The sequence below is a fragment of the Muscardinus avellanarius genome (genome assembly GCF_963383645.1).
Source record: "Muscardinus avellanarius genome assembly, chromosome: 10".
NCBI lineage: Eukaryota > Metazoa > Chordata > Mammalia > Rodentia > Gliridae > Muscardinus > Muscardinus avellanarius.
Genome location: NC_137796.1, coordinates 29,290,842 through 29,531,183, shown reverse-complemented (window position 1 = coordinate 29,531,183; position 240,342 = coordinate 29,290,842). Strand labels below are relative to the sequence as shown.

Sequence of the window (240,342 nt, the reverse complement as noted above, 5' to 3'; positions counted from 1 at the left end):
AGCCAAATAAGCCTTTTCTCCTTTAAGTTATTCTTGTCAGGTATTTGGTCACAGTGAAGAAGAAATCTAACATAACTTCCAGAAGTTCCAAATGACTCCGAATTTTTTTAAGTCACTGAAACTACCTTATAGCACTTGAGTATTCTTTGCGAAAATGTTTAACCTGAATCTTAGGACTATTGATTTGGATAAGGATAGATCTCACATAAGCCATTACCTATGAGAGAAAGCAGTTCTCCTATCCTCTTGCCTCCAGAGTTCCTGTATGTATTTTCCTTCTCTTTATGGCAATCTATTTATTAATTTGACTTTCCTATAATAGCACACATAGGCACATGGATGAGGGCAATACTTAAGCATGAATCTAGACCAAGAGGAAGAAGATACTTTCTTTCAATGTTCCAAAATGCAAGCCACTGATAAAAATTCCATTGATTTGTGCATTTCTAAGACAGTAAGTTATCTTTATACAAAAAGTCAGGGACCAAAAAAGGAAGCAACATTAGGTTTCTTAATTGTGGTATATTTAAATGACTTATTAGCTAGAGTTCAGCAAGCTGGCTATTAGAATCTCTGTAAAGTTTCCACAGACCAGTAAACAGAATAATAAAAATGAAAATAATACTCTAAATATAACAATGATTATGATAGATGCTTCATGGAAAAGTGATTTTCTCATGGTCTGTCACAATCAGGATTAGTTGGGGGTGGCATGTATGTATCTGATCAGGAAGGATCAAGACCCAGAAATTAGAGCAGATTTCTCAAGATGTGGCTTTCCCAAGGTACATAAAAATTATTTGGAGATATGGGTTTAAGTGCAGATTTCTAAGCCCTATCTCAGAGTGTTTGAATAACAATCTCTAAGGGTGGATCCACTTGCACTTTTAATAAACACTCTTGATGATTTTCATGAACATTAAAGTTTGAGAATGACTACAGGCAGTCCCACTGGTACTATGTAGAGTAGCAGGTTCACTTGATAGGCACGAAAGATAAACCTGAATATATAGATAGGCATGACATCAAGGGAGTCTGACAGTAACCAAGAGATTAATGTAGGTTATTAGAAGAGTGGGAAGAAAGTCACAAGATGTCAACAGGTGGAAATCCAAAGTTGGAGAGATGTGCTAGGAGTCAGGCATGAATGATAAGCAAAGTACCAAACAGGTAGGTGATGGACATCAGAAATGCAGTACCTTGTACTGAGGACGTAGTCACACAGACTTAGGTTTAAGGATTGGCCTCTCATTTCCATGAGACTGAGGAGATAATGATAAAAGTACAAGGGTCAGAGGTAGATACAGATAACTTAAACGAGGCTGATTACTGGAACTAGTTACAGGATTAGAGCCTACTCCCTAGAGCCAGGATAAGTTCAAAGAAGGACTAGCACACACAAAAAATGGATTTGATGTTCAGCCACCAGAAAATACTTGGATTTTTCTTGTTCATGATCTGGATTTGTTCAGCATCCTTGAAAAAGAGCTAGTGGCACTGCTGAAAGAATTTAAAAGGCCCTATCCAACTCAATTTCTTACCCACTATCTGAATTCTGATATAAGCTTCACAACTTATATCAGACTGTACTCACGATGGTGGTTTTTCTCAGTAGTTACAATGATAGCAGCTACGTGTAAAAGAAGCTGATTCCTAAATAGAGTAGCTTGGAGGAAGCAAGGGGCATCTAGAGTCTAGAGTTAGCAAATTGTCTTTGTTCCTAAAAAATTATAAATGTCACAGCTCAGTCACTCTAGAGTAAAAAACCCAGGTATTTTCTGTGTAATTCTACTTTCCTTTAAAATAGAAGATTACTTTTGCAGTTAAAGAAAAAGTTAAGAAGTTTATATGTATGCTTTAAGCATTTTATTTTCATCTAAAACATATAAATGTACATTCATGAACCAGTTTTTTGACATAGAGCCAAGGTGGTTATTATTATTTTTGTTAAAATTATAAAATTCTAACAAACTATACCTATAAAGTTGGGCATAGTGGCACATGCTTGTAATCCCCATGCTTGGGAGGCTAAGACAGGAGGATCATAGGCTCAAGAACAGCCTTAGCAAGTAATGAGACTCTCATCAACCTAGTAAGACCCTGTTTTCAAATAAAAAATAAAATAGGGCTGGGGTTGTAGTTTGGAGTTAGAATACCCCTTGATTCAACCCCCAGTGTCATTAAACAAACAAACAAATGATACCTTTAACATATATTCTAGGGTTTCTAAAAATCTTAATTTCTGCTTCACTATTAGATATGCCCATGAAGCATCATGCCACTTCCTAAGATCCAAGATTCCAAGATTATATCTAATTAGCACCAAGATCAATTATATTATTCATATTTTAGTGAGTTTCTGCTCAGTAATTTTTTCTCCCTTTGTCAGATATTATTGAGCATCAATGAATTTTATCCAGGGAATCCACAGTTCTGTGGTATCTATTCTAATAAATGACTCCTTTCTCTTAAAATAGACCCTCTTGGTAGTACATATTTATCAGAATATTCTTCATATTTTATAGCACATTCCAAAAAAGTGACAAACAAAAATTAGGATAGATTATACATAACTATTAAAGAAAGATATAGTTAAGCTTCAGTCCTGACATAAGAAAGTAATTTTCCAAACAAATGATAGGAGACTGAAGAGAACAGTGGGTTGGAATGAAGAAACAGGGCTTGTAGTCTTTGTTCAGACAGCTTTGGGAGATTTAACTTACTTTCCAAACATCAATTTTCTTAATCAGGGAGTCAGATTTTAGGCACCTTCTGTATTCTGCATTCATAATTTTAAATCTGAGTTGAGTGGATAGAGAACCTGGAGTTACAGTGGGTAGGAGCCCTTCCAGAGGGCAAAGTAAGAAAATGTTACAAATCTATTATTTGGTCCTTGAATCTGGGTACAACTGTTCTACTATCAAAATGGTTCCCTTTGTCCGGCTTGGTGGCTTGGGAGGCGGAAACAGGAGGATCATACAGGTTCAAAGCCAGCTGCACTGGCTTAAGAGACCCTGTTTCCACATAAAAAAGTATAAAATAGGTCTGGGAGTGTAGCCCCGAGGTAGAAGGGCTTCCAGGAACCCCAGTACCACCAAAAAAAAAAAGGTTCCCTTTCCTTTTTTTCCTCACATTGAATGAAGAATAAATCTTTCATACATCAGTGGCATTTGCTTTAGAAATACAACATCTTTGTAAACATAACAAACCAATATTATGAAAAGACTATGGCTTGACTTTGATTTTTTCAACTTGGAAATGACACCATTCCTAGAAATACTGGAAATTTTTTTTAACCCATCTTGAAAGTGTTTTTCCAGATTGCTTTTGTATCCCTTTTAGCACAGCAGGTAGATAATGGCTCATAATCACCACCCAATTGGAGAGTATTTCTTTGTGGGTGAGTGGGGAACATCCCAGGGACCTGGGAAAAGATAGCTAGGGAGTCACATAGGCTTAGGAGCAGAACAGCCAGTGGTCACTTACTAAGGGGGCAGATGGGCCCAAGCAGAGGTTTGCTTTTCCTGGTAGCCTCCACTAGATCTGTTCAGTCCTGTCTTGTGATTTTCTCTGGCATCGGCGTTAACAGTTCTTCCAGTTCTTTGTTCACTTTAAGTGTTCTTCATTCACTTTAAGTGATTACCAGTCACTCCCTGCCTCCTTGTTGAAAGGGTATCACCAAGGGAATGAAAACAACTTCTATAATGATCATATCAAATAATATATGAAAGATTGTTATAGTTTAAAGGTTACAAATTATATGTACCATGATGGTAGAGAACCACATATGTTGTCTTCACTTGTGTATTTCAGGCATCTAACACAATGTAGCATATGGTAAGCATGTAACAAATATTAAATAAACTCGGGTATTCAATACATGAAGATAATTATAGGAAAATATTCTTAGCACTATTTTCTTGCTGAAGAAATTCTATCTGGAGATAAAGCCAAATATACAAGTAGAAGAGTGGTGGGGAAGGCAAAAGAAAGAAAAAAATTATTGGTGTCTTTCCCTTCCTAGAACAGAGCAGAGGTGGTAGAATTAAAGAAAGGATGAACAAATTGACCAGTTCCTAAATCTGCCACCCTGCCCCATTTACCCCTACTTCTCAATCCCAATACAAATTTTTCCAATATTGCCTTTGGACAACAATCTCATTGATTTCAGAATCATCATTTATCTATTATTTCCAGTGTTTCTATTAAGATCTCTATATGTCCTCTCTGGTCATTAGAAATGGCGCTGTTTTTAATTTATACTGGCTATAACTAATTGAAGTCCTTTCCTCACCTTTTATATTCTCTAAGTCTACAGTGGCCAGGGGTAAAGTCAGTGGACTTCAGGGACAATTTGAGAGGAAAATCAGTGCAGCTCTTTTCTTTTTACTTCAAGCTCTAAATGATTCTAGCTAAAAGTCCTATGGGATAGGTGTCTGGTTGAAATGTGTCTCTCTGAATTCTCCTTTTTCCATTTTATAGATGTGTTCTATCACACATGTAGGAATTTCATCAAAATGTTTTTCTCTGCCAGAGAGGTCAGGGTTTTGTAGGCCTTTGGGGAATAGATAACATGCCTAAATGTCAGCATAACTGAAGGACCATGTTACCCCACAGGAACGCCATGTTCCTAGTATTTGGCAGACTTTGAGAACACCCCCAACCACATGTGCTTTTGAAGGATGCAGACAGGTCACAAAATTAAAATTAAGTCATTTTAGTCTGGCCAAATACTCTTTACCCACTTCTAAGTTTCAACAAATTGACAGCCTCCCTCTGCATCCCCCCCCAACTCCATCACACTTGTTACAGCCAATTGGTAACAGTTTTAACTGGACTCAGATAAAATTCACCTACTTATTGCTTTCATAAATACAACTTACAAGAACAAACAAGAACAGCTCTATCTTTAAAGAACAATGAAGTAATAAGACTTTGGACCTTGAAGCTTACAGAAGACTAATGAGATAATGTCTAAAATGTGTTTGAGTTGCATGTGTGAAGAGGCTCTATAGAGAAAGAAAATATGATAAATAATGCAAGAAAAACTTTGTGCCAGCAAATCTGTCTTTTGGAGGACATAATAAGTATTAAATAAGTACTTTACAAGTATGTATATGCTCATTTTCCCTGTCAACTTCAGCCTAAGTAGGTTGAAAAGTGGTTATTATTATCATTCCCTCCATAATAAATAAGAGTCTTAGTTTCTGATGAAAGATTTCCCAAGAAAATTCCAACACAAAATAATGTCTGTTAGAACAGTGATGCTTTAATGTTTTTATATTAATCCAAGCTTCCAACTTCAAGTGTAGCTCTTGGTCAATCTTATCATCAACGTGAAAGCATAAGCCCTAGCCTCCTCTGACTTCCCACTCTGTTCAAGCCAAATGCATCCCTGTGGCATTCCCTTGGCGAACATTTTGACAAAAATTGTAAAATACACCCTCTTAGAGGTTCCATCAAAGTACACTCAACAAATAATATTGTCAACAGTTACCAAGAACTTAATAGCTCAATTCAATTACCTATAAGTCTTAATCTGCTCTTTCATTTAAAAGTACACAAAACCCTTATTTCTTCCCATGGTATCTCTTAGCCCTAACAATTACAAATCAAAAAACGAACTTCCTTATGAACCCTACAAAATAACAAAAATGGAACACAAATTTCAGCAATAAATTTTCTGATTAAAAATGTTAAAAAACAATCCCCGTGCTTGGGAGGCAGAGGCAGGAGGATCACACAGGTTTGAAGCCAGCCTCAGCTACTTAGTGAGGCTCTCAGCAACTTAGTGAGACCCTGTTTCCAAATAAAATATAAAATAGGTCTGTGAGTATAGCCCGGAGGTAGAAAGCCTCTGGGTTCCACCCCCACACCACCAAAAAAAAAATGTTAAAACATAGTCCAAATGGAACCCAGGGGCATTCTACCTCTCCAGTCCTATATTTTATACTTTTTATTTTGAAACAGGGTCTCACTGAGTTGCAAAGGGCTTCACTAAATCTCTGAAGCTGTCTGCGAACCACAAACCTCCTGTCTCAGCCTCCCAAATGCTGGGATTGCAAGCATGCACCACCACACCAGCAGTCTATACCTTTTTTAATATATAAGGTCCTAACACATTTCCTAGAATAATAAAGCAACAAAAATTGTATTGGTAAAATCAAAGTCTCAAAAGTGGGAAGAGTTCTGATATACTGATTTAACCCTTGCTTATAAGCAGGTAAATTTACTTAACAAATATTAAAACTGATGACCTGTGGACAGTGGACTATCCTTGAGCTTTGGGGAACATACAAAGTGGTAAGACAAGTCTGTTACCTTTACAGGGATTACAGTCCAGAGAGACACATTTCCCAAAGCATATCAGTAATCACCTGAGGAAGAAGCCTGGCGTCGTGGGACACGTCTATAATCCCACTACTTAGGAAGATGAGACAGGAGGATCACAGGTTCTAGGACAGTCCTTTGCAATTTAGTGAGACTCTGTTTCAAAATAAAGAATAAAAAAAATAAATAAGGCTGGAGGTGTAGCTGAATGTCCCTGGGTTCAATCCCCGATACCACAAAAATGAATGAATGAATGAACAGGTGAATAAATTTAAAAATGAAGATTCCTAGCTATACCTCAGATTTACTAATTCAGAAATTCTAGGGATGAGACTCAGGAATTTGTTTTTAAAAAGCTTCTCAGGTAATCCTTATACATGCTTGAGAACCACTGTTTGAGGAGGTTTGAGAAATGTACACAAAACACGTTATAAAAATGTTGAATGGGAGGGGTATCTTTTAGGCACATTAAAAAAAGAAAAGAAAAAATGGTCAATGTACATGTATGAATGTATTGCTATGAATCTCAAGATTATGTACAATTACAATGCACCAATAAAAATTAATTAGCATTTTCTCTCACTAATGGGAAATATTTATCAGAAAAAAATAACACATTTTTTAGCCTAACGCAGATCAGATAGTCTTCTAAATTATATTCACCGCGAAGTTGGATTGCAAACTATCAATTTTATAATAGGAACAGGGCAGAAACGCAAATTCTACCATTCTCCCTCAAATGTCCAATTCACTTGACATTTAGTTTAGTTTTATTTAGCTCCTGGACAGCACATTTGAGCCTATTTTCTTCCCATAACAAGAGTGTTCATAAGGAATTATAATTTTTATATTTTTCCTTTGACAGAAATATTTAAAAAAACTAGTAAACACAAAAAAGTTGAATTCAGAAACATGTGAGATATGTGGACTTTGAGAAAGTTAAGCTCCTAGTAGAATTAGTTGACACACAGAAATTCTATATAAGATCAACATTTTGTATACAGAAAAATCACCTGGGGAAAGGCTATTAATACAAACTAATAAAGAAGAGTCTGACTTGTTAGAAGATGGAAAACAGAATTTTTAATGAGCATCTTTGCTGATTTTAACGCAAATGGTTTTGAAAAAAAAAATTCCAGGAGTTTCAAGATTTCAAGACTCCCAATCTCTTACCCAAACTCCCCTCTGGGTTTAAATTAACATATTAAACATAGAAGACTGTCAATACATGCATGTGCAATTAGAGTAATCACATAAAAGGGAACACATAGGGAAATTTTTCAGTTCACCTCATCAGAACCTACATTGGGTAAGTCAGAGCTGGGAAACCCAGTTTATATCATGAGTTCTTGTCATCCAAAACTGGGAACAACATATAATAAAAGAAAAGCAAGTTAATGTGGCTTTGTGCTCATTCCTTTTAGAGAGCTTATAAAACATACTTTCCTTTTTTTTTTTTTTTATACTGGGGTTGGAACCCAGGGCCATTCTACCTTTGAGCTACACCCCACAGCCTTATTTTTATTCTTTATTTTGAAACAGGATCTCACTAAGTTGCAGAGGACCTCACTAAGTAGCTGAGGCTGTCTGCGAATGGTGATCCTCTTGTCTCAGCCTCCTGAATACTGGAATTACAAGCATGTGCCACCATACCTGGTTTAAATTATATACTTTTAACAGTTAAAAATATGCCTGTTTATGTGTAGCAAGTATATGTGTAGAAGGTAGTTGATTGAGGATGGAGTGAGAGTTATTTCTAGCCAGCAGTAATAAACAGAGAAGTATCATTCTGAGCCGCATATAAAATAAAACCAAATGAAATCTGGGAGTTATGGTGCATGCCTGTAATCCTAGTACTTGGGAGGCTGAGATAGGAGAATCGCAGATTTGAAGCCAGCTTTAGCAACCTAGTGAGGCTCTCAGCAACTTAGTGAGACCCTGTTTTCAAATAAGCATAAAATTGGTCTAGGGGTATAGCTGAGAGGTAATAATGCCCTGGGTTCAATCCCTAGCACTACAAAACAACACTTGATCTTAGCCAAAAGGCTGAGAAGTGATAGCACCACAAAACAAAACAAAAACAAAAATGGACCCTGCCCTTGGTCTAAGGATCCCAGCTCCTGATGTTAAGATATAATTTCTTCATTCCCACAGGCACTAATTGTTAATTGTTAAACTAAACATGTGTGGTTGTATATAATTACTAATAATTCATTGAAAATTGATATTGTTATCCTCAGTTCCTTTGGGGAACCAGAATATGACTGGGTCCTAGGGTTATAAACTTTCTGAGTCTGGGAAGCATGCAGTATATACATATACAACAGGCTATTTTTTAATCCACAAATCTGTGAAAGGTAACACTGCTTATTACTTAATGACTTATTACTTAATGACTTAAAGACAAGTTATTTAAGCCTCTGAGCTGAGGCTCAGCTTCCTGGACTGTATGTAAAATGGTACCTAGGTAGATCTTGTTAAATTAAAACTCCTGAGACCAAAAAAATCTCTGAAATAAAAGGTTTTTTTGAGTCATTACAGATGCTAGCCAGGAAAAGAAATTACCACGTTCTAGGACAAGTTCCAGTAACTTTCAGCATCAGGGCTAGGTAGCAGTTGGAAAAGGTCAGCTAAACTTGAGAAAACATCTTTTTAATGAAAATATAGGGACAAGGGTGAGATAGGAGAAATACAGGTTGGAGGACAGCCTCAGCAACTTAGTGAGATCCTGTTTCAAGATAAAAAATAAAATAGGGCTGGAGGTGTAGTTCAGAGGTAGAATAATGTCCCTGGAATCAATCCCCAGTACAAAAACAAAACAAAACAAAACAGCACACATATAGGGAAGGAAGACATGTTACCAACATTGAACCTACATTAGCTATTGGTGAAAGGGGCAGGATTACTGGAAGCAGGGAAGGCTTTAGGGTAGGAGAACAATCTATAAGGCTAAGCAATAGATTGGTTGGGGCTGTAAGCAGGATGCAATGGCAATTAGGGAGTCATGACAGATTTGAGGTAAGGTTTTAACATTCAAGAACATAAAAATGGTCTAATCTTCCTTTTGGCCTGTAGCTTGCTGCTGAATGACCTTCCCACACCTCTCTCTCCTTCCATCCTCAGGCCCTTTGTAATTAAATGCAGGATATACCAGAATTTTTCCCTTATCAATCTGTACTCATGGGGTAGGCTCTTTCCACTCAGCCATGATGCTTCCCACACCACAGTGCCTAGTGCCTAACTGAGGTTTATGTGGGAGGATCACATGAGATAATTTTTGTAAAAGTGCTCTGTAAGCTGTAAAGCACTATCCAGATGAAGCGGATTATTATTAGTCTTTTATGAAACCCAGCCATCAAGATGCAAAGTGACCCAGAAAAAGAAAACACGGTAGGCAAACCTGAAATACATCTACAGCACCTAGATCATGACCCCCATGCACAATAGGTAGATGATTAATAAGGGCTGAGTAAAGAAAAACTCAAAACACAGGTTTGTGCCTCCACCATACTAGGTCTGATAACAAGAAGGAAGAAATATACCTAAGTAAAGAATAGTTTCATTTAATCATACATTCAGAATGCCTCCAACAGTCTGAGATCTTAAATTAAAAATTACTTGATATGCAAGAACACTAAAAGGTAGAATGTGGCCCACCATCTGCAAGGAAATGGTTATGTCCTTACGGCTTCAATCTTGCAAATGCAGCCTTGTAGAAACAGCAGAACTGGGTGAGGTTGCTGACATTTCCCCCTGCATCTGGTAGATGGTAGATCTGCATAATTGCCCTAGAAACCTCTAGAGGAAATAACAAATTTCTACAGTGTTGGGTACCTAAGTTCTCTGTTTTGGATCTGGAAAGCTGATTTTTAATGATATTCTGATTTTAAGCCAAAACAGATTCGTTCCCTAACCCCCTCCCCGCCCCAAAACACAACCAGGAAAGTAGAATGGGGATGGGGTAGAGGTGGGAAAGCAGTTATTTTTTCTATAAAACCGTTTTCTATAGAATCCCTTTGTCAGTTTCCTAGAATATGTAGAATATGATTCAAATTTAAATATTCCAACTATATGACATACAGCTTTTGACACAGACAGCTATTTGTAGAATGAGGCAAATCCATACTGGGAAATAACAAATTTAAAAAATTCAGGGGAGGGAAATGTTTTCTTCTGGGTGGGCCATAATTGCCTTCTTTTTTTCCCCATTGCAAATATATTTTTTATGCTGCAACATTTCCCAAACGGGAGTGTTTTTTTTTTCCTATTGTTGAAATGAAATAAACAAGTTTGCTTTCAGAGCCACAGAAATGCCCAACTGTTAGAAAAAAATGTTTTCCACTGGCCGCTTGCCTGTCTTATCCCCATGCAGCCTTGCCTGTTGGCCCCTTTTGCTAGCAGGGCCCCTGGGGCTGTCTGGTGGAATTCATTGTAAAACTATTTTGTGCGGCAAGAGCTAGTTTCTTCAAAATCTCAGAGACCACCCAGAACTTGCCCGATCTTTGGCAAAGCATACTGGTTTCCCCAGTATTTGATTAGCGGTACACTGAGTAAATGACCCGGGTTTCTGGGTTTTTATTTGAAAAGAGATGGGGTGGGGTAGATCTAAAGAGAGAAAGAAAACCTCTCCTCTCGACAAAAATCTATGCAGAATTTGTCTTACGTGTTTGTGTTTGGGAAAGCGCAGGGCGAGAGAATTCAGGGCGAAGACGACCTGAACCCAGCTAGACCGTCCAACAATTTGCGGACGCGGGTGACTGTGCAGAGGGCGCGGGGTCTGCGGACCCCGCGGGCCGCCCGGGCGGGCAGCTCCCGCGCCACTGGGGTGGTGGCGGGAACCGCGGACAGGGGAGGCCGGCGCGGCCGTGGCTTTGGTCTCCGCCCGCCGCGCTCCTCTCCTCACCGCCGCGTCTCTCACATACTAGGTGCTCAATAAATGCGGGCCCGGAGAGCAAAATCCCCGAATCAGCGCCGGCGCCCCAGAGGCGAACTCTGGGGTGCGCAGCTTTATTCCGACCCACGATCTCCTCGCGTCGGCTGAGGTAAACCGGCCTGCGCCGCTACGGCCTCAGCAGCTGGAGAGGGGACAAGATGCCGAGCGGGGCGCCGAGGGGCCGAGGCCGCGCGGGCGCGAGCTGGGGGCCCAGGAGACGGCGGCGGCCAGCCGTCCCCGCGCTCCCATTGACAAGAAGGCCGGCGCGGGCGGGGCGGGGCGGGGAGGCGCGCGCCCGACCCCAGGCCCCGCCCCCGCCAGGCGCGCTCGCGCCCGCCGCCGCCGAGGGCGCGGGGGAGTGCGGCGCGCGCGCGTGCGCGTCCTCGCCGGCTGACGCGGCCCCGGCGCGCGCCTCCCTCCCCCGCCCGCGCTGTCCCGGGGGGCGCGCGCGGCCCTGCTGACGTCAGCGGGCGGCTCGCGGAGCCCGTGCGCACTCTCGCGCCGCGCTCGCCCCCTCCCCCGCCCGGGCCCGGCGTGCGCGCGCGTCCGCTCGCTCGCTCTCCCTTCATTTTTTCCCCTCCCTCCCTGCCTCTCTCTCTCTCTCTCTCTCTCTCTCCCTCTCCCTCTCCCTCGGGCTCCCCGCTGGCCGCGGCTCCCTCGCGCTCTCCCTCTCCCTCCGGTAGGCTCCGCCGAGCGATGCGATCTCGGGGAGACAGCGACGCCGCCTCCCGCTAGAGACCTGCCCCCCGGCCCGGCCCCCTGCCCAGCCCTGCGCAGCGCGCGGGGGTCGGCGAAGGCGCCGCGGACGCACCGACGGCCGAGAACCGGCGATGCACATGCACTAGCAGCACCCCCTCACTCACTCCCTCCACACCCCGCGCCGCCGCCGCCGCCGCCTCCGCCTCCGCCGCCTCCGCCTCCGCCTCCGCCTCCTCCGGCAGCCGCGGCAGAAGGACCCACCCTGCCCCCCACCCCACCCTCCGCCGGCTCCGGCTGCGGATCCAGCCTCTTATTTTATTTATTTTGGGTTGTGCACAAGCCTCAGTGCCTGCAGCCCGCGCCTCCTCGGCCCGCGGGCGCCTCCTCCCTCGCCTCCGGAGCCCCAGACCCCAGCCACCCTCGCCTCGGCACCCCAGACCCGCGCCAGCCGCCGCGAGGCTCCGCTGCTGGGATCTTGTTAGCGGCTATCTTTTTGGGGGGTTCTGGTCTTTCGACATTTTTGTTCCCAGCCAAGGAGAGGATATCGTGATTTTACCCCCTCTGAGCCCAGGCTCTGCTCTCTGGGGGGGTGGGGGGCGCGCCGATCCGGGGAGCCGTGCCAGCCGAGTCGTGCGGGCTGTGGCAGGGAAGGGGCCACCATGGGATGTACTCTGAGCGCAGAAGAGAGAGCCGCCCTCGAGCGGAGCAAGGCGATTGAGAAAAACCTCAAAGAGGATGGCATCAGCGCCGCCAAAGACGTGAAATTACTCCTGCTGGGTAAGGACCGAGGCTGCCACCCATCCCCCGGCCCTGGCCACACGCACCCCTGCCACCAGCTCCCCCACCCCTCTTGCGCCCTGGGAGGCTAGGTCCCCGAGTTGGCACCACCGTGGCCCAGGATCTCCCACCCCCCTGCATGCCTTAACCCCCCCCCCCTCCAGATTCCCATAAGCTGAAACTCACCAGTTGTCCCCCCTGTCTGTGTCCCAACAGGGGCTGGAGAATCAGGAAAAAGCACCATTGTGAAGCAGATGAAGTAAGTCCCTGTGGCACTGGGATTTATACTTTTATTAATGATAATTTTAAAATCGTTTTTATTATCTTGCTCACTCCACATTGCTCTCCAGGCCTGGTTTTTAGATCGTGCACACACACACACACACACACACACACACACACACACACACCTGGTTTTGGCTCCCCTCCCCCACTCCTTACGTGGGTTCTGGGTCCTCTACCCCAACTCCCGGGGTGGGTGTTATTTGGGGGAGGAAAGGGGAGCGCCTGTAGTTGTATGAATGACAGTGTCCGCCATATTGATCAGAACATCACACTATTGGCATGATTATGATCGTTACTCTTGCTTGTGGAGTATTTCGTGTTTCCCTGCCTCCATTTCTGTCTCTTCCTCTCTCTCTCTCCTCTTCCCTCCCGCCCTTCCCTCGCAGATCCATAATCCCGCTTCCCCTACTCTTCTCCCTGGGCAGTGATTTTGAACTTGGCTAAAACATGATGGGGACCCAGCCCTAGACTGGGGTGGAGGATCAAGTGTTTGCTGTTCATGGTTTTGGTGCTGAATTGGAGACGATGGTTCCCCTCTCCACCCCCCACCCCAAAGGAGGGAGAGGGTTAGGGGAGGGGGCGTGTGCTAGAGAAAGGGTGGATTTCCAAGCGGATGTGACAGGCACAGCTGGATCCGAGGCAGAGGTGGAAGGGGGACTCTGTGAGGCCGAAAGCCCTGCCCCTAGCTGCCCCAGGTCCCTCTCCTCCCCCACTCTGGCAGCCTTTGCTTTGCTCTGTGGCCTTTATCAGTGTATTTATTTACACTTGTGCATAGGCCATGTTCCATGTAATCTACCCACAATGCGGATTTCAGGCCCCACTTGCCGCCGCCCCCTTCTGCCTTCGATATCAGTTTCCCCTCCTAATTAACTGGGGGTGGATTTGAGTGATGGTTGAAAATTAAAGCAAAATGGGATATTCCTTCCCCATCACACTTTCTCAATAAGGAGCCTCGCCCCTCCTTCCCACTCGCAGGCTCGCTTCTTGCCCCATCCACGCGGCAGTTCCTGGTGAGCCCACAGGCAGCTTTGCTTGGGGAGGGGTGGCCAGCAGGGAAGGGGTGCGAACCCTCTGGCCCTGCTGGCCCTGCTGCTTCTGTTGGTCTGTCAGTTCTGGACGGAGGAGTTCGTTAAGACCGTTTAGCGAGAATTCCACGTCGCTTTGCTGTGACACCTTCGTGCACACACAGCTCTTAATTAGAGGTTGCTGTGCAGTAAACAAAAATGATTATTTTTCAACTTGACAGAATAGCCGAAGTAATTGCATCCCACAGGAAAACAATGGAAAATAAAAACCCCTTTCTTGGGGAGGTGGGTGGGAGACGAAGCGTGCGTGTGGTTTCGGAACCGAGAAGCAAAAAATCTTGCATGTGTAACAGGCATGACAAGCGGGTTCCAGGCGGCGCCATGATGGTAGGGAGTAGCGACTCGGAGACAGTTTACCCCATCGGCTTGACATGTTCTTATTTTTGTTGGAGAGCTCCCTGAGGCCTTCTTTGCAGAGCCCCCCCCCCCCCCAGGCTCGCCGCACCCTTCTGAGCCTGGGTAATTTGGCCTGGGGCTTCTTCAGAGCTTGTGCAACCCAAATGGATGGAGAGGCGGGGCCTGGGGAATTGCTCTTTGCAACGAGGTGCATGTTGCATCTGCCTGGAGCCTTTGCAGGTCGGAAACGCAACCCGCACCACCCCTTTCTCCCTAAGGGAGGGGAGGACGGCCTTTCAAAACTTCAGAAGTCTGTAATCTGCAGTGGCAGGCTGGGGGCCGGGTAAAAGCCCCAGCTACCCCAGCCACCGAGCTGGGTGAGGTTTCAGGCGTTGTGAGTGGTGGACAGCGCCCAGCCGAGGCCGGAAAAGTCGATGGGGTTCTTTCTGCTCGGCGGTGCTCGGCTCCGCTCGGCGCGGCCTGGGCGCGGGGCTCGGAGGGACTCGGTAGTATTCGGAGTTGAGTCGGGGCCCATCGTACAGGTCCGAACCGCTTCGGAGGGGGCCGAAGGTATTCGGAAACCCTCGGCGCGGGGAGCGAGGGAAAAAAGAGGTGGGAAGGTCGAAGCAGAACGGCTATAGTCTGAAAATTAACTTCACATATGCCAAAGCAACTCATTACCTGCTTTTCCCGAACATGCCCCATAAATTAGGTTGATTTAATAAGAAGTTTAAAAATATATACCGAGTCCCCCAAAGGGTACCTTGCCTTTTTTTATTCAAAGAGAGCTGAGCTCTCTGAGGATATAGGTGTGCCACTTTAGAATGAAAACTCCTAATTATGTACCGGGGCAGGGAATTTAAAATGAAGGCTGTATATAGGCTTTTTTGAGAAAGTCCTATGTGTCTCTAATTTGGTTACAGTGAAGAGGAGAGAAAATGAGGTGTTTGATGTTTGAGATGATTAAATTAGAAATCAGGGCATTTCTCCCCCCCCCCCCAGGACACTTCCCCCTTTTCTCACCCCCACAGAACACCTTTGCGGAGAAAAAGAAATGTTAGACAAAACTGAGATATTGTAGTTAAAACTTTTTTTTTTAAAGCACATTACACCAACTCTCTTTAGGAAATAGGCTAGGTTTGCTCAAATGGTCAGTCTGAAAGGTGTGTGGCCCATGTAAATTTTGCCACAAGGGACCCTAGCATCCTAAAGCATTTATGAATGGCAGATTTTCTTCTGAACCCTTCAGCTTGGCTTGAAATAAATCAGATCAGGGCCTTGTGCCAAGCTGGATGCAGGACTTGTTTTATTAACCACAAAATGTGGGATTGGTGTCACTGTATCCTAGTGACAAATTCTTTTGAGTCCTCATTTGCAGAAATGGTTTTGGAGATCACCACTTGACTGAGAGTCATTTTGAGTCAGGAGGATTGTCTTTCTGGGTGGGGCCAGGTTGGAAATTAAAGGTGGCATTTTCAGAAAGCGCTTTCCTGTGGGATATGCTTGGTGACCAACCTATCAGGCCATATGTATAAGTTAATTAGGATGCAGTGTTATTTCACCTGGGCAGATGAAATGAAATGGTTAGAGAGTCCTCTGTGGGTGACGTCCTGTGAGAACCCAGTGATTTCCTAATGAGAACTGAGGTTTAGTATCATAGTCCATTGGGTTAGAGGAAAAATATTGATATTTAAAAGTACCTGGCCCCTATATTCTCATCCATTGTTATTGTATGCTGATTAGAAGGAATTGGCTTCCCAGTATGTCCATAGTAACTGAAGTTAAACCATAAAGGACTGGCTGGCAGATGCTGCATAGAACAAAGTGTCAATACTCTCATCAGCCTAGGAACATTGCAGAGAGATTGACCTTTGAAATTTTTCTGCTTGATACATGTCTTACCAGGAAACTTGCATCTGCTTAAGAGATACCACTGATGAGGTGGTCATTTTTAGAAGCCCGGTTCTCTATACTTTTTAAATTAAAAATTTATTGAACATAGCTTTCTGGAATTTTTCCCCCCTTTGTGTATGTGATTGTGAATCAGTGTTTTGGAGCTCTGTGTCAGACAGTCCAAAACATTTTAGTGCTAAGAAATAAACATTGATAATTGAGACAGCACAAATATAGTTTATACATACTGGCAGTAATCAGTGACTCCCCCCATAGCATTTTAAATAATTTTTGCTTGTGACAGGGGTTTGTGCCCTCACTAGTAATACAGCTTCATCATATTTTAATGACTGAGATGCTGAGTTACTCAGGTAAATGAAAATTTTTTTGAAGGAAGTGCCAATTTTATTGAAATTACAAATCCTTGCAAAGAAATCTCTTAAAGGATAATATTTTATGAAGGATAGAATCAATAGAGTATCACTCTAAGTGACTTTCCAGTTCTGAACAAATAGTGACAACTGTTTGGACCATAAACCTGATAAAAATGTCAAATGAACTGTGTAGTTGTTCTGGCCACCACAGTTGACCCTCACTTCGAGGTGCTGAGTTAGCTGGGATGCTGAGTTCAGGCTGTCTCTGGAGCATTGAACAGATTTTTTTTTTTATGAAGACAGGGAATTTGAAGTTGGCAGTGTGCTGCGTTCAAAGGCAGTGGTGTGCTAGCTGGTAGGCTTCACTTAAATGAACACAGCAAAATGGAGCACTTTAGATGCCCATCTATTTCCAATGTACCTGCCCAATGCTATTTTAAAACTTAGGATTTGCCAGGTGAGACTTCCTTGCTTATACAAACATCCTAGCCTTATAAGTGGGATATGATTACAAAGGTAGACCCCACCCTGTGAGAGAAAGCAGTTTCAAAAGGCCACCTGCTGCCAAAAAGCTGGTGGTTTTTACTCCCAGCTACCCTAACTTTGTAATTAAATGTCTTCTGTTTGGTTTGGGCTCAGGACAAGCCTGTATTCACTCAGCCCACCACTGTTCAGCACCTACTACACAGGAAGCATTAGTGGCGTAAATGGCAACTTGCAGCCATTACTCTGAAAGTGCAGCCATCTAAAAGGATGTTTCCCACACATGCCCCAAAGGGTCCCATGTTGAGGTAGCAACTCACTGGGAGCTCCTCTTCTGGATTTGTGGCCTTGTTATTTCTGCAGTCATCTTGTTGGCTACTTTGCCTCTCTCCCTTCCTTCTGCCTTCATGTTTATTTAAATGGATGCACCTTGCTCTTGAGAGACAGTGTGAGCATGAACAGAACATCAGATCAAGTAGCAGATGAGTTCTCCTTTGCTGATGGACGGTGCTCTCTCCCTCCTTACTGTTCACTGAGCTGTAAATACCAGCAGACCTTCCTGCCAGAAGAGTAGCAAACAGTCCACCTGATCTCCTCAGGAGTCAGCTGTGGAATTCTGGCACCTCAGTTGCCTATTGGATTCTGAAATGGAACTTGTCTGCTTGTGGATAGAGTTCTTTCCAATTAGATTAAATGGATGAAGTTGCATGCAGATTGACATGGCTGAATAGGATTCCCGAATTTCTCTTCTGTGTATGGAAACCTGGATAAGATTTACAATGCCTATCATTAGAGTCTTGTTTCTTTAGCACATGGAACTCCCCGATTATGCCTTTTAGGATGCCACATCTATTAAAAATAGGACAAGACCACTCATGTTTGTTATTTTTTATTGCCACTCCCAGTCTCTGTTAACACTGGAGATTTTATGTGAGTAGGATAAGGTCCTATTTTTCTGACCTATACTAAGCCCAGTTGGATACAGAGATTCAATGCCTTGTCTCCTAGGCACATTCATTCCCATTTCTAAGGAGGTCACACAGAACCTTATTACAAGAGCCCATCTTGGTCTAAAAGACAACCAACAAGCTGATAGAGAGGATGATTCCAGATGAAAGCTCTTTGGAAAGGGTTATCTCCAAAACTGACACTGAAAAACTTTAAATTGGGGGTAAAAAATGTATTTATATGCATGTATGCACATATTGTGTATATTTAAAAACAGCATGTGCTGTGAGAAGAGCATTTTACATCACATTTATTGATTGCATCATAAAAAGCTCAAAAATGCTCAAATCAACTCCATTCTAGGAATTTGTTCAAATTTGTATCCCAATCTTATTTTATTCTATCTCTCTCACTCATAAATAGTACTGGCAGGAAGGAAACTGTCCAACAAATCAGTGATTAGTGTGGGGTGGAGGAGGAAAGAGTGGTGGCTTGCTAACTGGTTCAGAGTCATAGGTAGCTTCTGGTTTAGAGAAGCAGTTTAGCATGATTCTCAAAAAATGAGAAGTGGTTCAATGATGGGTTCTGTGACCAGGCTGCCTGGCTTCAAATCTTGCCTCCTAATTAGAAGTGTGACCTTAGGCAATTTACTTAACTTTTGGTGTCTGTGAAGTAGGCTCGGTAGTAGAAATAACTAACCCAATAGGACTGTTTTGGCCTGGAATTAACATATGAAATGCGTTTATAACTGTGTCTAGAACATGGAACCTTTATACAGATGCTTACTTTAGTTTTATTCCTTCGATTGATTAGTGTGTGTTTGCTCCCATGTGGAGCTCTCTCATCAAGTATGTGGGACTCAGCTACCTTGGGAGCCAGAAGGGGGGGCACCATGGTTCATGCTCGTGGATTCTTTCTCTTGCTTGCTCTGCAGCACCAGTTACATAATGAACTGTTGTCATAACTGATGTGACATTTATGATGGTATAGCTACCTCAATCCAGGAGGCTGGGGTGATATTAAAAAGAGTAAGAAAGAGCACTGAACCAGGGGTCCAGATCAGCAACTCTGCCTCTGCCCATCTGAAGGTGCAGTTTTCTGAGAGAGTTGGACCAGGGGTACCCCAGGGGTACCCAAGTTCCTTTCCTGTTCTAAAATGTTTTGTGAAAGTGAGAATTGAGGCTCTAAATATAAAAGCTTCAATTATGGTTCCATCCTAAAGGGGTGTGGGGTACCCTTGAAAGTGTTTTTAAGACTCAGATAATTGCAGAATAGAAACCTTAACCACAAAGTTTTGTCAGCCAGGAAAGTCATAATTCTTAGGGGCATTTTGAGAAAACCAATTCTAACCAATGATTTTTTTAATGAAAATATGGTTTTCAAATGAAAGAAGAGGATCTGAAAGTGTCCTGTTAGTAAGAAACAGGATGTTACTGGGAGAAAAGAGACAGTGACATATATGATAGAGAAGTGGTTTTTCTGTGGTTTCTAGGATGCTCAGAAATGGGGATAGCCTGGTGTCTATCAGGGATGGCTGCACGAAAAGGAGCTTTCCTGGGTTCATTCAGGTGCCTACATTTCAGGGAACTGGGTGATTTGCAGACTAATAGAGAAGATTGAGAGGACTGTGCAGATCAGTTAGCCCCACTGTGCCTCAGCCCGTTCATCTCTTGAGTATGGGCTTTTGCCATAGCATTTCTTAATCCTCTCCTGCATTTCCAGTTCTAAGATACAGTAAATGCCAAGAGAAACCTAGAAGCCTTAGATGCAATGGGGAATAGTGGGAGTATTTACCACCCACAGCTTTTATCAGCTGAGCCGTCTTTAGTTCTAATTTTCTTTACAGAGAAGAGGGAAAACATTGTGCTTTTCATAGAACCAAAAAAATTAAAGTAAAATAAAATCCTACAAGGCTAATAGTCAATGCCCTGACTTTGTCCCTCCAGCTCCCTTGATCTGTCAACCACTTAAGAAGCAACTAGAATGGAATATAAGAATAAGAGTACATGGCCAAAGACTTACTCTGAATTCTCAGGTATGTCTTAGATAATAGATAGGTTTTTTTTGCAGAAAATGGTTACTTACAGGAAAAGCTTCCCCATGCTTTAAGTTTGGCCATAGATTGTCTGTTGCCTCACCAACACTAATACACCTTGTAATTTAATTAGATATTTTGTGTGTCTGTATCCCTTGATAGTCTGGGTGCTCCTCTACCAGGGCTCCATAAAGCAAGGATGGCGGCTTATTTTTGGACACCAGAGTATTCCCTAGCAACCATCTGGACAGCTTCTAAAGTCATTTTCCATTTCTTCCTCAGAAGTGTGGGCCATTCCTCCGAGGCCGGAATCGGAGCCTGCCGAGGGGCCAGTAGCCAGCATCAGAGCCTGCCGTGAGGCAAGGCTGGTGCTGGGGCCTCTGAGGCTGGGATCAGAGCCTGCCGAGGGGTTAGGCTGGTGCCGAGGCCAGCGAGGCCGGGATTGGAGCCTGCCATGAGGCAAGGCCGATGCTGGGGCCTCCGAGGCTGGGATTGGGGCCTGCCGAGGGGTTAGGCTGGTGCTGGGGCCAGCGAGGCCGGGATCTGAGCCTGCCGTGAGGCAAGGCCGGAGCTGGGGCCTCTGAGGCCTGGATCGGAGCCTGCTGAGGGGTTAGGCCAGTGCTGGGGCAAGCGGCCGAAATCGGAGCCTGCCATGAGGCAAGGCCGCTACTGAGGCCTCCAAGGCCGGGATCGGAGCCCGTCTTTAGGCCGGCGCTGGGGCCAGCGAGGCCGGGATCGGAGCCAGCTGAGGGGTTAGGCCGGTGTCGGGGCCAGCGAGACCAGAATTGAGGCCTCCCATGAGGCAAGGCCGCTGCTTTAGCCAGCGAAGTCTGGATCAGTTACCGGGTAGCCACTCCACTACTGGGGCCGTGAAGAGTGGGATCGGTACTTGCAACGCAGCATGCACAGAGAAATATTGCAGAAAATAAAAACCAGATGCTTCCTCTAATCAGCAATAACTAGGAGGAAAGGGGCAACAGGAAGAGGTTGAGCTATAGAAAGGGCCCTATAGTGAAGCAACTAAGGTGACCAATCAGAGGGTATGAAATAGGGAGGATGGAGCCTCTTTAAAATGCAGGAGGTACATAAACAAATGTATCAAAGTTAATCACCAAACAAGCATGGGATGGAGGGAGGGGGAGGGAATGGGATAGGGAGTGGATGAAGGCTAATTGGATGATGTGTGCTTGTATATCCTCTCAAGTCTTGTATTCCAATGTGATATATGATTACAATGCACCAATAAAAATACATTAAAATTAAAAAAAGAAAGAAGTGTGGGCCATTTTTATGTTGTAACACAGAGAAGCTGCCTCTGAAGTCTCTGGCTTTAGTGGAAGAAGATGGCTTAGAGAAGACTAGGGAAACTAGGAAATCAATCTATCTCTGTATCCAAATATGTTTATGAGTGCCTGCTTTGAGGGCTGTCTCCTAACAAGTGGTAGTTGGCCAGGTGGAAAACAGGAATGTCAGGCAGAGGATCAACATGTGCAAAGGCACTAAGAAACATCACCACAAAGAACACGCTGGGAATGTAAAATAATTTAGTTTGACTAGAGAAAAATATGTGAAGGAATGTTAAGAAAGGGGATGGAAGATGAGACAGAAACCAGCTCACAAAGGGCCTCGTTTATTATGCTAAGGTCTTTGGATTTTATTCCAAGGATAATGAGATGCCACCAGAGGGTTTTAAGGAAATGAGTGGCAGGATCAGTTTGCTCTTTAGAAAGATGAGCTAAGTAGACTGGAAGGAGTCAGGTCAGGAGGTCAGAGACTAGATGGAAAGTTACTTCTATGATCCAAGTGGAGAAAGATTAGGAACTAAAAGCAGTAGCAGCATAGGTAGGAAAAGGATACAGACTCGGGATATTTGGATAATGTAATAATTGAACTTATTTAATGATCAGTTCTCTATTTAGAGAGTATAGACAAGAATGAGTTTAGTATTCTGGGTTTGGGCCACTGGTGAGCTGGTTGTACCATTCCTTGAGGTGGAAAAATGCAGGAGGAAGAGGAAAGACTTGGAGAGAAATGTGATGACTTCATTAGTCATGATGATGATTCTTGTGGGCCCTCCAACTGTAGACCCTAGTAGGCAGTTGGCTATGTGGATTAGGAGACATGATTCACCAAAGAGGAGGGTCAGTTTGGAATTCTGTGGTGCTGTGGGCAGTGAGATCTATGGAAGTTAGTAATTTAATAGGCAGAATGAGAAGGGGAAATAAGGCAGGGAATTTATCCTCCACCACATAAACATACCAGCACCAAGAAATCAGAATAATTTAAGAGCCTGTGAAGGAAACTGAGAAGGAGTAATCTGAGATATGGGAAAGGAAACCAGGGCAGAACAGAATCAGGCACATCAAAGAAGGAGAGTATTTCAAGAAAGAGGTTAGTTGAGTCAGATATTGCAGTAGTCAGATGAAGACTGGAAGATTATCTCTTGGTTCTGGAAAATTGCTAGTGACCTTGGCAAAAGCAATTTCAGTGGAGTAGTAGGAGAAAAGCCAAATTACAGTGGGAATTAAGCAGTGTGTAGGATTGAGGAAGTTGATGGAAACCATGGAGGGAGACCCAACTACTCCCACGTCATCCTTGAAAAGAAACCTAAACAATAGAAGGAAGGGGTAAGAGGTAGAGAGTAAGAGAGGTATAGGGTCCAGGGAGAATTTTTTTTTTAATTCTCTTGTCTAACATGGAGGGACATGGATCCACTGAGAAGTAAAGAAAGGGCCCTGTTAGGAAAGTTGGAGGTACAGAAACCCTGAGAGCCTAAGGCAGCTTGACCTTGACATACATGTGTATCTCCCTCTCAGGGACAAATGGGCAGCAGTAAGGATGGGGAGTGTGTAGAGTCAGTCAGGGGCAGAAGAAGCTCCTGTCTTTCCAGTTTTCTCTGCAAAGTGAGAAGAATTAAAAAGCAGCTGTTTTCATTTACTGGCACACCAAAGACTGGTAACCTTTATTCTATTTAAACCACTTATATATTCCATTGTCCAATGTTTATCTAGCACCTGTTATGTGTTAGGCACTGTTCTAGATACTTAGAAATTCAGTGGGAACATGTCAGGTCCTGGGGGAATCAGGCGGTAGCCTCATAAACAGTTGGTCACCATAATTGCAGACTGTGAATTTTTCTTTTCTGGAGTCATACCTTTGAGGGTGGCCTTATGCTGATCACAGAGGGACCCAATTTCTGCTCTCAGAGAGTGGAATCCATTGGAGGAGACAAATTGTAGGTGAAGGGGGCAAGGAGACAATGACAGAATTCAATTTGAACAAAGGCTTGGGGTTAAGCTAGGAGGGAGCTACTTGGAGAAATAAGAGTTCAGTGGTTATTTTACTCGCTTAGGCTGTTCCAATGAGGCTGCCTGTCGCTGTTCCCTTTAGAATTGGGCACATGACTCAAACCTTATTTCAATGATTAGTCCAAGGTGAGCATGTGAATAAAACCAGTCTAATCATAGCCTTTTTCTGGAAATTTTTAGTCACTGTGAGATAGGAGCTCTTCATTTGGGGTTCAGTGAGGTCCTCACAGGGCTGGGATGATGAAAATCTGGAGTTTTCTGTGGCTATGTTTCTTATGTCCATCATACTCTGCAAGGGGGAGGTTTGCTTATCAAGGAAGACTGAAGCTTTGAGAGATTGGCGTTCAAGGGAAGATTAGGGAGAAGAGAAAGAGAATGCCAGAAAGACACTTAATTATATTATTGGAATCTCTGATGCTGATTCAGTGAACTTGATAGTAACATGAACCAATAAATCCCCTTTTATGCAAACTAGTTTGAGCTGAGATTCTTTCCCTTGTAACCAGAATCATCTTGATGAAAAGGGTAAGGCCTTCTAGGAAGCACAAATAGTATGAACTAAAGCACAAAAGCAGAACTCAAACATGCAGGGCCCTAATCAAGGAATAGTTTCCAGGTTCATGTGTCTGAAGAGTTGGAGTTTTAGGAAATAAGAGAAGAAATAATTGGAAAGAAAGTTTGCGGTTGCATTGTAGGGTTCCCTGATCATTTCACTAAAGGGTATATATTTTGGCCATAGTATGGAGCCAAGTCAGAGGAGCCTGATGAAAAATGAGTTGAGAGCAGAGATAGATTTGTTGTCTGAAGGAGGGAATCAGCAGAAAAGGCAATGAGGAGATGGATGGGCTGGGAGAGATTTTGGAGGCAGAATGGACGAACCTTGTATGTAGTTGAAAGCGGGGAGGAGTGGGTCAGAGATATTCTCCAAGTTTTGAACCTATGTGATGAAGTTCATCTAGGCCATTAAGTTTGGAAGCATAGCAGTAGGTGAGAGAGGGAGAGGGAGAAGAGGAAGGGAAGGAAGGGGGGAGAGGGGAGAGAAGAAGGGGAGAAGAGAAAGGAAAGGAAGGGAAGGGGAAGAAGAAGAGGGGGAGGGGAGGGAGAGGGGGAGGGGAGAAGAGGGGGGAAAGGAGGGAAAAGGTGAGGGGAGGGAAGAAAGGGGGAGGAGAGAGAAGGAGAGGGAGGGGAGGAGAGAGGGAGGAAGGGGAAGGGAAGGAGGGATGGCAAGTCACAACACAAGCATAAATTTCAGATCCTTACATAATAAGTTGTTGAAAATACTGGTTAGTTTGCTTGGGAGGTAGTTCTGGCTGTTAGTAGAAGAGATGGGAACTAGAAGAAATGGACTCAGCTGCCCTTGACAAGAGTGGGTATAATAGTCTCAGGGTGAGTATGCAAATGGCCAGGAGAAGGAGGGCCCATGCAAGGGAGCAGGGAACCTACCTCCAACAGACCTACAGGTAACTCTAGCTAGCTAAAGGCCGGGAAGTCTGAAGAGCAAGAGGAAGCCCCAGAGAGGGAATGCTCTTCAGGAAGTACTGAGTGAGGAGCAGGCTCCTGGTCCCTGGGGTTGCCAGGTTAGATAAGACCTGAGAGAAGATCATTGTGTAAGTGATTAATGCTACTGTTGGTCTTTGCAAGAGCTGTTTCAGTGGAGGTAGAGGGATAGAAGCCAGATTCAAGAAAATTTTGTATTAGAAAAGTCTAGACTAGGAGTCAAGAAACTTAAGTTCTCATCTGTTCCTGTGGTTGTGTATCTCTTGGCCCCAGGCAAGTTCCTTAAGTTCATTGAGACTTGGTATCCTTACCTATAAAATTCAGAAACTGGACTGAATGGTCTATAAGCTTCTTCTCTAGTCTTGTGGTCATAATTTAAATCCTGCTGTCCAGCAATACAGATGTTCTAGTGGCAGAGGAATTCCCTTCCTTTTGCCTTGGCCACCCCTAACTGACATAATAAATTATAGCAAAATTTAAGCTTTCAGAATTCTGGTACTAGTTGAGAAAGAAAACTGGGACTTGAGCTCAGGGAACCATGAACACCAGTGCATGTTGCCTCCAAGTGGACTCTGCTTAGGGTGCGGAGCCCCACAAGGTAGTAATGTGTCTCCTCATACTGTCAGGGTTACAAGAAGAATCATGAGCTGCTCTTTCACAGGTAGGAGTGCTGAAGAGGATTCCAGAGTAGGAGGACCAAACAACACCTGAGGTCCCCCCTCTCTGAATTCATATGGATGGGACAAGAAAGGCTTGTGAGCCCGGGCTGACTATGTGGAAGAGCTCCACCCAGAAGAGGAGAAGAGCTGGGGGCTCAAGCCTGAGGAAGTGGAGAAGCCCAAGAGCATCAGGGCAGGGGAGGCACCTGCACTACTTCCCCAGTCCTCTGCTGACAGGCTGGTAGAATAGCAGTGAGAATTTACTTCTGAATTCTAGCTATTCCTCTCCCCCACCATGTAATATATAAGGCTTTTTCTTCTTTGAATGCTTCCTTAGAATTTCAACCATATGGACCTCATTATTCTCTAACTTCTTTGGCACAAGTTTGTTCATTTTATGAATTCCAGTGGAAGACCAACCATGTTGGGCACTTTCTAGCCTTCTAGGAATAGAGCCATCAATAAGACAGACAAGATCCCTACTCTCAAGGACATTACCATTTTAGAGAAGGTAGATAGTCAATAAATAAGTGAATGCAAGGTCATTTCATAGAATAATAAGTGTTCTGAAAAGGGAAATTGGGGTTAAGTAATGGAGAGTGGTTGAGGGACAGAAGGGATGAGGATGCAGGTCAGCAGAGGCAGAAATGAACAAAAACAGCCAGTAAGGCTGTGCTGTAGGAAGGGGCAGGCCGCAGTGCCCTCTGGCACTGAAGACACAGGCCGACTAGCACACAGGGCCTAGTAGCCATTAAGGGTCATTCAGGTTTCATTCTGAATGCCACAGGGGTTGAAATACAATAACTTGAACTGACTTATGTATTAAAAAGCTCCCTCTTAAGCCGGGCGTGGTGGCGCACGCTTGTAATCCCCACGCTTGGGAGGCGGAGACAGGAGGATCGCGCAGGTTCGAAGCCAGCCGTGCTGGTGTAAGAGACCCTGTTTCAAAAATATAAAAATAGGTCTGGGAGTGTAGCCCGGAGGTAGAAGGGCTTCCAGGGACCCCAGTACCACAAAAAAAAAAAAAAAAAAAAAAAAAAGCTCCCTCTTCACTCAGGGTGAGGCAATCTATAGGGACAGAAATTACATCAGTGGTGTGGAGTAGAGGAGGAAGGGGTTGAATATAGAGGGGCACAGGAACTTCTATAGGAGATGGAAATAGTTTGTCTTAACTCTTGTTGTGGTTACACAACTGTGTGTGTTTATCCAACCTCATCAAACTATACCTAAAAAGGGTGAATTTTATTCTGAGTAAATTAAATTTTAATTAATCTGACATATGTGTTTTTTAAATCAAAAAAGAATTTCAGTAAGCCCTCCCATAATCCCTCTGTCTGCTGTGTGGAGGGTGGGTCAAAGGGAGCAAGCCTGGAGGCAGAGGACCCTGGCATAGTCCAGGCAGTACTTGCGCTCAGTGCAGTTCTGTGGTTTAGCCTGTATTACGTGCTGTTCTTGGGGGTTTTCTTGAATCCATTTATTGATGCGTGTTCCTAGTTTTCCTGTTTACATAGTTCTCCTTCACAACTGTTGGAAAGCTCAATGTGGATAGAAACCATCTGCTTCATTTGTGTGGGCCCATGGGGGAGCTTATTAAGCATTACTTTTCCTTATATTCCAGCAGTGACTCCAAAGTTCATTTTCTGCTTTGAGCCTTATGGCAGTCTTGTCTGGCAACACAGACACCACTGTGTCCCCATTTCGTAGATGAAGGAACAATATGAAAAGAAGTGAACTCAGCAGTATCAAAGAAGCATGGACTGTGGGCATCTTGGCTTTCCCTTTGCTGGCTATCAGTGTGATTTGGGGAATTTCTCTGAACGTTGGTTTCCTAATCCTTAAGAAGAGACCAAAAATTAACTCATTGCAGATACATTGTGAGGGTTAAATGAGGTAACACAGTTAAAAGTATTTAGGATATAGTTGAAATTCATTAAATGGTAGTTATTTGTATCTTTTGTTACGGTTAGAGAGAAAAATTATTTATTCAAGCCGGGCGTGGTGGCGCACGATTGTAATCTCAGCATTTGGGAGGCTGAGACAGGAGGATCACAGTTCATGGGCAGCCTCAGCTACTTAGTGAGGTCCTCTGCAACTTAGTGAGACCCGTTTCAAAATAAAGAATATAAATATAAGGCTGGAGGGTGTAGCTAGAAGGTAGAATGCCCCTGTTCCATCCCCAGTATTGTAATATACTTACATACATATATATATATATATATTTTTTTTTTTTATTCAGTGTGATGTGAGCAGTACACGGTACAGCTAGATCCATTTTTCTGATTCCAGATGTGCCTTTTCATTCACTATACCACATGGTTGTGCATTTTTACTTGTTATCAATTGACTACTCTGGTGCTAACTACTTTTTAGCAACTCAAGTGCTTAAATGCAATTATTGATTATGTAGTTACATATCAAGCACTCACCATGTGCTCAACATAGTGTAGATACAGGATATAATAGTGGGTCAAAAAGGCATCTTCTCTGGAGCAGTCCCTGAGCATTAAAGCAAGGTGAGGTGCGCCTGGCTCGATGTATATGTGGCCTGGAAGACTTCCTGGATGAGGTAACATTGAAACTGTCTTAAAAATGTGTGTGTGTGTGTGTGTGTGTGTGTGTGTGTGTGTGTGTAATGTATGAGCTATAAATATAAATTAGATATATAATTTTTTGTGATATGGGTTAAAGTACATGCAAAATGTGCATTAATCCTACATGTTTTACAAATGTTTAACAAAGCAAGCACTCAAGTAACTATCAATAGGTAAAAATTAGAACATTGCTAACACCCAGGAATATCTATGAACCTCCCTTCTTGACCACAACTCCTTTCTCACTCTCCATAGTTTTGATTTTCATGGTGTTTCTTAGCCTTTCTCTAGAGTTTACCACCTATGTATAAAACTTCTAATCATGCAGTCTAGTTGGTATTGATATAATTGGAATCATATGGTTAAATATTGTCTATCATTCCTTTAACATTGTATTTGTGGTATTTATCCAAGTTGTTGTATGTAGTTATATATAGTTTGTTTATTTTTATTGCTATACAATAATATCCTATGGTGTTCATTCTATGAGTACTTTCCATTTATGAAGCATTCACAAGTATTTGTGAATATTCATAAATATGCTATAATTAGTCACATCGTTGATATATAGTATTCGTTATTATATACCACAATTTATTTATCAGTTCAATTGTTGATGTGACTTTGAATCCTATTGAGTTTTGGCTAAATTTAGAAGGATGCTGCTGAGCCGGGCGTGTGGCGCACACTTGTAATACCCGCACTTGGGAGGCAGAGACAGGAGGATCGCGCAGGTTCAAAGCCAGCTGCGCTGGCTTAAGAGACCCTGTTTCCAAATAAAAATATAAAATAGGTCTGGGCATGTATCCCAGAGGAAGAAGGGTTTCCAGTACTACCAAAAAAAAAAAAAAAAAAAAAAAGGATGCTGCTATGACTACCCATGTGCATGCCTGTGTGTGTATGTGTTTGAGTATGTATACATGTGTGCACACATGTGTATTTGAACATATGCATTTGTGCAGGGTTCTCTTATGTGAAATTACTAGGAATCTTCAGCTGTATTAGATAATGCACAGTGTTTTCTAAAGTGACAAATCCCGTTTTATACTCTCGCCAGCAGAGAGAATTTCTATTTTCAAAATCCTGGCCAATATTTGCTACTGTCAGATTTTCTCCTTTTTTTTTTTTTTTTTTTTTTTTTTTGCAAGCTGATAGGTGGGTAGTAGTATCAAGATGCTTTTTCTTTACAGATTCTTTATTACCAAGGAGATTGAGCTTCTTTTCATATATTTATTGGGGAGTTGGATTTTCTCTTTTATAAAACACCTGTTCTTTTGCTGTTTTTAAAATAAGTTTATAATGTTCTCATTAATCTATAGATACGTGTTTTGAATATCTGTCCTCTTCTTTTTTATTAAAAATATTCCTGTTCTCTAGCTTGTTTTTTTTACTTTATTAATGGCATATTGAATAAATGTTCTTGGTATGTGTGTATGTATGTGTGTGGTGCTGCTATGAATACCCATATTCATTGAACCCAGGGGTGTTCTACCTCCAAGCTATACCCCCAGTAGTATTTTATTTCTTATTTGGAAACAGGGTCTCGCTAAGTTGCTGAGAGCCTCACAAAGTTGCTGAGGCTGGACTTGAATTTGTGATCCTTCTAGCTCATCCTCACAAGTACTAGGATTACAATCATGTACCACCATACCCTGCTTGTTCTTGTGTTTAATATAGTTGTGTTTTTCAATCATTCTCTTTTTGGTTAGTGTTTTTGTGTGCCCTCTTTAAAAAGATTTTCTTTATCTTGAGGTGGAAAAACTATTCTCTTTTACACTTTCTTTAAAAATAGAAAAAATTTTTTTTTTTTTTTTTTTTTTTTTTTTTTTGGTGGTACTGGGGTTCCTGGAAGCCCTTCTACGTCCAGGCTACACTCCCAGACCTATTTTATATTTTTTTATTTGGAAACAGGGTCTCTTAGGCTGGCTCCAAACCAGCACGATCCTCCTGTCTCCACCTCCCAAGCAAGGGGATTACAAGCATGCGCCACCACGCCCCGCTAAAAAAAGAAAACCTTTATAAGCTTAGCCAGGCAGGATGGCAAGGCTGAAAGAGGAGGATCACAGGTTTGAGCCCAGCATGCATTAATTTATCAAGACCTTGTTTAAAATTTTAAAAATTAACAAAAGGGCTATATGTGTAGCTTAGTGGTGAAAGCCACTGGATTCAATTCCCAATACCCAAAAAAGAAACCCAAAACTTTGAAGGTGTTTTATTTACCTATAATTGACTCTTGTAATGGTGTATGATAGAGGTCCAGTTTCATCTTCTCCCCTAATGGACTCATTTATTCCAGCACCATTTGTTGAAAAGGCCATTCTTCTCATTGTTGTTCTATGGGCCATCTGTGTCATAAGTTAAGTGTTTATATATGCAGAGACCTGTTTCTTGGCTCTTTCCTATTCCATTGGGCTCTTTATTTACTGCCACATTGATTAGTATAGCTTTGTAATATGTGTTTATATTTGATTTAACAAATTTCTTTTCTTTTCCTCTTCATGAGAACCTTGGCTGTTCTTAGTCTTTTGTGCTTGCATAAGAAATGTTAGAATCAGTTTTTGTCTCTCTCTTATACACACACACACACACACACACACACACACACACACACACACTCCTATACCACTATTGTGATTTTGATTATTTGAATATGTTCTGGTAGAACTGATATTCTTAAACGTGTGTGTGTGTGTGTGTGTGTGTGTGTGTGTGTGTGTGTGTGTGTTTCACTACAGATCAAAACCAAGGGCATTCTATCACTGAGCTACAACCCCAGCCCTTTTTACTTTTTATTTTTATACAGAGTCTCACTAAATTTCCCAGGCTGGCCTCAAACTTGAAATGCTCCTGTCTCAACCTTCTGAGTACCTGAATTACAGGCGTTCACCAGTGTGCCTGGCCACTACCTTAAATCTTTACACTTCTGATCCATTAGTATATTATATTTAACCATTATCAAAGTTATTATAATTTGCCTTAGGAAATATTTATAATTTTTCCTATAAATATCTTATGTACTCTTGTTAATTTATAGCTTGACACTTGGTGTTTGCCATGATCTTGAAATTGCTTCTCTTGTTAAGAGCAGTTGTAGGTTCATAGCTAAATTGAGAGGGAGGTACAAAGATTTCTCCTATGCCTCCTCCACCCACCCATGCACAGCCTCCCCCATTATAATCAACATCCTTTGCCAGAGTGCATTTGTTAAAACTGATATGGCATATCATAATCACCCAAAGTACACAGTTTACCTTAAGACTTCCTCTCGTTGTGGTAAATTTTATGGGTTTGGACCAATGTATAATGACATATTTCTATCATTAGAGTATCACATAGAGAATTTTCACTGTCCTAAAAATCCTCTGTGTCCCACTTATTCACCCACCCCAACCCCTGGTAATCACTAATCCTTTTACTATCTTCATCCCTTTGCCTTACTCAGAATACCATATAGTTATAATCATGCACTGTGTAGATTTTTCAGATTTTTGTTTGCTAGTAACAGGCATTTAAGATTTCTCAATGTCTTTTCATGGCTTAACAGCTCCTTTCTTTTTAGCAATGAATAATATTCCAATGTCTGGATATACCTTAGTCATTTGTTGTTGTTACTATTGTTTTTTAATCCAGTCACATACTTGTTTGAACATCTTGGTTGCTTCCAAGTTTTGGCAATTATGTTTACAGGAACAGTAAATATCTACATGCAAGTTCTGTTGTGGACATGCATTTTAAACTTATTTTGGTAAATACCAAGGAGCACAATTGCTGGATTGTATGGTAAGAGTGTGTTTAGTTACCTTCTTTGTTTTGTTTATTTTTTTTTGTGGTGGTACTGGGGTTCCTGGAAGCTCTTCTACCTCCAGGCCACACTCCCAGACCTATTTTTATATTTTTATTTAGAAACAGAGTCTCTTAAGCCAGCGAGGCTGGCTTCAAACCTGCAGGATCCTCCTGTCTCTGCCTCCCAAGTGCGGGGATTACCAGCGTGCGCCACCATGCCCGGCTTAGTTATTATTATTATTATTATTATTATTATTATTATTATTTGCAATACTAGGGATAGAACCCAGGGGCATTCTACCTACAAACTCCTCCCCCAGCCCTGTTTTTTATTCTTTATTTTGAAACAGGGTCTCACTGAGTTGCAGAGGGCCTCACTAAGTAGCTGTGGCTGTCTGCAAACCGTCATCCTCCTGTCTCAGCCTCCCAAATGCTGAGATTACAAGCATGTGCCACCATGCCCAATTGTGTTTAGTTTTCTAAGAAGCCACTGGCTGTACCATTTTACATTCATACTAGCAGTGAGTAAGGGTTTGTATTGCTCCATGTCCTCATCAACATTTGAGGTTGTCGGTGTTCTTGATTTTGGCCATTCAAATATGTGTGTAGTGGTAGTACATTAATTTGCATTTCCCTAATAACATATGATGTGGAACATCTTTTCATTTGCTTATTTCTCATCTCTGTATCTCCTTTGGTGAGGTAACTGTTATGGCCTCTGGCCCATTTTTTTTAATTAAGTTGCTTCTGTTCTTATTGTTGAGTTTTAAGAATCTGTATATTTTGGGCAACAGTTATTTATTAGATATGTCTTTTGTAAATATCTTCTCACCTGGCTTGTCTTCTCATTCTCTCAATAATTGCTTCTTTTTTAAAAAATTACATTTCTTGTTTGTTGCTGGTATATATATAAATAAAATTGATTTTTGCATATTGATCTTATATTCATCATTAACCATTCATCATTGATTTTTTAAAAATAAATCTTAGTATTTATTTTGTAGATCCTGAGGCCCAAAGATGGGAATGATCTACCTAGGTTCCCATGGCTAGCTAGTAGCAGTGCAATTTTTCCTTACTTCAAAAGAAGAATCTGCAAGAAGGGACAGGAAACTAGGTAGGGATGAGGAAGTAACATTCACTTAAGATGCCTTGTGTACTTCACTCTCACTGAGGCAGGCTCTTGATAAGCCCCATTTTTTAGACTAGAAAAGATTCAGAGAGGTTACCAAAAGCACTTGTTTAGTCTAGTCACACTGTGGCTCATCACTGAATGAACATTCCAGGGCTGGAGGAGTTCTGTTTGTTCTATCAGGTGTGCACCAGACTATACCTCTAGAACCCCCTGGGTCTTCTGCCCTCCATCATACTGTCTCCCAGGTCTCTAGCTCTATACAGATCTAGGGCCGTCTCTAATAAACTTGTACTTGCAGCTCCAGATTCATACAAGCCTGGTTACTGTCAGCTCGTGGGTTGAGGTCCTACCCAAAGTTCCTTACAACCCCCCTATAATGTTCCCTCCTGAAAAACCAAGGAAATTAGTTCACAACTTGCTGGGTTCTAGGAACCAAATTAGAAGTTGCCCTGGGTGTGCCTTTTCCATCCTGACTTGAAAATAGTGGTTGGGTTTTACAACACTGCTTTCTTACACAGTGGATTAGAGAGAACTTATTATTTCCACTCTCCCAAGCACCCTTTTCCCCCATCACACCGATGGTCAGAGCTGCCTGCACACAAGGAGGTTTGCTGCTGCTGGCTGTGCATAGGAATCTTGAGCCGCTCTGTTTGTGCACACAGCCCAGCAGTGTTCTATTCAGCGTGACAGCTTCCTACTCTGGAACACATGGCCCTTCACGGGGTGACAGTAAATTATGCAACTGCAGGGTTAAACAATGGGAAGTAATAGGGAAAAGGAAGGGACAAACTGGATGTCAGCTTGGATCTGACATGTGAGAATGCAAACCTAGGCTACTGGGCACTTGAAGGGAGGGAGATCTTTAACAACTGAGAACAGCCAGGAAGTCCTGTCTCAGTGGTACTTGTGAGAGTGGGTTTGTTTGACTGTTTAAAAAATGTAAATGTTCTTTTTAAACTCTATTTATCAATTCAGAGACAATTTTAGAAACCAGAAGGGACATTTACAAAAGAAAGTAGTCAGATGGTGTTACGAAAGCAATAGACTGCTTCATGCAATGGCAGAATTTAACCCCTGTCCTAATGTCCCCAACTCATGATTTATTATTATTATTTTGTGCTAAAAATTAGTGTCCCTATGGGGAATTGATGTGCAGACAATTTGCTCCCTACCCCCACCCCACATGGTCCTGGATGCAGTGCACTCTGCTTGGATATGCTTTGTGTAATTTTCCTGTCTCTTTACTTGCTGTCATCTGTCATGTCTTGCTGCTTTCAATGTTCCCACCTCAAGAATGATTCTTTTTCTACTCTGAAACTACAGTGGCCCAGTAAATGAAATGACCAGGTTTGTCATAATAGCAAGCAGGGCAGAAATAAATAGGATATAAGTGAGGACCCATGAAAGTAGAGTGTCTGTACAGTAGTGCTTGTCCTTCTTTGCCTATTGATGATGTAGGATTAAGTATGTAAAATTGAATTGGCACCTACGAGGTGGGATCCAAATGTGAGTGATAGTCACCAGGCTGCTGCTACTGTGCTCTCTGGCTACTCAGAGTTCTTCATCGTCTATCCTGACTTCTAGCAGGGTTTTGATTCACAGAAATTGCTGAACAAGTATCTTTCAGAGGAGAGTGATGTACTATCTTTGTTACAGAAGATGTTGGACTGGCTCTGGCAGCAAGGAGGCTGGTGTGAAGAATCTCTAGAGCTAAAGTATTCCATGAGCCCTTTCTGTAAAGTGACATGGGCACACACAGGATCAGGCTGCCTGACAGGCAGAGGCATCCTTGGAAACCCTGTCCAGGGTCGGCACCATGGCATCTAGTCACCTGCAGAAGAGCTCGAAGCCAGGCCAGGCCCAGGTGATACTCTTGGTGAGGACCCACACTACCAGTTCCTCAGGGAAGAGGGAATCTGAGTTTGGCTGTTTTCAGATGTTTGTAACCATTTGGCTAAAATGCCTTCTACCAACACTATTGTTCATTCATTTTTTTTTCAGTGTGAATACATATTGTACTCCTATTCTGTACCAACCAAACACTGTCTTAGTTGTTGGAACTGAGCAACACACAACATTTCTGCCCTTACAGAGTGGGCTTATACTTTAGTGGAAGGGAACAGGCAATAAGCAAACAAGTGAAATACATAGCATGTCAGTGGGTGATACATGCTATGGAGAAAAATGAAACAACATAGGGGTCTAGGAAGTGGGGAGGGAGATGTTACTGTTTTTTAAAACTGGTTAGGGAAGACCACATTGAGAAGATGAAATCGGAGTAAAAACTTGATGGAGGTGAGGGAGCCCTATGTGCACACGAAGGAAGAATATTCTAGGAAGCAGGCACAGAAACACCCAGGCTCCAGAGCCAGAGGTGTACTAGGTCTCTGTGACCAGCCACAGGCAGTTTGTGTGACTGAGACTGAATGGGAGGTCAGTGGTTATTTGGGATGTGGCCTCACCTAAAGGCAGAGATTGAAAATATCACAGACTGCCATGGACCTTTGTCTTGTGGACCTTCAACTGTATTATTCCCCAGCAAGGCCGACTACATGTGCGTGCATGTGTGCGTGTGTGTGTATGTCTGTTCCTTGACAATGGAAGAATACTAGAAGGGAAGGATCCCTTCCATGAATGGTGTGAGTGGATTGACTCCAGCATAACCTGGGCGGGGGGACTTTCTGGTTGATCTGTAAAAAACATGCCTGGAGTGTGCTGGGCTGCCTTGTCTTGCTGCTTTGTGAGTGACGGAGGCTCTCATCACTGGGGCTCCCCACTGGCCCTGGCTCTATTTCCTCATCTCCATCTCACCATGACCACTGAGACCTGGACAAGGACAAAGAGACTGGTCTCCATGACTTACTTATGGTGCTGCCCCAAGTGTGGCCTCTGCCTTGGACATGCTCAACAAGCAAGCTTATTAGCCAGATGCAGGTCCCAGGCATTCAGAGCCACAGGGCAGGTCTCACTAAGTATAACCTGAAAGCTCAATATTATACAAATGAACACGTATGTTAATATGCTTATTTTAATGTGTTTTAGAACAGAAGGTACCCAACACAACAAAACTGTGGCCTCACAGGAAATTGTTGCCTAGGATCCAGTTAAAGTAAGTAGGGTATATTTTAAAAGATAAAAATGATATTGGGGAAGTGCTAACCTTCAGCTTCCAATTGCATGGGAGTATTGATTTCAGCCAGGGGTTCCTATCCTTTTAGAGAAGAGAGAGTGTGTTGAAAGAAGTCCTTCTCTGCTATCTTGGAGACAGACACTGTCTCTCCAGGTCTGTGAGCCACCCCTGAATTTGCACTCCCTCTTTCCAATATTCACCTACTGGCTGTGTCTGTTCCATTGCCTGTGCTTGGCCTGGGCCCCCTGGTTGTCATCTCTAACTTGACTTTTCTCTGGATCTGGTGCATAAGAGTCTCTTCAGCTGTCTTCCAAAAATGTCATTTCTGTCGGGCATGGTTTTGCATATTTATAATCCCAGCATTCGGGACGCTGAGACTGGAGGATCGTGGTTCATGGGACAGCCTCAGCTACTACTTAGTGAGTTCCTCTGCAACTTAGTGAGACCCTGTTTCAAAATAAAGAATAAAAAATAGGGCAGGGGGTGTAGATCAGAGGTCGAATGCCCCTGGGTTCCATCCCCAGATCAAAAAAAAAAAAAAAAAATGCCATTTCTGTCCTCCACTGCCCTGCTCAGCCACACTAGATTTCCTGTCACCCTCTGCTTTGGGTCTGGAAGTCTCCATGGCTGTGAGGACATGCCATGGTCCAGTCTACCACACGGATCCTGAGCTGTCTCCCCCTCCCATAGGATGCCTTCTTCCTGGCATCTGTGCAGTCTGTCCTCCAAGTGCCAGCTCAAGTCTCATCTGCACTGTAAGGCATTCCTCTGGACAATAACCCACACTGCTATCTCCAGTATTTAAGTGATTTTTATATTTAATGTCTGTCTACACAATTTTATATCTAATGTCTAATCTTTACATACTGCCACAGTCCCATAAAGATGACCCCTTTGCCTATCCTGTTGCTCTGGGCTTTTTAACAGGTATATCTGCATGTGCTGTCACCAGGCAGAAGTGTCCTGCTCACTGTGAGCCTAGCAGGAGCTCTGTGCAGCAGCCGTTTGAAGAGAAGCAGTTTCAGCATAATGGCGAAGTGCCAGCTTTGGTGTCACCTCTGCTTGGTTTGAATCATGGCTATGCTACCTTCTAGTGTTGTGACCCTGGGCAACTAGATTTGAAGATGACATGAAACAGAGTAGAAAATATTTAGCCTAGTACTAGGAACACCAGTGTGTGGGAGGCTGAGACAGGAGGATCGCAGGTTTGAGGACAGCCTTGGCAACATAGCAAGACCCTTAGCAACCTAGTGTGACCCAGTTTCAAAACAAGAAATAAAAAGGTCTGGGGATGTAGCTCTGAGGTAGAACACACGTGGATTCAATCCTCACTAACACACACACACACACACACACACACACACACACACCACACACACACAAATAATTATAGTTGCTATTCACTAATTGGCAAAATTTGATATGTTTAGAATTTTTTTTTTCTCATCTAGGCTGTAAACCTCCTGTAGAGAGAATTCTCATTCACAGTGTTATCTACCCCTTAGCCAAATAGTTTCATGGCGCACAGTGAATATTCAGGGTGAATTTACATAATAAGTAGAGTTGTCTGTTTACATTGCTATGAGTTTTCTTATAAATTAGTTGTTAGGTGTAGACATTTTGAAAGCACATATTAAACTTTGGTTTACATACATGATATGTAGTATTTATGGTATACTAGTATGTTGTACTTGTAGTATCCACTGGGGTCGCTAGTGGATTAAAAACTATTGACTCCATCAGGCCATGGCCCTTTATTATTTACTATATGGGGGGAGAGGGAAGGGCTTACTCCCTCTCTTCATGTTGAGGACTCACTCCATTGCTGATGCCCTCTCTCCCTTCTCCACAGTCTAGACCCATATCTCTGTTCTTTTTCCCTGTAGATCTTGGAGTTTTGGGCTCCAAGGTGCTAGGGCCAGTTTTAATATTAGAGGGGTCTGTGGCAGAGCTACAGCTCTTAGCCTGCTCTTCAAATCCAAAAGAAATATCATCTTGAACTAGGGAGTAGTTATACAGGTTATGCATCTATAAAAACCCACTGAGCTGAACACTTAAGAGTTATATGTTTTACTATATGTAAACTCTAATCTTAGTTTTTTTTTAAAGATAGCAATAATGCTTTTTGTTCAACAAAGGTAAGCCTGGGAAATGAGCAATGCCCACTGAGTCTACCTGCCTGTGGAGAGTCCAGTTCTTCAGGGAGAAGGAAGGAATCCTCATGGGGGGAGGTGTTTGAGCTCTCAGGAGAAAGGCTGTGTCCCAGTCTGCCTAGTTTTTCCTCCCAACTTCTAGGCAGTGGTCATTAGTGAATTTTCTTCACATTTGTACCTGAGAGTAGAGACCTGGGAGAAAATGCCCCTTACTGCCTAGCACATGAGTTCATGGCCACAATCCATTCTTTAGCACAGACCCACACGACACTCTGAGACGCAGGAGTTCAAGGCCTGTCTCTGCTGCTTTGAGCACCTTGGAACTGCTAAAAATATCAAATGAGATGACAAGTGTGAAAGTCTTAAAGAGACATAAAATAAAAGCTGTCAACAGAGTGTACCTTCAAGCCCAGCTCAGTTCCACTGATAGATGAAAGCCCCAGGTTTGGAGGGGCAATAAAGCCTCGTGGTTCAGTTCTGAAGGAAGACTGTCGGGTTGATTGGCCCTAGCCCTTCCACCTAACTCTTTGACCTTGTCCAGCTGTTTTGCTTTCTAATCCTCTTGCTGCCTCAGTTTCCTCAGTTGTAAAATGAGAATAATAACAGCACTTACCCACAGGACTGTATTAAGAACGAGATGAGTTAATCTAGGTAAAGTACTTGGATCCGGGATCAGTTACACAGCTAAAATAATGCCATGGGCAAGGCTCTTTGTTAGGCCCGAGAGAGATTTCTTAGGCAGAAGAAAACAGACTAGGTTTCTCTCATTACAAAATAACTATCATGAGCTGACTCTATTTTCCACCACTTTGGGCTTGCGACTGATTATGTGCTACATTTGGTCAGCTGTTCCATGCTGAAATCTTTAATCTTTTGAGTTTACTTGGTAATTAAAAGGTCTTCTGTGTCATAGCCTTGCCTTCAGAGTTTTGCTGCAGCATCAGTTGTGAGCGCTCTGATTTACAATTCAGCACAAAAAGCGACAGACTGGGTATTCTCATTCAATTCAAGGTGATTGTTGCATAGTCATTTTTAACAGGAAACCAGTTTTAGATAGATGCTTGCAGGGAGGTGTGCACATTAAGTTCAGGATACTGGTTATACAGGTGGAGCCTCTGAATTTTGCTATTATGAGTCTTGATTCTAAGAAAATCACATAGAGCTGACATGGCTTTTATGTTAAGTGGGCAAGAGACCCTTGTCTTTCTTCATCTAGTTTTTTGAATAATCTGAAATCACTTCTATGGGACTTAGCATTTTAATCCAATTGTCTAAGTGTGTATTCTGATATTCTAGGAACTGCCAGAAATAATTATGAAGCTGTGCTTAGCACCAGGTGGGCCAGGAGCTTCTCTCAAATGTCCCTCTATACCCTTCCCCTATATTTTTTCCCTGCTTTTTGTTGGAGATTTAAAAATAATAGGTCTCATTGTACTGAATAGAGCTTTTTTGTGTATGTGGTCCTAGGGATGGAACTCAGGGATATTTCTCTGAGCCACCTCCCAGCCCTATTTTTTATTCTTTATTTTGAAACAGGGTCTCACTGAGTTGCAAAGGGCCTCACTAAGTAGCTGAGGCTGTCCGTGAACCACGGTTCTCCGGGTCTCAGCCTTCCAAATGCTGGGATTACAAGCATGCACCACCATGCCCAGCTTGAATGGAGCTTTTCTTTCCTAAGTTGGATGCCCATCTGGCTCACCTCTTCCTGAATGAATAAGTGATTTGAATCTGGGCCTCAGATGCCTTTCTTGGCAGGTAGGATGGACCATCACCTACTAGTCTTTGAGTGTTTGGAGGGTTGTGAATTACAAGGAAGAAGCAAGAGGTGAAGTGACAGTGTCAGTGGAGGACACAAGAGGTAAAGCATTAGTGTTCCACTGCAGTAGGCTTGGCAAGAGAGATTTTCAATGGATGATTATCCCATAAAATGAAAGACAATGAGACCTGGTGAACTCATCCTAGCCACACCATCTACCATGATACCTGGCTCCATAGGCTAATTCTTAGGAAGGGCATTTTCTCTGCTCCATGAAATCTCAACAGTGACTTGCTGCCTGGTTGCCTAGGACAGCCTCCAGGCCCCATGTGACCTGACCCCAACATCTCCAGCCTCTACCCCTGCTAGTTTCCTGGCCTCTTTCTGTGCTTGAGCTGCACTGATCTGACTTCAGTTTTTACAGCATACAGAGCATGCACTCATTTGTCTCCAGGTCTTTGTTTATAAATGTACCTTGTTCCTAGACCCCTTTTATCCCCACTTTGTGCCTGGCTAAGACCTACTCACTATCCAGGCCTCAGCATAGATGTTATGTCACAGAAGTCCTTAGGTTCAGAGACCCAAGGACTACTGGTATTCCATATGTACACTGAACAGTCCAGCCCTCACTTTGTACCACTTCTCCTATTATCTTTTCATTGTGAGCACGTGCCCACATATTTTTTTAAAATGTGAACAGTACTACATTGAGTGAATATGCTCAGTCATAGCTGTTCTTCTCTCTTCTCTTCCAGCCATAACTCTTTTAGAGAGAGGCCACTGCACCCCAGGGGACACATGGGGGCATGTGTGTCTGCTCAGTGACAAGGACTCAGTTGCTGATAAAGATGTTGGTGCACTCAGGGAGTGCACAGGTCTCCATTACCATGCCTTTCCTTTCCCATTGGGTCGTGGGTTGAAACCGCCACATTTGATTTAGGTCTGCTATTGTTATCCCTTCCTACTCCCTTGCCTTCCTGGAGCTCCAGAGACCTGGCAGTGAGTGCTCACTTAGCTCTCCCCTCCCTAGTAAGCCCCAGCTTACAGAGGAAAAGTGGTTGAAAAGTCTGCTGGGTCACCTTATTTGCTCCTCTATAGACTCTCCTTTTTTCTCCCTAACTCGCATATTAGGGAAAGCATCCGATTTCTTATTTTTTGTGACTGACTAATCTCACTTAGCATAATGTCCTCCAGTTCCATCCATTTCCCTGAAAATGATGTAATTGTGTTTTTCTTTATAGCTGAGTAAAATTCCATTGTGTACATATCCCACAATTTTGTAATCCATTCATCTGTTGATGGACATCTTGGCTGGTTCCATAGTTTGGCAATGGTGAATAGTGCAGCTATGAACATAGATACATATGCATTAGTTTGGTAGTTTGGTTTCCTTTCTTTTGGGTAGATATCCAGAAATGGTATCGCTGGATCAAATGGTAAGTTTGTTCCCATTCTTCTGAGGATCTTCCATACTGTTTTCCAGAGTGGTTGCACTAAATAAGGTGACCTAACTGAGGGGATGGGAGGGAGAAGAGGGAAATTCTCTAAAGCACATGATGTTCTTAAACAAACGTCAAAGTCATTCACGAAGCCAAGCATGGGAAGGAGGGATGGGGAGAGAATGGGGTAGGGATTGGGTAAGGGCTAATTGGGTGATGTGCACATGTATGTCTCCATCATCTTTTATCCTATTAAGATGTATGACTCTAATGAACCAATAAGAAATTTTTTTTAAAAGTAAGAGAGATTAGTTAGTCAACAAAAGTAAAAAAATCAGATGCTCTCTCTAATATGTGGAAGCTAGGGAGAAAAAGGGTCATAGGAGAAATTCTAGACAAAGAAGGAAAAACCATAGATGAGCAAATAAGACAACCTAATTGAGGGGGATGGGAGGGGGAGAGAGAAATCCCCTAATGTACCTGATGTACATTCACACACATATCAAAGTCAATCACTAAGCCAAACATGAGAAGGAGGGAGGGGGAGGGAATGGGGAGGGAATTGGGGAAGGGCTAAAGGAGTAATGTGTGCATGTGTGCCTCTACCATCTCCTACCCACCCCATTAAGATGTATGGCTATAATATACCAATAAAAAGTAAGAAAGGAAAAAAAAAGTCTGCTGGGCTTGGAAATCTGAAGTGCCCTATAGAATCTCTGCTGTTCTTGTGTTTTCTCACAGCAAAGGCTTCTTCAGGGCCCCTCTGTCTGTCAGATCATCATGAATGTAGGCCTTGCAGAAATCCAGGCTTCTTAGGTGCCTTTTTTTTTTTTTTTGGTATGTGATCTATCCTATCTTATGCTTATCCCCCAGAGATAGACACTAATACACAAAAAGGAAACCTAACTCTTCCTAGGTCACACATTAAGCCAGAGGTCAAGATGTGGACCATCTCCTGACTCTTGATGCAGGCCCTCATCCACTGGCACAGTCAGCTTTTTGTGTGGTTCCTTCATGACTCTGATCCTTCCCTCCTCTGCCATTCTCTGGAAGAATCCTAAAATTCCCACAGAGAAGCATCTGGAGGTATGTGTGTAAGCTCCTATCAGTGGAGTGTGATCGAGGTGCTCCGTTCAACTCCAAGGTCTGAGAATTTGAATACCTGGCACCAGAGAAAGGTCCAAATAAGCAGAGGAAATTTTTATAATATCAGCCTGAAGACCAAGAGGAAGTAGAGCGGCAGGTCTGGAAACCACGACAGCAAAGCCAGCAGATAGGGCCCGTCAATGACAAAGCTCCTCTATACCTTTTAGTTTTTAGGTTTCTCCACAGCTCCTTGGGTAGCCATGCAAAGCAGACATCTTTGTCCTCTTTTTTTAGGTTAAAGACACTTAGGGTGGAGGCAGACCTGGGACAAGGACCCAAGCCTCCTAAGTCCCATACTGGGTGTCTTCCAGAACAAAATGACTCTTATTCTTCCTTCTGCAAGAATTTACTGCCTCCTGGACTAGTTTAGGGTCTAAATCTGTGGTTCTTAGTTTCTTTTAGTCACAAACTCCTTTGAGAAACTGATGGTCTGAAGAAACTCTAGGAAAAATGCTCCTGCATTTTTTAATTTAAAAAAGCAAACATTTAGCTGAGCGTGGTGGCACATGCTTGTAATCCCAGCATTTGGGAGGCTGAGACTGGAGGATCACGGTTCGCGGACAGACTCAGCTATTTAGTGAGGCCCTCCGCAACTTAGTGAGACCTTGTTTCAAAATAAAGAATAAAAAATAGGGCAGGGGGTGTAACTCAGAGGTCAGATTCCCCTGGATTCCATCCCCAGACCTGAAAGAGAGAGAGAGAAAAAGAGAGAGAGAGAGAGAGAGAGAGAGAGAGCGAGAGAGCGCGAGAGAGCGCGAGCGCAAACATTTGCATATGGAGGCAGCTATGGTTTGAATGTTAATGTCCTCTCCAAAGTTCCTCTGAAGCCTAGTCCCTAATTCAACAGTGTTTAGAGGCAGAGCCTTTAGGAAGTGATTAGGACAGAAAGGTGGACCCTCAAAGATGGGATTAACACTTTAACAAAAGCCCTTGAGGGGACAACTTCAACCTTTTTGTGCCTTTTTCTTTCTACCTTTGCCATGTAAAGATGCATTAAGAGGAGACTGAACATTTGTGCCTTGATATTCCCAATATCCAGAACTCTTAAGAAAATAAATCTCTGTTCCTTATAAATTACCTATTTTGTTATAGCAACCCAATCAGTTCTGGGTTCACAGACTCCCAAAGGCAATCTGGGGACCCACCTTTCCAGCCTTAAGAGTTCATGGATTGTAGATTAGGGAACCCTGGACCAGATGATGTAGTCTTGATTGTAGCCTTGGTCTTAGAGCAGCTGTTAGTTCTCCAAAGGCAGGTGGTCACAGTGAACAGAAGATGAGAGTACAGGTATGGTTTTTGTGATCATTGTCATGATTGTTTCAGCAGTCAGCGTTATACATTTTCTGTGATCTCTGATCTTTCACACCAGGATGGGAAGGAAACTGAGCACAGAGAGGAGTGACCATCACCATGTTACTTGGAGAGATTGTGGTCATTGGACAAAGAGCCTCTACTTCTGAGGGGGGATGGCAAGAGGCCAGGAGGATGTTGGGAAAACTTAGGAAAGGAGCTGGGAGCCAAGCACAGAAGTTTTGCATGAGGATTTAACAGTGTTTGAGAGAGCTCAACTTGAGATGAACGGAAGGTTTAGAAAGCCTTTTTAAGGTCTTCCTAAGTGATGCTGACAGCTAAGAGTGGCATGCCCCTGAGAGTCTATGATTATCTCGCAGGAGAGATCTTTATAGGAGCCTTATTAAGAACAGGGTATGTCAGTGGGAGGGAGGGAAGGAGGGAGGGAGCTGCAGCATGCTCACAGCTCTGGAGGGCAAGTGAGGCAGCAGCCTCAATTTGCAAAGTGCTTTGCAGTCCTTTTTCATCATTTCTGCAATAGACCCATGAAGTTGGTAGAGAGACCCCTGCTACCCACAAACTGTAGAACACCAGGGCTATTACAGGAGGTGGTAGGCTGCCCATCTAAAAGTACCAAGCAAATGGATCCTGGATGGACTTGGAGTTTGCTCCTCTATAGCCAGGGTGGTATCATAATTAGATTAGCATGGCCACTGTCTCCCTAAACCCTGGGTCCCATCATCCCCTGGATTGGTACGTTCTTCCAAAAAGAGCATACAAGCCATACACACCTGTGAGATCATATCCCCTTCGTGTGTGCTCACAGGGATAGAAAATTCCATCAGCTCCACTGAAGGCTTGAGGCTTACCTCATAGCGTGAGCTTCCATCTTAGGTGTGTGCGAGTACGGGAATGCTGAAAATGGAGTGGGCCAAGGGAATACCAAGGACAGCATCCGATCTAGTCCCATCATTTGATGCAGCTTTGCTACCAGATTGTGAGGACTGGCGGTGAAATGAAGGTGGTAATGATAGCTAGCATGTTTTGAATGCTACTGTGCCAGGCATGGGAAGTTGGTATTATCTCACACTTTGTGTGAAATAAGCCCCACAGCATAGCTGAGAATCCATGTTATGCATAAAGGCCCTACATGGAGTAGGGCAGCATCTAGCTCCAGTATGTTCTGCATGTGTAGCTATTCATTTACTATGCAACTGTTCCAAGTTACCGTAGATTTCATAATTTAAAATGACACAAATGCATTTTCTTAAAATTCTTTTGGTCAGAAGTCTGGTAAAAGTCTCACTAGACTAAAATCAAGGTGTCAACAGGCTGTGTTCCTTTCTGGGGTTCCTACAGGAGAATTTGCTTCCTGCTGTTTTAAGATTGTTGGTAGAATCAAATTTCTTGCAGTTCTAGGACTCCTCCCTTCCTTCCTGGCTGTAAGCTGAGGGTTGTCCCCAGCTTCTAGAGGCACTGCCACATTCCTTGCCTAACCACCCCTTTCCTTCATCTCAAAGCCAGCAGTGACGGCAGAGTCCTTCTCGGTTGCAATTTTCTGATCCATCTCCTAGTCATGTTCTTCCCTCCCTCTCCTCCCTTCCTTCTTCCCCCTTCTTCTCTCTTCTCTCTTCTCTTCTTTCTTTTGCTCCCCCCTCATCTCCTTTCTTCGCTTTCCCCTCTCCTCTTCTCCCCTTCTCCCTCTTTCCCTCTCCCCCTTTTTCCTCTCCCCTCTCACTCCTCCCCTCCCCCCCCCACTCTCTGTCTCTCTCTCCTCTCTCTCTCTCAGGAAAGGTTCTCTACTTTTGAGGCTTCATGTGATGAAATTAGGCCTACCCAGGTAATCCAGGATACTCTCTGCATTTCATAACCTTAATGACATTAAAGTCCTTATGCCATGTAAGGTTCTAGGAACTAGGGTCCAGACATCTTTAAGACAGATATCATTCTGCTTATCACAGTGACCTAGAATTTTCTTGACTTCTTGGTTTTGCTAAAAGCAGGGAGAATGTGGTACCCACCTTTGGGTTGTGACAATAGACTGTGAAGCACAGCTTTTGGCTTGGTGTTAGTTGTGGGAATTGTTCTCAAGCTGGCTTTACAGATGAGGAAATGGGATGTTTGTAGAGGTTAATAAACTTGCCCAAAGAACACAGTTCAAAATTCCTCGAGAGCAAGAACTGCAGTATATTCGTCACTTTTGTCTGCTGCGGTACTGACCACAGTTCCTGGCCCAGACAAGATGCTCAGTAAATGTATGTTGAGTGAATGACCTGGATCAAAAAAAGTAAGTGACTTCTATGAGCACCATAAGACTCCGAGAATGTCAGAGGTAGAGGGGCTCTCAGGAGAGGTCACCAGTTCAAGCTTCTCCTTTGACACCAAGCAATCTGAGGCTCAGTGGGAACAGAAGTGCCTTGGGCAATAGGTATGTCAAAGTCCCAGTATGTAGCCAATGCCTCTCTGGCCATATGATGCCTCCCTAGCCAACTGCTCTGTTTCTACACCTTCACTTCTGTAGAGTCTCTAGACCCTGTGGCATCAGGCAAGCCCGAGACTAGTCCAGTGGGAGACAGCCTTTGGTACCAGCCCTTGGTGCAGCCTCAGAGAGAAGAGCTCACATAGAGGAAGAAGCTCCGTCCTTCCTTCCCGGAGGCAACAGGGCTGTCTGGAGCTTGTCCTCAGGCTTCTCATGATCTCTGGAGGCAGCTCCCCAACAGGACACCAGCCAGATGCCTGCTGCTCACTCTTGACTGCATTAATCCACCCCCTCTGCTTTGACAGAAGATCACATAGCATAGTCAGGGGACTTGAGTTTTAGCCTGCCTGTTTACTAGAGTTTTATGGGATTTAGGACCATTTGGTTCTTTGCAACTTAGTTTCCCCATCTGTAACTCATCTGGGCCCCATTAGGGTTCCAAATGATGACTCTGGGTTTCAGTCCCTTTCAGAGCATTGGTTCAAGAGTTTTTATATCAACCTCAGGGATTCCGTTGTGTGATTATCTTGAAGGCTCCCTGGCTCTGCAAAGCTGAACATAGCAACAGCCAGCAAGATCTTTCTGGACAGCTGGTTGGGCCCCCCTCTCTGTGGGAGGCAGCTAAGGCAGCACTGGTTGGTGTCCAGTGCCTCTGGCCCCCGAGGCAGTGCCAGGCTGCTCCTGACACGGTACAGCCACAGGAAAAGCTTTCTTTCTCCATAGAGCAGAATGTGGTGATTTGGCTGTCTCACTGGAATTCAGGCTTTGTTGTCATGTCTGTTTGAGAAGGGTTGGCCAAAAATCTGAACTGGCTGTTTACTAGGCAAGATATACCAAGGGTCACATGTCAGGGGTACCCAGTAACTCAGTAGGGGAATAGAATCCAGGGCTGGCCACTTTTGTGCATTGCTTACTTGGTTTACACTAATCGCTACAGGTAGGTATGATTTGCCCAGCTTCACAAATGAGAAAATGGAGATTGGGAGGTAGCGACTCTGGTTACTCAGGGCTAGCAGGCATTCTTCGGTCTCTACCAAGTTGATCTGAGCTTGGTTTCTGGCTGTCAGATTATATCAGCATATGTGCACCCTGCCCAGACCTGATTTTCTCTGCCTTTTAATTGAGAGATGGAGCTCATTATAGCTGATAGGGAACATGTAAAGCAGTGGGTAGTAATGATAAGCCCATTCATCAGCAAGGCAGTAAGTACTTACTGAGTGTCTGCTGTATGTACTGTCCTGGGCACTGGGGATAGAGCTCCCTCAGGGAGCCGCCATCCAGGATTCAGAAAGACACACAAGCAGTTAGTTGAATGGGATACTGCAGGTTCAAAATGCCATGAAGAGACTAAAATAGGGAAGTGTGATGGGAGTTAGCTGGGAAGCTAATTCAGCTAAGGTAAACTTCTCCCCCAACTAGACCTCATCTCCTACAGTTTCCACCACCTCCCAACAGTCCACTTAATTATGAACCCATTGATGCCTTAATCCATCGAGGAGATCAGAGCCTCATGACCCAGTCACTTCCCCCAAACCCCATCTCTAAACATTTTTGCATTAGGGACCAAGCTTTTAACATGTGAGCCTTTGGGGAACACTGTAGATCCAACCCTAACAGGTGGGGAGCTACTAAGAGAGCTAATAGAAGAGAGAGAGCATCTAATTTATACTTTGAAAGTTCGCTCTGGCTGCTGTGTGGAGGTTGGGCTGTGGAAAGGCAGGGGAGGAAGGGGGAGACCAGTGAGGAAGCCATCATGGTCTTTTAGTTGGCTGCGAGATGGAAGCCATCATGGTCTTTTAGTTGGCTGCGAGATGGCGGTAAGTGGGACCAGAGTCATGGCAATGGACTGCAGGGAATTCTTGGAATCAGGCAATATTTTGAAGTTAGAATCAATAGAACCTATTTATTATTAGGACAGTAGTATGCTGGTAAACTGGCTGTGGGTGGGAGGGAAGCCCTTGTTTGTAGTTTGCTAGATTTTGTAGTTTAATAATTACATCATGGTTGACTTTGTGCAGTTTACTTTTATGAGCAGTCTCAGCCATCTCCAGCACAGCACTGGGTCAAAGATATGGAAGGTGAGGAGCCAGAATTGAAGAATGTTACAGATATTTGGTGTGGGTGCCTGGATGGACAATGAGTCATTTACTGGCATAGAAAAGACTAGATGTGGAAATGGGATGGTGGTAGGAAAAAATGGTTCTGTTCTGGCCATGTGGCTTTTTAGATGCCTAGATATCTATTTAGTAGATATCTACTTAATAAGTTCTGGGAACTTGCATGCTTTATCTCATTTAAATGCTAATTCTTTCAATAATTGTGAATTTCGTGAATTCTTTTTCATTTATAGAGGATGAATAGGGCTAAGAACATCTAACCAAAGTTGTACAGTCATAAATGACAGTGATGAGTTTGAACTTAATTGAGCTAGACTCTCCCCCAAGACCTTAATGATTAACACACATTAAACTCTGGAAACCATCCCATCCTCAGCCCTATGCCACTTTGAAAAGTGGGTCTTCAGGAAGGTTTGTTTGGAACAGGGCAGAAATTATAAAATGGTTATCTAGAGGCCATAACCCACCCTCAGATAGAGATAGGGTAACAAATGGGAGGGAAACCTTTTTGTTTTTTCTGTTTTATTTTATTCACCTGTATGGTACTCAGGAGGAAGAGGAAGAAGAGGAGGAAGAGGAGGAGGAGGAGGAGATTGTCTTAGGTTGCCATACACAGTCTCCTCCATTCCCTGCTGTCTTGCCACCTGCCCATTTATACATGTGTTTCTTGCTTGGCCCAGAAAGCACTGCAGTGTCCCTTTCTCTAGAGGAGCCAAGATTTAGTGGCCTCTGAGAGCTGCTGCCTGGCTTGGTCCTTGTACCTCAGGGTGTGAGCACGTGGCTCCCACCATCCCCGGGGCTGAGCCTGTCACTGGATAATGGGGGTTTGGTTTTTCACTCAGCTGCTCCCTTTCCGTCCAGTGCCAGCTGTGCATGGCATCATGTACTTCAACGGTAAGAATTTTCTGACTTGATAAACACTAAAACCACCCCACCTTTTACCCTGGCTACACTGCTATTGTCATTTTGCTAAGGTAGTGAGTCTTGGAGGTGTTGTTTCTCTGTCTGAAGCCTTTGGCCTTCTTTCTGGTGATGTAATCAATTTAATGGTGTACTTCAGCATCTCCAGGTGTGGCTAGAGCTAAGTGAAGTGGTGCCGCCACGTAGTCTGAGAGTGCACACGGCCTAACGTGGCTGTGCTTGCCTGGCCACCTGGGAGCAGGAGGTCTTCATTCCCCGCCTAGGTGACACTGGGCTTGGCACAGCAGGGCCTCACTCCAGAGTTGGCATGACCAGGAGGCTCTGAGCATTGCCTTCATGGTACTTTCCAGAGCCAGGAAGGAAGACCAGCATGCCTCATTGGGTCAGTTTGTGTGTTCCAAGTACAGCTAGAGGGAAAGGTTCCCAAGGCTCAACTAGGCCGGAACCAGACTGGACTAGGATAGACAGAGACGCACCGAGAGAGCAGCAAGGCTTGCCAGATGTTTCCAGTGGTGGACTCCTTTAGTGAAAGACATTTGATCTATCTTATCTGTGTTTATATTTGTATATTAAAATACATAAGGACAAATAAAAAAGTAGGAAAGTTAACTAGAAACTACTGTAACTAGAAATATAATGCTTTCTTCCATGGCCTTATGAGGTGTCTCCCTTCTGTTCCACCCACACCCCAACTTGAGTCTGCTGAGATTAAACAGCAGTGCAATAGTAAGAGGGCTCAGTAGTCAGAAAGCTTAGCTCTGAGTTCCAGTTCTGCCAACTACTTTGCAGTATACTATGGGCACGTCTCACTTAACTGCCCGCTTCCTTCAAGTCTATAAATAACACTTCCTTGAGTCTTTTCATACCATCTTATGTAAATTAGCACCCCACTCTTACCACCTTTTCCCTTACCCTGCTTTTTAGTTTCTGGAGGTACTTAGTGCTACTTGACACATCTCTATATTTTTTCCTGTTCACTAGCTATCTTGCTCCATGTATACCCATGAGGACAGGAATTATCTATTGTTCTCTCTTGGCTGCCTGGCACATAGTAGAAGCTCAGTATTTGTTGACTGAATAAATTAACTTCCTCTTTATAAAATCTAATGCTACTAATAAACTTTTGTAATGTAGAAAAAATTGAAAGTGACCTTAGTGCTTGAAAGGAGGACTTAGAGGTAGAGGTGGAATCCTTCTGAGGAATATCTACTTTGCTGGAACACACCATTGTTGTCTTTACTCATGGCTGGAGGCCAGGAGCTACAAATAATTGGCTCTGCGCTGAATACCAGGCACTGTTCTAGGATGGATGGATGACAGATATGGCTGGGTAGAATTTAATCTTTATAATAACCCAATGAAGTAAGTTCCATTAGCTCCATTTTATAGATTAAAAAATAAATAAAAACCCAAGGACCAGAAATTCAACTGTATCTAATTCCATAGAGCCTAAAGCCTTGGCTGATAGATGTCAGGTGCCCAGGAGTATCTGTGGAGTGGAAGGAAGCCCAGCTGTGTGTGGTCCTCGAGCTGCTGAAGCTCTCCCACCATGGAGCGCTCATGGAGGGATGCGTGTGGCCAGCGAGGCCAAAGGCAGAGCCTGCTCCTGCCTACCTCAAACCCAGAGTTCCCTGGCCTTCTGGCTTTTTGTTTTAAAACCTTATGTGGCTTTTTACATTCTTTATCTAGCAAAACAACCTCCTCATGTTTTACTATAATGCTTTTGATTATTTAGTCACTTATAGTACATATTAAAAAAAAAAAACTTCAGTTAAACATGCTGCCCTGTGTGTCTTCCTGGGTGGCATGTTCCTGTTTTGAGTTTTATGTGCCCAGGACTTGTCCAGGACAGATGCAGAGACCAGAGCGGGCCAGTCTACAGCCTGGCTTCTTCCATGCCCCACAGTGCAATCTCATGCCATTCGTCCTCTGGACAAACGCAGCTCATCTAGAGGAAGTGGGCCATTCACTTCCAAGCCCGAGCCATCTGTTGTTTCAGACCTGGATGCTGGCTGCGCCTGAATGAATGGGACCTTCAGCAAACAGTCTGACAAGGGGCCACCTCTCAAGCAGGCTTTATAGCCCTTCCTTCATCCTCAACCAGAGAGTGGGCAAGGAGAGGCACAGAGAGTACAAAATATCCTGGAGCTATTGGAATAACCTTTATGATGTTTTTTTATTTATTTATTTATTTATTTATTTTATTTATTTTTTTTTTTTTGGTGGTACTGGGGTTCCTGGAAGCCCTTCTACCTCCGGTATACACTCCCACGGGCTACACTCCCAGACCTATTTTTTAACATTTTTATGTGGAAACAGAGTCTCTTAAGCCAGTGAGGTTGGCTCCGAACCAGCGCGATCCTCCTGTCTCTGCCTCCCAAGCACGGGGATTACAAGCGTGCGCCACCACGCCCGGCTATGATGTGTTTTATATAATGAGAGGTCAGGTATAGTATGTGAAATGGACCCCTGAGACTCAGTCCACAAGACTTTGATGTTCAATAGTTAAGGCCTCTTTTCAGGCAAATGCTTCAGCACCTGGGTATCTGAGCATCCTCCTTAATGTGGGAGTAAAGGCTCCAGGATTTTCACTGACTATTTGATAAGGTCTTCTCTCTTTTTTTCTATTCTTCCTGGAAACCTAGTCCATGCATGTCCAGAGTCATACAGTGATTTAAAACTGAAAGTACTCCTAGAGACCATCTAGCCCTTGTTGCACTTACCAGATGGGAGACTGAGGCCTAGAGACAGAAAGGGAGGCCCTACTCCCATTATGTCAATCTGTAACCTCATAGTTTGAAGCTGAATAGCTTTTGTCCTAGATGTCTGTCTGTCTGTCTGTCTGTCTGTCTGTCTGTAAACAGCTGTAGCTTTGCTTGTCTCTTCTCCTCTGGTTAATCCTTACCTCATCGACACATCATAAAGCTAGGTCCTAGGTCTCAACAACATTGCATGAGGTGAGGAGAATGGGGGTGCACATATTACCTAGGCAGTTTGGTTTGCTATCTGGTCTCTGCTCAGACCCAGCCCAGCTTCGCCATGGCCAGGTTGGGCCCCTTGGCTGGAAACTCACCTCCCCGGCCCCTGACATCGAGGGTGGGAGGTGCTGACAGCCACTGGGAAGGGCGCTGGCTCCAAACAGAATCCTGTCCAAGGAGGGGACTCCATTCAGGAATCTGCCCAAATGTCACCTCTTCTTTTAGATACCGTGTCCAAAAAAAACTGCCTGTCCACTCACTATCTGTGTATTTTGCTTAATTCTCCTCCACTTATCACTGCCTCTCATGGGTTTGTTTCTTTCTTTCCTGGTTTCCCTTTCTAGACTCCCTGGGAGCCACCTCCAGGTCTGTTTTGTTACCACTGTATCTTCAGCACTTAGGAGAGTTCTGGCGTGTCCTCTATCAGCAGGAATCGGAGCAGTAGGTGACTGGGGAAGAACTAGGAGGGACTTGAAGCACTAGGAAGGTGGGAGGGACTGGGTCAAGGAAGACCCCTTTCTAAAGCACTTAGTCAATCCAAGTGCACACTGTGTTGGAATAGAGCTGCTTATCCAGGGCTCGCCGCTGATCCTTTCAGAAACTACCAGGCTTGATACTAGGCACTGACACCTGAAGTCAAGGGCTTCTGATTCCCTAAACCTGTTTTTCCCAGGGGCCTCTGCTCCTTTGAGTCTTGGTGTCCTCCCCATCCTGCACAACAGGACCCTGGCCAAGGTTGAGCCTGGAGATTAGCTGATCTCTGAAAGGGAAAGGATGTGTTTCCTCTCATATGTGGAAGCTAGACAAAAAAAAATAAAATAGAAAATTAAAGGGACTTTAGATAAATGAGGAGAGAAGCCAGCAGAATATGGGAAGGGGATTAGGGGAGGAGGAGGGAGGTTTGAAGAAGAAATGAGGTTTGAAGAAGAAAACAGTTCACATAATATTATATCCATATGTGAAAGTATCACTACCAATTTCACTAACAAGGGAGGGAAGAGGTAGAATTGAATGTGAAATAAACTACCCCAAGTGATATGTGCATGTATAAATATATCATTTTGAAGCTAGGCACACACTTGTAACCCAGTACTTGGGAAGCTAAGATAGGAGGATCACAGGTTCAAGGCCAACCTCAGCAACTTAGTGAGACCCTCAGCAACACCTTGTTTCAAAATAAAAAATAAAAAGACCAAGGGTTTAACTCAGAGGTAGAATGCCCCTGGGTTCAATCTCTAGTACAAAAACAAATAAAATGTATCATTTTTTAATCTCACAATGATGAATAGTTACAGTGTACCAATAAGAATATTTTAAAAAGAAAAAAGATGAAAAGATGAAACCTGTGTTAAGAGAAGATGAATCTCAATTGTAGCGGCATCCCTGTGGCTGCTGCCAGCACTTTTCCCCCCATCTGGGTGGTAGGTCAAAGAGAAGAGAATATGGAAGCTGGAGAGGTCACCAGACCATTTTCCCCATTTTTCTGAAGATGGACAAGTGGGGACTGGTGCTCAGAGAATGTCAAGAACCTACCTATAGATACACAGCAGGGCATTGACAAATGTCTGCTCTAAATTTTTTTTTCTTTATTAGTACTAATCTTTGGATATTCCCTATTCCTCCTATTACCTCCCTTATAAAAAGAAAACGTCCCTTGGCAAGGGGTCCCCTAATGCTTGTGCTGATACAACTGACCCACTGAGACCATGTAGTTCTGAGGTGGTAGCTGGTAAAGTTCATGTATCTTCAGAAACATGCTTGGTGAGACAAAATGGTGTTTCTGGCTAGAGACAGTGACTCCAGTGAGTCAGGCAATTCCCAGGCTCACATTCCTTGGAATTCTGGTTCTGCCAGCTTTTAATGTGTTCTACATCTCCCCCAAGGAATTTTAAGGTTGAGTGAGTCTAGAAAATGCTATCTACTATAAGCCTTTGGAGAGGCAAATGGACTTTAGCATATTAAGGACTCAGAGAAGTTCTGTGGTTAAGAAAAATCCCTGCAGCTCTTTTTATTTCTCCCACTGATCTGACCCTAGAACTCCTTTTGCATGAAAAGCTATTGGCTTCTCATAGACATCTTCTGCCACAGATGAGCCAGCTGACTCAACAAAGAGGACCAATGTTTACTTGTTTGTGTGTGGTATGGGGGCGGAGCCTAGGGGTTTTCTACCAGGAGCTACACCCCATCCCTATCCTGTTATTATTATTTTTTTAAACAGATTCTCAGTAAATTGCCCAGCCTGGACTTGAACTTTTAATCCTCCTGCCTCTGCCTCCCAAGTCACAGGGATTGCAGGCATGTACCACCACACCTGGCCTAATGCTTACTTACTATTGTATTGTACAATCCTGATGTTTCTTTAATTTAATAGTAAACTATATTGAGAAAAACAAAACTGACATACAGCCTTCTTCAAAATGCATGAAGGTAAAGTGCCCCCAGCTCACTAAAAAGTGAGCTTTTCCTCTTATAAAGAAAAGGACAAAAGAAAGACAGCTTCATGAAGACATCCCCCAACTTTATAGCCTGTAATTCTGTATTTATTGTCCTAAGAAAGCCTACAGGCTCTTTCCATTTCATGAGTACAACAAAATACGGCTTTTATACAAATGGCTTTCAAGTCAAGCCAGAAAGAATTTGCCATCAGGAAATGGCGTCAGTGGTATCCACATAGCTTGGGAGGCCGAGTATTATTGCACTAAGTGAATATGAATCCTGCCATCTTCAGGGATTCAAATTCATGACTTAATCTTTCAGTGCCTGTTACCTCACCTGTAAATAGAGTGCTCCTAGTACCTGCCGAAGGTTGTTTGAGGACTGCTGAGATCCTTAGGTAGCCTTTAGAATGGTGTCCAGTGTGAGGCCAGTATTTGTGGGCACTTGCATGCCAGTACTGTTGTCACTGGAGAGAGCTCTATGCAGGCAGTGCCTTGGTTTTGTTTACTGAGAGCATGTAACAGTTGCTTAGTAATGATTGGCTGAATGACTGAGTGAGGACTGACTGCAGGGTCTGCCTTGTCTGAGAGTTGGACTGCAACAGAACAGGCACCAGGAGAAAGGGGAGCTGCTTTCTACAGGGCCATGCAAATGCTCTCTCCGCCCTGCCCTCTCCTCTCTGGGTGTAAATGAGAAGCCAACGCCCAAGATGCAGGTCGATGTGCGGAACTCAGAAGCAGAGTGCGAGGCAATTTCCTGGAAGGTGACAGTGTCATCTGAACACTTCAAGCCTCAAGGTTCTGGGCCACGTGGATTTCTATTCTGGGCTTCTACACACCGTTCTATGTCTGCCCCAACTATGAATTGCCAGCGTGAAAACTGTTCATCTTTGGAATATCATGGGAAAAAATGCTGCTTGTGGGGCTAATTTGAAGGGAATGCAAGTGCCCCCACCCTGGCTGTCTGAGGTGATCCAGGAGCCCCTTGGCCACCTTGATGCTCCTGGCCCCCAAAGACCCCACACTTTCTCCTCTGTGAACTTGTACTCTGGAATGGCATGTGATCCCTCAGCCTGCTGATGTTGATTTTACCCTCTCTTGAGGAAATATAACCAAGGAACTAGGCCAAAGCAAGCAGCCAGATGCTGTGCTGACCCTTCTCCCTGCTGGAACACAGGACGCTAATTTGCCTAGCCTCTCTGCCTTCAGTAACTAGAGCCTGTTGCTGCTAAGCTGCAAGGTTGATTTCCCTCCACTCAACAGCAGTGTGCTCATGAAAATGTTTACACTACCTTGCTTATGTTCACAGAAGAGCCAGAGTTAGGTATTTTTGAAGTCTATGCATGGCCCTAGGTGGCCACTCTCCTGGTCTGGACAGAGGTGGGAAGTGACACTCAGATGAGAGCCAGCTACAAATATTATTTTATTTTTAGATCAGTCTCTCTTATAGTTGTAAATGTTATCAATCAATGCAAATTAATTTGGTATAGAGGCTAGGGGTCTACTCAGTAATAGAAATCTTGTCTAGCAGGCCCAAAGCCAGTTCAATCCTTAGCACTGAAAAAAAAAAAAAGAAAAGAAAGAAAAGAAAAGATATAAAAATTAGAAAGAACCAAAAAACTGAGGAGTAATGACATTAGCAAGTGGGGTCCATGCTGCTATTCAGCAGTTATTTACTAAACAGCTAGTATATGTCAGACATGGAGCTACATATTTGCATGAATAAGACAGGTGTGGTTCTCTCTTCATGAGCCCACCCTCCTACAGGGGAGATAGGTACTTAATGGGTAATTACTAACATGTAGAGTTTTACATGTGTATGCCCTGCTAGACAGGGGAGAGACTGACCTTGCAGTTTGGTGGCCACCCCACTGCTCCAAAGAGAAGAACATGGCCATCTCCCTGGAAATCAGTCTGTTTAAATTTAACTCCAGGGGCAGAAACAGCCGTTCCATTTCCAAACTGGAATTCTCCCCTCCATGTGTTTTTGGGAAGCACAGATGCCTTGGCGTTTTCCCTCTAACAATAACAGAGATTGTTCACAATTATGAATGGTTTTGGTTGACTTCATCTCCAACAAAAACCATGAATCATTTCATAACTTCTGAAATTGGGAAGAAATAACAAACATTCTGGCTCCAGGAAGAAAAAAATGGACACATTATGAAGCACAAAGTCCTCTAAATTAAAACATGAAACCTTTCTTGTTTATTTAGCAGCTGCACATTTCAAGGCCAGCTGGCAATGGAAAAATAAAAAGACAAGTTGGTATCTAGGTACCTGGGGTACCACTATACCTGGGGTACAGTCTCATCCGCCTAATCCATAACTGGCTACAATATATATCCATCTTTCCCATCTCTCCCAAAGCTTTGGACCAGAAGCATCATAGTACATTTTGCTGTAGCTTTCTAAGGGTGAAAGGAGAAAGCTTTCCGCATGAAAGCTCATGTGCCAGAGGGTTTCAGTCATGGAAGCGCGCGCGCGCGCGCACACACACACACACACACACACACACACACACACACTTTTCTGGAACCACTTTTATGGCAGAATTGTTGTATCTTCCTGATACCCTGCCCCAAAATGTCGTTTTCAAGAGGTGAAACTAAGATAGTCAGCCTCCCCCAACATCTGCCAGCCTGTGAGGTACCAGCAGGGCCTGGGGTTTGAACAAGGTTGAGATACATGTTGACAGCCCCTTATTTTCCCTCTTAATCTAGAAGGGTGCATACTTCCCTGAAGGCCAGAGACACACCGATTTCTCAGTTGCAGTCCAGCCTTGCCCATAGAGTCTTAGCAGTCTTCTAACACCCCAGGGCCAAGACCAGATTGGAGTATGGGGAGTAAGTACATGGTCACAGTGCCACAGCCTCCAAGGCTTGCTCTCCCAACCTGTGGACATTCTTTTTATAATTTCTGCAAGGTTTTTCTGAAAATTTTCATCTTTTGGAAAACAAGCCCAGGGAGCCATTGTTTGACCCAAACTGTTGTTCTGTTCTTCGTCTGTTTCCACACTGGGGCATACAGTACAGCTGTAGACTCACACTCATAGGCATCGCACATCTGCCCCATATACACATTTTTAAGTCATACTCTTGTCACATAATTGATTCTTATTTATAATAGATAACTTAGTTATGCAGACCTTAAAATGAAAGGAAATAAAATCAACCTCTGTGTTAGTTTAGCTTTCCATCGCTGTAACAAAATAAGAGAGTCAACTTAAAAAGAGGAAAGGTTTATTTTGGCTCATGGTTTTGGAGGCTCATGAGGTTTATTTGTCCCACTTATTTGTGGACCTGTGGTGAGACAGCACGTTGCGGCCAGAGCATGTGGTGGAGGAGGCTGGGGAAAAAAGAAGAGGCTGGGGTTCTAACATCCCCGTCAGTGGAACACTTTCAGTGGCCAGAAGACTGACCACTAGACTTAAAGGTTCAACTACCTCCTAATAGTGCCACTGGCTCATGACCAAGCCTTTGGGAAACATTCTAGATCTGAACTATTACAACTTGTATCCCTAGTACTTGGAGGAAATCATAGTTCTAATTTGGTGTATATAACATTTCTAAATCCCTTTGGGTGCATGTTTTTGTGTTTTTAAACAAAAACTAGTATCAAATTGAACACATTTTTTGCCCCCTCCCATTTACACTCAGTAGATATTCTGAACATTTCCCCATGCCAACAAATAAAATTGTGTGTATTTGTATACCCTGCAGACACCTCTGCAGGTCTTTTGGAAGATCTCTTTCCCTGCCCTTGGAGACAGGGTCTGTAGAAAACAAATGTGACTACTCTATTACAGGCACACATTTGGACACTTAAGAGTTTTGTACTGGCCCATACCAGACATTCTGCCTGAGACCCTTCTTGTTTGAGGTATAATTAGTAATCTACCCAATCCATCAATAAATGTTTTGCTAAGAAGGGGCCATCTCTGTAAATTGCACTGCCAGCTTTGGCACCAGGGAAGCCATAGGGAATTACCTTGACACTACTCGGAAGCACTAAGGAGGCTGTCTCAACAGAGAAAAAGAATTATATTTTAATAGAATTATATTTTAATAGAACTTATTTTTGATAATTAGATGCATTAATAAAATGCATCCGTGTCAGGGTTCCCTTCCCCAGCCTAGGCTTCCTGCAACTGGTAAACACTGCAGGGACAAAAGGCTCTCGGTTGCCTGGGCAGGCCTGTCCCCCAGCTGCTGAGCCCCAGGGGACTAGCAAGACATCACCAAGTAGGAATGTCTGTTCCCTTTAAAATCCTACTCCCAGAGGTGCTTGGGTCATCACATATTTCAGGTTTTAATGAAGAATCACTGATGAGTTCTAGAGATAATTGCTGAATACTTGTTATTCTGGGGGAAAAGTTAAGAATTTCTTTATCTTAAGCATATTGGCAAATGTGGTAACTACTATGTGTAATCCAGGATCTGGAGTCTTAAAAACATCATTACAGTAATGTCTGTATTATTGCTGAAACCTTCAGCCATTGATCTCTTTACTACAATGGATAATAGGATTACCATTTATCTGCTAAAATAAATAATAAAAACAAATAGTGTGCATTGCCTTTTAGGGTAGGGAATTGGGCAGAGGCTGAAGCAGTGCCTTGGGGTGGAGGAGAGGGTTTGGTGGGTGGATCTCAGCAACTGTCCTTGATTGAGCCATTCCAAGAAATGATTCTCACTCTACAAAGATACCTGTCAAGCTTTTCATTCAGAAGAGAAGCTTGCATGTGTACCGTGGTGTGGCACAAGATGAATGGGCGGATGGTCTAGAAAGGGAGGAAGTGACAGGAAGCTTCACATAACATACCTGGGCAGGGCCCAGCCAAGCCTGATGTCCTCCTTCCTCAAATACATCTAGAAGCAGCCTTTACAGCCTCCATCAAATGTCTTTTTATTGGTCAGCTCAGTATGTGCGGGGCTTGGGAGTAATAAGAGGCAGGCTTGGGTAGGTGCCACACCCTGGGCCATACTTGTTCCTCTGCCCCCGTGGAAGCTGTTTTGCCACCTCTGCTTTTCTCAACTCAACTTAGCGGGCAGACACTAGGCACCCCTGCTGCCCCTTTGCCTCCCATGTCTGGTGAGGGAAGCAGGTGTGGACACCATTAACTCCTTACCCCAGTGGGTATCACCTTTCAACTGCTTCTCTAAAGTGGTTTGTTTCTTATCCCATTATGGCTCTGTTTAATGCTTTGTGGCGTAGTGGGTACCCAGATGTATATATAGTTGAGCATGTCAGTGTGATGATTTGTTTTATGTTGTCTTGAATTTTTCTCCAAACCTTATATCAAAATTAAAAATTTTCCTTTCTCTGTTGACCTCTGCCAATTCCTTCATGAAATGCTTCCACAGGATCCTAAGAAGAACTCTATGACTTGACCTTGGTTTCGTTAGTTTGTCTCAAATTGTGATTTTCCTTCCTCTCCAGATTAAGGACTATTCGTGGCTAGGTGCTGAGGGAACAAGGTTGTAAGCTGTGAAAAAGCTGGGGTGCTCTAATGCAGGGTCACCCCTATGATCAGGTGTGGGGAAGATATAATGGGATAAGTTCTCCACGGGCTATGGTTTGAAGTACATAACCTGGGCAGAGGAGAAGGTGCAGGTAAACACCAAGGAGTGACAGCCAAGGCCAGCTGCCTCGGGGGGAGAACATGTCTTTGAGGAGTTGGCACTGGAACCATTCAGCTCTCTCTCAAGGGCTCCATACTCTGGGCCTCTGTGTACTTGGTGGCCCAGGTCTACCTGTGTTTCACAAAGTATGGACAGACCTTGAGAACCAATCAGTCCTGATGTTGCAACCGAGTGGATGCCACAGGACTTTTCTACAGACCCACCGGGCTCTGATGCTGTTCCTACAAGTTGGCACTATGGGTGGCCAACACTGGTTGGAGCCAGGGTTGTGATTCCCACCACTGTCCACAGAAGGCTAGTCTGAGAAAGCAGTAAGGCCCGGGGGGTGGGGGTGAAGCATCACTTCTCAGGACCCTTCCTCAGCCTCAAGGTGCAGCACTGCTGTTGCAAGCATGCCCGTGTGAGGCACATCACTCACTAAGTCAGTAAAATGAGCCCCTCTCCTTTTCTCTTCCAGTCCTTCTGATCAGTTGAGGTATCTCAGTTGGGGATTAGAATGTCTTAGCATCCCTCTGCAACCTACTGCTCATTATTAACATAGCCTTTTATTGTATAGTTTTGTTTTCGCTGTGTTTATCTTCATGACTATCTCCTATTTAAAGCATATGATACTGATTTTCTACTTGAAGACAGTGATGTAAATTTTCCTTGTAAAATAATAAGAGTCAGATGTAGTGAGGCACACTTGAAATCCCAGTACTTGGGAGGCTGAGTCAGGAGGATAGCAGGTTCAAGGCCAGCCTCAGCAACTTAGTGAGACCCTGTTTCAAAATTTAAAAAAAAGGCTGGGGTGTAGCTTTTAGATAAAATGTTCCTGGATATAATCCCCAGTACCATAAAATAAAAAATAAAATGATATATTTGTTTCCAGTATGTAGAATGAAGTTAAACTTCCAAGCAAATTAACTATAGTGGTACATGGCCAAAATCATTAAGGTGGTTCTTGAATGACTGAAGTTTGAAAAATGCCAAACCAGACCTGTTTCTTTCCTTGCTTTGTAGCCAGTGTCCCTTCTTGCTGAGGCAGCTGAGAGGGTGTTTTGGTTGAGTATGTGTGTGTTTATCCTGCTCGTGAGTTCCCCGTTATAGGTCTCTGAGAGGTGAGCATGAGCAGAGGGATGCTGTTTGCTAACAGAGACTCTGGCTAGAGCCTCAAAAGGAGGCCCTGCTTAAGAAGAGGGAAAACTCTGGACTTGGGAGTCTCCTGTACCGGGACCTAGAAACAGGCTGTAGAGAACACTGTCTTCCCTACCAGCCTAGGACCACTTCTGGGACACAGCAGTAGAAGAAAAAACACTGATAACAAACATGTACTTAACTCTACTACATGCTGACACTTCGCATGGGTCTTGTTACTACTGCTCACAATTTTAAAAGGTAATAGTGGTAGTAGTGTTTATAATAAGAATAGAAGGAAAAGGGAGAAGATAAAAATAAGTTAATATTTATTAAACCAGCTCCTCAATGATTTATAGATTCAAGATGATTCCTTTCACAATTCCAGATGCCTTCTATGTAGAAATCAACAAGCTGATTCAAGAGATCCAGAATAACCAAAACAATCCTGAAAAAGGAGAGAGAACAAAGGAGAACTTGAGCCTCTAAATTTCACAGTGTATTATAAAACAATAGTAATCAAGACTGTGTGGTACTGGCACAGAGATAGAATATATATATATATATATGGAATAGAATTAAGAATCCAAAAATAAACCCTTTCACCTATGGTCAGGATGACCATCTAATGAAAAAAGCATAATCTTTTTTTCCCATGGTTCTGGGACAACTGGAAACCCACAGATAAAAGAATGAAGTTGGACCCTCACCTCACTCCATATACAGAAATTAACTCAAAATGAATCAAGACCAGCCGGGCGTGGTGGTGCACGCTTGTAATCCCCACGCTTGGGAGGCAGAGACAGGAGGATCTCACAGGTTCAAAGCCAGCCACGCTGGCTTAAGAGACCCTGTTTCCAAATAAAAAAGTATAAAAATAGGTCCGGGAGTGTAACCCGGAGGTAGAAGAGTTTCCAGGAACCCCAGTACCACCAAAAAAAAAAAAAAAAAAAAAGAATCAAGACCTAAGTGGAGAACAAAAACTATAAAATATAGGGTATATCTTAATGAAATTTGGCCAAGAATTCTAAGAGAAACAAAAGGAAAAATGGGTAAATTGGACTTTATCAAAATTTAAAATTTTTATACTTCAAATGATATCATCTAAAAAGTACAAAGATAAGCCATGAGAAAATATTTGCAATTCATTTATACCATAAGTAATTTGTATAAAGACTATAAGGAACACTTACAACTCACTAATAAAGACCATAAAGGCAGCTGGTCACAGATACAATATACTATATTATTGTCATACATGTGAAAGTTAAGAATAGGGAAGTTTATAGAGACAGAAAATAGATTACAATCTGCTAGAGATGGGACAGAGATATCTGTGAATGTACCAAAACTATTAAATTCTATGTTTTTTATTTTTTGTGGTATTGGGTATTGAACCCAGGGGCATTCTACCTCTGAGCTACCCCCCCCATCCTATTTTATTGTTTTTTTATTTTAAAACAAGCTCTTACTAGGTTGATGAGAGTCTCACTGCTTGCTGAGGCTGTCCGTGTCTTAGCCTTCCAAGTACTGGGATTTTAAGTGTGCACTACCAGCCGGGCATGGTTAGATGCCCGTCTAGCCATGTCTTAGGTTAGATGCAGAGACAGGATGATCACGCAGGTTTGAAGCCAGCCGCACTGGCTTAAGAGACCCTGTTTCCAAATAAAAAAGTATAAAATAGGTCTGGGAGTGTAGCCTGGAGGTAGAAGGGTTTCCAGGAACCCCAGTACCACCAAAAAAAAAAAAAAAAAGTGTGCACTACCATGCTCAGCTCTAAATTCTATACTTTAAATAAGTGAATTATATAATATGTTGATTATATCTCAATAAAACTATTAAAACATTTATGAATATTAGACATAAACTATTTTATTTTCACAAATTGCCTAATGAGGTAGAACAATTTTGCATCTGAAGAAAATGAATCTGGGTGGCCTAAGATATTTATTTATTTATTTATTTATTTATTTATTTATTTTAGTACTAGAGATTGAACTAAGGGGCATTCTTTCTCCAGATCTATTTTATTTTATTTGTTTTGAAACATAGTCTCTCTAGGTTACTGATGTAAGGCTCACTGAGTTGCTGAGGCTGGTCTTGTATCTACGTTCCTTCTGTCTCAGCCTCCCAAGTACTGGGTTTACAAGCATGTGCCACCATGCCCAGCTCCAAGATACTATTATTGCCCCCTTTCAGCACAGAAGGCTGAGGCATGGGGATGCAGCTAGGACACAGTAGAGGCAGAACAAATGGTAGTCTGATTTCAGATCTCATTCTTAGCCACCTCTGTGCTGTATCACACATACAGGAGAGGTCCCCTGAACTTGGGGAGCTAGAATCTACTCCAAGGCATACAGAGAAAGGGGAAAGAAGCCTGAGACACATTGTGTGCATGGCCACCTTCACTGATTCGCTGATCTAACTCTTAACTTTAGTTACTAAAGCTCAGCACTCCAGCACCTCAGTGTCCTCATCTTTTAAACCATATCTTAGGTTAGATGCAAAAGGTTCCATCTTGGGGTTCTTGAAAGTAGTAATACTGATTTGTGGATAGCCCTTAGCATTAGAAGAAAAAAAAAAATACAGCTGGTGTCCTGTCTGTGATCTGGCCTCACAAGCTAATGAGACTGTGGTGCATCTTTGCTGTTGGCTGAAATTACATCCAACCAGGGTGGTAACCCTGGCAACCTCAGGCTGATGAGAAGCTCTGATTAGCAGTTACTTATCTGGCTCTGCACAACAAGAATAAGAAACTGGATCTCTTATTGTAAGAGGAGCACTGTGTGATAAAGCAGTCTTTAACAGCTTGTGTCTAGGGCTACTGGGCAGAGAAAACCAATTTTGGGCCTGGGGACTGTCACTGCTTTCACAGACTGAAATTCTCTAAGGTCACTTGACTCCATGGGACTCGCTCTCCCTTGGACTACCTGGCTTCCTGTGGTTACTCAGGCCCAAGCTAAGGAGGCCTTTTCTCACGACCCAGAAGTTTCCTGTAGCCACAGTGGGCAGGGGATGAGTGGGCTGGCCACAGCGAGCCCAGATGAGCACCATGCCATCAGGAAGATGGACATGGTCACAGTGTTCAGAGCCATTGCCACTTCCTTGTCTATAGGCAAAAGGCTAGGTCCAGAAATAAATGAGCTTGCGAATGACCAGGAAAGAGCTATGCCAATAGCTCACAGGTGTACCCCACTGTTGTTCATTTCTGGTATTAATTTTCAGGAACTGTTTTACTAAAACATTTTTCATCAAATAAAATGGTACCTTTAGGATCAGTCTTAGACACTAGAATCTTAGGACAACTGAGCTAGGAAAAAAAGCCTTCTGTTTACTTTATAGACCAAGAAATGCTTGGTTTGTTTAAAAGATGTCTCATCTACCACTGTTGATCCAGGGGCACAGCCTCCGATAAGGCAGTTGTGGGCTGAGCTGATGATCATGGTCTTACATTTCTGTGGAAATGGGGTGAGTGCTGCATTGACTCTGTAAAACTGCTTATTTCACTTTGTATGGATTTGTCTTGGAATCACAGCCTTGATACTCATTTGACTTAGCTTGGTGGGGAGTCTGTTCAGATCTGTAGAAAAGTTAACAGCCCTAGCCAGTAAGGGGTGGTGTGTCCTAGGACAGTCACTGACTCCTTTAAACTACAAATATAGGGGAGTGTGATATGGAGGTGTTCCTGACACAGAAGGGACTGGGCAATATACCTAAGAAGGGAACCATTTTGTAGATAGGTACATCAAAGACCCTCAAGCAAAGGCAAAAAATGCTCCCAGATGGAAGGCAGGGGTGTTTGGATAGAAAAGGTAATTATTGGGTGTTGGAGGCACAAGGAAAGCTTACTGGAGGACATGGCATTTGAGCTGGCCCCTAAAGAATCAGTTCAATTTGGAAACTGTTATGGTGTACCTTCTATGTCAAAACATGGCCCACTGAGAACAAAAAACACAGCAGCTCAGATAGTCACAGCTCCAAGTCAAGAGCCTGGGCTTATAGCAGTCTTATTACAAATTGTGAGAAGTGCAAGAAAAGAAAAATGCAGATATTTTAGAGGGACTCGTAATTTAAATTGGATGGGTTACAATCAAAGGCACAAGGATTCAAACTCAGATTTACCAAGTGCAGAGCTGGGAACCCATTCCTGTAGTGACTACTCCACTTCCTCCCAGCTGAGGTCTCTGCAGGGCCCTGGATGCCAGAGAGAGAAGTCAGGGCTCTCCACGCCCTGGGCCAGCCTTCTTTCCTGCAGCCTGCCTGCTGCTCTGGTCACTGCTTTAGGGAACATGCCTGTCTGCTTCCCTGTGGGAGAATGATTGACTCTGCAGGCACTCGCTGAGGTGATGTCAGAGACAACCCTAACACCCACGTCCTCCCTTCCACCTTCCTGCAGGGCTTGCCAGGCTTAGGTCTTCCTAGAACCGGTGTTAAGCTTCCTTCAAAGGTCATGTTATAGAAACCCCCTGTTTATATCTGCCAGCTATAATCACAAAGGTATCAGTGAGTAAAGCTCTTCTCTGAAATGTCTGTGTTGGTGGTAATATGCCCAGGCTCTGTACATCAGAGCCCTGTACACAGATGCAGGAATCCTGCGATCCTGTCACAGACACCCCTATCCCTGTTGCCTGTGCCTGGAGAGTGCTTCTGGATGTCAGATGATCAAGTTCAGTGTCTCCTGGCTAAATGCAGCTCAGGCAGACTTCCGAGCTGAGGGCTAACAAAGAGAGGGAGCCAGTATGTACTTAAACCACAGGTCCTTCTCTACCAAGGATTTCCTTTAGGGAAAAGCTGACAGCACCACTATTCCTCCAGCACCTGCTTGAGGACCTTGTTCTCTGCTTTCATGCTCTGTCACGCCCCGCCCAGCCAGCAGTCTGTTGTTAGCAGTCTGCTTCTCTATCTGTTCTCTCCTGCTTGCCCCTGCTTCCTTCCCTACAACCCTTTTCCTAGTGCAGCTTCTCTTCTCATTCTCTCCCAAAATATTTTTTTCAGCACTGGGAATGGAACCCAGGGGCATTCTACCTCCGAGCTACACCCCCAAACAGGGTCTCACTGAGTTGCAGAGGGCCTAAGTAGCCAAAGCTGTCTGCGAACCATTATCCTCCTGTCTCCGCCTCCTGAATGCTGGTATTACAAGCCTGTGCCACCACGCCCGGCTCCAAAAGATTTCTTAAAGAGCAAGGTTTTCATTTGTATGTGTTGAATAAGTGAATTAATAAAGTGGGCATTATTGTATAATATTTTGTTCCTATAAAAGATATTTAACATCAATATAAGGCATGAAGAATCAAATGCCCAGTGTGTCCAGTTAAGTCCCCTGTGTAACAGTCTCTAACTGGCCAGTTTTCTTCTTCTCTCCCCAGACCAAGCCACTTTCCACATGCCAGCTGGGGAGATCTTTACCCAGCTCAGCTCCCCTCGGTTGCGGTCACTCCCCCACACTTGGCCTGGCCCCTCAGGAGAGCACAGGATGGGCTGGCATCCTGGGCATACCTGTGACCTGCACCCTGCTGTCTCCCTGACTTGGGGTGCAGTTTCCCTTACCTGGAATAACCCCACCCACATGTCCCACATCTCTGCCTGTCACACCCACCTTTCCTGCTAGGCCGCAAAGTGTCACGGTTTTCCCGGAGCTGATTTCTCCAGTCAGCTGTGCTTCCTCCTCCTCTGAGCCCCTTTAAAACATATATGATTTTTTTCTGTTCTCTTGTGGCTTAGCTGACATTTTGATACCTTTATTAGGATTCTTTTGTTTTTCAGTTCTTTTATCCCATACTTATAGACAGCCCCACATCTTTGAATTTGTTGAGTCTAGTACAGCACAATAGATGCTCAATAAATCAATAGATGTTCAATAAATAAGAGGATTAGAATGGATTGAGCAGTCCTTCTAAACCCAACTTATATCTTCATCTTTGATACTGTAAAAATGGGACACCTTTCTGTTTCTCTGGGAGATAGGGGCTCCTTGAGCAGGAATATGACTGATGCTTAATAAATACTGGCCAGATGAATGAATACTTGAGAACATTCAGCCCAAGACAGAAGGTTGGACCCAATATTTTCTAAGGTAGAAAGTTGTTTGACGTTTTTCGCTTCTTGTAAAATAACCCCCACCTAGCCAGGCATGGTGGTGCAGTACTTGGAAGGCTGAGACAGGAGGATTGCAGGTTCGAGGAGAGTTCTCACCATGTAGTGAGACTCTTATTTTTAATTTAGTGAGACCTTGTTTCAAAAATAAAAATAAAATAGGGCTGTGATTGTAGCTCTGAGGTAGAATGCCCCTGAGTTCAATCCCCAGTACAATAACAAAAATAACCCCACATAATGATATTTGGAGTTGAAAATTGGGTATATAAAGCCAAATCAATTTTGATATTGAATGTACATTTTCATATCCACAGGTTGAGGGGCTCAGCTCTCCAGAAGTCATTGTAAAAGATTTGAAGTCTCTAGCCGAGCGTGGTGGAGCACGCTTGTAATCCCAGCATTTGGGAGGCTGAGACCGGAGGATTGCAATTCGTGGACAGCCTCAGCTACTTAGTGAGGCCCTCCTCAACTCAGTGAGACCCTGTTTCAAAATAAAGAATAGCCGGACATGATGGTGCACGCTTGTAATCCTCGCGCTTGGGAGGCAGAGACAGGAGGATCGTGCAGGTTCGAAGCCAGCCATGCTGGCTTAAGACACCGTTTCCAAATAAGAAAAATAAAAATAGGTCTGGGAGTGTACCCTGGAGGTAGAAGGGTTCCATCCCCAGTACCACCAAAAAAAAAAAAAAAAAAAGAAAGAAAGAAAAAAAAGATTTGAAGTCTCGCCATATTTCTGTTGGTAGGTTAGGGATTCTGAAGGAGATTTTATCTGCCAGATCTCAGTTGCCAGCACCTTGATCAAAACTGCTTGAACTGCTTTGCTTTAAAGGATCCTGAGAAAAACTTGCACAGCAAAACATATTTATGCCATTTCTTTGTACTAACTGTCATAACAACATTTAGTGAAATTAATATGCAAAAACTTCTACCACTTTTAGCTATCATTTCTAGTTTTCTGTGCCACCTTCCAATCCTTGTTCATACACATCGAAAACCTTTCCTTTCTGCCAGAAATGAAATCAAAGTGCTAATGTTAAACAGTCATTAACAGCAACTCTAATAGCCTTCACAAGCACCTACTATGTGCAAGCCCTGTGCTAAAAATGGCAGGAGGTATAAAAAGAGTCTGTCCACTGAATGAATAGTAACCAGGCACCTGCCCTGCATCTTGAACTGGACTGGTCCATGGGTACCAGTGGTGGATCAGACAGAGCCCCACCTTTCAACATGGGGAGGCAGACATCAAGCAAATAGAAAAGTAATATGTCAGAGGCAGATAGACTACGAAGAAGCTATGCAGAGGCTGAGGGTGCTGTTGTTTTGTGAGAGTGGTCTAGAATATCCTCTCCAAGTAACATTTTAAACAAAGATCTGAAAATGTCAGGTGTAGCGTTCCATATCTATAATCCCAACTACTCAGAAGGCTGAGGAAGGAAAATCACTAGAACCCATGACTTCAGAGCCAGCCTAGACAACATACTGAGACTCCATCTCAAAATAAATAAAAGTAAGCAGAGAGTAGAAGGAAGTGGGGAAGGGCAAAGAAAGAATGTTCCAAGTATAGGAAAGTTAGGGAGAAGTGTTTTTTATGTGTATCAGAAACATACAGAGGCCTATGTGACAGTAGTTGGGGCAGAGAAATGTGAGATTAAGAGGAAGCAGGAGCAGGAAGCAGGTTGGGCCAGATGCAAGCCATGAGGGACCGGCACTCTCATTATGAGTGTGGTGGGGGAATGGGGAAGTATTGACTACGCAGTGAGAACTGCACAAGCACAAGGAGGAGAAGCAGGGAGCTGACATGATTCAGGAGGAAGGCTCTGGTGGCCTGACCAGAGCAATGGTGACTTACTGGTGGAGTAGTCAGGCCCTGACTATGCTTTGAAGGTAAGGCAAGTAAGATTTCCTTTCATATTGAACATGGGTGTGAGAGAGAATAGTCAAGGTGAATCCAAGGTGTTCGGCCTGAGCCACTGGTAAATAAGGAGAATGTTCACTGAGATTGGAAGAATTCGGGATGCGTAGATTGGTTTGGATTCTTGAAACTGGATATGCCACCTAAGTTCACGACAGACTCTGCTATGGAGCTCTTTCCTGCTGAGCCAAGTGTGGCCTCAATATCTCTCAGCACTATGTTTCAGAAATCCATGCCTAGGCCGGGCGTGGTGGAGCACGCATGTAATCCCAGCATTTGGGAGGCTGAGACCAGAGGATCACAGTTCATGGACAGCCTCAGCTACTTAGTGAGGCCCTCCGCAACTCAGTGAGACCCTGTTGCAAAATAAAGAATAAAAAATAGGGCAGGAGGTGTAGCTCGGAGGTCGAATGCCTCTGAGTTCCACCCCCAGACCTGCACAAATAAAATAAATCCACCCCTAGGATGAAAACCATTCCATTTTCCTGTCATTGACAGAAAATTCAGAGGCTGTGCTTTGGGGAGGGCAGTGTTGGGGACCAGGCTATCTCCGGGGACTGGTACGACCAGGTAAAGTTCCAACGGGGAAGGATTTTGAACGGAGATTTTGTGCTGCACATAACAGGAAAACCAACTCAGTATGGTTTAACACATATAGGAAATTATTAATAACACATATCAAGAAGGATGGAAACTAAGCCGTCCCAAGGTTGCCTAGAGAAGCTTGTCAGAGACTCACATCTCTCAATCCCTTCTACCAGCCTCAGCACATCAGCTCCTTCTCATGTTGGCAACCCTGGGCATCGAGGTTTTGCACACCTAAATCCAGGGACATTAAAGGGTCTAATGGCTCCTGTCAAAAGCCTTGCTGGAGCCAGGCATGGTGTTGCACGCTTGTAATCCCAGGACTTGGGAGGTTGAGACAGGAGGATCCAGGTTCGCAGCCAGCCTCAGCTACTTAGTGAGCTCCTCTGTAACTTAATGATACCCTGTTTCAAGATAAAGAATAAAAAATAGAGCTGAGGTGTAGCTTAGAAGTAGAATGCTCCTGGGTTCAATCCCCAGTACCACACACACACACATACAAAAAACCTTGCTGGTAAACTCACTCTTACACCTGAGTGGAGAGATCTGGGTCCCTTGTCTCTTCCTAAGACATCGCTAGTTAGAATAATGCACTTATATGATGAGCTCAAACAGAAGAGTTACGGACACCAGATAATAGCTGGGACTTGGCCAGCAAGAAAGAGAAGAAACATGATAAATGGCTTGGCTGCCAAGAATATCTGCCCCAGCCTTGAACAGTCAGGGGGTTGGTACTGAGAAGTAGGAAGGGAGAGTACCCTAGGTAGGGTGAAAAGCCTGAGCAGAACCACAGAAGCATGAAAAGTACAAAGCATGTTCATCGGACAAGTTGGCTGGGTTGATGTGCTGTATGGCAGGGAACAAAGGCCAGACAGGAACCATAATCACACACCTTGCAGATAATCAGAGGTCTTTGGACCAGTCCTTGCAAACCAGTCCATCTGATTTCCTCCATCATTAAGACCAGTCCATCTCAAGGAAGGGGTTCTTGAAGAATTCTGAGGCCTAGCCAACTAGACTAGGAAAGGCCACTCCCATGAACAGTTTTACTGGTGGGGAAATGGGTCCTCAGTTTTGATCCTGTGCTGATGCCAAGTTAGGTGGAGTAACTCATGGTAGAAAGCAGAGCACATAGGACAGAGCTTTCTTTTGGAAAACAGCCAGAAACTAATACTGATTTTTGGTGGTCCCACTTTCATTCCAATTATGTATTATATCTTTTCAGTTACAAATGACAGAAATCTTGCCCACACTAGCTTAAATAAAAAAGAACCTATCCCTGAAAAGTCTTGTCCCAAGGATTTAAAAAATGTCATCAGGACCTTGTGCCCCTCTTCTCTGGGCTCTCATATCCCCAGGACCACAGGTCACCATCCTCAGCCTCAGACACACAGCCTCAGCTTCCAGTCTCCATGCATAGCACGAGTTTCTCTTCCGGACATCCCGGGAAGTGTTCTCACTGCTTCTGTTTGACTTACACTCCCATCCTTGAGCCAACCATTTGGCTTTGGGAGATGCAGGGTGCTGACTTGGACCCCAGATTATTGACATTGGCCAAGAGTTAGGGAATCATGGTCTCAACACCTGATACTGGCAAAAAGGCAAAACAGTGGATACTAGGTAATCCCCAAGCTGCACATATCCAATCTAGGATTCTACTGTAAGTCTAATATCCAGCATATGTGTTATACCCTCCCTTTGTGTATCTTATGGTCTACAATGATCTATCATAGACATTTCACTAATCCTTATACTATCCTTGTAAAGGAGGCTGTGTGGAAATTATCCTACTTATAGATGAAAAAACTGAGGGCCAGAAAGTTTGATTTATTCACAGCTATCTGGACAGAAATTAGGTCTGGCTTTGAACCTAAGACTGACTTCTGTCCCCCAAGTCCAGTCAGTGTCCTTGTCTACTTTGCCAGCAAAATTGCCCCTTACATCTACGACTCACTACTGTTGAGTCTACATGCATATATGAAGAGAGAAGTTTTTAAAATTGCACAAATGAAATCAAGTTGAAGAGTCAGCTTAAAGAGTCACCATCACTTGAAGGCTTGTGATATGTAAATGGTAAAAAAAAAAAAACATTATGCTCAAGGGCATGTTTTAATAGCAGTTAATTAACTTTTACAAGATAGTTGGCAAATATTTCCCCTTTCTGCTGAGATGGGGCCTAGGAAGAAGGTTTGTCAAACAGAGCCCCAGGTGGTCAACTGTGAGCTGTATTTTCCCAACAGCCTTCTTTGTAGAGAAGCATTTGCCTGCAACAGAATCTTCTCCCACTCCTCAGCCTCACCTTGCCAGCACTCACACCATCCTCAACTGTGGTCTGAGCCTGTCAGGTAACACAATTTAATCTGTGTTGAAGGTTGTGCTCCTGAGCTTCTCCCTGTAAGAGTCATTTCAGTATCTTGTGAGGGTGTCCATCCACCCCTGCCTCTATCCCTCCCTCTGAGCTCCAACTTTAGTCGGTCAGCCAGGCACCATTTTCTCTAATAAGCAGATACCTCCAGAGCAGGTGCTCTAAAGCATGCCTATTATGTTTATGGAAGTTTGTAAACTAATTTTACTAGGACTCAGACAAAACCAGAGGCTTCCAGCCAAAGGTAGCAGCTACTGTCTCCAGTCCTCTGAAGCCCTGTGGTGTGGACAGCAGACTTGTTCCCTACCAAAGAAAAAGAGAGTGCAGTGGGCAGAATGGCAGGAAGTCAAAGAGACCATCCTCCCACCCTTAAAGTAAGGCCATATCTAGCAGTTCATCATTGAGAAAATATCTGCAGGTACAAGGCAAATTATAGCTGCTTTATTGTATGTCCCTGGTTATTAGTCTTGGATGGTAGACTACCAAAGTACAGACAGGTTGGGACAGCATCTGTGAAGCCAGGTCTTCTGACTCCAAGTCCCCAGATGCCAGGCTGGAAAGGACCCTGTCAGACAGAACTAGAGATCAGGGTAAATACTGTGCTGCTCTGACTGGCTGGGCACCAGGCTACAAGGAGACCTGGTCATCAGTGGAATTCATATGAGGTGGGCACTCTATCTTCCTAAAGTGAAGCTCAACTCTGCCACCTCTTACCTGTGTGACTCCACTCCATCATCTCTCACACTACCTTCCTCAGGCTCTTGTGGGGATGAAAGGAGATGGTGCACATCAGCCACTGAGTGTGATGCTCCCTGCAGTCATTCCCCAGTGTGCTCACATGGTGAGGCTCTTCAGCTCTCTACCTGCAGCATCCTGGGAGTGTTGCTTCAGGTACAAGCCTTCAATAAGCATTGGCCGTCTCCCTGAGCAGCTCATCTGCATACCTTCATCAGGAAGACCCAAGTAGACTCACAGATGCCCTTCATATCTTCCTCCTAGCCCCAGCCCATCCAACTATTCCATCTCACCAGCGCTTGGTGGGCCCTGTCCTCAGAAGTAAAGTCACCCTGCTGCCTTGCTCTTCACTGACCTGCCTTCCCAGAGCTCACGGGCCCTTGTTGCAGATGGAGTCCAAGTCCTCCAGAGGAGGTGTCATGCCAGAGCCAGATTGTGAGGCTGCATTGGGGCTGAGGGCCGATGCTTACTTCCTGCCAGGAGTTCTGCTTGAGAGTTGCTCTTGCATGACCCCCGAGTGTCTGATTAGATAGCAGCCCAGCAGCTGCTACAGCCACCTCTGGAGCCAAGATTTGAGCAGGAATCAGCCCCCTCTAGCCCAGCCTAGGTTCCAGCCAGCTCTCTGAGAAAGACCTTCTGGAGGACCCTGGATCTGGTGCCAGGACCCATTGCTGCCATTATTCCTCCATTTCACCTAAAGCAGCATGTGACTCACCAGCCACTTTGTCTTATCATGAATTGACAGAAAAGAAGCATTGGATGTGGAGTCCGTATTGGAACCTCAACATAGCTGTTTGCTAACTAGTGACCTTGAGCAAATGACATCCTTTCCAAACTTCTATTTTATTGCTATTCTTTCCCCTTTATAGGACATGGTAGAGGCTGAGTAAGATAACCAAAACACACTGCTTAGTTGCTTGAGAAGCGCTTTTTTTTTTTTTTTTTTTTTTTTGGTAGTACTGGGGGTAGAACCCAGAGTCTTTCTACCTCCGGGCTATACTCACAGACCTATTTTATATTTTATTTGGAAACAGGGTCTCACTAAGTTGCTGAGAGCCTCACTAAGTAGCTGAGGCTGCCTTCGAACCTGTGTGAGCCTCCTGTCTCAGCCTCCCAAGCGCGGGGATTACAAGCGTGAGCCACCATGCCCAGCTTGAGAAGCTTTTAAAGCAAGCCAGGAGATGAATTTGAGAAGTAAAAAAATTCTTACAGCCTAGGGGTGGGGTGGCAGGTATTGGCCACTGTGCTCCTGCATTTGGTGCTGGTGGGTGAAAGCAGATGCTCTCACTGGACCACTTCCCATGCCCATGGTGAGTTGTATTGCCCCGCTGGGCCTTCTCAGGTTAACCCCCACTAGGAGGTCTGCAGCCATGGCCCATCCGGCTCTTACCTGCTGGGCTGCAAGCTTCTGTCCCCTTGTAGAAGCAGAACTGGGGATGTGTGGATGGTTTTGTGAAATAGAAGGGACAGACTTGAGCCTTAGTCTCCTCCCCAGTCTGGAGGTGGGAAGGAGATCCCAGCTCTTCTGAAATAGAAGGCAATATAAAACAAAACTAAATAAAAAATAACTTGTTAAAATTCTAATTACTTCATGTGTTAAATTCCAGGACACATAAAGAGCATTTTTAATCACCTTAAGGGTTCCCATTCAAGGACATATTTTCTTCAAATTAATTTTGTATTGTTCAGTTAATTTTTTTGAAGTAAAACATAACCTATTGACAATACATAAATTCTAATGTAGAGCTTGATGAACAGCTACAAAGTGAACGTACCTGGGTTCTTAGAGAGTCCACACCAAGACAGAGCACAGCCTTCACTGTTCTCTCATATTTATTACCCGCCGTTCCCACCCCTGGACACACCTGGGAAACCACTAGCCTGACTTCCAACAGCATAGATTAGTTTGGCTTTTTTTTTTTGTTTAGATATAAATAGAACCATGCCCTATATACTTTTTTGTTTTGTCTTCTACTCAGTGGTCAGGTTTATCCACATTGCATACAGCTGTAGCTGTCTTCTCGTTGCCATCTGTTACTCCTTGGTGGGACCAAACACAATTCCCTTCATTCCTTTTCCAAGGAATTTCTGGGTATTGAGTGACTCTGGTTTTGACCTATTTACCAGTAGCACTACTACTAGCATTCTTATGCATGGCTTGTAGTGACCATACATAAGCATTTCCCCTGGGCCCATGCCTAAGAATGGGACTGACTGACCCTAAGAGTCTTACGGTTTTCTTTATTGTAGATTCTGTAAGTTTCATGTGTAATTTTTTTTTATCTCCTCAAATATTTACCATTTATTTTTATTGGTGCATTTCAATCATACACCTCGATGAAGTTCAGGGTGAGAGAGACATACATGCACACAGTACTTGTTGAGCCCCCACCAAATTCCCACCTTATCCCTCTCCCCATTCTCCACCAACTGCCTGTGCTCAGCACAGTGATTGGTTTTGATAAGTTTGTGTATGTACATAATGTCCATTGAGGTGAATTGATCCTTATGTATTTATAATTTTGTTACTGTTATAAATGGTCTATTTTATTTATCTTGTTTTATTTTTTAGATTCCTTTAAAATTAAGTTTTAATTGACAGAGTATATATATATGTATCATATATAACATGTTTTTAAAAATATGTGTACTTATAGAATTGTTAAATTAAGATAATTAGCATAATGTTTAAGATTCTTATTGCTGAAGGAAAATAATTATTCACTTTTCAATATTTATATTGGATCTAACCCTTAATCAATTCTTAATAATTAGGATTTGCTTTTTTTAGCCATATCTTAGGTTTTCTGGATATCCAATAACATCAAAATGTTATTTTATATTTTATTTTATAACACTGATACCATTTTCTTGCTTTACTGGTTTTAGTAGATCATAATAAATGATAATAGTTATTACTGTCACCCTTGTCCTAGTTTTTTGTTTGTTTGTTTTGTTTTGTTTTTGCGGTTCTAGGGATGGAATCCAGGGGCATTCTACCTCTGAGCTATACTCCCAGCCCTATTTTTTATTCTTTATTTTGAAACAGGGTTTCACTGAGTTGCAGAGGGCCTCACTAAGTAGTAGCTGAGGTTGTCCGTGAACCACAATCCTCCTGTCTCAGCCTCCCAAATGCTGGGATTACAAGCGTGTGCCACCAAGCCCGGCATCCTAGATTTTAATTGAAATGATTTTAAAATGTTACGGTTTACAGCGTATTTGCTATTGGGGTTTGGTAAACAGTTTTTATTTTATATAAGCAATTAGCTTCTATTCTGTTTTTATTTTTGATATTTTATCAATATGGGTTAATAAAATATATTAACATGTATTGTTAGATATATATATATATATATATATATATATATATATATATATATATATGTGGGTTTCAGTGTGGTATTTCCATGCATGTATACAGCATGCATGTATCAAATCCAGTATTCCTGTGTCCACATCCCACATGCCCCCAGAAATTATCCAATCTTGTTTTTGTGGGTTTTTTTCCTTATTTGTACTGGGGATTGAACCCCTAGGGACATTCTACCTCCAAGCTACAACCTCGGTCTTTTTTTTTTTTTTACTTTTTATTTTCAAACAGGTTCTCTCTTAGTTGCTGAGGGTCTTGCTAAGTTGCTGAGGCTGGCCTCAAACCTGCCATCCTCCTGTCTCCTCCTCCCAAGTAAACAAGGTCTCAGGCATGCAGCACCACACCTGGCCAGAAAGGATCTACATTTTACCACGTGCATCTTCAGCCCTGTGTGATCCTGTGGCTTTCCCCTTTACTTTAGGCCTGCCCTAAATAATGATTGCTATTGAACCATTTCATATTCCTGGAGTGAAAATATTTAGTTATAACATTTTTTTCTTTTAATACTCAATTGGATTCAAAATAGCTATTGTGATAATTACTAAGTTTTCATAATTAATAATTCTAATTTATTAAATAATAAATATATTTAGCAATAAATAATATCTAATTTTAATAAATTAGAATTGTGATTTCTTTCATATGTTGTCTTCTTTAGATTTCAGCAATTAAAGTTTTGGTGGTTTCATAGCCCAAATTGAGAAGTTTTTTATATTTAGGATGATGTAGAGTCCTTGAAGCAATGTTGGAATTATCTGCCATTTCAAAGTTAGGTGAAATTCACTCTGTCTGGTTCCAGTGCCACTTTCAACAATAGATCTGTGGTCACCTTGGTGATTTTTTTCTTGATAATTTGTTCAAATGTTCCTCCTATTGAGGTAGGTTTACTGATTTATGTTTGGCATGGAATCATCAGATCTTAAGATTTGTGGCCATAGGGGGTCTGCATGTGATGATACCCTTATGATTTTATCTCTTTTGCAGCTGTGGTTAGGTATTCTTCATTCCTTTCTTTTTTATTTTCTGTGTGTGTGTGGGGGTGGCGGGTACTGGGGCATTCTACTTCTGAGCTACACCCTTAGACCTGTTTTACTTTTTATTTTAAAACAGGGTCTCAGTAAGTTGCAGATGGCCTCACTAAGTTGCTGAGGCTGGTCTCAAACCTACAATTCTCCTGTCTCAGCCTCCCATATACTGGGATTACAAGTGTGCACCACCACTCCTGGCTTCTCCTTTCTTTTCTCTGTTCTTTTATAATTTGCTCTTTTCTCTTAATGAGCATTATTAAGGTTTGGGTTTTGTATCCTTTAAACTTATACTTGTGTAAATTTTCTTCATAAACTTTCTCTGTTTTTAATCTTATTAATTCTAGCTTTTAACCTTATAGGCTCTTTCAGTTTGTTCTTGTTTTTCTTAAGAGGGCCAAATTTCTTTATTGAATCATGGTTTCTTTGCATTTCCTCTGAACATGGCTTTGCTCCATCTTATATTCTTTTTTTTTTTTTTTTTTTTTTTTTTTTTTTTTTTGTACTGGGTTTCCTGGAAGCCTTTCTACCTCCAGGCTACACTCCCAGACACCTATTTTTTATATTTTTATTTGGAAACAGGGTCTCTTAAGCCAGCGAGGCTGGCATCGAACCTCCGCGATCCTCTTGTCTCCGCCTCCCAAGTGCGGGGATTACAAGCGTGCGCCACCACGCCTGGCTTGCTCCATCTTATAGGAATTGGTATGCAATACTTTCTTTAACAGCTTTCTAGATAGTTTGATTTCTTCTTTAACCCAAGATTTATCGAGAAGTGTGTTTCTAAATTCCTAAGTAAATATTTTCACATTTATTTATTTTTGTCATGCTGAGGATCATTTCCAGGGCTTCATGCATATTAGGCAAGAACTCAGTCAGCTACATCCCCAGCCCTCGCACTTTTTTTTTTTTTTAATTTTATCGACTGTGATCAGAGATTGTAGTCTGCAAAATTTTTTCTTTTTCTTTTTTTTTTCTTTTTTTTTTATTGGTGCACTGTATTCATACATCATAGTGGGATACAAACTTTTGTAGACATACATGCACACATCGCCCAGTCAGCCCCCACCCGATCCCCACCCCATTCCCTCCCCATCCCTCCTTCCCATGCTTGGCTTAGTGGTTGACATCTAGTATTATAGCAATTTATCCTAAATTAAAAATGATGATCTCACATAACAGTTTCATTTGTCTGATACCAAGCTTTTGATGACTTAAAGATAACATTTCAATATTTCTTTTTACTTTCTTTCTTACCAGAGAATATTTTTTTTCTATTTTTTTAGGTGAAACTATCATATATTTATATATTTTTCAGAAAAAAAAATCTATCCTAATATGGAATATGGAGTCTAGACACCCAAAATGATCTAGAAAAACAACAAAGCTAGAAGATATATATTTTCTGATTTCAAACCATATAAAGCTACAATAATTGAAACAGTATAGTACTATTCTAAAGGCAGATATAGAAACCATTGGAGTTAAATAAAAGCCTAGAGCTAAATTCTTCCCTATATTGTCAAGTTATTTTTGACAAGGTTTCCACGAACATTTGGTGGTGGAAATAATAATCTTTTAACTAAATATTGTTGAAACATAATAATTACATGGAAAAGAATAAAGTTGGACCCTTACCTAATCCCATATACAAATATTAACTCAAAATAGATAAAAGACCTAAATATAAATCTTAAGACTATAAACTTCTGGGAGAAAATCTGGGTCATAAAACCTCACAACATTGAAATTGGCAGTGATTTCTTGGATATGATTTCAATGGCACAGGCAACAGAAGAGTATACAAACTCCCTAAAAAAAAAAAAAATTGTATATCCAAAGACAATGTAAACAGAGTTAACAGTTACTAATAGAATGGATAAAATATTTCCAAATGTTATATCTGAAGGTATATTAATATTCCAACTAGAAATCCTAAAAATTAACAACAATAAAGGCAAACAATACCATTTAGAGATAGGTAAAAGACTAACATAAGTAATGAATCTCCACAGATAACCAATCTTAGTTGACTGTTGGATGGAAACTCTTGTTTCTCTGGTTCTGGTGTGTGTTACCTATTTCTTCTTTGTAGTTAATCTCTTTGAGTATTTTCTCTAGTGCTGGTTTTGAAGACATAAATTCCTTCAGTTTCTGTTTGTCATGGAAGCTTCTTATTTCTCCATCTAATTTGATAGAAAGTTTTGCTGGGTAGGAAATTTTTGGCTGGAAGTTGTTTTCTTTCAGAGTTTGGAATATGTTACTCCAAGCCCTTCTGGCTCTCATGACTTGGTTTGGGAAGTCTGGAGTGATTCTAATTGGTTTGCCTCTGAATGTCACTTGGCCCTTTGTTTTTGATGCCTTTAAGATTCTCTGCTTGGCTTCCACATTGGTCATTTTGACAATTATGTGGTTGGGGATCCTCTTCTCCGATCCTGTCTAAAGGGAGTTCTGTAAGTTTCCTGGACCTGTATATCAACCTCTTGCTTTATGTTTGGAAAATTTTCTGCTATTACTTCCTTGAAGAGATTGTTGATCCCTTTGGTTTCACTTTCTTTTCCCTCCTCTATTCCAATTATTCTTAGGTTAGCTCTCTTAAAATGGGCCCATATTTCTTCAATATCAGATACCTGCTGTCGGATATTTTTTCCTAGATTAGAAACTATGCGTTCATTTTTGGAATGATCATCTTCTAGGAGCGAGATTCTATTCTCCACGTGGTCTAATCGGTTGTTTGTGCTTTGAATTGAGGCCTCTACTTCATTAATTGCATCCTTTATCTCTTTTTGGCTCTCTCTGAGTTCTTTTTGAAGCACCTCTATTATTTCTAGTTATTTTCCTAATTTGATCTTCTAGAAATCTCTGATTTTCTGTTTTATCGGGTTCTGATGTTGTGGGGTTGTGGGCATTCATTGCTCCAGTATTATTCCTCTTTCCCATGATTTCGGAAGTTTGTGCCTTCTCTGGGTTCTTCCCTTGGGTCACTATGACTTCACTTAAGGTGCTCTGGATCTCGAGTCAGTAGTATCTCAGACCTCACTACTCCTTTACTGAGTTGTATCACAGAGTCTCCAACCCAGAGAGTCGATAGAGGCTGCTTTAGACTGTGGGGGGTGCCAGGTTGCACGTTCTCCTATGGTGTGATATCTCTGCCACCGCCACTCCCCCACTGGGTCAAGTCCCAGGGAGTACAGTTCTGGGATTTCTCCTCTATGGCCCGCAATTTGACTCACTGTTCTTGAGTACGCAGATGTAGCTGTACTGGATTTGATGAATTCTCTGCTGCTGCCGCCAGTGGCAATATGGCGCCGCTGTTACGCCCTCGGCTGTGAGGCTGGTGTATTTCTTCTTGGTTTTGATTTCCACTCTGAATCCCTGCGGCGTGTGCTGAGCTAAGCCACTGGGAGCTTTAGATTTTACCTGCGGCAAGAAATCCCACCTGGCTGTTCCGCAGCGGCTCACCTCGGCTTGCTGTAGCCGTCCGGTGAATTTGCTGCTGCCGCCGGCAGTATGGCACTGCTGCCGCGTCCTCGGGCGTGAGGCCGGTGTATCTCCTCTGTGGCTCTGAGCTCTGTTCTCAGTCCACTTTCTCTCTGGAGCCTGGTGATTTTTTTGTTCCTCTGGTGATGGTGTTTTCTGGCTATGAAAGGCGCTGATTTTGTGGTAATGGAGATTGGTTGTTAGCGGGACTCTTAAGCCCCACTTTTCTCGGTCGCCATCTTCCCGGAAGTCTCCAAATTTTTTCTTTTTAAAGTTTGTTTAGGTTTATCTCTGTACATGCTCAATTTTTGTAAATTATTCAGGTCCCTAAAAATAGTCCATTCTGTATTCAAGGAACATAAGGCCTTGAATACATCTATTCAAATTATTGTTATTTGTTTTCTCTCTTATCTCAATTTTTGCCTACAAGATACACCCTTTCAGAAATAGATATCTTTTAAGTTTCATGGTAAAATTTTATTTAATTTCTAGTTATACATGTTTTATATATTTAGCCACCTATATTTAATTTATTCTGGTTTGGGTGGTTTTTAACTTCTTCATAAACTTTCTGTTTCACTTTTTCTTTTTTAAAATTTTTTATTTCAGTTTTAATTTTGTATTGGTGCACTGTAATCACACACCTTGATGGAGTTCAGAGTGGTTGAAGCACACATGCACATAGGACTCACTGAGCCCTCCCCAGGTCCACTCCACTCCGCCTCCTCCCACCTTTCTATGCTCAACGCAGTGATTTGTTTTGATAAGTTTGTGTATGTATATCATGTCCGTTGAGGGGTTTCCCTCTTCAAGTCTTCCTCTCCCCTTCCCATCTCCCTCAGTTAAGTCCCCTCCTTCACTCCACTAAGGTTTCTCCTCCTTCATCTGGAGTTCATCCTGTGTCCCAGTTTTTCCCTAGCTTCCACATAATAGAGAGAGCATCCAACTTTTCACTGTTGGGGACTGTCTAATCTCATTAATATATATTCTCCAGTTCCATCCATTTCCCTGCAAATGACATATGACATAAGAACTTCAAGAGAGAATCAACAGAATGGAAGATCTTTGCCAGCTATTCCTCTGAGAGAGGACTAATATCTAGAATATACAAAGAACTTAAACTCACCACAAACAAAACAAATAAAACAAAATAATTAAAAACTGGACATGTGAACTAAATAGACACTTAACAAAAGAAGAAATACAAATGGTCAATTAATATATGGGATGCAAATCAAAACTAACCTGACATTTCACCCAATTAGAATAGCGATCATTAAAAACAAACAAAAGCCGAGCGTGGTGGAGAACACTTGTAATCCCTGAGTTTGGAAGGCGGAGACAGGAGGATCGCGCAGGTTTGAAGCCATTTGTGCTGGCTTAAGATACCCTGTTTCCAAATTAAAAAGTATAAAAATAGGTGCTGGGAGTGTAGCCCGGAGGCAGAAGGGTTTCCAGGAACCCCAGTACCACCAAAAAATAAAAATAAAAAATAAATCAATGCTGCCAAGATGTAGAGAAGTAGGAACTCTGATACATTGTTAATAGGAGTGCAAATTAGTGCAACCACTTTGCAATACAGTATTGAGGGTCCTCAGAAGATTGTAAGTGAACCTACCATATGACCCAGCTATACCAGGCCTGGGTATCTACCCAAAAGAATTAAAACGAGACTACCAGAGTAATGTATACATATCTATGTTTATAGCCACACAATTTGTAATTGCCAAACTATGGAACCAGCCAAGATGTCCATCAATAGATGAATGGATTACAAAATTAAGGGATATATACACAATGTTATTCTACCCAGCCATAAAGTAGAACAAAATTATTTCATAAATTTTCTTTTATCATTACAAATATCTTTATCCTCTGGAGAGTTAATTTCCCCTTATTTAATTAATTTTGACACTCTTGCTTTCCTTCTGTTTGCATTAACCTGGTGTCTATTTGCCTATTCATTTATTTTCAACATTTTTCTATACCTTGATTTTAATTATTTTTCTTATCAATATCATGTACGTAGGGCTTGTTTTTTGTTTTACTATTTTAGCCCAATGTGACATCTTCTGGCTTTACTGAGAACTTGACTCCATTAACTCGCGTACTTGATCTTATTCCTTCCATCTTGTGGTATGTTTATAATTTCTTTCCATCTCTATTTCTTTTCCTATTTGTGCTGGAATGACCTCATTATCTTGTATTTCATTTATTTTCCAGTGCTAATTTGAAAATTCTCTACTTTCCCATTTAATTAAAGGTCACATTCTAGTCTGGCATGGTGGTGCACACTTGTAATCCCAATGCTTGGGAGGCTGGGACAGGAGGATAGCAAGTTCAAAGCCAGCCTCAGCTACTTAGTGAGGCCCTCCCCAACATAGTGAGACCCTGTTTCAGAACAAAAAATAAAAAAATAGGGTTGAGGGTATAGCTAGGAGGTAGAAAGTACCCTATGTTCAATCCCCAGTACCACAAAAAAAAGGTTACATTCTTTTTCCCTTAATTTATAATCAAATGCATATTTATCTAATGTTATTTGAAAACAAGATAACATAACATGAAATAGCAATTTCCCCCTCTAAGGCACACTCATTTTTGCTAAGCTTTTTCCTATTTCAATGGGAAGATAATTCTAAAGTGTCTCCGACTTAAGGTAAGATTTTGGGATACTTGTACTCTCCTGATATTCAACTTCTTGATTTTGTTAGGGTCATCTAATATGTTTTGGCATTTGGCTGTTGCTAGAATTTTCCTTGTAGAATGTCCTATTTTCAGAGTCCTTGTTTTCAGTGTCCTGGTGGATTCAGAAGGAGGGAGGGATGTGTGAACTGGTGCACTCACTCCTGGTATCCTGCCTTGCTCATTTTCTTTGTGTTGATGTCTCTGTTCTGGTGCATTTGTGGTTTGTTGCTTGAGGTATTTTCCATAGATGATATATGTGGGTGCTATACTGTGAATTCTTGCATGTCTGCAAAGATTGTTTGTACTGAAAAATAATGGGCAAACTACCTGGGAGCTTTGGTTTTCTTTTCCAGGTAGCCCGTAGCTGGCATTCCCTCTCTTTTAGCTTATAGTGTTTTAGAAGAGAAGTCCAACACAGGTCTGATTTACCCTTGTAGGTAATTTGCTCTCTCTGGAAACCTCTAAGGGTTTGTGTTCATCCTAAAGTTGAGGAATAACCTATGCATATGTTTCTTCTTGTCTTTCTTCCTGGAACTTATGAGCCCTTTTAATCTGCAGATTCAAGTCTTTTTTCAGCTCAGGAGAATTGCCTTCTATTTGTTATTTAATTATTGGCTGCCTTCCACCATTTCCTTTTTCTTCTTCTGGAGCTCCTGATATGCTTAGTTAGATCTCCCTGGATGTATCTTCTGGGACTTTTATCTTTTTCTTTATAAATTCTCTTTCTACTTTATACTTGGAGATAGTTTTTCCATTTGGATTTTTAGGCTACTAATTCACATCTCAAAAGGGACTCATCTACTGTAGTTGGGATGACATCTTTTAATATGTAGAAATCTTTTTGGTCTGCCCTGTGTTGCTCCCTGGCCCCTGTGATTTTCTGTTTGTCATTTGTCTCCTGGAGCAGCTGAGTATGTGCTGAGCTTTGAGCTTTGCTGAGTATGTGCATTGTTTGTTCTTACTGATCTTCTGTTGGAACTTTGAGTCAGGTTGTGTGCTTTGTTCCTTGAGATACCTGTGGTTGAGGGTGGAGGTGCCTCCCCCTCTGGACCAGTGATGCTGAGGCAGGCGAGCTACCAGTCTGCTCCTGGGACACAGTCTTTCTCCCTGGCCTCTGTTTCCCCTTCAACCCCAGGGGGAGGGGTTGTAGTCCACTTATTCAGCTACTACTTGTCCTCCTGGGTTCCAGGAAGACATAACCAACCAGTGAATAGGCAAAGCTTGTTTCTCTCTTCCCTGCCTTTATATTCTCATTCTCATTTATTCATTCTCTCTCTCTTTCTCTCTCTTCTCTCTCTCTCTCTCTCTCTCTCTCTCTCTCTCTCTCTCTCTCTTTCTCTCTCTCTCTCCCTCTCCCTCTCCCTCTCCCTCTCCCTCTTCCCCTTCCTCTCTCTCTCTCATACACACACACATTCACACATACCTACATACATACACACACATACACACACACACACACACACACACACACACACACACACACACACACACCAAAGGTTTATAGGTCTCTTGGTTAAAGTCATTCCATTATCTATGGCTCTTCTCCACGTCCACCTCTTTCTTTTTATTTCTTTTATTTTTTATTTTATTTTATGTTTTTTTTATTTTAGCCTGAGGATCCAATCCAGGGCTTCGTGCAGGCTAAGCAAGGGCTCTACCACTGAGCTACCCTCCAGTCCTATCTATGGCTTCTGATCCTTATTCCAAAGCTGATCACCAAGTTGAGATTTCCACAGCTATTTTAGCCTTATTTCATGCTCCTCTGCCCATCTGCTGAAAGGCCTCAGCAGTCTCTGCTCAGGATGAGCAGGTAGAGGTGATAGTCTCTTCTTTCAGGTTCTGTGTTCTCATCGTCCCCGTCACAGTTTTGCAGTTGCTAATGGACCCACTGAGACTGGAAGACTCTCTTTTCTCTTTCTCATACTCTAGCTCTCTGGGTAGGCCATCTCTGTGACTAGCACAGGGTCACTTACACCTCCCTCAGTTTCCACTGCTCTTTCTTTACTTGAGTCAGATTAGACACTCGATTCTAAAATCATATACTACAAGGATCCTTAAACTGTGGCCTGGGCGTTGCTGACCCCCAGAATGATTTCCAGTTGTACAAAGATACATTGAATTTCATGGTGGAAAAGTTGTTTTTCAGTTCTGATTATGACAAATAGAAAATCTTTAATTTAGTGTTACTAACACTGTCTTTAACACCTCTTATAAGTCTTATTAAACTCCCCCTTTTTTGTGGTACTGGGGATGGAACCCAGGGGCATTGTACCTCTGATCTACACCCCCAGCCCTATTTTTTAGTCCTTTTATTATTTATTTGTTTATTTATTTTGGTGGTACTGGGGGTAGAACCCAGAGGCTTTCTACCTCCTGGCTTTACTCCCAGACCTATTTTGTATTTTATTTGGAAACAGGGTCTCACTAAGTTGCTGAGAGCCTCACTAAGTAGCTGAGGCTGGCTTCTAACCTGTGTGATCCTCCTGTCTCAGCCTCCCAAGTGCGGGAATTACAAGTGTGTGCCACCACACCCGACTAGTCTTTTTTATTTTTGAAAAGGTCTCACTGAGTTGCAAAGGGCATCACTAAGTAGTTGAGGCTGTCCACAAACCGTGATCCTCCAGTCTCGGCCTTTCAAATGCTGGAATTACAAGGGTGCATCACCACACCCAGCTTATTAAACTCCCTTTTAAACAAAAAAGAGAAGCCAGGCACAGTGGCAAATATCAGTTTCCAGTATTTAGTAGGCTGAGACAGGAGAATCATAGCTTTGAAATAAAAATGGTAACATAGTGAGATCCTGTCTCAAAATAATAAATAAAAAGGGCTAGGAGTGTAGCTCAGAGGTAGAACCCCCAATCCCCAATACTACAAACATACACACAAAAAGAGAGATCAGGTATCTTGTTCAGAATTTTTGGAAGGCAAATGTTTGCTGTAGTGTGGCTGATGTGCATAGGTTGAGCAGGTAAATCAGTAGTTAGTGAGGGACCCGTTTATTCTGCAATGCCCAGGGCATATCTGAGTGGAGCTTTTGAGTCAAAAGTCCAGGGCCTGAGTCTGGGGTGTGCCCCAGGGTTTGAGGATTTTATTCTTCCTCATTGCTAACCAGAGCAGGGGTACCCGTCCCACTTGTTGGCCTAGTGCCTCTGCACTGGCTAGCTCAAGAGGTTTGCTGCATATTACTTCTGGGCCACTCCTCAGCAGCCAAGGTTACGTGCTCATCATTAGTGTCCTATGTGTCTGACCAAGCAGCACCTAAGTGGAAGTGTGTACCACAGCCAAGCTTCCAGATGTGCAGAACACTCTAGTTGGCCATGCATCTTCTAAGACCTTTAGGGTGTGTGATAGCCTCCGGTGAGGCTCAGCTGGAAGCAGGTTGGACCTGTTTCGTAAGTTTGAATGTGGTTTCCCCTAAGTGTTCCAGAATCATTGTACCTGTCAGATTCCTAGCACTGCTGTATTTTTCTGGATGAAAGTAAAATCAATCTGCCATTACTTTACCATGTTTTCTTCCTACTAACATGCTGCAAAGATTTATTCTACCAGGAAATTTGGCAAATGCCATCCACTGGCTCTGTGAAGGGCACACCATGCCGACAGGGTGACCAGTTTGCTGCTCTGTCACAGTGAGGTCACTTGCAAAATGGAACCATCACCAGGTTTGCTGAGGTGCAGGCTACCGTAGTGCCCTGCTCTGCTGCTCGCCAGTCGTAAGATGTTGGCCAAGCAGCTGGTTAACCTTCCTAAACCTCAGTGTTCTTATCTGTGTAGTGGGGACAACCATGTAACTTATTCCTGAGATTTGTTGTAAGAAAATACACATAAGTGCCCAGCACAAAGTTGGTGTTTAATCAATTCATGATTTATAAATTATCAATTTATGATTATTCAATAACATGTGGAGATGATTGGAAAACATTGAAGGGAATGGGCTTCAACTCTCATGGGTTTCAACAGTAGTGGGAGGCAGCCAGGCTGGACCACCGGTGGCCTCACTCTGCTTTCTCATTTTTATTTTGTTCCTGAACATGAAGATAGTGGTAGTATTCCTGAAGTCCTGGGATTTGCTGTTCAGGAAGAACGCACATAGCACAATGCAAGCCTGTGCTAGGGAGGAATGGAGTGAACGTTTATGGAATTAAATTTTATTCTCAGGAGTCCTAGTTACATTTTTATCTGGTGCTACATTATTGGGTCTGTTGCTTTCCCCGCCTCACCATCCTTCCCAGGGCCTCACCACTCTGCTCCATATTGCCCTCATGAACATGTGTGCTGGCGCTTGAAGCTCAGTAGATGCAGAAGTATCTTTGGACATTGGCCTAAACCTCCTGATTGTCACTCCCCTTTCTTAAGGTAGAAGTTTTTAAACGTCTCTCCCCCACCTCTCTGGTTAGCCAGTAGTCTTATCCTCATCAGCCTGGTCTCCTTCTTATGAATGTACACAAAATCACCTGCATTCATTGGGAGGCAGAGCCTGTAGCTGTTTGTGGAACCATCAGGGACTAGTGCTCTTGAGATCACCCCCGTTACTACCTGTATTGCCTGAGGATTGTCACAAACTTCTGCAGACCAGCCCCCTCCTCTTTAGGGTAGAGCGCACACTAATGCTTGCATAGCTTCTACAAGGCCTGGCAAGGATGAGGCCTGGTTGGGGGGGGGGGGTGCCTGCCTCAAAGGATCACATGCCTGGATGTTCAGAAAGTCCACAGCACACAGGTGCTGGCCATTTCTGTGATGATTCCCTAGGACCCACCTCTCACTGCCCCCAGTGAAGCTCACAGCAGGCTTGGACAATAGGTAGTGCCCATTTTTTTTTTTATTCACACTGCCTGAAACCCAAATGAGGAGAGTCTGAGAGTGCAGAGAACCTCAAGTTGGCAGCTCAAGAATTGCTTGTCTTCAACATGAGCCTCTTTCAGACTCTAATCCCATTCCATCAGCCACCAACTGCAGAACTAGAAACAGACCACTCCTAAGCAGAGACCCACCCAGTAACCATGTGGGATGGGCACCATCAGCCTTCCAGTTTGGCCTCCTGAAGCCACAGCGGCACCCTAGTTATGGCAAAAAACAGGCCAGTAGGACCCTCTGCAGGGTTTGCCACACCAACAGCTGGAGTGAGAGCCAGAAAGCGTGCTCCACCTGAACTTCCCTCAGGGGGAATCAATGTGGGAGCCCACAAAGTGATTCTTGTGGACTCTCTTTTTTGGGGCATGACCACACCATCATGGTTATTAACGAGGAGCTTCCATCTGCTTGAGAAAGGCTGGGTGGGAAACCCAGGAGGCCACGGCAGGGCTATTTAAATCCACCACACAGAGAATGACATCCTTTCTGGGCCACATCCACCACTGACTAGGAAGCCTGGGGGCTGGATGTTGCCGAGTCTCTCTGTGATCCTGCTTCTCTTAGTCTAACAAGACAAGCCCTCACCTGGAATCCTCCCTGACTTCAAAGGCCCCAACAAAGGGGTGACCCAGAAAGAATCAGAAGAATGTGATTGATGGGCTTGTAGTCAGAGGGGCTTGGGACCTTTCACTCTTTGTCCAGCAGAAGCTGGCCTGGCCACTGATCTCTAGGGCTTGGTTTGAGGAGTCCTCAGCCTGGAGAGGAATACACACTTGGACTTGAACTTGGTAGACTTTTCCAGAACATTTCCTCCAGAGGGCATGAGAAAGCATGATTTCCCCAGGGAGCCCTGTTTGGGGCTACCTGTACCTTTTGCCTTGAACTCTCATCGGGGAGCTGAGAAGGGCACTTTTTGTTTGCTTTCTGTTTGAGAAAAAACACACTCAAAATGCTCTGCCCTCTGGGGTGATGCTCAGGAGACCTGGGCAGATCTCAGAGCTCACCCAAGAGAACAGGGATTCCTTTCATGCCCTTTTGTCTCACAGGTTGTTGGTGGTATTTGGGTGTCCTTCCCTGCCCAATCACGTGATAAGAAGGAGAAAAACAAGTCCTCATTTAAAAAGAACAGGAAGGGAAAAAACCAAGAGCCTATAAAAAGCACGTTCCAAGCCGCCTGGGTCTGTAATCTAGAAGAGAAACAGAGGAATGAGTTCCTGGTGGCTCAGGGATTGGTGTGGTGGGGAGCAGCTGCTGCCCTGTGGTGTGGCAGCCCTCAGAGCTCTCATAGGCCACTCAGTAACCAGACACCCTTCACATCAGCAAGCCCACGAGGCTAGCCAAGTGCCCTGCAGCTGAGAGACTTTTATGGGCTGGGCAGCTTCACTGCCATCATCCAAACTCCTGGTTACTGAAAACAGAAATCTGCCCCAGAAGGATAAAACATGTTGGCTCGTGTAACCAAGTTAGCCTAGGGATATACTAGCTTCAGGCATGGCTGGAACCAGGTGGGTGCTGTGCTGACTAACCACATGTGGGTCAGAGGTTCACTCCCAGCACCAGACCAGGAGTGGGGAGAGTCCTCAAGGAGCAAAGAATGATGGTTCCCCAAAGGAGAGCTGGGATTCTTTTTCCAAAAGAATAGAGAATAGAAACTGGGCAAGCAAGAACAACAGATGTCCACTACAGCCCTCGTTTGCCATTTACAACGCTCGTTCCTGCTTGTAGACATATTCTGCAGTGAGTCACCACCACGCCCTGCAGCGCGTAGTGAGGGAGCCAGGAGGAGCCCAAATAGGGGCCTCCTGCAGACCGTCAGAATCCCAGCTGGTCTGCCTGGCGACTGAGCTTTTTGGACGCGTCAGGAAGGAAGAGGTTTCAGGTGCCTTGGGTTTGCAGAAGCCTAGTTTGTGAGCTCTCTGCCAAAGACAGCAGGCTCTAGTGGTCTTGTCTGTCTGCCTGCTGTTCACGAGAACACCTCCAGGGGCTACTGAGCAGGGAACACAAATAATGAACAAGCTCACCGTACACAGGAGGCAAGAAGGTTTCCTTTCCCAAGGTTGAGCAAGATGAGCAAAGCTCTGCAGCCGCACTTGTGCATTCTCCACAAAACAATAAGAAGCTGTGCAAACTGCCCCCCAATGTACAATAGTGCTCGTATATTAAACATATCCTAATAAGAATACTTCGTTTCATTATGTCAGCAGCAGAAGAAAGGGCAATCTAGCAGCTGCCCTAATCGGACAGATGGGAAACCCGAAATATTAGGAAGAGCTAGGCAGTAAAATTGACAATGAACCAATTCGCCTCACTCACAGGTTTTTATTGTATTTAACAGAAGCTTATGTCTTCATGTGAGGCGTTGTAACACCGGAACTGGAATCCATAAAGCTCTCCATCATGTCTTTGTAACCTGACCAATGAATTTAACAGTTGGGTTTCAAAAAGTTCCCAGAAATAAGACTAGAGAGGATGGCATTGACAGCTATCCTTCCTGCCCTGAGGAATCGTACAGGAGCCACGGTGCTAGAGCTGAGGGGAGGGGAAGAGCCCTCAGCACCCAAGGTGGGGCCAGGAGTGGCAACAGGGGTGCAAGGTAGAGAGAGGGTGGTAGAGGACACACGTCCACCCTGGCTTACAGCAGGAAGGCTGCTGCCTTTGCAGAAAGAAAGTTTGTGAGATCATCATTTTAGAGCTGAAGAGATTCCGAGCCTGTTACATTTGGCATTTCTCCAGCACTTGTTGATCCTCCACTACATGTTGGGAACTGTGGTCAGTGAGCAAAACAGACAAGATCCCTGCCCTCAGGGAGCTTATGCTGATGTGGGGAGATGATACGTGCATATCAGGTGGGGATGTCCTGAAGGAAAATAAGGACAGATAAAGACTGGGAGAAATGAAGGGGTTCATGCAAATGTGAGGTGCCTAGGTCTCTTATTTCAGAGCTCTGGCCACCAAGAACACCCTGAGGATTTGCTGCAGTGAGTCTCCATGTTTCATTAGGTGTTATGTCCCAAAAGACTACATTTGGCAATGACATAGGCGTAAACAGGATCGCAAAGCTCGATCAACCCTGAGAAGCAGAGAGCCACCGGGAGTGGACACAACCCAGCTCCAGAGCCAGCGGTCGAGAGGTCCCAGCGACTTGGCCAAGCTCCTGTCAACTGGTCAGTGACAGAGCCAAAACTAGAGTCCAGGTCTCCTGAGTGACAAAATTTAGGGTTAACCTGCCACAGTCAATGGCAGCTTCCTAAGGACCCATGCATGGGAAGGGCCAGTGGCTAGAATATGAGTGCAGGTGAGAAGCTGGAGGTGCCTGTCAGGAGGCCAGCAGAGCCGCCTTGGAGACCTGAGAAGGGCCTCTTCCGCTCAATTCCCTGGGGTCACAAAGTTGGTTAAAGTTCAGTCTGCATAAGAATGGGGATCTTCTGCTCCTGAATTCAAGGATGCAAGTCCAGAGCCCCAGGATGCAGACCAGCCACACCGCTGAGGAGGAATGGGAGCAGAGCGGCAGCAGGCAGCAGTGCTCAGCTTCACACGCCAGAACGAGAGTGAGCATGGCACCCCACTGCAGCCCCTTACTGCGAGCCCTGGGGAGGGCAGGGTCCACCCTGTGTCCCAGATAATGGCAGGAAGGTTCTGCACTGGAATCACAACAAGTCCCAGTCTTGTCCCTGGCTCTGTCTGGTGACAATTGGCAGCTGACGTCTCTGCTTCTGGCCAGAGCTACCCCTTATTAAAAGTGGCATCTTTATAATAGGTTTCTGCAAGTCACTGTCAACAGGACATATCCCTTATTTTGTACCAGTCATCCCCCTGGGGGATTGATGTGCCTGTTGCTATTGTTTGGGAACTCTTTAGAATATATCCTATCATTCTACATTGTCTTAATATTAGACTATTGAGTTTAAAACATAGCATTAATTACCAAGATATCTTGTTTAATTTTTTATTTCACATTTTATACAACTTTCCCCCAAAATTAAAAAAGCTAGATTTTAAGTTGGATTTTTTTCTCTTCTTTTCAAATAGCCAAGGATCCCATTTTTGCTCACAAACTTTACACAAAGGACTGGGGATCTTGTTTTGTCCAGGCTTTGATATTTTGCCGCCTCCCCTCAAGAGAAGCAGGCAGCCTCCCCAAAAGCTGGATCAGAAACTGGGAGAGGTTCCATCCAGGAACAGTCCAGATGTCCACTGGCAGAGGTTTGGTTGAATAACTCAGAGCCCATTCAGTTGATGGGGCATCAGGCAGCCAGCAAGACTTGAAGGTCACAGAGTCACACAGATGACGTCTTCCCAAAGTTTTCTCCAGCCAGTCTGGATTGAGCCTGCTCTGTGCTCTCTAAGCCCCAAACTTGACAGTGGCCCCTGAAGGCAGTCTCAGCCATGTGAGTGGGGCTCAACACTCTGTACCCAGGGCCTGAGAAACAATGGTTCAAGACAGGCATGGTGGCACATGCCTGTAACACTAGTACTTGCGAGGCTGAAGCAGGAGATTCGCAGGTTTGAGGCCAGACTAAGCAACTTAGTGAGTCCTGTCTCAAAAAAGAAATAAAAATTAAGTCATAGAAGTATAGCTGAGTGATAGAGAGCCCCTAGGTTTAATCGCCAATACCACAAAAGAAAAGAATCCATTGTTAAAATAAACATGAGCTCAATGTAAAAAAAAAAAAAAACTCTAGAATGACTCTATTTCAGAAGCAATACACATGTGGACTCCCACATAAAAAGACTGAAGTGTCCACTGCCGAATGGACGGCGGTTCCCTCCAGGTAGTGGGCTGGTGGCTGGTTTTGTTTTCTTCTCTTTCACTTAGATGTGTGTGTTGGAATCAGTCAGGGCTGGTGAAGCCAGGGAAAAGGGAGGGAGGGAAGGCTGCCATTTTATAATGGCGCACGATGGAGCAGAGCCACTGGTGGGAGCCAGGGCAGCTTGGGAGATAGGCAGATGAAAGTGTTTTATTTTTTATTCTATTAGTGCACTATGGTCTTACATTATAATATGGATCATGTTGACAGTGGCATATATTCAAGTAGCACATTAGCCATTTTTTTTTAAGGGGAGTAAAAGGTTTATTGGAAGCAGCAGGGAATGGGGCAAGGGTGGCTGAACACCCCCAAAGGGGCTGGAACTCTGGGTCCAGCAGCTGCCTTCAGGACAATACTTGAGAGTAGCCCAAGCCAATTGCCTTCAGGTGCAGGCTGCTTTCTTCCGGAGTCCACGCGATCTGCCAGAAGGGAATAGAGAAAAGTGGCCAAACACCCCATAGGGGCGGTCGGAACTCCGGGGTCCAGTAGCTGCCTTCAGGGTCACTACCCGAGTGTCGCCCGAGCCAAGTGCCCATCAGTTGCAAACTACTTTCTCCCAGAGTCCACACGATCTGCCAGAAAAGAGGTGCAGGTCACCCCTAGGGGCCTGGTCAGCCATGATGTCCAGCAGGGGCCTTCAGGTCACTACTCGAGAGTCGCCTGAGCCACGTGCCCTCAGATGCACTCTGCCTTCTCTCAGGGCCAACACGACCTGCGAGAGAGAGAGAACAGCTCCCCAAAAGGGGAGGGGGTCCCGAGCGGGAAGTCCCCCCACATTAGCCATTTGTAACTGGGCCCATACTGTCCTTTCTCTGTTCCTCTCTCCATTCCAGCTCCATTGGCTTCTTGCCATGCCTCCAACACACAAAGTACCCCAGGACCTTTGTGCTTGCCACTTTTGCTGCCTGGAATTTCTTTCTCACAGATATGTAAGGTCTGCTCCTTGTCACTCTCTTCACATGTTATCGTCTGGCTCTTAACTCTACCACCTCCCATAGCAATCTACCTATTTTGTGCTTACTGTTCTGTTTATTGGTTTATATTCTGTGTTCTACTTAGACTGTGAGTCGTTCGAAGTCCAGGGCTGTCCCTTGGGTGCCATATGACCTGGACCTGGCACATCGCCATTAGTTCTGTTGGCTGAGGCTCAGGAAGCCATCAGTGGGGGCTGAAGGCAGCAGAAGTCTTGGGGTGACCCTGGCTCTACCAGCCATGCATGGAGAATAATGGAATGTCTGAGCTCCCATTAGGAGCCTCCAAGTCTTGGTGCCTCTGTTCTGAAATTCTAGAAAATCAGAAATCAAGACCACAGCATAATTTATTTGCAAAGCAATTACCTCTGCCCAGCCAGTGGTCTCTAAGTCAGTCTTTCAGAACATGAATACCCGCTGGCCCTCAGTACTCCATTCAGACTTAGGTGGCTCCCACATCCGCTGCACTGGGTAGAAGGGGACCCACGAGGCTTGGTAAGCAGAACTAGTAGTCTAGCCCTGATTTGGCACTGATTTATCTATGGCTTTTATGTAATTCCAGCAGCTGGCTTCGATTGGGGTGTGTGTGTGTGTGTGTGTGTGTACCAGGCCCTCCTGCACATTATTTAATACTGCCAAAATCCCTGAAGAGTCAGTCATTGTATCCCAAGAGAGACACCTGGACCCAGCAAGGCTGGTAACTTGTCCATAGTCCACATGTTAGTGAACAGAAAGTCGGGTTGCACCCAGCTCTTAAGGGGCACTCAGTACATATTTGTGGAATAGATGAATGGGTGAATGAATGAATGGTGTACTCTAAGGGCCTTGGGCTGCTTCAGGTCCCAGAAACTCCTACCACTCACCTGCCCTCACCCTGCCCAGGCCTTGCACCCTGTGGGCGCTGTAGACCTCTCTGCTTTGTCCTCACTCTTGCTATCAGTGTCAGGAACCAGGCCTCTCCTGCAGCTTACACCCCACTGGCCAGCCAGAGACTTCCTTCAAGTGAAGGGAAATAGCAAAATAGTGCTGGAGGCTCCAACGGGGAGAAAAGGGAGAGATCTTGGACAGAGCATCTGTGCCCTTCTCAGGTGCCTCCCTTCAGGGATACCTGCCTCCAAGCGAATCTGCTGCTTCTTGCTAACACCCTTAGCCTGACTGGTGTTTGTGACAATCACCCACTGATTAGCTTGCTGCTGATACTTCTTGAGAGTCAGTGGAACCCCCTCAGGAGGGCGCATGAGACCCACAGGGCCAAGGCTGGTTCCGAGCAGCCCTCCTGACTGCATGCACATAGCCTGCCTTCATTCCACATGCGTTTCCCCAGCACCCAGGTGGGCTCTGGAGGGCACAGAGACCCCACCTTAGTAGGTACCCTTCCCAGGCTGCAGTGCCCACTCCCTGCCATCCAGCTCCTGCCCTTTGCTGCTTCCTGGGGGCTGCCCCACCCTTGGACCCGCTTTGGGGTTTGTTTTTCTCTCATTCCCATTATAGTTTAAATAACAATTGGGGAAATTACTTATTCATTATTTCCCCACTAGAATGCAGGCTTAATGAGGACAGGGACTATGTCCCTCAACTCAGTCTTGTACCCCCAGCACTTGATACAGTACTGGCACACAGTATACCCAGATAATAGATGAAAAACAAAGTGGGGGATGAATGAATGAATGCTTACAGGACATCCTCAAGAATTCCCCAAAATATTGAGAGCTAGAGCCTTTTGGGGGGGGGGGTTACTGGGGATTAAAGCCAGAGGCATTCTACTTCCGAACTATACTCCCATACCGCCACTTTTAGCCCTTCTTTTATTTTTCATTTTCATTAAGTTGTTGAGAGTCTCACTACATTGCTGAGGCTGTACTTGAGCCTGTAATCCTCCCACCTCAGCCTCCCAAATACCAGGATTATAGGCATGCACCACCATGCCTGGCTAGGAGCTAGAGTTTTTAAGGCAGAATCTTTCTGTTTTGCTGGTGGTTCAGTGTTTTCATCACCTGCTATCACCTGTCTCCTTGTGCCAAGGGACAGAAGAGGTCTGCAGCACAATGGAAAGGCCTCTGGGGATTTATCCCTGCTCTGCCACAAGCTAATCATGCACCTGTAAGCCAGTCTCTTCTCCGTAATTCACAGTCTCCTCCTGGAAAATGGCTGTTTCTTTGTGGGCTCCAGCAGGACCATTTTCCCAGCCCAGGCAGGGGCATCTCAGCAGGAGTATGATCTTTGTTATCAGCCAGCTCCAGGCAGGGTTGATTTGGTAGCTCCCTGCACCCCTTTGATTTGCCATCCTCAGGACTGTGGCACTTAACACCATGGTCATAATATGACTAACAAAGCTCCAGCATTTCCTTCCTCATTTTACCACACACGAAAGCAAGAAGCCAGGGAATGGTTGATGGGAAAATAGCCATGTTAAAAGAGAGGACAGGGGACAGGAAAGCTGTTCTTAAATTAGACCTTTCCTTGGGGAACTAAGATAGGAAAATGTTTTCCAGAGGCATTTCAAGCCATCTCACCTTCAGTCTTACTGGCTTGAACTGGATCATAGAGCTACTCTTAGCTGCAAGGGAGGCAGGAAAGGAATTCTCCATGAGAGAAGGGAACTGGCCATGGCAGGTGCCACTTGATGTTGATTTTCATATTCTCAGCACCAGCTTTATCTCACCATCTAGAAGGAGAGTCCCTGGACACAGGGAGTCAGCTTCATGGGCTTTGCAGTCCAGTAGGACCTCACATGAGGCCAGGCCCAAATGAGGCATAACAGAAGTCTCCTGGTAGTGGGTGACTTTACCCTTTCCACTCCAGTTTTCTTTCCTGGTCAAAATGGTGGCCGTGTCAAATGTGAAGTATCTGTCTCCCATTGAAAATTATTTTTATTCTTTCAAATAAAAAATGCACATTTTTAAAAAGTGGAACATAAACAAATATGAAGAATAAAGTAGCAAAGCACTGAATGCCATCACCCCAAAGTGATTATCGATATAGTGGGCTGCCCATCCTACTGAATCCTCTTTCCTCTCCTCCTTCCTCCACTCAGCTCTACCACTGCCCCAACATAGTCACACAAATAATTTTATAAACATGGCCACAAATGTCATACCTTGATCAGTATTTTCATTCTATACTCCTGTCATGGACTGATGTTCTGAGAGGTCCTGTGCAGCCCCCAATTGCTGGCATGTGGCTCATTAACTAACTCACTGGCATCTTACCATCACTGTTTGATTAAAAATGCCTCCCGTGAGGTCAGGCTAGCCAGTGCCCACCTCTGTGAAGGGACATGGCTCCAGGGCCACATCCCCACTGCCCATCCGGTCTCCCTGATGTCTGGAAACCATTGAACAGGATCAAAGCACAGAGCCCTGATCCTAATCCTAACTACGATGAGACTCCATCCCTGTCCAAAGATACTTTATAACTTCACTAAGATGGCCTTAATTCATAAATCCAGCTTCTCAACCTGTGACTGCTATTCAAATGTTCTTTACTATTGGAGCTGAGTGGCCGCTCCAGTCCAAAGAATCTCCCTTTCTCCTTTGCCATCTCCCTTTCTCCTCTGGAGTGCATTAACCCTTCCTCCTCTCCTGACAGGCACAGGTCCTCCCAGGACTTCCCAGCCCTCCCTCCCTGTGGACCCACTTCATGTCCTCTTCCTCCAGAGGACAGGACAAACTACTGGTTGCACCCCACCACCACCACTTATAGCAACAGTAGCAGTAGCCAATACCCAGTAGGTGGGGACAGCAGGTACTCGCCTTCACTGTTCATTCTTTTGGTCTAACCATGACCCTGTGAGGATTGCTCCTAGCCCGATGCCCATCTCCAGGGAACAGCTAAGGAACCTAAGAGCCAACTGTTTGGGAGATCACCCAGGATCACAGCCCCTTCTGAATCATTAAAGGGATTACGGGAAGGATGCAGAGACCACCTCACTGCAGGGAGAGGGGCATTTAATCCAGTCTAGAAGTGAAAAATCATGTGTCCCAGCAGCCTAGGGCATGTGCACTCATGAATCTCCGCTCACAGAGGGGAAAACTGCATGTCCGTGTATCCTTTGTCACAATCTCAGAGGGTCTGTGATTCAGAGAAGGAGAATGGCTGCTGGGCCAGATGATCATCCAAGGCCCCTTCCAGCTCCTAAGCCTGTAGTTCTGTGACCATATAAGGACCGTGAGCCAAGAGAGTCTTCTGCAGCTGTGCAGCCCTGCTCTGTGAGGGGGAAGCAGAGAGCAAAGAGAGCCCAAATCTGGGCCTCTGTCAGGGTCCCAAGGCACCAGAGAGAGGCAAGGAGGGTGGGCGTCCCCTGAACTGCCTCTCCCCAGAAAGCTCTGCTCTGCTCTGCTCAGGCAGGCGTGGTAGCCACCTCCCTCTTTCCATTCCCACTTGAGCTCTCTCACTACGTTGCCAGGTTGCCAGAATCCAGCTGGCAGCTTCTGTCCAAAGTCGAACACTCAGGGCTGCAGAGTCAGACCACAGCCTTCAGCCCTTAGCACCATGTCTCATCAGACTTCCCACTCCCAGTGGCTCGGGTTTGGTGGCCTGGAACACCCCTCAGAGTCCCTGAGTTTGGGATGGGCACCAATGCAGAACTAGCTCAGCCTCCCTTTGATGCCCTGACGACAAGCATGAGACATCTGGTGGATCCCCAGCCCGGGGCATGCGCACGTGCACACACACACATACACACACACACACACACACACACACACACACACACACACGTCTGCCACGTGCATGCACTCACCTACTTCTCTGCCTCCTGTAGTGAGCTCCTTGGAGGGGCACGGCTCTTGCATTTGTGTGCTTCTGGTTCATGTAGTGACATCCCACCTGTAGCAACCCCTGTCCAGAGCCCGAGCCTGGGGAATAGGGGACAGAGATGGATGAGATGTGGTGCTAAGGGCTGAAGGCTGGTGGTGAAGCCAAAAATTTAATAAATAGGTCTACTGGGAGATGATCTCTCATTATTGTTGTTAACAAGTTATGCAACATTTTAATCGTGATGGTTAGGTATAAGTTTCAGAAGCCCAAGTCACATAGCTTATGTGAAAATGTGAGGGGGTTATTTTGGTTCATATCACTCAAAAGTGTAGAGATGGGGTTAGCTTCAGGCATGATTGGATCCAGGGGCTCAAATGATGTCTCTGGGGACTTGTTTCTGTCCTCTTTGACTCAAAAGTTTTACTCTGGGCTGCTGTGGTGTGACATGTGGCCAGGGAGTCTCAGGGGGCCTCATTCCTGATTTCTCAATTCTGGCCTTGTTACCTCCAGGACCCAGACTGGGGCTTTCTCATGAGTCTGAACTCGCCAGGGTTGCATTTTTAACCTCAAAGGAGGTCCAGAGGCCTCTTGTCCTTGCCTGGCCTTCCAGAACATTGGGCAGATGTTGAAGGGGACAAGGGGTGCTGATACTTAGATGTGTGAGCCTCTGGACTCTGGATATAGGGGCTCATAGTGGAAGAAACAGCTCTGCCTCTCAGGATCTAAGTAGAACTTCAGATGCTGCTCTGCCACTGAGCAGCTGTGTGATCTGGGGAAAGTGGTCTGACCATTCTGAACCTCAGTTTCCTCAGCTGTAAGAAGGTGACAATAATTTTCATCCCCTAGGATTGTCTTAAAGAGCAAATGAAATGTAACCTCAAACATTGGCTGCAGTTATTATTCTTTTATATCACAAATGTAGGAAATTATATTTGGAAGATTTTTTCTTTTTGGTGGTACTGGGGTTCCTGGAAACCCTTCTACCTCCAGGCTACACTCCCAGACCTATTTTATACCTTTTTTATTAATTTGGAAACAGGGTCTCTTAAGCCAGCGCGGATGGCTTCGAACCTGCGCAATCCTCCTGTCTCCGCCTCCCAAGCGCAGGGATTACAAGCATGTGCCACCATGCCCGGCTATTTGGAGGATTTTTACTTTATTTATTTATAGTACTCGGGATTGAACCCAGAAGCTTTCTACCTCTGAGCTGCACCTCAGCTCCGTTTTATTTATTTATTTTTTAAACAGGGTCTCACTAAGTTGCGGAGGGCCTCACAAGATGCTGAGGCTGGCCATGAACCTGTAATCCCCCTGTCTCAGTCTCCCAAGTACTAGAACTACAGGCCTGTGCCACCACGCCCGGCTGGATTTTGACTTTAGAATGGAAGGACTATCACTAGTCGCTGCTGTTTGTTTACCTGTTTCTCACAACAACTCCTTGCAGGTGAGGAAAGAAAGGCCTGAGAGGTTCAGGTGTTTCCTGGGACACACAGCTTGCCAGTGCTAGCGCTGCGTTGGTTCAGGCCTGTCTGCCACCTAAGCTGTAACCACTGCTCTGCTCTGCCTCTCTGGAATAAAAAGACACAGGAAACAAGGAGGCCTTATTTGATGCTTTTGCAGTTATCTGCCTCAAATCAGTGCCAAGGGAGGAGAGGGGGAAAGAGGAGAAATGTGACCTGAAAATAAAATGCTGTGAAAGCAGTTTTTCTCTTGAGTGGTAGGACTACGAATACTATTGCTTACTGCTGTTCTGGATGGATCAAGTTTTCTAGTGTTAAGTACTTGTCACTTTGTAGTCATCGGGAGAATATAAAATTCTACCCTGAAACTGCAAGCCCAATTTTAAGTTAATTAGTAAGCCAGTTTGAACAACAGTCACGACTTGAGCAGTCTTCCCCAATTGCAACCTTTCTGCAAACCTCACATGAAGGCTCTTCACTTTGGGCCACTGCAGGCACCCGGCTGACACCTGCCAGGCAGCATTCTGCCTAGTCCAGTGCGTGGGTGGGCTTCAAGGAAGGAAGCTAGAGACCTGGGCTGCCCCTGCTTCTGCTCTGCCACTCACCTGCAGGGAGACATTGGGAGTGTGAAGAGTAAGGACACTGGAGGTGTGAAGATGCTAGTCCCCTCCCGGTGGAAAAGCATCTCGTAGGCAGGATGGCAGGACCTGCTGGTCCAAAATGCAGTTCTGGGAACCCTTCCTTGGCTGCTGGGAAGCCTGTCCAACCATGGAGACTGGATCCCCCTGTACCTCCCAGGTCTCCCAGGGCCCTACCCTCTTAGGGAAGTCTAGTCAAGGAGTTAGGGTGGCAGTTGCCTTTCTTACACTGTTTTTAGTGGCTGTTCTAGTGATTACAATGTGGCTTTGACTTAACCATGCTTTACTTTGAAATCATGTACCACCCTTTTCATATATGAGTCTAGAATGAGCTTCCCTCTGTCCTTTGTGCTACTGTTGTAGAAGTTTTAGGTATGCTATAAACATAATGGATTTTCAGCCCTTTTCCTCTCTTTGCCCCTATCAAGATAGTTTCTGTTGCTATGTCTTCTAGTCCAGTAATCTTCTGTATGTCTGGTCTACTGTTAATCCCATCCAGTGACATTTTTTTATTTCATCTCTTATATTTTCATCTCTTCTTATCTCTTCTGTTTTTCCTAATTATATTCACAATTTCCTTAAACTTATTAAAATATTTAAAATGCATGTTTTTCTATCTTCATTTGTTAATTCTATCAACTGTGTCTACTTCTGAGTCTGCTTCTATTTACTAATGTTTCTCCTTGTTATGGGTCACACATTCCTGCATATTCACATATCCAGGATTTTTTATCAAATAATAATATTAAGAATATCATATTTTTGAGCTGGGCGTGGTGGCGCATGCTTGTAATCCCAGCATTCGGGAGGCTGAGACTGGAGGATCGCGGTTCACGGACAGCCTCAGCTACTTAGTGAGGACCTCTGCAACTCAGTGAGACCTTGTTTCAAAATAAAGAATAAAAAATTGGGCAGGGGGGTGTAGCTCGGAGGTCAAATGCTTCTGGGTTCCATCCCCAGACCCACACACCAAAAAAAAAATCATATTGTTGAAGAGCCAAGCATGGTGGTGCATGCTTGTAATTGCAAGGTTTGGGAGGCTGAGACAGCAGGATCAAGGTTCAGGGACAGCCTCAGCTACTTAGTGAGGTCCTTTGAAACTTAGTGAGACCCTGTTTCAAAATAACAAGCCGGGCGTGGTGGCACACACTTGTAATCCCAGTGCTTGTGAGGCTGAGACAGGAAGATTGCATAGGTTCGAAGCCAGCCTCAGCAACTTAGTGAGACCCCCGTTTCCAAATAAAGTATAAAATAGGTCTGGGAGTATAGCTCAGTGGTAGAAAAGCCCCTGGATTCCACCCCCAGTACCACACACACACAAAAAAAAACCCCCACAAAATAAATAATATAAAATAGGGCTGGGGGTGTAGCTTGGAGGTAGAATACCCCTGGGTTCCATCCCCACTACCATAAAAAAAGAAAGAAAAAGTATCATATTGTTAAATGGATTTTTTCCTCATTTACAGGGTATTGCCATTTTTCTATAGGATAGTAACTTTGATTTTTTCCCAAGTCTTATTTTTTCCAAGTCTTATTGTTTTAGCATTCAGAGAGCCTTCGGAGTTAACCTAGCCCTATCACTATGCAATAAGCCTTCTAGGGTCCCTGCTGGACACCCCAGGCATTCCACAGGACTCTCCACTCGAGCTGGCCAGAACCTGAGTATCTCCCAGCCTTGAGAGTGGGGGGCTGTGAAAAGTGACTGGCCATCATCCCCCTGAAGCTCCATCGCTCCCTGGTGGTTACTCCTTGCCCAGCTGTTAAGTCTCACCTGTTCAATCAGACCCAAGGGGAGCATGCAGGTGCCAGGAGCTATTTCTGTACTTTACTTGCAGCACCTCAGCCCTCTGAGCTCTGATCTTTATCTCTGCAGCTCAAGGAGCCTCTGTCTTCCATTTGGGCTCCTCTCTCCTTCCCTGTGGTCTAGTAAACACCTCCAGGCAGAAACCAAGCGACGACAGACTCCTGTCCTCCATGATTCCCTTCTTTCAGGACATAGATGGAAGGGAACCACGGCCCTGCACTGCCTGTCCCCCAAGCCTCTGAAAACACTTGTTTCATATGTTGCATCCAGGTTCTGGTTGTGTGCAGTGGAAGTTAGCAATTCCCTGCAGGCTAGACTGGTTATAAATGCTCACAAGAGACTTTTATAAAAATAGACTTACTGCTACTCAAAGTCATCTAAGAGTTGACAGGGTCATTCTGATTTGCTTTTTAAGGAACTCAGGATGAAGAGCCATAAACCAGCATTGCATTGATTTTGCAACAGAAATTATGAGTGTCAACAGTTGATGAGTAGATATATGAAAAGGTGGTTTGTATGGTATATCCATAAAAAAATATTATTCAGTCATAAAAGTGAATGAGTTCCTAAAACATACTACCACATGCATGAATTTTGAATATAATGTAAAGAAAAAAACTAGTCACAAATGACCATAATTGTATGATTTCATTTATATGAACTGTCCAGAATAGACAAATCTAAAGGAACAATGTAGGTTAGGGGTTATTTAGGAGTAAGGGATGGGAGTGACTGATAATGGGTATGGGTACAGGGTTCCTTTTGGGGAAAAAAATGTCCTAAAATTAGATTGCAATGATGGTTGCCCAACCTTCTGACTGTATCAAAAACACCCCACTGTATGCCTTAAGTGGGGGGATTATGTGGCATCTGTTTGATAAAAAAGATTGTTAGTAAGGTACTCCTGCACCAAAAGTAATGGAATGGAAAGGGGCTGTGGGCCAGAAGGAGGGCTCAACTATTATGCGGGTGTGTACATGTGTTACACGCAGCATCCCCTCCTGGTCTGGACAGTGTGACCAGTTCACACATTTTGCTGAGGGACAAATAATATTGGAGTTGGTCTGAAAAATCCATTTATTCTTTCTCAGTTACTGAAATTATTAAGAGGATTCTTGCAAAGTTTTGGCACAATTTCCTCTTTCTGACTTTGTCTCCTGTGTGGGTCCATGACAGCAACAAGCACTTATTAAGGGGCACCAGGAATGTCATGTGACCTCTGAGAACCGTGATGTCCCCTTCGAGGGCTCCATGTCACTCACTGTGGAGATCCAGCAAAATGAGGGTGACTGGGTAGTTCAAGCCTAGTCCCGCCCAAAGGAGCAGGAGAATACCTTCTGTTGACTTTCTTGTGGACATGACGATTCTATTAGTTTATTTTAAGTGAGTCATCCTACCTTCATTACAAGCACATAGTTTTCTGTGAAAAAGAAACAGATTCTTCATTTACTAACTTCTTGCAAGGATCTTTATCAATACACTCCCAAGGGCATATCTAAGTTAAGACCCTGAGCTTGGCTGAAAACACGGATAGCTAACTATATTGAGCACTGGGTGTTTGCCTTCTTCTTCTAAGTACCTTCCAGTATTACCAGCACCTCATTTCTTTCACTGTAGATAGGGAGTGTGCAAAGACTACTTTTTCTTTTCTTTTTTTTTTCAGTATTCTATTTTTCAGTAATTAGGTGGCTGGATTTTTTCCTTCAGATTCTATGGCACTAATGGAACAACTCAGTAATTCATCTTCCTGGTGGCTCTTACACTCAGCCCTAACCCAGGTAGTGGCTTCAGGTGCCCATGCTCCATGCTCTCTGTGTTGGAAGAGGACAGTGCCCTGATCAGGCATGATGTGTGTGATTTTTCTCCAGGATTATCCATGAAGATGGCTTCTCTGGCGAAGATGTGAAGCAGTACAAGCCTGTGGTCTACAGCAACACCATCCAGTCTCTGGCAGCCATTGTCCGGGCCATGGATACTTTGGGCGTTGAATATGGTGACAAGGAGAAAAAGGTAGGCAGGCCCCTGGCCCAGGGGCACAATGGGGACAGGGCCTGGCCCTGGTGCCCCAGAACCTCCTCTTGAAAACACCAGGTTGTTTAAAGGAACCAAAAGAGACTGCCCTAAATGGGAGCTATATGGTGGTGGTTGCCGACCCAAGCCATTGTCCCAGTCTGCCTGGCAAATGCAGATTGCGGCAGCAGGCCTCCACGGCAAAGTCACCAACAAAGGAAACTGCAGCAGAATTCCAGGGTATAATCTGCAGACCAGAAAGGGTTGGTGACTATTCTGAATTTGAGGCTGCAGTAACACTGTATAAATTCCTGCCCTCCCACAATTAACTTGAACAGAAAAAATATTTACTGAACAAAAGTAGCCTTATCTGGCTGCCATCTCCCATACTTAGGAAAACTTGCCTTGCCTTGCTGGGGTGGTGGTGGGGTACCATTGGCATCGATGCTTTCTCCTCCTTTACACCAGGGGACTTATTTCTGGCCTCCCCTGGGTAAGTCTGAGACTCTCCTTCCCACAGGAAAATAGAACAGGGACTGGTTTTCTCTTGGTTTTCCAAGCCTCTGATAAGTGGTGAATGGAATAAGTATATAAAAGCTTCTTATTTGCAAACATTTGCATTTACTCTTAAGACTGTACTGTATACAGCCACACAGGCAAAAGTAAACAAAAGGAAGGGAGGGAAGGAGGGAGGAAGGGAGGGAGGGAGGGAGGAAGGGAGGGAGGGAGGGAGGGGGAGAACAAAGGAAAGCAGCCTCAGGAAGTTCTGTCCAGAAGCTGCTCCTTGTCCACTGTCTAGATGGAGGATCCCAGTATTCTCTCCAGACCTAGAGTCTGGGGAGGGGTAGCAGCTGGAGGTCTTGGATGCAGTGCATTGGAGCCTCTGGATGGGGAATATTAGTGTCAGGTTACTGCAACTTACATGTGCATCATACACATTTCCTGTCTTTGCTAAAATTCATCTCCCTCACAGGGGAAAGCTATTCTGGCCTCCTCTGGGTCTGATAAATCATCTGTGACAGATAACTTTAAATGTAAAATTTAATATTTTATGCACAAAATCCTAATCCATGGGACAGAATTGACCGGGCTTGGTCATTGGCTCCTCCAGGTCCTGGGGAATTGAGTGACTGAATTGAGACTGTGTCTCAGGCCAGCCTGGGGTGAGGGAGGCGGGCCCAGCCTGGCTGTTGCCTATTCCTCCTGAAGGCCACATCAGGAAGCTGGTACTGCAGTGGAAGCACTTCCCTGGGAGGCTGGCTTTGGTTGTGGTTATAGAGCCAGGGCCTGTGGAAGGAGGTAGGTGAATGGATGGGTGCTGTTGGTTCTCCAATCTGTTTCATTTAAGCACTCACTGAGGTTTCCACTGTTCCGGGTGTTGTGCTAGATGCTAAGGATACAGGAGTGAGCAGAGCAGGAAATGGTGTCCAGAGAAACCAGACACTCCGATCATTGGAATTAGCCCAGATGGGTACAGTGCCCCCTCATCTTCATCGCAGTAGCAACAGTGGGATTTGAAGTAGCCATCAGTTGTTGAGTACCTGCTTGCTTCCAGGCACCCTGCTAAGCCCTTTATGTATATTATTCATTCTAGTTCACACAAGCATTGAAGCCCAGAGCAGGTGGTGCTGGTCCAGTCTTCAAGATGATTAGGCACAGGCCCTTAGTCACTCACTTCCCTTGGGCCAAGGGTGTCTGAATCTAGTTAACCAGGTGACAGATAGTGGCAGCAAGATCCCAGCCAATTCTTCTGTCCAAAGTCTCCTGTCCCTATTATAGCCCAGAGAAGTGAGTGTGATTTTGGAATTCTTTTCTCCTTCCATTTTAGAAAACATTAAGTGTTCCTGCAGGATTCCCCCCCCCTCCCATTCTGTATTCCTGAATGAGAGATAATCGCTTGGGACTGTTAGGAGTATGATATGTTAAGGATTATATGTTTCTGAGAAACAGGGGCCCTTTCCTGGCTATTTTTCCTCCATGGGATTTCCTGGTCAAGGAGGCCTTCAAGCAGGGCCCGGTGGTCGATCATGTTGAAAGAGTGATGGAAAGGAAAATGGGACTCCCAGGAGAGCCCACCAGATATTCTAGAGTACATGCCCAGTTCTGTCCTGACAGGTGAAACTGTGAGAGGTTCCAGGCCCATCCTCAAGCAGCACAGGCTTATAGGCATGGCCACACAGGTGCCTCCTGCCTATGTTCTGACGTTTGTGAGGAGCAAGAAGGAAATGAACCTAAGATGGGCCTGATAAGCCAAGCAGATGGAAGTGTTTCCTGGGAGCAGGCCAGCAGGAAGCTGGGCAGAAGACAGGGCAGGTGGTCCTCCCCTGTTGACAGGAGAGCCACAGAGCCTGTGGTGTGTGGAGGCCTGAGAAGACAAGAGCTCCCTTTCCTGGTCCTCAGGGAGCATCCTTTGTACAGGTGCGCATATAGCCTCATGTGATGGTGAGCCTGTGATGAAAGCAAAATGGGGCCATGCAAGAGGATTGATCTGGGAGTAGGGAGAGCACCTACTTCAGATTTGGTAGCCACAGGAGGAAGAGACAGAAGGTTGCAAACAACCACCAAGGCCCTGAGGGAGGAGTGAGCTTGGTGTGGTGGAAGAAGAGCCTGGAGCCTGGGCCATCTGCATCCAGCTCAGTGTACCTGCCCAGGGCCCTGACGTCAGGTCAATTATTGGCTCCCTTGGGTTTCCGGGGGTTGCCCACCTAGACCATCTGAATGTTGGGGAAACACCTGTTCAGTACAGACCCAGGTTAGTCTGTACTAAAGACTTAAAGCAAAGGCCCCCTTCCTTCTCTTGCCTTACCTATCCCTGCCCCGCCCATTGCAGAGTGTGTGGAGGAGACCATAGCCAGTGCCTGCTAGGCCCAGCCAACTGTGCACCCTCCCTGCAGAGAGCCTCTGTAATTTTTCTTCCTATACCTCTGAACCAGCCACTAAAACTAGCGCCCCTGGCTTGTCCTGGCAGTTGACTCTCCAGCCTCCCCGGCCCCCAGAGGAAGGAGGCTGTGTGGCTCCTTTCTGTCCTCTCTGTCATGTAGACTCATATGAGGCCACGTGGTTATATGAGCTCAAGCATGAAGGAGCCTCCCTGGGCGGGGGGAAGAGAAATGTCAAGGTCCCCTGTACATCAGTCTATGGCCCAAGACCTGATGGCCCAGCCTCACCAGCCTATGGACCCCTCCCCAAAGACCACACCCCTCTGCCTCCAGGCCCTGCCAGGCCCAGCTCTCTGGTGCATGCCGTATGCCCCTTCCCTGTGTCATGGCACTGCTCCTCTCCAGAAGGACCAGCTCTGCTCCTTCACTTGCATTTCCATTTCCCCATTTTCTTCCTCAACAGAGAAACACAGCATAGGGCTTTCTCCCTGTTAAATATTCAACCCACTGTTGTGGGGACCGATGGCCCGTGTAGCTGTCTGTCTCTTTCCTGAGAGCAGTGGGCCTTGCACTTCAGCATGGTCCAAACCCCTTGGAGCAGCTGATGAAAGTGGGAGCCTTCTCTGCAGAACAGGGCTCATGTGCACATATCTAGGAAATTTTGCATACAATTTCAGGAGGTTCCAGATCTCTTAAATCCCATCAATAGACCTAGAATAAGGACTCTTTGTGCTTTATGACTGTTTCTGATCAAGGCCTAAGTCATTCACCTTTGAGTCACCCCCTTACTGCAACAACCAGCACAGTGCTCATAACATAGTTGTTCTTCCAAAAACATCCCTTGAATGGAATGGCATTTCTCACTTTCTCAGTTCTCAGAGGAAAAAAGGAAAGTACTTGAGATTCCATCACCAAATGATCAGATGATGATTGTCCAGTGCCCATCGCATGTAGTGCAAAGCCCTGCAAAGATTCAAAGGCGCGTGAACAGAGGCCTTTCAGGAGCGGGACAACTGAGATGAGGAGCTCATTGGCTAAATGAGCACAGCCTTTCTGCATGGTGCTTAGGGAGGGCTGCTCAGAGGAAGGCAGGCTGGAGCTGTCCTTGAAGCATATATGTGGTTTGACAGGTGCAGGTGTGGGTGAGGAAAGGCCCAGCACGCCCAGCGAATGAGCCCTGAGTAAAGGTTGGCAATGACCAAAGGAAGTTTGACTGGCAGAGGAGGCCAGGGGCCCAAACAGGATTAGGGTAGGAGCAAGGTGTGGGGAAGTTGGAAGGTACAGGTGGGTCCAGATCACCATGCTTTGGAGGGTATGCCAAGGAGTATGGGTTTTTCTGTTGGCAGTGGGCAGCCATTAGTAGATTTTGAGCTGGGTTGGGATAGGACAAGAGAGAATTTAGGCAGTTCTTCTGAGGGATGTGTGGAGTGGACTGGAGGCTGGAGGGGGGCAGCAGGTTAGGAAGCTAGGGCAGCACACCACGCTGTGTGAGGCATGGGGGTGTCTGGGGGCAGCACAGTGAGTGCTGGTGGCAGAAGAAATAAAGGGTCTTGCGATTAATTGGCTACTGGGCAAAGGGATAAAGACCAAGAAACTGAGACACTGGTATTACCAGCTTGGCGGGGGTAGGGGGACAAGGAGACACTTCAGGCAGAAAGTGGGAAGTGCTGTCCAGGAAGTCTGTGTGTTTTCAAACCCTGTGAATGTCCAGGTGGGAATGATCAGTAAGTGAATGGATTCAGACTGAAGTTCAAGGAATTAATGGCTCTGGCCTGAAAGTGGCTTCCAGTTTTTATGTTCCAGGGCCTGTTTTAAACAACTTACATGACTATTTAATAAACATTATTAAATGTTTAAGTTATTTAATCCTAACAACTCCCTGTGCAGTGGGCGCTACCGTTATCTCCATTTTCTAAGTGGAAACAGTGAGGCGCAGGGAGGCTGTGGCTTGCTCGGAGTGGTGCAGTACGGAGGTATATGTAGAAAGTGTATCTATGTAACCCTTAAGAAAACTAAAGTCTCCAGGACGCAGGTCCACTGCACAGTCCTGCTTAAGCAGCCACAGGACAATCAGGCAAAACAGATCCTTAAGTGAATCCCACTCTTATCCTAAGCCTTTCTAAAACTGTGAAAAGGGACCCCAAAGTCAGCTCCAGTGCATTTCTCATCTATCCTCTCCTGTCTTCCTCAGGTCTGTCCCTCCTGCACGCCCTCAGCTACTCACAGAGACTCTCCTGTACCCAGCCTATGAGGCTTTCCCAAATCACTGGCCCTCTCCCTGTTCTCCTCCCTCAGCCTGTAAAGGGCTCCATCTCTGCTTCTCCCTCTCTCCATCTCTTCCTCATTTTCTTTCTCCCTCTCAACCCTTTTCCCTCTTCTCCATCTCTCTCTTCCTCCAAGGTCATTATGATAAAGATTGTCTTAACCTTCCAGCTGCTGTTTGCCCACAGGTTTCCTCCATCCTCAGTACTGGGCCTGCATCTGCATCCCACGATGCAGAGGAGCTCAGACACTGGAAGAAAGGGCAGGGGAGGCTGGACAATCACAGGGTCAAGAGGTTTCCTTTGACTAGTGCCAGAGGTGATGGAGAAATTTTTGGACAATTCCATGTTAATAAATTTTATTATAAACAAATATAAAATGTGTGGGTGTCTATGTATGTATCTCTGCATGTAAAGTATATGATAAACTAATGGAATAGTAGTGTTAGGACTCAGGAAAAAAAAATCCCCCAAACCATGGTGTTTTGGCAGTCTGAGCTCTTTGAACAAAGGGCAATTGGAAGAGCCTCAGAAACAAAATCTCTTCCTGATCTTGTCCTGCCTCCCCTGCCCCCTACAGCCAGCCCTCTAGATAATCAGAAACCAGAATACCTCTCCCCCAAGGCAGGTCATATAAACCAAAAATATTACTCTGGCTCTTTCTTTCTGTATAAGAGCTGGCCATAAAGAAATTCTCTGACTCATCTGATAGCAGATCATAAGGTGTCTTCCTCTATATCTGGGAGGATGCTGCACAGAGAGACCAAGAACACAGAGAGGCCTTGCTGGGTTCCCCACTCAGTTTGTTACATTAGACCACAAACTTTGTCCATCACATTCTACCCATCTCTTCATTCTTCTCCAAACCTAGACATAAAAATATGGTGTTCCCTGGTCCTTTGGATCTTCATTTCTGAAGGCTCCTTTGTCACCCAAAACTGTGATTAAATAAATCTGTTGTGTTTTACTCTTGCTAACCTGTCTGTTGTTGCAGGGGTCTTAGCTGTGACCCTTGTGATGGATGAGAAGAGGTTTCACACTTTTACATCCCCCTGGTAACAAAGTAATACCTTGAACTTACATAAGGTGTTGTTCAGTTAGAAATACTAAGCTGGGCATGGAGGTGCAAGACTATATAGTACTTGGGAGGCTGAAACAAGGAATCACAGGTTTGAGGACAGCATCAGCAAGTAGTGAGCCTCTTATCAACATAGCAAGATTGTGTTTCAAAATAAAAATAATAAAATAGGGCTGGGGTTGTAGCTCGGAAGTAGAATGCCCCTGGGTTAACCAACATTGCCACACACAAAAAAGAAGCATTATCATTTCCTTTCTTTCTTCTTTCCTTCAAAAATAGTACTTGTGCATATGCCTAGTTTCTCAGTCGTGAACTCCTTTACACCTTACTCATTCAGCTGCTGATAATGTCTGTGATGTGTGTAAAGGATAGTGCTGGACACAGGATACTTTCAGCACATGCTAGCTGTTGTTCATTTCATTATTTGTTTAAAGTTATTATTTTATTATTGATGAATTATCCTCATAGCAATCTAGTGAGGAATGGGCAAGATGTGATCTACATTTTTCAGATTAGAAGTGGAGGCACAAGGCGTCCAATGTACTGCCCGAGTCACTGGCTGGAATTGCTTCTCTGTGCTCTTCTGTTCCACCAAGGGTCTTCCTTAGAACTGCCCCCACGCTGAGATAATGGCAGCTCTTGGGAAGGCAGAATCAAATTTCACACTTAGTTTCCAGAATGTCATTGGATCTCCTCTGGTGAAAGAAATCTTGACATTTAAGTTGTGCGGGGAGCTCTGAACACTATCTTTTTTTCTAATCATGGAAATGTTGTGGTGCCTCTCCACTGAGCAGTGCTGTTGACCTTGTGGTTTGCATGAATTCTAAAACAGGCAAAAACAAGCATGTTATCTGGCCTGGGTCTGCCTGAGTTCCCTAGGGACCAGAGATAATTCAGTGATAGCTATCAGATGGGACAGTGAGAGGAGACAGATGAAGGCCTCACTCTCCCAAAGCACAAACCTGAGGCATGTACACGAGAAGAGGCACGTACCCCGCCATGGACTGGGTGCCGAGCCACTGTCAGGTGCTCTGCACCTGTGAGGCCCCACAAGTGAATAGAGCTTGAAACTCTTTCATTCAAGACCATCCCATTCTGCTGCTCCATTTTGTAGACAGGTTAAGATAGGTCCAACTGGCCAAACAGAAAAGAGATTCACTCAAGGGAATAAGTGGCAGAACCAAGAATAGAACTTCACTTTCCTGAAACACTGTTGAGTTCTTTCCATCTCACCAGGCTGCCCCCAGTCACCCGGCCAGGTTAGGCCTTGACTTCTTTCATTTCACCAATCATTCCACAAATACTTACTGAACACATACTTTCCTAAGGAACCGTGCATAAGGGGATGGATGCAAAGACCCAGGGGCTCCTGGCCTTGTGCAGAGATGACAACCCTATGTTGAGAAGGTGGACACCTTCACTTCCATGGCTTCTGATGGCCCAGATATTCCAGCTCTCTGGACTTGCAGCCAGGTCATCCTGCTCCCGTGCTTTCAGGCTGGGCCAGGCCTTGGGCTTCTGGTTTGGGGGAGGTACCCACTATTTAGCCCTGTCATAAGAATCTCTTGGCCTGGTTGCTGTACCTTGACCCAGGGGGGCAGCACCAGGGGCTCTTTCTGGTCCTCCTCTGAAATGATGACCTAACTCCAAGGAACAGCAGTTTTCAAGATGGGAAAGGAAGAGGAGGGACTAAGGTCTCAGGTTTTCAAGATGTCTCTCAAGTGCCTTTCCTTCTTAGAGTCTTGGGTTTCCTCAGCTGAAAATAACTACTCCCTCCTCTGAACCCTCATCAATCTCACGCTCCATGCCCCGCTGCCACAGGACTGTACTTCATGGCTGTCTTCCCATCACAGCCAGATGGTAGTCTAGGGAGACAGGGAGGTCTTGCCTTGTTCATCCTGTGTCCCTGAGTCGTCGTGCTTAGCACCTAGCTAGAGCCAGTGCCTTGGTGAGTCCATGATTGGTCCCAGTCACCCAACAGATGTGCATCTCTCCAGGCCATGTGCAGGGCCAGGTGCTAAGTTTCCTGAGAACGAGACAGACGCAGTCCCTGCCCTGAGCAGACACAACCACAGAGGAGGGAAGGAGAAATGAAGATTTGGCCTCTTTTCAAGTCTTCTTGATTCCCTGGACAGCCAGAGCAAGGACAGCTAGAGTGGCCTCCTGTGTTAGCCCGTTCATTCTTCCATTTGTTCACTGATTCAGTGGTAGGTAAGACCCAGCCGCTGCTCTGTGGAGGGCAGGCTGGGGCAGACACGGCAGTAGACAGCATTGTTTATTTTCATAAAAGTGCAGAGTTGGGAGTCCCAAGGCAGTGCACCTGAAGCCTCACAGTGAGGCGGGGACAGGCTTTAGAAGGGCTGCCTGAGTGGAGTCCCAGCTCCTCTTCTTCCCGGTAAGAAACAATAGAACAAGGTCTATGTGCCTTGCCTTCCTCAGTTACACGATTTGATGACGGTGATGGTGACAGTGATGAAATCATTAGTAGTGACCTACCTTGTGGGGTTGTCTGGATTGAATGGGTAATAGATACAAGCTCTGAGAGCAGGACTCAACACATAGTAGGTGCTCAGGAAAGCTTAGGTAGGATTGGCCTCATAGCAAAGCGATACCTATCCTAGTTTTAAAGGGTTGATTAGGCAATGACAGAAGCGACACATCCTGGAGGAGGACAGCATGAGCTGTTTATGTGGGGCCTGAGAGCATGTAGGAAGTGTGCTGTTCTGCCCGGGTCTTGTCTTACTGTCAGCCACCCATCCTAGAGAAATGGCAGGAAGGGAGGAGCAGAGATGAGCAAGTCCACTTGCATGCTTGGCATTTAAAGAGGTGATAGTGAGGGGAGAGAAGGTACCCGGTGGATGAGAGTTCTCTTCAACAGAGCTTAGGGCTAAGCAGAAAACCTCTTGTCTGACCTGCAGCTTTCTGAAACTTGATAAAATGTTGTGCCATTCCCTGCCTTAGCAAGTCAAATGTTGAGAACGCGGGGTGTTCTTGATGGAGGGTCTCACTGATGACTGGGTCCTCATGGACATCAGATCAGGCAGGGCTCGTGGTCTAGGCCTGTAGATGAAGGATGTTTCTCTAGGAGACTGGGCTGAACATTCTGAAGAAGTCACATTTTAGACTAAACTGCTGGAAAACAGTTGACCTAGGAGAAAGCCTACGTCATCCTATCTTGAGGCCTTTGACCCAGACGCACCAGGCAAAATATGACTCTGCTCCCTCTATTTTTCAAAGCAGGGGGGCAGCTGCCCTGACAGCTGTGAAGTATACTTTGTGTTACATTTGGGTCCCTTGAGGAAGTCATTTAACTCCTCTGCTTTTCACTGTGTACATCAGGACTCACTTGACTGCAAGTGACAATCAGCCAACCAGTCATGGGCCCCTGGGGACAGCCACCATCCACTGTAGAAGAGTCAGCAGTCGCAGGGCTGCGTCCACAGCTGTGCAGCGTCGGGGCCGGGGTCAGCACCTCACTGGCTCTCTGGATGCTTGTGGTTCCAAGGTGCACTCATCACAACCTCCCAGGAAGAGTTCAGAGGCAGCAGGAAGAAGGGGCAGTTCTGGACTTCTCCTTACCCTACACTGAAGTGTGGCTTTTTTGGCCACTCTAGTAGGACACATACGCAAAAGAAAAGGGGCTTGGGAGTAACACCAGTCATTGCCTGCCATACTGCCTGCAGACTCTGATAGGAGTTAAGAACTCAAAAGTGGATGTGCTAAGTAGACGAGAAGTCCTAGCCAAAGGTCAGGAATGGTGATGGGTATTCGGGCTGTTGGCAGAGGTGGATCCTAGTTTCCTCTGCAGTCACCCCCCCACACACACACACACACCATATAGGCTCAGAAAGTAGAATGTTGTCCCAAGGGGCATTAGAGATAAGGAAACAGCTGGGTGGCAGGTGAATCCTGGTAGTACAAAACTGGTGGCAGGAGGGTACGGGCAAGAACATTTGTCCAGAGGAGCCCAGGGAGGCAGGATCAGATGCTGTCACAGGGCTGGCACTTTACCCCACCCATCTCCAGCATACAGGGCTTACTGGAGCCTGCAGAGGCCCTGGCTCCCCTGGCCTCCATCTGGCTTTGCCTGGCTTCCCTGCTCTGCCAGGCTGAGAGAGTGTGTGTTCAAAAATGAGCCACTGTCAGTCTCTACATGGAATTTTAAAAGGAAAGGAAAAGGAAATATTAATGTAAGGTTCCATCAAACAGTAAATGAAAACCACAGGTGGTTGGTTGTGCCTTGTACTTGTGTATTCTCCCTCTCTTCTCCTCTCCTCTCCTCACCTTTCCTTTTCCCTCCTCCCTTCCTCTTCTTATTCTTTTTTCTCCTCCTCCTCCTCCTCCTCCTCCTCCTCCTCCTCCTCCTCCTCCTCCTCCTCCTCCTTCTTCTTCTTCTTCTTCTTCTTCTTCTTCTTCTTCTTTTCTCTCTCTCTCTCTCTCTCTCTCTCTCTCTCTCTCTCTCTCTGTGTCTCACTTGCTGGCTTGCTAGCTTTCACTCCCTTCCTCCCACCCGTAAGCTCTAATTACTCTGCTCTGGTGTTAGAAAAAATATTTACAAGTATGCAAATAAGTTTTCCAATTACCAAGAGGATTAGAAAATCACCGGCACTAACAGCCCCTCCCTTGAGCTGCCTGGATGCCCCACAGGAGGACCCGAGAGTCTTGTCTTTGGAGAGGGAGCATTGGTGGCACATCCTTTAGGCTCAGAATTGTTGTTTTAAGGTGACAAATAAGCTGCCCAGCAACCTCACTGCCTTAGAAGACATGACAAACAGCTGAGAGAGGCCTGCCTGGCCAATGCCGTAGTTTCAGGCTTCTAGAACATCCAAAACCAAATCACAAAATTATGATATATTTTAACTGTGTTTACTTGGCAAAATAATACACTGGACACACCACAAATGTAATGGAATATAATTGTGCACCCTAAGAAATAATTATAAGATATACAAAGACATCACCTCCCAGTACAGTGCCCACTGTAATGGGTCTAGTAATTGGAGCTCATGATAAACCCCGTTACCCCAAGAGGTCGCTTCCTGACTACAGTACTTCATTTGATCCATGCCCCATTTTTGAGCCCTTTATGAGCGTATAGTGTCTTCTTGACCACCATGGAGGAACCTGGGGGACCAGTAGGTAGATTCTAACTTGCTGAGATATTCCAGGGACTAAGAAAGGGTTGGGGTTTGTTGATGCAGCAGCCCATGTGGGTGAGGCTATGAGTCACGGGCTGGGTTGGAGGGAGTGTGGCCAAGGTGTTATCTGAGACTCCTCCAGCTCAGAGGCCCCGCTGTGTGTGTGTGTGTGTGTGTGTGTGTGTGTGTGTGTGTGTGTGTAGGGAGATTACTGTACCTCGCATATGGGGTGGGTATAAGTGTGTTAGTCAGCTTTCCATCACTATAATAAAATGCCTGACATGATTAACTTGTAAGAGAACTGGTTTATTTTTACTCCGAGTTTTGGAAGTTCTGCTTCAAGATTGGGAGTCTCATTGCTTTAGTCCCTCTGGTAGGCATGCCGGATGATAGTGGTGGAAGCATGTGGCAGGGTAAACCCACTATATCATGAGCCAGGGAGTAAAAGCGGAAGGGCTGGGGCCCACTTTGCCCTTGAAGGGCACATCCCCAGTGCAGTCAAGGGTGCCCAGCTACCCCTGCTAGCCAGCAGCAAAGAGAAAGAGGAAAGAAAGAGCTTTTGCTTACAAGAGGAGAACCGAACTGTAGAAGGTCCATGTATGGGCCAAGGAGTATAGATTCACCGTGGCATGGGCTGACAAGAGTTTGAGTTTGGGGGGAAGAGCCAGTGACAAATGGTTTCTCCTAGTGGGCAAGCCAATCTAGTGGGGAGGATTGCTAGAAGCCTCCTCGCCAGACCTGGTCGCATCATGTCAGTTTGCTTCATATTTACTTTTTACCCAATACCAGTGGTGCTCTATCAGTATCACAGACTCCCTCCACCCACAGTGGCCACTGGGAGGCCAGCCTCCCCTTGCAGGACAAGAGTTCCACCTTGCCCAGCCCCTCCAGGTAGGCCTGCACCACAGTCCTTGAGGTGTCCCAGAAGGTCTTGCCTTTAATGACACAGTCTTGGGGTCCAGCGCCTCTCCCACCTCCTCAGGGAAGCCTCATAGACTGCTTAGCTCTCCCCTTTGTGGAGTGGCCATAGCCTTGCAGTTGGTGGCAGCCTCATTGACACTTAATCACAGACAAATTTCTCGGTAAGCACTGTGGACCTGTAGTTTCCCACCAGGCTCCTATAGGCCATGATTCCTCCAGCAGCCATCCCAGGAAATCAAGGAGTGAAGCTCACTTTCCCCTGAGCAAGTTTGGGAGCACAGGCTATGTCTCACCATGGCGACCCCCAGCACCTGCAGCAAGGAAGCCTCTGGAAGTCTCACCCAGTGTTTCCCACACCTTGTTTTGTTTAGAGTAGTCCTTACATAACTTTTCTGGGGCATGCTGTTCTCCTCCAGGTCCCTCCTTTCACAGAGAGGACACTGAGGTACACGGTGAGGCCTTCTCAAGACACCACCAGGTGACAATACAGCTGAAAAAGAGCCTGGTCTTCAGTTCTAGGCTGTGGATTTCCCGCCTGCTGGCTTCATTCTTGCCCCCACAGAGAGCGGGGAGCGGGGAGCTGAGAGTGAGAGCCACACTCCCCACCTCCAGTGACCTCCATGAGCCTGTCTTCCTCCTCCAAGTCCCTGCCCTGTGCCCCTGTAGCCTCTGGCAGTTGGAGAGCCGGTTGCATTCCTAGCTGCCACCTTTCACCCTGCAGCCCCAAGGCCTTGAGGAAGAGGCAGATCAGCCTAGGACTGAGCCCCATATTTGGGCCAGGGATCGTTCTTGCCACTGTCTGTTAGTGGGATTCAGGGTTACCTTGCATTCTACTTGCTGCCAAGAGAGTCAAAAAGGTGCCTGTCATGGCTCCATGGGCCCTGTGCTGCTCTGAGAGCTTTCCCTGTTTTTCTTCCTGTGATCCTGCCTTGTCCCTGGGAGAGCACCCTGTTTTTTGACAGTACTCATTTTGACACATAGGTTCTATTACTGTCCTCATTCTATGGATGAGGAGACTGGAGTTCAGAGAGTATCCGCCTGAGATCATACCACCAATAGGTGGTGGAGCCAGGGTCAAACTCCAGAGCATGTGCTTTTACCCAATGGCAAGGATGCAGCCACATCATCCACCTCAGCTTTGCCACCAGGAGCATCACTGGGAGCCATGGTCTTGGAGCTGAGTTGATAACCAACATGTACTGAGGCACAGGGTAAAGGCTGGCCTCAGCCAGCGCCATGGCAACATCTCCCTCAGCTGTGCTTTAGTTGGCTGGCCACGCAGTAGCCATGCCCAGCCGGTGAGGCCAGGGTGCCCACTGAGCAACAAAGGCCTTGTCTGTATCAGTCACAGCCTCAGCTAGTCCCAGGGCCTCATGAGCCATGGGCAAGAGTGTGCCCCAAGTGTCTCCCTCTGCAGCATGCACTCTGCAGAAGCACAGGCAGCTGGGGACCTCCATGGACTCATCTGGGAGGGACTGGGATCTCTGTCAGGAGAGAACCCATCCTGACCCAGAGGCACATCAGGCCTTCGCTCTGAGGACAGTGGGAAGAATGTGGACCCTTTGCAAAACAGCCAGGCCCAGCCATGCCCGCTGCCTGTGTGACCACAGCCAGTCACTTGTCCCACAATCTCTCGATTATTTCAACCTTGAAATCCAAGGAACCAGATCTGAGATCTCCCCTCCCCCTCCCCACCCTTATTTCAGTTCTATAAATTCCCCTGGCAGAACTTAATTGCTAAGTGATTGCCAAGCACAGAGCTCTTCCTTTATATCCAAGAGAGAAAGGAAACCCGGCTCTTCAAAGGCAGGACACACAGTGTAACTGAAGAGTCACTTTCTCCCAAGGAGGGAGTTGACACCAGACAAGATGGCCAGCTCCTCATGCTGCCCAGCAGGAGAGGGAGCCCCCTTGAGCACCCAGCATATCACCAGGGACTGTGGCCCCTGAATAGAAAAGGGCATGGTTCCTGCCCCCAGGGGAACCTTGGTGTTGAATGTGTAGGAAAGTATTAAATTTACTCTTTCCCTCTGAAGGTTTGATAATTTTAGTCCATAAATTAAGCCAGGTGCAGCAGCACACACCTGTATAATCCTAGCTACCTAGGAGGCTGAAGCAGGAGGATCGCAATTTCAATGCCAGCTTCAACAACTTAGAGAGATCTTGTCTCAAAAAATAAAAAGGAGCTGGACATGGTGGCACATGTTTTTAATCCCAGTACTTGGGAGGCTGAGACAGGAGGATTGCAGATTCAAAGCTAGCCTCAGCAATTTAGCGAAGCTCTCAGCAACTGAGCAAGACCCTGTTTCCAAATAAAAAATAAAATAGGCCTGGGGTATAGTCTGGAGGTATAAGGCCCCTGGGTTCCATCCCCAGTATAATTAATTAATTAATTAATTAATTAAATGGGTATAGCTTGGTGGGAGACTATCCCTGGGTTTGATCCCCAGCACTGAAAGAAAGAAAGAAAAAAAAAACATCCTGACAGACAAAAACAGGAAAAAGTACATGACAGTTTGACTCTCTGCCTAAGCATGATAGTGTAAAACCCAAAGAGGAGCGTGATAGCTGACCCATATAGAGAGCTTCAAGGGATGGGATGTGGTATGCAGGTTGTGCACAGCAAGCAAGAGCTACCTTGTGTTGCAGATGAAGTCTCCCAGGAAGCAGCCACCTGTGGTCATCAGCCTGAACCAGGTATCAGACTCCCATTTTTTTCTTAATATGGGAAGATCTTTCACAGGCAGAATGGCAATATCAGAGAGAAGCGCCCCTGTCTGCATATATTAAGCAGCTTTTCCATCACTGTGACCAAGATGCCTGACAAGAACAACAGAGAGGAGGAAAAGTTATTTTCAGAGGTATAGTCCATAGACAGCCAGCTCCAAGGCAGACATCATGGTAAGATGGTGTGGCAGAAAAAAGCTAAGCTCAACTCAATGGTAGTTAGAAACAGAGAGAGAAAGAGATAGGAAACGACCAGGGACAGATACAATCCACAAGGCACCTCCTCTAGCCATGCCCACCCCACTTGCCTAAATTATCTCCCAGTAAATCCATTTAAGTCATTAATCCTTCTGTGGGCTTATCCACTAATGAGATTAGAGCTCTGATTCATTACTTTACCTCTGAATATTTTGCACTTTCAACACATGAGCCGGGGTGGGGGGGGAGGCGCATTCCAACCCCAACCTGTATTACAACATCTGCTATTTACTTGCTAAGGTTGATAGATGTGAATTTATTTTACCGAAGGATAGCTTCTCAGAGCCATTCCTGTGATGGCAGCATCCACAGTTTCCTTCAATAATACGAAGTATGCCAAAGAAATATATTTGGGATGGGATATTTTACTTTTCCACAGCTGGCACCACATAGGCCACTGAGCTCTCTTGTCAGAGCCACTAAATCAGGCAGAAAAACACTGTCAAATGCTATAGTTACTGCATTTGTGTCAAGGGTAACCATGTCTCGAGGACGCAGGAGGCGATGAAGGCCGTGCGAAGTTGTCAGTTGCAGTTGGATCAATCTGGAAGGCTCCCCGGGTGGTGGGGGTGTGAGAGTGGGTTTCAGTAGCTCAGCGTTTGACAAGAGAGAGATGACAGAGCATACGGGGCAGGCTCAGCGTGGGGGTGGGAAGGCCAGGGAGGCCTCTGAGCGGCTTGGCGAGGGCACTGTCACAAAGAGTTTGCACACATTTTATTGATTGGCCCACACCCCAGCCCAGCGCTTCAGGACGCATGTCCCATGGCACCATCAGGGTTCAGAGCAAATGATGCTACTGAATATCCCTACCCTGGTCAAGCCACCAAGCAATTGCAGCAGTCTCCTTCCCAGCTTCCCCACTGCCTCGTCTGTTCCCCACCCTGTAATTTGTGCTCCAAACAGCAGCCAAAGTGAACTTGTGAAAGTACATACCTGTGCTCTCCTGAAAATCCCCCATCATAGAATCGAGCATCTCTACAGGCTCAGCACAGCCAGAGTCTGGGATATCCAGATAGGCCCAGTCCTCCTCCCAAACCTGGGCCTGAGTCGGGAAACGTGAGGAAAGTCGGGCAGAAGATGTAGCTCCCCTAACATGAGCCTTTACCAGTGACACAGCGCTCTGTGAGCCCCCTGAGGACAGGGACCCTTTGTTTCCTAGATCCAAACCCTGGTCTTGGCACAAAAGTAAGTTTCTTTCATGTCCACCATCACAGTCTTCTGTGAGAGCAAGGTGGGGTTGCTGTGTCCCATGCAGGCTGGAGCCAGTAATCCCTGAGAGTAGTGATTTTGTGTCCTCCTCAGCCTCGGCTCAGGGTCTTCGGCTGGATTCCTGACTCCAGGCAATAGAGCGGGAAAGACGCACATTTGGAAGGTCACGAGGCAGTGTTTGGGCCAGGCTGCATCCTTTTGGCCCGAACTTGGTCCCAGGACCACACATACCTGAAGAGAAGTATAGGAAATGTGTGGTTATGTATGCCCTGGAAGAAAAGACACACACCTTTGTGAACAGGCAGCAGATCCCTGGCCCGGCGCTCAGCTGGTTGAATCACCACCTCCTCTCCTGTGTGCTGAGGTCCTTTCGCTCCTTTATTTCCTGTCCCCCCTTCGACCCAGCTCAGCTTCAGTGACTGAGCAGTTAAGGGATTGAACTTCCTCCTTCATGGCATGATAGCATGCAGGTGAAGAGTCACCTTCGTCACCTGTGAGCGGCTGTTGTGGCGGGACCTCCCCAGTTCTATCAAAAACAGACAGCATGACAGCCTGGAGCTGGAGCACTGTGTGCCAGACAGAACGCCAGGACTTCTGTGTGTCTCTGCCGTGCACCTATATTTTAGTGGCACATGAAATTAAATGGTAAGCAGATAAACCCTCTGCTTCTACTTTTATAGCTGTATACCTATTGTCATAGGTATTTGGAAAGAAATTATCAACATACCCAACCCACAGTTTTATATAGGCTCAAGATGAGGTTAATCTTAAGGCTTTATGGATACAGGGGGATAAAAGTGATGTGTGATTTGACAAGTCTGGGCATGTTGCATGGGGAGAAAGGCTCCATTGCCAGATCACCTTGTTTGAACTGTGGCTTCATGCTTGCTAGCCACGTGGCTGCTCTGTACCTATTTTCTCAGAAATGTCCCCATACTGTATGTAGAGTATAGCATGGTGGGTGTGTCAGATGTTTAACAATCATACCTGGCGCATACTGTGTGCTAAGTAGATGTTAGATAGTCATGTCATTAGGAAACACTACATCAGAGCACTTAACTGTGCCAACAATCCCATGGTAGGTATTATTATTACTACTTTATGGACAAGGGAAGAAAGTTTAAGTCACTTGCCAATGAGTAGCAAACTTTATTCTGATCTCAGCTATGACAGACTCCAGGTCAGGCTTTATGAGTCTGGCTCTGCCATTAACTTAGGAGACCACTCTAAGTAGCCCCTTCCCTCTGTGATCCCCAAGCTTCTCCTGTGTTGGTGGGGCAGAGGGTGGACAGCTCAGAACTTTGTGTAGGACAAGTCTTGCAGAACCTAGGGGCGCCTATCTTTTTTCCAACCATAGCAAAAGCCTTTAACTTAAAACAAGCAAACAAACAAAAGTAGACTGGATGTGATCTAGGTACCTATGGGTTCTTTCCCTCCCAGATTCTCTGCCTGGCTCTTGATTCTCACCACTCTCTCTCTCTCTACATAACATTTGAGTACTTCATTGTGACCCAGCTTCAAACTTGCCCCAATTGTAGACCATCATTTGTTTATCTAGCCATCTAGTGGTAGATACTTGAGTTATTTCCATTCTGGATATACTGTGAGTAATGTGGTTAGAACATCCATGTGGACATTTTCATGTGGACACATGTTTTCATTTTTCTTGGTTACTTACTACCTAGGAATAGAGTTGTTCAGTCACATGGTAGGAGTATGTCAACTGTTTAAGAAACCTGAAAGTGCTTTCCAGAGCATTTACACTGTATAAAACTCCGCCAGCCAACTGTAACGTTCCTGTTGTCTGATGGACTCCTCAACATCTGGATTGTCATTCCTTTTCATTTTAGTTATTCTAGTGTGTACATACTGGCATTCACGGTGGTTTAATTTGCATTTCCCTGATGACTTATGATATTTAGTACCTTTTAATATGCCTTTTGGCCATCATATATCTTCTTTTGTAAAGTATCTGCTTAAACCTTTCATTCTTACCTTTTTTTGGATTGTTTATCTTCTTACTAACGAATTATAAACATTTTTTATATCCTGGATCCAAGTATATGTGCATGAATATTTTCTTCTAATTTGTAGTTTGTCTTTAGAATTAATATTTTAAAGTGGATTAATTAGTGAATATTGATTTGTTGATTCTCAAGCGTCCACCTCTAGCCTACACCTCCTATATGAATGTGGGGAACCCTTTTCTAACTGTTTCTATTTGGCTGTGAGATATCTTTATCTAAAAGTGAAGAGGTGGTCTGGCACTAGAGGTTGAACTTGCAGACTTAGGTCAGACAGTCCTGAATTCAAGTCCCGGCTCCTCTGCCCTCTAGGCTTTGTTTTTCTAGAGTATAAAATGGGAATAATAACTGTTGGTCAGCTTAGTTTTACCATAGCCAAAATAGCTGTTGGAAACCGCTTAAAGGAGGAAAGGTTTATTTGGCTCACAGTTTCAGAGGTTCAGTCCATGGTCATCCAGCTCCAAGACAAACATCATGGCAGAAGAAAGTTGCTCCACTTATGACAGGTAAAAAAACAGAGAGGAAGGGACCAGGACAAATATAGTCCCCAAGGCCATGCCCTTAGTGTGTGGCTACTTCCTCTAGCCACCCCCCATCTGCCCAGTTACCGCCCAGTAAATCCATTCAAATTATTAATCCATCAATGGACTGACCCACTGATGAGGTAGGAGCCCTCATGACTCAATTATTTCTCCTCTCAAAGTTGCTACATTGCCAGCACATGCAGTTTGGGGGAACATTCCAGATCCAAACCATAACAATAACTCACCTTCCTCTTTGGGCTCTTGAGAAGATTAAATGAGATGATAATTGTAAAGCTGGCCTCACAGTCCTAGTGCCTAGCCAGGGCACACAAAAGCTGAGCTGAACCTGTTAGCATCCTTGTTGCTAAGACCACCAATACCCAGCCTTGGCCTGTTCAAGACCAGGCCACACAAAGCAGGCTTCTTTAACCTTCCTTCTGTATGTCGAAAAGACCACCTTTCTCCCATTATCCCAGTCCAAAGCTGAAACCTTGGACTCCTCCTTCCCTTTCTGTGTTCCACTTTCTGTGCCAGAAAGGCTCTTGAATCAGCCCCTTCCTCTCTGCCCAGGCCACTGCCCTGACAGGCAGCCTTACCTCTCCCAGCTCTGGAGTGGCTCCTTATATCCCACCTCTGCCTCCCCTTCTTATACTCTGTGTGCTGCTGCATTTGCCAAAGGTTTCTTTTTTGAATTAGAAACCGGGGGCTACTGGGATGGATGTTTGGGAAGACCACTTTGTAAGGGCAAGGCGAGGCTGTCACTGGCATGTCTGGTTATAAATAACAGGCTCTATTCTTAGCCACCCAGCAGTCCACTCTCCTCCCCTACCTCCCAGAGCCTCCATTAGGGACTTTGGCTGTCCTTACTGGAGACAGGCCATTCCTTGGCCTTTGGCAGGACCCATTCCTTTGATACGTGATCAGAAAATTCAATTATAAAACCAATTACTGATTTCCTGAGCTTTACAAGGGAGACATGAAAGTTTGATTAAGTTTGAATTCCTCTCTGGCTGATTGCCAGTGAAGGCCAAATGGGCTTGTGGGAGATTTCTGTTGTTGTTGATTCTGTTTTTTGTTCTGTGGCTGCACTCTTGGGGTGGGGGAGGCACACTCTTTTGTGCTGTGGGCTTTTTGTAACCCCCATTACTTGCTGAATGGCTGTTCCCCTGTTGTGATGCATGAGATGTAAATCCCCCAAAGACCTGTTGCCAGGGTGACAGGCTCTGGAATTGAGCTCAGCTAAACAAAGTCCTTCAGCTTTGAAGGGAGAGGCATTTGTTTCCCATGCATTGTGGAGTTCTAGAGGCCTCTACAAGGCTGCATTCAAGGATGCCTGTGTGAACAGGGGCACAGGAGTGCTTTGCTTGTCTCATTGGAGTATCTTAAGCAGTGTGGCCAGTCTGACTGCTTCTAGTCCTACCCAGAGGGACACACACATGCTGAGGACATGGAGTGCGTCTCCCAGGGTGGCCATCTCTCCCCAGAACCTGCAGGGCTGGGCTTCACCTAGTGACAACCTGCTGGGCCCCAACAACCAGGCTCGGCACAGGAAGAGATGGGAAAACTGCCCTCTGTCTCCAGACAAAGCCCCTTGCTCGGTCAGGTACTTCCCAGAAGATGGAGCAGGCTGGGACCCCACAAGTCAGTTCTGGGAAATGAAATGGAGGTTCAGTTCTGCAGAAGCTGTAGCCATCCCAGATCTCTTCCTACAAGAAGCATGTTATCTAAGAGTAGTAATAGGGTCCCACTCAAAAGTCAGGCGTGGTGGCGCATGCTTGTAATCCCAGCATTTGGGAGGCTGAGAAAGGAGAATACAGGTTCGTGGCCAGCCTCAGCTACTACTTAGTGAGGCCCTTTGCAACTCAGTGAGACCTTGTTTAAAATTAAAAATAAAAAGGAACTCATATCTAAAATACCCTAATTAGACATAGAGCCTTTGTCTTTCTCTCTTTCTTTGGTTCTTTCTTTCTTTTTTTTTTTTTTTTTTGTGTGTGTGTGTGCGTGTGTGTGTGTGTGGTTGTGTGGTACTGGGGGTGGAACCCAAGGGCTTTTCTACCTCTGGACTATTCTCCCAGACCTATTTTATACTATATTTGGAAACAGGGTTTTACTGGGTTGCTGAGAGCCTCACTGAGTAGCTGAGGCTGGCTTCGAACCTATGTGATCCTCCTGTCTCAGTCTCCTAAGCACTGGCATTACAAGTGTGTGCCACCATGCCGAGCTGAGCCTTTGTGTTTTAAAAACCTGTATTTCTCTAGGATCCTAGTTAGAGTTCTGGTACCCCTAGAAGGAAAAATATCTATCGGGGGAATTGGCCTCAAGGAACCAGCCCTTGAGTGTCCTGTATCCAGGGTGGGGTCAAATAAACTCCACCCACCTCTCAGCTCTTTTAAGGCCAGACCCAAGTGTGAACCCTCACGCCAGAAAACATTCAGAGCTCTGACCTCTGTGTGACACTGTCCACCTCACAGAACACTGGCCCCTGCCCTGCCTCCCCCTCCACACAGCAACCTCATGAGCCAGTTTCACCTTGACTTCCAGCTCAAACAAGGAAACCTTGGCTCAGAGAGGTCGAGGGCCTTGCCCTGCATCGCACAGCCCTTGTGAGTGCAGACTCTGGACTTGGACCTGGGATTCTGGAGTTCCGACTGGCCTGTTTCGTCTGCATTCATTGCCTCCAGCAGCATCGATGTCTAGAACTCAGTGCACCTGCTCAGTTTGATTGGCTTGTGTGTTTGTTTTTACAAGGTGAGAATTTGTGTGAGGTTCAATTTTTTTTTTTTTAATGAAAATTGTACAGCCTTCTGGTGGAGTCGTAATTAGAAAATACTGTGTTAGTCAGCAAGGCAGAATTGAAAAATAACCAGGCAGTGCTGGGTGGGGTGCTTTTTCCTCTGCTTAGAAATTCCAGTTTTGCCACATTGGGGTAGAGGGAGCTGTGTAGAGGGGGAAATGTGTGCAGCTGGGCTGGGCCACAGAGGGTGCATTCCCTCTTCTGTGCAGAATTAGACAGTTAAAAAAATAGTTTCCATATGTAGGATTCTTTTTTTTTTTCTGTACAGAAATGAGATAGGATGGAAAAGGTGGGGAGGAAACAGCTGAAGGAGGAGCCCAGATGGGGCTTTGGTAAGAAGGGGGTCAGAGAGCGGAGGGCACACCTTCAGAGACCCACGTCACCTCCCTGCAGCCTGTACCTACCGGTGGCAGTGGTGCTGCCGGTGAGGGTGGTGACAGCTGCGCCCACGTGTGCTGAGCACACGCGCAGCCGGGGATCTGTGCCAGAAACCCTGTTTCTGCTGTTGCCCTAACTGATGGGCTTCACTTGTAACACTGATATTCCTTTTTAATATGAGTCCCCAAAATAAATATGTAGCCCATCTAGCCAATGATTGTCCAGATAACAGACCAAGGTTAAAGTACAGGTTTAACTTTTTAAAAAGTGAGTTAATTACATGAAACATATTACACGGGTAGAGCAGGGGCATCACATGGATTGGGCAGAAATTATGAACACAGGACAGAGAGGACTAAACTTTTGGGAAGCTGGCCCTAGCCATATGAGCTAGGTAATATGATTATCCCCCTTTTACAGACAAGGAAACTGAGGCACAAGACAGCTGAGTGACTTGCCCACAGCCACACAGCCAGTTAGTGGCCCAGCTAGCACCCGACTCCAAAGGCACGGCCCAGGCCTCAGCCCAGTGAACGCTCCCAGCTCGCTGTCCAGGTAAAGCCCAGTCCTGGCAACAGGTTAGCTAGCCTTCCTGGGCTGTCCACTGCAGAGAGAAAGGCCTTCTCACTCCTTTCTGAAGTGAGTCCCACCCTGGGGAGGAGGGATCCTGAGGCCTGCTGCTTCCTCTGAACTTCTGCATGGAATTCTCTTGAATAAAAGCCTTTTCAGAAGGGCCTGGCGTGATGCTGCATGTGACTGGCAGAGCTGAGATTGCCAAGGGTTCACTGTGCCGCCTGCCCTGCCTCAAAGGGCCTCCATTTCTCCCTGTCCTCCTTCCCTGCCTCTCCAGCCCTTCCTTTTTTCTCATTCTTTCTTGTCTCTGAATCACATCACTTTTTCCAATAAGCTGTTGACTCAATATATCAACTAGCTCTGAATGACTTCTGAAAGCCTCCTTCTGAGAGCCAATGCCTCAGAGCTGGAAACACACTTATGTGGGTCCGAGATTTCAGAATATCATTAAATTTGCATGGGGAGCTAGCAGAGGAGCCACATGCATACAGAACAGAGGATATGGGAACGGCATCTTCAGCAGCAAGGAAGTCATTACACAAGCAATTCTGCCAGGCATATCACTCCACCGGGAGGAATCAGCTCAGCTTACGAGGGGCCGTGGAGGGCAGCATTGACCCAAGCAATCAGTACAGACTTGTGGCTTAGAAATTGTCGAGATACCTGCATCTTATAATTTCCCAATGTGGTCTTAACCTGGGATTCTGCACCTGCCAGCCCAGAAAATGAAATGCAGGTGGGCGCGCGCGTGTGTGTGTGTGTGTGTGTGTGTGTGTGTGTGTACACCTATGTAGCTCCTGTGTGTGGTTTTGTGTGGGTGACTATATGCCTTCCCTAAAGACAGAGGCTCTCACTTTTGTAAATTGCCAAAGGGGCCTCCTGTAATCCCAAAAATGGTTATTAAAGACCTACTGTGTTCCAGACATGTAAGCTGCTAGCTGCAACTTCTAAGAAGAATAATTTTCACAAACCTTAAACAAACAAACAAGAAAAGCATGAGATGATGATATGATCATGCCGTTCAGAAATTAAAATGAATGGAGGGCTACTCCAAGTCCAGGTGGTACCCACCTGACTCCCGCTCACACTGGCCTAGTAACGTCATAGTAACAGTTCACACCTGCTGACTGCTTCTTGTGGCCATGCTCTGCCCTAGACTGCTTCAGTGTGTTCTCTAAGCCCTCATAGCACCCTGAGAAGTTGGCACTACTCAACAGGTTGGAATGCTAAGGTTTGAGGAGGTCACACAGTCAGTGACAGAGTCAGAACTAAAACCCAGAGTAGCCCCTCTCCAGCTGCCTCGCGGGGGAACACTTGCTTCTCCAGACTTCACGTATCTCATCTGTAAAACGTATTGGTTTTCATTTGCCTTACTCCTAACAGGCAAATAGGGATACTGTGAACCCAGCACAGTGGCGTGCACCATGCCACTCCGGAGGCTGAGGCAATAGGATTGCTTGAGCCCAGGAGTGAGAGGCCAGGCTGGGCAGCATAGTTAGACCTTCATCTAAAAAAAGTAATATGAACTTTTATACAAACATCTGAAAAATCAGACTTGCCCCGAAAGCCCTTGCAATCAGTGGTGGCTCCTGTGCTTTCTCAAACTTCTTCAGAGGTGCCAGTTGAACCACTAACGGTGGGGAATTTCAGTTAAATTTCATTTTACAAATTAGAGAGATTGTTTGTCTCTCACTAATATGTCAAGGTTTCAGCAAGCCGTGGTTTTAGTTTGAGAAACCACTCACCACTGCTTCCTTGATGTGCTAGTTCTCATCAGCCCGCCTCTGGCCAGAGATGCTCCCTCATGGGTGCATCTCTCGACCCAGTGCAAGGCCACAGTCCCTCCGCCTCCCGAGAACTCTTATCCTGGGTGGTGTGAATGCCACTGATGATGACAGGGACACTGAACACCCAAAATAGCAGGCAGCCATGGCGGGCAAGAAAGCGGAGCTTGGCGCATTTCAGCAGTACAGTTGGTTTTTCTTTCATGTTTATCTCCATTCCCATGAATAATAATAGATCACGTAACTTACCTCAGTAAGTACATCATAGTGACTTGGATTTGCTTTTGAAGCAAATACACTCTTCCAGAAGGGGAATGGGGAAGCCAAAAGCACAGGCTGGCAGGAATGGATGAGCAGAAGGGTCCAGGTTCGAACCCTAGTTCAGGCTTCAGAATCTGGGTGCTTGGGCCTTCACTGTCCCCTGCCTTGCTCTCAGTCAGTGCTCAAGTCATGGAGATGCAGTAGGAAGCACAGGAGGTAGAGCTTTTGCTGTTGACCCTCCAGGCTGGGTATTTTTCTGTGTGTGTGTGTGTGTGTGTGTGTGTGTGTGTGTGTGTGTGTTTTGGGAGATCGAGTTCCTTAATACTTTTGGTTATGCTTTCTTGTTTTGGTAATTTATTTTTTAACCAAAACCCTGGCTTGTACTTGCTTTATTGTGCTTGTCTTTCAAGTGAAACACAGCTCAAGCCGGGCGTAGTGGCGCATGCCTGCAATCCCAGTGCTTGGGAGGCTGAGACAGGAGGATCGCACAGGTTCAAAGTCAGCCTCAGCTATTAGTGAGGCTCTCCGCAACTTAGTGAGACCCTGTTTCCAAATAAAATATAAAATAGGTCTGAGACTATAGCCCAGAGGTAGAAAGCCTCTGGGTTCCACCCCCAAGTACCAAAAAAAAAAACAAAAAAAACCACAGCTCAACCATGCTGCCTGGTTGAAAGGTTCAACTGTAGAGTTCAAGATGTGCGTGACCCGTAATGTAGTGGTCACTATACTCTTATTACTAGTCAGTACACTGAGCACTTGATTATACTACCTCTTTTAAAACTATTGTAAGAGGTGTTTATATTTAAGCTATTGTAAGAGCTTAGTTCATACTGTTACGGTCCCTGTGTTACAGGTGAAGATACTGAGACTTGAAGAGCCTAAAGGCCCAATTTCTTCTCCCAGTTACACTCACAGCCTTGCTGTGTTGATGTGGAGGTGTGAGTAGGAAGTTCTGGGTCCCAGAGTGTCCCAAACACTGGTCCTTCCAGTAGATCATCTGACAGCAGCTCCCATGCCTCACACTGATGTGAACAGTCCTCTCAGATTCACACGCAGATCCTCTCCTTCCAGCCCCACAGACGCCCCTCCTCACCTCAGTGTTCCATCCTCAAGCACCCCAGTGCCAGCCCAGGTAGACTGAGGCTCCCTGGACCAGGGCCCTCCCCCTGAGGGTTTCCACCACACCTGCCTCCCACCCCCACCCTGCATCCTGGCTGGCCCAAGCCTGCTCCAACTCTTTTCAAGGAGCCACTGACCAAGCCACCAGTGACCCTAGAATCTGAGCTAGCTACCTCTGTGCCCCAGTGTCCCAGCTTATAGGATAAGGCAGCAGAGGCGGTATCATTTCTAAGGCCCCCTCCAGCTCTGCTGTCCTCTGGAGCGCCATCATCTCTCTTGCAATGACTGCAGTGGTCTCCCTGCCGGCTCTCTCACCCCCAGTCTGGCTGTGCATAGCAGTCAACTTGAGCTTTCAAAACTGCATCATTTCTCTTCCCTCATTTAAAACTTTCCATGACTTCCCACCACACTTGGAATAAAAGCCACACTCCTTTCGGTGGCTGGCAATGCCCTGTGTGTTTGGGACATGGCCAGCCCCCATCTGCCACCCGCTGGGCCCTGTTACCAGTGTTACTGATTTCCTCACTGTGCATATCCATTCCTCACCAATCTTGAGTCCTTAACTTTATATTTTTTATTTATTTTTTGTGTGGTGCTGGGGATCAAACCCAAGGGGCATTCTACCTTTGAGCTACACCCCCAGTCCTATTTTTTATTCTTTATTTTGAAACAGAGTCTCACTGAGTTGCAAAGGGCCTCACTAAGTAGTTGAGGCTGGCCACGAACTGCGATCCTCCTGTCTCAGCCTCCCAAATGTTGGGATTACAAGCGTGCGCCACCACGCCCGGCTCTTAACTTTATATTTATGACTTGCCCTTACATTTTCCTCTTCTTACATGTTCCAGATTATTAAAAACAGCTGCTTTATAATTAATTGAATGATTCATGAAAAAAATACACTTTTTTCTGTCTATAAATAATTCCACCTAAATTTTTCTGGGAAGATAAAACGCTGTGACAAGCACCCAGCACACCCCCAGTAGAAGCCGTCTTTCTCCTCAACCTGGACTCAGGTATATCTGAGCCATCTCTTAAACACCCCTGGGCTGAAATAAGACCTCTGAGGTCAGCCAGGGGTCGGTGGAGAAGGGCCACAAGAATCTTGCACAGCTTTCAACCACTAGTTCTGCTGCTTCTGGACCACTTCCCATGATTTCATTGCTGCCTTTGGTGCACCCAGCTCTGTGCCCTGTCCCATGTCTGGGGCGGGCTTTATCAGAGAGGACATAGCTCCTGGCCCCATTTTGTTTTCAAGACTAACACACTGAAACTCATTCATCAACTGGTTGGTGTAACTCAGATCCCAGGAAGTAATTTAAGGAAGGTCCAGTTGTCTAAGTACATGGAAAGCATTCCCAAAGCAGAGACTTCACACCAGCCTGTCCCAACGCACAAAGTGAGTCACTGGTATATACAAGGACTTGCCTCCCTGAGTTCTCTGCCAGGTGGTCTACAGATGCCATCCTTTTCTGTGTGACACACCCTCATGTGGGGAGGATTGGGACACACCATCCTAGAGGAGCCAGGCATCCTAGAGGCTGGCATCTTGGGTGTGGGGCCTGGATAGATTTCACTGTGTGGAGCAGAAGAGCCCCTCCTGACCATCGGACAGTTTAAGTCCTTGCATGCTTCCTGCAGCATTACAAAGTGATGATTGATGGAGACCTCGGACATGATCCAAGATGATCATATTCAAAGAGTGGCACAGATGTGGCTGGTGTGCTGCCACTGACCACCAACTCTTGTCCCTGGCAGTCACTGGCAGTCACAGCCCTGATCCTGGCCTCAGTCCTCTCAGTATAGCCAAGTACCCCAGGCAGCCACTACCAAGATACTGCTTGGCTGGTATTGGCCCTCAGTTTCCCATCTCTGATCCTCCCAGTGCATTTCCCTCATTCCCTGGCAAGGGAAAGGGATGTGAAAGGCCACCGAGTGTAGTTTAAGCTTAGCTTAAAACCTGTGATCCTTCTGTCTCAGCCTCCCAAGCACTAGGATTACAGCCCACCATGTCCAGCTACACTCCAAATTTTCTTACTCCTGGCTTCAATATTTCAGAATGCTTACTAAGCACCTACTGTGGGCCTAGCCAGTTGCTAGATTCTAGACACCAGATAGAATCTGTTCAGGGTCCAGAGGAGAGGCCCGGAGACACAATTCTCAGACGAGGCTGAGAGCCGCACTCGGTGCCGCGCTCCGCAGGGAGGGCAGAGGTCCTCAGTCTAGACTTCAGTAGGTCCCCTTTCTTCAGTGCTCAGCTGCTTTACCCCCATGCCACGTGCACATTTCTCTGTTGCTTGCTATGTCTCTCCCTTAAATCCTAGGCACATTTCCTGGGCTGGTCAAGACCTGGGGCTGCCCCAGGCAGGCAGATAACTGACCCCTCTTCAAGTTGGTAGTATTGAAATTTTCACCATTCATTCAGTGGGTCCAGGAAGGCACCGTTTATTAATGGAAATTTTTTTGTTATTTCTAAAAATAAGGAAGGTTAGATGCACTGAACTTACAACTTAATTGAGGGGAGGGGTTGGCTCTGATGTCCAATATCTAAAACAAGAGGAGACTGATTCCTCACAGTTTATGAGGGGAAAAGGGATATAATTACACAATTAAACTCAGAGATCACTGTACAAGTTCTTTTTTTTTTTCTTTTAATGTAGGCAAATATCCTCTACTTCTCTAATCAAGACAACTTCTTAGGGGGAATGTTAAAAGGTTTGAAATGTAGATGATAAAATCAGTGCCTCCACCCCTGCACACAGCTCTATACCATACATGACTCAGTTCCATATCTTCAGTGAGAGCTGGCAATCTGACCTGTGCTTCCACCTCCAGGCTGCACCCATGGGGCTGAAAGGTAGGTGCCAGGGGAGGACCCTGTGTCCCTCGGCTGGGACACAGCAGTGCATCTTTCTCCAGTTGTTCTAGAGACACTCACAGGCAGGGCTAAGTGGTGTCATCTTTCTTCTCCCCCTGTGACATTTCAGCTTTTCTCATGGCTGGGTTGCTTCATTACCCAGCTATCCTGGGTTTCCTATTGAGGTCAGCAGAGAACTCGAGAACAAGCTCTGGGCAGTGCCTCTTGAGCCTTTGGCTCACTCAGCTCTGCCCGGCCTTCTAAGGACCAGGAAATGGCCCCTAGCACCCAGCTCAGCTTATGGCCTGGAATCCACTCACTCCAAAATAACACATCACAACAAAATGGTCAGCAGAGCTAACAGGGCCTCCCTTTACAGCGCATGCCCTCTCCCTAGAAGAGAAATAGTCAACAGAGAAACAAACCTGTGTAATTGCACATTGTGATGAGTGCTGTTAAAACAAGAGCCTGTCAGAGTGAGAATCCCACCCCGATCTAAAATGCCTGCTTTAGGCTGGGGTAGAAGGTGTCAGGAAAAGCCTTCTCTGCACAGAGGGTTATAATTAGACTGAGACAGAAGAAAATAAGAAGGAGTCACTCTTGCAGAGTGGATGCCCAGAGGAAGTCAGTGTAAAGGCCCTGCTCTCGACCTTAGGGACTGCTTTAGGAAAAGAGGTTGGCACGAATGTACAAAACCCAGAAAGAGGGTGGGGTGGTTGGGTGGAAGAGTGCCCCTCGATAAAGCACTGGGAAGGCAGGAGCCAAACCCTGCATGGCCCTGAAGACAGCACTTGGACCAATCTTTAGAGGAGCCCCACCCCATATCCCAAGAAGAGCTCTAGGGCCTTGTATTAGTCTCCTAGGTATCCTTAACCAAGTTCCACAGACTGGATTGGTTAAGCAACCAGAATTTATTTTCTTATCATTCTGTAGGCTAAAAGTCTGTCACAATGGCGGCAGGGCTGATTTCTTCTGCGGACTCTCTTCCTTCAAATTGTCGACGGCCGTCTTCTCCCTGCGTCTTCACATAGTTTTCCCTCCAAGTGAATCTGTGCCATGATCTCTTATAAGGACATCAAAACTATTGGATTAGGTCCTATTCAAATAAAATGACCTTGTGTTAACTTAATCCACCCATTTAAAGACCCTATCTCCAAATATAGTCACTGCTCGATTGTGTAGTGAGGGGGGGGGGGGGTCAGGAATGCAGCAGGTGAATTGGGAATGTGATTCAGCCATGACAGGGGCCTTTCCTAATGTGCTTCTTTGAGGACCAGGGTGGGATAGCCAAGTGCCCTCAGAGGTGATCAGTGCCATGCTACCCGCTCCCTCTTTGTTGAAAGGGATAATTGCAAGGTAGTGTGCTTGTGGTGAGGGGACGCAGAGCTGGCCAGGCCACCCCCAGGTTCAGCAGGCTTTCCCCCAAACCTAGCAGAGCCCTGTGTACCAGAGAGAGACCCAGAAAGTGTTGTCAGGTCCTGCCTTCCCTGATCCCCTGGATTAGTATTTCTCCACCCTCCAGAGCCAGGGGCTACTGCCCCAACCTCTGACTCTCATGTGGGCCTCCTGTCACTCCTCCACCTTCCACTGAAGATAAAAGTAAATACATGGAGGGAAACGTCCTAGAGAAATTACCTTGGAATTCAGAAAACATGCTTCCAGGCTCCGTCTAATTAAGATGACATTTTAAGAGGGGGTGGGGAGGTCTGGGTTGCGTTTTAAATTGCAAGCTGATGGTGCAGCTTCTCTAATTTTGGTTCTGAGCAAAGTTTCCAGTTGGAACAGAAAGCAGGACTTCAAAGGCACCGCCTACTGCTGGCCAGGCAGAGAGAGTGAAAAGATCAGCATGGGGCCTGGGGCACAATGTGGCCTGGGGACTGAGCAAAGGCTGGAGGCCGCAGGGGGCCTCAGCCCAGGGAGCTCCCTGGGCCTTCACTTCACAGGATCCGTGGGACCACTCCTGGGAGCAGAGCTAATTGAGGCCTGGCCTTGTCCTTGGAGAGCAAGCATTCGTCCAGCCTGGGCCAAGATGGGGGCAGGTACTTGCTGGGTGTTGCACAGGCCTGGGCTGGTCCCATATGTGCTCCCACCTGCACCCTAGTTCTATAGAAACAGCCCAGTGTACCCTCTGGGGGAGGGGATCGCTCCCTCTGAGGGAATCTTTTCCAGTCAGCCTCCAAGCCCTAGCACATAGAAAAAAGCCTGCGCCTTCTTTCCAGAGCTCTGGTCCAGCTCCTTCCCTAGTTAGTAAGAAGATGGGATGGCCTGCATGCCCAAAGAGTTCTGGAGCTCAGAATTTTGTTCTGCTCTCAGGACAAGGAACCCCAGGTGGGAATCAGAGGCTTCTACATATCCCTCCTGTGGCTGCCTCCAGTGTATCTCACAGACACTTGGGCAGCAGGCTTTGCTGTTTTTGCTACTCATACTGCTAATGTTGGTGTGCACACCCAGCATGCATGCACACATGCACCCCATGGCTGACATAGGGTGTCCTAATCCAGAGAGCACATTCCCAGACCCTGGGTGCCCTGGGAGGAGAGCTGAGGAAACCAAGCTCCAAAGAGTAAAGGAGACCTGCCTGGACCTCGTGCAGCTGGATCTTGGTGTTTCCCACAATTCTTCTGACCATGCCCTGTCACCCCTTCCCACCTCACTCCCCACCAGCCCCATGCTGCCCTCTGGTCACCATCTCACATTCCATTGACAGAGGTCTGTTCCCGCCCCACTCCTCTGAGGAGAGGAAGCAGGTGTGAAGTGGCGAGTGAGTGCGGGTGAACAGGAGGAATGAGTTGTAGCAGGTGGGAACCATGGCAGGTCGTGAGGTGTGACTGAAGCCCTCGCAGAGGTAGATTAAAGGGAGAGAGAGTGCCTGTAGGCTGGGACATTGATCTGAAGTCTCCGTGGTCACCCAGGCAAGAGGAGAAGGGTTGCCTTTAATGGGTAAGAGGAGGGGCAGTGTTCAGACTTCTCCAGGGACAAATGACAGTTTCTGAGACTCTGTTGGCTACAGGAATGAAGGAAGGGAAGAGTGTGGAGCCAACTCTGGGACCCCGGCCTGTTATGAGAAGCTCACAAATGCAGTTAAAGGGCCTGGGTATCTCCAGAGAGTGATATGGGCATCCCTGGGGACACACAGATGACCTGGTGCTCCCTACAGACCAACTCCTTTTGTTTCAGTAGTTTTGTGTATTTTAGTATTAACACACAAACCTGACTTCATGACTACTATTGTTTAAAATAAGATAATTTTTTAAAAGAGTGTAATTTTTTATAAATATTAAGTGCACACTAGCAGTGGTGGGCTGATAGAGCAGGAAGCAGGAGAGGTGTGAAGGAATGTGGGTGGAGAAGCATGAGTGGGAGGTCTATCTGGGGACACCTTGGGTTGAGTCTGAAGAGCCAGTGACCCAGAGGTCAGGTGAGCGTCACTCAGGCATCTCTGCACAGAGGAGGGTCAGGTGAGATCTGGCCAGGATGACCAGTGGCTTGAGAAAGGAAGAGGGGATTGAGGACTGAGCTCTTGGGAACATTGACACATAAATGTGGGTAGAGGAAGCTCCCAAGGGAGGAGAGGAAGCTCACAGGTGACTGGGGTAGATCAGGGGAGAGCAGGAGCAGAGAGTGCACCCCAGGGCCGGGCACCCAGAGAGAGGGAAGGGAGGGGAGGGAATAGAAGAGGAGGAGGAGGGGCAGGCACAGCTGGTGGGGAAGCAGAGTCAGAGAAAGGAGTTGGAATAGGGAGGCCAGAGACGCCCACTCGCCTTTCAGGAGGTTTAAATATGGGATGAAGAGCACAGTTTCCTCTTGGGGGTTTCACTGAAATTACACTTGGTGGCTAGGAGGGAGCCTTAGAAACTTGATTGGGGGAAGTCCTGAATTAGGTTGCCGGGGCTCCCCGCAATCAGTTGTTCCAGCCTCCCCAGCCACATCATGTACATAGGGGACAACTCTCTACACTGGAGCTCAAGGGCTGCTGGAGACAGGCAAGCAGGGCCAGGGTCCTTCCTGGCTGCCTTCTAAGAAGATGCTAGCAGCCAGGAGATGGTAACAACAGAGATCCTTAGCTGGCCAGGGCTCCTGGGTCCCTTCACGTGAGTCCAGGCAATTTGGATGATCCTGGAACAACGATAAGGCCCTCAAGTTGACCGCTGGGGGGTGGAGACATGGGGAAGTGGGGACAGACTCTCTCGCCAGCTCCCACCTTGCCGTCCCTTCCTTTCCCATGAAGTCACCACCTACTGTGGGCGGGGGGAGAACCACCAACAAGCTCATTCCATCTTGGAACCAAAGCCACAGAACCAATCAGAGAGACAAAGACAGAGAAGGAAGCAGGTGCTCTATGACCTTGGAAGCCTGGGGCCAGCGGTGTGCCCCTCCCCTGTGCCCCCTGCGAGCTTGCTCCTGGAGTGTCAGAGCTGTTGTCAGGCTTCATGGAACTAAACTGAGGCCCTGCTGCCCAGGAAGAAGAGGGAGGTGAAGCGGGCCTTGCCCAGGCCTTGCTCCTGAGCTTGTGCCTGCGGCACTAACACACACTCATCCCGTTTCTGGCTTGTGCTGGGGGATGGGGCTGTGCTCCCCAAAGTATGGGCAGTGGCCAGTTTCAATATGATGGTAAACATGTTGGTTTGTATTAATTTGTTTTAATGGAGATTTGAAAAAGATGAAAATGCATGCCAAACATCCGTTTAGGACTGGGGATATAGATCAAGGATAGAGCACTCAGGATGTGCAAGGCCCTGGCTTCCATCTCCAGCACCGCAAACAAAACAGAAATCCCTTTATAGATATTGTTGGTTGTTTTACATTTCCTTTCACTTGAAATAAGTATACAAACACTAATTACAAATGTTAGCTATCACTTATTGAGGACCTACTATGTGTCATGCAGTGTTCTGTGGGTACAATGTTTGATGCACAAGTGGATGAGGCTTGCGAGATTCTGTGCAGGGCATACTTTTCCCCTTTTTGGGAGAGGAAAGATGGCCTAAACAGATTCTTTGAAACTCCAAAAAACTTATCTCTGCCCTTCACCAGCTTTCAATCTTATTGAGAAGGCACTATATTGCTTGTTGAAGCAATAGAATAGGCAGTGTCTGATAATCCATAATCTGGGGCTCAATAGAGGCCAGATGTCACATAGGGAACAAAAAAAAAAAAAAAGAAAGAAAGGATACTAGCAGGATACATCAGTAAAGGAACCACTAGTTGCTATAACAAATACTACAAAAATGTCATGTGGTTCAACTGCAATAGAAAGTTATTTCTTGCTCATCTAATAGTCCAGAGCAGGTGCTCTTGGTGGGTGGATGGCTCTCCTCCACACAGTGACTCATGGACCAGCTCCTCCCATATATAACACCACCACCTCCCAGGATTTTGTCATCATCTGCACTCAGGGGACACACATCTCAAGAGTCTTGGCCCACAGTGGCTCACTTCACATCCACATTGCATTTATTTTAATGGCAGGTGTGGCTATGGAAGCATTCCTAACAGAGGGGCCAGGCAAGGCTGAAGTCCAGCCCACCCTTCTCTTGCTAGGCTATGGAACTGCCCTTGCTTGGAGGGAGGAACTCAATTTTTCTCTGCAGCGAAGGTGCTATAATGGCTGGCTTCTACTTGGGCAGGGCAGAAGGAGCAGACATGGCAGACAGAGGAGAGAGACAAGAGGAAAGGCATAAAGGAAAAAAAGAAGTGTCTTGGGGGTGGGGGAGCAGAACTGAGCCCAGGTGGCACCCAGAAGCTTCCTTGGTGGCCCTGCAGTTTCAGAGTGAATGCCAGCCTGAGCCAAAGCATGGCTTCCCACACTGGGAGGGGAACTCCACTGCGGATCCCCTCCGAGCAGCACTTCCCCACCAGAAGGCGGAGTTGACGCCTCAGGCACTGGCCACCAGGCTCTCACCAGGTCTGACCCCTTGCTCATCACCACTCAGTGTTAGGACAGAGATGGTGAGGATGGCAGGGCCTAAGTCAGTAGGGAGGCTGTGCACCCCAACCCTAAGCACCAAGAAAGCTGTCAGGCTGGGAGCACCACCTGTCCCTGAGCTGGATTCAGGCTCTGCGGGTGCAACTTCTCCCTCCTCCCTCCCTGCTGACCTAACATGGCAGACAGGCCCCCAGAGGCTTTTTCAGCCTTTGAGCCTCCCCCTACCTGGACTCCTCTCTCAGGGCCTGGCACTGAGAGCCAGGGAGCTAACATCCACCTCCAGCCCCGCCCAGGGTGACCCACAGGGACCTCTCTGCCTGGCCCAGCTGGTACACAGCCTCAGGTGCCACCCTGCCTGGGCTGTGTTTTAGTTGATGGGAGTATTTGTCACCCTTGTTTTTTATACCTGTCACCATCCCACCTGCCTCATGTAAACACTGCCAGCATCAACACGCTAACGCTGGGTCCCCAGGGTGGGCCAGCCAGGTACCCTGGGAGCCCAAGCCCTTAGAGGCAGGGCCAAGGAGAGCAGGTGATGGCAGCAATGAGCCTCCCAGTGCCAGCCTTTCCCGGGCCCCACCACAGGCAGACACTGGCAGCTCTGCCCCTGGCTTGCTGAAGGCCTGGGATAAGGCCCACTTCTCCCGCCAAGCCCCAGAGGTGAGATGGTTAAACCACAGAATAGAACCGCCATGACAGTGGTGTGGGCCCTGGAGCCAGAGGCTGAAGTCCAGTCCCAGCCTCCCACCTGCTGGCTGAGTAAGCGAGCACAGCAAGTCTCTGGTGATCATATGGAGAAGACGAGTTCAATGCTTGTGAACATTAAGGAAGTAAAGCCATAGTAAGTCCTTGCTAGATACTAGCCGCTGTTATCCTCTCAGGTTCCCCCTTGACCACTGGCTTCTGAGTGTGTGCACATGTGTGTGTCTGGCTTCCTTGCCAGATCCAGGGCTCACGATAAACACCGAGAAGGCAAGACTTGCTGGCCTCTGGGATGGTGAGCTTACCCTTCCCTGACCACAGAACCCCAACGTCCCACCTCAACCAACCACTAACCTTTGGCAAAAAGTCCTAATTTTGGTTTGTTTTTTTTTTTTTGAGGGGGGTATAGAGTATTATTGGGGATTGAACCCGAGACTTTCTACCCTCAAGCTGCACCCTCAACTGTTTTTGTTTTTGTTTTATTTGAAACAGGATCTCCTTAAGTTGCTGAAGCTGCCCTTAAATCTGCATTTCTCCTGTCTTAGCCTCCCAAGTACTGGGATTACAGGTGTGCAACACCATGTCCAGCTTAATTCTTGGTTTTCTAACTGAGAGCCCCGGATCTAGCTTCAAGCCCCACCTCTCAGCCCCAGAGATCTACTGTGAATCCATCACGCCTCAGCAGGCAGAGGCCTCACTAGCCAGCCCTTTCGTTGCTGGCCCTCCCTACAAGACCATCCGCCCAGGGCCCCTCACGTGGGGACACATGTCATTAGACTGTGAGATGGAATGGTGTCTATGGAACAGGATCACGCCACTTAATAGCATAGTCCATCAGTAAGTGGTATCTTCTCATCTCTCAGCCTGTCCAAGAACCTGCAGGAATCAATCTCAGGCTGGTGCCAGTACATCCTTCACACCTTGGAATTCATCTCCCTGTTGACAGAGAGAAAGAAGGGCCTGGAGATGAGAGCCTTCGACAGGCCTCAGGGACCTGGAACAATTTAAAAACAGTGTGCTGCATTCATTGTAGTTACTCTTATTATTTTTTCTAAAACTACTTTATATGGATTTTTTCATTTATCATAGACATATGACACATAAAGTACAAAAATGTGTCTAAAAAATAGTAAGTATTAGTTATCAGCTAATGTAGGACTCAGGCAAAAGTTATAAAGATATTAGGGGATAATGTTTGAAAAAGAATGATCTGGTCTACTAGTTCTCAAATTTTTTTATTTATGCTCCTAAAAATTATTGCAGACCCCCCCCATAAACATTTTGTTTATGCAGATTTTATATATATAATTACATTAGAAATTAAAACTAAGAAAATTTAAAATTATTTCTTCATTTAGAAATAATTGTAATAATAATAATAATGTCAGGCACAGTGGCATGTGCCTGTAGTCTCAGCCACTTTAGAAACTGAGATGGCAGGACCACTTGAGCCTGGGAGTTGGAGACCAGCCTGGGCAACATAGCAAAACCTTGTCTCAGCCGGGCGTGGTGGCGCACGCTTGTGATCCCAGCATTTGGGAGGCTGAGACCTGGAGGATCGCGGTTCACGGACAGCCTCAGCTACTTAGTGAGGCCTCTGCAACTCAGTGAGACCCGGTTTCAAAATAAAGAAAAAATAGGGCAGGGGGTGTAGCTCAGAGGTCAAATGCCCCTGGGTTCCATCCTCAGACCCACAAAAAAAAAAAAAAAAAAAAAAAAACCTTGTCTTAAAAAAGAAAGGGAGTTATGGATGTAGTTCAAAATGCTTGCATAGGCCCTTACTTCAATCCCTAGCACTACAAAAAACAAAAACTATAATAAATCCACTACACATTGATATAAATAACATTTTCTATAACAAATTACTACAAACTTTCAAAAATATTTTAGTAAGGAGAATGCCATTGTTTTATATATTTGCAAATCTCTTTAAAACCTCACCTACTGGAAGAAGATAACTATTCTCATGTGTTTCTACATTCAGTGTGTTGTGCTGTGCTGTTTTGATTGTAGAAAAATTTGGTCCCTTGGCCTGGTGTGGTGGCACGTGCCTCCAATCCCAATACTTGGGAAGCTGAGATAGGAAGATCACAGGTTCCAGGCCAGTACACAATAACTGATTGAGACCCTGTTTCAAAATAAAAAATAAAATAGGGCTGGGGGTGTAGCCCCAGGACAAAGAAGTGAGAAAATGGAAGACTGATGAGTCTCACACCAAAACATAGTTTAAAAGGGAAGGAGCACTTTACTAGCCTTTCAGATAATTATTCTTTAAGACACACTTAGCCTGGATATGTGGTAGTTTCTGAAAGGATGGTTGCAATGTGGACTCTGAAACTACTAATCCTTTCCTTTTCTGTTACATAAAATCCATTGGTCCACTTTGCACTTTGAGTGAATCTCTTTTCCTATGTATGGTTTGTTCACCTGAGTTACACAGATCTCCCAAATGTTGACACAGTCCTACAAATGACATCAAAAATTCACATTTATTGATATCAACACTGATCTTAATGTAAAAGTTTGTAGGTAGTGGGATATTGTCAGTATATGGTGATAAGTTAAAAGTTTTCAAAAATTCCCAAAATCAGGAATGTTATTCTCTGTTGTTCTCCTTGGAATGATAAGCTAGCTCACTTGGTTCCGTTTTTAAATTAAATGTCTGCCAAAGACCCACATTTGAATTCCATTGTTTATCATCAGTCAATTCAAGTGAAAGGGGTGTCCTGTGAGAAGCAGGGTCAGCTCGGCCAGCCTCTTACTTAGCTTTATCAGTGTCTCTCCTCCAAACAGCCGTCACCTTGGATTGCAGCTTGAGGGCTTTGTACGTGCTGCCCATTTAATCTACAGAGTCTTGAGGAGCATGTGCTCCAGGGTGGAGATGCTTAAATGCACATAATATTGCTGGGCATGGTGGCGCACATCTGTAATTCCAGTACTTGGGAGGCTGAGACAAGAGGATCATAGCTTCAAGGCCAGCCTCAGCTACTAAATGAGACCCTTTTTCAAAATAAAAACTAAAATGGGCTGGGGGTATAGTTTGGAGGTAGAATGCCCCTGAGTTCAATCCCCAGAACAACAACAACAAAAAATCATTATCTCTTTTACTTCATCAAAGACATTTCTTCAGTAAAACCAGTGTTTGGTTTTCTTAATACAATGGCAATAGTAGTTTGGTATATTGCCCTGCTTCCTGTGGTCTGCCACTGCTGAGGCTCAGTCAGAGCAAATGGTAACACTGTTAGAAAGGTGAATCACATCCTAGTATTGTTGTAAAAGTTTTCAGCTCATGGGCTCCCCCAAAGAGCCTTAGAGACACCCTACCCTGGGTGCCTCTGATCACCCTTTGAGAACCACTGATCTAGTTTAACCACTTCCTTGTGCATTTGGCATGCTGAGACCCAGGGACCTGAGCCAGTCAGAGGCAGTACACAGCCAGAAGCCCAGAACTTCTGAAATCCTGGAATCAAGGTGACATGCCCCTTTTCCAACAAAAATAGTATCTGGTCACTCTGATGCCCGGTGTGGGAACCGACATACTCCATGAGGGGAGAAGGGACAGGAAAGGTATCAGTAAGGAACCTGGGAGAAGCCCCAAGCAGCCACTCCCCTCCTCCCCAGGCCTCCCACCTCCCTGCCCTGTGTGTGCTGTTCCAGCATCCATCTTTTCCCCTCCGTAATTGGGCTGCTAATCTCTCCCAGCCAAGGCAGCCCTAATTAAACTATTCACCATCATCACTTTGTGTTCTGAAGAGATGAGGTTGGCCATTATCACTTTTCTTTCCCTTTGACTAAGCTCTCTGTGGGTAATTTCATTCTGCCCTTGTTCATTTCTTAGAAACTGAATCTACCCAATTTTAGTTCTTTTCTCCTCTCTTAGAACACTAGGCTCAGGAGAAGTAAGGAAAGGAGGGCAACGGTGTCATGAATCTGGAAATCTCTGTCCGTTCACCTTTAAGTTTGTCACTGCATGGTGCTCTCGTGGTGACTCAGCTGTTCATAGCGCCCCCACCTGGACACCCAGGAGGTGTGACTGGCAATCCCCTCAGGGAAAAGATACCAAGAGGTAGTGACACCACAGAAGGCTGCCCTGAAGGGCCGATGGTTGGAGCTTGGGACGTTCTGCGGCCTCACTTACTTCACACTTAAGAGACCTGAGGTGTAGTCAGAGGTCTTGGTGACGTACATGTGCCACCAGCCCTGAGGGATCACAGGCTGTTCATGGCCTCCCTGCAGGCCTTTATGCCTGCTCTGTAAGGACAGTAAGGGTCAGAGTGCGGCTCAGGATCTGTGGGCTGACAGCTCTCCTCTACCTGCAGAGGCAGCCAAGCGCCCTGAGCAGGTAGGAAACCCAGAAGGCCCGGGGAGAGAGTAGAGGTCCCCACTCCACATCGAAGGCTCATCCTTGCTGTGAGAAGCTCCACGAGGAAGAGTTTTCACACCGTCAGAGCTGCTGCAAGAGGGAGCTCCAGGCTGTGTTGCGCAGGTCCCCACTGGTGACCCACAGCTCAGTGGACACAGTCTGTGTGAGCACCCTGGGACAAGGTGTGAAAGCAAGGTGGCTGTTCTTGGTTTAATGTCCTAGGTTGCTGGATGTCCAAGCCCTGCCATTTTTCTTAGCTGGACTAGCTGGACTAGCATCTGGCTCTCCAGGGCCCACTGCTGCCTAGCAAGGCCCTCGGCTTGGCCTTGGGTCTCAGTCCATCCCCCTTGAGTTCCCTCCCTACCTCCTCGAGAGCCACCAGGGAAGATCAGTATCTAGAATGTGCCCTGGCCTCCAGGCATAGCTGACCCATGACTGCTCATCCCTCAGACATGCCCTCACCTCCCCCACCCACACCTGCTCTTCCCAGAGCCAGACCTGGTAAACGCCTGACTCCACAGTTTGTGGTTGTGTGCCTGGTATCTCCGCCAGGCTGCAGGCATGGACAGAGCAGGGTCCAGGTCCGGCTGGCTATCCTGTTCCCAGCACCCAGTCCTGGGCTTCCACGGAGAGATGCTTAGCTGGCCTGGGGTGAAAGTCTAGCCCTGGCTTCTCAGCTCAGGCCAGGGCCAGAGGTGGGAAACCAACCTCAGGGACTTTTTAAGGAAATTTTTAATGTGGGAAGCAGTGACAGGGTCTTAAAAGACTCAGGCCACCATCATCTTGATACACCTAAAAGATATATAGGAAGGCAGGGCAATGGTTTCTCTCTATGCAAAGTCTATTTCCAAGCAATTGGAAGGCCCAAGGGCCCTTTAGGAAGTTAGACCCATAAACCAAGCCTTCTTCACTTCCACAGGAGGCAGCCCGGTCCCAGACAGGGAAGGCTTTCAGAGGGCTTAGGATAAATCACTGGGACATCCAGGAAGTTGGGACTCCTTTCTAAACCTCAGGAAAGCATTATATAACAAGGCTGCAGGTCCCAGACAAAGATGGAGACCCGGGGCAGAAGGAGGAGAGGTGAAAGGTGCAGCTCTTCTCCCCTGTGTTCAAGGAACAGAGTAATGGGCTGGGGAGATCGGAACAGTGTGATACCTCTAGACCAAATTGGAAAGTTCTTAAGGCAAATTACACACACACACACACACACACACACACACACACACACACACCAGCACCTGCCATGTGGTAGGTATACCATGGATAAATGGTGGATGGGTAAGAAATGAGCAGGTAAATGGGAGGGAGGGTGGTGGGTACTTAGAGAGATCAAGGGGCAATGAATGAGCAAGTTAGGGATCTTGGTGCTAGGGAAGACAGAAGGGCCTGGAAGGTGCTGCATGGAATTGAGTTGGGGGGCGGACAGACAGGGTGGTTGTAGCAGATGAAGGCATGGGTGGGTGGCTCTGTGGGAGGATGGATGAGCTGAACATGCCGAGTCCTAGCAGGTAGAGCAGGGTGTGGAGGACTGGCTGGGCAGGGCAGGTACGTTTGAGAGAGAGTGGGAGGCAAGATGAGCCCTGGTGCCCAGTCTTCAGCCTCACTGCAGAATCTCTTGGGGGAGCCAGGAGGAAACCAAGCTTTGTTCCCTAAAGCAAATGGTGTGCTCATGCAGTCCCACAGCCCTAGGGCCCTAGGAAGGACAGCATGCTGTAGACACAGGCCTTGTTCAGACTCCTCAAGAGCCCCCCACCCCCGCAGGCCTGCGGCAGCCTGTTGTTGCCAAAGACACAGCACAAGTGTTAATTGCACCCAGGATGGTGGGGTGATACCACTCCCACTGAGAGTCGCAGTTAGGGGCCTGCCTGCCAGGGGCCAGGACAGAGGGAGGCATGACAGAGTGGGCCCTTCTTCCCACTGCTGCCCCTCACTCTCCTGTGTGAGAGAGAACAGGGCTACATTTCCTCCCAAGTGCAGGCCTGGTAGGCTTGTTCTGGTAGTGTCTTAAGTGCCCAGACTGTCCTTACTGGCATTCTCTGCCTGCTGGAATTTCAGTGGCCAGGCTGGGCCTCCAGCAGCTGGAGTCCATCTCCCTCCCCTCCCCCTTCCCCACGTGAAGAACTGGTAAGCTGCCCAAGGAAGGTAGCCCTGACCCCTGGGCCTGTCCCTGCCCTGCCTGGTCTACTCCCGTGTTTCTCTCTGGTTGGCCTGTGCTCTTCTGCCCTCTGGTGGTCCAGGAAAGCTATAGCACAGGAGACAGAGTAGGACAAATGAAGGCTTTCTCTGCAACTGGAGAAGTGTGTGTGCGTGTGAGTGTGTGTGCACGCGCGCATTCACACTTCACTTGGCCACAAAGATTAGAGATGGAGGAAAACTCTGAACGATCCAAAGCAGCTCCTCAGATGGAAGGGGTTATTATGATAATTACTATGATTATTGTTATCAGGATTATCATGCCTGCCTGGAAAGTCTTGCACAAAGCAGTCTCATTTTGTGTCAGCTTGTTGTTTGTGTCTGAGGCGCTTCATCTTTGCTCGTAATAACTAACATTTTCAGGGCTCTTTCATGTTGCAAAGCTGTGTCACATCCTCAGCCCATTTCATCTGCACAAACAGCTCTGTGCAGGGGGAGCTGTGGGAGAGCAGAGGCTCTGAGTGGATACGTGGTCTGTCCGAGGCCACGGGCTAGGCACGTGCAGAGCCAGGATTTGAACCTGGGTCACTCGACTGAAGACCCCCCTGGCTCCCCTACCCTTTCCATCTTGTCTCTTGAGAGGAAGACAGTCCATTGTTGTCCTCAAGGTCTAGACCTCTTTGCCACCAGTGCTCGTGAGAAAGTTCCTGTGGCCCTGAAGAGAAGAGAAAGGTTTTGAAGGCCCAGGTGTTAAAGAGGCACTTCGCCCTCCCAGTTCCAGACAGTGAGTGCACCTGGTCACTTCCAAGCTCCACAGTATCTGGTGTGGGAGCGCCAGCTTTTCTTGGTGGCCACTCCTACCTCGGGGTGAGACACGATACAGACAGGCATCGGCCGCATCTCTTAAATTCCAGGGCTACCTGTGGCCTGGCAGATGGGAGCCAGGAAGGGCAGGGGTGGGCCTTACCAGGCTTGGGGGCCAATGCCGCTTCTCCCAGGGAGTTCTGGCTCCAGGGCCCAGCTGGCAGGAGACAGCTCTCTGGAGCAGCGCCTCCCACCGCTGGGTGCCCGTGAGCTACCCGGCTGGCTATCACCTGGATCTCAGTGCTGCTTTCTACACACACTTATAATCTGCTCCAGCAGCACAAGTTCTCATGGCAGGAGCCCCTGCCTGTGTACCGTGGTAAGACCCACTGTGCCACCAGTTCAGGGGACCACTGCCCTGCCACCATCCTGGGCACACTCTGCCCCTCAGCAGTGGCCCGAGCAGCGGGTTTCTGGAGGGGCACCCTGTACCAAACTCGCTTCCCCTCCACACACTGGGCCTGGCTCCACCTGCCACTTCCTCTCCCTGCCTACCACTCTCCCCACCTGCCCACAGAGAGAGTAAACAGATTTATACAAGGGTTCTGCAGAGCCCTGGGGTTCCCCTAAGTGCCTCACCTCCACCCATGCAATGTTGGGCCACTTATATATCCACATTATGAATAAGATATCATTTGACCTGAAAAGTTGTACTGGTTATAATGAAAAAGAATGCCAGTGCTGTTAATAACTAGCATCTATGTTGGTAAAAAAGAATCCTGCAACTGACCTTCCTTGCAAAATCACAACTGCTTCCAGCCTCCTGATCCCAAACCCACAAGCATGCTGTTCCTGCTATTGACATCCAGACATGCACAGTCCCAGCTGTGCCCCAGAGAAGAGTCCCATCCTCCCCAAGCCCCGTCATCATGCGGGTGGGCAGGTGCCCTTTCACCTCTGTGGCCCCCAGCGTCTCAGGAGTCTGGGTAGAGCCTGCTTGTACACCGGGTGGGCACCAGCACAGCCTAGCGAAGGAAATAAGGATGCTGTTCCAAACTCTTAGGACAATGAGCTCCAGAAAGGTTAGTCCTTTGTTCACACTAGGAGCTGGACTGGAAGTCAGGTCTTGGCAGCTCCCAAGTGTGTGGTCAAAAGCCCCCAGAAGGCTTCATGGAGCAGAACTTGGACACCCCAGGAGGGAGCAGCCAGAGGAGGCTCCTCAGAGGTTGTGGTATTGTCTGAGAGCTGGAAAGTCCAGGCAGGCAGGGGACAGCAGGGTGGGTTCTCAGTACCCTCCAGGCCCACCCTGCCCAGGCTCATACAAGGAAGAGGCAGAGTCAAGTTCTGTCTCCCACAGAAGAGAGCCCCTCCCTTCCTCTCTGCACCTGAGCCTTGGGACAGTGAGGGGCAGAGTGGCCCACTCCCTCACTCCCTGGGCAGACAAGCATGTCCATGAAGTCCTTTCAGGACTGTCGCTTGAGTCCTCTCTAGTGTCCAGCACATGGCCAGTGCCCACAGCACATCCAGTGGTGTGTCAGCCCTATGGGAGAGTAAGAAGCCACTCACATGGAAACAGCAGAGCATAGGCATAACGCCAGGTGTGGTCCAGACAGTACGAGAGGAGGGCTCAGATGCCAGGAGAACCATGTAGCTGCAGTAATGGGAGAGCATCTTACTGGAGGAGGGAGGCTGGCATTAACCTTAGAGACCAGGAGGTACAGTAGTCAGGACTTCGGGGTGCAAATACAAAAATAAACCAACCAAATAAACAGCATATCCTCAACTAGATTAAGTTGGGGAGTGATTGGCTCATACATGTGTCCATAGGCATAGATGGACCCAGGTGTTAGCGTTCAGGACTCCATTGTCTCCATCTCACCTCTGCTTTCCTCAGTGATATCTCTACACTCAGGTGGGCCCTCCTTTGAGAATTTCTAACAGTTCCTACAAATGTCCTCAGGCTGATAGGAGCGGTGGGACTGGATTTAGTCTAATTCAGTAGATATGCATTATTTGTCCACCCCAAACTGTCCATAGTCCAGAAGGACTGGCCAGGTCAGAGTGAGTGTTCCCCAGAATCAGAACAGAGTCGCCCCTACCCAAACTACTCAGCCTTCTTTCAGGGAAGATAGGGCTCTATTTCTAGAAAAGAGAGGGTGGCAGCCTCATAGGCAGAGTGGCCAGAGGGAAAATCAGGACTTGGTGGCCACTCAGGTACTGACCCTGCCATGTCTCCTGCAGCCCCGTCTGGGTAAGAGTATGTGGTGGGCTTTCTAGAAGCAGGCTTTGCCTTGGTCTGCTCAGAGAGCTGTGGATTGGGCATGTTGACAATAGAATTCTATTCCTCAGTTGAGGGGGCTGGGAGTCCCATATCAAGGTGCCAGCAGAGTCTGTCTGGTGAGGGCTTGTTTTTTGGTTCACAGACAGTTGTCTTCTTGCTGTGTCCTCACAAGGGCACAAATCCCATTCATGAGAGACGGCTCCACCCTCGTAACCTAGTCACCTCCCAAAGGCCTCACCTCCTGAAACCAGCACCCAGGACTGAGATTTCAACATGTAAACTTGGGGGAACAGGAACGTTCCAGCCATAGCACCTGTGGGGCCTGCCCCAAGGACCTGCATGAGTTTTATAGTCCCCCAACCTGCCTAGACAGCTGGCCTGATCCAACCAGCAAGAATTGTCAGTGCCACAGGGCTGGAGCAGAGGGGGAGACTCTGGAACACCCTGGAGGAGCCCCAGCTGGGGAGGCCAGGCTCAGGGTGCACCCACTCCCAGGTCCCCGAAGCAGGCAGGCAAAGGACAAGGGCCTCCTCTGGATCCATCAATTGCTTGGTCATGCTTGGCACCCACAGGGCTCGCTGGCATCCTCTACAGGCCTCCAGGGCACACTGGCAAAGACCACACAACCTACCCTGTGCCTGGTCCTTCCTTCTTACCATCCCACTCCCCTCTGTTCAGGGGTCCGGGCTGGGTGCTAGTGCCTCAAGTGACTAGGCCCTGGCTGAAGGATGCTGGGACCGTGCCCCATTTAAATAGCCCGAGAGCCTCTATCCCACGGGCTTTTCCTTTCTTTTTCTTTTCTTTTCTTTTTCTCTTTCTTTTCTTCTTCAGTACTGGATTTGGAGCCCGGAGCATTCTACCTCTGAGCTACACCCCCAGCCCTATTTTTATTCTTTATTTTGAAACAGGGTCTCACTGAGTTGCTGTGGGCCTCACTAAGTAGCTGAGGCTGCCCGTGAACCACAAGCTCAGCCTCCCAAATGCTGGGATTACAAGCGTGCGCCACCACGCCCGGCTCATCCCACAAGTTTTTCTGAGCACCAGTTCTGCACAAACCACTGTGAGACCTGGGAAAGCCTGAGAAATCAGGAAAACAGCCCTGCCCTGGGAATCAGGCCCCCTTGTCAGCCGAGACCTGGGATGGCAGCCAGGCAGGCCAGAGAAGACCACCTGAAGAGGTGACATTTGAGACACGGAGGGCCAGGCAGAGCTGTTTGCACACATGGAGCCCTGAGGTGGGATTTCTAGTCTATCTGAGGAGCAGAGAGAAGGGCCATGTGGCTGGGCCTATGGGAGGGACGAGTAGGATAACCTGAGCACAGAGAGGCAGGCAGGGGCCTGTGGGCCGCCATAAAGCACATTTAGAATTTACTGATGATGGGAAACTATTCAGAGAGCTTGACTGAGGGATTACGGTATCCATTTGGATTAGGTTTGACTGTGAATAAGAAGACCCTGAAAACAGTGGCTTAAATAAGACAGAAATTTATTTTTAAGTGTTTAAAAAAATAAAACCACTTAAAATAGCGTTAGCATTACTCCAGATGGTATGGAGTTTCCACAGAGTTTTTGAGGACCCAGGCTGCTTTTAGATCACTGTGTCACTCTCCCTAGGGTAAGGACCTTGTCTTCCTTCATAACTAAGTTGGCTGCTAGAATCCCAGCCACCACATCTAAGTTCCAGGCATTAGAAGGGAGGAAGGACTGGGGGTATAGCTCAGAGGTAGAATATCCCTGGGTTCCATCCCAAATACAGCAAATAAAGAGGAAAAAAAAGAAAAAGAACCCTCAAATTTTTATAGGCACAATGGCTGCGTTCCCTGATTTTGCTTGTGACCACATGACATGCACACTGAGAGGTAACTGAAGTGTGGTGAGGTCTTTGGAATGTCCTTTGAAAAGACGGGAGCTTGCCAGGAGTGGCAGCACATGCCTGTGGTCCTAGTACTTGGGAGGCTGAGATAGGAGAAGCACAGGCTCTAGACCAGCCTCAGCAACTTAGCACTGCCCTGTTTCAAAATAAAAAGGGCTAGGGGAGCCAGGCATGGTGGCACCTGCTTATAATCCCAGCATTTGGGAGGCGGAAACAGGAGGATCGTGATTTGCGGACAGCCTCAGCTAATTAGTGAGGCCCTTTGCAACTCAGTGAGAACTTGTTTCAAAATAAAGAATAAAAAATTGTAACTCAGAGGTCAAATGCCCCTGGGTTCAATCACACACACAAAAAGGGGCGGGGGGGGGGGCTGGGGTAGAATGTTCCTGGGTTCAATCCCCAGTACAAACCTCCCAAAACAAGGGCACTTAGACTACAGCAGGAGCCTCTGACCCAGCACAGCCTTACCCCTTGCTCTGGAGCCCTGACCCAGGCTGGCTTGCTCCCTGCAGGGATCTGGCAGAAACCATAAAGGTCTGACCCAAAGGAGGACGTGTGGTGAACTGTAGTCAGGCCTACCATCCGCAAGCCACAGGTTGGGGACAGGCCTGGAAAGGCTTGGGATGGCTTGAGGCCAGCCAGGCACTGTGGCAGGAGCAGGCCCAGGTCCCTGACTCAGCCCCACTGCTCCACCCACTGCACCACCCTGCTCGCCCCCTCACTCCTCCCTGAGCCATCACTGTTTGTGGGGAACCCAGAGCCAGGCCCCAGGGCCAGCTTTCCAGGTCACTGCCCAGGCCTGCTCCTGGGAGGCCAGGCTTCCTTGGCAGGCTTCCCTGTCAGGTGAGGGTGGCTCAGGAATCCAAGGCCCAGGTTTTGGGACAAGGCCCCCAAGGAGCTGCATCTGGATTAGCATCATGGGCATGGTCTTACAGCCTCCCCACCAACAGCGGCCTTCTCCCCCGCCCCACCCCACAAGCAGTGGGGAGGGGCACAGCTGCCAGAACTTTCCCACTAACCTTCTGCCAAGAACAGGTTCTGACACCCAAATAACTGCTTAGCCCGAGAGCTCCTTTCTAGAAGTCTCTAGGAAGGCATTGGTCCCATAGACCACTTTTTACAGAATCTTTTGTTGGCCTCAAACCTTCCAGGTGCTAACCTCCTTTCCTTTGTTTCTCCCATCACAAAAGACAGGGATGGAGCCTCAGCACCTCCCACTCACTTCCTGAGCCACCTACCGTGGGCTGGGTGTCTGTCTCTCCTCTGGCTTCATGGGAGGGTTGAGGTTGAAAGATCTCATGGGGCAAAATCATCTAGTAATTACGATGCACCCATGAACCGAGAACCCAGGGATGGCAGGCCTACTGCACCCCACTCCCAGCCCGGCAGGGCTCAGTCTCACTGTGAGCTCCAGGACATGCAAGGGCCTGTGGAGTGCGGACACTGACTACTCAGGCCGGGAAGACTGGGCCCACCTGGCCCTGCATCCACACACCCACCCCTGGATCTGCCCTCCAGTGTTGTGCATCCTGTCCATGCGGGATTTTCCAAATGGGCAGTTAAGAGGTTACATCTTCGAGGCACTGGTATCACTGAGACCTGGGTTCCCCAGCTTATGGAAAATCCTCTAAGAATGCAGCCACAAGAAGAAGAAAGTGTTAAGGTGCTCAGGTCCCTGAGGCCGGGTCCCTCGCCCTCTCTGTGGCCCCTGCAGATGAGTTTCTGCCACTTGCACACACAGTAGCCCTAATAACTACCACCAGTGACTACTACAGCAACAAGGCTCCCCTAAACTCAATCTCTTATCTCAGTTGAGGATAAGAGATCCAGAGCAGAGCCTGGCATGGTAGCATACACCTGCAGTCCCAGCACTTGGGAGGCTGAGATAGGAGGATCTTGGGTTCAAGGCCAACCTCAGCAATTTAGCAAGCCTCTCAGCAACTTAGACTCCATTTCAAAGTGAATAGGAGGGGATATAGTTCAGATATAGACTGGCCCTAAGTTCAATCCCAAATATGAGAGAGACAGCGAGAGAGAGAGACAGAGAGACAGAGAGACAGAGGTCCAGAGCAGGCTCGTATGTATACCAAGCATCCCAAGTCCTCTTCCTGGAAGGAAGGAGAGCCCAGGTATATTCTTGGTGATATGTTTGTTGAAGGCTTGTCCCCAGCTAATGGCACTGTTGAACGGTGGGGCAGTCTTTAGGAAGTGGAGTCCAGTGGAAGGAAGTGAGATAGCTGTGCCCTTGGGGGGGACATGGGGACCCTTGTCCCTCCCCTTCCCACTCCCTGGTGACTGTGAGGTGAGCAGCTTTGCTCCACCATGTGCTCCCCACCATGAGGTTCTGCCTCACCACGGGCCCAAACAATGGGGCCAGGTGACCATGGGTTGAAACCTTTGAAAAGCAAAAATAAGTCCTTCCTCTTTTCAACTTACCTCAGGTATTTTGTCACAATGCTGGAAAGCTGACATGGTGATAGTAGAGGCCTGGGGGACCAGCAGGCCTCTAGCCACAAAGCCCGGAAGGCGGGAGGAGCTGCAGATATGCAAGGAAGAGGGTGTGGATGAGGAGTGTGCAGAATCGGCCCCATCATGCAGCCCCCATGGCTTCCTCACTAGGTGGCTGTGAAGTTCTAAGGAAGTAGTGTGTGCACAAAAGTCCTCCGTAACTGTTACGTGCGTGTGCAAGGTTTTGGTGACGGTGCTGCCCTGACTTCACCAAGAATCTTCTCAGTCCTTGGAGACTACCACATCTGGGTTTGGATGTTAGGCAAAGTTGAGTGTAGTCTTATAAAATGGGTGACCCCGAGACTTCCGGAAAGATGGCGACCAAGAAAAGCGGGGCTTAAGAGCCCCGCTAACAACAAATCTCCATTACCACAAAATCAACGCCTTTCATAGCCAGAAAACACCATCACCAGTGAAACAAAAAATCACCAGGCTCCAGAGAGAAAGTGGACTGAGAACAGAGCCACAGAGGAGATACACCGGCCTCGCGCCCGAGGACGCGGCAGCAGCACCATACTGCTGGAGGCACCGGCGAATTCACGGGACGGCTACAGCAAGCCGAGGTGAGCCACTGCGGAACAGCTAGGTGGGATTTCTCCGCGCAGAGAGCATCTAAAGCTCCCAGTGGCCGAGCTCAGCACACGCTGCAGGGATTCAGAGTAGAAATCAAAATCAAGAAGAAAAACGCCAGCCCCATAGCCGAGGGCGTAGCAGCAGCGCCATATTGCCACCGGCGGCAGCAGCAGCGAATTCAGCGAGGCCAGTACAGCTACATCTGCGTACTCAAGAACAGTGAGTCAAATTGCAGGCCACAGAGGAGAAATCCCAGTACTGTACTCCCTGGGACTTTACCCAGTGGGAGAGGGGCGGTGGCAGAGATATCACACGATAGGAGAACGTGCAACCTGGCACCCCCCACAGTCTAAAGCAGCCTCTATCGACTCTCTGGGTCGAGACTCTGTGATAAAACCCAGTTAAGGAGTAGTGGGGTCCGAGATACTACTGACTCGAGATCCAGAACACCTTAAGGGAAGTCATAGTGACCCAAGGGAAGAACCCAGAGAAGGCACAAACATCCGAAATCATGGGAAAGAGGAATAATACTGGAGCAATTAATGCCCACAACCCCACAACATCAGAACCCAATAAAACTGAAAATCAGAGATTTCTAGAAGATCAAATCAGGAAAATAACTGTAGAAATAATAGAGGTGCTTCGAAAAGAACTCAGAGAGAGCCAAAAAGAGATAAAGGATGCAATTAATGAAGTAAAGGCCTCAATTCAAAGCACAAACAACCGATTAGAACACATGGAGAACAGAAACTCGCTCTTAGAAGATGAGCAATCCAAAAATGAACTCATAGTTTCTAATCTAGAAAAAAATATCCGACAGCAGGAATCTGATATTGAAGAAATATGGGCCCATTTTAAGAGAGCTAACCTAAGAATAATTGGAATAGAGGAGGGAAAAGAAAGTGAAACCAAAGGGATCAACAATCTCTTCAAAGAAGTAATAGCAGAAAATTTTCCAAACATAGAGCAAGAGGTTGATACAAAGGTCCAGGAAACATATAGAACTCCCTTTAGACAGGATCGGAGAAGAGGATCCCCACGCCACATAATTGTCAAAATGACCAATGTGGAAGCCAAGCAGAGAATCTTAAAGGCAACAAAAGCAAAGGGCCAAGTGACATTCAGAGGCAAACCAATTAGAATCACCCCAGACTTCCCAAACCAAGTCATGAGAGCCAGAAGGGCTTGGAGTAACATATTCCAAACTCTGAAAGAAAACAACTTCCAGCCAAAAATTTCCTACCCAGCAAAACTTTCTATCAAATTAGATGGAAAAATAAGAAGCTTCCATGACAAACAGAAACTGAAGGAATTTATGTCTTCAAAACCAGCACTAGAGAAAATACTCAAAGAGATTAACTACAAAGAAGAAATAGGTAACATACACCAGAACCAGAGAAACAAGAGTTTCCATCCAACAGACAATTAAGATTGGTTATCTGTGGAGATTCATTATTTATGTTAGTCTTTTACCTATCTCTAAATGGTATTGTTTGCCTTTATTGTTGTTAATTTTTAGGATTTTTAGTTGGAATATTAATATACCTTCAGATATAGCATTTGGAAATATTTTATCCATTCTATTAGTAACTGTTAACTCTGTTTACATTGTCTTTGGATATACAATTTTTTTTATTTTTTTATTTTTTAGGGAGTCTGTATACTCCTCTGTTGCCTGTGTCATTGAAATCATAAGCAAGAAATCACTGCCAATTTCAATGTTGTGAGGTTTTATGACCCAGATTTTCTCCTAAAAGTTTATAGTCTTAAGATTTGTATTTAGGTCTATTATCTATTTTGAGTTAATATTTGTATATGGGATTAGGTAAGGGTCCAATTTTATTCTTTTCCATGTAATTATTATTTTTCAACAATATTTAGTTAAAAGATTATCATTTCCACCACCAAATGTTCGTGGAAACCTTGTCAAAAATAACTTGACAATATAGGGAAGAATTTAGCTCTAGGCTTTTATTTAACTCCAATGGTTTATATATCTGCCTTTAGAATAGTACTACACTGTTTCAATTATTGTAGCTTTATATGGTTTGAAATCAGAAAATATATATCTTCTAGCTTTGTTCTTTTAAAAAAATAAAATAAAATAAAATAAATAAAAATAAAAATAAAATGGGTGACCCCTCTAGCATCCCAATCACGGGGAAGGAGAAACCTATATATCATGTAGTACTTTTCCTACACTTCTGATGGAATGTCAGCCTATACAAAGGTGTGTGCCTTCAGGAAACTCAACTATGTCCCCTCGGCAAGGACGAGGGGAGGAGGCGGAGCAGGCAAGAGCTCCTGAGCTCATTGCCCACTTCCTGTTTAACCAGTCCTGGGCTCCCCTGGGTAGTCCCAGGTCGCACGCACATAAATAATATAGTTAAGCTTTAGTTTAAGAGTCTGAGTTCTTGAGATTTAATATTAACATGAGAAGTTTTCCCCACCTGCATTAATTTGACAACCAGCTTCTCCCCTCCCCTACCACTAAGGTACATCCCCCCCCCACCCCGCAGGGCCTCTCAGATAGTCAGAATCCTCCAATAACCCAGAACACCCACTCCCAGATATAATCCAGTTCTGGGAACTTTGCTTCAAGGTGGGTAAGAAATAAATAAAAGCAGATGTGGTTGTGCATGCTTGTAATCCCAGTACTTGAGAGATTGAAACAGGATTAAAGGTTAGAAGCCAGCCTTGGCAATGTAGCAAAGCCATCACAACTTGGACCCTGTTTTCAAATAAATAAAATGAGGCTGAGAGGTATAACTTGGAAGTAGAATGCCTCTGGGTTTAATCCCCAGTATCATAAAAAAAAAAAGAATAGAAAATTACAACTCCAGCCAAAACTGATTTTTAACCCCCACCCCCAGCCATGCTGCACAAAACCCTAATTTTCAAAGCAGAGTCCTGCCCTCTCTCCCCACCTGCTACGTAGAGTGACTTGCTGCTTTACAACCTGCATCAGGTAGAAGGTCGACCCCAGAGGTGCATGTGTCGCTAGGTACGAGGTGCTCAGACTGGCCCATTGCTCCTGAGTGGCTGGGCCATGTCATCCTGGTGCCTGGGGGGGGGCAGTAGCATAGTCCCCACCCACAGGCCTATCTGGGCCGGAGACCCACGGAGGCCTCAAAGCACTGTGTCCCTCTCTCCTCGTAGGCTGACGCCAAGATGGTATGTGACGTGGTGAGCCGTATGGAAGACACCGAGCCCTTCTCTGCAGAGCTGCTGTCCGCCATGATGAGACTCTGGGGCGACTCAGGGATTCAAGAGTGCTTCAACCGGTCTCGGGAGTATCAGCTCAACGATTCTGCCAAATAGTGAGTGTCCGCAGGTGAAGGCGAGGGGACCACAGGGTAGGGAGGCTTCTGGGCTGAGGTCATACCTGCTGTGAAATGCTCCACCACAGGTCATCGTCAGGAAAGAACCAGAAGGGGCTTCCCTCCTGGCACATGATGAGAAAGAGACAACCAAACGCCTGGGAATGCCCCAGGGCCAGATCTTGTCACCTGTCCTGACCAGTGCCTGTTCTCTAGAAAGAAAGTTCCAGAGGAGATTCCTTCCCATAGATGAACCTCTAACCCTGCAAATGCAAATCAAGAGTCATATAGGCAGAAAATAATGCAAGCTATGCCATTTTGATTTATTTTAGAGAAAATAATAAATGTCCAGGCCCGGGGATGCAGCTCAGTGATAGAGTGCTTGCTCTGCAAGCATGTGCAGCACCCTGGGTTCAATCTCCAGCACCACAAACAGCAATGCACAAAAAAATGAACTTTCCATTTCTCTAGCTTTAAAATTTTTAAAAGCCAGGCACCATGGTACACACCTGTAATCCCAATACTTGGGACGCTGAGATCGGATCACAGGTTCAAGGGCAGTCTCAGTAACTTAGCAAGACCCGCAGCAACTTAGTGAGATCCTGCTTCAAATTAAAAAATAAAAATGACTGGGGGTGTAACTCAGAAGTAGGATGCACCCTGGGTTCAATCCCCAGTGCCAAATAATAAAAAATAAAAATAAACTAAAAATAAGGGAGTAGTAACTCCATTCAATAAATAGAATAAATAATCAAATGTATCCTGTAAAATGTGTTATGACTAATGAGGAAGATGAAGAGATAAAGAAGGGAAGAAAACTGGAGGGAAAGAGAAAAAGAGAGAGAGAGAGGAGGAAGTAGAGACGTGGGAGGTTGTAAAACCAGAGCAGGTCCAAGGGGGAGAGAGAGAAGAGGCCACTGGCCTGCCCACTGAGCTCAGTCACACTAGAGATGTCCTCCTGGCTTTGGCGCCATTGGCCTCTAGATGGAGAGCTCTGGAGCCCTGGGTGGATGTGTCTTTGGACTGGGAGATGTTGGGTATGCAGGAAACACACCCCACTTTTGCAGTTCGGTACCCAGGCTTCTAGTGGGTGTTGGCAGCAAGGAGCCCCCGAGCTGTAACCCACTGTCTGAGGACATGTGTTCTCTGACCTGATCAGATTCAGCTTCTCAGCCGGGGCCTTCTTGCCCATGGGGCTACTCAGCAATATCTGAAAACATTTTTTGATTGTCATCAGGAGGATGATGCTCCAGGCATCCAGTGAGCAGGGCCATGCACAGGACAGGTTCCCAACAAAGAACTATCTGGCCCAAAATATCAGTAGTGCTGAGATTAAGAAACCCTGACCTAGCCAGGTGTGGTGGCACATGCTTATAATCCCAGCATTTGGGAGGCTGAGACGGGAGGATCACGGTTCATGGACATCCTCAGCTACTACTTAGTGAGGCCCTTTGTAACTCAGTGAGACCCTGTTTCAAAATAAAGAATAAATAGGGCTGTGGGTGTCACTCAGATGTAGAATGCCCCTGGGTTTCATCCCTAGTACCGGAAGAGAGAGAGAAGCGGGGGGGAGGAAGGGGGGGAGAGAAGGGGAGGGGAGGGGAGGGGAGGGGAGGAGAGGAGAGGAGAGGAGAGGAGAGGAGAGGAGAGGAGAGGAGAGGAGAGGAGAGGAAGAAACCGTGACCTAAGCAAAACAGTCATACACATCTGTAATCCCAGTACTTAGGAGGCTGAGAAGAAGGATCACAAGTTCAAGGACAGCCTCAGCAACTTAGTGTGACCCTGTTTTGAAATAAAAAGGTCTGGAGGTGTAGCTTGGAGGTAGTATGCTCCTGGGTTCAACGTTTGGTGAAAGAGAGAAAAGAAGCCCTGATCACACAATACCGGTACCAATGGAACAGGCAGCCTGGGCCAGTGAAACGATGCTCACCAGTGTACATTTGGCTGTGATGGCAGCTAAGGACCCAAGGGCTCGAGGAAGAGTGTCTTCCCATATCTGCACACCTAGATTGTTCACAGGACAGATTCCTAAATCCTGTGAGTCCCAGGTGGTAGACACACAGGCCCTGGACCCTGAGGAGCCTGTAGGGACACCCTGGCAGATAGGAGCTACCTGTACCACTCAAGTAAGACCCAGAGCCAGCCTGCTAGCCCAAGGCAGGTCGGGAGAGAGCACCTTCCAGCCAGCTCCCTTCAGGAGCACCTAGGTGTCCTCAGAACCAGAAAAGCCCTCCTTTCTTTTTTGCCTCTGGGCCCTATGCCAGGCCCAAGTCCAGGGCCTCTTCTCCACTCTCAGCAGGACCCTCAGGGACAGCTGGACCTGGTATGTCTTCTAGTGGCTTATCAAATCATGCTCTTTGCTTAATTTTTAACCCAATTCATTAATTATAACATGAATTCAGGGACTGTGAATGTAACTAATTGGTGGAGTGCTTTGAGCACCGAGTTGGAGTCCCAGCACCCTCCAAAGTCAAATTAAATTTAAAAAGTTGCAGAAAATTAATTCATTGCCAAAATATTTTTAAACAATAAAGATATATATGTGTGTGTGTGTACACACACACACACACACACACACACACGTATATCTACATATATATGAGTGAGAAGTGACCGCCCCTTCCCATTCCTGCCCCTCCCACTTTTAGCTGTTTTCATTTGCTTATCCCAGTGGTGTCCAGAAAGCTTGGTCCTTTAACTTTAAATAGTATTCCTGACTCCCCCTTTTCACTGTGAAATCTGACAAATTCAGCTCACCTTCCTTCCACCTCTCTCTACCTCCACCTCCAGTTTTTTGCTAGTTACAGGATTATTTTTAGTTTTTCCGGCAGTTACCCTTATAACTTTAAGAAACTCAAGTCAGTATTTGTCAACTTCCCACCAAGCAAGCTCGCGTGCTCGCGCGCGCTCGCTCTCTCTCTCTCTCTCTCTCTCCCCATTCTTCAAGTTTTCCACTGTCAAGATGATAGCACTGTCATGCCCTGGTTCTCTCTGCTGTGCTTCCTCTTCCTCCCTGGGAGACGTCTCCACAGTAGCAAGCACACACACAGTGTCAGGGCTGAAGGATTGTGAACACCTTGTGGTCCAGGGTTGTGTTGTTTTAGCAGTTAAATCTTGTCTTCTGAAAAAATCTTGGGCCCAGTATATAAAACAAAGCAAATGTGTTGTGATAGAGAGGAGAAAGAGGCCCGTACGGCTGTCACGCTGCTTGATTCTAGGCAATTTGTTGATGTCCTAAATCCTCTGTCACCATGTGCCCGGATCCCTGCCCTTTGCAGGCCAGGGCACAGAGGGGAAGGACCGGGTCTGGCGTCTCCAGCTTTTCTCAGTGCATCCCAGGCCTCTGTGAATGTGGCCACCTCTCCCCTTTGACTAAGCACTCGGATACTGTGCCAAAGCTGGAAATCCTGTGCAAATCCAGCCAGGGGAAAAGTTCTGTGACTTGGTTGACTTTGCCATTCCCCCAGCTAGTTCCCTACTGAAGTATCCCACTCGTTGCAGACATCTCCAACCCTCGAATTCTCTCCTGAACCCACCTTCCTTCAGCTTGCGAGCTCAGCCTTCTCCAGGAGCACCTGTCACTCCTCTCTGGACCCCTCATTCCTGCCCATCTCTCCCAGAGACCTAAGCCCCTACCTCAAGCCAGTTTCTACCAAGGCCCGGGTACCTGGATGACCGTCTCCAGGATCACGTGGTATTAGATTCCCGTACACTCGGACAGCTCTCAAATAGATATCACCAGGTCAGCCCTTCCTCCCAACTTCCGCCACCTTGAGTCTGTGTGGACATCTAAATGCCCTCAAATTACAGTGTGCTGTGAGCACCCCTGGTTTCCACCCTCCCCAAAGGCCGCCCTGCCTCCTCCTTCCCTCCTACTGACTGTATCTCCACTCTGCTCCATGGGGCATCTTTAACAAGGTTCTTCCTCTCACATCCCACTCCAGGATACACACAGAGTACACCAGGCCACTTCTCGCCCCCTCCGTAGCCCCGCCTTGGTGTGAGCCACCATCACCTCTCACCTGATTGACAGCCAGCCTCTGTCCCTGCAGCCTCCCACTCCACCCCCATTGTCGGACCCCCCTGCAGCAGCCTTCCCAGGGCTCCCCTCTCACACAGGGTGAAGCCAGCGCTCACCTTGAGGGCCTCCATGCTGTGCCCCACCTGACTCCTGACGCTGCCGCCTGTCACCCACCACCTGCCCCCACCACTGCCGCCTACATCCAGCTCCTCCCCCACCCCTGCACTCCAGGCGTGACCTCGGCACCCACTGGTCCTTCTGCTGGGCCGCTTGAGACTCTCCCTCAGTTCCCTCAGTCCACAGCATTCCGGAAGCCTTTCTCAGCCACCCTGCAGGCCACCTGCACAGCAGGTACACAGCTGACGGCTCCTCCCAAGCCAACTCTGTACAGGAGAGAGACCTGGGGCCAGGTTGTATGGCACAGGTTTCGCTGGCCGAGAAAGGAAGGCACGACAGAGGCTCCCCGTCTGCTGTCTAGCTGGAGATGACTGCAGAGACTAGCATGGGATGTAAAGGCCACGGGAGCTGGGGCAGGGCACAGAGGGATCAAGAGGACTCAGCACTGGGCTGAGAGCAGAGACTCCACAGCTTGGAGTTCTGCTCAGCTCCCTGCCCAGCCCCGCCCCCAGGTTCCTTCCTCAGTTCCAGAGAGGAAACACCTGGGAACCCTGATTGCAAAGACCTGTGTCCCAGGGAGGCCCCACCACTGTCTGGCCGTGAGGCCCCTGAGATGCCCCCTCCCCAAGGGCATCAGATGGGAAGAGACACATTTGATAAGGTGCCTCTTGGTAAAGGCTAAGGGAGTATGGAAGGACAGGCAGATGCTGGGGTGGTGTAAGGGGGTCTCTTAAAACACCACCGAGCACTAAGAATGAAGACTCCAGAGCCAGGTTCTGAACCAAGCCCTGTGCAGCTGCGATGAGCCCTTTTCTACTCTATAAAACAATATGTTTGACTCGGGAAAATTAACGATGGAACATGATCATTTTTAGAGAATAGACTATATCCTTTCACCTCCTCCCACCCCCACCCGGGTGATTGAACTCAGGGCCTCACACATGCTAGAAAACACTCTACCACTCAGCCACATCTCTAGCCTCTTTTTTCTTTTTTCTTTTGATTTGAGATGGGGTCTAAGTTGTCCTCAAACTTGCAGTCCTCCTGCCTCAGCCTTCCAAGTAGCTGGGGTAATTACAGGTGTCAGCCACCATGTCCAGAAACTTTTTTTTTTGGTGCTGGGGTTTAAATCTGGGGATGTTCTACCTCCAGGCTACATCCCTAAGCCCTAATTTATTGTTTTATTTTGAAACAGGGTCTCACTAAGTTGCAAAGGGCCTTATTTTGTTGCTGAATCTGGCCATGAACTATTGTTTTTTAAAATCAAGAAATGATAAGGTGGAGTCAAGTGTGGTAGTACATGCCTGGAATCCCAGTACTTGGGAGGCTGGTACAGTAGGATCACAGTTTCAAGGCCAGCCTCAGCAACTTAGCAAGGCCCTCTGCAACAGTTTTTTAAAATAAAAAGTAAAATAGGATTAGAGTTATAGCTCAAAGGTAAAATGCCCAAGTCTAGTTCCTAGTACAGAAAGAAAGGAAGAAAGGAAGGGAGGGAGAAGGAGAAGGAGGGAATAAACAAGACAAGACAAGATTATAAACATGGCAGCCCCACTCACAAGTCTTGGCAGTGTGCCTGGAGCTGTGCATGCCACCTTTTTGGTTCTAAATCAGAAGCTCTTTGAGACTTTGAGGCCAAGACCGTAAGTTTCTTCTTCCTTGTTTGTCCCAGCTGGCCCCATGGCCCCCTGTGCGGGGCTCAGGTTGACACTGGGCTCTGAACGTGGGTGGCCGGGTGAGCCCAGAGCAGTGCCTAGGTGCTTAGTCCATGGTCCCTTGTGTGTTGCCGTCCTCAGCTACCTAGACAGCCTGGATCGGATTGGGGCCGGCGACTACCAGCCCACCGAGCAGGACATCCTCCGAACCAGGGTCAAAACCACCGGCATCGTAGAAACCCACTTCACATTCAAGAACCTCCACTTCAGGTGAGGCCCAGGGAGACAGCCAGGCCCTGGCAAGGGCGGCAGGGTGATGGGAAAGGCCCGGTCTCTACCCCTCCTCTCACCTGGTACAGCCAGAGAGCTCCCCGCCCCGGGATGTTCTCACACTGGGACAGGCAGTTAGATGCCAGAAAGAGCCAATCCATATTATCATTCTCTGCCAAGTTCAAGGGCAGGGGTGAGCAGGGAGGTTTCCTGGGAGAGGGGTCCCGGAGTGGAGGTGTAAGAAAGGGAGGATTTGGAAGGAAAATGAGGGAAGCCTGTCCCTGGGATGACTTCTGAAGAGGAGAACGTGGCTTACCCAGGTGGCCAGGTGATGGAGAACAGGATGGTAAGCCCAGGAGATATCCATAAGACCACCGAGAACCCACATAACCTCAGAGATGGCAAGAACTTAAAGAGCCAGCTGGCCCCCTCTCCTGGGACAAATGGGGAAGCTGAGGCCCAAAAGGAGCACGTTTTCTCCAGATGGTAAACACAGCTGAGACCCAGGGGTCTGAGGCCAGACTTCTCAGGCCCTGCCAGAGGGTTCTGTGCCCTCGGATAACCTCCAGGCACTGAGGCATGGTAGCCTCTGCCCCACCCTGCCTTCCAAGTATGGTTTCTGGGTGTCAGGTGGAGCAGGAAGAGGCCAGGAGAGAAGGCGGAACAGGGAGCTCAGGCAGTGGGCATGTGTAAGGTCCTCTTTCCTGGCTCCCTGCTGCTCTCTACCCAGGCTTCTAGGCCCAAAGGCAGCCCATCTGCAGGGCGGTAGGCACTGCTGGTCCCCCACCTGAGCATGCAACAAGGGGCCCAGTGATCCTCGGTCTCCCCAGTCTCTCCTGCTCACCATGCAGGTACAGGATGGGGCCTCATCTCAGCCCGGCCCCGCATGTTCTGGAGGGGCCAAAGAGCCCATTGGCCAGCTTCTCTACTTTTCAATGAGGAGGCAGGGTCTACAGGGAGAGGAGATGAGACCCAGACTCAATTCCTTTCCCCACTCCCACATGGATCTGCAGTTGCTGTCTTCTGTCTGGAGAGACAGGGTTTCTGTCCCTGCAAGGGCCGGGCCTGCCTGCTCTGTAGCTGTGTCTCTGTGCCAACAGGTTTCTCAGGCCCAGGAGGCTGCAGGTCTCCACACTTGGAGGTTTGAGTGTGACACTGACCTTAGACTTTCAAGACTTGAGGCCTGCAGTCTCCTCACACAGAGTCTGAAGGGGACAGGGCAGGCTGCAATCTGCTGGGGGAGGCAGGGTAGAGGAGGGAGTGGCCTCTCTGTGGCAGACAGACCTGACTCAGACCCTGCTGAGCTGCAGCTGGACTCACACCTGAGATTGGGCACAACCTCAGCCTCTTGGTGCCTCACTTTTCCCACCCACAAAACAGGTGTCAGTTCCTGTTTATGTCCCTCCTGGGCAGGTTTGGGGTGTGCCCAGCGGGTATGTCACCATGAAAGGACTCTCTCAGAAGCATTTTTTGGGGACCAGCTGGGGTGTACTCCCTTAGTCAAATTGTCCAGATGCACAGACAAGTCTTCAAATCACCCCATGTGAGCACTGCCTGGTCCTGGGACCAGTTCCGGCACCGAGTTGGCTGCCCCCAGCCTCAGGATAGCAGAGGTCCTCTGCGGTGGGTCTGTCAGCACCGGTGTGCTGTGCCCCTAGCCGACTGAGCAAACTTGCAGCTGGACCATCAAGCAGCCCCCTCCTGCTTGGACTTTGCTGCTCACCAGCTCCCCTGTCTTCCCGGCAGGCTGTTTGATGTTGGGGGCCAGAGGTCTGAACGTAAGAAGTGGATCCACTGCTTCGAGGACGTCACGGCCATCATCTTCTGCGTCGCGCTCAGCGGCTATGACCAGGTGCTCCACGAAGATGAAACCACGGTGAGTGGCCCTGGGCCCACTGGACGGGGGGCAGCCAGAGGGGCTGGCTGCCCAGACTGGGACGGCACTGAGAGAGCTGGCCCCGGGAGCACTGCGGCTCTGGGGTCCTGCCAGCAGCTCAGAGGGAGCCCCAGGCCTGAGCGCAGACCCTGTGTGTGAGCTGATTCCAAGCAGCCCAGGAGAACTTGGGCCTTGAGCGATAAAGTGTGTCTTCAGTGTATTCAGCGCGACAGAGGCCATCAGGCCAGAACAAAACAAATTGTGAAAGCACAGGGTAGAGCCAAGCAAAAACGCACATGCAACAGCAATAGCCTCAGCCCCAACAGCCCTTATTCAGGCACTGGCCAGGGTTTTACAGAAACGGTGTGGGGCGGGCAGGCTGGGAAGGCAGCGGGACGAGGCACGCGGTGAGTGATGGGTGTGGCTGTAGGCTCCGTCTTGGTGGGATGCCAGGCCAGGATCCTGCCTGTGTTCCGTCTGTACTCTCTATGCGTCGCATTTGGCCTGGGACCTCCAGCTATGGACCGGCTGCAGAGGGGACAATTGCCTGGAGAGAGGTGCAGTGTTCACCCCAGGCCTGGGCCTGGGCCTGGGCCTGCTGCTCATTGCTCTGCTGTTGAATTTAGGCAGCACCTTCTCTGCCTTGGTTACTACCAGCTGTGAAAAGAGGGATAGTAATGGTTTCTGCCTTGTCAGAGGCTGCAGGAAATAGAATGGATAATCCACACACTGTCCTTAGAAACGTTTCTGGAACAGCATTGCCAGGCTGGTGGTGGTATCGTCTCTGGTGATGGCTCAGAGCCGGGTGGGTCCATCATGCAATCCCACTGGGTGCAGTCCACAGGGCGTGGCCTGTTCTCAGGGTACAAGGGAACCCAGGCCTCAAGCGTGGTCTGTCTACCCGTTGGGTTCCTGGGTCCTCATCAGCCCCAGCTCTGCTGGTCTCATGGGTTGTTGTAGAGATGGAATAAGCTTTGTGGTTTGGGCATAGGGTAGGGGGCTATGGGTGGGAGGATCCGCCACCCTGAGGAGCTTTTACAGAGTGATGGGGCTCTGGGAAAATGGGGGCTGAAACCATACCTGCTGGGTGGGTAATCTGGACCCGAACCGCACGCCGCCTTGTCCTGGGCTGGGTTTCAGCCAGTGTCATCTCAGTGGCCTCAGCAGGCAGTGGCGTTGAAGAGAGCTGCCTTTGCTGTGACCCTGAATGTGGGGCAGGGGCAGTTATGCCCTGGACCATGCCTGGACCCAAACTCAGTGACTTCCCAAAGCCAGGACAAATCTCAGTAACGCATGCCTTTGGGCAACTGTCCCCACACGTCCTCAGCTGCTCCGTGGATTGACCTTCCTTATGCTATTACTGTTTGATGTCCCGATGGCCAGCTCTGAGATGTAGCTTGGCTTGGCTCTTCTTGTCTCCCATCCACACCCGTGAGTGGATGCTGCATCCAGCCATGAGTTCCAAAGACAAGGAAGCAGCTGGAGGCTAGAGAGCACAGGGCCCTTCTCCATGACCTGCCCTGCCAGGCCTTCGGACAGCTCAGATCCAAGGCCCAGGCCTACCTTCATGGGGCTGAGCAGGGCCCACATCCTCGGGCACTTTCCCTCTGGTTTCCTCTTCTTCTCTCACTACTTCTCTCTCGCCTCTTCCTCCTCTCTCTGCTGCTTTCCCAGAGAAGCAAACGTACATGGGCCAAGGTCAGGAATGGACTCACCCTGGGTCCTCCCCTCCCCAAGGATGGCCACATCCACAGCCGGGGGAGGAACCACAGCCCTCCAGGGAACGAGGATTCGCTTACAACCTGAAAACAGCCCACAGAGGCAGCTCAGTCCCAGGGTGGCAGCAAGAGCAACACTGTTGCTGTAGAACCACAGTCACCTGTATGTCGAGGGCAATTCAGGTGTCAAGATGGATCTGGTCCAGGGTCTAGCTCCACTTGTCCACTGTGTGACCAGGGGCAACTACCTCAGCCTCCCAGGGCCTCCTCTGAATATGGGCATGTTGGTAGATCAGACTCGTGATTGCCTATGAGGACCCAAGGCTGAGAGCTGTGAATACCTGCACTGGGGCCGCCAACCGGAAAGGACAGTTGTCACCTCTCTATCTAGATGCCATGGCCATGGGCAAGTTATAGGACATGGGTGCTCTGCCCCAGAGAGGCAGGATATAGGCACCAGTGACCCAGCCCTTGGTCCTCAGCTTTCCTCCCTGGTCAGCCAGCACTTTCTCCCTGACCTGGGGTGAGAGTCGGGGGTGCCAAGATAAAGGTGTCTGGAGACAGCTCCTGGAGCAAGGCCAGGAGGACCCCAGGGCTAGTGGCTGCCACCCACCGGACCAGCCACCCTTTCCACCATGCCCTGACACCCCAAGGGCTCATCCTGTCCTCGTACCTGCTCTCAGCACTGCCCAGCCGGGCCACAGGCTGCCACCACCTCTCCACCACCACCACTGTCACCAACGCCTACATGGGCCTTGTCTTGACAAACCAAGGCCAAAACCATGAGCAGATTCTGAGAGACCCTCCGAGCCCGGCAGGTATGAAGCATCTCCCTGCGATAAAACCATCGGCTAAGAGTTGAAAGCAGAAGGTTCTCAGGGCACCGCTGGGTGACTTTGCTGTGAATGCCAGCCCTGGCCCACTCCCTCACCCGCACTCCTCACCAGCCTCCGCCAAGGCTCATCCTCCCATCCAGCCTTCCATCTGGAGCCACACGTCCCATCCCAGCAGCTTTGGCTTCTGTGAGCCTGCCTGGGCCTCAGCATGGACTGGCCTGGATTCCCAGCTCCCAGACCAGTTGAACCAATTTTTCAGTATATTTCTCCCTCTTTCTCTCATGTTTGCCACTGGGATTTTATCTTCTTCTCAGTTGTAATCTGTTTTGCTGTGTTTCATCTTGGGGTTCTTCCAGCCCCTGTACTAGAAACCAGCCCCAAAAACCAGGTCTCCCAGAACCTTCCCCACCCAGCCATGGCCCAGCTGACCAACTAAATCACTCAGCCAACAAAGGCCACAGCAAGATCACCCCCGAGACGCTGTCCCCCTGGTGTCTGCTTCCAACTCTGGATTAATTCGAGGCTCTCCTAGTCCTCGGTTAATGTTACTCAACTGAATGCGTGCACCCTCCCAACCTTGCTGGCAAAACCGAATGAGACCCCGGTAGAGAAGTCTGCATGACCTGCAGTTTCGTGTAGACGTGTTTGATGGTGGCTGCGGCCTGCCCTCTACGTGCATGGTGCATGTCCTCTGCAGGGCTGGAGTCTCCCCAGTGACCTCACAGTTCCAACCCGGGCCGCTCCCTCCAGAGGGCAGCATCCCTACCCACCCACCCACCCTGCTCCACCCCCCTGCCTGCGTGTGGAATGAAGCAGGGACACGCCCTGTTTGTCCTTGTGGGCCCTCCCATCTTCATCCCTGGTGGCACGTTCAGCCACGTTGGCGGACCTTCCCTTTGCTTGTCCCGCTGTGTCATGGCTGTGGTGGGTCAGGGCCCTGAACGCTGCCCCCGCCTCACCCACCTCTCCACTCTGTTACAGAACCGCATGCATGAGTCCCTGAAGCTTTTCGACAGCATCTGCAACAACAAGTGGTTCACAGACACGTCCATCATCCTGTTTCTTAACAAAAAAGACATATTTGAAGAGAAGATCAAGAAATCCCCGCTGACTATCTGCTTTCCTGAATATACAGGTAAAGACGACTCCTCCATAGCAGGAACTTGCACATGGGGCTCCACCATGCAGAACCTGGTCCAAAATGGCCACCCGCCCCAAAGCAGGCTGCAGGGTGCTGACCAGGGTGCAGCTCGAGGCAGGCAGGGCTGGAATCCTGGCCAGTCACTCTAGCCAGGGCCTGAGCCCCCGTGTAGACAGAGGCCGCATACACAGCAGGAGAGTGAGGGGAGGGGTGATGAGCCAGGCTGCCCAGGTCTGGCCCCAGTTTGGCTGCTCCGGTCATAATTACCTCGCAGAGCCACCGTCTCCTCGACTGTGAAGTGAGGGTGATCACTGATTGTCTTCCCTCCTTCACAGAGAGGGAGTGACTGAGCAGGTAGAATGAGCTAGATGCTCACACGGAATGTAGGTGTGCCTGGTGTTCATGCTAAGTTTGCTCTGACCCTTAGGATTACCATTAGATTAGTGTGGTGACCAGCATCCTAGCAGCGCCTCCCACACGGCGTAGCTACTAGATCCAAATGGGATGTGACAGAGCCTGGCAAGCAGCAGGGCCCTGGGAAGAAGGGGCCATCTGTCAGTGCTGCACTGGACTTGGCTGACCCTGGGCAGGTGGGCAGCCGGACCAGGGCCCCTGACCTGCGAGCATGTGCCTGAGATGGCTGGGACCCACCCCTCAGGTATGCTGCCCCAGCTCCACATGTGGTCAAAATCCACCTGCTGGGTGTGCGGTCACAGCCTGGCCTGTGCAGAGCCAGGAGGCTGTGGGGGAGTCAGTACAAAGCCTCTGCTCCCCCCAGGCCATCAGCTATTCCCCCTAAGCTCCAGAACAGTCAGGTGTACTGAGGAGGGTGGCAAGTGAGTGAGCCGGGAGTGCTTCATCCCCTGCAAGTGAGTGCCAGGAGACGGAGATAAGCAAAACAAGAAGGAAGAGGCCAAGGCGGCCCACAGCAGTCTAGTGGGCCACAGACCTGCCCTGCCACCTTTCCCCGCCCAGCATCCTGGCCAGCCCTGCAGGCTCGCAGCCAGAGGGCACACCTATATAAGACCAGTGCCTTGAAAGCTCTTTGCACATGTCAATGGTAAGATATAAAGTTTGGCACACACCTGTAATCCCAATACTTGGGAGGCTGAGACAGGAGGATCACAAGTTCAAAGCCAGGCTAAGCAACTTAGCAAGACCTGTTTCCAAATAAAACAGAGCTGGGCGTGTAACACAGAAGTAGAAGCCTCTGGGCTCAAGCCCTGCCATACACACAGATACACACATACGATATAAAGCTTGCATCAGGAGTCAGTAGGCATATATGCAAAAAGGAAAAACAGGGGTCTCTTGGAGCAGTTCTCACCCTTAGCACAAGTGAGCACAGGAAGGTGATCTTTGTTTCTTTCATGATCTCTATACTGGATTTGAACCACTGACAAGATTACATGACCCAGTATTGATGGAGATGAGCCTCTGGATCCCCATCCCATCAGCATTTCCTTCATGGGTGTGTGAGTGTGTGTGTGTGTGTGTGTGTGTGTGTGTGTGCATGCATGTGTGTGTGCACACGTCCACTCTTCTGAGGATTGAACCCAGGGACACACTACCTCTGAGCTATGCCCCTAGTAGCCCCTTTTTATTTCTGTACTGGAGATGGAACCCAGGGGCATTCTACCTCCAAGCTACACCCCCAGCCCTATTTTTTATTCTTTATTTTGAAACAGGGTCTCACTAAGTTAGCACATACTGGCCTTGAGCCTGTGAGGCTTCTGTCTGTCTCAGCCTCCCAAGTACTGAGGTTACAGGCGTGCACCTTCATGGTTTTCTTTGAGATTCCTGGCATCTGTTCCCTGGCCCCTGGCCTGATGGTTCCTGGCCAGACCAAGCCCAGACCCAGAGGCCTTCCACACTGGGCGGCGCTGTGAGCACCTCACCTTACCCACCCCACCTGTCTCCTTCTGCAGGCCCCAGCGCCTTCACGGAAGCCGTGGCTTACATCCAGGCCCAGTACCAGAGCAAGAACAAGTCAGCCCACAAGGAGATCTATACCCACGTCACCTGTGCCACGGACACCAACAACATCCAGTTTGTCTTTGATGCTGTGACGGACGTCATCATCGCCAAAAACCTGCGGGGCTGTGGACTCTACTGAGCCCCAGCCCCTGCCCCACTGCCCTTGCCCTGCCCAGCCCGCCACCCACTCCTCCCCTGGAACCAGAGCTCTGCCACCTCTCAGCCCGCCCTTGGCATGGAGAAGAAGACCCCAGAGGCTGGCACCGGGGGCGGGCATGGGGTGGGGGAGGAGGAAGTCCTCACACGCCCTAACCTCCACTACTCCATCAGCAGGATGTGTGGTAACGAGGGGTCGGGTGGGGGTGCTGAGCACCATAAGGCAGGAGACCACCTTTGCTTTGTCTATAAGTATTCTATTCGGAGGTTTGCGTGTGGGAGTGGACAAAGCCACCATTGGTCCCAGGTGGGCTGTCCCCTACTCCATCACTCATTACTGGAAGTCCCGGGGTCTCCTGTCATCTGGCGAACAGATGGTGGGGTGCCCCGAGGCAGGGTGCTGGCATGCTGCGGCAGTAAACACCATCCCTCAGCTTTGCGTGGGGTCTCTTTAGTCAAGGGCAACTCCAGTGCCAAAAGCCAGGGTGGGACCAGGCCCTCTGTGTGTGGATGCGCGCCTCCCTCCGCCTCCCCTCGGGTCTCAGCCTCCTCTTTCATCTTCTCCTGTCCACTACTCCCAGGATCCTCAGCCCTGACCCCCGAGGCTCGGGAATGCTCTGAGACTGAAAGACCGAAAGGCACAAGGTGGGAGGGGCCGTGCCCTGTGCCTGGCAGAAGGGACACGGGAGGGCACAGCCAGGTTGCAGCCACCTGTGCGGTCCACCGCCTGGGCTCAGTCGCTATGGGTGTGCGTGGATGTGCCTTCTCTTCCCCAGGCCGGCAGGGCAGGCTCCTGTAGGTGGGGAGGCCTGGGAAAGGTATGGAATGTGCCTGCGAGGCCAGTGCCCACTTTACCATATCCTGGCCAAGAAACCAGGGAGCTCTTGGTGTCCCTCTGCCTTGGTGCAGAGGAGGCAGGTCCAGGGAGCCCAGGCCAGCCCAGGGGCTCCTTGGAGGGGATTCACTGCAGAGATTCCTGAGCAGAAAGGGATGCAGCGGCTTCCGGTGGCCCTGGCCCTGACCGGCCTTGGGCCATCAGTACACCTCCCTCTCACTCCCAGGTGCCTCCAGTCAGCTAATGCTACAGCCAAAGCCTGGGAAGGCCTGTGCACCCAAGGGCAGGGTGCGCCGAGGGACCCGATATGCCCACAGGAAGAGAGGGCTGCCCTTTGAGAGGCTCTGCCTCCCTCACCCCTGTGTTCTCCTAGCCTCCACTCTGATTATGCCTCAGTTCTGGGCCAGGCAAGACCCCCTGTGGACTGCCTAGGGCCTGGGAAGAGGTCCAGTGGCTCTGGGCTTATTGGTTCCAGTAGCCACAGAGCTCCCAGTGGTACAAGGAGACCCAGGGATCTTCCCTAGTGCCAGCACCTGCCGGGACCAGACCTGGGGTCCCATTTTGTCCACCTCCACCGTGTTCTGGACTCCCTGCACCAGGTGCTGTGTGGAGGCACGGGATAGGCCCTCGCAGCCAAATAGTTCATAGATCCTGCCATGGGCAGCTAAGGCCAGTTAAGCCATTTTGTCCACAGTGAAGACACAGCAATCATTTTCCATCATCACCACCCTGGGTGTGGCTGGATGTGCCCCTAGCTCTGCCCCAGACTGTGACCTCAGATTCAAAAGCACCTGGCGAGAGAGGGGATGTTGGCCCATCTGTTGGCCATTGCCTTGGAGGTGGAGGTCACTGGCCCTGTGGCCCCAGGACTCTCTGTCTCCCCCAAAGTCCCCCCCCCCGCATGTGCTATGGCAGAGGCCCAGGCTGGAGCCAAGGTGGTTCCAGCCCTTCCTCCAGAGCTGCGGGGGAACTGGTGTGTGGGTCTCCAGGCTGCCTTTTCCTTCTGCGGATGCTCTGTGCTGCTGTGTCTCGGCCCTCCCACCCCAGCCTGCCATCTACTGTGAGCCATCAGGGAGGGTGCCCAGGGAAACTCCTCCCTGCACCATCCATGTCATCACCAGCGACTCTGCCATGGGTGGGGGGGGCAACTGAGGTGACAGATGCACTTTGGCTCCGTCGTGAGTGACTGTGGGGGGAAGTGTCGTGAGTGACAACAGTGGCCTGTGTGTGTCCCAGAGGGGCCATGCTAACCTCTTAATGGCTCTACTTTAGCAGGTGTTGGGGAGACTGATTCCTAGGAAGGGTGCCTTTGCCAAACTTGTGGAAATGTGCCTATCACTTAGATGCTTGTAAGCAAGTCCTATGCCTTGCACTGATGGCTGCCCCAAGAGCCAGGTCTCCTCCTTCTGAGCACTGACAGAGATCCCCAAGGCTCTCTAGACTGACTGGTAGGGCGTACCTGAGTCCAGGGAGGGGCTCTGTTAGACTCTGGCCTGAGGATGGAGTGCAGTCTGCCTGCCCTAAGCAGAGGGCACAGCTTGGGCCTCTAGCCAGCAGCTTCTGGGTCCCATGAGCACCCTCTGTGGGGCCCCTGCATCCTGGTGCCCTGTCCTATTCTCTTCCTGCTGGCCCCGCAGAGCCCAAGCCAAAGGCCTCCATTGCATCCGGTGCCAGGAGGCAGCTCTGCCTCCTTGCCCACTCGCAGCCCAGCTCCACATCCCACAGGTCCCTGTGGACTGCACTGCACATCACTAAGTGTCGTCAGGGGCAGGCGGGCCTGTGTCCTCTCTCCCCACCTGCCCTATAACCAGGATGTCTACAAACCAACAGGGCAGGCCCTGGAATCACCTCACCAAGCCCCGTAGCAGGAGATCCTCCCACCCAGCACACTCTGATTAGTACCCAGCAGGAGACCCTAGAAGTCCTTCCTTACCTCCAGCCTGTGTCCGTCCTGACCATCCCTGCACTCCTCAACCTCATTGTTCCTGGCAAGTAGTCCACCTCTACCCAGGAGCATGACTTAATGAGGCCCCTCTCTCCTTCATCAGAACCAATAGCAAGCAGTCTGCCTGCCCCCATCTGAGAAGTCTAGGGCACAAAGACCCTGTCCTTCTCTGAGCCCTTTGGAAGTCTTCGGGTGCAACCTGGCAGATCTCAGGAACTGAGACCGATGTTCCAGCTCTGTGGTCACCAGAGGGCTAAAGGCAGCAACCCCTCCGACCAAGGGAGTTCTCCCTGCAGGCCAAGGGCCTATAGAGTGAAGAGTCCCAGCAGCCAAAGGGCCAACATGGGTGCCTGTGACAGAGTTCCCCATCTCTTGCCCTCTGGATAAGAGAGTGGAGAGTGGAGCTGGGGCCCCAGGCTGACCACACCCCAGCCAGAGAAAGGCCCTGTCAGGAAAGGGACAGGCTGGGGCAAGGGCCAGCCCCAATCTAAAGTCCTGAGATCTCTCCATCAGAGAGCGAGCCCTGCACAGCCGCTCTGTCCCCAGGGCCCATACACAAAGACATCCGTCCCTTCCCCTACCCTCACTGCTCCCACACACTGCCCTGCCACCCTTTCTCCTTCCTTCCTCCACCCTCCCTGTGAGCCCTGCCAGCTCTGGGCAGCGGCCCTTCACCTTCCAGCCTTCTCCATCTGTCCTAGCTTTTCTGCCCATGCCCTGGCTGCAGCTGCTCAGCCTCCCTGAGCCTCCCCACCAGCCCTGGCAGGGTGGGCAGGTGCCCCACGCCCACTTAGCAGAGCCTTCTTAGGTGCCGTGGGCTGCCTCCAAGCCCGCCGCTGCCACCCACCCCACATTAACTGTAATTTTGTAAGAAGAGTGACTTGTTGGTTTAATAAACCTCTAGTTATTGTAATAATTTATTGGCTGCCATAATGTATTTATTAGTCACCTACCATTAATAAAAAGTGCCAGCTCTTTCTAGCGTGAGTGTGCTGTGTCGTGTCAGTGCCTGAGGAGCTTCCACCAGGCACGGTCCTCATGCCGGCCCAGACCTGGGACTGTGGGCAGCCTGGCGGAGTGGGCACAGTCCTGTTGGGGACAGGACTGAGGTGCCAGCTGCCCTGGCCAGCTCAGGACTGCGAGGGGTGAAGGCTGACCGCCACGGGTCCCGGTGTCCGGCATGCTTCGTGTTAGCACCAAGGTCTCAGGGCCCACATGGCAGGCCGCTGGCTGCACCAGCACATCTCTCCTGTTCTTTTGAGCTCCGCTGCAGCCTGGGCAGGTGGAGGACTCAGGGGAGATGACTCTGGGGTGGGCTTCCAGTGGCTCCGCAGGAAGGGGACAGGGGATGGGGCAGGTGGCTGCTGGCCACTGTGACCTCCGATTTCTCTTTTGCAAATGGCAGTGTCTCTGATTTGAATGTACTTTGGCATCTGTTTCCTCCTGGGAAGCTAGTAAGGACAAGCTGTGCCCCTGGCTCCTTGGTGGTGGGATCCGAGGAATGGCAGTCGGGGGCAGGGCGTAGATGGGAGGTCTTGGTGCCGCCGCCCCCTCTCCCGGCAGTCCCCCTCTTCACTACCCTCCCCAGGTTCCCAGGGTCAGTCGTCCCAAGCTGGCTCCAAGCCCTGTCCTCACAACAGCAGGTCTGAGTGCGTGTCCTCTGCCCCCCAGACCCCTGCCCGGCTCCCTGCTGCTCTAGGACCTCGGAGGAACCTGGCCCGGTCACCCTCCATTGCTGTGGCAGCCCCATGAAGGGCCTTGCATACCAGTCCATATCATCAGTGTCAGCAGTGAATGTCCTGCAGTTCTGCCAGCCAGAGGCTGTGGAGGGCTGAGCCTCAGCTGGTGGGCTGCCGGAGCCTTGGTGACTTGATCTGGATTTCTCCTCCAGACCTAAGCTTGGTGGCCTCCTGAGGAGGAGCCTTCAGCTCAGCCCATGTGCCAGCTGGGCCCAGTCCCCATCCTCAGCTCGGCTCACCCTAGTGGCCCCTCTGTGATTCCCTTCTAGTCCTAGGAATGCTCCATGTCCCACCACACCCCCCAGCATCTGTAGACCAAGCCGATGCTCGGGATGCCTGAAGAAGGATGGTGGAACTTGCCTCTGGCTGTGAGTTTCAAGCTCTTTGTTGAGCAGCTGTAGGACGTGGTCCCTGTGGGAGCTGAGGGGGGCTTTCCCCATCGAATCCTTGGGGTCTTGGAGTGTCACAACTCAGCTCTCATAGGTGGCCTAGGGAGCCTGTGTGTTCACAACTCTGAGCCCTGAATGTGGGTCTAATTTGGCTTCTAGAAACCTCCCCCTGCCTCTTCCTGAACAGATTCCAACAAGATTGCCCAGGGCAGATGAGCCTTACTCATTTAAAGGAATCATGCAAATGATCGGGGGATTCGTAGGGGAAATGAGAATGAAATTTACCAGGTAAGGTTAGGAGGATAACGAAACCATAAGAGGTTACTAAACCGGCTTAACAGAATTTGAGGACGGTGCCATTCACTGTAGATCCTGAAGGGGACTGAAACCATGCCGGTTGTCCAGGTGCTCTCGAGGACAGCAGAGAACTACATGCCGCCAACTGACTTGAGCCCATAGAAACAAGAGTTTAAGCTAGTGTGGTGGCGCACACCTGCAATCCTAGCGCTTGGGAGGCTGAGACAGCAGGTTCAAGACCAGCCTCAGCAACTCAGCAAGGGCTTGTTTCAAAATAAAAACTAAAATGGGCTGAAGGTGTAGCTCCCTGGGTTCAATCTCCAGTAGCAAAAAAAAACAGAACAACAACAACAAAGCCACAAGTATTCGAGGTCATTAGTAAATGATGCAGGTGTGGAAGAGATTACTGAAGGAAATCCTAACATAAATGTGTGGAAACAGCCATGGTTTCTTATTATTTATTGCTTGAGAGGCCACAGACCACTCATATTGACTGGAAAAACCATTGTCTAAGTTCTGGATCCTGCCCAGAGCTGATGGAAGTCTCTGCTCTCTCTCTCTCTCTTTTTTTTCTCCTTCCTTTCTTTTGTGGTGCTAGAGATTGAACCTGGGGCTTCACACCACACGGACCACTGAGCGACGCCCTGGCCTTAGTCTTTGCTCTTTAAATTCCCAGCTGTGTCACTTCATTGCTTCTGGGGTTGATGCGGTTAAGTGACAGGAGACAGGTGAAATGCCAGCACGGTGCTGACAGGGCGGGCCCCCGTGACTGGTGGTCACCTCCTTGTCTTCCTGGCTCTCGGGCTCGGAGCCAGCCTTGTGTCCAGCTCCTGCTTTTACTCGTGGGGCAAGCAGGATGAATTTGTCTCCCAGCTATGAATGCCCACTAGTCACACCACTTCTCTCCTTTTCTCATTACTTGTTTCAGTCCTGCTTCAGACAGCCCAGATTACCTGTGGGCTTGGGCTTTCTGGGTTTGCAGTGGACACATGCCAGGGCCAGGACAGGATTCTTGGGGAAATTTAATCTGTCCTTTCCCCTACCTCCCTATGTAGAAATGGGTTGGTCCACAGAGAAATGTACTCTTCTGTACTGCAAGAAACGGATTACCTCAGTGAATCTGCTTGATGTCCCAGTAGAATCATCTGTCCTTGCCCCAGGGAAAGCTGCCCTCCTGGGACGCAGCTGTACTTGGGCTGCCTGCCCATCATATTCATCCATTTGCTGAGCAAACTGCTATATGCATGGCAGCACTTTCCATCTGCCTTGCTAACAAGCCCTTGCAGGGTAGGACCCAGCCAGAGGGCATAGGACCAGTCCCCAGCACCCTGGAGTGGCCCTAGGCAAGAGCAGCTCTCCTGCATGTGGCGCCCAAGGTGCTGGCAGGACTTGGCGTGACTTCCCCTCAGGCGTGACAGAGTCACCACTCCCAGAGGACACGTCCTACCCACAGACTGGGCCCAGGAGGAAAGATCCAGACACAGAGAGCCATAACCCGGCTCTCTGGTTCCAGTCCAGTACTGTGCCTGCGCAGGTGTGCATGCACACACTCATGCGCTCTCTCTCTCTCTCTCTCTCTCTCTCTCTCTCTCTCTCTCTCTCTCACACACACACACACACACAAATTTTCTCTTTCAATTGCACGCACTCGCAGTCACACATACACATGCACACACACACACATTCTCCCTCTTTTTCTCTCTCTCACATTCTCACATGCATGTACTCACAGTCACACACATGCTCACGCGCGTGCGCGCGCACGCACACACACACACACACACACACACACACACACACACACACACGCACATTCTGGGAGACCTCACATGTCTGGGAACTCTGCAGTGGGAAGGCCCTGGGTCCCCTGTCCCCAGCCTCACCGAGAGAGCCATGGTTGGTTCCCAGCCCAGTGTTGCCATCGGCCCCAGGACGATGGAAGCTCTGCCGCTTAGATGCTCTGCACATTGCAGGAGACGCACAGAGACGTGTTCCAGATCGTAGGAGGAGCCTGCGGCACAGGCCCCCGAGCTGCTGAGCTGCCCCACCCTCTCTGGATCCTAATTCTCCTCTTCTCTTTCCCTGTCTCTGTGTCTCTCCCTCTCCTGTCTGTCTTGCTGTCTCTCCCTCCCCACCTGGGGCTGCAGAACCGCATGCATGAGTCTCTCATGCTCTTCGACTCCATCTGTAACAACAAGTTCTTCATCGATACCTCCATCATCCTCTTCCTCAACAAGAAAGATCTCTTTGGTGAGAAGATCAAGAAGTCACCTTTGACCATCTGCTTTCCTGAATACACAGGTGGGTGTCACGGCGGCCCTGTGCAGGAAGAAGCCCCAGCAGGGGGACCTGCATCTCCCCTGAAAGGTGTGAGCTGGAGTCCCACTGCTGTGGGCTCGGGGACAGGCTGCTCAGGCTGCTGGCCAGCAGAACAGGTGCCCAAGTCTGGCAGGGAGCAGAAGAAGGCACCGGGGCACGCCCAGGCCTGGCCCTTTCTGAACAAGCCCAGAGTGTAGGAGCAGTGGCCTCTCCTGAGCCCTTGGTGCCATGACAGCCAACTCAGGCAGGAACTGGAGGCAGGACAAGACCACAGGTGACTCCTCCCCTTTCTTTCCGGTCACCTTTGAGAAAACACCTAGCAGGACAGACTTAGCAGAGACCTCGGCACCTAGCAGGACAGCTGGCCTCTGCTCATCCCTTCCCAGGACAGCCACTGACCACACCACACCTTGCCATGCAATGACAAAGGTAGATACGTGTCCTGTAAGCCGGGCCTGAGCAGCTGTCCAGCCCCTACCAGCTTTCTTTGTCGCCAGTTTTGGTGCAGAGGGTAATGCTGTACATCCACGTGCGTGCCCCTGCCCGGGGCCGGCCCAGCAACTCTCCCAGTAGCTGCCGCCCCACCCGCCCTGCCCCTGGGTGCCTGCTCGCCCCCCCCCCTCCCCTGGTCTTTTCCCCAGGTCAAACCCTCCAACTACTGCCTCCTCCACCTGCCTCCCTTTCTTCTGCCTTTTCTGGAGTTTCTTTTACCAGTTGGACTCTGGGGTGGGTTCAATGTATCACAGCCCCCCCACACACACACACACACAATGAAGCCCTTTCCAGTGGCTGCGGGAGGGCAGGTGGCCACTGTAGGGTGGCTACTTGGACTGCCATGAAAGGAGAGCAACTCAGTGAGACCCTGTTTCCAAATAAAGTATAAAATCAAGTCTAGGAATATAGCCCGGAGGTAAAAAAGCCCCTGGGTTCCACCCCCAGTACCACAAAAAATAAGGAAGAAAGAAAAAGAGGGAAAGAAAGAAAGAAAGAAAGAAAGAAAGAAAGAAAGAAAGAAAGAAAGAGGAAAGAAAAAGAAAGGCTAGAGGCAGTGTTGCCGGGCTACCCAGCCAAGCCTGCCTCTCTGAGAACTGGGCGGCCTCTAGGGGGTCCCTGGGGTGGAGTTGCCAGCACCCTACACTGCAGGAGAATGTGCCCTGCCCCTCTGGGTGGGGGAACAGCTGCCCACTCACTGACACAGCCCAGGGGTTCATCTGTGGGCGTGGGCTCAGGCCCCAGGGCCGCACAGGCCCTTGAGTCCAGCCAGAGGGCTCCAAGGGCCTGCATGGGTGGGTGCTGGCCTCCAGCCTTCACAGCCTGGAACAGGAGCATGAGGAAGGGCCGCTGGCGTGTGTGAGCATGCCTGCCCTTGCCTGGGTGCCACGCTGCTTGCTCGTGGGTCTGCAGGGCGGGAGGCAGCAGAGACTGCACCCTGCACTTCAGCTGCCAGCCACAGGCATCAGGAGCATAAAGTCCCCGCAGAGCCGGTGGCCAGGGCAGCCTCTGAGCCAGGCCACCTGCAGCTCTGGGCAAGTTATTTAATCCTCTGGGCCTCGTTTTCATTTGGCGCCACTGCAGATCACAGGCTGACCCCATAGGGTGGCCATGGGGAAGACAGGAGACGTAGCACTTGGCACCAGGTCACATGACCACCAGCTGTCACTGTCAGACGTATCAGAGGATGAAAACCAAGGAAGAGGGGCCTGGCCATGGGCAAGGAGCCCTTTGCAGGGTGGAGTGGGTACAGGAAGGTGCAGGACAGGCCTTGCCCGCAAGTCCAAGGAGGATGCTGCCTGTGGGCAGCACTGGGCTGGGGTCCACTCTGTCGCCAGCCTCTGCTGACCTCTGCAGGCCTCAGCAAAGCATCCCACCTCCCGGGATTTAGAACCTGTGGTGACAGGTTGGGCCCAGAGAACCACAAGCCCTACTGGGACCTCAGGCCAGTGCGCCCTAACCCGACTCCAAGGCTCTTCCCTGTCTAGTGTCCCACTGGGGACCGACTTGGGATGTGGCCTGTGGAGAGGTTAGTGTCACTGCCGTATGTGTGGGCACCAGATGCCCCCAGTAGATATCCCTGGCAAAAGTCCTGCTGGGAGATGTCTGAGTTCTCCAGGGCCTTCTGAGGGATTCACTATGAGTTCAAACATCATGATGGATGATGGTGATCACTGCTGTGGCCCCAGGAGGGGCCAGACTGTTGGGGGCACAGAGCAAGCTGGAGGGGCGGGGGTGGAGGTGGCTGTCTCCCGGGGCCTGTGCTCACCCATGTGCCCTGGGGGGCGTGGGAAGTCCCCGCCATCTGGATGGGATGCCTGTGGGCACTACCACACCTGTGTCTGTCCTGCTGTCTCTGGACAGCAAGCTGCCTGACAGGGCCCGCGTCTGCCACTTCGTCTAGTCTCTGACAGCTTTTCTGCAGCTTGGCGCTCAGTGTGCTTCTGCACTTGTCCTCTCAGCAATGGCAGATGGGAGCGCTTGGACTGACCCCACCCCAGGGATGTCCCCATCTCTGGCCTTCGCAGTGGCTTTTCATGGGCCTGGAGTCCAGAGCCAAACCCACATTATTGCTATGCTGCCCACAGTGGCCTAAGCCCAACCTCCCGCCCTGTGCTCACACCCGTGGCCCTGGGACGGGGTGTAGGATCGTCCCACTTGCCCCAAATAACATCATAGTGTATGTGTCCTGGTCCCGAGCCTAAACCTTGTGTAGTTTTAAATCTGAAATGCTGCTATACCCTGGAGAATGAATGCGCAGCAGTTCCTCCTGTCCCCTTGCTGTCTCACCCTGCTCCAAAGCCTGTACCACCTCCTTCTCCACCTGGGCGTTGTCCTCCCGTTCCCCACAGCTCTCACCAGGGCCTCGGCCCTGTCCTCTGTGTCTTGTTACAGGCTCCAATACCTATGAAGATGCAGCTGCCTACATCCAAACACAGTTTGAAAGCAAAAACCGCTCACCCAACAAAGAAATTTACTGTCACATGACTTGTGCCACAGACACGAATAATATCCAGGTGGTATTCGACGCTGTCACCGACATCATCATTGCCAACAACCTCCGGGGCTGCGGCTTGTACTGACCTCTTGTCCTGTATAGCAACCTATTTGGTAATGATTCCAGCACTCACAGAACAGCTTGCGTGCGCGCGCGTGCACACACACACACACACACACACACACACACACACACGTGCAAGTTGGTAAATAAACTTTAAAGAGGCATAACAAAACCTTATATATACACAAATATATATTAGAAAAATCTTTTCTTTTTAGTTCATACTAGAAAGAGCTACAGACAGAACTGACCACCATCCCATAGGTCATCGGGGTTTGTTTCCTGGGACAGCACGTGAGCGTACACACACACTCACACTTATGCACATCACGGTGGGAGCCTGGTTTGGGAGTCTGTCCTTTTAAGAGCAGCCCAGGGTTATCCTTTCTAAGACCCACTTCTGTGAGCAGGGGGAGGGCGGAGGAAGGCCAGGTCTCACCCAGCCTGGTTCTCTGCCTCTCACCACCCAAGGCTGTGCGCCCTCAGTTCTGTCCTGCTCTTGTGCAGATTCCAAAACCCTTTAAGAAATGGTCAATGCCCTAAACATCTCCCTATCCTATACCCACAACAGAAAAATTTAAGGATGTTTCTCTTTTGGGTGGTGGTGGTTGTTAATTTCAAGAATTTAGAAGAATCATTGCTCTGATCAATTCACTGTCTCCTGAGTTTTCTTTATTCATGAACAAGGCAAGAATCAGAGAAATGGGAGACTCCATCTGCTAACAGCAGCTGAGGGGAGGGGACATGTGAGCCGCAGCTCAAACACACCTGCAGAGTTGGAGCCAGGTCCCCTCCAAGAGCACACTGGGAAGGAGGGGCGAGAGGGGTCAGGAGTGGCCCCGGGGCGGCTGGGCCTGCAGACCTGACCAGCACCACTGTCCTGAGGGCTGAGAGTCCCCAGGGAACCCCGGGACGGGCTTCTCCTGAGTCCTTAACTGAGGCCATCTCATCTTGCCCCACCCCAGCATCAGCTAAAATATTCTAGGGTTTTTGGTTGGTTGGTTGGTTTTTAAAAATCAAAGAAAATGGTCAGACTGGACCCCTTATCTCTCTCTCTACAGACTGCTTCCCGGACTCTTTGCTGTTGACGTTCATCTCCTGGTAGCATGACCTTTTGGCCTTTGTAAGACACACAGCCTTTCTGTACCAAGCCCCTGTCTAACCTACAACCCCAGAGTGACTGACGGCTGTGTATTTCTGTAGAATGCTGTAGAATCCGGTTTTAGTTGAGTCTTTACATTTAGAATTTGAAAGGAAAAAAAAAAGAATGTTTCTCATGTGCTTTGTAGCTCAACAAAGAGAAAAAAGGAAAACTCACCATTTCATCCATATTTTTTTCTTTTGAAATAAAGGATCAGTATACATGAGCACCCAGGCCCTCCCCATCCCAGCTCGGAGCTGCCGCCAGGGGCTCCCATGCAGCAGTTGGTGGGAGTGGAGCGCGCCAGGCGGCCTCCTAGGCCACAGGCCCCTGCAAACTCCTCTGGCTGTCCCCACCGAGGGGTGGCGCTCCCCGCCCCGGCCCTGTGCTGCAACCACACCCACACTCCAGGTCTGTATAGAAAAAGCACAGCTGTCACTGGCCAGTAGTAGCTGCCAAAAGAATCCCAATCCTATACAGAAATAGAGCCCTTTAGAAACGATTTCCTCGCCAAACCCTCTCCACAGATCCCCTTTGTAATTTCTTTTCTTGTTTTTGTTTTTCTCCTCGTCCTGACGAGCACTGCGCATTACCTAGCAGATCAGCTCTCTAGTCTTTGGGAACCGGGGTTGTGGTTTTTTTCCCTCCGACATTGCTGACTCCGTCTTCGCGGATGCCCTCCTTCTCCTCCTCCTGTGTACCCTTCTCCACCCTTCCTTTGTCTCAGTGACCTACCTGTGTTTGCTCTTTCTCATGTGGGGATGTTTGTGTTGCAGATAAAAAGAACAAAAAAAAATTTTTTTTAAATACCACAAGATGGAAGAAAAACTAAAAAAAAAAAAATTAAAAAAAGACGGAATGTAGTGTTTACATTAAAGTCACAGTTTTCATGATCAGCCCTATGCCATTTCTACTCTATGATTAGTATCCAAACCCCAGACCTGTTCACGGTTTCACTTTTAAGACTTAATATTTGCTGACGACCAGTCATAGCCATTTCAAATAAAGAGGCAAAAAGACAAAACATACAAAAAATTAAAAATATAGAAAAAAAAACTTGAAAAATAAAAAACCAGGAAAAAAGAAAAAAAAAGTAGCCCACGGGTCTTTCTAAGCCTTTCTATTCCCAATTGGTGAGGTTTCTGTGATATCTTACACACTGCCAGTCTACTTCTCTAATGGAAAATTCATGTGTAGCTCAATAAAGAGAATGTTTGTCTGTATTCTTGAGTCTCTTACCCTCTGCCTTCCAGACTACAAATGGTTACTTACTTGGGTGGGATTTTTTTTTTTTTTTTTTTTTTTTGGTACTGGGGATGGAACCCAGAAGCTTTCTATCTCCAGACTACACTCCCAGACCTATTTTATATTTTATTTGGAAACAGGGTCTTGCTAAGTTGCTGAGAGCCTCACTAAGTAGCTGAGGCTGGCTTTGAACCTGTGCGATCCTCCTGTCTCAGCCTCCCAAGCTTGGGGATTACAAGCCTGCGCCACCACGCCCAGAGAGGTGGGCTTCATTTTAAGAGAAAAGGGAGGGAGGGACTTGGCCACAAACACTGGGAGGCTTATGGGCAAGGACCCTGTCCCCCACCTTACCCCCGCCAGGGTCCCCTGTGTCACCTGGGGCTCTTGTTTAGAGCCCAGTGGGTGGGACAGCTACCCAGTGTCTTCTGGGAATGAGAGTGGGGCTCTGCCACTTCCTGCCTGCCGAGGACTCTGTCTCCAGCTCCCAGCACCTCACTGCACTCAGCTGTTAGCTTATTTCTGGTGGGACTGAGAATAGGAAGGGAGAACGTGGAGGGAGAGCAGGCAATCCCACTTTCTGCCTTCGGTACACAGGACTTCAACCACTGTGGAAAAATGAGTGGTCCCAAGGAGGCCAAGTTGCCCGAGCACTCTGCATACAAGGGGCCACATCCACTCACAGGCCAAAGACAATCTCAGGACCAGCTGGCTGTCCAGGAAGGCTTCCTTTGGCTTCACCTCCCCTGCTGCCATCTGAATGGCAGGAGGGCCCCGCAGGCCAAGCACATGGGATCACAAGGCAGCAGTCTGGCTTTTAGAGTCAGACCCGTCCTCCAGGCTGGCTTTGCTGTAATAACTAGCAAATCAGTTGCGACCCAATGCTTACATCACGTTTACGTGCTAAGCAGTCAAGTGTAGCGCCTACCATCTTTACTGAAGTGAGAAGAGCCTAGCAGAGGTCTGCTCATTGGGATCCTCTCCACCTTCCCACAAATGGGAACCAGCTCAGCAAGGCCATTCGCTGGCATGTGCATCCGTCCCTTGAACCTAGTGTGGGCAGAGGTATGATCCTGTTTCAGAGACAAGGAGTAATGAGATGCTTTCCCTGTTGTTATGAATACCTGTAACAACGCCAAATTGTCTTCCAGTCCACACTCCCCCTAGCCCTCCCTGCCAGGTCACACGGGCTTCCCAGGGCCTTCACCACAGCTTGTTAATGCAGAGTGGGGCATGCAAGCTACCTATATTGATGGACAGGTTTGCAATCCAGGCCACACCTTTACTTCACAACACTGTCCTCAGAGTGCAACCAAGGTCCAAATGGAAGACTGAAGGAAACCAGGGCACTTCCTACCTATGGTAGATCTGAATTCCTCTAAAAATTCTAATTAGTCATATTCTAATGAGTTCTTCCCCAACTTTCAAATGAGTTTTATAGCTAAAACCAACCAAAGTTTTTTTTCAGTGCTGGGGATGGAATCCACGGTTTCACATGTTGATCAAGAGCTCTACCCCTGAACTACATCTCTGACCTTGCCTTATCTTCTATGAGAGAAGTCAGGAAGCTTTTTTTTTTTTTTTTTAAGGATACAGAAAGACAAATTATAGTAAGTGTGGAGGCAGAACCTATATGGTGTTCTTTAAAGCTCCACACGTGATCCTAAGGTACAGCCAGAGCTAGAACCACCTTTATGAGAAGGCAGCAGCACTGCTGGGCACTCCGGGTGCCGGAGGGCCTTTCAGGGCAAGCGGCACTGCTCCTGACAGGCTGGCTTGGGCACTGTGGCTTCCGCAGTTCCCAGAGTCACAAGGAAGAGGATCAAGTCCAGTGGCTATAGATAGGACGTCTACACAACTTGGTAATTAGGTACAGGAGGCCGCCTGAGCACCTAGGATTCCCATCACCACCAGTGGAAGAGCCACATGGACCATCATTCCCTATGCCACATAAAAGCCTCAAAATAGGAGGAAAGGAGAAACCTTAACAAGAAGTAAAAAAAAAAAAAAAAAAAAAAAAAAAAAGGGCAAATTAAGAAAATGGAGGGACAGAACTGTTTCCAAGGCCTCAGAGAACGCCTCTGATTTGTACTCCACTTGCAAGTCAGAAGCTTCTCTCGGCTGAGCACCAGGACAAGCTGCTGAGTCCCACAGCCAGTCGGGACAATGAGAGGAAGATGGACAGAGCGCCCACCCAGATCCACCCACCCACACTGCTCTTAGGACTTGACCCGGTGCCTCCAGAGGCGACAAAATGCCGGGGCCTTTTGTAACACGTAGGAAACTTACCCATTTAGGTGTAAAATCTAAAGGTAAACTTGGACTTCTCTTCCTGGGTCATCTTAAGCTATTTAAGGCATTTTCTGCTTTGAGTACTTCTGTATCACTTCTTTCCAATGTTTCAATTTCCTCTAAAATTGACCATACCCTATTACCTCTTTTTACACATCTGAAACCTAAGAATTAACTTTAATGTGTGCTATATGCAAAGAATGACACAATTCAAGAAAGATAACTCTTCTCCCCACTTACTTTGCTGCCTTCTTTAAATAAATGTGAGCTGAAATAAAACTCCCTAGTTTATATAGATGAAAAAAACTCCAACCAAAACGGCAGACACAAATGCAAAATGGGATTAAGTGTTGGCATCTTTGAAAAAAGCTGCCCCAGCTTCCAGGCAAATACAACACACCAGAGGAGTTTTCTTTTTATTATTATGATTATTCATATTGTTTTACAATAAAAACAAATAGCTATGCTCTCAGCAAAACAAAATTTTTAAAAATCACAAAAATTTACTAACAGCATTTCAGGGTAAGGCTTTTGAAAGATTTCTTGAAATAAATTATCTCTGCCTACATCTATACCTATTAGCCTTTTGTTTCGATTACTCATCAACGCTCTAAAAACCTTCAGTTAGGTAAAATACATTTACCTTTACCAATAATTTTAGATAATACTGGATTTTTCCAAAAAGAACTACAATAAAAGTATGCTTTCAAACATTAAAAAAAAAACTTAATCCAATGGGACATAAAACTGAACAGTGTAACCTATGATTCATGTTTCAGGTCCTTAAAAGTTAAATGTGTGAAATTTGTGAAGATTCTGGTCCTGGACCTGCTCCAAAGCATATGGATTCAGCATCTTACCTTTCTATGTTTAATTAAACCAACAGGAATAGAGTTATGACAATGTATGGGCTCCAGGGAATCAAGATACAAAAGGTATCTTTTTATTTCTTTGATAATGCTCTTTGAAATTTATTCCCTGTCTTGCAAAGCTCACAACTTCTCCGAGGACCAAACTCACGCTTTGGCATTGCCTAATTTACTCGACCAAGGAATTAAAACCACAAACCAAAGCCTACTGCTCAACCCTTCTGCATGTCCGAAAGGGCAAGGAAATGGGTGCAAAGGGAGGGAGAGACACCCTAGGGCAAGATCGTGTGATGCAGGAGCACCAGCGTGAAGAGAACTAAAGCCAGCTGTGGGCGCCGGGCGCAGGTCAGTCCCAGGCGTCCCGAGGCAGAGAGGGGTCACCTCCTCCCACTAGGCAGCCGTGGCTTTCCCCTCTGCTCCAGGGATCAAACCAGGAGTTCTTTTGACAAGATGCCTGGCTAGCCCAGGGGTTCTAGAACCTCTGGGTCCGGCCTCTGAAACATTCTGAATGCTTCCTCACTAAGGACAGTACTTGACAACATCTTTCCCCCTCGCATGGAGTCAGCCTGTCCGCATGGTTTCTGTGCACCACTCCCCACCCCAAGCACACACTCCTCCTGCCAGATGTGGCACTAAGAACCCCAGCATCGGCTGTGACTTGTGCACAAAGCAGTCACTGAAGCTGCCTTTGGCAGGCAGGCGGTTGCCCACCTCCTCTGATCACCCCTCGCCCCAAGAAGTCCAGTCAATCAGAAGAGACCATGCCTAGAGTTAAAATGTGCAGTGTTTCTAAGGGGAAGAGAATCGTCACATAGAAAGTATTACAAAAGAGGATTAAATTTGTCAGCTGTCCAAACACTATTAAGACCACATGCTTTATACAGCGGCAATGCAGTCAGCCTGCTTCTTCACGGGGCAGGCAGAACTGGACCAGGCCACTTCCGATCGGGCGCAGGGCTTGGAGGCAGCGGCTGAGATGAGGAAGCGCTAGGAAGTCTGCTGTTTCTGAAGTCTCCGTTCGGCGGCGGCAGCCAGCATCCTTCGACGCAGGGTCACAGGGTCAGAGGATGTGCTTTCTGAAGTGAGGAAGGTCTCTGAGGCTGTGTCATCTTCAGAGCTTTTATTCAAGAATCGTCTACAAAAGACAAGAGTCACATGAAGATGAAAGCCTGGGAACAAGTCCAGCATACTGCTTTATATTAAACCTCATCCTTTTCCAGGCAACTTTGTGAAGTGGCCACTCAGCGGTGGCGAGGAGCCTAGCACCCACGGGGGAAGGGGAGACCTATCCCTGTGCAGATGAGCCTGAGTTTCCAGGAAGAGGCCAGTCGAGTGGCTGTTGGGCTCCCTTCTCTCTGCCCATCCCCTGCCCACAGATACATAGCACATGGTCCCTACAGTCACAGGTCTGTGCAGGGCCCCAAACACAATACTGGCCTGTCCTCAGGAACTGAAATAAAAAGCTCCCACCCATCCACTGAACATTACTTGCTTCAGCTGCTACCTGCTGTGCAGAAATATGTGGCACTCAAATGCATGTAACTCTGAATGCATTCAGCTGGCCCGAAAGGCAGAGCACAAGAGAGAGGTCTTGGAAGTGAAACCCAGGCTGGGGTTAACCTCCCTAGGACTGTTTCTTAGCTGTACACCTGTCAAATGGGTATATGGTGCTTCTTAGAGCTGTTAAAAGAACAACTGAAATATCTAATACAAGGCCCAAGAACACACTGGTCAGAAGCTATCTGTCCTAGTGTGGCTATACATGTTCATGGGAGAACCAGTTGGGCTCATAATGGCCAGATCCTCTGTTGTTTCAAGAGAGGCTTGAAATCTGAGTTTTCAGGTGGCATCTAATGGGTTTTCAATGTTATCACCTGTTTAGAGAGATGTGGGCCCAACATGACAATGGCCTTTGCCACTGGTTTCTGACTTGGGGTTCACGCCAACTACTGGTAGAAAATAACTTACTTCCGAGCTTGCTGTAGGAGGTCATCCTTACGTTGGACTAACATGCGCTGTCTCTCATCAGCAGACTTGGAGAAGCGGCTCCCCCGGGCCTCAAAGTCTTCCAACTCACTGGGCTCCACGTCTACTTCACTGAAATCCAAGGTCTCCTCCAGGCGAGGACTGAGGTCCAGTGGCACACGCTCAGTCTGGACAGAGAGGGGCAGCTGTGAGCAGAGGCCTCCCTCTCCTAGCCAGGGTTCCCCGAGAGCTTCTTCTGCAGCCACAGGAAGGGCAGCTGCCAGGCAAGGAGCCATGAGCATACGCATGATGGAAACTCAGGCTCCTGGAGGGCAGGCCCATGTATGCGGCTTGGGTGTTACTAAGACACATGACACTCAGCATCATAAGAAAGTGACTGCATTATGAAGAACGTGTACTTCCAAGCTGCACTCTTGGAGCACAACAAAGTTAACTCACATTCTGGGATTGTTCAATTCTTCTAGTTACTCAAGTCTTATCATATCTATCGCACAAATTTTATACCTTCACTCTTAATAGATTAAAAGGGTAAATGCTACGGACCCTAAAAAAAACAAACAAGTAGATGACATGGTTCCTTGTATAACAGATGTTAAAATGAGACACCTTCTTGGTTTTTGCTGAAACTCTCAAAGGACAAGACAATGTTCAGGTGCCCAAACAAAACATCCTTAACACTACTCATGCTGCTGGATGTAGACCCAGACATGCTAGTGCCACCATCACTACCTCCAGCTGCGACAGGGTCACAGGCAGGCTGTTTAACTTAAAGAGTTCCTGGTGCGGGTACTTCTCTGCCACCCACCTTCAGCACCACTACCTGCCTTCAACAAGCTTGAGAGGACTTTAAGAGAACCATATGAGAAGCCTGACTATGCACATCCCCTGGAGTCTTGGGGACACAAGGACTGATGACTGAGAAATATAAAAGAAGAAAAATAAAGCAGACCAAAAAAAGGGGTAAGAGGTGTTATGGGAGCAAGTACCATGTCCACTGATTGAAGGCAAGATTGTCTTGCTAAGGCTGCTAAAAATAGACTTTTCCCCAAAGGACCATGTGGAGGAGTGAGACCACCTCCAAGAAAGGGGTAGTCATAAAGTACCACCGCAAGTTCAAGGGAACTATATTTGAGGTTTTTGGAGCTAGCTGGGGAAAGTAGACAGTTGAAAACACACACACACACACACACACACACACACTCACTCTCTCTCTCTCTCTCTCTCTCTCTCTCTCTCTCTCTCTCTTTCTCTCTCCTTCATGAGCCTGATACTAGAAGGGGTTAGGAAGAACAGCTAAGTGAATACAGGAGGAAATGGTACAAAAGGAAAGCGAAGCCTTCTCCACCTGGCCTGCTGTCTAGGCCTGCCTCAAACCTGAGCAAGGAACAGAGCTGATGCAACTACTGGCCCAGACTGGGGTTTTAATGAACTGGCTGTTATCTAAGGACTTTGCATTTCCTCTGAAAAAACAAACATGTTACATAGCAAACTTCCACGTGAAATAAGTTACTTCCCTTCATTACTTTTTTTTTTTTTTTTTTTTTTTGCGGGTCTGGCGATGTAACCCAGGGGCATTCAACCTCCGAACTACACCCCCTGCCCTATTTTTTATTCTTTATTTTGAAATAGGGCCTCACGGAGTTTGCAAAGAGCCTTACTAAGTAGCTGAGGCTGTACGCGAACTGCGATCCTCTAGTCTCAGTCTCCCAAGTGCTGGGATTACAAGTGTGCACCACCACACCTGGCCCTTCACTACATTTTTAAAAATTCAGAAATCGGAGCCAGGCAGGATGTGCATGCCTGTAGTCTCAGTATATGAGAGGCTAAGATAGAAAGATTGCAGGTTCAAGGCCAGCATGCGGTAACTTAGTGAGGCCCTGTTTCACAATAAAAAATAAAAAGGGCTAAGAGTGTAAATCAGTGGGAATATGCCCACAGGTTCAATCCCCAGTACAAACAAACAACTGCAAAATCAGAAGTCATCATCTACCTCTGAAAACAAAACTGGAGAATGAAGACTGAAAGTAAATGTGCTGTACCCACAGATGTCCCCCTCCACCCAAGCTAGTCTAGAGTTCATATCATTCCTATCTCTATTGAGCTAGGTATCCAAAATCTGGAATGCAGAAATGGACTCCTCTTTCAGAATCCATGCACTGGTTCTTAAGTGCTACACACTCCGATTATGGATTTGGAAATGAAAACTTTAACCTAGTAGCCAACGTGAAAAACTCTTTGTAGTTTTTGTAGTTTTCTGTTTGCTGGGAAACCCAGGAGGTACAGGCAGCCTTCTTGTGGCTTATCAGTGTAAGTCTCTGCTTCCAAAAGCCTTGGACACACTAGAAGCAGTACCACCTTAGGCTGGAGCCCCAGGAGCAAGAAATCCTGGACACCACATATAGGGGAAGGCAGAGATACCTGAAGGCAGAGATGTTTGCTTGTTATTTGGGGTCTCCTAAGGAAATGTTTTGAAAAGCATGGTAACTGCTGAAGCAAATGGAATTAGAACGGAAGGGCAGTCACAGGAGTCCCCATGTTGCAGGGCTAAGGGCAGGGGTGTACTTCTGCCTAGACACAGGCAGGGGGCTGCTTTTTCAAAGTGGGTATCTAGACACATCTGGTTCCCAGTACAGCCATGCTTCCCCCACCCCACCCAGCTCAGGAGGTTGTTTTGGCAAAGTGCTTGGAAACACCTGGAAATCCTGAGTTGATGACATGAAGTGTGGGGGAGAATAATTCAACAGTCTCAGCTCCCTGGGGAGCATGCCCTGGTCCATCCCCATTTGGGTTTGGATGGGTTCAACCTCATCAGAGCCCAGGATGGGGCTCCTTGGGCCCTCACTCAAGCTCAGGGGGCAGTGCTGGCCCAGGTAGCACGAGGGTAACACCTAGAGATGGGCTACGGGGGACAGCTACAGCACAGGTACAGCTTGATTAGTCACCTGTAGCAGGAGATGGACACTGCACACGACTTTCTTTTGTACTTTTGCTCTCGGGTTCACAAATGCCAAGACTGAAGATGACCACATGACTCTTCCAATGTTCCCTGTGCCGCTCTTACCTGAGGAGAAGGAGAAGCTTCTCCCTCTTCCTGGTCAGCACTGGGCCTGTCCACAGCACTGTTCAATGCAGGTCTAATGTTATCTGACCTCTGAAAGACAAGCAGCACAGTCATTCAGAAAGAAGCAATAGGCAGAGGGAAACCTGAAGTACAGGGGGAGCTATGGTCCCAGTCATAGCCTGTAACTCTAACAAAGTCTACAAAACCAAAGAGATTAAAATTTTGCTATAAAGATTAAAGGTAAGACAAAGGAGCCTGAGGTTCAAATTTAAGTTCCTGGTTTGAGAGTTAACAGCTGGCTCCACATTCAGTTTCCCTTTCTATTACTGTACAAACAGTAATGGTACAACAAAAACAATAATGACAGCAGCAGATAACACTGAGCAAACACTTTATTCATGGCACCAAAGAAACCCTGCTGAGACTGTTTCATCAACCTCTTTAACATCCTATGAAATAAGTACTACTGTTATTCTCAATTCAGCCAGTTCAATAAGAGGACCGTTGCTGTAGATATGCTGGGTTCCTGCCCCCATTCTTTAAGTCTCAGCACCTCAGCGTGTGATGGCCAGTTTCTGTATTTCACCACCTGGGGACTTTGGCCACATGAAATAACTCTGCCACCTCCAGAGGCAGCCAACAGCCAGGTCAAATATCTGAAAAATGGGACTACTAATATCACAGCTCGTTTGACTCCAAAGTCCATGCTCTTTGCTTCTTTGAAGAATTTGGAAATTTTGTACACATACACATACACATACACGTGCGTGTGCACAATGGGAATTGAACCCAGGCACATTCTACCTGAGATATACCCATCATTTTTTGTTTTTTATTTTGAAACAGGGTCACTAAATTGCTGAGGGTCTTGTTAAGTTGCTAAAGCTGACCTGAAACTTACAATCCTCCTGTCTCAGCATCCCAAATGCGGGGAATGCTGGTGTATGCCACCATGCCCAGCTTAGATTTCTGTATATTTTTACATACTGAAGTTGAATTAATTTTTTGGTAGATTATTCTTTATATATTCCTTAGCCCTGCCAAAAAAATTTACCTATGTTAATACATCTTGTACCCATCAAAAGGTTTGTGTGATGGCTTAAAATTTCTTTTTTAAAAAGCCAAAAGTATAAGTCTCAGATGTAAACTATAAAATATCACACAATGTGCAAGGCAACTAGGGACAGATGACATTATGTCCCAGAGAAGGAGACCTGCAAACCATAGCTCCAGGACCACATTTACGCCTCCACCTGTTTTTATGAAGTTTTACTGGAAGTTCTACTGTTAATTCATGTACATATTATCCATGGCTACTTTGGTTGAAACACAGTCTGATGGGGCCACAATGCCTAAAATACTATCTGCCTTTTACAGAAAAAGCTGCCGACTCTTGTCTGAAAGGAGCTGATATTACAACCACCTAGTCAGGCAAAGGCAGGCATATTTGGATTGTATATCTGTACAAAAAATTACCCCATACACCTATTCTTATCTTTGGTGAGTCTGTTCTCATTCATAATTTGGGAAAAGTGAGGGAGTTTATAGAAACTCTTCATCAATCATAAATGATATTCAACTGTTAAGCAACTAAAAAAATTAACTTAGAGGACTCATCTTTGTGAAGACAGGATCCATTTATCATGTTTATAAGCCCCAGTATTACCTGTGTAGGAAAAGGTACTTGAATCCGTCCTTCCAAGATATTGTCTGTTGTTATTTCAACTGAGCGTGTCAGCTGGAGGTCCTGTAGCACAAGGTGATATGGAACCTGGGGGAACATCTCTTGAATCTGATGAGCCTAGAGAAATACAGAGAGCCCTCAGCAAGGTTCTTCCCACACCTGAGGCCACCGTGCATGGCAAGCTCTAGGTATACGACACGAGGTCATGCCTTCAAAGAACAGGTAAAGAGGCTATCTCCATTCTGTAGATCACTGTCACACTATGATTCTTTTAGTATTTCCCAGGATGCCAAACAGACAGTTGCAAACAGCACCCATTTGAAAATAAAGAGCACACAGAAATTCAGTTGGATCCCAAGACAGATTCAAATAGAATATTGCAGGTTTAAAAATGTTCATTTTAAAGCTCGGTATACCTTAGGCATAAAAAGCGGTTTTCCTAAAATATCTAAGTCCTAAAAAGAACAAACTTCTAAAACAAATAACATGTATGAAGTACAAATTCATTATGTTAGCATAAATGAAAGAGACCTGACAGCACAACTGTAAGATTCCATTTATATAACATCCTGGCATAGGTAAAATTATAGGGAAAGAAAACTAATGAGTGGTACCAGGGCTGGGGGTCGGGAAGTGACTACAAAAGGGCACAGTGGCATGGGAGAGGAGAAATGATCTACTCTGTATCTTAACTGTGCCGATGGTTACACAACTGTGAGTTTACCTATATAGTAAACAGGGTAAATTTTTACTGTTTGTAATTGTTATGACAATTTGAAAAACATAATTAGAAAGAATGTAAATCCCTAATATTCCCCTGAAGCTATAGTTTTTAAACTGTAATCCAGAAGTGTCTCAAAGTCCAGTCAGGGGTCAAGGATGGTCATGTGTGTAGAAGGGGAATAGAGAGAAGTTCTGGCATACTGCTGCCATCCTCCATCCTTCCACCCAGGGGCTCCAGATCATTACACACACACACACACACACACACACACACACACACACACACACACACACACACACTATGTAAATGCTTACATCCAAGATTGTACCTGATGATTAAAAGAAAAAAAAGGAGGAAGAGAAAAAAAAAACTATTATGGGCACAATAAAGTCTTCTGTTGGTCTGCTACCTCCAAAGGAACATACTATTATAGAGAAGGAGTGTGGGAGAGGTCTCGACATCAGGAACCTGGAAAGAAAAAATCAGGTGAAACCAGTACAGACCTTGCTTAGAGTCATTTAGGGGTGAGTGTTGGCAAGACAAGAAGTTCCAGCAGGCCCTGAGGCCTCTACACCACTGTGGTCTCCTTGATTGTTCATGTGATATCAGCAGATCATTTTTCCTCAAGTCAAACCAAAGCTAACTGGGGAAGAGGTCTTAAGAACCTTTATGATCAGATAAATTTCTTCTCAGTTTTCAAACAACTATTCCTTTATTCCACAAATAAAAAATGCCTAGGATTAATTTTTCTAGAAATAAAGTTGTCTACTATAAAAATCCAATAACTTAAATATTGGAGCTTATAAAAAATGCATGGTTCCAGTAAATTAGTTGTGCTAAAAATAGTCTGTTCCAAACCATGGAAGAACAGCCAAGGCCTGCCTGAGAATTCTAAACACCCCAACTTCAACAAGGTAATACTCATTCCTTGGCGGGCTACTCATCCATGAAAGCTTACTGTTGCCAGGAAGTAGGTGAGAGAACCTACCTGCAGAGCTTCCCTAGTAGCCTAACACTAAAGCACCCACACAAAGCCTGTGTCAGCCCCACAGTGGGCCATGGTGGGCACCAGACTCCAGACCACCTGCTCCCACCATGATGCTACTCTCTCCATCAGTCCTCCTCTCATTTTTTTTTTCTTTTTTTGTGGTGCTGGGAATGGAACCCAGGGGCATTCAACCTTTGAGCTATACCCCTAGCCCAATTTTATTATTTATTTTAAAACAGGGTCTCACTAAGTAGCTGAGGCTGGCCACGAATCTGGATTCTCCTCTCTTAGCCTCCCAAGTACTGGGATTACAAGCGTGCGCCACCACGCCTGCTCTTTTTCTTTTTTTATTGTGATCAAAACCATTTATGATTAGGTGTCATGGTACATACCTATAATCCCCAACTACTTGGAAGGCTGAGGCAGAGGGATCTCAAGTTCAAGGCCAGCCTGGGCAACTCAGTAAGACCTATTTCAAAACAAGATAAAAAGGCTGGAGATGAAGTACAATGATAGAATGCTTGCCTAGCATGCACAAGGCTCTGAGTTCAATATCCGCAAACACCAAAGGGAAAAAAATTCCATCTTTAAGTGTATAATGAAGCAAACGATATGTGCATTGTTGTGAAATAGAGAAGAGATTTTTTGGGGGGGTCGTTACTGAGGATTGAACCCAGGGAATTCTACCTCTGAGCTACACCCCCAGCCCATTCTTATTTTTATTTTTGAAGCAGGTCTCACTATATTGATGAGAGTCTCACTACCTGCTGAGGCTGTCCTTGAACCTGTGATTCTCCAGTCTCAGCCTCTCAAGTAGTAGGATTACAGGTGTGTGCCAACACACCTGGCCTAGAGAGCTTTTTATCTTACAAAACTGAAATAACTACCCATTTCCCCTCTTGCCCTAGTCCTTGACAACCCTGCTTTATTGTCTATGACTACCTTAGATGTCTCATATAAGTAAAATCACACAGTATTTGTCTTTTTTGATTGCTTATTTCACTTAGAATAATGTCCTCAAGGTCCCCTCATTTTGTAGCATGTGCCAGAATTTCTCTTTTTTAAGGCAGAAATATTCTATATTCCATGTATATTTTACATTTTCTTTATCCATTCATCTTTAGTAAATGTTTAGCTTGTTTCTACCTCTTGCCTACTGTAATCCAATTTCTTCTTTTTTTAAATAAATTTTTATTGGTGCTAGTTATACATCTTAATGGGATAACAAAAACTTGTGGAGATATACATGCACATATCACCCAAACAGCCCTTACCTAGCCCCTAACCCCTTCCCTCTCCCTCTCTCCTTCCCATGCTTGGCTTCCTGATTGACGTTGATATGTTTAAGTACATCACGTGCTTTCAAGAGCTTCCCTCTCCCCTCTCCCATCCCCTCAGGTCAACTTCACTGCTCCACTAAGGATCCCTTCTTCATCTAGAGTTCCTCCTGTTACCCATTTCTCCCTAGTTTTTGCACATTAGGAAAAGCATCTGACTTCTTATTTTTTGTGACATTTCACTGTAAATGCCATAATTCTGTTCTCCTTAATGGCTGGGGAAAATTCCATTGTGTACACATCCCTTAGTTTTGTAATCCACTCATCCATTGAAGGACATCTTGGCGGGTTCCACAGTTCGGCAATGGTGAACTGTGCAGCTATGAACATGGTTGCTCATGCATTAGTTTGGTATTTTGGCTTTCATTCTTTTTGGAGATACCCAGAGGTGGTATTGCTGGATCATATGGTAAGTTCATTTTCCTTCTGAGGATCTTCCATACTATTTTCCAAAGTGGTTGCATTAATTTGCAATCCCACCAATAATGTATTAGAGCTTCTATTTCTCCACATCTGATTAATTAGTTTCTTTCTTCCTTGGAAGCCCTTCTTTTAATTTCCACACTTATTCCCATTTATTGAAATCCTGAAAGCCAGAAGGTGAGTAACTTTGACAAAATGATCCACTCACAAAAATTCTTTTTTTTTTTTTTTTTTTTTTTTTGGTGGTACTGGGGTTCCTGGAAGCACTCCCAGACCTATTTTTTATATATTTTTATTTGGAAACAGGGTCTCTTAAGCCAGCTTGGCTGGCTTCAAACCTGCGCGATCTTCCAGTCTCCGCCTCCCAAGCGTGGGGATTTCAAGCGTGCGCCACCACGCCCGGCAAAACAACATATTTTTTTTAATAGAGGTCACTTGGATTTGGAAGTCTGCTGGGAGATGAGGTGTGGCAGCAGCAGCTTCTAGGGCTTCTTGGCCACACAGTTGCAGGGCCCCATTGGCTCTTTGCTGTGGAGCAGGCCCCAATCCCAGCCCCGCTGTGCAACAGGCTCCAGGCCCTGTCTTGCTGGCTCCAGACCCAGCCTAGCCACGTGGCAGGCTCTGGGCCTTGCCTCACTGGCTCCAGACCCGGCCTTGCCTTGTTGCAGGCTCCAGGCCTGGTCTCGCTGGCTCCAGACCCATCCTCGCCTCGCGGCAGGCTATGGGCCCAGCCTTGCTGGTTCCAGACCTGGCCTCACCGCGCAGCAGGGTCTGGGTCCAGCCTTGTTGGCTCCAGACCTGGCCCTGCCACGCAGCAGGCTCTGGTCCCCGCCACTGTGGGCAGGAAATCTACAGAGGTTCCCATTTTTCCTTCCATTTTTTTTTTAAGTAGGAGAAAACAACACATGTCATTTGCAGAATCTGGAAGCGCGAATCCCTAGCAGCAATGGATTTTATCTCTCCCTCGAAAGCGGAGGCCCACAACTTCACCAGGGAGAGTGGGATCCGCTGCGCAAGCACAGTTCTGCCCCCAGCTCAACACAGAGGAGCACAATAGCCATGAGCACCGAGGACTCCCAGGGCGCCCAGCACAGCGAGGTGGCCCGGTCATATGGGCAGGGCTCCTTCAGTCTCACCCCAAACATTTTTCTTACATAGTATGTTGTCCAGAATTCCTGAGCATGTGCAGTAGGAGTAGTCTACTTTTGGGGAGATTTCTTCAGAAATTAAAGGTGGATTTGATTGGATCTGTCTGCCTCTCCCAAATACTGGCCGTTGCTGCTGCCGCTGCCATATTGGCCAGTCTCTACAAAACTTTTTCTTAAATAGTATGTTGTCCAGAATTCCTGAGTGTGGGGACAGGAGCAGTCTACTTTTGGGGCGATTTCTTTAAAAATTCAAGGTGGATTGGATTGGATCTGCCTGCCTCTCCTGCATACTGGCCACTGCCGCTGCCACGTTCTTGGTCTCTCCTAGAGTATGTTGTTGTTAAGAATTCCTGTGCATGTGCGGCAGGAGCAGTCTATTTTCTGATCTCTTCTAGGATGTCCCTCCAAAAATCACTTTTTTTTGCAGTGGCAAGAGCCACGCTGCCATCTTGCCCCTAATTCCGCCATTTTCCACTCTCTCTCTCTCATAGTATGTTGTCCAGAGTTCCTGAGCATGTGGGGGAGGTGCAATCTACTTTGGGGGAGATTCTTCAAAAGCTCAGGGTGGATTGGATTGAATCTGTCTGCCTCTTCTGAATACTGGTTACCATCGCCACCGCCATCATGGTTCTCCTCCCACGCATTTTTCTTACATAGTATGTTGTCCAGAATTCCTGAGCATGTGGGGCAGGAGCAGTCCATTTTTGGGGAGATTTCTCCAACAGTTCAAGGCAGGTTGGATTAGATCTGTCTGCCTCTCCTGAATACTGGCTGCTCCATCTTGGTCTGTCTCTTCTTATATTTTAGATAGGAAGTCAGGGATGAAAATATCTCTGTATGTTGTCCCAATCAGATATTAATCCAAAATCTGTTGTCCAGGGTTTCTTAAGAGGAACACATGTCCTATTCGGCCACTGCCAGCTGTTGCCACTGCAGCAGCCGCCGCTGCTGCCATCTTCCATGGGCCCTCTCCAATTCCTTCTTTTTAAAACAAATCTCAAATGGCCTGCCTGTAGCTATCTCCCTCTTATTAAGAACAAATCCTATCCAGGTATGGTGACACACACTTGGAATCCTAGTATTTATTAGGCTGAGACCAGAAGATCGTAGTTCGTGGATAGCCTTAGGTACATAGCGAGGCCTTTTACAACTCAGTGAGACCCTGTTTCAAAAGTAAAAAGACTAAAAAATCAAGCTAGGGGTATAGCCCAGAGGTACAATGCCCCTGGGTTCCATCCTCAGTCCCGGAAAAAAAACCAAAAAAACCCCCAAAAAACAAAAAAAACAAATCCTTCTTCTGTTCAGGTTCCCTAGACTTTGCTTTTGCAGTTAGCTTTCTATCTGTTCAGTACCATCAATCTCTGCCCCTCTGGCGATCACTCCTATTCACACACATTCAGAATCTATGATAAAAACAAAACAAAACAAAAAACCATGGAGGGAAGTCAGAAATGTAAATGTAACCAACAAAGTACTGCAGGTTCAGTGTGATCAACTGAGAGCTAAAAACTCAGGGGAAACTTGGTGATAGGGAGCCAAGCGCCCTACCCCATAGCACTGCGATTTACCTCCAGCCCAAGCAGGTTCCTGCAGGAAATAGATGAGAAGCACCTCCATTAAATTTGCCAGAGCACTCCTTTTTCCTTAGCAAGGTCCACTAGTAGGATAAACTAGGTAACTAGAGCCTAACCTGCTGAGGCTTATCAGAACCTAGCTGACCTGGGGGAGGGGGGTAGGAATACCCATCTCCAGGCGGCTCTAACCTTCCTATAGAGAAGGAAAAACATAACTCAAGCCATCCTGATCCTAAGAGAGCAGGGGGACACTGACGAAGCAGCACTTGAGATATCCATAGCCCAGAGGCACCGGCTCAGAAAGACTGACCTGATCACAGGACTCAGAATGCTTCCCTTCCCCACCACCTCACTGAGGCTTATTTACCATGAGCCCTTTTACACAGTAACCACATCATGCCTGAGTAAGAAGAAGAAAATATTAGGCATACTACATGACAAGATATCATCTGAAGAGACAGAAGCAGACAGGGCAGGTTTGCTGGAAGTATCAGACTGGGAATTTTAAATAATTATATTCCATGCTGGCTACTTATCAGTGCCCTCAGTGTATATGCTAAATAGTATGAAATAACAGATGGGCAATGTAAGCCAAGAGAGCTGGAAAATCCTGAGGAAGAGCCAAGAAGAGGTGCTAGAGATCAAAAAGACTGTAACAGAAATGAAGAATGCCTCTGTGGGCTGGACATCTGCTGCAGAAGGACCTCAGAGCTCAAAAATATAGCAACAGAAACTTTTAAAACTGAAAAACAGACAATCAGGACTGAAAATCACAAAGTAGAGTATCTGAGGATTATAGGGACAACTACAAAGAGTATAAATATACATGACGGCAATACTAGAGAAGAAAAAGAGGGTCAGAAAAATATCCAAAGCAGTAACATCAGACATCAAATCACAAATCCAGGAGGCTCAAACAACACCAAGCAGGAAAAATGTCCCCCAAACAACACCTAGGCATACCCTTAGCAAACTACAGAAAATCGAAGTCTTGGAAGAAATCAGAAGGAAAAATAAGAATTGCATCCAGCTTCTCAGAAACCATGCAGGCAAGAAGAGAGGGAAAATATTTAAAATGTTGAAGGGGTTAAATAAAAACCCTAGAATTCTGTAATCTGTGAAATTATCCTTCAAAAGTGATGTAGAAGAGCCGGGCATGGTGGCACAAGTTTGTAATCCCAGAATTTGGAAGGCTGAGACAGGAGGATCATGTTTCGCGGACAGCCTCAGCTACTTAGTGAGGCCCTTTGAAACAGAGTCTCAGTGACACCCTGTTTCAAAATAAAGAATAAAAATTAGGACTGGGGGTGTAGCTTGGATGTAGAATGCCCCTGGGTTCCATCCCAATACTGAAAAAAAAAAAAATGATGGAGAAGTAAAGACTTTTTCAACAAGCAGAAATTGAGGGATGCATGGACAGTAGACTGGCCTTGCCTCAAATGATGAAAGTTCTTTAGTGAGAAGGAAGTTGATATGGATCAGAAACTAGAATCTACATATAGGAAGGAAGAACATCAGAGGAGAAATAGGTGAAAGTAAAATAAAAACTTGTATTTATCTTACTCTTCTTTTTTTTTGTTGTGGTATTGGGGTCTGAACTCAAAAGTATTCTGTTTCTGAGCTACACCTTGAGCCCTATTTTATTTTTGAAACAGGGTCTAAGTTTTGGAGGCTTCACTAAGTTGCTAGGGCTGGCCATGAATCTGCAATTCTCCTGTCTCAGCCTCCCAAGAACTAGGATTATAAGGCATGCTCTAACATACCTGGCTTCTAGCTCTTAATTAATTTAATGGAACACAATTTGTTCAAAAATAATAATGATTATTCAATTACATATGCTTATGAAGGAATATATGTGCTGATATATAGGTGAAATGCATGACAGTGATGAATGATGCAGGAGAGGAAAGGGAGAAGTTAGGATTGTTGTGACTATGAAGTACTCACACTCATACTACCCATGGTACTATTTGAAAATGGACTTGGATTAGTTATAATTAATATTGTAATCTCTAGTGTAGAAGTCACTAAAAATATAACAAAAGACGTATGGCTGATAAGAAAAGAAAAAAGCTGGGCATGGTGGTACATGCCTGTAATCTCAGTACTTGGGAGACTGAGACAGTAGGAAGAAAGGTTCAAGGACAGTCTCAATAACATAGTGAGATTCTCAGCAACCCAGCAAGACCACGTTTCCAAACAAAAAATAAATTAAAAAAGGTTAAAGGTATAGCTTGGAGGTAGAATGTCCCTGAGTTGAAGCTCCAGCACCAATCAATAAATAAATGAGAGAAAATGGAGTCATATGAAATGTTTAATCAAATACAAATGAGAAAAAGAGCAGAACATAATCTTTCTTGAGCAACTAATCGGAAATTCAAAAGCAATTGAAGAGATACACTATGACATAGATAAACCTTAATGACAATATGCTCGATAATAATATTCTATATACATGAGCATTCAAAAATCACAGAAACAGAAAAAAATATTGGTGATTGCTAGAGGCTAGGGAGAGGGAGGGAGCAGTAGTTCCTATTTAATGGGTCTAGAATTTCAGTTTTGCAAGATGACAGATGAACAGTGGTGATGGTTCCACAACAGGAATGTACTTAATACCACTGAACTAAAGACTTAAAAAACATTAAGATAGCTAATGTCATGTGCATTTTACTGTAATAAAAGAGAATCAGGAGTCGGGCATGATGGTGCATGCCTGTAGTCCTAGTACTTGGGAGGCTGAGAAGGGAGGATTGCAGGTTCAAGAATGGCCTCAGCAAGTAGTGAGACTCATTAACCTAGCAAGACCGAGGGGTATAGTTTGGAGGTAAACAACCCTGGGTTCAATCCCTAGTAACCCCACCACACCACACACATACAAAGAGAGAATTAGGGAAAAATTTCCAATTTCTTTTACAAAACATATTTTGTATTACTTGTGTCTGTAAACATTCTGGATCTGGTTTCAAAGATGAAACTAACACAAGCTCTTAACAGAGATTGGACACTGGGTGCACGAGGAAAGGGTGGGAACATGACATCATTGCAAATTCCTAAGTTTTGAAACTTGTAAATAAATGACCTATCAAAAAAGTCACTCAAGAGTGCTCATTAAAAGTTAGACCACCACCATGAAAGTAAAATCAATGCCAACTTTGAAACTAGTTTTACAGTTGAAAACACAGGAGGTTTGGATATAGCTCAGTGGCACAGCACATTCTGGGTTTAATCCCTAGCACCTCAACAAAACAAAACACAGGAATTTAAGAGGTCTTAAAGAATTAAAAACAAAACAATAAAATAAAAATATAATTTCCTAGGAATCCTGTTATCTTACCAGAGCAGAGTAAGACCAAGAAGGTCTTTACAGACACTGCACACACATTCCAGAGCTTTTCTTTCCCTCCTAATTACTACTTATCTTCTTACGGCAGTTAGCCTTCCTTACCATTGCATTAAGCTGGGAGTTGCTTGCTTGTGTAATGCCAAGAATGTTGGTGGTATGCATTACTTCCACTGAAAAACTCGGCAGCCAGCTTGCAATCCGGGACCCTAAAACAAACAAGAGTCCAGCATAAATTTTATAGCTCTGGGTCTTGACCTGTATCTTTGACTCTAGCCAGCCACTCTTTAATAATAGCAGCTGGTATTTCCTGAGGGCTTACTTTATGCTAGGCATTTTGTGCAAAGGGTTTCACATGGGTTACTTCATTTAGTGTCCAATTAAAACCTACATAGTACCTTCTATTTTCATTTTCTTCTTCTTAGAGATATGACCCTATGCCCCATTCTTCCCCTTGGTTTTTGGTTCCCAAGGCACTCAGAAGTTAGGTAACTCATCCAAGACCACAAGGCCAGGATGTGAAACCAGACAATTGGATTCTAGAATACTCTAACTGCCAGCTAGTCCTTCCTGTTTCTAGCGGTCCTCGATCCATACAAACACCCAAACCATTCTCAGCTTAGATTCCTTTCTAAGGAGAGTTTTCTCTTCATATCCACACCACCACACACAAATTACTATTCAGTTGGAAACAGCATTTTCACAATTACTTTCTTCTTAATAATCTAAATATGATTTGCCCTTAGTTTTCTGACTCAAGATTCTTTACAAAGAGTTCCGTGACACAGCTTGCAGACTGGCACGGCAGCATGCAGGCTGCTGTTTCTGTTATTTCCCTAAGGAGAGGGAGCCTAAGTACTGGCAGTACCATCAAGTACTGGCTGCAAAATAACTCAGTGGCAAGCTGCACATTCAAGGTGCTGTTTCATTCTGTTACAAAGAAGTGAGACACAAAATAGAAGATCAAGGGCTACCTGAAAGGCCTTGCCAAATTCAATGTACTCATCACCTAAAAAATGGATATTTATTTCATGTAATTTATTTATTTATTTATTTATTTATTTATTTATTTATTTATTTATGGTACTGGGGGTGGAACCCAGTGGCTTTCTACATCCAGGCTATACTCCCAGACCTTTTTTACATTTTATTTGAAAACAGGGTCTCACTAAGTTGCTGAGAGCCTCACTCAGTAGCTGAGGCTGGCTTTGAACCTGTGCGATCGCCTGTCTCAGCCTCCCAAGCACGGGGATTACAAGCGTGCGCCACCACGCCCGGCTCATGTAATTTAATAGGAACAAATAAAAGTGACTTTATTTTGACTAAATTTTTGGAAATAATTCCTATGTCTTACATAATTGTGACCCATCTCTAAAATCTACTAGTATATTTCAGAAGCTGTACCTAGTAAAAACTTAAATTAACAATGGCTAAGCCAGCTCACAGAAACGGCTCCAGCATCCAGGCCCAGGCAGCAGCTCTTCTGTGATACTGGATTCTACTCCCCTGGGCATTATTTCAAGAATTTCACCAACATGCAACCACTCCAACTATACTCTACCCTTGGAAATTCAAATCAGAGATATACCCCTCCTAACACAAATCCAGGGATGACTGTTTTACAGAAATAGAACATGAACCTGTAGAATGTAGTGATACTGGAATTGATGTAATTCAAAACTGTTCAATGCACATGCATTAAGGAAGGACGATCAATCAGCACCCAACAAGGTCTCTGTAGCCTTAGAATTTTAAGTGCAGTTTTTATTACAACTCTTTTCAATACTGCTAGAAGGCGGAATATTCCTATTTTATGGACAAAGCAACAGGGTTCCGGCTCTGATTCTGGTCTGTACTCAACTGAAAAGGCTCCTCAATGACCCTTCATTATATACTTAAATTCTACATCAACACAATAAATCATTAGCAAATATTAACTATTAAACTGATTATGTGTGCTCCTTGAAGTCATGGTTGATTAAATCTTACTACCTTCTACGCCCCACTCACACTCCACCCATATTCGACACAGAATATAGCAAAATGCCTGGCACAGAATAACTCCTCAGTTTGTTCCATCCATCCTTCCTGAATATTTTCAATTAAAATATAAACTACTCTATATAAGGCAATTTCCTCTTAGGGGAGGAAACCCCTCGGGGATAGTTTTGAAAGTTGCAACCAACTAACCATCAAAGTGAAAGAAGTGATTGTGTTGGTTTAAGCGAGGTCTGCCTTCAGCAGCTGCTACAGGAACCAAATTCTCATCCAAGTTCTCCCCTTGATGGTCTTCCCTCGCTCGGTTATTGTCAGCAATATTAAGAGACATTCTGCATGTTGGACAGGAGGTATCTTGCTCTAACCAGGAGCGAAGACAGGAGCTACCAAAAAGTACAAAATAAGGTAAGTGAACAAGCTTAACTGTTCCTTAGCATATTTTGTGAGAATTCCCCAGAAGTGTTCTAAATGTATCAAATGCATTGCAATTTTATTTTCTACTTACCATTAGCAAGATCTGAATGTTGAGAAACATTTTTTAGCATTACTGCTATGCCCTACTTTACTCTAATATACTTCGGGCACATTCTGCTCAATGAATATCAGTTCTTTGCCACAAAGGCCTCTACCAAGCTACTGGTCATGATCTCTCTTCAATAACACTTCAGAGCATAGACTGCCATCTTCCTCTCCATGTAGCTGACTACTCCCACATCCTGGCACTTTACATTCATAAGTCCTTTCTATTCCGGTGATCTTGTCTTTCACTCTGCTTTAGCTACCCACCAATGTGGTCTCCACAGAGATTGAAAGTGGACTAGTGGTTGCCAAGTGATAGGGGAAGGAAGAACAGGGACTGATCACACAGTAAGAATGAGGTGTTATTTTGGGGTGATAAAAAGTTTGAAACTATAAAGAGATGGTGGTTGTACAATACTGTAAATACACTAAATACCACTAAACTGTATACTTTAAAATGGTTAATTGCAAGTTATTTGGAGCTTGCCTCAATCCAAAGAAAATCCTAGCCATTTGCATGGCATGTGCCTATAACACTTGGGAGGTTGAGGCAGGAGGATGCTGTGAGCCTAGAAGTTCAAAGCCAGCCTGGGCAACACAGTAAGACCTGTTCTCAAACAAACAAAAAAGTACTCTGGATTAAAAGCAGCTTCAGATTTCCTGTTGGACTAATTAAAAGATTTCTGAGAAATGTGGGCAAATTCTCTCTTCCCCACCTCAGCAAACACCACAAATGTTTAGTAATTACACAAGCTGTAAAACTCAAGAGAATCCTTGATGTCTGCATTCCTCGCCAATTTGTCCAAGTCCTTTCTTATCCTCCTCAAATCTGTCTACTTTGCTCCAAATGCTCTTCTACTGCTGCAGTTCAAGTTTTCAATGCAGCCCTGAATCACCCCATGGTCTCCAGCTTATCCCTCTGGCCTCTTCAAGCTATATCTTACCTATCAACCCACTTATAAAGCCTTCAGTGGCATCTTGCTGCTTCCCAGGGCTCTCCGGGCCTTCCTGTTTCTCCGCCTCAGCAAACTGTCCTCCGTCTTCAACTCTGAGTTCCAGCCATCGGGTTCCCATCTAGCACCTTCAACACACGTTTCCTGCTACAGATGCACCTTCTGTCTCACACACTCTCCCACCTGATTCTCCTTCACAGACGTGACTCTTGCTCATCATCCTCAAAAATCACTGCCTCCCAGTTTCCATCAGATTTGTTACTGCTCTAAAGAGCCATGTTCCTTCCCCCCCACCCCCCATCCCCCCCCCAGTACTGGGGATGAAACCTAGGGGCATTCAACCTCCGAGCGACACCCCCAGTCCTATTTTTTATTTTTTTATTTTTGAAACAGGGTCTCACTGAGTTGCAAAGAGCCTCACTAAGTATCTGAGGCTGTCTGGAAATAGCAATACACCTGTCCCAGCCTCCAAAATGCTGGGATTACAACTGTGCGCCACCACGCCCAGCCGGCCCATGTTCCTTTCCTATACAGCACTTTTGAAAATTTATTCTTCAAACATATGCCCAACTAGTGAATTGTGGTGGGACACTTTAATTCCAGTACTTAGGAATTAAAATCCAGGCCTTTAATTCCAGCACTTAGGAAGATGAGGCAGGAGTATCACAGGTTCAAGGCCAGCCTCAGCAACTTAGAAAGACCCGATAAAAAATAAAATAGGGCTGGGGTATAGTTCAGAGGTAGAATGCCCCTGGGTTCAATTCCCAGTACCAAAAAAAAAAAAAAAGAAACAGAAACCCAAAAAACAATTTTCCCAGTTAATTCATGTTCATCTCCTCCATTACACCTCAGGCTCCATGAAAGAAAAGACTGTATCTGTCATTTCCATCTTATCCCAACAGAGCACCCAGCACATAAGAAAGTCTGTTGATACTTTTGTTGAGTGGATACTCCAGCTCCAAAGTCCTCTAACATTATGAAGGAACATAAATTTATAAAAGGAAGATTAAAGATAGATCAGCTGGGCATGGTGGTGCACACCTGTAAATCCCAGTAGTTGGGAGGCTGAGAAAGGAGGATTGCAGGTTTGAGGGCAGCTTCAGCAAGTAGCTAGACTAGCGAGATCCTGTTTAAAATAAAAATAAAATGGGCTGGAGGTGTAGCTGGGAGCTAGAATGCTCCTGGGTTCATTCATCAGTACCATAAAAAAAAAAATGATACTATAGATCAAATTTTCTCAATATACAAATTGACCACAGATGCAAAGGGTCAAAAGAACCATCACTAAACAGAGCCCTGTAAGATCTCTGAAAGGAAATAACAGATCTACATCAACCCCCAAGTACTACAGAAAAGCCCATTTTGCAATTCTTGCTAAGAGTCACAGTTTTGCAATCATTAGTGATCCTAGTTGGGTCCCTGTCTCAGCCCACTTCTCTGAGTGTGTTTCTATGCTGGTTTAGGACATATATAAAATGTACAAAATATGTATTCTCTCTCTGTACATTTTAGTAAAACACTGTTTGAAATCCCAGCCAGGCGTGGTGGCACACGCTTGTAATCCCAGCATTTGGGAGGCTGAGACAGGAGGATTGCAGTTCGCGGCCAGCTTCAGCTACAAAGTGAGGCCTTTCGCAACTCAGTGAGTCACAGTTTTGCAATCGTTAGTGATCCTAGGCTGGTCCCTGTCTCAGCCCACTTCTCTGAGTGTGTTTTTATGCTAGTTTAGGGCATGTGTAAAACATAAAAATGTGTATTCTCTCTCTACATTTTAGTAAAACGCTGTTTGAAAATAAAAATCCCAGCCAGGGATGGTGGCGCACGCTTGTAATCCCAGCATTTGAGACAGGAGGATCATGGGTCACGAACAGCCTCAGCTACTTAGTGATGCTCTTTGCAACTCATTGAGACCCTGTTTCAAAATAAATAATCAAAAATAGGGCTGGGGTGTAGCTCAGAGGTAGAATGCCCCTGGATTCTGTCCCCAGTATCTCAAAAAAAAAAAGAAAAAGAAAACAAAGATCCCCCACCCAAATCCTTTTAAATCTTACAAACACAAATGGAGTTTAAATGGAGTAAAGAATATGAGGATAGCTAATCCACCCAGAAATTAAGATGGCAAAATGTGGATGAGGAACATCTGTGGCATGGGAAGAGGCTAAAGGATAAATGACACCAGCATCAGCCATGTAGTAAGTCCGAGGTAGTATCTCTGGCTCCTCTGTGAGATTAGCCTAAAGCCCAAGTACAAACATGACCATATGCCCTGGACAAAGCACCAGTCCCTTCACAAAGCTCCTACTTGTGGAAAAGATGACCACAGGGTAGTTTCCTTGCAGCCTGCATGGAGTCCCAGCAGATCGCACAGTCATCGTTATTGACAGCCAGTTCCTCTGGAGTTGCAACTGCAAACCTGTAAAACAAAACAGACCCAGTGGGAATCTCAGTCAATTTCACACACATCTAGTGTACACTACTTTATAGACTTCGCCTTTATAATGGCACAATTATAGGGATACCTGGATCAGTAAATTTAAAAAAGGGGTTTGTCTTCACAGCCCTTCAAAGAGCAAGTGAAAAACTTATATACACAGAGTGTTGTAACAATGGCCCCTGTTAGTGATGACTGCAGGGAACATTTCTGGGCAAATCAGAGAAACAAGACCCACAGAGACACAAACTATTCCCCAGAAACAAGAAACTACTCCCGCTAATTTTGTACCGTTGGCTTGGTTTAGCCTCAGATTGGCAAGTGAGTACCGCCTTCAATCAGCATGAGTGTGAGTGTGTGTGTGTATGGGGGAAGGAGGTGTAAACACAGATGTGTGAAGAGTAACTGGGACCCACTTTCACAAAACAGAGTGCAGAAGCTCAGAGAAGCTTTCGTTTAATAGTGATGATGATAAAGTAATGGTATAATAAAAATAACAAAATCTCATGGAACCCTCCCAAAAGTTCCAGGAAGGAGGTTCTATTACCATCTCTATTTTAGGGCTAAAGCAGCTGGGGCACAGGAAGTTAATAAACTGCCCCTAAGCATGCTGCAACTAAGTGGGATTCACACAGAGGTGGTCTGATTCCAGAGCCTACTCTTGTCACAATCCAGTGAATGGTTTACAAAAGCACATTCTAATAGTCTGGGATCTGTTGCTCTTACAGTAACCGTAAAAATCAGTAAAATCATGGGCAACATCAATTTGTGCTTCTGTACCTGGCTTCCATGTTCCCAACCACACGCAGGTAGTTCTTGTGCCGGCGGATACGGCGCTGTACTTCATGAAACAGGTAACGGAGCTGCATAAAGATGACCAGGCTTGCCATGGATAACCAGATGTTGCCAAATAACTTAAAAAGAGAGCAAGAACAAAATATACAATAAAAATGAATATAAACTTGCTATTGATGAAGGTACAGGGCACAACAGAAGATCTTTGTGGTAAAGGTAAACAGAACAATCTTTGAGGAGGAAATGGCATATATTTATTTCATGACCTTAAGCAATGCACATGTTCTTTAGCCTAGTTGTCTCACTGTCAGCAATTTTTCCTGAGCAACTAATCACAGATTTTAAAAACTTTATGCAAAGCTGGGCGTAGTGGCGCACACTCGTAATCCCCACGCTTGGGAGGCTGAGACAGAAGGATCGCACAGGTTCAAAGCCAGACTCAGCTACTTAGTGAGGCTCTCAGCAACTTAGTGAGACCCTGTTTCCAAATAAAATATAAAAAAGGTCTGGGAGTATAGCCTGGAGGTAGAAAGCCTCTGGGTCCCACCCCTAGTACTACCCCCCAAAAAAAATATTTACGCAAAATATGTAAATCCATGCAATTATATAAAATATTATAAAGGAACAAAATGTCCAGCCGAGGAATAGTTAAGTTGTTTATATAATATTATATAGTAACTAATTTTATTTATTATAAAATGTATTAGTGTTATATATATATATATATTTGTGTGTGTGTGGCACTGAGGGTGGAACCCAGGGGCTTTTCTACCTCTAGGCTATACTCACAGACCTATTTTTTACTTTTTATTATACTTTATTTCCTCAGCAACTTAAGTGAACTGTGTTTCCAAATAAAATATAAAATAGATCTGGGGTATAGCCTGAGGTAGAAAATCCCTGGGTTCCACCCCCAGTACCAAAAAAAAAAAAAAAAAAAAAAAAAAAAAAGCAAGATATAACTTCCTTAAACAAGTTAATATGCAAGTTAAAAAAAAAACAATGTAAAAGCTGAGCATGGCGGTACATTCCTGTAATCCCAGTACTTTGGAGGCTGAAATAGGAGGATCATAGGTCTAAGGCCAGCTTCAGCAACTTTGTGTGACCCTATTTCAAAATAAAAAAGGCTGGGATTATAGCGTGAAAGTAGAATGCCCCTGGGTTCAATTGCCAGTACAAAAAAAATTATGTAAAGTTATAAAATAGTAAACAACAAAGGCTAAATAGTCCACTGTGAGCTTGGTTAAGTAAAAGCATGGTACATTTACATAATAAAATTTTTATCCTCAAGGTATTACTGTGGCTTAGAAGAACAGTTCCTAGCATATGAAAATGTTCATGAAATATTAACCTACAAAAATTAAATTTGGTTGGGACTATAGCTCAGTGAATAGACTACTTATTTAGTAGGCTTTGATTCCTAGCACAATCAATCAAATAAAACTTTATGTCCAAAATAGTGTCTCAACTTATGAATTTATGTATTTGAATTTATAAGAAGCAGTTAAATATAAAAAATGTTAAGAGTTCTATCTTAGCATCTGTTTCTCCCTTTTTGGGTAAGAGACACTTATAAACAAAATAATTATAAGCCTTTTCTTTTTCAAGTATGTTTTCAAAGTTACTTTCAAATAGTACTTAGAAATGTGTTGTATTTACCCATTAATATTTATTTATTTATTTATTTATTTTTGCAGAAGTAAGGGTTGAACCCAGGGGGGTTCTACCTCTGAGCTACTCCCCCAACTCTATTTTTTATTCTTTTTTTTTTTTTTGGTGTGTGTGTGTGTGTGTGTGTGGTACCAGGGATCGAACCCAGGGACATTCTACCTCTGAGCTAAACCCCCAGCCCTCTTTTTATTCTTTTTTTTTTTTTTTTTTTGGTGATACTGGGGTTCCTGGAAGCCCTTCTACTTCGAGGCTACACTCCCAGGCCTATTTTATACTCTTTATTTGGAAACAGGGTCTCTTAAGCTAGTAAAACTGGCTCAGAACCTACATGATCCTCCTGTCTCCGCCTCCCAAGCGCAGGGATTACAAGCGTGCACCACCATGCCCGGCGTTATTCTTTAATTTTTTATACATTTTTTTCCAGAAAAAACTACCCTAACATGAAATATGAACTTTAAACATCCAAAACAATCTCGAAAAAGAACACAGCTAGAAGATGTACATTTTCTGATTTCAAACCTTATAAAGCTACAGTAATTGAAACAGTGTAGTACTGCTATGAAGGCAGATATATAAACCAGTGGAGTAAAATAAAAGCCTAGAAATAAATTCTTCCATATATGGTCAAGTTATTTTTGACAAGGTTTCCAAGAAAATTTGGTGAAGGAAATAATAATCTTTTCACTAAATATTGTTGAAAAATAATAATTACATGAAAAAGAATAAAATTGGAACCTTACCTAACACCATATACAAATATTAACTCAAAATAGATAAAAGACCTAATTATAAATCTTAAGACTATAAACTTTTAGGAGAAAATCTGGGTCATAAAACCTCACAACATTGAAATTGGCAGGGATTTCTTGGATATGATTCCAAAGGCATAGGCAAAGAATAAACATAATTCATAAAAAATTAAAAAAAATATACATCCAAAGACAATGTAAACAGAATTAAAAGTTACTGATAAAATGGGATAACATATTTCCAAATGCTGTATCTGAAGGTATATTAATATTCCAACTAGAAATCCTAAAAATTAACAACAATAAAAGCAAACAATACAATTTAGATATAGGTAAAAGACTAAAATTGATAATGAATATCCCAAGATTTTTATATGACCAATAAACACATAAATATCATTCATCATTATCATAATATAACTAATCATTAAGGAAATACAAATAAAAACTATACGGAAATACTACTTCACATTTGTTAGGATGTCTACTTAACATGAATTACCTTGCTCCAGCCCTTTACCTCGAGTTTGTTACTATCTTTATTTCTGTTTGAAATACTGTTTATTCTTCTTTGCTTAGTTGTCTGCTGGATGGAAAATCTTGTTTCTCTGGTTCTTGTGTGTATTACCTATTTCTTCTTAGTAATTAATCTCCTTGAGTATTTTCTCTAGCGCTGGTTTTGAAGACATAAATTCCTTCAGTTTCTGTTTGTCATGGAAGCTTCTTATTTCCTCATCTAATTTGATAGATAGTTTTGCTGGACAGGAAATTTTTGGCAGGAAGTTGATTTCTTTCAGAGTTTGGAATATTTTACTCCAAGCCTTTCTGGCTTTCATGACTTGGTTTGTGAAGTCTGGAGTGATTCTAATTGGTTTATCTCTGAATGTCACTTGGCCTTTTGTTTTCGTTGCCTTTAAGATTCTCTGCTTGGTTTCCACATTGGCCATTTTGACAATTATGTGACATGGGGAACCTCTTCTCTGATCCTGTCTAAAGGGAGTTCTATAAGTTTCCTGGATCTGTGTATCGACTTCTTGCTTTATGTTTGGAAATTTTTCTGCTATTATTTCTTTGAAGAGATTATTGATCCCTTTGGTTTCACCTTCTTTTCCCTCCTCTATTCCAATTCTTCTTAGGTTAGCTCTCTTAAAATGGGCCCATATTTCTTCAATGTCAAATTCCTGATGTCTGATTTCTTTTTCTAAGTTATAAATTATGTGTTCATTTTTGGAGTGATCATCTTCTAGGAGTGAGATTCTATTCTCCATGTGGTCTAATCAATTGTTTATAGATTGAATTTATGCCTTTACTTCAATGATTGCATCCTTTATTTCTTTTAGACTCTCTCTAAATTTTTTTCAAAAGTCCTGTATTATTTCTACAGTTATAGTCCTGATTTGATCTTCTGAAGATCTCTGAATTTCTGTGTTATCAGGTTCTGATATTGTGGGGTTGTGGGCGTTCATTGCTCTATTGTTGTTCCTCTTTCCCATGATTTCAGAAGTTTGTGCCTTCTCTAGGTTCTTCCCTGGGTCACACTTAGGGTGCTCTGGATCTCCAGTTTGTGGTAATCTCAGCCGCCACTACTCCTTTACTATATCATAAAGTCTTAGACCCAGGAGGTTAATCGAGGCTGCGTAAGACCGTGGGGGTGCTGTTTTCCCACAGGGAGCTAGGTGTGGTATCTTTGCCACCACTACTCCTTCACTGGGTTGGACTATAAAATCTCAGACCCAAGGAGATTATCAAAGCTGCGCAAGTCCTTGGGGGTGCAGTGCTGGGATTTCTCCTTTAGGGGGTCCCAATTTCACTTACGGTTATTGTGCATGCTGATCTGGAGCTGTCACAGGCGTAGTGAACTCGCTGCTGCTGCTGCTGGCAATATGGCGCTGCTGCCACGCCCTCAGCCGTGAGGCTAGCATATTTTCTTTTCTGGTTTTGAGCTCCATTCTAAGTCCCTGGAGGACATGATGAGCTTGGCCACTGGGAGTTTTAGACATTCTTTGCACTGAAAGAACTGCTGAATTACACCTGAATGATCCACAGCTGCTCACTTTAGCTCCTTGTTTACTTTTCCTCTATGGGCTTGGTGCTGTAAAGGAAGATGGTGCCAGCGCGGGGTCCGCCACGGCAATGCGGGTTGGTTTCTTTTCTGGTCTCTGGTTGTTCTTCTAGTCTTCTTTTTCTCTGTCCCTTCTGCTTACATTTTTTATTTCTCTGATGATAGTGTTTTTTGGCTATGAAAAGTGCTGATTTTTTGGCAATAGAGATCGAGTGTTAGCAGGACTCATAAACGCTGCTTTTCTCGGTTGCCATCTTCCGGGAAGTCGCCTATTCTTTATTTTAAAACAAGGGCTCACTAAGTTGCAGAGGGCCTCACAAGTTACTGAGGCTGGCCAAGAACCTGCGACCTCCTGGTTCACCCTTCCAAGTACTAGGATTACAAACATGTTTGTCACCACGCCCAGTTTAACCCATTAATTTTTTTTTTTTTTTTTTGCATGTCTGGGGATGGAACCCAGGGGCATTCGACCTCCGAGCTACACCCCCTGCCCTTATTTTTTCTTTATTTTGAAACCGGGTTGCAGAGGGCCTCACTAAGTAGATGAGGCTGTCCGCGAACCACGATCCTCCAGGTCTCAGCCTCGCGAATGCTGGGATTACAAGTGTGTGCCACCAGGCCCAGCTTAACCCATTAATTTTTAACAGTTACTTTGATAGGCTCATAGTGTAAATTATCCATCAACTCCATTGATTATCACCATTATTAGCTTCACTGAAGTATTCACTAATGAAATAGATTTACATGATAATTTCTGGCACATCAAATCAAGGTAGTAGGAATTAAGTACAAGTACTTTGTTTTAATTAGAAAGATAGAAAGTTGGTTGGGATGGTGGAACATGACTGAATCCTAGTACTTGGGGAGGCCAAGACAGGAGAATTAAAGGTTCCAAGATAGCCTCAGCAAGCAGTGAGACTCTTATCAACTCACTGAGACCAATTTTTTATTTTTTTTTGGTGGTACTGGGGTTCTTGGAAGCCCTTCTACCTTAGGGCTACACTCCCAGACCTATTTTATATTTTTATTTGGAAACAGGGTCTCTTAAAGCCAGCGCGGCTGGCTTCGAACCTGAGCGATCCTGTCGCTGCCTCCCAAGCACGGGGATTACAAGCGTGCGCCACCACGCCCGGCGTGAGAGACCTTGTTTCAAAACAAAAAAATAATAACAAGAATCGGGCGTGGTGGCACATGCTTGTAATCCCAGCATTCAGGAGGCTGAGACCTGAGGATCATGGTTGGTGGACAGACTTAGCTACTTAGTGAGGCCCTCCACAACTTAGTGAGAACCTGTTTTAAAATAAAGAATAAAAAATAGGGCAGGGCATGTAGCTTGGAGGTCAAATGCCCCTGGGTTCCATTCCCAGACACACACACACACACACACACACACACACACACACACACACACACACATCTTTAAAAAAAGTCTGAGGGTGTAGCTCAAAGATAAAATGCCCCTGGGTTCAATCCCAAGTAACTAAGACACACACACACACACACACGAAATTTTGGGGTCCATGAAATAGTAAGTACAACAGGAATTCTCATCTACAAAGTAACTGCTAAATAAGAGAAGACACAAAAACTATAGGATAGAGTATCCCTTTAATTTTATGCTAAAAGAATTATTTATTGACTTGGCCAGGAGAATTAAGTCTCCCAGGACAGCAAGTGTCTCCTGAGCTGGACACTAGCCAAGCAGTTCCACAGAAATGCTTTACATCAATGGCAAAAAGGTAGGATGGTGCACACCCTCACTTTTATAGTCGTTGAAGTACTTTTGCCAAATTTTATTTTTTATTTTTATTTTTATTTTTGCGGGTCTGGGGATGGAACCCAGAGGCAATTTGACCTCCGAGCTACACCCCCTGCCCTATTTTTTATTATTTATTTTGAAACCGGGTCTCACTGAGTTGCAGAGGCTTCACTAAGTAGCTGAGGCTGTCCCCGAACCGCGATCCTCCAGGTCTCAGCCTCCCGAATGCTGGGATTACAAGTATGCGCCACCACGCCCAGCTAGCTAAATTTTATTTTTTAATATAAAAGCCAGAGTTCTTTTTTTTTTTTAGCTATAGCCCTTTGTCGAATCTTTTTAAGGGAACTTACCAACATGTGAATGTGGTGCATGAGGTCCAGGGACAAGAGAGTGAGCTCCATGACAAAATCAGTGTAGTAGACGTACGTTCCCTTTCCTTCCCAGGTCCCTTCATGGTTAAGGTCCCAGAGGTGAATTACATATCTATAACACAGAAATAGAAAAAGAGCAAAACATTTTAATTTGTCATTATGACTGAATTTAGTTTAAACAGGTTACAATTTAGTCAGATTTTTGAACATTTTATATCTGCTACATCTTCAAGTCAACTAAATGAGTAGACCTCAAGCACTTCTCTCCCCAATTTCTTCTACTCACCGTAAAATCACATGAGCAGTTCTCACAGTCACGAGAAGAGACTGTAAAAGACAAACATTTTTCAGTTCAATTAAAAAGAAGATTGCTTAGGTTTACCAACCATTAAATTTCTCAAATTTCCATGGAATATTTTTATAATGTAGCAACTGAGCTTTCATTGAGCCTTTTCCTGTTAATAGGTAACAAAACCCATCCCTCTCCTGGGGATGTCTTCTACAATCTTCAAGTTCGTCCTAGCAACATGACAATCACTTCTATTTGACATAGTACTAAGATGATGTCTGACTACTTGATCTGTAATTCCAAGTACAATTTAGGAACTACTGTCCTAGATAGGAGAACCTACTCATCCCCAAATGCTCTGTGTATTCCTGTTGTCCACCAGAAGAAAATAGAATGAAGGAAATAAAAAATAAAATAAGGCTCTTATGGTATTTTTATGATAGAAAATGACATTATGAAAAATTTCCTCTTAACCTATGAAAAGAGAACTACTTTTGTATTTGAGATTAAACTCCCATTTTAAAATAAAAATATATGAGAAACATTATTAATATAACAGTTCAAAGCATGAAATCTACAGCATGATAAATTCTCTCAAAAAAATAAACATTAGCAGCAGGCTGTAAGAAAAGTAGATACTATAGTATGATCCAATATGCCTAATTTAGATTGTTTATTTTTAGGTGTATCCTTTTCAAAGTCTGGTCTAATATTAACTCAAAGTTAGGTAATAGAAAAAGGTAAACATGAGTATCATTCAAATAGTGAATTATAATAAAGTACTTTTATTGGTGTACTATAATTACACATCATTAAATATAACAGTATATTTTCCATATAAAGAAAAGTATTCAGCTAGGTTTTTAAGTATAAATATGGGCCTTTTCTAATTTTATTTGTACTATGTTATACTCCAAAATGAACTCTACAAAGCAAAAATAAATTTTAATCCTGCTCTAATAAATTCCCAATTAGTAGTTCACATTTAACTTGTTTTGATAATTTTTTTATATTAGCTAATTTGCTTCAGTATATCGAAAACAGTGGGATCCCCTCTTATCCATGGGAGATATGTTACAAGACCCCAGTGGATACCTAAAACCACAGACAGCACTGAACCTTATACATAGCTGCCCATGTGCTGGCATATGGTACAATAGCTGATTTGTCCTTCCATGTTTTATGCAGGGTGCCTCCTTTGCATCACTACTCTTGCAAGCAGGGGTTGTTCTTATGTAAATTCAGGGTTACGTGAACAAACACAAATACTACAAGAGTTCAGATGACAGGAGATGACGAGCACTAATGGGTGAGGTGCATATATGAGGTGGATACACTGGACAAAGAGATGATTCATGTTCCAGGAAGCACAACATGAGATTTCATCATGCTACTCTGAGGCTACACAATTTAAAACTTATGAATTATAAGGCTGCAGGTATACATTCAGCTGTAGAGTGTATGTGGCACTGGGTTCAAATTCCAGCACTAAAAAAAGCTAAAATTTTCCATTTAATATTTTCAGACACTGGCTAACCATGGATAACTAAAACTGTGGAAAATTCAGTTACAAATAAAGAGAAACTACCATGTTTCAGTTTTTAAAATAATAGCAATACAGGTAAGTGAGGCCCTCTGCAACTCAGTAAGACCCTTTTTCGAGATAAAGAATTAAAAAATAGGGCTGGGGGTATAGCTCAGAGGTAGAATGCCCCTGGGTTCCATCCCCAGTACCAAAAAAAAAAAAAAAAAAAAAAATTAATGTAAGGCTGGGCTGTAGCTCAGTGGTAGAGTACTTGCTTAGCACAGTAAAAAAAAAAAAAAAAAAAATTTTTCTTCAAAATGAGGAAGTTTATATACCTAGTATTTTGTAAAGTTCCATTTATACCTTAGCATAAAAAATTGGATATTTTTTGTTTATAACATTTTTTCCTTTTTTCTTTTCATTTTATATTGAGAATTGAACATTGGCCAATTGAACACAAATTACAACTCCAGCCCTTTTTATATTATTTTTTATTTTAAATAGGATCTTGCTAAGTTGCAGAGGGTCTAACTGAGGTTAGATGTGAACCTGTTATTCTGTCTCAGCCTCCCAAGTACTTGGATTACAGGTACATGCCACTGTGCTCAGCTTCTTTATAACATACTTTTTTTTTTTTTTGGCGGGTCTGGGGATGGAACCCAAAGGCATTTGGCCTCTGAGCTACACCCCCAATTTTTTATTCTCTATTTTGAAACAGGGTCTCACTGAGTTACAAAGGGCCTAAGTAGCTGAGGCTGTCCGCGAACCTCAATCCTCCAGTCTCAGCATCCCAAATGCTGGGATTACATAGTAGGTTTGAGGATAGCCTCAGCAACTTAGTGAGGCCATCTGCAACTTAGTGAGACCCTGTTTCAAAATAAAAATAAAAGCAGGGCTGGGGTGTAGTTCAGAGGCAGAATGACCCTGGGAAGCTGGGTGTGGTGGTGCACGCTTGTAATCCCAGCATTTGGGAGGCTGAAAGCGAAGGATCGCAGTTCGCAGGCAGCCTTGGCTACTTAGTGAGGCCCTCTGCAACTCAGTGAGACCCTGTTTCAAAATAAAGAATAAGCCGGGCGTGGTGGTGCACACTTGTAATCCCAGCATTCGGGAGGGTGAAACCTGGAGGATCGCGGTTCGTGGACAGCCTCAGCTACTTAGTGAGGCCCTCTGCAACTCAGTGAGACCCGGTTTCAAATAAAGTATAAAAAATAGGGCAGGGGGTGTAGCTTGGAGGTCAAATGCCCCAGGGTTCCATCCCCAGACCCACAAAAAAAGTAATTAATTAATTAAATAAAGAATAAAAAATAGGGCAGGAGGAGTAGCTCGGAGGTCCAACACCTCTGGGTTCCATTCCCAAACCCACAAAAAAAAAAAAAAAAAAAAAAAAAAAAGTCCCTGGGTTCAATCCCCAGTACCACAAATACTACTACTACTACTACTACTACTACTACTACTACTACTACTACTACTGATGATGATGATGATGATGATACTGAAAGACCAAATATCCATCCATCACTTCACAGGTGAAGATAATCTATCAGTAACACTCTAAACTGGGTGCAGTGGCACAAGCCTGTAATCCCAGTGCTTGGGAGGTTAAGACAGGAGGACCATAGCTTCAAGGAAAGCCTCAGCAAATTAGTCAGATGGTTTCAAAATAAAATTTTTGTTCAGCAGAAACACAAATTTTTTTTTTGTCCTTATATTCAGAGGTAGAATACCCAGTAAAACACACACACAGTTTTCTTGAACATATATAGAATATAATCACAGCAACCCAGTGTGCAGCATCTTACCTCTGCAGCCATGAAAGCCAAGGTGTGCATTCCATGGGTGTAGCCGGTGACACAGCAGACAACTGCTAATCCACAGCAGGACAGCAGCATGGCAATCAACAGAGACAGAACTCGCCCATGGCTGCTCATCGGTGTAGTGGGAGAAAAAGAAAGCTGAAAGGAACAAATGGAAAGGCAGCTCATTCTTCAGGGCTGTACTACACCATCCTGAGAAACTCAAGCTCAAGCCTGGCACCTTTCCAGGGGGTTCTGTACTCAGAAAAGCATTCCAAGTGGTCAAAATTCTCTAGACTTAAGTATGATTATGAGCTGCTGATTTTACAAGCCTTTATCATTTAATTTGCCATCTCATATTCTCAAGGATGCTACCATTGGATAATAAGTTTCTGAAAGCAACTTTCCAACAATACAAAATTCTCTCTTGTAACATTCAACAGGTTCAGAACAATGTCATATTGTTAGTGTTTCTCAATCTTGCTCTAATCCTCCTCAAAATTCACTTGGAGGATGATCCTAGTCTGTTAGAACCTGAACAACTAAAATGCAAACAGGTACAGATTTACCACTATTACAATGTCATCTTAATATTATATAAGGAAAGGCAACAGCCTGAAAAGAAGGCCTAAAGCTGCAAGTCCTGAGGTAGTAGGTGTAGATAACAAACCAGTTGGGGAGGTTAGAAGCTCCTGTTTTCAATAGGGAACAGGAGAATTAATTGTGAAAAGAATAAAGGCTTTGAAAGTGAGATTAACTCACACGACAGTGCAAGGGTGACCCAGACTGTGAAGACTGGAAAATTCAGGGGCAATCAAGGGCCTAGAATGGGTTTAACTGAAAGGCAGAACTGCAAGTGCACATACACTTGGGCCCATAAGACTGGCGCAGGAGCACCCACGAGCGAAGCTCCACCTGACACCATAGGCAGATCTCATAACCAGACAGGAAAGGACTCCCTTCTCTGAATGAGGGAAACTGAGAGAGCTAATGCAGTCCCTGCCCAGGAATAAACAGTATAAACTAATCAGAAGGAAGAGCTCCAAGAGCCAGGGTAAGAGAGGAAAACTGGGAGGAGACTAGAACAGAAAACATCCAAAGGTACCAATTTTATTTCGTGTGTACATGGAGGTTTCTTGCACTGCAACCCAAACAACTTTGTGGAGGTGAAGTGACCCCCATAGGCTAGACTGTAACATATTTCAGAGCTGGAAAGGAAACCTCCCTAAGAGGTTCTATATGCCTTGGCTGCTTGCAGACATTTCTCAAGAAACAGGCAATGGGCACTTGACCCAAAAGTCTCCCCTTGAGAGCTACCATGAGCAAGCTGTGGCTCATTCATATTACACAATTCAATCCCAGCAAATGTGTGACTAAGCAAGCAATGCGCTTGGCTAAAAACTCACATATTCAAATCGGTCCTTGCAGAGCTGAACCATCAGATGTAGAAAAACAAGTCCAGCAAACCACAGGCACCACATGACCACCTCTTCCACTGTCTGCACATTCAGCACACCAAAAATGAAAATGAACTTGTAGAAAATAAAATTCCAGAACTTGTCCTTGAGGTGCTGTAAAGAAAAATGTTTATAAAAGTGAGTATCATCACCTAACCCATTTAAGAGAAGTTAACAAAAAATAGGTTTATACACAAGAAATATTCTGTACTTAGCCTTCAACTACTTGTCTACAAGAAAACAGAAGGAAAAGAAAGAGTTCTCAGACACGCAGAGACGAGAAACCCAGAAAGTAATTTGTAACCTTTGGAGCTAATCTTGAGTCAGTTATGAGACTTTAGCCATTAAAAAGGTAGTGGTATCAGTCTAGCACTTTAGGTACTAAAACTAAAAACAGACTTTGTACATACATCAAGAAAGAACAGTAAGGCTACTGTTATCGTTTTTAATACTTCTGTATTATGGATCTTTAAAAATTAAAAAAGCGTGTGATTGATGAACTGATTGATATTTTGGTGCTAGGTATTTAACCCAGGGACATCCTACCTCCAAGCTACACCACAGCCTTTCAATTTTGAAACAGGGTCTCACTAGTTTGCTGAGGCTGGCCTTGAACCTGCAATCTTCCTGTCTCAGTCTCCAAAGTACTAGGATTACAAGCATGCACCACCACACATGGCTACATTTTTTCTGTGTATGTGGTGCTGGGTATTGAACCCAGGAATTCTCTACCACTGAACTACATCCCCAGCACTGTGTGTGTGTGTGTGTGTGTGTGTGTGTGTGTGTGTGTGTGTGTGTGTGTGTTCGGGATAAAACTCAGGGACATTTTACTTCTGAGCTACTCTTCTAGCTCTATTTTTTATTCTTAAAACAGTATCTCACTAAGTTGCAGAAGGCCTTACTAACTAGCTGAGGCTAGCCACAAACCTATAATCCTCCTATTTCAGCCTCCCTAGTACTGGGATTATAGGCATGCACTCTCATACCTAGCTATCTCCATTTTTATTTTTATTTTGAAACAGGATCTCAAAAATTGCCCAGACTAACCTCTAACCTACGATTCTGTCTTAGCCTCCCAAGTACTAGAATTACAGATGTACACCACTACGTCCAGGTAGAATTTCTTTTCCTTTTTTTTTTTTTTTTGTGATATTAAGGATGGAACCCAGGGGCATTCTACTTTCAAGCTATACCCTAGTCCTATTTTGTATTCTTTATTTTGAAATAGAGTCTCAGTGAGTTGCAAAGGGCCTAAGTAGCTGAGGCTGTCCACAAACCATGATCCTCCTGTCTCGGCCTCCAAAATGCTGGGATTACACGTTTGCATCACCACGCCCAGTTTAGAATTTCTTTAAAAAAGAATCTTTAGCCAGGCATGGTGACACATGCTTGTAATCTCAGTATTCGGGAGGCAGAGACCAGAGGATGGAGGTTTGTGGAGAACCTCAGCTACTTAGCGAGGTCCTTTGCAACTCAGTGAGACCTTTCAAAAAAATAAAAAGACTAAAAATAGGGCTGGGGGGGTAGCTTGGAGGTACATACCCTGGTTCCATTACTGGTAACACACACACACACACACACACACACACACACACACACACACAATCTTAAAACTAAAAAATAGAACATGACCATTTGCCAGCCCATAATCAATGAAGTATTAAAAGCATGAGGAAAATTAAAATACATCAATGCTGTAATAGTAGTTTTATGCACTTATCTTCTTCTAATATACAAAATACTTTAATTTTTGCACACTCCTTTGGTTCACCTATCAGAGAAGCTTATCAATGTCAGTGAATATTCTCAGATAATAATCCTAGTACTTGCTGGGTATAGTGGTGCACGCTAGGAATCCCAGCATTGGGGAGGCTGAGACAGGACTATAGTTCATGGACAGCCTAAGCTACTTAGTGAGTCCCATTGCAACTCAGTGAGATACTGTTTCAAAATAAAGAATAAAAAATAGGGCTAGGGTGTAGCTCAGAGGTAGAATGTCCCTGGGTTCCATCCCCAGTATTGAAAAAAAAAGGGGGGGTTATAATAACAGCATAAAGCTTAGAGAACTGTTGAGGAATTAAGTTAGGATGTGTAAAGTATTTTTGAAAACAATGCCATAATGGGTATTAAATGCTTAAAAATTTTAAAAACCTCACTGCTCTAAACCTCTACTTAACACTTTTTTTTTTTTTTGCGAGTCTGGGGATGGAACCCAGGGGCATTCGACCTCAGAGCTACACCCCCTGCCCTATTTTTTATTCTCTATTTCGAAATCAGGTCTCACTGAGTTGTGTAGGGCCTCACTAAGTAGCTGAGGCTGTCCGCGATCTCCGGTCTCAGCCTCCTAAATGCTGAGGATTACAAGCATGTGCCACCACGCCCAGCTTACTTAACACTTTAACATCTGTTACATTCTAGGTAGTCAATGTCTTTCTTTCTATTATTACTGTACTTCTTGATAAGCATACACAGAGCAAACCCACATAAATTCTACAGAATTCTAACTCAAAATGGTTCTTTTTCTTTTGTTTTGTTTTGTTTTTGCAGTGCTGGGGATCAAGCTCAAGGCCTTGCATGACCTAGGGAATTGCCCTACCACCAAGCTACAGTCCCAATCCTTTTAAAATAGTTCTTAATAAATGCTACTGGATAACATTAATTATTAAATAAGCCAACATAGAACAGCATGAAAGATGTGCTCTATACTGAAAAAGCTGAAAGGGTTGGATAACAAATATACCCATTATAATTACATATACCTGGACATAGATATAAAAATCTTTGAAATATTATAAGGTTTTATTTTCTGTTAAGTGACCTGCTATACATCATTTTAAGGAAAAAAATATTTTAGGCCTAATAGCACCAGGCATAATGGCACATTCCAGTAATCCCTAAAGGTAGAACTAAGGGGGATCAAAAGTTCCAGGCGAACAAGACCTCCTTTAAAAATAAAAAACAAAGCCGGGCGTGGTGGCGCACGCTTGTAATTCCAGTGCTTGGGAAGCTGAGACAGGAGGATCGCACAGGTTCAAAGCCAGCCTCAGTTACTTAAGTGAGGCTCTCAGCAACTTAGTGAGACCCTGTTTCCAAATAAAGAATAAAATAGGTCTGGGGGTGTAGCCCGGAGATAGAAAGCACCTAGGTTCCATCCTCAGTATAATAAATAAATAAATAAATAAATAGCCAGGCACAGTGGTAATCCCAGCATTGGGGAGGCTGAGACAGGAGGACTGCAGTTTGTGGCCAGCTTCAGCTACTTAGTGAGGCCCTCTGCAACTCAGTGAGACCCGGTTTCAAAATAAAGAATAAAAAATAGGGCTGAGGGTACAAGTCAGAGGTAGAATACCCCTGGGTCCCATATCCAGTACTGCAAAAATAATTAAATAAAAAAATAAAAATAAAAATAAAATAGAGCTGGGAATGTAGCTCAGGAGTAGCATGTCCCTGGGTTCAACCCCCAGTACCATAAAAGAAAGAAAAAAAGAAAGCAAGCATGTGGGAGGAAACATTAGCACTTGGCGAATCTAAATAAAGTATATACACACATTCTTTGCAGTATTCATGAAACTTTTCTACATAGTTAAACTTATACCAAATGAAAGTTGGGATTTTGTTTTAAATCTGGTCACAAGAATCTGTCTACCACCAGGACTTACCTGTCTCTCACTTACTCGAAGAGGACCAAACACAATACATTGGATAAGCTTAGCCACCAACATCAAAACACAGCAAGCGGTATTTACCAGAACCTGTACACAAAGAAAAAAACTTTAGTCCCCCTTGTTGAAAAACTAAAGCAGCTCTAAATTTTCCCTATTAGGAATTCAGCCATCATTTCCACTGACTGAACCTTTCTAGTACTCTACCAACACAAAGTAAGTAATATTTGAAGAAGCACACCTATACAGGCAGCAGGAGTAATGCTGAGAAGTAGAGAGGAAACGTACCACCCTAGAAGTTAATTCACAGCTCCTTGTCCCAGTGTACACCTTCCAATGGGCCACCTTATCTTTCAGTCTTAACTGAACTACATAAAAACTTTTCATTGTATGTATAAAACTATATGTACTTTATAAATGCAGGTACATCAAAATTTTAATACCTTTAGGAAACTTTTAGTTTTTTTTCATTTTATTTTATTTTAGTTGGTGCATTGTAGTCATATATCAATCACATTGGAGTACAAGACTTGAAAGGATACATAACACATATCATCCAATTAGCCCTCATCCAGCCCTCATCCCATCCCATCCCCCTCCCTCAATCCCATGCTTGTTTGGTGATTAACTTTGATACATTTGTTTATGCACCTCCTGCATTTTAAAGAGGCTCTGTCCTCCACTATTCCATACCCTCTGATTGGTCACCTTAGTTGCTTCACTATAGGGCCCTTTCTATAGCTCGACCTCTTCCTGTTGCTGATTAGGGGAAGCATCTGATTTTTATTTTCTGGCCCCGTTGCAAGTACCGATCCCACTCTTGACGGCCCCAGTAGCGGCCTAAATACCCGGTATACTGATCCAGACCTAGCTGGCTCAAGCAGTGGCCTTGCCTCATGGGAGGCCCCGATTCTGGTCTCTGACACCAGCCTAACCCCTCAGCTGGCTCCAATCCCGGCCTTGGAGGCCCCAGTAGTGGCCTTGCCTCATGGCAGGCTCCGATGCCGGCCACTGGCCCCGGCACCGGCCTAACCCCTCGGCAGGCTCCGATCCCGGCCTCGGAGCCCCCAGCACCAGCCTAACCTCACGGCAGGCTCCGATCCCAGCCTCAGAGGCCCCAGTAGCAGCCTTGCCTCCTGTCAGGCACCGATGCTGGCCGTTGGCCCCAGCATCGGCCTAACCCCTCGGCAGGTTCCGATCCCGGCCTCGGAGGCCCCAGCACTGGCCTTGCCTCATGGTGAGCTCCGATCCCGGCCTTGCTGGCCCCGGCACCAGCCTAACACCTCGGCAGTCTCCGATCCCAGCCTCGGAGGCCCCAGCACCGCCTTGCCTCACGGCAGGCTCCGATGATGGCCTCGCTGACCTCAGCACCGGTCCAACCCTTCAGCAGGTTCCGATCAGGCCTCGGAGGCCTCAGTAGTGGCCTTGCCTCACGGAAGGCTCTGATGCTGGCTACTGGTCCCGGCACCGGCCTAACCCCTCGGCAGGCTCCGATCCCGGCCTCAGAGGCCTCAACACCGGCCTTGCCTCATGGCAAGCTCCAATGCCTGCCATTGGCCCCAGCACCAGCCTAACCCCTCGGCAGGCTCTTATCCCAGCCTTGGAGGCCCCAGCACTAGCCTTGCCTCACAGCAGGCTCTGATGCCGGCCGCTGGCCCTGGCATCAGCCTAACCCTTTGGCAGGCTCCGATCCCAGCCTCGGAGGTCCCAGTAGCAGCCTTGCCTCACGGCAGGCTCCGATGCCAGCCATTGGCCCCGGCACCGGCCTACCCCCTCGGCTGGCTCTTATCCTGGCCTCGGAGGCCCCAGCACTGGCCTTGCCTCACAGCAGGCTCCGATGCCGGCCTCGCTGGCCCCAGCACCAGCCTAACCACTCGGCAGGCTCCGATCCTGGCCTCGGAGGCCTCAGTAGCGGCCTTGCCTCACGGAAGGCTCCGATGCCGGCCGCTGGCCCCGGCACCAGCCTAACTCCTCAGAAGGCTCTTATCCTGGCCTCGGAGGCCCCAGCACCGGCCTTGCCTCACGGCAGGCTCTGATGCCAGCCTTGCTGGCTCCAGCACCGGCCTAACCCCTCGGCAGGCTCCAATCCCGGCCTCGGAGGCCCCAGCACCAGCTTTGCCTCACGGCAGGCTCCAATCCCGGTCTTGCTGGTCCCGGTACCAGCCTAACCCCTCGGCAGTCTAGGAAACTGTTTTAGAAATTGAAGTTTTGTTTGTTTTTTGTGGTACGGGGGTTGAAACCTAGGGGCATTCTACCTCTGAGCTACACCCCTTATCCCTATTTTATTTTTTTTTTCCTTTTTATTCTTTGAAACAGAATCTCACTGAGTTGCGAAGGGCCTCGCTAAGTAGCTGAGGCTGTCTGCAAACCACAATCCTCTGGTCTCAGCAACCTCCCGAATGCTGAGATTACAAGCATGCGCCACCACGCCTAGCATTACTAGAAATTGAAGTTATGATCAGTAGAATCCAGCACTCAGGCCAGGCGTGGTGGCACAAGCTTATAATCCCAGTAATTGGGAGGCTGAGAAAGGAGGATCACAGGTTCAAAGACAGCCTCAGTTAACCATTAAAAAATGGTTGGGGGTGTAGCTCAGAGGTAGAATGCCCATGGGTCCAACTCCCAGAACCGAAAAATAAAATAAAATAAAATCCAGCACCCAAATATTCTGCCCTGCCAAAAAAATAGGAGGTGCAGGTGGGATGTTTATGTCACAAAAAGTCATAAGACCACAGAGAATTACCAAAATATTCATACTACACACACACACACACACACACACACACACACACACACACACACACCATTTTAACATGATTGTTAAGGGACAATCTGCTCATCAAAAAGATAAATGTTCTCCAAGTTTGGTGTTGCTTTGAAGTAAAATCTCTGAGGTCGTAGAGCAGATGGGATGACGAAAACAGAGAAAAGAAGAAAACTGGTGAGAGAGGTTGAAAAATGAAGGGTTACTCTGGGTACCAATGAAAAACCAAGATTGGTCACACTTGAGAAAACCTTCTTTAAAATAATTAAGAGACAGATATTCTTTCCCTCTTTCCCGCCCTCCTTCCATCCTTCCTTCTTTCTTTCCTACCAAGCAATTGAACCCAGGGACACTCTATCTCTGAGCTAGAATGCCCCAACCCATGTTCCCATGTTTTTTGTTTTGTTTAAACAGGGTCTCACTAAGTTGCTAGGGGGTCTCCCTAAGTTGCTGAGGCTAACCTCAAACCTGTGATCCTCTTGTCTCAGCCTCCCAAGTACTGAGATTATAGGCATGCCCCATGATGCCCAGCTTAAACAAGAATCTGAATGCTTACAAAATGGAAGAGTGGGCTGTTCCTGACCAAAAGGTTTGAGTGGCATATCCCATTATTAATGCTGAAATGATTCTGAAAACTCAAAATGACCTCCCCAGAAAGAAGTCCTTTAGAAATATAGTAAAAATGATTTTTATTAAAAACAAATGAATAAAGGCACCAACTCAAAGACTTTCAAACTTTGATCCACAAAAAGTGGCCATATTCTTCTTCCCAAGTCATTCTTCCATGTTTTGTTGTTGTTGTTGTTTTGTGGGGTGTTTTTTTTTTTTTTTTTGGTACTAGGGATTGAACACAGAGGCTACCTCTGGGCTACACCTCCTACCCTATTTTATTTTATTTTTTATTTGAAATCAGGGTCTAAGTTTTGGGGGACCTCACAAGGTTGCTGAGGCTGGCCACGAATCTGGAATCCTATCAGCCTCTCAAGTATTGGGATTACAGGTGTGTGTCACCATGCCCAGCTTTTCTCTATTTTTAAAAGCAAATTGGAAAAGAAAGAAGAAAACAAAAGTGATGAAAAAGAGTCATTTAAGAAAGAAAGCTCCTTAAGATCTTTCCAGGTTCCCCTTAGTATCTCACAACATCTGTCCCTTGGTAGAGCACATAATGGCTGCCCTAATTCATTACAGATTGTTTACTTTTATTTTGCTGCTTAATGAGACCAGAAAATATGTAATATGTTTTTAAAGGGTTAAAACAAAAATAGTTCTGCTGAAAAATGAAACCATTTTGGTACTTTAATCCTTCAAATAACCAAGGAGAAAACTAGTTAACCAAAACATCCTATGCCCCTTATTTGTGACCCTCTATGTAATATCTGTATTCAAAACGACCTAGATAACTGACAAAGCTAATGGGGGCCGGGGGTACAGGGGACGGAACCCAGTGCATTTTATCTGAATTACACTCCCAGCCCTATTTTATTCTTTTATTTTGAAAGAGGGTCTCACTAATTTGCAGAGGGCCTCACTAAGTTGCCCAGGCTGGCCTTGAACCTGCAATCCGCCTGTCTCAGCCTCCCAAGTACTGGGATTACAAATTTGGGCCACCACATCCGGCCCAAAGCTCTTTTTTTTTTTTTTTTTTTTTTTTTTTTTTTTTTAATTACAGGTCTGATGGAACCCAGGAACATTTGACCTCCAAGCTACATCCCCTACCCTATTTTTTTTTTTTTTATTCTTTATTTTGAAACAGGGTCTCACTAAGTTGTGGAGGGCCTCACTAAGTAGCAGAGGCTGTCTGTGAACCGCGATCCTCCAGTCTCAGCCTCCCAAATGCTGGGATTACAAGTGTGCACCACCACGCCTGCTCAAAGCTCATTTTTATGGTGTTTAAATAGATGTTAAAAAGGCTCATTTTCAGCCAGGCGTGGTGGCGCACGCTTGTAATCCCCGTACTTGGGAGGCTGAGACAGGAGGATCACACAGGTTCGAAGCCAGCCTCAGCTACTTAGCGAGGCTCTCAGTAACTTAGTGAGACCCTGTTTCCAAAAATCGGTCTAGGAGTATAGCCGGGAGGTAGAAAGCCTCTGGGTTCCACCCCAGTACCACACACACACACAAAAAGGCTCATTTTCATTGTACTTTGCTTCAGTCATGTTAATTAGGAGAAATGCCATAACAAAATCATATCCCCAATACCACATTTCCTAGCCAAACAGAATATTTTAAATCAGCAAACGATCCTAGAGTTTAATTACAACACACTTTTTTAAAAAAATTCTGATTTGCATGTAGGCATGTGAGCTAAAACCAAAACATACAAACAAACAAAAAACCACAACACTTTTAGCACCTGCTCAAGGCAGGCATAAAATCAGAAAATGAGGGTGATCTGGTCCCTGAACTCTTAAGAGCTTTCAGAATCTCCATGACAGAACATGGCAAGAGCTCTCACAGAAACCCAAACCAGCTGCCATGAGAGTAAAGAAGAAATAAAATCCAGAGTCATTTAGTTATTTTCCTATCTAAAACAGCATCTCTGCATATTCTGGGTCACAAAAACAAAACCATTATTTACTATTTATCAGCTGAGGTCTAAAAAATCAAAGTATTAAAAATTTAAGTTATATAAAATTTCTTTGATTTACCCACCTAAAAAAGGTGAGTCTCTGCCGGGCATGGTGACAGACACCTGCAATCCTAGTACTTGCAAAGCTAAGACAGGAGGATAGAAGGTTTGCAGCCAGCTTTAGCAACTTACTGAGGCCCTCCACAACTTAGTGTGACCTTATTTCAAAATAAGAAATTAAAAAATAGGAACTCAGAAGTAGAATGCCCCTGGGTTCAATTACCAGTAACACACACACACACACACACACACACACACACACACACACACAGTCTCTCACAATTCTATCACCCATAGATAACCATTTTCCACTTTAAATGAAGACTTGAAAATTAGTATGGCTAAGAAGGAAAAAGAGGCTTGAGAAAGTATGAGAACACTAGGAGACTTTATGTAAAAAGAAAGAGATAACCTTCTGAACCAAAGTCACAAGTACTGGAAGAAATAAAAATTGTTCTAGATAATGAGATAATAAACAAAGAATTTTTTAGAACACCTACTGACAGCCTTGAGTGTGATGTAATCCAAATATTTGTGAGGATGAGACATGAAGATCACAGATTTGAAGCCAGCTTCAGCAACTTAGGGAGATCTTCAGCAAATTAGGGAGACCCTGTTTCAAGAATAAAAAAAAAAATTAAAAGAGCTGGGGGGTATAGCTCAGAGGTAGAATACCCTGGGTTTAACCCACCTCCCATACCAAACAAACAAAACATACCTTAACAATATTAGCTAGTCTATGTCTATAGAAAATGTCTTAATTTCACAACTATTATGTTGTTCTAATAAGTGGCAAAGCCTTGAAGAACTTCAACTACTGAAAGAAATATAATTGTAGCATTTCACAAGTAAAAGCAAATCCCATATCATATTTTTCTAGGTACCTGAAATATCTTACAAATTAGACCAGATTTAAATCCATAGAATTCCCAGGTTTCACCCCAGCATCACAAAAATATAATAATGATAATGATGATGATAACAACAATAAATAAATTCACAGAACTGTGGGACAATCTCCTGGCTTCCAATAATTATATAGAGATCCCCTTCTAGCATGCCTGACCTGAACAACTACTTAATTCAGTAAGATAATGGCCAAAAAATTAATCACTTTATCTGCTCTATTCTGCTAATTTTTTTTTGGGGGGGTGTGGGTAGAATCTAAGCTTAACTTATAAAGGAATCACGACTTATAATAGCATAAAAATGGAAAACAAATGTCTATCAGGGAAAACTTAATTGAATAAACTATAAAATAAGTATTCAGTGAATCCAAAGGAAGCCAGTAAAACTAACCTAGTAGCTCTACATTCTGAGCATTATGTGGAACTTTCAAGAAAATAAATATCAAGGTTACTTCAATTCAAGATAGAAATTTAAGATAACTTCTAGATCACTGGAAAAAAAAGATGCAGAAATATGATTAACTGTGCTGTGATCTGTAAAAAGTAAAGATGTGTACAATGCATGTGTATAACATCCAGATGTGAACAACTTGGGTATTTCTTAGTCTCTTACTTAACGGTAGCACTAGTTGCCACATCCTGGTAAAGGCCACTTCTGTCAGAGGGAAGCAGGTGGCAGAGAGAGAAAGAGATTTACTTTCTACTGTCCATCACTCCCACGTCCTTTCACTTTCATACCATCAGCCTGTATTATCTATTTTCTAAACTAATTTTTTAGAGTTTACAACCTACTAATTTGACCAGTTCTAAAATTCCACATTACTTTTCTCACCTTATGAGACAGATGAATAGTAAACCAAAACTGAGTGGCATAATTCACAAGTTGGCCTTAGTCGCACACTTGGAGAAATAAGCCTTCAAAGGGGATGCTCACCTCCTTTCTCCCACGGTGGGGCCCCTCCTCCACCTCCTGTTTACCCCTAGGTCTCTTCACTTTCCCGACCTCCCTCTTAAATTAGAAGAGCCAGTGAAATTTTAATTTAACAGCTGGTACAGAGATTGCTCTGCAGCTAGACAGGCATGTTCTCTCCTCCCCATACACACATCATTTTTTGTACCTGGAACGCCCTTCACTGCTTGGGATTCTATCTTTAAAATTAGGTTCATATGCTACCTTTCCTAAGCAGAATTTCTTTTTTCTTCTTTCAAACTCTACCATATTTTGTTTGTACATCTTTCATCACGCATCATATAGTCATTTTAAGGAAAGGGAGAAAATGTTTTTCATAGCTATGCCCGCCAGAGTGTCCCAAATAGCACCTTTGAAAGGTTTTGAACTGAATATGATAACAAATCTCCGGAGGCTGGCCACATGCCTGTAATCCAAAAGATCTGGGGTGTTGAGGCAGGATGACCGCAAGTTTGAGGCCAGCCTGGGCAATTTTGCAAGACCATCTTAAAATAAAAAACAAAAAGGGCTGGGAGAGAATCCCAGGGTTCCAATACCAGTCGAAAACAACAACAAAAAACCTTTTGGAGCCAAGAATGGTGGCCTGTCATCTCAGTACTTGGCAGGCTGAGACAGGAAGATCACAGGTTCAAGGCCAGACTCAACAACTCAGGAGATCCTATTTCAAAATAAAAAGTTAGAAGAGCTGGGGGAGGAGGGAGGAGTGTAGCTCACAAGTGGAAAGCCCCAGGGTTCAATCCCCAGTACCAAAAAAACGAAACAAAACAAAAAATACTCAGAGATACTATCAGATCTATACTGTTCTAAACTGTGCTCTACAAAGATAAGTTTTTAAAGATTCCAATATATTCATGTGCTAGCAGGATTTATGAACTGGCAGAAGAATGAGTTTTTTTTCTGTCTTATTTGTTGTGTGGCCTTGTCAGGCAGTGCTCTCTTGATCGTTTTTTCTTTTCAGTACTGGGGATGGAACCCAGGGGCATTGTATCTCCACGCTACACCTCCAGCTCTACTTTCTAGTCTATTTATTTATTTATTTATTTATTTATTTATTTATTTATTTTGGTACTGACTGGGGATGGAACCCAGGGTCATTGTACCTCCGAGCTACACCCCCCAGCCCAATATTTAGTCTTTTTTATTTTTGAAACAAGGTCTCACTGAGTTGCGAAGTGCTTCACCTCCGAATGCTGGGATTACAAGCCTGCGCCACCATGCCCTGCTCTTGAAATACTTTTATCTGAATGCCTATGAGCTGGACTCAAGGAGCATCCATTTTGACAAAGCCCCACCACACAATCACTCAATAATGTTATCCATCAGGCTTCTGAGACTGTGACTTCTCAGCTGTTAAAACACAAACTATGGGATGAGTAATGCTCCAAGCCCAATCTCCCCTTGAACCTACCCATCTGCCCACTTCCTCCTGGGGGGGGGGTCCCTCTGAAATCTCCACTCCACTCAGAAAACTCTGCTCCCAGCCCTTATAGAGCACACATGGACAGGTCTAAGAAATGGAGGAAGTCAAAATGAGCATGTGAAAATCCTTAAAGAAAGATGGAAGAAAAACAGTATAAAGCTCAACTAAGGAAAGTATCAACAGGCAGGAAATGAAAAACTTGCAGATATAAGGCTTCTGGGAAAAGTAGTTTCTTAAAAATGATAATCTCGGGTGTATTCATTCGAGTCACCCCTCCATGCCAGTCTGGTATGGAGCTGTAATTCTATTTTCTGTATTTCTATCTTTCCAATAAACTTCTTTAAATCTTCCCAAAAAAATTTATAATCTCCACACACAAAAAATCAATAGGTAAGGTTTTATGAGGAAGTATTAACTTAGCATCTCAACATGGATTTTGTAAAAAGAAAATTTTTTCTAGGAAAAACAATTAACAATACTAGTTATTATGTAAATATGCTAGCACTTCCTTTCCAAAGACTTATCTATCTCTTAGTATTAAAAAAATCAAACATTACACTATAATCTTCACAACTGGCAAAGGCAGTTTTCACACCACTTTAAGCTGTTTACCTGCGAACTCACATACAAAAATAGATTTGAAATTAAACAAGAAATGTAAGCTGAGTTCTTTTTCTTCCCTGCTCTTTGTACTAGTAAGGCTCTGCTTTGCACCGTAGTAGAAAAACAGAAACGTCACCCTTTGCTGTCTTCTATTAAACTCTTCATCAGAAAAACCAGGAGACTTGATCCACAGCCCACAGAGTTCATAAATCCCACTGCTTCCTCATGAAGCACAGTGGGAATAATTATAGCAAATGAGTTGAGTATCATTTGATAAACTTGGAATATTAATCTCTCAGTCATTTGCAGCCTAGTCTGAAACGCAAGCGAGAACTTGCAGGAGACCAGATCCTCCTCGGGCACCACAATAAAGCCAAGTGACAGGCTCTAAACCCTGGAGCAACTTTTCGGATCACCGTGGGGTTTACAGAAAAGGCGCTCGGGTACAAAATTCTTGGGCCAAATAACGTGGATCTGCTCTGTCTGAAATCATCTGTCCCAATAAACAAACCGGGCATTTACGCCACGTGCCTGTTTGCAGACCCGGCCACCTGCAAACTGGAAACCCCGTTGCAAAATGGATCTGTAAAAGCAGAACTCTGGAGCGAGGATGACGAACTTCCTCTGGACTCCTCCTGACATCAAAAGGAGCTGTCGTGAATCACCAGGTAGAAGCCCCAGCAAAGGAAGCGCCGCGTTTCCTCAAACACCGCACGCCGCGCCGGGGGGGCAATCCTTTACCAAATGGCGGGGCGGGGGTGGGGACGGGAGAAAGTTGTGGGGCGCGGCCTCCCTCCCAACAGGGGCGCCCAGGACACTCGGAGGCCCAAGTCCTCGCCCCCCGCCTCCAGCCCTCCCTCGGCCCGGCCCGGCCGCGGCGTCGCGCGTTCTTTGGGGACGCGGCCCCCGCCCGCCGCCGCCCCGGCCCGCCGCCACGCCCCCGGCCCGGCCCGCGCCCCGCTCACCCACACGCAGAGGCTGTCGGCCAGCAGGTACTGGGCCACGTCGCGGGCCCGGGGCCGGGCGGGCGCGGGCGCCGCGGGCTGCAGCGGGGCGGTTGGCGCGTCGGGCGCGCCGGGCCGCGGCTCGGGCTGGCTGAGGGCGCGGTAGGCGCTGCCGATGGTGCCGAGCAGCGCCAGGCCGCTGAGGCCCGTGTAGGTGCGGAGGCTGGGCCAGGGGAAGCGCTCGAGGAACAGCAGCGGCATGGCGGCAGTCGCGGCCTCCCCGCGCCCGCCGCGGCCTCGCGAAGGCGCCCACGGGCTCTGGCGTCGCCGCCGCCGCCGCCGCCCCGCCCCGCGCCGCTCCCGCTGCTGCCCCTGCCGGCGCGGAAGAGCCTCGGCGGCGCGGGGCGGGGCGGGGCGGGCGGCCTCCGCCCCCCGCGTGGCGCCGCCCCCCAAAGAAGGCCGCCCCGCGCCCCGGGGCCGCCTCCCGGGTGTCCGGAGGGGGACTTGGTGCTTAGGAAATTTAGGGAAGCCTTCACAGCCCCCTCCCACCGCCAGTAATATTAACCGACAGTGTTATGTTTCTGTTGACCTCAGAATCTAGAAGCTAGCCCTGTCGTCCCCATACTTGGGAGGCTGAGACAGGAGGATTGCAGGTGCCTAGGGAGACTGTGAGTAACCTAGCGCACTGTTTCAAAAAAGTTAAAAAAAAAAAAGGGGGTGGGGGGTGGTGGGAGACTGAAAGTATAGCTTGGAGGTAGAATGCCCCTAGGTTCAATCTTCAGACAGACACACACACACACACACACACACACACACACACACACACACACACAGGCTTGAACCTAATTTAGCAGTTAAAAATGTGTTTCCTAGCCGGGCGTGGTGGCGCACGCTTGTAATCCCCAACATTCAGGAGGCTGAGACAGGAGGATCGCGGTTCGAAGACAGCCTCAGTTACTTAGTGAGGCCCTCTGCAACTCAGTGAGACCCTGTTTCAAAATAAAGAATAAAAAATAGGGAAGTGGGTGTAGTTCGGAGGTAGAATGCGCATGGGTTACATCCTCAGACCCCCCAAAAGAAAAAGAAAAAAGGGTTTCCTTACACTGCAAATGAGAAGGTAAAATGGTACAGCTTCTTTGGAAAATTGTCACTTCCTCAAAGGTAACCTGAGTGATCATTTGATCTAGTAGTTATACTCCTATATACCCAAGAGAAATGAAAACATACATCCACACAAAACTTAGCCATAGCATCTGGAGCCCACTGTGGTGGCACTCGCTTGTAAGCCCAGTACTTGGGAATCCAAGACGAGAGGATTTCAGGGTTCACCACCAGCCTCACTTACTTAGGCCCTCCACAACTTAGTGAGACCCTGTTTCAAAATAAAGAATAAAAAAGGGGGTTCATTCTACCTCTAAGCTACACCCCTTAGCTCTATTTTATTTTTCATTTTGAAACAGGGTCTCATTAAGTTTCTGAGGCTGGCTTGAACCTGAAATCCTTCCATCTCAGTCTCCCAGTGTATGCCCCATGCTTGGAAAGATATGCCTTTTTTTCTTTTTTCTTTTTCCTTTTGCTGGTACTAGGGGATGGAACCCAAGGGCTTTCTACCTCCAAGCCACACCCCCTGCCCTATTTTATAATTTATTTGGAAATGGGGTTTCACTTAGTTTCTGGAAGCCTAAGAGGCTGAGGCTGACTTTGAACCTGTACAATCCTCCTTGTCTCAGCCTACCAAATGCTGGGATTACAAGCGTGTGCCACCATGCCCGACCAAGGCATGCCTTTTAAAAGTCTTTGTGAATATTAGAATTCAATTCCTTTGGTTCTTTGCCCATAACTATTTGATTAAAATATAGAACTTTAAACTTTATGGTAAAATAAAGGAAAGCTTCATTTTGAAAACACAAGTACAGTAATTTTCCAGGGCACTGTTCTACTTTACAGGTCAAATGTGGAGTCACCATACTGAGTCACCATAATTTTTAAATCACACTAACCTGCAATCCATATTCAATCCAAAGCCAGGATCTAGTTCTATTATATACTAAACTTGTCCTGTTACCATAATGGGGACTGATAAATCTGCTCTTAATCTTACCTTTTAGAAGCTTGAACTTTCTGGAAATCTAACATGTAGAACAGGTAAAATTAACCCAACTATATTTTTATGTATTTATTTATTTTTGTGGGTCTGGGGATGGAACCCGGGGCATTCGACATTCGAACTATACCCCGCCCTAATTTTTATTCTCTATTTTGAAACAGGGTCTCACTAAATTGCAATGAGCCTAAGTAGCTGAGGCTGTCCACAAACCATGATCCTCCAGTCTCAGCTTCCTAAATGCTGGGATTACAGCGGTGCACCACCATGCCCAGCTCCTTTAAATTCTTTTGGCAAATAAAACCTTTTTTTAGTTGGGTTGCAGGGTGTGGTGGCACACGCTTGTAATCCCAGCGTTCAGGAGGCTGAGACAGGAGGATCTTGGTTCCCGGACAGCCTCAGCTACTAAGTGAGGCCCTTTGCAACTCAGTGAGACCCTGTTTCAAAAGCATGCTTTATAATCCCAGCATTTGGGAGGCTGAGACTGGAGGATCTCCGTTCGCAGACAGCCTCAGCTATTTAGTGAGGCCCTCCGCAATTTAGTGAGACCCTGTTTCAAAACAAAGAATAAAAAATAGGACTGGGGGTGTAGCACAGAGGTAAAATGCCCCTGGGTTCCATCCCAGTACCACAAAATAAATTAATAAATATAAAGAAGTTAAAGGTTTGTAACTGGATATTTTACTAGATTAGTAATTTTTCTACTATTTTCTCCACCTACTCCAAGAGGGTACTATGTACATCCTTGTCTCAAGGATACTTTTCATCTTTAGGAACAGGGTCTACTTTGTCGCCTAGTCTGGCCTGGGACTCCTGGGCTCAACTAATCATTCCTGCTTCAGCCTCCTGAGTGGCTGGACCACAGGCACACACCAGAGACCAGCAGCCTAATGATTTTTCTCCCCTATTTGGTAATGACCAAACCAGCCCTTAAAGTCTTAACCAATATTTCCAGTTCATAATTGCATCCTATTCCATGGGAGGGCCAGAGGAATAGAGCACAGAAGAGACCAATGTTTAGTATGCCCAGAAAGGATGGACCATAGACATAGGGATTACCTGTCGGTTGCTAGGTTTAGTGGAGTCCCTGATGAAGGCTTGTCAGTATCATTTAGCTTTAAGGATTCAAGACTTTGAGTAGGCCCAATGAAAGACTGAATTTCCTGCCATCTTTGAGGCATGGTGACTTTGACTTAAAGAAATGTATAATTTCAGATAAAGCAATTTGTATGGAGTAAAAGCC

At 46.0% G+C, this 240,342-nt stretch overlaps 2 protein-coding genes across 5 annotated transcripts; one reads left to right on the top strand and one right to left on the bottom strand.

Annotated features, from left to right (window-relative positions):
• Positions 1-12,621: 12,621 nt before the first annotated feature.
• GNAO1 (G protein subunit alpha o1) lies at positions 12,622-182,930 on the top strand (the record flags this gene model as incomplete). Of its 2 annotated transcripts, none has more annotated exons than XM_080702725.1 (8): positions 12,622-12,739; positions 12,956-12,998; positions 105,162-105,303; positions 158,408-158,568; positions 164,500-164,628; positions 166,375-166,504; positions 179,685-179,838; positions 182,743-182,930. In XM_080702725.1, the coding sequence occupies 8 exons, from the start codon at positions 12,622-12,624 to the stop codon at positions 182,928-182,930; spliced, it is 1,065 nt and encodes a 354-aa protein (XP_080558851.1). The 2 variants fall into 2 exon arrangements, with proteins under 2 accessions (XP_080558851.1, XP_080558850.1); XM_080702724.1 differs by lacking the exons at positions 179,685-179,838; positions 182,743-182,930 and adding exons at positions 170,040-170,193; positions 172,128-172,315.
• A 6,509-nt stretch (positions 182,931-189,439) lies between these two features.
• AMFR (autocrine motility factor receptor) lies at positions 189,440-237,256 on the bottom strand (the record flags this gene model as incomplete). 3 transcript variants are annotated; one of them, XM_080702063.1, is made up of 14 exons in its annotated part: positions 189,440-189,587; positions 190,421-190,605; positions 193,500-193,589; positions 195,166-195,300; positions 204,826-204,929; positions 206,911-207,101; positions 210,493-210,603; positions 211,402-211,535; positions 218,008-218,140; positions 218,315-218,355; positions 221,642-221,794; positions 223,042-223,206; positions 226,755-226,847; positions 237,017-237,256. In XM_080702063.1, 14 exons carry the CDS (start codon positions 237,254-237,256, stop codon positions 189,440-189,442), a joined length of 1,923 nt encoding a protein of 640 aa, XP_080558189.1. The 3 variants fall into 3 exon arrangements, with proteins under 3 accessions (XP_080558189.1, XP_080558191.1, XP_080558190.1); XM_080702065.1 differs by having other exon boundaries at positions 206,911-207,050; XM_080702064.1 differs by having other exon boundaries at positions 226,770-226,847.
• Positions 237,257-240,342: the final 3,086 nt, after the last annotated feature.